The 224,259-nt window shown below is 52.0% G+C and overlaps 1 protein-coding gene and 1 long non-coding RNA gene across 3 annotated transcripts; one reads left to right on the top strand and one right to left on the bottom strand.

Annotated features, from left to right (window-relative positions):
- Window positions 1–1,309: 1,309 nt before the first annotated feature.
- Window positions 1,310–26,285, bottom strand: PPP2R2D (protein phosphatase 2 regulatory subunit Bdelta). Of its 2 annotated transcripts, XM_080642070.1 has the most exons (10): window positions 26,090–26,285; window positions 25,904–25,996; window positions 17,353–17,450; window positions 15,980–16,145; window positions 15,468–15,580; window positions 11,853–12,030; window positions 8,137–8,301; window positions 5,754–5,923; window positions 5,590–5,681; window positions 1,310–2,070 (listed from the first exon to the last, which is right to left on the bottom strand). In XM_080642070.1, exons 1-10 carry the CDS (start codon window positions 26,094–26,096, stop codon window positions 1,791–1,793), a joined length of 1,362 nt encoding a protein of 453 aa, XP_080498196.1. In that variant the 5' UTR covers window positions 26,097–26,285; the 3' UTR covers window positions 1,310–1,790. The 2 variants fall into 2 exon arrangements, with proteins under 2 accessions (XP_080498196.1, XP_080498197.1); XM_080642071.1 differs by lacking the exon at window positions 15,468–15,580 and having other exon boundaries at window positions 26,090–26,281.
- Window positions 26,286–26,635: 350 nt separating this feature from the next.
- LOC308234420 lies at window positions 26,636–136,515 on the top strand. The gene is made up of 4 exons (XR_013959056.1): window positions 26,636–26,799; window positions 27,351–27,416; window positions 135,204–135,673; window positions 136,448–136,515. It is a non-coding gene; the product is annotated as an uncharacterized lncRNA (long non-coding RNA).
- Window positions 136,516–224,259: the final 87,744 nt, after the last annotated feature.

Raw genomic sequence — 224,259 nt, 5'->3', positions numbered from 1 at the left:
GACCCAGAGCACAAGCACATCCTGGGCAGCGAGCCAGGCATCAGCAGAATTGGGGGGCCAGCATGTGGCCTGGGGGGGGGGGGGGTGGGTTTACCCTGGAGGTGTGTTAGCTCAGGGCTTTCAATACACGGGGACCAATACAGAAATCTGGAGGTCTGAGTGCAGCGACTCCAACCTTCGCACTCCCTCAATCACAGGACAATGCAGATCCTGGGAGATCAAGGTCAAGCAAGCCCCAATGCCCTCTGTGTCCTGTACTCACTTGCCAGTGCCTTTCTCTGGGGAGAAGGACCCTCAGGAACGGAGCTCCTGAGCCAGCTGAAGCGACCTGCAGTCGCAGCCACAGTGACGCCCACGGCCCTTGCTCTGTCCCATCCGAGACACAAAGACTGGCTTTCTACTTGGGGCGAAATACATTTTAAAGGAAAGATGGAAGAATTTGTCTACACAGTGCAAATCAAACATTGGAAATTCATTAAACTTTTTGGTCAAAATAGTGGAAATATAACCAACCCTGTTTTACTAGAACTGCTTTTTCTTAAGGAACAGGGATGAGTGATTCTTAACCCTGTTCCACATCTCAGATTAGTAAACCATGCCACAATCAATATACAGTAAAATATACAGTGCATTTCAAGTAAAATGCACTTTTAGCTTCTAAATTTCTAACTCAACGTGAACTTAAGTGGCGTTATTAACTCAGGGTAACGAGTGACAGCATTTGTGCATCACTATCATTAGTAATCAAGACATACCTGCTTACCAGTTTTCAGAGCGAGCGTGAGCCCTGCTCTTCTCCCCTGGACACTGCCTCGGGTTCAGGAGCAAGTCGGAAAGCAGTGCAGCCCCAGCACTTAGCATGGTTACAGCTCTATGGCTTGTCTTGGGATGCTGGTGGCCTCATGTTGTAAGGTGTTTGATTTTGCTGGCTGATGCACACAGGGTGAGCGAGCTGTAACAGCATGGCCCCCTCCCTACGTGTAACAAATTAAAAAGCAAGCACACACGTTTTCAACCACAATGAAGCTGAGAGGCGTGGAACCTGGTGCTCATCTCACTGCAGCAAGTCTGCTCAGTTCCTTGCAATCTGCTTTCTCAGCGGTGAGTTAAGGTGCCTCGGATCTTACCTGCTGTGTCAGAGGTAGTATCTCTACAGAAACAAGCAAAGTTAGCAAGTTTGGGGACAGGCACACTCAGAACTTCACAGGTCCTGCCACCCTGCCAATGAAGGACAAGGTTCCAAGTTGTTCTGAAGCATGGTTTTGTATAACCTCATCATCTGTGATCAAAGAAAAAGGCAATACTTGGATTTGGATTAAAAACACTTTGTATAGTGTGTTGCTTTTATTAGGTGGTTACACCAGAAGGTGTGATGGAAGATACAGGCATGTGGGAGGTCAAGCTGCCTGAGCATTTGGCCAGTGGGCCCCGGGCGATTGGTACAGTAGCACGAGAGCCCTCATCAGATGGCAGAGGGACGAGAGAGTGATACAGGACAAGTTTTCTGTTGGGTGTTCATTTTTTGGTCTATAAACTGGAAAGGACGGCTCAGATTTAAATAAATACATTTATTGTGAGTAATGGCCTTTATTGAGCTCTGTCCATCAGTCTGCACCGACCAAGTTCTTCGCTTGTGCAGCGACTCCCCACAGCCTCCCTGGCTGTGTGTATGCAGGCTCCAGTCTAGGAAGGGGACAGGGTGTGCACCCTGCGATCCACGGAGAGGACACCCCTTCCACAACAGAAACCAAAGGCTTAGCTTTGCAGGATGAGATGCGCTCTCACACTTCCTAGTTGACTTTGTCCTGGAATATATACAGGTTGTTGGTGGCAGCCACAGCAATTATGTTGTCAGTGGGGTGCCAAGCTGTGTGCAGAATCTTCTTATTGAAGTCCAGACTATCCACACTGATCTCGTCCTTCTTCCTCTTCCCGCCTGGACACACTCTCCGAGGCTTCAAACTGGCTCGAGGCTTGCTGTTCTCTCTGGAAGCTTCCAGGGTCACGTCCTTCCTTGTGTTTCTGTCAAACATCCGGAAGAAGTTGTTGTAGGAGCCCGTCATGATCGCACTGTTTAAACAGAGAGAAGCACGTGTAAGCCAGCAGGCACTGACGCCCCGCCATAGCGCTGAACCCAGCACAAGACAAACCATGTGGTCACTGGTACTCCTGTGCTACCTAACAGGACAATTCTTAGAAACACACATGAAAAGTAATCACAGTCAGGAGAGAAATGCAGGAGAATTTCGTATATATAGAACACTTCCGTAAAATCATGTCAGCAAAAACAAATACTACGGAACAAAAAAGAATGGGTTCATATTCTTTATTACATTTAATTAATACATTTTCAAAAAAGGTGGAAAGAACCCTGCTACATGTCATCTGTCCTGGTGACGAATAACAGTGTAATTTATTCCCAAGGTTTAACTTCTGTGTTGGATCAGCGATCTGAAGTTGATATCCATGTTCATATTCAATAGACATTTGACTTGGCACAGTAGCTTCATTCACAGTTGATCAAAGAATGTGTTTATTTTTTTATTTTTATTTTTTTTAATATTTTTATTTATTTTTTACAGAGAGGAAGGGGGAGGGATAGAGAGTTAGAAACATTGATGAGAGAGAAACATCGATCAGCCGCCTCCTGCACACTCCCTACTGGGGATGTGCCCGCAACCAAGGTACATGCCCTTGACCGGAATCGAACCTGGGACCCTTCAGTCCCCAGGCCGACGCTCTATCCAGTGAGCCAAACCGGCTAGGGCAAGAATGTGTTTTTAATTCATTAATTTAAAAAAGTTTTTTCACATGAAGCAAAAGTACTAGTAAGAGAAAGTCATTGGGGAAAGTGTAGGAGATTTAGAACCTTGTTCACAATCAATTCCAGAGGTTGCAATACTATTGCTTCAGGATTAATTCTAATAGCTTTCAGTAAATCATCATCATCATCACAATACATTTTTATTATATTGGTTAAAACGTCCCGTCTTTTTCGAGAAAGATGGCGGAACGACAGTGAACGTTGCCATGACTTGAGCCCTGGCTTTAGAAGGGGTCCAGTTCTGGATAAGATGTGTCAGACAACACTGCCAACTTCTCCCAGCAGGACACGACCAGAATCCTGGCCATTTCTGCAGTCCTCTTCCTCCGACACCCACATCCTCCTGTCTCCTCACTGCAGGAGGAGCTCCGGATCTTCAAGGCACCCTGAGGAGAAGCCTGGTGCTTCATTTACATGGTTTAAGGCTGATGCCAGCTGTAGGCAAATACTTTACTGGCTGATTAACCTTGTCTAGAACTTCACACCAGAATAAAAGATAAAACTCGGGAGGAAAATTACTCCAAGCTAGCTGTATTTATTTCAACTGCCAGAGGCGGCGATCAGTGGACTCCCGGCGGCGGCTGTCCGTCCTTTAGACAACCTAGAGCATGTGAATGCGGCAGGGCTGCTGAGCTGCACGGCCCGGGCCTCCTCCACTTCACCCTTCCCCTCAACAGAAGCTTCCACGCAAAAAGGCAGGGGAGTGTTCGCAAGTTAACATTACTGCAACGCTTTTGGAAGTTCCTGGGGAAGGTGAATTAAATGAATTTTGTATTCATTCAGATATACCAAAAAGCATAAAAAATATACAAGAATGTGTGTGTACCCATAAGCCACTGCTGACAGCTAAATCCCCTGCAGCACAAGCACTCAAGGTCAGGGTGCACCACACTGTACATGTCTATATTCTGAAGTTACATGTTCTCAGACACACACTGTCCTGCAATCCTAAATATCACACAAGTCATCAAACCATGCGTATCCATGCAGTTTGCTGTCTGTGCTCAGCGCCTTCCTTAGACCATCTGTGGGGCACATGTGGTTTTACTCCACGCAGCAACTTCCAACCACTGCACTCATTTCTAGGAGCTCTGACTGATTCTTGTCCGTATCTCCTAGGACCTAGGCCATTTCTGTCTTGTGCCTGTTCAGGTGTGGTTCCTTTAACTTGTGCTTCTGGCATTCATATTTTATCTTTTGTAATGTCTGATTTCAGTATCTGAATTCTCAGAGGCCAAGTTCTGTTGTCTCTGCTGACTCCCGGTGGCATGGTAGTTTTCGCCGGTGAGCTCCTGTGAGCCCTGGGTATACCCACAGGGGCTCTCTGCCAGTGGTGCGGGCACCCCTGCATGCTCTCGGTGGGCTTGTCAAGAATGTGGTTCTTGAGTGCTCTCCACTCGGCCCACTTCTCGGGTTGTGTCCGCAGTGGTCCAAGCGCAGGTTTGTTTACTACTTTCTACAAAAAGCTCCGTGCGCGGTCTGTGACACAGCCCCGCTACTTGCATGGCATCTGCCTGGGCCCCTCGTGTCACTCCTGTGGGACTGGGGGACCAAGGCCAACACAAAGCTCATGCTGCTTTGCCGTGCCATGACCCGATCTCTGACCCAGGAATCTCACCACCTCAGCCAGCACCCATGAAACACTAAGCCTGACAGGTAAGGTGGGCACAAGCCCAGACCGGAAGCCAGTTTAGTCTTGCAGACATGCAGAGCGCCTCACCCTCAGCACAGGTCCTGCAGCCAGTGTAGATATAAACTCTCCATCGCTGTGACACACAGGGCAGGCTCGTGGTCACAAATCTCAGGATTTTTTATCCACCCCAATCCAAGGGCTCAGATGAATTCCCCTGGGACTCCATTTGAACACAGACACATACCTTTTCCGTAACCCACGAGGACCCCCGTTTCAATGCCCCCGTTTCAATGCCCGGTCTGCATGGGCCCACAGTGTGACTGCACCACTCCTGGGCTGTACAAGCCGGGGGGTCCTGGCTCCCTCTTCATTTATGGCCCTTGTGAGCTTTCCCTCCCTTGTGAGCTCAACTGTGCACATGAAGAAATGTGTGCTGTCACACCTAGCGTTTCTGCTCTTTGTGCCGAAGGGTTTTTCAGAATGCCTGCCAGTCCCTTACTGCCAGGAGCGCTACGTGACACAGTTTCTATTAAAGATGATGCAAGTTCATCTCCTGCCATCATCTGAAACAGAATTTGTTGATGATATTAAAGATTTAACTCTCAGCAATACTAATATTATCATCTTTAAAGAATGCACAAAATAAACTATCGATGTAACAGAATTGTCACATTATAAATTAAATGAGGATTTCACCCTGGCCACCTCTACTATGTCCAAGCGTGACAACAAATAACTCTGAGGGTATTGTCTCCTGCTTCTCCCTGGAAGAACAGGCCATCCCCATACTTACTAGTAAATGACCTCCCCCTTCTTTCCTTCCCATTCATCTTGGAAACAGAAAATAAGAAATCATTCACCAAGCATTTAAAAAACCATAAACATGAACCTAGTACTGCGCTCACTGTCTAAATATAGAAGGAATTATGAGCAAGGGGAGAAGTCGGTTCAGACATCCTGTCTTCTCCATCTCAACACTGTCACCAAACAGATGGCCTGGAAAGCCAAGTCCGTCAGGATCCTCCATGCAGCTCGCCCCAGCTCCCCATCTGTCTCCGGAAGTCACCTGCTGGGCCTGAGGAGGCCCCTGGGAGACGAGCCTGGGCAGCCGTCAGTCCTGATGCAGGCTTACCTGTCTGGACCGTTCCAGCAGCACTCAAATTTGTCGAAGATGCAGTCATTTTCATACAGAGAACACAGCTTGCTTCGAAGGTACTCGTGGACCTTAATGAGATCACAGGATGGTTAGAAAGCGTCATGTGTGAGGTGTGGCGTGTCCTTGCGCAGAAGCCTCACCTGGTGGGTCTCGACGGGCCGGCTTTCCATGTTCAGATCCCAGACCTTCACCGACAGGTAGTCTCGGGTCATCATGTACCGACCACTATGGCTGAATTTCACATCGGAAATGGAGGAAATTATTTCTGAGAAGAAAGACCTACTGCTGGGATCTTCAGGTTCTTCAAAAACTGAAAAACACAGTATTTTCGGCTTCTGTTTAGAAACTGGACAAATGATTTTGAAGTCCCAGCAGGACTTAGGCCCTCCCTGACACCGCAGAGGGCTACTGCTCAAGCTTCTGATCTCCAGGCACTTTCTGGTGTTCCACTTCTGTGCTTAAGTTTAGGCAGGCCACTCCAGTGCCAGAGTGACAGGGGGCAGCATCAGAAGCCCGGGCCCCGATTCCACCCAGCTCAGGACCAGCCTGTCCATGCGTGAGGCCTCAACTGCTACCTGGAGAAGTTCCCAGGACATGCTGACTTGTGTCCTGGTTAAGGACCCTGGGCTGATCGGAGGCCGTTACTACACAGACAGCTGCGTGTCCGTGTGGCACCAGGCCCTAGCACGCATGTCCAGCCTTGCCCCGTCCCTATCACTGGAAGACAAGAAACGGTATCACGTGAGAACGCAGGTGCTGTGCGCAGGGCGGCTGAGAAAGTGCCCCCCACGTCTGCTGAAGGTTTGCCTGTCTGGACCGTTCCAGCAGCTCAGACATCCTGTCTCCCCCACCTCGAGACGGACCACAACCTCCACATGGTCCAAGTTTCAATAACCAGCATGGCCCCCCTACTTCAAAGTTAGTTTTCACTACTCCATGGTCATGATCTATTCTGCCGAATCTGGATCACTCCTTTCAGGAAGATCCTCATCTTCCGTGGCAAATCTTACTGTCTGCCAGTTCTGCTCTCTCGGCAGTATGTCCATGGTCTTTCACCCGTGGCGTCATGGAGGCTGGGTCTGCACCTGAGCCCTGGGCACTGCCATGCCTTCGGCTCAGTCAACTTCGGGCAAGGAGGTCGGCATGTTCTTTCATTTTAGGCTGCTTTACTTTTTTTTTGAACCTGTATGTTTGTTGCCTCTGCATTTGAAGTTAATTTTTTTTTAAGATTTTAAATAAATTTATCTTTAGACAGAGAGAAAGGGACAGAGAGAGAGAAACATGGATGTGAGAGTGAAACATTGATGGCTGCCTCTTGTACAGTCCCTACTGGAGATCAAGTCCTGACCAGGAATTGAACCAGCAACTTTGGGTACATGGGACTATGCCCAACCATCTGAGTCCCACCAGCCAGGGCTAAAGTTAACTTTAAGCAAGCTGGTGGCAACACCGCGTATCTATTAAAATAAATTGTTTTGCTGACAAATAAAACTACTCTTGAAATCTGAAACTGTTCATTCAAGAGTGCTACCTTGAAGACAGTGGCCAGGTGTTCTATAAAGAGCACAGAATTCTTTGTTTTTGTTGCTTTGTTAATCCTCACCTGAGGGTATTTTTTCCATAGATTTTTTTTTTTTTTGGAGAGAGTGGAAGGGGGAGGGGGGAGAGAAACATGAATGTGAGACATATCGATTGGTTGCCTCCGGCAAACATCCCAACCCCCAACCAGGGGCGGGGATCAAGCCTGCAACTGAGGTACATGCCCTTAACTGGAATTGAACCTGGGACCCTTCAGTCCGAGGGCCAATGCTCTAACCACAGAGCCAAACCAGGTAGGATGCAGAATTCTTTAAAACACAATAGAAAAAAACAAGCAGAAAGGCGACTGAGCAACAGTTTGCGAGCACATTAATGTCAGCACTGTTGGTGAGGTGCACTTATGTGGGAGACACTCCAGACAGACTGGCCAGGCCCAGTGTTCACTGAGACAGGGTCAAGAGGTGAACATCAAGGCACTGTTTGGAACAGGACTGTTTTTACTGGGGCACACCTCAGGATCCTCCAGCAGTCTCCACAACATTTGTCACATCCCCAAGACATGTAGGAGGAATTTCTGTAACGTTGGGCCTATCCTTTATGGGTAAAAATAAAATGAACCCACAGCTTCCTTCACCTAGGAGAGTCAAGGCTTGGGAGTAAAGTGCTCGACTTTCCTGAGAGACTGGCTGCCAGTCCAACACAGCTCCTAACAGCTGAGAAGGGTCACAGGGCAAATGCCTCCTGGAGGCCCCAGCCCAGTACCCTGTGACGATGCACCGAGATTCTGGGCAGAGCAAACCTACGGTGGCTCCAACACGAATGACTCTGGGAAGCAGGACCTCTTGGCAATGGCCCATGACTGATGGAACCGAGGCCACAAATGGGCCCAGGCGTGGGGGCAGAAGAAAACCCTCAGACTTTGCACACACTCCAGAGTCTGGATGCAGGATTTAAACAAGCGGTTTCCAACAGGCAGGCACTTACACTTAGAGTGTCGGTCGCACAGGGCCGAGGATCGCATGTCACACAGCCGGATGGTCCCCTTGCTGCTGCTGTACACAAACACGTTGCACTGGTGTGGGTGGAACTCTGCTGCGGTGATCACCTCCGTCAGCTCTTCCATGTTCGCGGGCTTAATGTCCACAATGTCTGGATGCGCGGTTAAGGCACAGTGCCTGGCGGTTTGTTAGTCCATGTCAAGCCAAGTACCCCGTGCAGTGAGGATTAAGAGATTAGCTGTGAGGGAGCCCTTCAGTAAGAGGATCCACAATGATGCATTAAGCAGACTAGGATAATGGGCCTGACAGGGCTGGACACACACACACACAAACACACACACACACACTCTCTCTCTCTTCTCACCAGTGCTGCTTTTCACACACACACACACACACACACACACACACACTCTCTCTCTCTCTCTCCTCACCAGTGCTGCTTTCCACACACACACACACACACACACACTCTCTCTCTCTCTCTCTTCTCACCAGTGCTGCTTTCCTCCTGTTGCTACTTCAGATATGTTATAGCTCACACAGATTTAATGATATGAGAAAAGCAAGCAAGCACCCACCTGCACAAAAATCTCATGCTATCCGTAAATAACCACACACACACACACACACAGCACACACGGGCATTTACAAATTCCAAAAGATTCTGCTTTCCCAAGTGTTTGACATCCAGAGCTTGTTCTAAATAGTTACCCAGGGTCACATAGTAGGTCGGCAAGTATAGCCATCACTGTAGTGAAAAAACAAGAGCAGAAGCTGGCTCTCAGATGTGTCCTGCCACCACAACTGAGAAAACTGACACCTAAGTGACAGCACAGCTCAAGGCATGACCACCAGACAGCATGGCAGTGACCTCAGGGATGTGCAGGGAGGGGACCCAGGGAAGCTCCGGGCACGAAGCGGTGAGTGCCAGGGAAGACTCCCAGCAGGCGCAGGGCAGCAGCAGTCACGCTGGAGAAAGAACCAGGGCCAAGATGAGAGAGCAGGAAGCCCAAGGCACACTGAAGGACAAGTGGTCATGGGAGGAGCCCCAGGATGGCCGTCCGAGTGCAGACGGGTCAGGACCCCAGGGCACTGGGCAGGCGGCTGAGCATCTGGAGCAGCACATTAGCCCCCATTTCAATCTACATGTGCGCAGATCAAAACTATGTTTACAGTGTTCACAGATACAACTAAGTATAAGAAAGTATTTGTTTTATAATCTGTCACAGGAAAGGGTGTTTGAAGCATGATTGTGGGACAACCATTTTTTTAATGAGCAATGAAAGATATGATTGTATAGACATAGCTGATTTGGTTCAGTGGATAGAGCGTCGGCTTGCGGACTGAAGGATCCCGGATTCAATTCTAGTTAAGGGCATATGCCCCAGTTTCGGGCTCGATCCACAGTAGGGGGCATGCAGGAGGCAGCTGATCAATGATTCTCTCTCATCACTGATGTTTCTCTCTCTCTCTCCCTTCCTCTCTGAAATCAATAAAAAAATACAGAAAAAAGATATGATTGTATAAACAAACCCTTTGTGTATTAGAGTTCTCACAGATCATTAAGGAAAAATAGGAGCTTCCAACAGGAGAAAAAATGACCAAGGACAGTAAAAAAATAAAAAAATGGATATTAACTTAATAGAGATCTATGGTTCCAAAGAGTGGTACATAAAATATAGGAACACGTGTATAATGAATCCTGCAATTGTGAGTCTGTACTCCTACTGACATGGAAAGATGGTCATAATATGTTAAGAAAAAAAAAAGTTAGGTGGGGGGAGGCAGAAGAGAACAAAGGAGGGATAAATGGTGATGTAAGGAGACCTGACTTGAGGTGATAAATACACAACCCACTATACAGATTACGTATTGTAGAAGTGTATACCTGAAACCTATGTACTTTTATTAACCTATGTCAACCTAATAAATTCAATTAAAAAATAAATGGGCTGATAGCCACTGCATCACTCTCTGTTTTTACAATAACCCCAAGAGGCGCATTCTAGTCCCTCAACTTTACAGAGGAAGATGCCAAGGTCATTGAGCTGAACTTGGGCCTCCTGATCCTCCCGGGTGCTGGAACTTGACTATCACTGTGTCGAGGACGAGCCTGGTGTTTTCAAAACATAAAAACGTGTGCACACTGGCATAAAAAGCTTGGAAGGATATGCATCCAACTACTTACAATGGCATCTCTGGAGGGCTGGACTAAGGGGGCAGAATCTTCCTTCCTCTCTATTATTGTAATTCTATTCAGAAGAAGAATAACCATCTAAGGGTTTATAGGAGAATAAAGAGAATGCGGGGGCATGAGCATAAATGTTAAGTATCATAATGTGGGAAGTTTTGCCCAGCTGAAGAAAGAACAGGGGAGCCAGGCTCACTGCTCCTTCCCGAGGTGGGGTGGGGTGGGGCCGGCCTCCTCCAACTGCAGCACCATGGAGACCTCCGCACTGTCCGTCAGACAGCTTCATAAACCAAGTGACCCCATGAAAAAACCCACCAATTCAAGTCAAGGACAACAGCTCATAAAGTGTGAAATGCTAGAATTTAAAGTCATATACAGTGGGATGAGGGCATGCGACAGGGGGTAGGGAGAGGCTGGGGGAAGGTCAATGGGGGAAAAAAAAGGAGATATGTGTACTACTATATGTAATACTTTAAACAATAAAAAAAAATAAGTAGAACAACAAATAAATGAAGTCATATACACTTCATTTCCTGAGATTTATGTGAGTAAAAGGCCAGACAAGCACATGCCAAACCGTGAGCCTCAGCACAGCAGTCGTTAAGACCGCTCTGGGTGGCCGGCCAACACTCCAAAATGTGACTGAAGCTACTTGATTTCATAGGGTCCTTATTTTCTGGGAAAATCAGTAACTTTTAAAATGTGTGATTAGGCAATAAATTTAGATTTTCATCCTAAAAATAATAGCATATATCACTTAAAAGATGATTTTTTTTTTTGGTCTGGGCACTGGCTGGGTAGCTCAGTTGGTTACTGTCACCCCAATATGCCGAGGTTGCACAGGACAACACTCCACCCAACTGAGCCACACAGGCCAGGGCTCACCCTTTTTTTTTTTTTTTAAAAAAAAATATATTTTATTGATTTTAGAGAGGAAGGGAGAGGGAGAGATAGAAACATCGATGATGAGAATCATCGATTGGCTGCCTCCTGCACGCCCCCTACTGGGGATCAAGCCCGAATCCCGGGCATGTGCCCTTGGCCGGAATAGAATCTGGGACCCTTCAGTCCACAGGCCAACGCTCTATCCACTGAGCCAAACCAGCCAGGGCAAAGATGAATTTTTTACTATTCCTTAAATTGCGTGTCTTCCACGATCTGTCACCTCTCGGGTTGGGTAAACATCATTCTAACCAAAGCCAGTATTTTCTATTAGCAAATTTAGTAACACCCCTCCCCCGCCCCAAAAGCAAAGCTGAACTTTCAAATACATACTACATAAAACTGCCTATGATTTAACCAGGAAGGCAATGGACTTGAGATCATGCCCATCAGAGAAAACTTTTCCCAAAGGTAGAAAACAGTTCCACTTCAAGGAACAGACCCTTTAAACCACAGAGAACTTACAGCCCCGGCTGCCAGGCAGCAAAGACTGGAGGGGGTATAGCGCTGAGAGCTCCCTATCAAAGAACAAGCCTAGGAAAGTGCAAGACCCGCCCGATGAAGGATACTAAAGCTTCTATCTGTGATCTCTAAATGCCACAGGTTAATTCTCAGGTCATCTGCAGAAAGATACGTTTCATGATCACTGTTCACGGAAATGGAATTTATATGGTATGTGTGAGCATTTGCAAAAATTCGTCGAGGACTTGCTTCTACCATGAGGTCCATGGGCTTCAATATTGGGACCTAAAAAATGGAAGGAAACAGGAATTCACAACAAGACCACAGCAGCATGTAATCAGAACACACAGTAGTTAACAAGAGACAAATCTCCATTCACAGTTAAGTGACAGTTTTGTACAGGTAACCCCCTAAATAGCAAGTGACAGGGCTATGGAAATAGGCTACAATATGGGAGGTTGTCTATTTCAAGCTGCTCCTCCTGGCTGCCACTACCAGGGTTGACCCTTTCTTGTGGAAGAAAAAATTAAACTAGCACCTGAACAAACTGCCTTCAGGACTCTGATGCCTAATGATGTGGCTTCACTGTCCCGTCTGTCCCTGTGGCTATGGGGAAGCTCAGCTGGACCCTCCCTGTCTGCCCTCCTGGTAGGGAGCTGCAGCATGGACCTTCTCTTTCCCACCACCCGCAGCCTGCTGCTCCCCACACATCACCAGCCGTGGAGGGGGCGGGGCTGGAGGAGAGCCCAGCAGGGGCCCTGGGAGCTGCTGTTTCTGGCGCACTGGCTGCTGCACTTGTGTGCTCTTGGGGCTGCTCATTCCACGGCGGGGGATTTTCTGGTGTTTACATTATACGTCAGTAAAAGGCTTTAAAAAGGGGGCGCAGAAACCCTCTCTCTTCCAGGGAAGAGGGCACCTACACCGAAATGGAAACAGTGGCGAGGCATTCGCCAGGAGGAGAAGAGGAAGGGCCACAGCCTGAAGGAGGGGCTTAGTTGTGGGTGACAGCGGCCACATGGGATAAAAAGAAAAAAGGCCCAACATCACTAACATCTAGCAGAAAAGGAGCTTTAAAATCCAAACAAAAATTAGTGATAGTATTTTTTGTTATTTTTGTAATTTAAAACCAAAAGGTAGTGCCTTAAAGGACAAGAAGGGAAATCTCTCATTTTAGTCTTCTCTGGTCAAAATTCTTGGGGAAATGTGCACAAGGAGACTTCCCTCACTTTTTTTTAAATTGACTTTTTAGAGAGAGGGATAGAGACAGAAACATCAATGAGAGAGAAGCATTATTGATTCGCTGCCTCCTGCATACCCCCCACAGGGGATCAAGCCCGCAACCCAGGCATGTTCCCCGACTAGGAATCAAACCGGTGATCTCTTGGTTCCCGGTTCGACTCTCAACTACTGAGCCACACTGACCGGGCGATTTCCCTCACTTTAAACCAGTTAAATGCTGACCACACACCTGTTTTCTCTAGAATGGGACATATTAGCTCTATGTGGTATGGGACAGGCCTGGCATACCCCTCCAATACATATGTGTCTAATAACCAAAATACAGAACAACTGAATACTTACAATAGAAGACACCTTCCTCTAATTAATGAGACCTATTTTCTAATACTAAAATAATTTAAGAGGAAAAGAAAATTTAGGAATAGGAAAATCAATAGTTCTTACTCTTACCCAGTTAAGTTTAGATAACCTAAAAATCCATTTGAACCTCTAGAGAGGCAATTAGGAATGCAAACACAGACCTGAATTCACAGGTACGTCAATGCAGTTACCCAGCCTATAACCCCTTACCCCACCCTGCGGTAAATAAGAGCAGTTTACACAAGAAACTGCTTTTCTCATATGCTTCACCAGCCACCAAATCCACCAGTTTTATTCAGGCCAAGCAAATAAAAGCAGCCTTGAATAAAACCAAATTGAGCCTAATAAGACCTACAGCTTTTCCAAAACAGGCATGTGGGTGTCATGTGTGGCAAGCAGGCATGGTTAGAAGGAACTTGGGTACTGAGAGAGGGTGGTATGCTCAGGTGGGCGGCAATGCTGGGGACAGGTTGGGGCAGGAGAAAGTGCACCCCACATGGTCCCATCCTGCTCCCCTCTATTACACTTGACAGTTTATTTTTATTTTTTAAAAAAATACATTTTATTGATTTTTTTAGAGAGGAAGGGAGAGGGAGAGAGTTAGAAACATTGATGAGAGAGAAGCATCAATCAGCTGCCTCTTGCACACCCCCTACTGGGGATGTGCCCACAACCAAGGTACATGCCCTTGATTGGAATCGAACCTGGGACCCTTGAGTCCACAGGCCGACGCTCTATCCACTGAGCCAAACCGGTCAGGGCTACACTTGACAGTTTAAATGAGCAGCTCACAATGGTGACTGTACCCTAGTGTCACTGTCGCAAACAGGGACCATGTACACTATCATGAACCATGGATGCAAAAGCAGAAGCACGGGCGTCAGAAGTCGCCATCTGGATCACATCCTGGTTCAAATTAGGGTTCTGTAAACTCAATTTCAGCACATTACACAGCTTTCCTGGTCTCAAACCCCTGGAAACAGGGCAACACTATCAACCTAAGAGGTCTTATGATGACTGTCCCATCCTGCATGTCTCCCCGGCAACACATCCCAGTTTTCCTAACTGCTGTGGCACTACCTTTGCTGCTGGGCTGGGGCTCCATCCTGTGCACCCACCACCCTAGCACCCTGCTTGCACCCAGTGCAGGAAAGCAGAGGAATGGCATTACACAGACAAGCACACTGCCCAGAGTCACTACAGTGGGGCATGTGGGGGGAGTCCTGCAGCAGTGCCCCTCTCTGCAGAGCCTCTGCTACAGTCTGAATGTGTGCACTACCAACCTTCACCTGATAAACAATTAAACACATTTTCCAACACACGAGGCAGGAGATTAGTGTGGGGGAGCCTCTGCACTACAATGGGTGCCCATCTTCCTGCGCCGTCCTGTCCACAGCGGTACTTCTCTGGTGTCATGAGGCATGCTCGGCCATGACGCGTGTGTTTTACCTCCTTCATCACGTTCTGTCACATTTAAGATACTATCCATGGCATGCACCTCCCCCTGCTTCCCCTCAGGCCAATTACAAGACACTGAGATTTTAAGTTTTACTCAACTTCATAGGTATCAGAACGGATGAAATATGGCCATTGCATTCTATACCCAGTGCACCAAAAAGGGAGTGGAGAATTCAACAATTAAAAAAGTAATGCTGCTCATGGACCGACAGGCAAGGATTCTGAAGCATCAGACCTGCCTTAGTTAACTCGGAGGAAATCCAACCAAAACCACCATAAATGCATTTTGGTGGCCTGTAGCTCATCTTTCGATTTGCAACCTGTGCTATGTCACCTCGGGAGGTGTTCTGAATTCCTCCTGGCTGTTAACCCTTCTATGTGCTATTCGGAACCTGTACAGTGAAAGGCAGTTGATACATTTAGAAAGGCTCCTGTTGTGGAGTTAAAGCGGAGTCTTTTCTTCAGTATTACTGCATTTTCTGAAGCTAATGTGTGACTTCTGCTCTTGTGAAAATATGAGGAACCCCATTTCTAACATGCATACATACAATGACTCTATAATAAATAACTTTCTGAATCATGAAGGCAGATAATAGATAACTTAGGCATTATTCTTGAGCAATTTATGAAAAGTACTGATAGTTTAAAGAAAACGGAATGTATACCCGCAGTGCTGTAATTCTAAATGGGTCTCGAAGTCGTCCATCTTCATCTTTCAAGTTATAACCTTCTGCTCTTTTATCCCGTTCACTTATTTTCCATAATTTAATAGTTTTATCTGAAAATAAAAACCTCATTCTCCATATTAAAAGAAAAACCATATTATCATGCACCACTATCAGTTGGGTATTATACTAGAAAAGTGTGTATTTCTAATTATGGGTGAACACTCGTTTCTGACATAAGTAACAGTGTCAGAGCTGAAAATGGGGAGGGCACCACTGGCACTTGGTCCACGTGGGGAGGGTTTCCTTTTCCTTTTCGAAGTATGTGGTACTGGGAGAGTGCGTGTGTGCATTATTTGAGTCTTCAACCTATCACTTGTTTCCTAGTTAATAATTACCCTCCCCACAAAGTTTAAAGCAGAAATAACTTCTATAATAGGTTAAAATAAAGAAGAACCTACACATAGAAAATGAAATCCTAATCAAACAAACATTAAAAACAAAAGTCTTACCATTTGTAGAGAGTAGAAAATGAGCAGCATTCTGTTGTGGTAACCACCTAATTTTATTAATTTTTTCCTCAATTTCTAGACTTTTCAAATAGTCAAACTCTGGTTCGTGACTTTGAAAGGTACTGTAAACATTATATTCTCCCCTAGAATGAGGGTGGCTTTTATTCTGCAAGGAAACATAAAGCTGTTTTCATGAATAAGCACAGTGTATGGGGAAATGTTAGCATTACCAATTTGAACATCAAATGACCACACACATTTTTAAAAGTAAAACAAACAAAAAAACACCCGAGCTCCCCAAAACGTACAACAGATGACACTCAAAATTAACCTCCTTAGTAAAACAACAAAGATGACCCCCAGCCCTTGTATTCTCCCCACCAGGAGCCAGGGTCGCACCATTGATGCCCCTTGGTGCCCCTGTCTGGTGGTATGTATGACAGCACAGAATTCCATGGAAGAGAACAAGGGCTCGTTAGTCTCTATACCAGGGGTGGGCAAACTTTTTGACTCGAGGGCCACAATGGGTTCTTAAACTGGACCAGAGGGCTGGAACAAAAGCATGGATGGAGTGTTTGTGTGAACTAATATAAATTCAAAGTAAAGGAGTGGAGAGGAGAGCAAGAGATCCGGATAGAACAGCCGGATCTGGCCCGCGGGCCGTAGTTTGCCCAAGGCTGCTCTATACTAAAGTTTTACCACAAACACTTAGAGGCTAGAATCTGGAGATGAAAAAGTAACTGCCCACTGATCTGCCAGGAAACAGGAAGGCAAGGGAGTCTAGTCATGGGTTCTTTCAGGGAAAAGCAAGACAGGCACTCTGCGAAGAGAACCCAGGCCGGACTAGAACCTGCACGGGGATCAGTACATTTGACCCATCCTCGGTGCTCTCGGAGACTCTGGTAAGCCCCCACAACTAAGGGGGTGGGCAAGGCTGGGCTCGTTCCCATTCCCTCTTTCGCACAACTGAAAACAAGGGTTTTTTCTCCCTGGCTCCCCAGAAAGGGACATGACCTACAACCAGGGCTCATGAGTGAGACTCACGTGTGGGCCCCTCCCAGGTCTGTGTTCTGAGGAGGTGAGGAGGGTGAGGAGGCAGAGAGATTAATGCTCCCTCCCCCCAAGCAGGTCTCCTCAGCAGTAAGTACCCTGCACAGCCAGATCATAGGCTGGGGCTTGAGAAGTGATTTCACGGACAGCCCCTCGAATGAATTACAGAAGGCATGGGGATTTGGTCGGGGATCAATGGTTGGATGGCAATGAGCTGAAACACAACTCGCAGAGGTAATTTTGGAAAGACGATTCTGCACAATTAAAGTGATATCAGAAGGGTTGACTGATTTCATTGGGTTTGTGGATTGTAATTTACTGACCTCTTGTTCCCGCTGAAAAATAACAACTCTGCCGCCCTTGTCTCCTGTTGCAAGAAGATCTCCAGAGTAATTAAATTCAACAGTTGAGATAATGTCAGCTGTCAATAAAATACAGAGGCAGTTTATCAGATTACAACTGTGAGAGAAATCACAATGAGTATAAAAAAATCAATAAAAAAGGTCAAAAGAAAATATATATAAAACTTTCTCCCTGGATAAAGCCAAACTTTCATGAGAAACTTGTCATTACCAACCAGCCACTTCTCAGTTCTGGAACCAGAGCCAATAGCACATATGAAGTTACGGTTTTGCCCAACTGATAGAACCCCTAGTCCCTAGTGCACCAGGATTTATCTAGACTGGGTTGTCTTATGTAAGCATGTAGGGTAGAAACTTAGAAAATTAATATTGAAAAGAAAAAAACTGGTTCAAAGAGATTATTGCCTAATATATTATGCCTGCCTAATACTAACAAATCGGATTGTTACATAATATTAACAGAAACGTTGTAAATTTTATGCAGTAACTTTTGTTGGCTTCTGTATAAAATGACATTATGGACAGTACAGGTTCTATTCTATTCCCTTGTCTGGATGAAGTCATTATTACTGACAATGATGACACCATTACCTAGGGAGACACTGTTGGTCAGAAACTGAGACTTCTGATACTATCAACACCAAGACCCTGGACATCAGCTCCCCAGGGTTTTGTAAAAGCCCATGGGGTACAGAGAACAAAGCCAAGTGCAGGAAGAAACACCCCCAATGGACTCGGGAGGAAACCGCTTTCCCTGCAGCTCCTGCTTGAGTGCTGAGTGAACCACCACCAAGGTGTGGGTATGGTCTACCAAGGGGCCGACCACCATAGCTGGTTCTACGACCACAATGAGATTCAACCTTCTCAAATGCCCCAGAAAATCTCATCTCTCTGGCTGCTCTGAGGAAGGACTGTTTTACCTCAAACCATTCCTGCTGCTGGGCACCACCACCAAGGGCATATCCACCAGCAAATGCCAGTGACTGCTTGGGCTGCAGGACTACTGAAGTTGGAGTGCTTAAAGACATAACGCTGAATGGCTGTCATACATGACATCTGCATCAGAAACAGACCCCAATGTTGAAACCACTTGAAGACCGCCCCCACCAAGGTGGCCACTATATAATACAATTCTTAAAGGTATGCAAATATTTTCATCAAAGAATTATAATAGATGATTTCTTATTTCATTGGCACTATTTACTGACTTATACAAACATACTGAATTCTATTGCCTGGGATTTCTTTTTTTGTTAAAAAAAATCTTGGGAAAAGGACTAGGCTTGTTAGAAGTGTCAGTTTTTACACTAAATTATTCAAAAGAACCTAATTTGCTTAAATGAAACTGAAATATCCTGTATTGGACTAAAGGGGACTAAAAGAGACTACATCTATGCCATTTATACCCAGGAGGTGTATCACATAATTAATGGTATTCTAGTCTTGTCAGTGATTTTCAAACTTAATAAAAATGGACTAAATCTTTTATTTTTTTAAAAAGTGATTTTGAGAGAGCCCTAACCGGTTTGGCTCAGTGGATAGAGCATTAGCCTGTGGACTGAAGGGTCCCAGGTTCAATTCTGGTCAAGGGCATGTACCTTGGTTGCAGGGACATTCCCAGTAGGGGGTGTGCAGAGGCAGCTGATTGATGTTTCTCTCTCATTGATGTTTCTAACTCTCTATCCCTCTCCCTTCCTCTCTGTAAAAAAAAAAAAAAAAAAAATCAGTAAAATATATTTAAAAAAATTTTGATTTTCAAAGAGAAAGAAACATCCATGTGAGAGTGATACATCCATCATCTGGCTGCCTCCTGTACGCCCCCTTACCAGAGATGAGTCCAAAACTAGGCATATGCCCTGACTGGGAATCGAACCAGCAAACTTTGGGTGCACAGGCCAATGCCCAACCGAGTCACACTGGCCAGTGTTGGACTGAATCTTTTAAAAGAAATCCCCCATTACTGTCAGTGGTGAGAAATTATTTTCATTAAGCTACGTAAAAATGTATAAACCTAAAATTAGAAATATTCTCTGTAGTTTAGAAGAGCTCTAAAATAAAAATATTCAAACTAAATCTAAGAAAATTTAAAAAAACTAATAAAATTTAAATCACCAACATTAACTTAACCTGATGAATATTACTTTACAAGACCAGAGTAACGCTAAAGCTAAGTACGACACTGACTGAGGGCGCCAAGCGGGGCAGTTTGAAACTACTGTGTACTGCGCGATGACTCAATTCTGTTGTTTTCTGTCCGAGCGGTCAGGAGCCCCGAGCACAGCACATGGCACCCCTGACCATGATCTGTGTGGCAATGGACCTGTTCGCATGGCAAGAGCGAGGCTCCTCTTTGATGGGCAAGCAGTGAGACACGCCGGGCCAACGCACAACTTGTACTAGTGTCTACGTCACCCTCACACACGATGGATAATGCTCAGCCGCCCCTAAGCATCCACCTCGGATTCTGAGTCAGTGTGGTGGACTGCGTGCAGCTGCTCATCTCCTTGCCCTCTCAACCTCACCAAGGTGGCAGGAGGAAACTGAAGAGACCTCGTCCACAAGGCAACAGGAGCCAGGGCCTCATCAAGGTCTCAACTAGGAGATGGCTGCAAGTCTGTGCAGAACTGCTGGCCCCCTAGCTTTCCCCATTCTGACAGGTGGAAGCACATAGCTACTCCCACTCCTGTGTCCCAAATGCTGGCCGCCAGGGGTGAATCATTCCCACCTTCCCCAGGGTTCCTCTCGGAAATGATAAAGTCTGGGAGAGAAGGCATCAAGGATCAAACACACTAGGTCCTTAAAGAAATGACCCACCACGGGCAGCCCTCAGCTGAAAAGCCCACCTGCACACACAAGTGTCCAAAGCGGCTCCACCTGAAACATGAACCCACAGCTCAGGACTGGCACACATATAAGAGGAAATCCATAACAAAGAAGGAACTTAGAGGAAAGAGTGACAGTGCATCAATAAAATGTCATGTGACACCATTTTTATCTGAAAGAGCAGCAGACCAACTATGGTGGTTCAGACTTGGGTATTTGGCAGAATTTTTTTTTGAAAATTTCTCACTTCACAGAAAACAATGAAGTGAGCCTCCCACTCCATGGAAAACAGTTAACTGACAGTGTTTATTGCCAACTAAAGGCACGGTGCACGGCATTTGTGCACTGAGAGGGCTTGCTGCTCCTTACTGCTGCTTTGGAGGTGGGAGAGGCTCCCGCCACCACCGCTGCACTCGCCGGCAGGTCAGCCTGACTTCTGGCTGAGCGGCGCTCCCCCTGTGGGAGCACACTGACCACCAGAGGGCAGCTCCTTCGCTGAGCGCGTCATAGTGACTGGTCGTTCTGCTGTTTGGTCAATTTGCATATTAGGGTTTTATTATATAAGACAAAATCTAAGCTTTCAAAAAAATTAGAATTTTAGAAAACTATATCAATTACTATTAATTTGACAACCTCCGCTGTAAGATTTTTCTGATGAGGTCAGTGCTGATATTAACAAGTGTGATTTTTCTTTGAGCTTGTATAATGAAATGTATCATTTATATAATCTGAACAATTCAATGCACAAATATTTCTCAATGACCCAGGTGTGATGTTAACAAACCATGTACATGAGCAAGAGATTCATTCAAAGTACAAGACAGAACTATGGATTTCAATGTAATGGAATAAGAAGTTTCAGGTTTCAAAGCGTAACTAAACTTTAGGAAAGCATCCCCCCTCAGTTGCATTGTACTATTAAAGAATAGCCACAACTATATGAGAAGGCTATTCTGTCACTTCTTCCTTTTCTAACTAAGTGTAAGCTGAGGCCAAATTTTCTTCATATCCTATATAATAAAAGCCTAATATGCTAAGCGCCTGGTCATCCGTTCAACCAATCAAAGTGTAATATGCTAATGATATGCTAAGGCCGCTCAATCACTCACTATGACATGCACTGACCACCAGGAGACAGATGCTCCGACTGGTAGGTGAGCTTGCTGCTGGGGTCCAGCTTATTGGGACTGAGCAAGATGGGCTGGACACACCCTGGAGCCCTCCTGTGGTCCCTCCCTGGCTGGCCAACCTCCCACATCCGTCCCCAGCCTTGATTGTGCACCAGTGGGGTCCCTAGGCTTGGCCTGCACCCTCTTGCAATCCGGGACCTCTTGGGGATGTTGGAGAGTGGGTTTTGGCCCAATCCTGCAGCCCAGGCTTAGGGACCCCACTGGTGCACAAATTCGTGCACCGGGCCTCTAGTATTTCAGTAAGACCACTGCAACAGGTTAACTGCAGAAGCAGATCTGAGAATCCAGCTGTCCTCTACTAAGCCCTATACATACAGCGTTTGCAAAAAGTAAATGCCATTCTCACTAAATCTGTTTTTCATTTAAAATGTTATGTTAACATGTAATAGATTATTTTAAAGTGAAATAATAAAAATATTTTAAATTGCTCTGTTTTAACTTTAAATATAACAAATCTCAGTACATATAACCCACATGAACAAAAGCTCTCGGGTCCTCCTGGAACCAAAGGCTCTAAGAACCACTGGTTTAGTACAGGGCTGGCCAACTGCAACTTGAGGGCACAATCTGACCCCCCGCTGCTTTGTTAATAATGGTACTGACCCACCATTCCTAAGCGGGTTCTTCCCTGCTTTCCTGCTACAAAGGCAGAGTCCAGCTTAGTAGTTCCAACAGAGACAGTCTGGTCTGCAAAGTAGAAAATATCTACTATATGCCTTTACAAACAAGTTGGCAGACCTCTGATTTAGAGTGGGCCCATGTTTCCAGCCTTTATTATTGCAGTAAGTTTCTAATTGGTACTTCTGCCTCTGTTCTTACCTGTAGGGAGCAGTTATAGGGTTAAGCCTCGGACTGACCTGCTGGCAAAGCCGCAAACAAATCCCAGCTTAGAGGGCACAGTCCTCTTAGCATACTTAAGCCTGATCTTGTGACTGCTCCCTAGATCTTTCCTGGGTAGCTAATGGGCTGTGGGAGGTGCAGCAAGTGCTGCCAAAATAAGTGAAACTTACAAGAACATTGTAAATTACCTTATTTACCTCTGACTATAAAATAAAGCATCAGCTTGCAGTCTGGATCTGTTCTGTGGTCTCAGTCACGCACAGAAGATCCACCTAGACCCAGCTTATTCTCTTTGTCTGTCTTTTCTTCATCCTTCGCCGGCCCTCCCTCAGGCTCGCCGAACCCTTGGCTGTGCTGGCGTGGCACACTTACCCCAGAACCTCCACTCTCCAAAGGCCAGAGTGATCTTCCTAAAAAACGTAAAGTCAGTGTCACTCCTCTGCTTACCATCACAATCACTTCAAAGCACAATTCTAAGTCCTCAGCATGGTATTCAAGGCTTTCATTCATCACCCTTTGGACCCTGCCAACCTGTCTCTGCCAAGTATACTCGTTTCCCAGAAAGCACCACACTCTCTGCAATCTCCACTCCAAGCTCCCTCCATCTGGAACATTCTTCTCCTTTCTCCCTCTTCCTACACACAGCCTCACTTCTCCCCTTCACTCCCCACACAAGTCTCTGTACTGGGCAGGTCTATGATGTTTTTTCGAATTGTCCTGCTCTTAGAGTAATGCAATGACCCATCTGCTTGTCAGTATGCATAAGCGGAGGGCTCTGGGAGTCAGGAACTGGCTTTGTCTATTCCAACACTCAGCACCAGCAGCCCTTTTGGACACTGTTCTGACCCTTTAAAATGAACGCAGCCCCCAATACCCTTCATTTTCTTAAACTGGCTCCCTGGAGAAACAAACAGTAAGTTATTCTCCTATGCAAGACACCAGCTTTTAACAGTTATCAGGTACTGTGCTGCCTGTTTGCCAGAGATGCCCTGCATTACCTAGAATCTCCCCAGCAATCCTGTAACAGTCACAAGGAACAGTACCCATTCTACAGGTGAGGAAACAGACGGTAAGTAACCTGGCAAGTTATCACAAAGCTAGTAAGAGGCTTGAAATAGGATTTGAACCGAATGCCTTTCCACATCCCGATTAACATCAACTTGAAGAGACACGCCTAACCCACACGATAAAACTGAGGACCAGCAAACAGGACACAGCCAACTGCTAAACACCGGGCGTGCTAAGTGAAAGAAAAGGTCAGATTGTAAAATAGAATACCGAATTAAGAATGGCTGAGCAGTGGTTCATAAAGTGGAATCTGAGATGGATTTGGAAGGATGGTTAGGACAGAAGACAGAAGGAATATTCTACATTGGCAAAGGAATATGAGCAGAATTCAAGGGATGGATCACTGAAAAATAATGGAAAAAACCAGAGGTCAGGTACAATGGGAGGGATCTGGCGTGAGTGGAGAGATAGGAAAGAGGTCAGGAAAAGGATAAGAAATGCTCTTTTTATATTTAAAAATTGCTACAACACGAGAATTAGTTAATAGTTGTGCCCAACATTTGCCACAACGTACAGGTTGGAAAAGCACTGCACAATGTTTGATCTTAATGAAAATCTTCCAGCAGAATTTCTAGATAAGCAAACTCAGGTTCAGAAAGGGCCTGGAGACCTGATAAACCGCAGGCATTCGCCAAACCCACAACTTCCCATTAAAACAATCTCAGGCACTTTAGCACCCAGCGCAGGGGAAAGCGGATGGCTGAGGGTTACGGTGGAACTTCTCAAAGCAGAGCTCAGACCAGAACAAAACTTTCAAGAACAAAAGCCTTACAAGCCAGAAATCTAAACCAATTTACTACTCAAGTCCCGGGTCCAAGCAATCGGGGTTCACACCTCCCTTAAATGACTCACCTGCTGTTAACACTTGGCCACATTTCTTCCTCAAGGTTGTTGGGGTACAGCCAGCTTCTTGACCATCTTTATTCTAATGGCTTAACAATCTCTAGTTGCTAACAATTACATTTTCCTTATTACCGACTTCTATTGTAACAAAACAATTCAAATGAAACTATCACAGCCATGATGAAGAGTTATGTGTTAACCCTGATAGATTACTAAGGTTGAAGCACATGTGGACTAAGATAGAAAGCCTAAATACACACCACAATAAAAAACAAACAAATCAACGTGGGCAATTACTACAAAGCTTTTTATTACCAAAAAAGATAACCTGAAATACCAAACTTTTAGATATGTTCAAAATTTTACTTCAAACTGCAAAAATTTCCAATCAGTTTAATTCAAAGAACAAAATGTTTCTGTCAAAGTTTTTTAAAAGACAGCGTATTTTCAAAATATAACATCACAGTACTAGTAAAATACATCATTTGTTAGCTTTAAATTTTAGTTTATTCAGCTTGTCAACAATGACTTCATTAAAAAAGGAAAAAACAAAACAGAAATTAAGATAGGCATTAAGCCCTTCCACCTCTCTACCTCTAAACAAACAGGGTATGCTTTTTTACTCCTGATAGAAATTTTCGAGTAAGTTAAACTGTCACCCACTTGGCACAGGCAAAATGAACGAAAGTCATGTATCCTAAGTGCATAGAAGAGAAACAGAATCAAACTATTTAGATTATAAGAAAATCACCTAGTTTCTATCTCAAACTCGATGCATCTATCTCTAGACTTCTCAGAGCAGAGCTTACCTGCTTAATAATCAGGGCACCGTTTGTCCAGTGGGGCCAAAGGTCTCCCGACCAAGAAGGTCACCGGAGGGGCCAAGGAGGAGAAGAGGTGACCAGACACCCGGCCACGGCCAGAGGCTGTCCGTTTCTTGGGGGCAAAAAAGCGGCTTTTTGTGTAAAGGCAAAAAGTGACTATGTGGCTCACTCGCAGGGGTGGGCAAACTTTTTGACTTGAGGGCCACAATGGATTCTTAAACTGGACCGGAGGGCCGGAACAAAAGCATGGATGGAGTGTTTGTGTGAACTAATATAAATTCAAAGTAAAGGAGCGGAGGGGAGAGCAAGAGAACTGGATAGAACAGCCGGATCCGGCCCGGGGGCCGTAGTTTGCCCACGGCTGCATGAAACTCCTGAGTCTCTGACAAGCAGCTGGGTGGGCAGCCCTGCACCCTGGTACCCCGGCTCATTCAGGGCTACGGTTAAGGAAAAGAGCCACCAACTTCAAGCAAGTAACTTTGCAATGCATCATTAGACAAGAAGGAATTGACAACCAAATTCGGACCCCGTCTTTAAAGATGGAGAAACCGCGGCAAACGGCTGCCCAGACCCACAGCTGAATCGACGGCCTCGGTCTAGAACTCCGGCCGCCGTCCCGACCGGCCCGCACCCACTGCCGCTCCTCTGCAGTACCCCCGTTTTGTTTCCTGAGCCCCCAGTTTCTGCAAGGACTTCCAGGTTCGAGTTGCAGGCGGCAGCCCGTGCGGTGGGGAGAGCCCGGAACCCCCGCGGCAGACCGAGTTGCAAGCAGGCGCCGTGACCTTGGGCTCCTCGCACAGCTTGTGGGCCGGCTGCAGTCTGCGGACCGGACTCCGGCGCGCACGCTCCCGGGGAAGCCTCGACACCAGGTCCCGAAGGCCGCGGGTTGGTGCGGGGAGGGGCGCGGGGAGCGTGAGGCCTTACCTTCCGCCACGTCCTCGTCGATGGCCCCCTTGACCTGCGAGAAACACCACTGCAAGTCGTTGCCGCTAGCGGGGCAGCCGCCGCCTCCGGCTCCTGCGGACACACCGGGCACGTCAGGCCGCGCGGCCCCGCCCGCGCCCCCCGCCACGCCACACGCCCCGCGACCCCGCCCGCGCGGGCCCTCACCTGCCATGGCCGTCCGGCCGGCGGGCGCGCGCGGGCGGGCGAGCGCCGAGGCGGCGGCGGACGAAGGAGGCGGCCGCCACGCAGCTGACGCCCCAGCACCTCAGCCGGGCCGCCACCGCCGCCGCCGCCGCCGCCGCCGCCGCCGGGGAGGGATTTTTTTCCCCCTTTTCAAAATGGCGCCCAATGTCCGTCGCCCAGGTCAATGACGTCATCCCCCTCCACCTCCTCCGCGGGCGGGGGCGGGGCCGCCGGGGTCTCCCCTGCGCTGGGCGGGGCGGGGCTTGAGGCCGCGGGGGCTGCCGGGGGCTGCCGGGGCTGCCGGGCTGCGCCGACTGCGCCTGCGCGAGATTCCTTGTGCGGCGTCCAGGGTTTGGAAGGGGGCGCTACAGGGCGGCCGTGGGAAGCCACGGCCAATGGGCTGTGAGCCCAGGTCTGGCGGCTCCTTGAAGACCAGGCGCGGGGCAGTCTCCCGCCGCACGCCTCCGTCGGGGTTACGACACCGCTCTAGCAGGCCCCGCCCCACCAAGCGTGTCGGCCAATGGGAGCGCGCTCCGAGGGAGTGGGCGGAGCGTCAGGGTCCGGGCCGCACCTGGAGCGCGCCGCACGTGAGCTTGTTCTCCCGGCCTCCTTGCTGATCCGCGTCCCTTTTCTTCGACACAGCGTGAGCCCGGGACGTCCGTTCGTCTTTGTTGGCAACCTGGAGAGACTAGGTGAGCTCACCCCGGGAGGGAGGACAGGTGGGAAAGGGGCCCGAGAACAGAACCCGAAGGAGAGGGGTGTGGCGAGTGGTGAGGTGGACTCCGGAGTCCCGGCGGTGAGGAGGGGAAGGATGTGGTTGGCCGTCAAGGCTGCTTGATGCGCGCGGGAAGGGACCACTGGTTGTAGCCGGTGGGATACCGGTTCTGACCTGGACCACAGCAGCCTGCAGTGGACGCTGCAGACCTGTTTCCAGCGCGTTTAGGAGAAAGCGAGGAGAATTCCCGGCAGTGAGTTGCAACTTTGCTTGAAGGCGAGCAGAGAAAGGGTCGGCACCCCCTTTTCTCACCTGTAGATTTAGCCAGTCTACCCCCTGAGCCAAGGGTCCTCAAACTACGGCCCGCGGGCCACATGCGGCCCGCCAAGGACATTTATCGGGCCAGCCGGGTGTTTTTGCCGCCGCTGCCTGTCCTGCTTGGCAGCCGACTGGTCCAGGGCCCGCAGTGCACATGTGTGGAATGTGCGCCCCACTCTCTGACTCCCCTCCTTCTTTCTGTCATTTCAGTCTCAGGTGTGATTGGAGGAGTAACGAGCTTGCCTGTGCAGAGCTTGCTGCTGCCTGAGAACCTAGGTAAGAACAAGTTAGGATTTATTTTTTTCTAAAGTTAGGTCTTTTTTTTTTTGCAGATAGGGGGCGCCTTTTTTTGAAGTTAGGAGAGCCTGTTTTTTTTTTAAAGTTGGTTGGGGGTGGTTTCTAGGGGAGTTGCATCACAGTGATAACGCAAATAGCGCTCAGTGCTAATGCAAATTGTCAGTGCTCAGAGGTAATGCAAATGGTCAGTGCTCAGTGGTAATGATAATTGTAAGTGCTCAGTGTTAATGCAAATGGTCAGCGCTCAGTATTAATGCGAATTGTCAGCCATCAGTGTTACCGCAAATGGTCAGCGGTCAGTGTTATTGCATGGGGGCCCCAAACTGGTAATCTGCCTAGGGCCCCATGGGAACTTAATCCGGCTCTGAAGACAGCCGAGGAGTAGGAAACCCAATTTAATTGACAGTAAGTGCATTTATATTTTGATTGCTATTCAGTTGTGTATGATGTTGTATGTTGTATGCTGTGTAAGCCCCGGTTCACACTGTTGCGATCTCTGAGCAGTGTGAGTTCAGCCATATGCTTGTATGGCTGAACTCACATTAGATTCGGAAGAAAAAAGGCATATGTGCCTTTTTTTTTCCTGCAGTGGAATCTGATCGCATGAGTCTTCTCACCCATGCGATCGGATTCCTGTGCGAGTTCACAGATTGCAGTGTGGTTCGCACAGGGTAGTGTGAACTGGAAAGGTGGTGGAGGAACCGGCTCGGTAATGGTGCTGGTTCCCGCACCGCACCAGTGTGAGCCTGAGGTAAAAGCGGAGTTCCACCGATATGGGCACTGGTGAGGCTGAAATGATGTGGACTGGCAAGGCTGCATTGGTGGACACTGATCAGACTGCATTGATGGGCAGTGCAGTCTATATGTCTTTGTGTGGGCAAAGTTATTGCTGGTATATTGTTTTTGTAGTGCTGTGTATATATATATATATATATATATATATATATATATATATATATATTGGTATTTTACTAATAGCAATTTGGAATCCCTAGGAAACAATGATATCAAGAAAGAGAAAAATTGACTCGGAGTGTAGGATATTCGAAGAACAGTGGACTTATGATTACTTTTTCATGCAGTACAAGGAAAGAGCTGTGTGTTTGATATGCCAGAATATAGTGTCTGTGTTCAAAGAATGCAATTTGCATCGACACTATCAAACTCAAAATAAAGATAAATATGATTGTTTGGTCGGAGAAGTGAGAAAAGGTAAAATATTGAAACTGAAAAATACATTGACAACTGAGCAAAATACTTTTGTGAAGCAGAAGCAGCTAAATATTTCATCACTGCGAGCAAGTTTTCAAGTTGCCAAGCTAATAGCGTGCACTGGCAGACCATTCGTGGAGGGAGAATTTGTTAAAGAATGCCTTCTTTCTGTTGCCAAAGAGATGTGTCCAGAAAAGGCCGATTTATTTAGTACAGTGAGTCTTTCAGGACCTACAATTACACGAACGATTGAAGAAATGGGAGACAATTTGCATCAGCATTTGCAAAACTTCACGAAAAAACTTTCCTATTTTTCCTTGGCACTCAATGAAAGTAATGATGTTCGTGATTCTGCACAACTTCTAATTTTTATTCGTGGGACGAATGACTATTTTGAAGTCATAGAAGAGCTTGCTGCACTGCAAAGCATCAAATGAACAACTACAGGAGAGGATATCTATGAAAAGGTTTGCCAAACTGTGAATGGTTTGGAGCTGGACTGGGCTAAACTAACCAGTGTGACAACTGATGGTGCTCCTAGCATGGTGGGGTCTAAGAAAGGAGTAATTGCTCGCATTAACCAAGAGATGGACAAATATAACCATTCTCATCCAATAGCCATACACTGCCTCATCCACCAAGTGCTGTGTAGTAAATCACTGAAGTGGGACTCTGTTACGAAAATTGTGGTATCTTGTGTTAACTTCATTAGAGCTAATGCACTAAACCACAGACAATTTCAGGAATTTCTGTCTGAGCTAAATGTTGCCTATGAAGATGTTCTGTACCACACAGAAGTCTGTTGGCTGAGTCGAGGGAGAGTTTTGAAACATTTCTATGACTTATTTCCACAGATTACAGCTTTTCTGCTTTCAAAAAACAAAGAAGTACCAGAGCTCAATGATGCAGAATGGAAATGGCACCTTGCCTTTCTGACAGATGTAACAGAGCTACTCAACAGTTTCAATGTGCAACTTCAAGGAAAGGGGAAGCTCATCTGTGATATGCAATCACATGTGAAAGCATTTGAAGTAAAATTAGGCCTCCTCATCAAACAAGTGAAGGAGGAAAATTTCTGCCATCTCCCCACAACTCAAAATCTGTTAGCGGAAAAACCATTGGTTGCATTCCCAAACAAAACGTGTGAATTCACTGGAAAAGTTGCAAAAGGAGTTCCAATTTAGATTTAAAGAGCTTCATCTCCATGAACAGGACATACAGCTTTTCCGTAACCCATTTTCTATTGACATTGAAAATGTGGATACAATTTACCAAATGGAACTGGCTGAACTGCAGAATTGTGACTCTCTGAAAGACGCATTCAAGTCAAGCAGCCTTCCTAATTTCTATGCATCTCTCCCCTCTGAGCCCTATTCTAATCTCAGGAACCATGCACTCAAAATGGCAACCATCTTTGGCAGCACTTATGTTTGTGAACAGACTTCTTCCAGAATGAAACATCTGAAATCTCCAACCAGATCTAGACTAACTGATGCACACTTGCATCACTTGTTACGACTAGCAGTGACAAATATGGAACCGGACATTGACCATCTCAGCCAAAAGCAGGCCCATAGTTCCCATTGAAATACTGGTAACTTTGTTGATTTAACTTTACTTGTTCTTCATTTTAAATATTGTATTTATTCCTGTTTTGTTTTTTTTACTTCAAAATAAGATATGTGCAGTGTGCATAGGAATTTGTTCATAGTTTTTTTTTAAAACTATAGTCCGGCCCTCCAACCGTCTGAGGGACAGTGAGCTGGCCCCCTGTTTAAAAAGTTTGAGGACCCCTGCCCTGAGCAGTTGAAAAGAGTGGGCTACGCATCAGACACTCTCATATGCAAACGCTTTAATGTGTGTTAAAGATGCCTTTTGAAGTGATGGCAGGCAAGATAATTACTTTTAGTTTAGACTATAGTCATTCCTTAATTAGTTACTATTAAATTAAAATTTAAAAAACACAAAAGTAACATTTTTGAACATAGAGAGCTGCCTTCCTTTATACCTTAAACATTTGAAAGAAATCACAGTTGTTCTTATTTGCATACCTTTAAAAAATTATTTGATTTATTTAGATTTCAGTGACTAAGTACCATTTAAAATGCCAAGTGTGGATTGTTTTTAAGTAGCTAGCTCAGAGTTGTCATAGGTGTACCCTACCTATAGATATAGAGATATGTATCTATCTAATTATATATCATACAGAGTAATTTTAATACCTTAAAAATTCTGTGGTGGCTCAGTAGTTGAGTGTCGACCTATGAACCAGGAGGTCACAGTTCAATAACAGATCAAGGGCACATGACCCAGTTGTGGGCTCTGCGGGCTCGATCCCCAATGGGGGTGGTGCAGGAGGCAGCCGATTGATGATTCTCATCATTGATGTTTCTTTCTTTCGCTCCCTCTTCCTTTCTTTCTGAAGTCAATAAAAATATATTTTAAAAAAATCCTCTGTGCTCCACCATTTCATCTCTGCTACGCCCAAACCCTGGCCACCACTGACCTTTTTACTGTCTCCATGGCTTTACTTTTCCAGCATGTCTTATAGTTGGCTTCTTTCACTTAGTAATATGCATTTAAGGTTTCTTCATAACTTTTTATGGTTTGATAAAAAAGTTCTTGCCCCGCCGGTGTTGCTCAGTGGTTGAGCATCAACCCATGAACCAGGAGGTCACAGTTTAATTCCCTGTCAGGACACATGCCCGGGTTGGGGGCTCTATCCCTAGTGTGGAGCGTGCAGGAGGCAGCCAATTGATGGTTCTCCCTCATCATTGATGTTTCTGTCTCACCCTCTTCCTTCCTCTTTGAAATAAATAAAGATATGTTAAAACACACACACACACACAAAGCAAAGGGTGATATCACATGATGTGGTCAAAGGGACTTTGACTATATTAGGGTTACAGACTTTTACATAGGGAGATTATCTGGGATTATGTGTACGTGCCAGTCTAATTACATGAGCTCTTGAAAAACAGCATTTTCTCCAGCTGTACAGTGAGATGCAGAGTGTGTGAGGGACGTGACCTGCTGTTGGTGGAGGGGCCACGTGGAAAACACGAGAAGGGACATGGCCTCTAGGAGCAAAGCCCAGCCCTGGCTGAGAGCCAGCCAGAAATGGCCCGTAGTCCTACAACGAACCACTGGAACGGAATTCAGCTGAGAGCTTGGATGTAGGCTTGTTCTCAGCCTCCAGAAAGCTGTGCAGCCCTGCTGACAGGTACCATGATTTCAGCCGAGGCCCATCGCCAGGTGAGCCATCCTGAGCCCATCCCGACCTCCAGAACTGTGGGAATAGATGGGCCTTGTCTGAAGCCATTATGTTGTGGCAGTTCTTAGGGCAGCAGAAGACGACGAATACAGTGTGTATGTGTGCAATAAACGGACTTGTATCCACTCATCCGTCTTGCTGTCTTTGCTGTCTGTGCATCTAGGCACTTAGTTCAATCACTGACTCACGTTGACGTGCTGGACCGTGCCTGTGTCCAGCAGAAGGGCACCTCGCAAGGGCTGGCGGGTCCAAGCATGCGGAGCCGGCCTCTACTTTCAGCGGCACCACCAATGCTCTCCGAGAGTCCGGAGCAGCCCTGAGCACTTCACATGCGTATCATTTAATGCTCACAAGACCTACCATCTACTCATTTTCAGATGAGGAAACAGAGGCTTAGAGAGGTCAAGTGCCTTTCCTGAGGCTTCACAATCACTCAGAATCGAAGCTCAGGACCTGGCCGGCTTTGCTCAGTGGTTAGATCATTGGCTCTCGGACTGAAGGGTCTCGGGTTCAATTCAAGGGCATGTACCTCAGTTGCAGGCTCAGTTCCTGGCCCCAGTCAGGGAGTGTGCAGGAAGCAACCAATTGATGGGTTTCACTCACATCGATGTTTCTCTGTCTCTCCTCTTCCCTTCCACTCTAAAAAAATAAATAAAAATTGAAGCCCGCGTGTAACCTCAAAGCTGTGGCCCAAAACAAGGGGAGGTGACACCCCAAACCCCCTTTCATGGCATGGGTAAGCCACGGGGAGGACCCCAGCACTTGCTCTGCCTAAACTATAACTGCCTTGCCAGAAATACACCCTCGTGCCATGGCCCATGAACTGAACTGGCTGCACCCCCTCCCAAGATTGTCTTCATAGGGGTGATGGGAGAATGGCTGTGGGAAGCATCAGGCCGCTGTGGCTGATTCAGTTGATGCCATGACTCAGTGAGCCCTGAGCCACGCTGGAGAAATCATTCCTGGAAAAGCAGGCACTTGGAGTTCATTATATCGACCCTGCACCCAGCACTGTGGAGAGTGTCAGAGGCTCAATAAACATGAACTTTCTCCCGTGGAGGCTGAGAGAAGGAAGCAGGTTGTCCTACAAGCGACACTGAGTGGGACAAGGGGAGGGGGCTCTCGGGCTGACTGGCCTCCTGGGCCGGCCTGATGTCCCAGCTTGGTTAGTCGGTGTGTAAACCACAGGGTGTGACAATCGTCCCTCTGGGAATGTGGCATCACAGGACTTTTGAGATGCTCACAGATTGCACTGTCATTTGCATTTTTATCACATAACACATTCAATAGAATAGCTTTCTCTATGGAGAGACTACTTTGCGATGTTAAAGCCCCCTCATGCACTAAGGGGGCCACACCGCGTTTACCTGTGTCCCCAGATTTCTGGGTCCAGGACGTCACCTCCATCTGCTCTTCTCGGTATTGTTTCCAGTGCCTTTGACTGGGGCCTTTTGGCAGTTTCTTCCCAGTACCCAGTTTCTCTCTCCTTCCCTCTCCCTGCCCTCTCAGTCCTCAGGACCCTCCTCTCCCTCCTGTATCCACTCTCCCACTAGAAGCTTGTGTGTCCTGAGTCTTCCATTCCAGTGCTGGGCTCAGCTCAGTGCAGGCTGTTGGGTGTGGAGGGGCAGGAGGAGCCTGTGTGTGGAGCTGTGAGCCCCTGGCCCAGAGGGCCAGTCCTGCAGGAACTCGCCCTCTCTCCCACTCAGCCTCCCCCACCACCCCTCCCTTCCTGCACAGAAGTACTGGGTCTTCTCCACCCTCTGCTTGTTTGCAGCAACAGAGCGAGGTTGTGGGCCTGCAGACGACCAGACCCCGGACTCTGCATCATGCACAGCTGGGACTGGAGGAAATGAGGAAATGTGCCCGTACCTCTGGGGAAATCTTTTCTCTCTAAATGCCGCATCCATCCGCACCTGTGTACTTCTCTGTGTTTTGGAACATTGTCAGCGATGTGATGTTTCCTATTTTTAAATCAGATTCTTAAAAGTGAGAAAAACACTTGCTCATTCTAAGTGTTTTTTCTTTTTTATTTTCTTTTTATTTTTTTTAAATATTTTTTTTAAATGTATCTTTATTGATTTCAGAGAGGAAAGGAGAGGGGAAAGAGAGATAGAAACATCAATGATGAGAGAGAATCATTGATTGGCTGCCTCCTGCACGTCCCCCAATGGGGATCAAACCCGCAACCCAGGCATGTGCCCTTGACTGGAATCAAACCTGGGACCCTTCAGTCCGCAGGCTGATGCTCTATCCACTGAGCCAAACCAGCCAGGGCTGTTTTTTCTTTTTTAAAGAAATAATACACGGACGGAGATAACTTAATTTCAAGAATAAAAATACTAGCTTCACAATCCTCACAATTTGGTCTGTTTTCTGAATTATGAACTTGAGGCAGATAGATCTAAAACACTTTGAGTCCCCACGTCAGCGAAAGGATCAGAATCCAAGGCATGCAGTTCAGACTGTCTTGTCATTTCCCTTTATTGGGAGCCCATTTGAATTTAAATTATGCGCAATAAATGTCAGATCTTCCTCCATTTGTCTCGGTAGCTAAGGAATTCTGTATATCTAAAAAAGGTCTTTGTACTTCAAAGGCTCCTGGACAATGTGAGTCTTTTCATCTCCTGGGAGAGGTGTCGGGGAAATTAATCAGATGACTTTGAGGCGCCCCAGGAGGAGGGTCCCACCCACCCCACCAACTGGGGAAGCTGTGCTTTGGTCTTGTCCTCAGCTCAGCTCTGCCTTCTCTTGGGGAACCTTTCTGATGAGCCCCTTTACTAGTCACGCCTGCTTTCTGCCTGGAGTGATGGGCTAGGGAGCCGTGTTTCCCTAAGACCAACCAGGAGGGTGCAGTGTGAGCTCATCGGCTGCACTACTTTTCCTCCTGGGCGAGACAAGTGGGGTCCAAACATACTCTTGGGGGGCCATGTAGATGGCTACTGACCCCATTTCACCCTTTAAGCCCAGAGTAGAGTGACACCCCCACTCAGGGGTGATGGGCAGGCTGGGATGAGGGTTTCTCAAGCAGAAAGATGCGTGCTCCCCAGAGGCTGTCTGCACGCTACCCGCTCCCACCCTTGGGGAACTCCTGCAGAATGGGGTGTGTGCTGGGTGAGGGTGTGAGCCGTTCAGGTAAATACAATTAGTAGGAAGATGAGGAACACATCGTGTCAAATGGGAACTTACAGGGTGAGTGCAGCAGCGCTAATGAGACAGACTTGCCACGCGGTGGCGCTCTTGACCTCATGGTATTTTTTTTGAGCTTTATAATGTTATTGAAATTCAGGTTTAGAATTTAACAACTTAATACAATATTATTTGAATATTTTCTAACCAGTATTCTCACCTGCTTTACATGATTTCTGGGTACAACTTTAAAGAATTGATACCTTCAGCCTAATTTTTCATAATATGCCAATTACACATTCATTAAAATCTCAGATACTTCCCTAACATTGTTCTTATCTCAGTGACAGAATTTTAAAAATAAGCCCAAATATTGAAAATTTAAGACATTGATATTGCAGCCACTGTAATGTAGAAAGGAAGAAAATGTGCAATCTTAACCGTTTAAAATTGTTAACATTTATTGTAGTAATGCAGTATGAATTTTTAATATAATCATGAATTTTTCATTAAAATGTTCAACCATTTCCTACTGAAGCATGTCCAAATTTATAAGAATCTTTTCTTTTAAAATAACCTATGCGGAATTAATCCAAAAGTAATCATGGCACTTTAGATAAGACGTTTAGTCTATGGCAGGTTTTCAGTACCTAAGTGCCTGATCACTAGCAGGTTGCTGGAAAAGATATAAAGCCTGGCTTTCTTTAAGGGGCGAGTTGTTTGGGATCTCAGGGCACATTGAGGTCTGATGAATACTATGCAATCCCCAAGCCGCATCGTCACTCGTTCCAACCCAATGCTCCGCCGGCACAGGAGGCCTCCGGCGCGGGAGGCATCAATGTCAGCCTTCATTCTTCCCAAACCACTGCCAGGATGGAAGGCGCTCTGTTAGCAGCTGAGGACCATGTGTGCTTTGAGCTGCTGGCAGTGTTGTTTCTCCTTTCATAAACAAACATGTCATAAGAGTTGGACTGTTAGTATTGCTTGGGTAGTCCTAGCTGGTTTTGCTCAATGGATAGAACGTTGGCCTGTGGACCGAAGGGCCCTGGGTTGGATTCCGGTCAAGGGCACGTACCTTGGTTGCAGGCTCTATACTGGTTTTGGTCCAGGCACGTATAGGAGTGCAGGAGGCAACCAGTTGATGTGTTTCTCTCACATCGATGTTTCTCTCTCTGTTTCTCCCACTCCCTTCTACTCTCTAAAAATCAGTGGAAAAATATACTCAGGTGAGGATTAAAAAAGAAAAGGAAAAGAAAACCCATTCTTGGGTATGGAAGAGTTGACAGCCCATGGGTATTTATCAAGAATATAAAAACTGGATCATACTTTTCCTTTACCAGACGACCCAACAGTTTTTCCTTTGGCATACTCTTTGCTTCCCTTTCTTTTCTTTTGAATATATTTTTATTGATTTCAAGGAGAAAGGAAGAGGGAGAGAGAGAGATAGAAACATCAATGATGAGAGAGAACCATTGATTGGCTGCCTCCTGCATTCCCCTTACTGAGGATCAAGCCTGCAACTTGACTGGGAATTGAACCCTGACCTCCTAGTCCAGCCGTGGGCAAACTACGGCCCGCGGGCTGGATTCAGCTGTTCTATCTGGTTCTTTTGCTCTCCCCTTCGCTCCTTTACTTTGAATTTATATTAGTTCACACAAACACTCCATCCATGCTTTTGTTCCGGCCCTCGGGTCCAGTTTAAGAACCCATTGTGGCCCTCGAGTCAAAAAGTTTGCCCACCCCTGTTCCGTAGGTCAATGCTCAACCACTGAGCCATGCTGGCCGGGCCTCGTCTCCCTTTCAATCCAAGCTTCCCTAGCCAATGCCTCACAACGCTCCGGTCTTAAAGTTGGCTCCAAAAATTTGAATCGTCACAATAGAACTTTTTGTTCACCATCTGAATTTCAGTGGGAACCCTTTCTTAAAGTCCTTTGAGTATTTCTCTGAAGGTGTCAGCAGTTTCTCCCATAACTTCGTGGTAATGATAATTCAAAGCCATTTCAGTGTCCAAACTGACAAGTCCAGTTAGATGTGTGTGGTATTAGAGTCTTCAGCTCGGACCTCGTTATAAAGGGTTGTGAGCCAGTTGTCCAAGGTAACCTTAATTGTTGTTGCATGTCTGCTCATTTGTCTGCAAACCAACAAGAGGACATCTAGAATTAGATAGCGTTGTTGAAGTTTATCAGACTTTTGGGTTAAATTTTACAGGATTATCTCTTCCCCTTCTCATTCTCCTGTCCGTCACCGCTGGTGTCTGCCAGCTGTCCCTGTTTCAGAGAGGCTGAAACAGAGGCACTTGCCTGTCCTCCTTTGATGGGGAAAAAGCCCAAAGATCAGGCCCATTTCTCATAAGTCTCCCGAGCCTGGGTCTTCCTGCTGGGATGGCCCCTGGGGAACAAAGTTCCCGTCTTTGAAGGAGACCCTGTGGAAACATCCCCGGCTCTCATTTTCACTGTGGCTAGCTTTCCTCTGCAGATCTGGGAAGAAGGTGCCAGGGAACTCGTTCTGAGACTTCAAAAGGGTTGTGATGAGACGTTTAGAGCTGTTCATCCATATTCGTGTCACGATCAGGTCCCGTAAATTGGGAGAAGAGAAGGGGCTGACTCCTCGCAGGCCCCTCGGTCTTGCAGTTGCCAGAGCAGTGCTGGGTGCGTCGCAGCGTGGCATGCTCCCAGGGAGCCAGAGCCATCAGCCCACCACTTCCTAGGACAGATTACATTTGAGTTCACATTTAATTTAATTTTCAGCACTCCCAGGGCAACGAAGCCATTTCCTAAGACCGAGGAGAAAGACACTGAAGAAACTAGACAGGTGTGGCCGAGATGAGGGGCTCCCTTTTAGGAAGGCGTGTACTTGGGGCGTTAAGGTTCTCTGACGCAGCTCTCACCTGGTGGAGGAGGTCAGAGCCTCTGAGATCTCCCCACCCCAGTGCTGGGCCTGGGCACCTCATTCTTGCCCTTTTCTGGGCCTTCCTGGGTGAGGAGGTGGCCAGGGTGCAAGGCAGGAGGATGGCCAGGGTGCAAGGCAGGAGGTGGCCAGGGTGCAAGGCAGGGGGATGCCAGGGTGCAAAGCAGGAGGTGGCCAGGGTGCAAGGCAGGGGGATGGCCAGGGTGCAAGGCAGGGGGATGCCAAGGCAGAGGGAACTAGCTGACCACCCTCAGAAGGAGCTGCAGTCCCCAGGGCCTCTTCTCAGCCAGGACCCAGGGACCAGGCACGGAGGGTGTCTGTGGTACAACCAGGAGCAGAGCCTACCCTTTCCAAGACTAGCTTCCAGGGTGTTCTGTCACCGCATCAGGCCACCTTCCCACCAGCCTGGCACCCTTGTTTGCTCAGGATAAAGCTCACCCAACTGGCCTCTCTGGATACCAGCCACTCTCATTTGTCCTTGTGTGCCAGCTGGTCGGCTTCCTAACTGCCCCTGAGCTGTGTGAGGGGCCAGCAGGCCTGCTCACTCCTTCTGGTTAATAAGAGCAAACGACACACTTCTGGGAAGAGTCCTGTCACACACATGGAGCCCCGGGTGGGATAAGGGGGCCACCAAGGCTAACCTAGCTGCCTGCCGGGACCCCAGGGCAGCAGGGCCCCGTGCATGAAGGCCGGTGCCTCTTGGGAGGTCAGGGGTCAGATTCTGGACCCCTTTCCTCATGGGGTTCAGCATTTTGGAGCTTCTCTAAGGATTAGGGGGTCCCCTTTCAGATGCCTGGGCAGGAAGGTCTGAGGCCCTCTGAGGGTGCTGGGAAGAGGCTGGCCCCTGCAGTGTGGTGACACGGGTGCCTTCAGGGCGGATGGTCAGTGTAGTTAGGAAAGCCAAGGCTGGGCACCCGGATCCTGCAGGGCCAGGCTCCTGGCACTTGGGGCCATGAGGGCTCTGCAGGCTAGGGGGACCACTGGGACTTGTCTCCCACAGTGACTCCTGGTGACAGCAGGGGGCAGTAGCGCAGGCTCGTAGATTCCCAGGGCTCAATTTGAGGGCTGGTCAGGTGCTGTGAGAGGAGAGACTGGGCTTCCTAGGAAGGCATTACTTGTACAACTAAGAGCGAAATGACTGTCATTATATCACAAGACAATGCATGTAGTCTGCACTGTCCTCCAGACTTGGAGCAGCTTGAGGGCCAGGGTGGGTCTCTGCTCACCACTTCCACCCTGGGAGCCTGGAGCCCCGAAGTCTCCCGGGTGCGTGGCGCACAGTAGGTCAGAAGATATTTGCAGGACCAGAGCGGGCCCTGCGTGGACCTGGGGACAGTGACTCAGCTGTGAACTGTGGTGACATTTGGCTCTGTGACCTGCCAGCCCACCAGATTTCCTCTTGTTCAGACTTGGCCTGTGAGGAGTTTTAAAATCCGCTGTTGGCAGAGTGCATGTCCCGTGTTATAAACACCTGGGGCCTGAGAGCTTCATCATCTCACCAGCCTTCCTGTGATGAAGACTAAGGAACAGGAAGTGGTAATTCATTAAATTTATTACCTTTCTCTAACATCTCTCCATTATCTGATGTTCTAAACACACAGATTTCAAATAGGTTTTAGAAATTTCTATCACTGGATCTGAGGATTTATTTCTCTTTAATTTGGAGCTCATTTTGTGTTCAATATTATATCACTTGTCATTTTAGCTCAATAAATCAAAACCAAGGAGAAAATAATTGAGCTGGAAACACAAAACTCCATAAATAATATAAATAACAATAAATGAGTAATTTGGGTGCGTTTTGCCAAACATCAAGGACTCCAGTGCTGGCTGGGAAAGGTGTCAGGTCACCGCCCCTCGTGGGCTTAGAGGACACGTAACCTTGCACAGGAGGCAGTGGGGCTGGGGCGGGCTCATGGGGACCTGACCGGCAGCACCTGTGACAGCTGCAGTGTTTGCTCCGAACACCGGAAAGCGAGGGAGTGAAGCTCTGGTGTTGAACTTGTCTCTCCCCAGCTTTAATCGGGCAAGTAAGTGGGAGGGAAGCCGTGTCCTTGGCCGCCTGCACCTGTGTGGCAGCGCTCAGCCTCCGCTTCTCAGGCTGGACTGGGTCCCTCCATTCTGGGTGTCTCAGAGCACATCTGTCTGGAGCACCTCTGCCCGGAGCACCCGGATGCCCGGGTGACCCCTTTATGAAGTGTTTTCTGTATTAAAACGAATGAGTGTGTTATCAGTAGAGTGGAATATTGGCAATTCAAAGAATAGTGATAGTTTCTGCGTGTGGCACCCCAGATCCTTGGTGAGGCCAGATTACCTACTTGCCTCCGAATTTGGAGAAAGTCCCAGCAGCCCTGGGCTGGGTGTTACTCTGCCTGGTGTGATCAGCAGAACCCGTCACTTCTCCCTGGGCGATCTTGGGTGAGTGGCTCTCCAGCTGTTGTGATCTCCACAGGGCAGTGGACCCCGGACCCCCACCTGGGCCAGCTTCAGCACCCCTCCTGCCCTCCCCCAGGCTGGAGAGGCCCCAGTGTTAGCTCCTCGGGTGTTTATTCGAGAGGTGAGTGGGTTGAAGTTTTGTCTGGGAATTGAAGTGGATTTTAGTCACAGGTCTCACTTTTTACCTTTTAAGGATGATCTCCATGTCATGTCTGAGGGCATTTTATTTCACTTTTTTTTTATTGTGGTAAAATATACACAACATAAAATTACCGTTTTAACCATTTTCAAATGGACAGATCAGTGGCGTTGAGTGCATTCATGATGTTGAGAAACCATCATCACCATCCATCTCCAGAACGCTTTCATCTTCCCAAAGCGAAACTCTGTCCCCATTAGCCACCGGCTCTCCATTCCCCCTTCCCAGCCCTGGCATCGCCATCCTACCTTCTGTCTCTGTGGACTGACTCCCCCAGGACCTCCTGTAAGCGGAGTCACGTGGCACTTGTCCTTCTGTGTCTGCTTATTCCGCCAAGCACAGTGTCCCCCAGGTCCATCGTGTTGTAGCAGAACTTCCGTCCATGTTCACCTACGTGTCAGCATTTCCTTCCTGTAAAGGCTCCCGATGATGTTTGGTTGTATGATAGGCCACATTGTGCTTATCTATTTGTTCACGTTGGACAGTGGAGTTCTTTCCACCTTTTGGGTATTGTGAATAATGCTGGTGTGCACGTGGGTGTGTAATGCTGTTCCAGCGCCTGCTTCCACGTCTTCCGGATAAAGACCTTGGAGTGGGAGTGCTGGGTCATGCGGCACTTCTAGTTTTGATTTTTGGAGGAACCTCCATACTGTTTTCCACAGCGGCTGCGTCCTTTTACATTCCCGCCCAGGGTGTACAAAGGTTCCAGTTTCTCCACATCCTGCCAACACTAGTTGTTTTCTGTTTTCCTCTTCTTTTGATAATAGCCATTGCTATGGGTGTGAGCTGTACTGCACTATGGTTTTAATTTGCATTTCCTTAACAATAAGGGATATTGAACATCTTTTCATGTGCTTATTGGCCATTTGTCTATGTTTTTTAGAGTAATGTCTATTTGAGCCTTTTGCTAATTTTCGAATTGGTTTGAGTATTTTTTGTTGTTGTTGACCCACCTTGAACTTCAAGTCCACTTTAAAACTTACACTGTAGCCCTGGCCAGTACTGCTCGGTGGTTAGAGTGTCGGCCCACAAACTGATGGGTCTCGGGTTTGATTCCTAGTCAAGGGCATGTACCTGGGTTGCAGGTTTGATCCCCCGTGCTGGTCGGGGCATGTGCAGGAGACAACCAAGCAATGTGTCTCTCTCACATCAGTGTTTCTCTCCCTTCCTCCCTCCCTCCCTCCCTCCCTCCCTCCCTCCCTCCCTCCCTCCCACCATAAGAAACCAGAGCTAGTATTTCTCATTTAAATCAGTAGCTATGAGGAGTGACATTGGCGGGGGCTGTGTGCGGACGGACACTGCTGTGAAAGGCTTGTCTGGATGCTCACCCACGGGCTAACGAGGCGGCCTCGCCCACTTCAGAAGAAGGAACCGGGGGCAGGGCTTCCTCTCTGCTGTCAGAAATAATAACTCGGTGTCCTGCCCCAAACTTCAGGATAAGAATTTGGCTGAGAGACGGGGAGTCATTAGTGTCCTTTTACTGCAGGGAAGATCTGATTCCAACCTAATTATTTGTAAAAGTGTATTTTTACTCCCTGAAAATTGCCAGCTTTTAATAATTGGCGTGAGAAGCACAGTCGGTGCACACGGACGGGGTGATTCAGTGATGTCTGCCTAATCAGCCGGCACCAGCTGCAGACCTACACCCCCAAAGTGGGGGTGCCTTGGGCTGATGGTGTAATGAAAAAGGGAAACACTGAAGTGAGTGATCCTGGGTCATTATTTAATCAGGGGAGAGTCCGGGGAGCTGATAACGGTCCCAGGAATAGGATTTAATGAGTGAAGAGGCAAGAATTAATGCAAAGGTCAGCAAAATGATGTGGAGTCGCTTGGAATTTTTAATCAGCTCTGGTGTCCCGATCTGCTCTGCTCAGAAGCACTTTGCAATTATGGAATATGGGTAGTTAACTTGATAAGGAATAATAATAACCTGACGTTTATTTAGTTCTTGCAGATTACAGAGTCCTCTTCCATATTCTTTTAATCCTTCCTGATGCCCCGGGGTAGAAGCCATAGGCCAGCCTGACCCTGTGAGGCCTGTCCAGGACCTGGAACCAGAGAGTTGGGGTCAGGCTTCAGCCCCTTGTTATCACCCCCCCTCCCCCCGCCCCCCAGTGGCCTCCGCCAGCCCCTGGCCTCGCCCAGACCCAGCGTATGTGCAGGCAATGAAGTTAGCTTAGCGAAGTCATGCTTTTGCTCAAGGGCATCCACAGTGAGAAGCAGAACTATATGGCCTCTTCTCGGGCTTCCCTGTCACCTGCATCCCTCGGTGACTTATGAGTGACATTAGATTTAAGGCAGTTTCCACGTCCCTTTGAGGTATCAGCAGGATTCAGAAATGCCTGGGGCTGGCTGTGGGCCTGCTCGGCGGATGGGGTCAGTCCACTTGCAGGACCCTCACCCTAGATGACCGCCCCGCAGTCAGGCCTTGCGGTCTATCCCGAGCACCCAGCCGTAACTCTAGTCTAAGGCCCAGCGCTTACGTCACTCCAACCAGGGAGCGTCTGTGCACACAAACTTTTCATGAAGTCTTTGTGTGGACAAAGCATTCACATGAGTTAGGTAAACACCTAGATGTGCCATTGCTGGGTTATTTGGTAAGACTTAGTTGAGCTTTATAAGAAACCATCTAACTGTCTTTTACAGTGTCTGCACTATTTTGCATTTCCATTAGCAATAAATGTGAGTTCCTGTTGCTCCACATCCTCCCCAGCATTTGGTGTTGTCTGGTTTTTAGATTTTAGCCATTAAAGTAGGTGCACAGTGGTGTCTCATTTTTGTTTTAATTTGTAATTCCCTGATTACAAGTGATGTTATCATCTTTTCATGTGCAGTCTTATTTGGTGAGATATCTTTTCAGATCTTATAACTGTTTTTACTTTTTTTAAAAATTAATTTCAGAGAGGAAGGGAGAGGGAGAGAGATATAGAGACATCAATGATGAGAGAGAATCATTGATTGGCTGCCTCCTGCATGCCCCACACTGGGGACTGAGCGCAGAACTGGGGCATATGCCCTGACTGGGAATTGAACCGTGACCTCCTGGTTCATAGGTCAACACTCAACCACTGAGCCACGTTAACTGGGCTATACGCGTTTTTAAATTAGTTTTTTTGATAACATATTGTTGTGTTTTAAGTGATTTTATTTATTTATTTATTTTTTAAAAATATATTTTATTGATTTTTTACAGAGAGGAAGGGAGAGGGATAGAGAGTTAGAATCATCGATCAGCTGCCTCCTGCACACCTCCCACTGGGGATGTGCCCGCAACCAAGGTACATGCCCTTGACCGGAATCGAACCTGGGACCTTTCAGTCCGCAGGCTGACGCTCTATCCACTGAGCCAAACCAGTTAAGGCTACATTTTAAGTGATTTTAGATACAAATCCTTTATGTTTTGCAAATATTTTTTCCCAGTCTGTGCCTTTTTTTTTTCATTTTATTAACATCTTTCATAGACTAGAAAATTAGAAATTTATTAAGTTCCAAGTTATTTTTTTCTTTTATGAATCATGCTCTTAATATTGTATCTGAAAACTTATCACCAAACCCAAGTTCATGTAGATTTTCTGCGTTTTTTTCTCTAGAATTTTTATAGTTATGCATATTATATTTAGCTCTATGAATCATTTAGAGTTAACTTTAATGTACTGAGATATAATTACATGCCTTAAAATTCACTCTTTTAAAGTGGACAATTCAGTGGTTTTTAGTATATTCACAAGTTTGTGCAACTGTCACCACTATCCAATTAGAGAACATTTCTGTCACCCCCAAAAGAAACATTGTGCCTGTCAGAAGTCATTTATTTTGAGCTTCTGTGTGTAGAGAGTATAAGATGTGTGTATAGGTCCCCCCCCCCTTTTTTTGCATTCAGGCATTCAGTTGTTCCATTTGTTGAAAAGACTATCCTGTCTCCTTTGAATTGCCTTTGCTCCGTTGCTAGAAGTCAGGCGCTCTACTGATGTGGGTCCATATCCGGGCTTTCTACCTGTTCCATTGATCTACGTGTCTCTTCTTTTGCCAGAACCATGCTGTCTTGAATACTGTGGCTTTATAGCAGCTCCTGAAATTGGGTGGAGTGAGTTCTTCACATTTGTCCTTCAGAATTACTTTCTCTAGGTCTTTCGTTTTTCTTTTTTTTTTTTTTTTTAAATATATTTCATTGATTTTTTACAGAGAGGAAGGGAGAGAGATAGAGAGTTAGAAACATCGATGAGAGAGAAACATCGATCAGCTGCCTCCTGCACGCCCCCTACTGGGTATGTGCCCGCAACCAAGGTACATGCCCTTGACCGGAATCGAACCCGGGACCCTTCAGTCCGCAGGCCGACGCTCTATCCACTGAGCCAAACCGGTCAGGGCTCGTTTTTCTATATAAATTTTAGAATCAGATTTACAAAAAGGCTTTGGAGTTGTATTGAAACTATAGGTCAAATTGGGTAGAACTGACACCAAGCAATAGTAAGCGTTATAATCCTTGAGCACAAATATCTCCCCATTTATTTAGATCTTTGTTTTCTTTCACTAGGGTTTTGTCATGAAATCTGCATACAGAACCTGTAATATTTTCTTGCCTATGTATATACTTAGGTACTTTAGTTTTTTGGAGCTATAGTAAATTGTATTGTTTTTCAGATTTCAAATTCTAGCTGTTCATTGCTGGTACATGGGAAAGTAATTGACTTTATCATTTGTATGAGAAGGATATGTATTAGCTCTTGTTGGATGTAACAGTCTGTAGACGTCCATTAGATGCAGTTGATTGATGGTGCTGGTAAGTCAGCTGTGTCCTTATTGTTTTCAGCTGCTGGACCTGCCCATTCCTGAGAGTAGGGGCTGAAGTCTCCAACTGTAATATGGAGTTTCCTTTATTTCTCTTTTCAGTTCTACTGGTGTTTGTCTCATGGGTGATGATGCTCTGTTGTTAGGTGCACATAAGTGTAGGATGGTTATGTCTTTGGAGAATTGAGCTCTTATCCTATATAATAAAAGCCTAATCTGCTAGTGTCCAACCGTCCGTTCAACCGTTCGACCAGTCGCTATGACATGCACTGACTACCAGGGGGCAGACTCTGACTGGTAGGTTAACTTGCTGCTGGGGTCCAGCTGATCGGGGTTGGGCAAGACGGACTGGACATGCCCTGGAGCCCTCCTGCGGTCCGTCCCCAGCCCCAATCGTGCACTGGTGGAGTCCCTCAGCCTGGCTGTGCCCTCTTGCAATCTGGGACCCCTTGGGGGATGTCGGAGAGCCAGTTTTGGCCCTATCCCTGAAGGCCAGGCTGAGGGACCCCACCAGTGCACCAATCTGTGCACAGGGCCTCTAGTTGATATAGATAAAAGCCTAAGCATCCGGCCAACCAGCTGGTAGCTATGACGTGCACTGACGACCAGGGGGCAGATGCCTATGCAGGAGAGGAAACCACAGGCATGGAAACGTGGAACAGACTGATGAATCTCAGAGGGAAAGGGGGAGGGGAGGGCGGGAAGAGATTAACCAAAGATCTTATATGCGTACTAGAGGCCCGGTGTATGGATTTGTGCACTGGTGGGGTCCCTTAACCTGGCCTGCGGGAATTGGGCCGAAACCGGCAGTCTGACATTCCCTAAGGGGTCCCAGATTGTGAGAGGGCGCAGGCCAGGCCGAGGGACCCCACTGGTACATGAATCTGGGCACTGGGCCTCTAGTCATTATATAAGGCCCCTTTTTATCCCTGATCATTTTTCTTGTTCTGAAACCTAAAATCAATATACAGTCTAGCTTTCTTTTGATTAGTACTTCCTGGCATGTCTTTCTCCATCCCTTTACTTTTAACCTACCCTACCCTTTCTATTTAAGGTGGGTTTATTGTAGCCAATGCATAGTCAGGTCCTGTTTTTTTAAAATTCATTCTGACAGTCTCTGCTTTTCGTTGGTGTATTTAGACCATTTATATTTAAGTGATTCTGGATATTGTTGAAATAATGCCTGCATGTTCGTAATGGCTTTCTTTTCTTTTTTCTTTGTTTCTTTTATCTCCCTTCTTTGGTTATAATTGAGCAATTTATATGATTCTGTTTTATCTCCTCTCATAGCGCATCAGTCATTCTTCTTTTAAAAACATTTCTTTTAGTGGCTGCGCCAGAGTTTACAATATACATTTTAAGCCAACCTAAGTTCACCTTCAAATAACAGTCTAGCACTCACATGGGTTGCTGTCACTTAGACTGGCCCCAGTTCCTCCCTCCCATTGCTGTGATGCTGCTTTCACTATTCTTATGCTATGATCACCCCATACACTGTTGCTGTTATTGAGCAAACAGCCCCCCTTTTCCTCTTCACCATATTAAGTATACAGTTCAGTTATAAGTATATTTATGCTTTTTCATCTTTTGACACTGAAACTTTATACCCACTGAACTCTAATAGCAGTGACTTTTAGATCAGTTAATAAAAGTAGATTTTATTTTATCTTCATTTATTCCTTCTCTGACAGTCTGCCTCTGACCTCCCTGCGGTTGGAAGCAAAGTCCATGTCGTTCTGGCTCTAGGCCTGAGACTCCCGGTCTCGGAGTGTTAGAAATAAAGTGAAATGAAATGAGCTAAGGGAAAAGACTAGTGTATCACAGATCATCCAAGAGAGAGCTGTCAGGGCCAAATGTGCAGAAATTGGCTTCATCCTCTGGTTCAGCTAAAGAAAAAAAAGTTCCCTTTTATTGGGAGAGCGCCAGGTTCTTGGGATGGAATCTTCCTGTCAGGACTGCTCTGACCTTTGATGGCTGATGGAGCCACGTGGGGAGAGGTGCAGGGCGGCCACACTGACATGGTCCTGGCTGAGGCCAGGTTTGCCTGCTGAACTACTGAAAGCAAGTGACTGAGCCCCATCCCAGCAGTGACAGCTCCTTGTCAAATGCTCGGCGCCAGAATTTCTCCTCTTAATTGGCATGACTGTCTTGGAAATGGGTTCCAGGAACAGCCCCCTTCTTGAGCCTGGACCCTCCCAGGGACCACCTAGTGGACCAGGACATTTTACCTTTGGTCATCAGACTGTCCCCTAAAGTGGGTGAAGCCTGAGGACGTCAATATTTGCTGCCTCGTGTGCTACGTGTGACAGCCAATCATATATTCCCAGCCAAGGCTGTGTCCAAAGGGCTGGTGGATTCCTTTGTCGGGGGTCCCTGCCTCTGAATGCTGGTCACCTTGTCTGCTTGAGAGCCCGCCTGCAAGGCTCGGTCACCTTGGCTGGGCTGGTCCAGGCCATGGGCGCACCTGCCTGCGGGGAGGACAGCTGTCCCTTTATCTCTTCGCCAGCATTTGCATCTGCTCGTCTGAGGATGTCTCGCTCTGTCCCTGGGTGTCCGTTGTGTCTTTTTGTCAGTGTGTTGGAACTCTTAAATACAAGGGATTTTCACTTGTTGTTTAAAAAATGTTGTAAAATATACCAGAAACAAGTAGTAGAGAGGGGAAATTTTTGCTGTTCACAGGACAGTCTAGTTTCCTTTGTTATCTCATCTTTTGGGGATAGGTGTGTCCCCTTCCAAGGATATAGAATGGGGTCTTCAGCTTTCTTTTACTATTTTTACATCTTCATTCTGTGTAGAGTTTATTTTTATGCATGGCGTGGCCTGGGATTCTGATTTCTTTCCTTCATAGCCAGTTACGCCAGCACCTCATGTCAAAAAATCTGCCCGATCCCACCCAGCTGCCTAAATTCCTGCCATGGTGCGGATCAGCTGCGGGCACTCTGGTGGGTCCTTGATGGTCCTGTGTGTTCCTGGGCCAGGCCATGTGGTCAGGATCCCACTGTCACTGTTGGAATTTTACAGATTTGACAAGGTGTGATTCCCATCTCATTATTTAAAAAACGTTCTCAATGTTTTCAGACATTATTCTGCCATGTGAATTTAAACACCATCTTGCTTATTTCAAGAAAAGGTAATGGACAAGGTCTCTCTAGAACTCTGAGGCAGGTGGCATCACACTTGAACTTTTGTGTGGGAAATTGGTCCATCAGCGTCACAGCACCTCCCTCCGGCAGCTGAGGTCCTGCTCCGTGACATGTCACCTGCGATGGTCCTTCTTTACCTGGAGGTGAGTCGCCGGCCTCACCCTCCTTTCTCAGGAGTGTACTAGGACACACGCAACACTCCCTCTCAGGTTTTGGACCAAATAGCTTGCTCTTCTGTGGTCCTTCCCTGTGGGAGGCCCCCATCACTCAAGGCCCCTCTGATGATAATCTCATGTGTCAACGTGGCTGGGCCATAGTGCCCAGATATTTGGTAAAAGATGTTGCTGTGAAGGTGTATCCTGGATGAGGTTAACATTTAAATTAGCAGATGTTGAATGAAGCATGTGGTGGGCCTCACCCAGTTGAAGACCTCAAGAAAGGACTGACTTCTCCGAGGAAGGGGATTCTGCCGGCAGATGGCCTTCGGACCGGAGCTGCAGCATCGGCCCTTCCCGGTCTCTAGCCTGCCGGTCCGTTCTGCAGATTTGGGACGTGCTTGCCTTCATGATTGCAGGAGCCAGTCTATTAGAATTTCTCTCTCTCAACAGAGTCAAATATCTTTTTTTTTTTTTTTAAATATATTTTATTGATATTTTACAGAGAGGAAGGGAGAGGGATAGAGAGCTAGAAACATCGATGAGAGAGAAACATCGATCAGCTGCCTCCTGCACACCTCCCACTGGGGATGTGCCCGCAACCAAGGTACATGCCCTTGACCGGAATCGAACCCGGGACTCTTCAGTCCGCAGGCCGACGCTCTATCCACTGAGCCAAACCGGTTTCGGCCAGAGTCAAATATCTTAAATATCCCTTATATTTAAGAGTTCCAACACACTGATAAAAAGACACAACGGACACCCAGGGACAGAGCAAGACGTCCTCAGACGAGTAGCTGCAAACGCTAGAGATAAAGGGACGGCTGTCCTCCCTGCAGGCAGGTGCGCCCACGGCCAGGAGGCTGCACATCCAGCCCAGCCAAGGTGACCGAGCCTTGCAGGCGGGCCCTCAAGCAGACAAGGTGACCAGCATTCAGAGGCAGGGACCCCCGACAAAGGAATCCACCAGCCCTTTGGACACAGCCTTGGCTGTGAATATATGATTGGCTGTCACACGTAGCGCGCGCGCGCACACACACACATACACACACATACACACACATACACACAGTCATGCGTCACTTAACAAGGGGGGTAACTTCTAAGAAAATGCATCATTAGGTGATTTTGTTGTGTGAACGTCACAGAGGCATTTGTACAAACCTAGATGGGCAGCCCACCGCACACCTGGCTACATGGCGTATACAGGGAACCATCCACTGGCTCCTACTTCTGGGAGAGGTCAGGGCAGGAGGTGGCGAGGAGACAGGGTGATGCCAGGGCCCTGCCTTATACTCGCTTCTCTGGGAAGGGTGCTGGGATCATGGACCTGCCTCCTGGCCGTGGGAATAGGCTCCTGCTGGGCCCAGGCAGGGGAAGGTGCTGTGGGGTGGGTGTGGACTTGCAGCCTGGTGGGCGGAGTCCAGCTCCTCCTACTGCGGGGACAGTAGTGCCATTCCCTCCCTGGGCAGCAGAGGGCAATGTCCTGACACGGATCTCAGGAGTTCATTCAGACCAGGCAGGAGCTTTACCTTCTCAGCTGCTGGGGATGGAGCCAGTGATAGAGGCTCTCATTAGGTGTGTGCCCTGAACATCCCTTAATGAGATCAAAAGCTGATGCAATATGGAAAGAATCGTTTCATATCTGAAATTAACATGGGTTTCTAGTGTAACCTAGGGCAGTGGTCGGCAAACTCATTAGTCAACAGAGCCAAATATCAACAGTACAACGATTGAAATTTCTTTTGAGAGCCAAACTTTTTAAACTTAAACTTCTTCTAATGCCACTTCTTCAAAATAGACTCGCCCAGGCCGTGGTATTTTGTGGAAGAGCCACACTCAAGGGGCCAAAGAGCTGCATGTGGCTCATGAGCTGCAGTTTGCTGACCACGGACCTAGGGAATGAGGACCCCAGAATTAAAAATAACAGGATGGAGCTTGGCCCGTGTGACTCAGTGGTTGAGTGTCGACCCATGAACCAGGAGGTCAAAGTTCGATTTTCAGTTAGGGCACAGGCCCGGGTTGTGGACTGGATCCCCAGTAGGGGACGTGCAAGAGGCAGCCAATCAATGATTCTCTCTCATCATTGATGTTTCTATCCCTCTCTCCCTCTCCTTTCCTCTCTGAAATCAATAAAAACATTTAAAACAAACAAACCAGGATGGAGTCAGTCTGATTATCCAGGGAGAATGCCAAGGTCTAGCTAAACATGGTAGACACAGTCTGGACTGCAAAATACATTTCTAAAACCTAACTCATTCACTTATACATGGCCAAAATTTTGATATTTGTGGTAAATAGATTGATCACACACTGATAATTTATAATAAATTGCAGAGAAAATAGTTACATTCCCAAAACTGTTGGGATGCACCCCTTTCTCCGAAGTCTGACACGGACACCCAGTTCCTGTCCCTCCCGTCCTCCCTCGTTGTCCCTCCTAGTCTCCTGCTCTTCTTTCTCATCCCGATGTGTCTTCATGTCCTTTTCATCCCCGAATTCCTTTTTCTTCCTATTTCTCTCTCTCTTTCTCTCTCATCTGCCCTACCTTTTAAATCCCTTAATTAATTACAGTGTGGAACTGGGTTCTTTTCTATAGGTAATAATTATTAAGCAGGATCTTTCCCCCCGTTTTAAGATTTAAACTTTTAAACATTTATTTATTTATTTTTAAATGGACTCAGAAAACATTTTTAAAGAGCACCAATGAAGTCACTGTTCTCATGTGTGAATCAGTCCCAGTTGACTCTTAGAGAAAGTGTCTGTTGGTGAGCTACGGATGTTGTCCACCTCTGCTCTGTCACACACAGGGACTAGAAGCGCCATCAAGGTCACTGTATCATCTTCCTGCGAGGAAACTATCCCAGGTTAAAAATGTGTCTGATGCCTGGCCAGTGTGGCTCAGTGGTTGAGTATCGACCTATGAACCAGGAGGTCACGGTTCGATTCCCTGTCAGGGCACATGCTGGGTTGTGGGCTTGACCCCCAGTGTGGGATGATTCTCATCATCGATGTTTCTATCTCTTGCTCCTCCCTTCCTCTCTGAAATAAATAAAAATATATTTAAAAAATGTATCTGATGTTGTTAAACCAGGCATCTAGACATGGCTGCTTTGTTAATGCATTCCAATATCTAGCCCTCATTTTCAGTGGCTTAGAAAATGTTAGTAATTTTATTGAGTTGCTTTCCAATATTCTTACTACATTTGTCCTATAGGCTTATTATGTTTATTGGGTGTCAGTTGCATTTCCTGTCACTACTACATGTGTGTCCACAAGCTACACCACCCAGGAAATTTACCGGGTTTTCCAGGTCTTTCCCACTTGATAATGGCCTATCTCCCTCACCCCCAGTTTTATTGCCTTTATTGCCTCTTTCATCCCAACAAGCTTTCAAATTTAACTTTAAATACCCATAGCAGCCCTAGCCGGTTTGGCTCAATGGATAGAGCATCGGCCTGTGGACTGAAGGGTCCCGAGTTCACTTTCAATCAAGGGGCATATAACTTGGTTGCAGGCTCCTCTCTGGCCTGGGCCCTGGTCAGGGCTCGTGCAGGAGGCAACCAATCGATATGTTTCTCTCACATCAATATTATTTCTCTCTGTCTTTCCCTCTTCCTTCCACTCTCTCTAAAAAAAAAAAAAAAAAAAAAAAAAAAAAATCAATGGAAAAATATCCTCAAGTAAAAATTAAATAAAATAAATAAATACCTAAAACATCCTTCCAGTTGAAAACATAGGAGAAGTCTTTGTGACCTTGGGGTTAGTAAATATTTCTTAGGTATTATACCAAAAGCACAGATCATAAAAGAAAACACTGATAAACTGAACATCATCCAAATTAAAAACTTCCCCATGAAAGGTTGTCAAGGAAAGGCAAAGGCAAGACGTAAATGGGGAAAAATCTTTGCAAATCACGCATCTGAAAAAGGCTTGTATTCAGAATATATAACGAAGTTTCAAAACTCAATAATAAGAAAATAAGCAATGTAATTTTAAAAAATGGGCAAAAGATTTGAGCAGATGCTTCGCTAAATAATATGCACGGATGACAGATAAGCACATGAAAAGATGCTGGCTGTCATCAGTCCTTGGGGAAATGCAAATTAAAACCACAAGGAGATGCCACCGTTAGGATGCCTGAGAAACAAAGAAAAACAAACAAAAAGACGGGACAATACCAAGTGCTGGCAGGACGTGCAGCCCTGGAAGCCTCCCCGGCTGCGGGAGGGACACAGAAGAACACAGCCACTTTGGAAAAGAGCCAGGCAGCGCCTCACGAAGCGCCAACAGTACATTTACAGTGAATGCAGTAATCCCACTCCTGATGAAGCACCCTGGAGAGGAACAGCTACGATTACTTAACAGCCTGTGCATGAGCGTTTGCAGCGGTTGTGTTTGTAATTGTCCCCAAAAGGAAACAACCCAAATGTCCTTCCAGTGGTGATGAGATGAGCAACTGTGGTACGTCCCTGTGATGGGCACGCCCAGCGGCACGAAGGAGCAACTGTTGGCGTGGACAGTGCCATTGAGTCTCAATCACATGTGCTGAGGGAGAGAAGCCAGATAGAAACGCCACGACTTTTCGGATGATGGTCAGTGGGGTGCGGGCTCAGCTCTCCCACTTTGCCCCCCCCCCCCCCATCCCATTCATGCCCTTGCCACACGTGTCCGCCATCTCTCTCTGCTGTCTCCTCATCTGTAGGCTGTGTGCTGTGGGTTAGACTTCTCCAGCTCCTTCTGTCCTTTCAGGGGGTTATAGGACATGTGGCTGTGATGCCTTTTTCTCAGCAGAGACCCCTACAGGGGCTTCGTGGTAAGTCTCAGAGGGGGACTGTTTTGGCAAAAAGCCTAAACATTTTCCAGGCTTTCAGTGCATCTCCCCCTCCTCTGACTTCTCCCCCACAGGTAGGGTGTTTTGGGTGCTGTGCTTTCCTCTGCCAGCTGCAGGGGTGCAGGGTGGCTGCACACAGTGGGGGAGGGGGGAAGGGGCTCAGGGGTGAGAGCCCTGGCTCTGGGCAGGGTGCTGGCCCAGCCTCTGCGTGCCTGGGACCCTCCCTCAGAGAAGGTGCCTGCAGGGGCCGGGAGGACGGCTGCACAGCCAGCTCTGCACCTCACTATGGGCTCCAGTGAGCTTTGGAGGCTGGCAGAAGGGGGGACAGTGCCACCTGCCTTTCGGGCCAGCAGATAAGGGGCATTTAGAGAGCCAGTCCCTTCTCTGTTGGAACGCACGCAAAGGGGTGTGTCTCGGCCAGGTTTTTGAGTCACAAAGGCATTTCAGTGGTGAGATAAATGGCTTTTTCTGTAGTAGAGGCCTGGGAGGGGGAGTGTGGCCAGCGGCCTGTGCAGGCTCGCACCTCCTCCTGAGGCCTGCCTGCTTGGTTATGGGCTTGGACAGACTAACGCTTTTAAGAACGGCTCTTTCATGGAAACCTGAGTGTTTTAAGTCAGGCATTCATTTTCCTCTGTGGTCTGGCCTTTCTGAACCGTCTCAGACCCACAAGCCACTCAGACCACTAACGGGGAACCGCTTCGAGCTGCCCAGGTCAGAAGTCCTTCCCCAACTCCCATGGCCTCGGGGCCCTGGAGGCAGCCGCTGGACTCCCAGGAGCTTCTGTGGGCGGTTCTCCAGTGAGTGGCTCAAGAGGATAGAGGAGGGGTGGACGGTGGCACCTGCTGGGCTACCTGCCTGCCTTCCTGAACAGGTAACTCCCTAGGCAGGGCCATGCCTGCCCGGCCCAGCGTGGCCTGGGCATGAGGCAGTTCTCATGTGTGGCTGTCAGGCGGCTGCCGAGGGTCCGTGTACCACCAGACACAGTGAGTGTCCGCTGAGGCTGAGACTTGGGAGCAGGACCCCATTCCCTGCCCTCGTTTCCCTTCACTCCCTTTCCTTTTCACTGGTGAACTCAGGCGATAGTTGAATGAGCCTGTTACAGCGTGGAGTTGGCTGAGCTCTCACTTCCTGGAACGTCCTTCCGCATCTTCTAATGGGGACAGCAGCCATGTGGGGATCCCTGGCCACAGATGTGGGTCAAGGGCACCTGGCTGGTCAGTGACTTCTGACCTCCAGCTCCGTGTTAAAAGACTTGTCGGTCAACCAGATTGTGTAGGCCTCACAACCTTGATTTAAGAGAAACGGAAAACACTGGTCACAGCAGGAGAGCCGGCAGGAGGGACCTGCATGGAAGGGAAATGGAGGGCTCGTAGCAGGAGGAGCAGGAACTGTCCAGCCGTGAGGCTGGTTCCGGGGATCGGGCGTCCCCAGTACACCCCACTCCTCCCCTGCCCCCCTTCCCCACTGGCTTCCATGTGGAGTGGCATCTCTGGGGGAGCGAGGTTCATGCAGTAGGATTGCTCCCGGAACCAGGGCGCGCTGGGCCCCTCCTGCCTGGACTGACCCGTGTGGAGGTGGCCAGAGGCCTGGTGTCTCTGGACCTGGGAATTTATAGCTGGATCGACTCTGCCTCCATCATCCAAAGATTAACACCCTTGTGGCAGCTCTGGCTTTGTGGGTGGGCATTAATTATTCAGCATTACGACTTGCTCCACTGAGGCTTTGTGACGGTGGGAATATAATGAGTTATAAAATATAGAAAAGCCATTTATTTTGTCTTAGGATCTAAAATGCAAACTGAAGACCCCCTTTGCTGTTTTCCTGCTTTGGGGGACCAGTTACTTGGATAGAATAAATATTTCACATAGATTTTTTTCTGTCTTGACATTGTTGACTTCATTTCGGAATGACTCTTTCAGGGTGCTACCAACTATTTACAGCACCCACTGAGCTCTTCAGGTGGGACGAGGCCATGTTTCACACTCGATGGATGCCAGTCCTTTAAGCAGCAGACAGCAAATGTGTTAGTCTCAGGACGAGAATGGGCTGGAATGACTTGTTTTAGCGACCGGGGGTCCAGGCGGTGGGTGGTGGGAGCCCTGGGGGGGGGGGTGGGCACGGAAGGAAGGGGCACGCGCCTGCCCCAGGAAGACTCCCGTGTGCTGTGAGGTGCTGCTACCAGCCTCCTTAGTCAGGTGAAGGTGAAGAGGCTCAAATAGCTGCATCTACTCCCTGTGGCCGACCTGGGAGGTTTACCCAGGGACAGATGCCTGGAGGCCAGGGACCCTGGGCAGGTTGGACATAGCATTGCTCTGGTTTTGCCTGGCCCTCCTATGGCTCAGATGCCAGTGCAGTGTTTAAATTAACTTACGCACGGCTGTGCATTTTACACGTCCCTTCCTGCCTCTAACGAGCAGTCTCGCCAGCCATGTTGGCAAGTGCTATGCATTGCCTCCCAGTTAGTGTCCTGCCTTGATTACCTGGGGTCTGAGCTAAGACCAGGCTTCCCCTCAGGGCCTGAATCACAAGATTGGATGCTATCACTTTTTGCTCAGCTGCTTGTCCAGGTTTTGGAGGATTCGGTGTTGCTGTAAATAACGGAAACCACTCTGGAGTGTAAGCCATGCATAATCAGCAGCGGGGGTCAGAGGGCGGTGGCCTTGCCCGCCCGCTGTTCCCTGTGTGACCTTTGTTCTCAGCATCTGTATTCCTTCCCTGTGTGCGGTCATTCCACGGAGGAACCATGTTTAAAAGTCAGTGTGACGTTTAGGATCATGTGTGTGAAATCTTAATGGGGCTGAGTCTGGAGGGCAGTGGTGCTGGGGTGGTCCTGAGGTCACTGCCTGGAGCAGGCTGTGCCAGTCTGAATGCCCACCTCCTGCCATGGTGGGTCCTGCGCATGTGGCTGAGGCCTCCCTCTCTGAACTCCAGACAGCGGGCTTCCCCCTTAGCCCCCCGAGGTGTTGCCTCTTTCCCACCTCAGGACTGTGCAGGAAATGATCTGTCCCTTCCTCCTACCCCTGTCTCAGAGGCCTACCCCCAGCCTGGGCAGCCAGTCCCTCCTGCCCCCTTCCTGGGCCACCATCTTCGCCTTCCCAGCTCTCAGTGTCTGACAGGTCTGTCTGTGCCTCCCCTCCCCTGCCATCCCAGTGTGTCTCAGCCAGTCTCCCGACAAGAAGGTGATGGAGTGGGGTGTCCCCCTGGAGGACGGGCAGTCAGCTGGCTCAGGGCACCACCCTGGTACCCGTGGGTGGTACCAACAAGCAGATGGAGCTTGCAAGGCCTGGGAGAGCTGGTCTGATGTAGGCGTTGCTGCAGGGAGCCTGCGGGGCTGGCTGCCCATGTGGAGGGTGGTAAAGCTGATGACAGATTGTAAGAGTGAGAATTGGAAGCTGTCTGGTCGTGTGGCTGGTGCTCATAAATCTGTTCGGATCCTGGAATAACAGGGAATACAGCAACCTAACATTTGCATTGAGTTTGGAGCCTCAGCTCTCACTGCCCCCATGTGGGGCATTCCGTGCCGACAGCCTGAGTCTGGTAGCCAAATGTGTGGCTGGGGCTCCGCCACTCCCCTGCTCTTGTCTGCCATTCTCGAGATGGTGGTGGCATTTGCAGTTGATCACAGCTGCTTCCTCACATGGCTCTGTCGTGTCAACAATGAAAGACACGCCTTCCTCCACTCCGTGCTTCACTTGGAGTCTGCCTTGTACAACGAGAACCCGTGAATCCGGAGGGCTGCGCGAGCGTGTTCACCGAGTCGAAGCCCTGGGAACACCCGTGTGCGAGGGCCGAGGATGGAGATGCGGATTGGCCAACGAATGCCAAGAGTGAGACACAGCCAAGCGGTTGTTTTGGATTTGTTAGGAGAGAAAAGCAAGCCTCAGAAAACCGTATATACCATGTTCTGTGTTTTGTAGACCAGACAAAGCAAAACCCCTCTAAATGTATACAAGGTGGGGCAAAAGTAGGTTTACAACTGTGAGCACATGAAGGAGTTGATTCTTGTATTATTACTGATAAGTGAGCATATTGTTTTCCATATGAATAAGCCTACTTTTGCCCCATCCTGTGTTTGCCTAAATAGCATACATGTATGTATGTCTATATGACTGAAGAGAAAAATACAGACACTTTCTTATGACCCTTTTACCACAGTCACCTGAGGCAGGTGGGGTGGCTGATGGGGTGGAGGGAGGAGACAAGTGAAACGGTGGAAAGAGGCGCGTGCAGTTCTGTTAAATTGTGTATCTGCGGACATATGTAGAAAGACATTTACAAACTCACGTTACTGCCCAGCCGGCATGTCTCAGTGGTTGAGCACTGACCTATGAACAAGGAGGTCACAGTTCGATTCCCAGGCAATGCACATGCCTGGGTTGCAGGCTCGATCCCCAGGTTGGAACGTGCAAGAGGCAGCCGATCAATGGTTCTCTCTCATCATTGATGTTTCTATCTCTCTCATCCTCTCCCTTCCTCTGAAACCAGTAAAAATAAAAATTAAAAACTAAAAAACTCATGTTACCTCTCCATGGATCCCGGGTGGAAGGGTGCGTGCAAGCCAGGGTCTGTGCCTCGGTCACGGTCACTGGCTTTATGAGCACGGACGCCTCGGGAGCCGTGAGGAGAGTGGCGGACATTCCCATGGGGAGCGAGCCTTGTTCATGACAGCATCAGAGGCTGCTCTGGAGCCTGTCCAGGTTCCCCCAGGGCGTGCCAGGCGCTGCTTTTCGGAAAAAGACGCGTGGAAGAGAGAGACAGAAAGTTGGCTCCTGTTCCTGGATGCTTAAATGAAAACTTATGAAACAATAAGCTACACAACATAAAACAAAACATCGCCCATTTACTAGTAATTAAATGCTTAAATATTTAAATTATTCGTGTCTGATGTTTACCACATTGCTGGTAGCCTTAAGGCTATAAACACACGCGTCTCTCATCTCCCAGATGTCCCATAGCTTCACCGAGCTGAATCTCAGGTTGTCAATTAAATCCCTCACCACGGACGGTTCTGCAAAAGCAAACATTAACTCCACATGCAACAGCCCGCCGATATCAAGATTCCCGTTATTAAGAAAGTAAATCTCCTAGAATAAAGACATAAATACCCTGTTTTTGCTAGAAAAATTATGTAGGAAGATGGCCTCCAGAGATAGTCTGCCAAACACCCTGGAAGAAACACATCTTGGTGTGTGTATTGCCACAAACATTCTAAACGGAACGCCAGCTGAAGCTCTGCTTTGCTGAATGGCTGCTCACGCCACCTTCCCCCAGCCCCCGCTGAACTGGACAGGACATTTGGGAGTGGGCTGGGCTTGTCCACCTAGAGCGGCCTGAGGTCCCCATACAACAGAAGGACGAAAAAGAGCAGAAATGGAGGAAACCTGCCGAAGAGGTTTTGCTGTCACCAGCAGCCTGGGACTAATCAGAGTCTAGAGCAGCCTTCACACGTGATGGTTAACTCACTGCCTGCCAGGGCCAGGTTGGACAAAGGGACAGTGACTTCCTGAGCCTGGAAAATGCCATCAGCACGCCTCTTGGGAAGAAGGAAGAAGGAAGAAGGAAGCTCTAGAACAGTGGGCTTAGACTTGGGAAGCATTTGCTCATTAGCACAGGAGAACAAAGCGTGTTTCGAGGGATTACATCTCCTTGCTCAAAGCTTTGGCTTTTTGTATACAATGGAAAAATAAACGGTGGCTGTCACAGGCAGCATTTTGGGTGCTACTGCTGCATAACAAAGTACCCTAGAACTGAGCCGTCATTTCACTGTGCTCTGATTCAGAAGGCCAGCGATTGGGACCCGGAGCAGGGGGGGCTGGCCCGTTTCTGCTCTATGATGTCTGGGACCTCAGCTGGGAAGACTCGAGGCAGCAGCTGATTTGACAGCGGGGCACTGGAGTCACCCGGAGGCTTGCCACTCCCATATCTGGAGCCGATACTGGGACACTGGAAACCTGGGGCTCAGGAGTGAGAGCAGTTTCCTGAGCCAGCCAGCCAGAGAGGGAGAAGCAGAAAACCCATGGACTCATGTCACAGTTGCCACCACGGGAGTGTCATGCTAGTGCAGGGGTGGGCAAACTTTTTGACTCGAGGGCCACAATGGGTTCTTAAAGTGGACCGGAGGGCCGGAACAAAAGCATGGATGGAGTGTTTGTGTGAACTAATATAAATTCAAAGTAAACATCATTACATAAAAGGGTACGGTCTTTTTTTTTTATTATTTCAATAGTTTTATTCATTTCAAACATTTTAACAAGAATGTAAACACTAATTATTATAATTTGAAACTTCAAAAAATGGAGGAATCATAGCACAATAACATACCTTATATTGAAGATGGCAAAGGCAAAATAAAATTGCCTAACAAAGGAAAGGTACAAAAGCCTTTCAAATTAAACTTAAATATAATAAAATAATTTAAAACTAAAACAAATAGAAAAGAACAAAATGTGTAAACAGTAAATTAAACATTTTCTTTAGTGCAACTTCCAAATTATGCCCGGGACGTAGATGTAGATGGCAATGTAGACTGGGTTGAAAGGTTTTTGGTCTTTAAAACACCAACTTCAGTGGGAACAGTGTTGTTGGTCTCCTTTTTAGCTAATGCTCTGATACTGTGCTCTCCAGGGGCGTGTCTCCCTACATCACCACGATAACGTGTCTACGCATTCCCAGGGTGATGTCGGGGGACGCGTCCGCGGGCATTACAAGGAGCCTCTGGAAGATGGAGAGGTTGTTCCTTCTACTGAATTGGCAGATATAAATCCGCCCACTCAGAAGAAGGAGCTGCAGCAGCCGTGTTTCCCGACATTGCCATGTTAACACTGCTGCTGGTGAAGGAGCGGAGGGGAGAGCAAGAGAACCCTCCACTCCTTCTGCTCTGCGGGCCAGATAGAACAGCCGAACGGGCCGGATTCGGCCCACGGGCCGTAGTTTGCCCACGGCTGTGCTAGTGGCTTGAGTGTCACTGTGGGGCTGGCTAACGACTTATCCGGCATGACAGACGACCATGAGAGATGCGGTGCTTGGCTGCATTCACGATGGGGCAGCCTCCTGGACTTCTGACAGGAGAGGCATCATTCCCTGAAGAAAGGGATGTGGAGCCGGGGCCCCTGGGGGTGCAATAACCAAGTGGCACTGTAAACTCTCTCTCTCAGCAGCTGCCTGTGGCTGCAAACACACAGCTCCCCACACGGCTGACCCGCTCATTAGGGGATCTGAGTCACTTGGCAGGCTGCCTGGGGAGACCTTTGAGGTGGCAGGCGGAACTGGTAACAGGGACTCCCCCAGGGACTAACTGATGCAGGGTGGGGCCCCCAAGTTGTTCTGGGCTGGTGGAGGCCAGGCTGTAGGCTTCCTGTGGGTGCTGCTGTGGGACAAGATGATCCATCCCAGGCTCTTCTCCCTCTTGCCTCCCTCACTCTGCTTTGGAGGATGCGGCTCTGGGTGCCCCACCCCGGGACTCTAACGTGGTGGGCTGAGTGGGCCAGAGACCTGTTGTTTTCCGTGTCCCCAGATGACTGTTCACTTCCTGGGTGGCTCTTTGGACTCACACTTAGTCTCTTGCTCCCCATCATCTGGGCAGGGGTCTCCCCACTTCCTCAGTCTCAGCCTCACCCTGTGCCTCCCACACCCTCCTCTCTGAGGCAGGAGTCTATTCCCCAGCCCCTCACCTTGAGCCCCCATGTATATAGCTCCCTGATTTTGAGAGGGGCCCAGGGCTGACCTGAGCTGCTGCCCGTCAGGGACCCCCTGGAAGGGGGTTGGCACAATGGGGAGAGGAGTGAGTACCTGATCTCTGGGTTGGGACAAGCCCCCCTGCAGCATCCTGATTAAACCATGAGTCCAAGTCACTGCCAGGCCAGGGCCTGGGGCAGGTTCTGTGGTGGACAAGGACTCAATCCTCCCAGCTGCCTTGTTGGGAAAGGTGGGCATGGCGAGACCTCGATTCCATGAGGAAGACGAGAGCCTGAGTTGGTGGCCCCTTAGTGTTGAGGGAGGGGCTTTTCTAGTGGAGTTAGTAGTGATTTGAACAAATGTGACTTTTTGATATGGGACTGTGAAATGTGTCAATATTGGAAGGCCTGTGCAAATCAGCAAACCAGTATTTCCAAATGCTGCTATAGTCCTGGCCAGTTTGGCTCAGTGGTTGGAGCTTCAGCCCATGGACCGAAGGGTCACAGGTTCATTTCCCGGCCAAGGGCACATACCTTGGTTGCAGGCTTGATCCCTGGCTTTGGTGGAGCTTGTGGGGGAGGCAACCAATCGATGGGTCTCTCTCACATGATGTTTCTCTCTCTTTCTCTCTCCCCCTCCCTCCCTCCCTTCCACTCTCTAGAAATCATTGGGAAAAATACCCTCAGGTGAGGATTAAAACAAACGAACAAACAAATGATGCGCTGGGACTGACCAGCAGACTCTGAGAGAAGGGTAAATGATTACTCTGACACACATTTCTGTGAAAGAGAGGGATAGGGGCTGCTTGGCTATAGGAACCAAAACAGCCCCGTTCGCCTGCCTCCTTAAGCTTCTATTGTAACAACAGCTTGAACTAAAATTAACAGGTACTATCAGCAGGGTAAGCATCCTGGAGAAGACACATGTGTCTGCCCTGTCCTTTAAGCAAGAACGTTTTGAAGTCTAAACATAAAGATCCCAGTAAAACACCCAGGGGCTCAGACTTGTTTGGAAAAGTCAAGGCAGGCGCTGCTGCCTTCAGCAAGGTCCCCCTAGAGGCCATGACCTTTCCTTACAGATTTTCCAGCCAAGTCCCGTGCTGCCCCACAATGATGCTATAAAATGATGCACACAAGCAAAGACCCACTTGGAGTGCAAGATAGATCTGGGGGGCTTAATGCACAGAGTGTGAGGGGTTCATTGGTTTGGGGTCAGGCAACTCATCTTGAACAGTCTCCCACTTGTGGCTTTCAGTGTAGATCAAAGAAGAACATCCACCGTGATCTGAACAGGTATTCACAACCCTCCCGTTCCTGCCCACACACTGTGTGAGCTGCATTTTCTTCAGACACCAAGCCCAAATGCGTATTATCAGAGATCCACGCAGAAGCCGCTGGGGACTCTGGCCTCCATTGAGCCAGACATGAGAGAGATTGACACATAATGTTGCCCTTCTCACTAGTTTTTATTTTAATCTAGTTTTTTTGTGTGTAAAAATACGTTGTTCATGTTAACATAAAATGGGTTTATAATAGGTATTTTTAAGTGAATGAATCAATATTTAATTTTTTTTCAGCTTCAATTTGTATTACAGTGCACATGGGTAGTGCTAAGCTGTATGAACAGAGCTCTTTGGAGATCCAATAATTTTTAGGGGCAGAAAGTTCATGACATGCTCCATAGAGAGCAGGGAGGGCCCCCAGGACTGGTGGCATGGCTGTGGCCCTGACAAAGTGGAGGGGAAGCCGGGGAATGTAAACGGAGGCCAGTCTCCTGGGCACCGAGGTGTTGACTGCAAATTTAGCCACTGCTGGAGCCAACTTGTCTTCTGGAAGGAAGGCCCAGGAGCAAGGGCACGGGTTGTGGATTGACTGCTAGTCAACCTCCGGGCATGGCTCCCGTGGGCAGCTCTGCACCCCATCCTTCTTCCTGGCCCAGGTGGGGTGTACATTATGCATAGAGTGAAATCTACTCAGCTGTCCCCAGGGGCCCTGTGGCACTAGGGGGCGCTGCAGCTGGGGGGAGGTGAGGGGTTCTGGATGGACTTCCGAGGGTCCTGAAGCCAGGTGGGACCCTGCACCTCTGCTAGGGGTTTGGGGAGCATGGGCGCTCAGGATGTTGGGGCAGTTTGGTGAGAAGGGCCAGTGGGTAACTTCTGGCTGTGTGACAGTGATGATGGATTCCCTGGCACTTCGCTGGGACTGTGAGTGCGGGTGGGGGCACCTCTCGAGGGAGATGGTGTGAGGTAGTTCACAGCCTCTGATCTCCTCTGAGCAGCTCACAGGTGGACAGTGTTCAGCTGAGCCCGCGCCTCAGTGAAGTTTTGGATTTGCAAAGTGGGAGAGGTGCTGATTGACATGGCTGAGTTGGTCTACACCAGTGGTCGGCAAACTGCGGCTCGCGAGCTGCGGTTTGCTGCTCTGTTGACTAATGAGTTTGCTGAACACTGGTCTACACAGTTATTAGAGGGAAGCTGAATTCCCAGAGTCAGTCCCAGGGGCCAGGGTAAGGGTGTGGGAGCAAGGAGAGGGGAGCTGTGAGGAGAATGTTGGGGGTTGGGGGTTGGGCAGACCAGGGGAGTACCACCTGCGGAAGCCTTCCATTTACCTCCACGCATTCCTCAGCTCAGGAGTGAGAGCAGTTTCCTGAGCCAGCCAGCCAGAGCGGGAGGCACCAGAGAGAGAGGCCCTGAGGATTCTGGTCCATCCCCCCTACTCCCCACTGGGATCCTTGGAGATGCTTCAGGGATGCTGGGTTTCTGGGGCTCCTGCAATGTGCATCTCTGTGCTAAAGGTGGAGAGACTGGAACCTGAGCCCCCAGCCACACTGGGGGTAGTATTACCTTTTACAGATGGCAGCCAGGGGCTGGGGGACACACTGGGAACCGTGGGCTTACATGTCCCAGGACCAGAGACTTGAAGGAGGACCATGCTCACGTGCAAACCCCAGTCCTGGGCCATCATCTCATGTTTGTCAAAGGTGTTTTTTGAATCAGTGTCTGAATCCTTTCCTTAGGACTTTGCAGGAACCACCCCCCACCTCTGCCCTCCCAGGCTGAGTTCTCAGGGGAGGGCAGGAGGCCTGGGATGCTGGCTGGGGGACAGGATGGGCTGACTGCCCCTGCCCTTGGAGCTTGGCTGTTTCCAGAGAGTCAAGGTGGGGACAAAGAGTAGAAAGTTGTCTGGGCCATCCCCTCTGGACCTCAGGCATGCTGTTGACCGCTTGGACACACAGCTTTCCCTGGAATGGGGCGCCTCCCTCCTGCTCCTTAGCGGCGCTGAAGGATGACCTGGGGAGGCCCTTAGCCACCCAGGTGGGACTTGGTGGACTCGTGGGGAGGTTTTGCCTTTGGCGCATGATCCTTTGAATTAATTCTTCCTCCTCCAGAAGGAGATGAGATTAAAAGCCTGCTGGGAGGCTGGCTCTCGATGACTTTGTTTGGCCGTAGCGATTACAAATGCCAAAGATATAGGCTTGTAAATATAATTTTAAAGGATAACATCAAATAAACCATCACTGTTGTCAGGTTATGTTTAAATATGCTCTGTTTACAAAATCAATTGGGCTATTCACAAAGCAAGTAATGTTCGAGTAGGCAATCACCCCGATCAATTATTAATAAAAATCTTCCAAGTAAAGAACCTTTAAGTATGGCTATTTGGGTACTAAAAATATGGCCTCATGTTTATAAAGCACTGTGTGTGTGTGTGTGTGTGTGTGTGTGTGTGTACAGGGTGGGGCAAAAGTTAGGTTTACAGCTGTTCGTATGGAAAATAATAAATAAATAAATAATATAAGAATAATATCTGGCCTTCCCCCAGAAACCCGCTCACAGGTCGTTGGCCTTGGGGATCAGCATTCCCAACTCCTTGATGCGGTCGCTAATGTTGAACCTCCGTCTCCTTTCAACTAAAGGTCAGCTTCAGCTCTAAGGGGCCTGCTGCCAGCACCAGAGGGGTCAGAATTCACTCGGGGCCTCTCCAGCCGGTCACCCCCACCCTCCTGAGAGTCTGCGGAGTCCAGGGCCGAACAAGCCACAGGCCCCAAGAGTTCGGCCTACACACGGAGCCTCAAGGAGGTAGTGAACAGCCCGCTGAGAGCAAGGACCCAGAAGAGTGAAGAGACTTCCCAAGGTCACAGCCAAAGCCAGAAGCCAGGCCTCTGGATTCCAAGCCTGGCTCCGTCCCACCTGCCGCCTCCCTCTGCCCAGGAGGCCCAGAGAGCGTTCTCGCTGCCAGAGGCTCTGGAGGAAGGGGACAGAGCCGCCATGTCACTCGCCCCATGGAGTGAGGCCACGGGCTTGTGCCCGCTGGGCCCTAGGCTTGGAGAAGGGGGAGCCCCGGAACCCAAAGGAGTTCACCAGCTCTGGGCCTCCTTGTGGCCACTGCTGCCCCCAGGAATGCTCCCTGCCCCCCTCTGCTGAGGCCCAGCACCGTGCCCCTTGCCCCCAGCCCACCAGGGAGCCTCCCCAACGGCCCAGGCACCTGTCCCTGCTGAAGCCCCATCGTGTATGCAGGTGGACGCACGTCCCTCGGGATCCTAGTTGTCCCAGGCCCGGGGCCCTCGTTACATGATTTGATGGAGGCAACCCGAGTCTGGTTCTCTCCAGACTTAGAGCCGGGGAAGACCTCAGCCCCTCCCTCTGACGCCGCCTCTCCTGGCACCGCCACCCTCCCTGGCCAGCAGTACCGTATTGGGCATCTGAGATTCAGGATTGATGAAGCCCAGGACATCGTCCAGACCAGGGGTGGGCAAACTTTTTGACTCGAGGGCCACAATGGGTTCTTAAACTGGACCGGAGGGCCGGGACAAAAGCATGGATGGAGTGTTTGTGTGAACTAATATAAATTCAAAGTAAAGGAGCGGAGGGGAGAGCAAGAGAACCCTTGCTCTCTTTCAGCTCCACGGGCCGGATAGAACATCCGAACGGGCCGGATCCGGCCCGCGGGCTGTAGTTTGCCCAAGGCTGGTCCAGACACATAATGTTGTCGATGACATCAAACTGAAAGAGAAAAGTCTGCCTGGGGAGGGCCCACCAGGAAGGCAGGGCTGCCGGGGCCCTGCCCTGAGGCACCTTGGAGCCCACCCTACTCCATTCCTGATGGGAGGAGGCGGGGGGGGGGGGGGGGAGGGTGGGGGGGGCGAGGAGGAGCCCATGAGCTTCCAGGTCCCACAGCCCCAGGGCCCAGCCAGGTCTCCTCCCCAAGGAGCCAAACTGCCCGGGGGGGTTGGCTGTGCAGGTTTCCTGGGAGCCTCCCAGCAGGCTGGGCTCCCTGAGGACAGGCCGTGTCCCCCTCAGACTGGGGCTCCCTGAGGACAGGCTGTGTCCCCCTCAGACTGGGGCTCCCTGAGGACAGGCTGTGTCCCCCTCAGACTGGGGCTCCCTGAGGACAGGCTGTGTCCCCCTCAGATGGGCTCCCTGAGGACAGGGCTGTGTCTCCCCTCAGACTGGGGCTCCTGAGGACAGGCTGTGTCTCCCCTCAGACTGGGGCTCCCTGAGGACAGGCTGTGTCCCCCTCAGACTGGGGCTCCCTGAGGACAGGCTGTGTCCTCCTCAGACTGGGGCTCCCTGAGGACAGGCCGTGTCCCCCTCAGACTGGGGCTCCCCTCAGACTGGGGCTCCCTGAGGACAGGGGCTCCCTGAGGACAGGCCGTGTCCCCCTCAGACTGGGGCTCCCTGAGGACAGGCCGTGTCCCCCTCAGACTGGGGCTCCCTGAGGACAGGCTGTGTCCCCCTCAGACTGGGGCTCCCTGAGGACAGGCTGTGTCCCCCTGAGACTGGGGCTCCCTGAGGACAGGCTGTGTCTCCCTCAGACTGGGGCTCCCTGAGGACAGGCTGTGTCTCCCCTCAGACTGGGGCTCCTTGAGGACAGGCTGTGTCCCCCTCAGACTGGGGCTCCCTGAGGACAGGCTGTGTCTCCCTCAGACTGGGGCTCCCTGAGGACAGGCTGTGTCCCCCTCAGACTGGGGCTCCCTGAGGACAGGCCGTGTCTCCCTCAGACTGGGGCTCCTGAGGACAGGCTGTGTCCCCCTGAGACTGGTGCTCCCCTCAGACTGGGGCTCCTGAGGACAGGGCTGTGTCCCCCTCAGACTGGGGCTCCCCTCAGACTGGGGCTCCCTGAGGACAGGCTGTGTCCCCCTGAGACTGGGGCTCCCTGAGGACAGGCCGTGTCTCCCTCAGACTGGGGCTCCCTGAGGACAGGCTGTGTCCCCCTGAGACTGGGGCTCCCCTCAGACTGGGGCTCCCTGAGGACAGGCTGTGTCCCCCTGAGACTGGGGCTCCCCTCAGACTGGGGCTCCCTGAGGACAGGCTGTGTCCCCCTGAGACTGGGGCTCCCTGAGGACTGGGGCTCCCTGAGGACAGGCTGTGTCCCCCTCAGACTGGGGCTCCTGAGTACAGGCTGTGTCCCCCTCAGACTGGGGCTCCCTGAGGACAGGCTGTGTCCCCCTCAGACTGGGGCTCCTGAGGACAGGGCTGTGTCCCCCTCAGACTGGGGCTCCCTGAGGACAGGCTGTGTCTCCCCTCAGACTGGGGCTCCTGAGGACAGGGCTGTGTCCCCCTCAGACTGGGGCTCCCTGAGGACAGGCCGTGTCCCCCTCAGACTGGGGCTCCCTGAGGACAGGCTGTGTCTCCCCTCAGACTGGGGCTCCCTGAGGACAGGCTGTGTCCCCCTCAGACTGGGGCTCCCTGAGGACAGGGCTGTGTCCCCCTCAGACTGGGGCTCCCTGAGGACAGGCTGTGTCTCCCCTCAGACTGGGGCTCCCTGAGGACAGGCTGTGTCCCCCTCAGATGGGCTCCCTGAGGACAGGGCTGTGTCCCCCTCAGACTGGGGCTCCCTGAGGACAGGCTGTGTCCCCCTCAGACTGGGGCTCCCTGAGGACAGGCTGTGTCCCCTCAGACTGGGGCTCCCGGAGGGCAGTACCTTGGTGGCAGCCACGGGCCAGCTCCTCACTCACCTCCCTCTCAGGGTTGGAACCAATGTGCAGCATGGCCATGGGGCTGTTGGGAGCACTGTTGCCCGCTGAGGAGGACACCACATGGCCAGCCCTCACCCCCAGGGAGGCGGCTGGCAGGGGGTTCGGGGAGCCCTGGGCAGGGCTGATGTGGGCAGCAAACTCTTTCCCGGAGGTCTCGGACAGGTACTCCCGCACCTTCTGGTCCCGGGACTGCTGCAGGTGGTAGGAGGTGGGGTTCTCCAGGTAGGACTGCACCTGGCAGGGGAGAAGGCGGTTCGAGTGTGTCCAGGGACAGGCAGTGGGGGACAGGCCGGAGCGAGCCCTACCTTCAGCACCTCCCCGGGCACAGGGGGTGGAGACTGGAAGAGGACGGGGTACTGATGGCTGGGGTGGGCGGCCCCCCCAGCTGCTGCTGCTGCTGCTGCATGTAGTGCATGACGGCCTGCTGCTGCTGCATGTAGTGCATGACGGCCTGCTGCTGCATGCGCTCCCGCTGCTCCTGCTGCGCCTGCTCCCGCATGAGCTGCATGCGCAACCCGATGTGCAACGCCATGGCGGCTGCTGGCGCTGGCTTCCTGCGGACGGGGGACAGGTCTGTGAGGTGCGTGGCCGCTTCAGAGCACTGGGGCTTGGGGAAGGTTCCCAGACAAGAGGGAATGCACCCATTGCACAGCAGACACCGAGGCCCAGAGCAGGGACGGGATTTGCCCAGGGCAGGGGTGGGCAAACTTTTTGACTCGAGGGCCACAATGGGTTCTTAAACTGGACCGGAGGGCCGGAACAAAAGCATGGATGGAGTGTTTGTGTGAACTAATATAAATTCAAAGTAAAGGAGCGGAGGGGAGAGCAAGAGAACCCTCCGCTCTTTCGGCTCCGCGGGCCGTATACAACAGCCGAATGGGCCGGATCCGGCCCGTGGGCCGTAGTTTGCCCACGGCTGGCTCAGGGTCACAGCAGAGCCTGGAATGCAAGTGCCCTGGGTCCTGGGGCAGAAGCCGATTCCTTCTGCTTCGCTCGCTGCAGGTGTCAGCCCCCAACACTGGGGTCAACCTTCCTCCGCTCCCTCACACGTGGGTCCTGTCAGACCTGACCTCAGGTGCGTCCTCGTTTGCCCTCCACCTCGCTGCCACGTTATCTGGCTTCCTGGGGAGCCTCTTCCTTCTCTTGCCTCACTAGATTCCACTCAGAACTCAGTAATCCGAGGGATCCCGTTCAAGCCTGAGTCAGATCCTACCCCTCCCTCTGCTCAGAACTCACCATGGCTCCCACTTCTCTCCGTAAAAGCCCAAGTCCTCACCAGAAAGGGGCTCTGGGGACTGGGCCCACCTCGTGGACCCTCTGACCCCGTGCCTCCTGCTCTCCCCTCTCCACCCGCTCTAGCCATCCCCGACCCTCAGAGACACCAGGTGCGCTCCCGCCTCAGGCCCTTGGCACTGGCTCTCCCTCCGCCTGGATGCCCTTCCTCCAGATCCCGGGTGGCTCGGGCCATCATCCGCAGTTCCTGCATCTTCAAGGGTCATAAATATCACCTGCAGAGACTTTCCATGACCTCCTCCTTTAAAATTGCAAAATCCCCGCCTCTTTTATGTTTTTCCGTCTCACCTATCGCCGTCTTAAATATTATGCATTAAAAAAAAATATGTGTGTTGCTCATACAACTGTAAACCTACTTTTGCCCCACCCTGTGTATGTATTTGGAGCGGGTCAAGGAGGTCCTTCCCTCTCCTCAGGTGCCCACAGGAAGGCTTTCAGGATGGCTCTCTGCACCCAAGGAGCCCAGTAGGGCCCGAGCCTCGCTCCCTGTCTGTGCAGGCCCCCTGCCTGTGGGCAGTCACAGGGCCATGTGGGGACGCCTTCCTCCTCCCCCACGAGCACGTGGTACCCACAGAGGCCTCTGAGATGAGATGCACGCCTCCAACTTCCGGGACACAGAGAAGGTGGGGTTTTTAAAGCTGCTATTTGTCAGGCACTTCCTTGGAGTATTCCCATGTGTCGAGCACATTTGCATGCAATATGGCATTTGTCATAACAGTCCCTCTGAGTGCAAAGGCTGTTAACTAGAGAAAGAAGAGCATTTGTTATAAATGGTGCTGAACAGTCGGATATCCAGATGCAAAACAGAAAAAGTCCTCAACCCAGCCTTTGCACTGTAACTAAGAATTAACTTGAATGCACCATAGACCTAGATGGGGGTCCTGCGCTATAGAACTTCCAGAGGAGCACAGGAGGTGGTTTTTGTAAACTCGGGTTAGCCAGGAGTGCTCAGAATGGCACTCCAAGCACGATCCATTAAAAAATTAAATTTCATGAACAGCAAACATTTTGCTCTTCAAAATAGATTGCCCAGAAATGAAGACAGATGCAATCACATTTTTTTGTCCAAGGAATTGAATGCAGCATATATAGATAACACTAAAACTCAACAGTAAGAAAACAAAACAGCAAGCCAACTTAAAAAGTGTGCAAGAAACTTGAACAGAGACTGCACCAAAGTGGATACTCAGACGGCCAGTAAGCAGAGGGAAAACACTGCACACCGTCAGTCATCAGGGAAATCCAAATTAAAGCCACATTGAGATAGCACTTCACACGGCGAAGAAACAAACAAGAACAGACAGTACCAAATGCTGGCGAGGCGTGCCAGCCTCCTTGGCCAGCAGCCAGCGGACTATGGGTGGACCCTGGCATCACTGCCCGTAGAGTGCTCACCCATTTGAGGGCATGGATAGCCTTCAGTCAGTACACCTGGGTGCATATCTGTGGGTGAGGGTTGCTGGGCTCTGAACAGCATCGGGGGAGGGGTGATGAAGAGGGAGCATGGATGCACACAACCCTTGCTCATTCAGCCTTGACTTCTGGTGCTGTGTGCGCTGTAACTGGACTGAAATGCTTGCCGAGTGGAGGAGACTCAGCAGTTGGGTGGTGGCCCCAAGGGCTCAATAGTTGGTGTTTGATGCCACCTCTGTTCCAAGGCTGAGATGTCAGCTCCTGTATTTGAGAGAGCGTGGCTCCCGTGTGGGTCCACTTGGTCCTGGTTCTCTGCTCCACCCACAATCTATTTCCTCATCAGAGAAGGGCCCTGGGAGGTCAAGCAGGTCCAGAAGGGAGGGGAGCAAAGGCCCCGGGCTCAGATGCGAGGACCAGGATGGCTGAGACTTGCCAAGGTGCCATTGCCAAGGCTTGAGGCCTGCCGGGCCACTCCACTGTCTTTCTGAGTTCTGTGATTGCCCCCTCCCCGCCCCCAACCCCTAGGCCTGAGGTCACTAGGCAACACCATTGCCCTCCTCCCCTGCCTTCATGGGACTGTCTGTGGTGGTTGTGGTTTTGGAATGACTTCCCTCTCAGCTGGAGACATAACCGTCTCAGCAGGAGGCCTGCCCCTGGGAGGTGATTACCGCCTGGAGCTGTGCTGGGGCTGTTCTCTCCCCAGGAGGAGGTGGCTTGGTAATTTTAGGGGAAATGGAAGCATTTCTGGAGCGGGTGGTGGTTCTGCCATCTTTCGCCTGGAGTTCCTAGAAACGTTTTGTGGATGCCTTGACTTAATGCTCACTATGGGGTCCAGGTGCGAGAAACCCGCTGTCAGTCCTTTCCTCTCCTGTGGGGCTTTTGTCTCCTTTTCAATTAACTGTCTTGCTGTGTGCCGGCGGGCGTTTACCAGAAGCCCTGTAAGTTCCCATTTGGAAGAAGGTGGGTGTACGTTAAGCACAGAGTGAAGTCTGCTCAGCTCCCCCCAGGGGGCCCAGGGAGTGCCCGCCCTCAGCAGGACTTCCCGCTGAGGCGAAGTCTGTGCTGTTAGGGCCCAGCCCCACGGGCGTCTTAGATAAACTGGGACAGCCAGGACGCTGGGAGAAAGGCCAGGAGACAATGCCCTTTCTGACCTGCAACCTGCTGGAAGCCCGGGCCTCTGGAGGCGGGTGGGGCAGGCATCTCTTCCCCCCCCCCCCCCCCCCCCCCCCGGGTTCTTTCTGGGTTGCACAGGGCAGGGAGGAACCAGTGCAGAGGAAGCGTGCTCTGGGCAAATGAGCTGCTTTGGCCGGTGTCACCCGTTAGTCAGAGTTCTGTTTGCAGAACCTTTCGGGTCCGAGTGGGTTCACCTTCCTCTTCAAGGTCACACCAAGTCAGTGTACATTTTTATTTGAGAGCAACGTGGCTCGCAGACCGGCCGTTGGGGATGTACAAAGAGACGTCTTCAAGAAAACTCTGTTACCGCAGCTCCAGGAGATCGATAGATTCTATTTGCTCCAGGATCAGAGCTGTTTTTATTTAAGGGGCCAGTCACTGGGGAGAGGATGGAACACTGAGCTGCAGGGCTTACAGACTGGCCCAGATCGCTGGTTCTGCGCTCACTCACGCTTCACATGGTGCTGCCCGTTTATAAACACGCGCTTACACAGAACCGGGGAAGCCATTGCAGTCGGCGACTTCATCAGGGGTCGCCTTGCTTCGGTATTTAAACACATCTGTACATTCACACGTTGGAAAGAAGTGGAGCTACAGATGGTCCGCAACCCAAGGGATTTGCAGGCCAATGAAGTACCTGAAAGTTACCACCAGCTCCTGGGACACAGGGCCTTTACCTCCATTGTCACCCCGGGGACGCGCTCACCGAAGGTGGAGATGGACGCGGCAGGTTGCCGGTGCTTCTGGCATGTCATCAGCGCCCTCCCGTCCGTCCGCGGGCTCCATCACAATATGGGGAGAGTCCGAGGCTGCATGATGGTCCCACTGGCCCCTTCAAGTCTGGTGGCAGGGAAGAACCGGCAGACGTTTTGGGGAAGCCTGGCTTGTGCAGCGGGACTTCAGCTGGGCAGGAAACATTCAGACACTGCGGATAAGGAGAAGCCGGGCGAGTTCTGTCCAGGCATCTTCCATTTCCGGGTGGTCGAGTAATTGCCCCAACCTGTGGAGCTGAGCAAATGAAAAGAGGTCAGAAATGCTGGTTCATGTTTCCATTTGGAAGTGTCTGAGGTTCCTGGACAGATGAGAGATGCGATGAGGGCTCGGGACTCTATATTACACCCAGCCTGTCACCGCGTGGAGAGCGGCGTGGCATCACGCAGGGCCTGGCACCTGAGCGTCCGTGCTGCCTGTGTCCCCAGCTTCCGAGGTTGCTGCCATGAAATTCCATCGGCTTCCCGCACCCACATAAATAACTTAATTTAAATGACTTTCACCATGAGGCCTGCCTGTTACTGTGAAGTTTACAAAGATTGATCTTCCTCTTCCGAATGTAGATCAGCGTGGAATGTGCTTCCGGACTAAGCTGGGACGTAATTTTGGCTGCAAAGAAACTGGTGAACTTCAGGCGACACGGCCCCATCACTCCGTGTTCTGACGGCTAATGGGGGCGACTCAAGAAGTGTCAGAAAAAAGGGAGCTTTTAAGTCATGGTCTAATGCAGTGTACCAGCTGCCCTTAACTGCTGTGACAAATTACCACCAACCCGGGGCCATAAAACAATGCACATTTATTCTCACAGCTCTGGAGGGCAGAGTCTGGGATGGGCCCCGCTGGGCGAGGCGGTGGTGGGCTGGCTGCTGCCTTCTGCAGCCCACGGCGCTGCCCTCTGCCCTCACAGCCCGCAGTGAGGCGCCTGCAGACTCTCCCGCTCTGCTCCCAGCCTCCTGCCCGTCCCCTGAGGACGCGGGTCCTTGCATCACTCCCTGTGAGGGGTAATTGCATGTGTCAATGGAGCAGGTTCTGGGATGTGCAGAGAGCGGTAACGGGGCCTTGGAGCTGTTGGTTATCAGCTGAGGGCGTCTCATCGGAGAACCAGCCCCTTCCCCGCAGCTCTGACCACACCTCTCAGTGGCCCCTCTGTCACACCCAGGACTGTTAGTGGCTCCTCTGTCACACCCAGGACTGTTAGTGGCCCCTCTGTCACACCCAGGACTGTTAGTGGCCCCTCTGTCACACCCAGGACTGTTAGTGGTCCCTCTGTCACACCCAGGACTGTGGGTGGCCCCTCTGTCACACCCAGGACTGTTAGTGGTCCCTCTGTCACACCCAGGACTGTGGGTGGCCCCTCTGTCACACCCAGGACTGTTAGTGGTCCCTCTGTCACACCCAGGACTGTGGGTGGCCCCTCTGTCACACCCAGGACTGTGGGTGGCCCCTCTGTCACACCCAGGACTGTTAGTGGTCCCTCTGTCACACCCAGGACTGTTAGTGGCCCCTCTGTCACACCCAGGACTGTTAGTGGCCCCTCTGTCACACCCAGGACTGTTAGTGGCTCCTCTGTCACACCCAGGACTGTGGGTGGCCCCTCTGTCACACCCAGGACTGTGGGTGGCCCCTCTGTCACACCCAGGACTGTGAGTGGTCCCTCTGTCACACCCAGGACTGTTAGTGGTCCCTCTGTCACACCCGGGACTGTTAGTGGTCCCTCTGTCACACCCAGGACTATGGGTGGCCCCTCTGTCACACCCAGGACTGTTAGTGGCCCCTCTGTCACACCCAGGACTGTTAGTGGCCCCTCTGTCACACCCAGGACTGTTAGTGGTCCCTCTGTCACACCCAGGACTGTTAGTGGCCCCTCTGTCACACCCAGGACTGTGGGTGGCCCCTCTGTCACACCCAGGACTGTGGGTGGCCCCTCTGGCACACCCAGGACTGTTAGTGGTCCCTCTGTCACACCCAGGACTGTTAGTGGCTCCTCTGTCACACCCAGGACTGTTAGTGGCTCCTCTGTCACACCCAGGACTGTGGGTGGCCCCTCTGTCACACCCAGGACTGTTAGTGGTCCCTCTGTCACACCCAGGACTGTTAGTGGCTCCTCTGTCACACCCAGGACTGTTAGTGGCTCCTCTGTCACACCCAGGACTGTGGGTGGCCCCTCTGTCACACCCAGGACTGTGGGTGGCCCCTCTGTCACACCCAGGACTGTGGGTGGCCCCTCTGTCACCCCAGGACTGTTAGTGGCCCCTCTGTCATACCCAGGACTGTTAGTGGTCCCTCTGTCACACCCAGGACTGTTAGTGGCCCCTCTGTCACACCCAGGACTGTTAGTGGCCCCTCTGTCACACCCAGGACTGTTAGTGGCCCCTCTCGCACACCCAGGACTGTTAGTGGCTCCTCTGTCACACCCAGGACTGTGGGTGGCCCCTCTGTCACACCCAGGACTGTTAGTGGCCCCTCTGTCACACCCAGGACTGTTAGTGGCCCCTCTGTCATACCCTGGACTGTTAGTGGCCCCTCTGTCATACCCAGGACTGTTAGTGGCTCCTCTGTCACACCCAGGACTATGGGTGGCCCCTCTCGCACACCCAGGACTGTTAGTGGCCCCTCTGTCATACCCAGGACTGTGAGTGGCCCCTCTCGCACACCCAGGACTGTGGTTCTCAGGAGGAAAGCTTTCCTTGGAGACCAACCTGGGGTCCCACACTTGTAGGAGGAGCCCCAGGCATCAGGACAGTTTATGTGACCCTCAGCTCTGTCCTGAGGGAACCACTCTCTGTGAAGGGAGAGCGAGGGCTGGTGTGGGGACAGCACAGCCCTCTCAGGCACATAGGTGTGGTCCTGCCCTTGTCGGGAGCCTCCGGCGGGGGCAGTTTCCAGGACATCGATGCCCAGCCATCACTCCCTCCCAGGGGGAGCCATGCGCCAGCGACGGGCAGTGTGTCAGCTGTGGCTGCAGTAGCCCCGCCTGTTGTCCGTCTGAAGCTTGTAGGCTCTGAATCACACCCTCGGTCCCTCCCAGGATGCTCACCGTCCGTCTCTGCCAGCCCGTAGCCCAGAGAAACGTCTCTGCTGCGCCTCCCACTTCGTTTTATTTCCAGAATGTTTCTCATCCAATGACTTTTACTCCTGGGGGCTCCCACCTGGGCTCCAAGGTGCTCCGTCTTCTCCGCAGTCAGCAGGGCCTGGAATGCTCGCGGGCCATTCCTTCCAATTTATGTCCCCAGCTTGTCCCAGGCTCCCTGGACCCGGGGGCTCTCACACACAATAGTGTGAGGGACCTGGAGGCCGCCAGCTCCACCACCCCGAGGAAGGACTGTTCCCAGCTTAGGGGAGTGCAGGGGTGGACAGGGGTCCTCGCTGCAGGGACCTACCAAGGTCATTGCCAAGGTCATGTGCCAAGGTCAAGCTGTCTTGGTCTAGCCCCCTCTGCTAACCTGAGTTCTTCCCTCCATCCCCAGGGGCTCCCCAATACCGCCCTGCCCCCCCAGACACCATGTCACCCTGCTTACGGAGAACTCAGCCTGCAACAGGTCCTAACCACCCGGCAGCTGCGATGGAGCCCAGGTAGACAGTTCACCAAAATCCAAATGCATCCAACTATTCAGCTTAAAAAAAAAAAGACATTTCAGAAGTTTTCCCCTTTGGAAGTTTGGTCAGACGTGGATATCAGTTCCACATTTGTCCAAGGAACTCCGGCCCTGCAGTTTAATCTGAGGATCCTTTAAATTCAGCATTCTCACAGTGCTTGTTAAATATATGTCTATTCACGTGGAATAGTTTCTCATTCCTCACATCTATTGCATGAAACAACTGTATCAGCTTAGTTTGAAGGTGGGACTTCAATTAAAAGATCCAATTAGGCTCTGAAACCAGTGGCGCTGTTTACTAAACCCTGTCGTCTTTCAATCCAGAAATTCAAACCCAGTTTCCCTCAGCTTTCTAATCAGCACTGAACTCCCCCCTTCAGAGAAGGAGGGACGCTTTGTTTCAGACACAGCCCGGGAGGAAGATGACAATTAACATAAAAGTCCAGGTGATTCGATGAATATTCATGGGGACCATGTAATCAGGTCTGTTCCTGATCTGCGTTCCCATTCGAAGCCGGTTTCAGGAATAGAAAGAAAGATTGTAGAGCAGCTGCGCTGCCTCGCGTTTCTCCCTGAGACGCTGTGTCTCTGTCGATAGCCCTCGGTGTTGGCTTCTGTGTGCAAGGTGGAGGCGCCTCAAACCGCAGGGCTGGTCACCGGAGGATCAAATGCCCTGGAATCCCGGTCGCCTCTCACAGGCACCTGGTGCTCGAACCTTGTTAGGTGTTCAGTGGGTTGGGCAGCACGAGTGTCTAGGATGTTGCCCTTTATTCTTTTTTTTAAAAAAATATTTTTATTGATTTCAGAGAGGAAAGGAGAAGGAGAGAGAAATAGAAACATCAAGGATGAGAGAGAATCATTGATTGGCTGCCTCCTGCATACCCCCCTACTGGCACTGAGCCCGCAAGCTGGGCATGTGCCCTGATTGGAAATCGAACCATGACCTCCTGGTTCATAGGTCAACGCTCAACCACTGAGTCATATCATCCAAGTTGCCCTTTATTCTTAACAGAAATGATGATAATGCAAATGTAAAATGGTGGGGGTGATGGAGAGCATCATGGTGACCGCAGGATCTGCTCGACCCCGGCTGCGTGGCTGGCCAAGCCCTCGCTTCTCCGTGGTGTCCACGGGCTCATGGTGATAGTCTGTTGGCTGAGAGGATGTTGGGGAGCATCTGGTAAATGGTAGCCTTGGTAATGGTTGTTTTCTGGTTGTCAGAGGTGATGGTTGGAGGTGATAGGAGCTGAGAGGATGGTAGGATGTGGAGACTGAGAATTTGCCCATGGTCAGTGGGCTTGGCTTCTTCCAGCCGCTAACAGCTCTACTGAAAGAAACCCAGGTCCAGTCATTAGGAAATGCTGACATTGTTACCAATCAAGCAAATACATTGAACATAAGGTGACACCGTGTATCACCGATGACAGTGACAATGAAATCCAGGTGAGCCAGAGTGGGGACCTGCAGCGTGGCATAAGCTTCAGGGGCCGTCGCCCCTGCCACACCCTTAGAAAGGTGCAGACCCCAGTCCAGCAGTGGATGCTGGAGAAGCTGTTAGGTATCATTTTTTTTTGCACAGGATGTTAATTCTAAGACCTTGATAATGAAAAAGGAGGGACAATCCACATGGGCAATAACAGGAGACTGGTGAGCAATATGGTGAGTCAGTAGAGCAGCTGACTCCGTAGACAGTGAGAGTTGTGCTGGAACTTTGAGCAGGACCTCTGGGCCACAGAGACCACCACCCAGCAGCTCTACCCCTGGGTGTGTGCCCACCAGCTGCTGGGCATGAGGAGTGGCACATCCAGGGTGTTTGCAGGGGACAGGTACCAGCAGCAGGCCCTCGCAGACGTGCACGGGGCATGGGCAGTGTACACGGAGGCAGGGTTCTGACCTGGAAGCGTGTTCAGACGCGTTAAGGGAAAGCTGACAGTTGCAGGTGGGCCATCTGCGGCCCACAGAGTAACCTGGGCTGGAAGGGTTATGCGGAACCAGCTCTCTTCCTACCGCTTTGACTGGGCATGGTCCGGCTTCTTTGGGAATTTCTGAGTCTTCGGGGTTGTCGCCCATGAGCTATGATCACTTGGGTCACCCCTCAATCAATGACAGGGGTCCTCAAACTACGGCCCGCGGGCCACATGCGGCCCGCCGAGGACATTTATCCGGCCCGCCGGGTGCCACTGCCTGTCCTGCTTAGCAGCCGACGCGTCCGGGGCCCGCAGTGCGCATAGGAATTTGTTCATGGTTTTTTTTTTAAACTATAGTCCGGCCCTCCAACGGTCTGAGGGACAGTGAACTGGCCCCGTTTAAAAAGTTTGAGGACCCCTGCTAGGTGATAAATAGCCCACTGTGTTATGTAAAACCATCTCCGTGTGGTTTTCTCTCTTCCTGTTTTTGTTCACCAGTCAGGGTGCGGGTCAGTGGCTCTTCTGGGACCCCTGAGGGCACCTGCTGGGCCGACACCCATCAGAACCGTCTTTCCCAGCCGTATCTGTCTCTGCCTCATCTGAGCCGCCTTCTTGGGAATGCTGGAAGAAAGATGAGCTCCTCTCCAGCCCTTGCGTTGGGGATTATAAAAGAATAATGATTCGGTGGCTTGAAGATTTAGTAGCCAGGTTGTTACAGTCTTAGAGCAGAAAGAAGATTAATGAGCTACCAGCTCGACATGTCTCCGAAAAGAATAGTTCTTTAATTTCTAACTTGGTAAAACTGGTGCCCGCTCCTGTTTTGCAAGAATAGTTATTTTGCAACATGATTTTTTGCTCTCAAAGGAGCTGACTCAAGCCACTGAAGTCACTTCAGGGATAGAAGGTGGCTCAGAGTCCACCCTGGTTCACCGAGGGCCTGGGAGCCCCGATGCCAAGTCATGTGGAGTCCAGCCCGGGAGCCCGGGTGCCGAGTCACGTGGAGTCCGGCTTGGGAGCTCGGGTGCCGAGTCACGTGGAGTCCGGCCTGGGAGCCCGGGTGCCGAGTCACGTGGAGTCCAGCCTGGGAGCTCGGGTGCCGAGTCACGTGGAGTCCGGCCTGGGAGCCCGGGTGCCGAGTCACGTGGCGTCCGGCCAGGGAGCCCGGGTGCTGTGCAGGCTCCCAGCAGTCCTGGGGCAGGCCCACACAGCGCCCCAGTGAGCCCCTCTGACATGAGCCCCCCAGCTCAGTCAGATGACACAGCCTCGCGGACAGACCTGAGCCAGGGCTCCAGGCAGCTGCTCCCGAGTTCCCCACTCGGAAACCGCAGGGTCATTACCGCCACCGGGTGAGCTGCTGCAAGAACTCCTTATGCCCAGTGCGTTTCACCTGTTCCCACCCCTCACCCCATTTCTTTCGCTGAACAAATTCCAGATATGTCATTTCATCTGTAAATAATTCAGTACCCTTTTTTTACACGTTCGAAACAAAAAAACTTTCGGAAAATTACAGATAAAAAATAGGAAATACCAGTGTATCCATCACTCCAAATGTTGACATTTTTGCTATTTACTTCTGGTCTTTATTTTTCCCCAAGAAATATCGCATTTTAGATCAAGTGGAAGCCCTCTTAGGCTCGGAGGCCCTCCCCCAACGCCTCCCCCACCCCCGCCGGCCCTGAAAGTGATGCCTGGCCAGTCCATCATCATAACCTACGCCCTGTGCACATATTTAAAACTAGAGCCCGCGTTGGGGTGTTTTAAAGCATGCATGGATGGCAGTATTTCACCCTTTCCCATTATTGCTCCCTTCTGGGGGAAAAGGAAGTGAAATAAATGAACTTCTGCCGAATGAGAGAAATTAAATGGTATGGACTAGGGGTGGACATCCCTGTTTGGGGTGGTGTCGCCCATTGAGGAGGCTGCCGCGTGGGGGGACTGGGCACTATCCAGCCGTCTGCATGTGTACCCCGTGTCGGCTCCTCAGGAGCTCGGCGTGTCTTGCTCAGCTGTTGACACGCAGGGCCGGGGCCTTTGTCATGGGCTGTCCTGCACATCAGCATGTTCCCTGGGGTCCCTGGTCTCCATGGCGGTGCCATCGTGGCAACCACACATTTCTCAATGGCCCAGGAGACTCGGGTCGGTCACATACACGCTGCTGCTGTATTTTCTCTGAGCACAGACGACATTTATCTCCCCATCCGCTCTGCGTGGACAGCTGGGTGTTGGTGGGGTGTGTTCAGCGACGTCATGGAACAGCAGGCCGGGCGGGCAGCAGGCCGGGCAGCCCGTCAGCAATGCTGCCCTGACCCGCGATCCTCCCAGCCTCGGTGCCATGGTCACTGGCGCACGGCTCTCAGGACGGTGCTGTCCCTCAGGTCCTGAGCCCACCTCCTGCTGCTGGAAGAGGTGGGGGGCTGGGCTGGGACTGTCATGGCTAGGCCCTGTCCTCGGGAGAAAAGCCCTGCTCTCTGGAGACGGTCACCCTCCGCAGTCCCAAGTAGCCCGGCCCCCATAGGACTGACCCTTGCTTTAATTTCGCCGTCTGCTGGGTGCGGATGGGCCTCATTGCTTTAATCGGCACCCCGGGCACAGGTCACAACCAGCCTGCCTTCCCTGGGAATGGCCTTTGTGCGTTTGGTCTACGAGACTCTTTTCCTTTTCCTTACCAACTTGTAAGAAAGTCATCACACTTCCTAGGTACTAATTATTTACAGGTTGCATAAACTGCAAGTAATTTCCCCCTTGTCTGATCCTTAATTGTTTGTAATCTGTTTATGATGTCGCCTGTTATGCCCCAAACGTACATTTTGATATGGTCATATTTATGAGTCTTTTTCTTCACGACTTACGTTTTTCTCTTCTTTCCCTGTGGTTTATTAGAATATCCTTGTACATTTCTTTCTAATTTGTTTTTTGCCACTAGGCCTTTGCTACATTTGAAATTATAATTGTCCTTGTTGAGAAGGAGGGATCTATGATGTTTCCCGTTATGGAAGGCTCGATGTCTTGGAATTGTTTATCAAGTCCCGTGATCAGCAAAGCTTTCTCACTGTAGACCAGTGCTGTTGTGTGTGGGTGGTGGGGTGCTGTTTCTGAGCTTTCTCATCGCCTCATGTCACCATCCACACCATCAACATGACATCACTGTTGATGTTGACCTTGATCACCCAAATTGAGGTGTTTGTTATTCTTCTCCACTGTGATTTTATTTTATTTTTTAAAAAATATTCTTATTGATTTCAGAGAGGGAAAGAGATAGAAACATCAATGATCAGAGAGACTCATTGATCAGCTGCCTCCTGCACACCCCCCACTGGGGATCAAGCCCACAATCTGGGCATGTGCCCTGACCTGGAGTCGAACCGTGACCTCCTGGTTCATAGGTTAATGCTCAACCACTGAGCTGCACCGGCTTGGCTGGGATTTTATTCTTAAACAGACAATCAAACAAAACCCTTCTATACCGTTCTCTTTGGAAGTAAATTACTATATGCAGACCACCCTTAAGGAATAGGAAGTTATGTTCTATCCTAAAATTATTTGGAATTCCTCTGTGTGGAAGATATGCCTATTCTCCATTTATTTATTAATCATTTATTTATATCAGTATTAACTCAGGGACATTTACTTTATACTTTGGGTTATAATCAAATACTACATTCTGGCTTCGGGGCCTGGGAGCGCCTCCAGTTAGCACCTCTATCTTTGACATCCCCATAATTGCCGTTTTTTTAAAAAAGTATTTTCTCACTTTCTGACATCACAACGTGTTCCAGACTTTTCTTATATTTCCTGCCCTAGATTCTATCCAGTGTATTTGGTCGTTTTTGATATTGACATTTTTATATCTGGAAGTTCTGTTTGGGTCTCTTTAGATTTTCCATATTCTTGAACATGTTTCACATACTTATAATGACCATTCTAGTGCCCCTGTCTGCTAATTCTGTTATTTCTGGGTCTGTTTCCATTGGTTGATTTATCTCCTGGTTATGGCTCATATTTCCCTGTTTTGTTGAATACATGATCATTTTTTATTGAATGTCAGGCATTGTGAATTTTATGTTGTTGTGTGATGGATTTTGTTGTATTTTTTTTAGAAAGTGTTGGACCTTTTTCTGGCATGGGGTTGCTTGAGATGAACAGAACCTGTTGAGGCAGGATCCTCATGTGATTTGGGCGGATCTAGAGCAGCCTTTCATGGAGGGCTGAACTGCTGGTGTCCTGGTGTGGGACCAGCAGGAGGACCCAAATTCCTTAAAACAAAGTATTCTCATTTATTTCATTTATTAAAAAACAAAAAGCCGTTTTCTTTTTGTTCACTATGTGATGTATAGGTTGCAAGTATAGCCATTTCTGAAATTATACCATCATACAAAAGAACTAATTAAAGCAGTTAATTTTAGAAACAGATTGGGAAGGAAGAAATAAAACTGTCTCTGTTCATAGATGACATGATTTTCCATGTAGAAAATCCAAAAGAACGGAAAACAAAATGAAACAAAACGCCTAGAACTAACAAGCAGCTGTGGCAAAGGTTTCAGGATTCAGAGGTAATGTACAAAAGCCGGTCACTTTCCTAGACACCATCAATGAACAAATGGGATTTGAAATTAAAAACGCACTATTGTTTACATCAGCATCCCCCCAAATGAAATACGTATGTGTAAATCTAACAAAACATGTACAAGACCTGTGTGAGGAAAAGTATACAAGCTCTGATGAACGATGTCAAAGATCTACTAGTAAGTAAATGGAGTGATGTTCCATGTTCATGGACAGGAAGACTCAATATTGTCAAGATGTCAGTTCTTCCCTTTTTGATCTATAGATTCACTGTAACTCCCTCCTCACCACCACCCCCCCCCCCCCCCCCCCGCCCACCAGTCAAAATCCCAGCGTTATTTTGTGGATAACGACAGACTGATTCTAAAAGTTATGTGGAGGCAAAAGACCCAGAATAGCCAACTCAATATTGAAGGAGAAGAACAAAGTTGGAGGACTGACCCTACCCGACTTCAGACTCAGGAAACCACAGTAATGAAGACAGCGTGGTGTTGGCCAAAGAATGGACAAATAGAACAATGGCATAAAATAGAGAGTCCAGAAATAGGCCCACGTAAATATAGTCAGCTGATCTTTGGCAAAGGAGCAAAGATAACACAATGGACAAGAATAGTCTCTGTAACAAATTAAATTGGAAAAACTGGACAGCCACATGCAAAAATATAAAAGGATGTAGTCACAGACCTTATACCTTCACAAAAATTAGCTAAAAATAGATCAACTGTGTTCCATTCAGGCAATGGAATATGATCCAGCAACAGAAAGAAAAGAGCTAGCACATCATGAAAAGACACAGAAGAACCTCGGCTGCACCGTACTAAGGAAAGACGCCCGTCTATTAAGGCTACACACTGTTTGGGTTTCAACCATATGACATCCTTGAAAAGGTGAAACTGTGGAGACAGTAACATATCAATGGTGGCTGGGGGGGTGGAGTGGGGGTACAAATGAGCAGGTGAGTACAGAGAATACTTAGAGCAGGGGTCCTCAAACTTTTTAAACAGGGGGCCAGTTCACTGTCCCTCAGACCATTGGAGGGCCGGACTATAGTTTAAAAAGAAACAACTATGAACAAATTCCTATGCGCACTGCGGGCCCGGGACGAGTTGGCTGCTAAGCAGGACAGGCAGCGGCACCCGGCGGGCCGGATCAATGTCCTCAGCGGGCCGCATGTGGCCCGTGGGCCGTGGTTTGAGGATGCCGGGGGAGCCTTTGCGTGTGTGTGTGGGTGAGCATGGAGTACCTGGGAACTCTGTACTTTCCATTCAATTTTTCTGTGAAAACTGCTCTAAAAATAGTTTATTAATAAACAAACACAGAAAAAAAAAACACGCTGAAATGTCAGATTGAATAATTTTGCATGTTAACTTCAAAAAGTCACACACTTTTAAGCCAGTTTTCTCAAATTCCTTTTTCCGGAAATGTTTGTCCCACCCACTTCCCCTCTAAGTGGGAAGGTTGTTCTCCCTTCTGTCTTCCTAGATGGGTAGTGCGTTAGCTGAATTACTTTATTTATACGGCTGTCTCCACTTGATGGCTGCACTGGTGTGTGTGTGTGTGTGTGTGTGTGTGTGTGTGTGTGTGTGTTAGAACTAATGAAATAATACAAATAAGACAAATTAATTAAGACAACCAGTTGAGTATAAAGCTTACATTTCCTTTTTAGTATCATGCTTTGGATAGACTGTAATTTGAATTTGCTGCATTCTCATTCCTAAACTACTTTCCAGTCTTTGAGGAGGGAAAAGCACCTTCTCAGGGACACAGTTTTGGGACGGTCGACTTTCTGCCGTGGACACGCCTATGTGAGCGAGGACACTGCTAGGTGCCCCTGTGCCCGCCTCCCTTTTCGGGTCCCTGAGCTCAGGGACAATCCTCCTGCAGGGAAGGGGTGTGACGGACCGTCAGCTGCCCAGCCGGGAAGCAGACCCGGGTCTCAGCCCGGGCTAGAGGGGTCGCACACCTGCACACACGCTGATGTTTCAGCAAGGGCAGCGGAGCTGTCCCCCGGGAAGTCGCAGCCACATGTTCGGTGAGCTCTGTCTGGAGGAGGAGAGGGGAGTGGGACAAGGTTTGGAAACAGCCGTCCTCACCGTCCCCGGTAGAAACCACTCTGGACGCTGATGTCCCCGTTTGTCATCGCTGTGCAGTCCTCTCCTGGGCTCTGGCGACCGTGTGCAGCGTCCAGTCCTGCCCAGCTGAGGAGGTTGCAATAAAAATGTTTCCTCGTCATGGTTCTGTGTGAGGGACAGATGAATTTCACCCCCCGCGTTCCTGTCCCATTTGATCAGGCAAGTCCAGCAGGTAACCTGCCAGAACTGGAATCAGCCTCCAGCTGAAGGCCTTGCTGAGGGATGGCCACCGTGGGGGCAAGGGCAGCCTTTAAGAAATGCCCCGCTTGGACCCTTCCTGATGCCATGTCTCCTGAGGCCTCCTCCAATCACAGACCAAACTGGCCCCTTCTCCATGCTGCCCACACCTGCGTGCAGCTTCACGGGTCTCTGGCTCTGAGCAGAGCGAGCTGTGGGGACAGGCTGGCAGCCCCAGCAGTGGGAGCCCCTGGGGCAGGACCCATCTGGCCCAGAGTCCACCCCAGCACCAGCTCTGCCCTCTGGCTCACTGCACCTGGTAGCAGACCCGGTCTCCTGGCGCCTTTGGAAATTGCTGCTTTGGTCCTCAAAGCATATTCCATTCTTGCTGGTAACTGACTGACTTTTAAATCACAGCCATGGTGAAGAAAGCCCCCAGGGTGGAGGCGGACACCTGTTGCTGATGAGCACGCTGGCTTTGGGACATCTTTGTGGGCGTCTCCCCAGGTGGCGTCATTCGTGAGCTACGCATGATGCAGTGACAGCCACATCCAACACCTCACAGTGTCTGTGCCGTCGGCCTCCTCGGGTCACTGTCCCCTCAGGCCTCTATGCTGACCTGTGAGTGTGCCACCTGCTTTGGGCAGGTCCTTGGCAGGCATGCTGGGCCAGGGCTCAGGCAGACTTGGCCACTGTGACCTGGATCCTTCGTCGCAGGTCCTCTGCTCCTGGTCCACACTGCAGGCACCCAGTGCCACCCGGGCCCCACCTGTCCCAGGCTCACTGCTGCCCAATGGCCTTTCCCGCGATGGTCACACGGGCCTGAGAGTGTTCAGCAGACGCCAGGCTGGACTTTCTTCCAATCCTCCCAGAGTAGTTTCCACGCGGATTATACCAAAATCAGATCCCACCCAGTGGGTCCTGGCTTCAGAGAGAGCCTTCTCCAGGTGGAGTCGAAGCATCTCACCCAGGAAAGCGAGACACGTTTCCAGTTTCTCAATTAGAGAGTTTAAGGTAATAAATCAAGAGTGCCTACTCTAATAATGATAGAAAAAGCAGCATAACATGATTTAATATTAAAAGTAGTTCTAATGTGATATTTGAAAATTATATTTCAGTTTCTGTCTGGTTGCCTGTTGTGAGTGTATGCAAATATCTCTAGGAATATTAATATATACCGCCAGCTTTAGCAAATTAAAGAAATAGTTTTAGGAGGCATCCTGATAATTTAATCATGGTATCGGTCATTGCAGATAATTATAATGTTTGTTATTAAGTTCTCTTTGATTTTCCAAGGAATGAGAAATCTTTTACCACATGAGCCAAAAGTTCAATTTTATTTAATTGTGAAAATTATTCTGATCTGAATACTTTCCAGACTATTTCAGGCACTTTTCTCTGCTCTAGAACTGCCCATGTCATTTTATGGGACTCTAACCCAGGGCTGGGAATGACGCCACAGCCAATAAGATTGCAGTTTGACTCAGGCAGACACAGGGTCCTCAAGGGAGTGCAAGCCCTTGACTGCTCTGATGGGCTTCTGCTGGCCCACCTGCATCCCCTCCTGCCCATCACCCCCCCCGTTTTCTTACCTGGTCCCCACACCCCAAAACAGACAGTTCACTCCACTGACCAGAACTCAGAGCTACAGACACAGGCCACCACCCTCAAGGGCCGAGACAGCGAGGGGCCTCTGTGCTCTCTGGGGGCGAGTTCTCTGCCAGCCCTGCCCCCGCCCCTCCCCTCAGGCTCCTGGCTCACGCACCTTTCTGTTCCCTGACCGGTTTTCAGTTTATTGTTTACATTTCTTTTTTTTTTTTTAAATATTTTATTGATTTCAGAGAGGGAAGGAGAGGGAGAGAGAGAGAGAGAGAGAAACATCATTGATGAGAGAGAATCATTGACCGGCTGCCTCCTGCAGGCCCCCCTGGGGATTGAGCCCGCAACCGGTACATGTGCCCTTGAGTGGAATCAAACCTGGGACCCTTCAGTTCGCAGGCTGACGCTCTATCCACTGAGCCAAACCGGCGAGGGCATATCGTTTATATTTCTTGATCTTACTCCTGTGTTAAAAGTTTATTTTGTTGTGGTAAGAACATGGAACATGAGCTCTATCTACCCTCCTCTATTTGAGGGGTTGACTGTCAGGCAAGGTCACACAGCAGAGCTCCGGGACAGTGGGTACACGGCTGGGTCCCTCCCTTTCCCAGGGAGGAGGCTCCAGGAAAGGTTCCCGCCCCCATCCACCCGCCCTGGAGCAGATGTCACAGGCCCCCTGCACTCCCATGGGCACCTGCGCACTGGTCTCCGCAGGTGGGCCATGCACCCCAGTCCGGGCAGCATCTGGCTGTGGCACTGGGCCGCCACCTGGGTTCACTGGAGGGGGGACTGTCCTCACAGGTTCTCTCTGCTCATTTTGGTGGGTCTGGGAGGTGTAACCATGCACATGTGTGCACATATGTATGTATGTGTGTTTGTGTATGTGTGTATGCATGTTCCCTCGTGTTTAGAAACCGTCCTCTCGCTGCCATAGCTATTTTAAAGCAGACTGAACTGGTAAAAGTGGCCTAATTTTCTTGTCACCCAGATGAAAATAGAAACCCAGGGCTCCCCGTGGCGTTTGAAGCACCTCACGGCCTGACCCCAGTTGGACTTATTTCTGCCCCAGCCCACAGTGGGGGTGGAGGGGGTGGAGAGAGAGGGATCAATACCTGGACCAGAACTCCTCCAGCCCAGCCTTCCGGAGGGACGGGGCCGCGTGCTGGAAGTGAACCAGAGGAATAATTCGGCCATATTTTTCAAGGAAGTTATTAAAATATTGACATTCCATCCACACAGGCTCGCCCTGCAGACGGGGCTCATTTAATTACGCAGCACCCTCCACATCCTGTCCTTCAATCCGATTCCTCCAGAAAGCACAGACGCCCAGGCTCCTCAGACTCCCAGCAGGCTCTGTGAGGCCCCGGAGAAATGGACTTGCTGTCTGGGTTGCAGGTACAAGCTCCTGAGCACCTCCCGGAAACAAGGCGGTGGTGTGAGCCGAGCTGTTCCCTGTGCAGGGCGCTTCTGATTTTAATCTTTCTCAAGTAACGTCTTAGATGTGACAGTTGGGAGCCCTTGTCCCCTTGGGGGGCAGTGTATGAAACGTGTCTTCCCTGAGGGCTGCCCGGGTGGAGCTGAGACTGCGCACATGGCCCATGAATCTCAGGGCAGCACCTGACTGTCAGGGGAAGGGATGGCCTGCTTGATGGATGCTGCCCAAACCCGAGGGAGCAATTAGGGTGTGAAAGTGACAGTATCTGAGCTGACGTGCACGTGTGTACATGTGTGTGCTCGAGCAGACGTTCTTTGTGCTTAAAATGCTTTCATCCATGAGAAATGCAAACGAGTGGTATTTCCTTGAAAAGGCAGAAGAGGCAAATCCTCAGGTTCTGTTGAGAGCAGCGGTCGGCAACCGGTGGTCTGCGGGCCATGGGTGGTCTGTGAGGTCCGAAAGGTTGGCGACGGCTGATTTAGAGCACCGTCTTCCGACGAGGCTGTAGTGGGCCGCCCTGTGCTCTGTGGGGTGTTCGGCCGCATCCTTGGCCTCCACCCACTGGCTGCCTCCCTCCAGTTATGACAACCAAAAATGCTGTGGCCGGTGTCCCCCAGGGGGTTGCCCATGGTTGAGATGTTTCAGTGTGGCCTGCACCCTGTCTACCTGGTCAGTCCCGTCCTCCCTGGCCAACGGCAGTGCTGCAGCCTCGTGTAGCACAGCAGTGCTGGCTGGCAGATGGGTGACCCAGGAGGTGTCACCATTTGCCTTGGTTTGCACATTGAATTATTTAGGGGCCAGGGTTAAAGTTATAATTCTGTAGGAGATTTTGACAGTTGAAAAAAATCAAAATGGCCTATGACATAAGATCACTGTGGCACCTTCGGAGGTTAAATAGCATAGCAGCTCCACCCAGAGCACTTGCTCATCTTTCTCTTGCATGGTCTCTCACTGTTGATTTTTTTTTTGTGATGGGAGGTGAGAGGCAGGGAAAGGGCTGGAAGGCTCTGGAGGCTGGGGTGGCAGTGGCCCAGGGTTGTCCTGTCCAGGCTGGTGTAGGAGGTGGCCACCTTCCGTTCCCTGCAGCAGCTCCTGGTCTGCAGGGTAGCTGGGGATGGGGGCCTGCGTTGTGCAGAAGTCCCTCACTGGAGATCCAGGGTGTCCAGCAGTGCCCAGCCTGTTGCATTGAATGCTGACTCTGCCTCCCTCCTGGACCCGACACGCTCCAACCCCTGTGGGGGACCTGGTATGGCCTGCCTGTAACTGGTGGGCCTCAGCCCCCACACCACGGCCTCCACCACAGGTCTGCTCTGGGGCCCTGCCACATGCAGCTCTGGGAGGGTGCAAGGAAGGAGAGAACAACATTTGCATGAACCAAATTCTAGCATTTAAGACCCCAAGCAAGGCAGAGCCCATTCTCGCACGAAGGGGGGTCCTGTCCCCTTCAAACACGTGGCAGATGGCTGGGTCGGCAGTAACAGGGACACAAGGGTGAAGCAATGGCCTCTGGGAGTGCACAGATACCGGTGCCAAGTCCTCAAGCTGCAAGGCTCCCAACACACACTCAGGCTGTGGCTGGTTCCCCCCTGCGGGTTAGGGATCCCAAGGGGCTATTAAGGTGGATGTTAACATTCTCAGGGAGACAAACGTAAGTGTTACTTTGAGTAAAATAGTAATTTGGGTTTTACAGACAGAAACCATTCATTTCAGCAAATGGATGTACGCATAGGACAGGCGGGCCTGCAGCCTGGCAGATATTGACCCTGGCTGATTTAGGGAGCAGAGGCAGCCAGGCCCGTGGTCAAGTCCACAGAGTCTGGAGAGGAGGCCAGAAAATATTGTCAACACAGAAGACTTGCTGAGCGGCGGGGGTGGGGGGGGGGGGGGGCGCAGCACGCCCATAAAAATTCGATGAGGCTCCCAGCCGGCTCTGAGTGGAACTCAATTTTTAATCGCGATGGTCATGCTAGCACATGTAGTTGATAGCAACAGTTTCATTAATATTAAAACACATTTTCTCTCTCTCTTTTGAGCATGACAATAAACCAATTTTCAGAAATTCTGTAACATGACCAGATCTCTGAGCCCTCTGTTCTGCCCGCAGAGGACGCAGCGTCTCCGGGGCATCTGTGGAGACCAGGCCGCAGCTGCAGCCACACCGGCTTCTCGCCCTTGCAGCTCATTTTTTTTTTTTTTTAAATATATTTTATTGATATTTTACAGAGAGAGGAAGGGAGAGGGATAGAGAGCTAGAAACATCGATGAGAGAGAAACATCGATCAGCTGCCTCCTGCACACCTCCCACTGGGGATGTGCCCGCAACCAAGGTACATGCCCTTGACCGGAATCGAACCCGGGACCCTTCAGTCCGCAGGCCGACGCTCTATCCACTGAGCCAAACCGGTTTGGCCTTCTAGCTCATTTTTGCTGGTGGGACCTCCATGCGCAGAGCTTCCCTCTCCATTTAGCTTAGGTGAGTAGAATGTGTCTGGGAAACTCCCTCTGTCAGATGGCAGTACACAGCTCAGCACACAGTACAAACCAGTTTTCAAAAGGCTTCACACTTTCCACATGGAGGCTACCTCTAGACTCCAATGCGATCACCCACATAAATGTTGATACGAACAGACTGCACTGTGAGGCTCTGATAGTGGCCCAGACGCAGGCAGGGCAGGCCTTCCCTAACTGGACTGGCAGAAACAAGATAAAGAGGAAGCAATCTAAGTTACCTTTATAGACTTGTGACTGGAAAAATTAGAGCATTTTTAGAGCCTGGTCAGGTAGGACAAAGGTCTGGACAGGAGCGGACGGAAGCTGCATTTGTAGGTCTGCGGGCCCTGGGAGGCCTCGCGGTGTGTCTGACAACCTGGTTGTCCTGCAGTAAATAGCCACGAGGATGCAAATGGAAAAGATGCTTCTTGAGAGCGTACAGGCGCCGTTTTTAGGATTCTACACATTAATCCCTGCATCCCTCCCCGCTGGCTTATGGGGTATGGACAGTTACTACTGTTGTTTAATAGAGAAAGAGACTGCCCAGATGGCATTGCTCAGTGGTTGAGCATCAGCACCAGGAGGTCATGGTTCGATTCCCGGTCAGGGCACATGCCTGGGTTGCAGGCTCGATCCCCAGTAGGGGGTGTGCAGGAGGCAGCTGGTCAATGATTCTCTCTCATCATTGATGTTTCTGTCTCTCTCTTCTTGTCCCTTCCTTTCTCTGGAGTCAATTAAAACATATTTCAAAAAATAGAAAAAGCAACTGAGGTGCAGGGAGGTTGAGGAACTTGTCCAAGGCTACACAGCTGGCCAGAGGCAGAGCTGGGATAGGAAGTGACATGGCACTGACGAGGGTCCTACCTACCCTGTGCGGCCACCACCCGAAGGGTTACAAGAGGTACGAGGGGCATCTACAAAGTCAAAGTCATTGTGTGGATACTTTTAATGTGATTTAGGTTAGAATTTTGGGTGAGATTCTTCAACGGGCTCTAAACACAAGGGTGGCTGCTTTTCTCTGGGCCCCACTGCCTGGGTTTGGCCCCCTTAATTGCCCACATCCTACCTGCATGACCAGGATAAAGAGAATGGATTCCTCCAGCCCTAGGAGCTTGTCTGTCATCATGCCCACTTTACAGATGAGGAAACTGAGGCACAGGAAAGTCAGAGTACATAGACAGTGCCTGACCCATGAGTGACACGAAAGGTCAGCTGTCCATCGTTCAGATATTCTGAATTGCATTTGTCACTTCTTAGCCCCCATGAATGCAGCCGAGTTACTCCTGATGAAGCACTCCCACCACCACTCAGGTTGCTTCTGCAAATTGCAAATGCTGGGGAGGGCATCAGGGCATGGAGGTGCCCTGTGAGGCATGTGGGGGCCCTGGCGGTGGGGTGACTGCAAGAGAGAATGGACTCAGGGCCTCGTTACTCAGCTCCGCTGTCTGGAAAGCAGCGCTGATGGATGCTTGCCTGTCTCTTCAGAGAAATGTGGCCGTTCCATCAGAGGTGTCATGAATATTTCAGGTCTCCCAGGGAGGGAATGTACCCCCTCAGCCCTGGAGGCTCCTGGGTATCTGGGCACTCTCTGTGCTGAAGGCTTACTGTGCACTAATCACAGCTCTGCGCCCAGGCCCGGCGCAGGGAAAGCATCCTGCGAACTTCGCGCTCCCTGCGCCACGGTCCCTGGAGACTCATCGCCTGGTCTGCACTGGAGGGCAGGCGAGGAGGCGGAGGGAGATTCCGGGGAACAGCTGCCTCAGAGGTTCTCCTGGGCGATGTTCGCTCCCGCTCCGCCATGCGGGCTCACTGCGCATTCCTCACCGTCAGCCTGGAGGAGCCCCGTGTCTCTGTGTGGCTGCTTTGGCCACGGGCCTTCGCCAGCTTTTCAACCCCAAGGAGAGCAGCCGCATGTTCTGGATGAAGTTCGGCTTCAGGTCCATTTGTCACGGGAGCCGGCTCCTGCAGCTGCCTGGCCCTCCCCGGGCTGTACAGCTGCCTCCTGCCCACATTAATGCTGGCCGCCCAAGGGCACAATCAGAATTAAAACCCTTGCCAAGCAGGGCCCTTTGAAATGAGCAAGACAACTTTAAGGGGGCCGTCATTTTAGCTCCACGAGGGACTGAACCCCATCTGCAGCCTGGCCTCGAGAAAGCTCTCTCCGTGCTCCCCCGGGAGGTCACTCATTTCTCTGTTCCTCAGCCCATTGCCTTCCCTCTTCCCACAGCCTGCTGAGCGCTGCTGGCCTGTTGGGGCAGCATTAGGGCCTGCTGAGCAAAGCCACCCAGGAGTGACGGCTGTCACAGAAGGGAGGTGCATGGTGAGCGAATGTGTACAAGGCAATGGCCGTCCACGCCGGCAGGGCGCCTGCACTCTGAACTTCGCTCTTTGTGGACACTGACTGGTCTTTCCTTCAGCAGAAACGTGGGATGTCACGTATCGGCATGCGGAGGGCTTTTTGTCTCTTCTTCTTCTTCTTCTTTTTTTTTTTTTTAAATATATTTTATTGATATTCTACAGAGAGGAAGGGAGAGGGATAGAGAGCCAGAAACATCGATGAGAGAGAAACATCGATCAGCTGCCTCCTGCACACCTCCCACTGGGGATGTGCCCGCAACCAAGGTACATGCCCTTGACCAGAATCGAACCCGGGACCCTTCAGTCCACAGGCCGACGCTCTATCCACTGAGCCAAACCGGTTTTGGCTTGTCTCTTCTTTCTGGCTCTAGGAATGGTGGTGTGTGGGCCCAGGACTGGGGGCCTGCTCCCAGCTCTGTTCTCCGTGGCCGCGGGGGTCTCTGCAAACACGTCCCACCAGGCCCGACTCTGAGCCCTGAGCATAACACCACCCACGGGCAGTGCCCACGTGCATCCTGTCCAGTTTTACCTGAAACTGATCTTCCTGGAACTCTCAGGTAAAGAGTCTGAGATGAAGCCTGATGACCTGGGTACAGTTGAAGTGTTAATGAGAGTGAAAGTCTAAGGTGTTCTCCATAGGAGAGCCCCACGGGGTTGCTGGAAAGCTCTGGGTCCCCGGTTGGTCGGTCCTCACTGCATGGCAGGCTGGGAGGCCCCAGGGCCCATCAACCTCAGCCCCCTTTCCTCACCTGTCACATTGTGACCAACGAGGTGGATTCTGGGAATGTCTGGGAGGTGGCACATGTGAATGGCACGGACCTGGCCCCAAACGAGTGATAGCTGGAAACACCCCCTGGACACGTCACGGGTGTTCATTGCCTCTTGATTGTAGCGTCTCTTTCAAATGTGACTATTGTGGCGGGAAATTGGAACATGGACCATGTAGTCACCTGCTTTGAAATAAGGAGCTGCTTTAAGGACTGGGGCCTTGTTGAAAGAGAAGTGTTAGGTGGATCCCGAGTGTCATGGAAATGGAGATGAGAGAGGAGGCTCAGAGGGCTGGCTCTCCTGTAGGCCAGGGCGGGACCTATGGCCACAGGGGTCCCGGGCACTGCAACCTTGGTGGTGTATGTGGCTGACACTGCGGGGTGTTTCCACAGACACGGGACCCCGAAGTGGACAAGCTCCTGGACCAGGTCTGGGGGGCAGAGAGCATCCGTCTCCAAGGGGACGCGGGATATGGACATGACCGTGGCCACCAGCTTTACCTGCCCCTTGGCCAGGGCCCTCCCAGTCTCAGGCCATAGGCCCACCCATAGCGACTGCGGAGAAAGTGCAGTAGACCCCGAAACCTGTGGGTGCCAGGGTGTGTGTGTGTATGAGGTTGTGTGTGTGAGAAAGATTATGTGTATGTGTGTGAGATTGTGTATGTGTGTGCATGTGTGTCTATGTGTGTGTGGACATGTATGTGGTGCAGATCAGGGCTGAGGCCTCCACATCCCAGTGGTCCTTCCCTCCCTCATTTGTGCATGGGCAGTTGGGGCGCTGGCCCTGTGGTCCTGGGTGGTGGGGGAGCAGCGACCACCCCTCCTCCCACGCCCCCTGTGTCTGGAGGACCATGGTGGTCAGTGACTTGGAAGGGAAGCTCCTGTATCTCTTGAGGGAGGGCTGTGGAGAGGCCACCCACCTGGAGCTTCTAGGGTTCCCTGCTGGGGACACCTGGCACCTCTCCATTTATATCTATGGCTTGGGTTTCCATGGGAACCCCCTGTTGCAGGAATCACAGGCCCATGAAAGTTTTTCAACTATCATTATTTGAAAGAATGTTGCTCCCCTTTCTTTGCCCACTCGGAGAGCTGTTTCCATGGAAACTGGCGTAGAAACTGCGGGTAGGAGAGGAAGTCAGGTCCGGCCGTTCCCCTGGATGTCTGCTGGGCCTGCAGTGCTGGGGCCAGGGCTTCTCTGCTCTCAAGTGTCCCCACGTTTGATGTGAAAGCCTGGAAACAGTGAAACCCAGTGGGACGAGGTAGGGGTGGTGTGGGTGCGGGGCGTAGGGGTGAGCTGAGCGGGGTGTTTCTGTCAGTGTGTAGCCAGCCGGTGTGAATGTCATACCTGAGACGAGGTGACGGACATACAATATTTATGTCCGTATCACGGAAGACAAGTTACCAATAATAGAACCAGTCAGGATACCAGAGCGGCTCTTCTATTTATGAGCCGACCCCCTTCTTGGGGAGAGTCACGTGGCATAGCAACCGGTCGCCACAGCCCTTTGTGAGTGTGAGGACTGTCCTCACACCTTCCTCTCTTGTCACTCGCCTTCCAGGCGGCTCTTAGTACCTGGTGCTGCTGGCTTACAGCCTGGAGTGAGGACCAGGAGGTGGTGGTGGTGGGGGGAGGGGTGGCGGTGTGCCAGGGCCCCGGCCTCCTGCAGACGGCAGCGTTGGCCTGGGGCCACCCCAGGGCTGCCCTGGCCACCTTTTTCGTGCCTCCCCCCCTACCCCTGCCCCCATCCTCCCCCAGTGACGCCTGGCTTTGCTTGCAGCCCAGCTGCTTCCCCAGGACCGATGACCAGGCTGGGGGACATGTGCCCATGTCATAGGAGCCCAGAGACAAGGGCAGTGCCCTGATGCTGGTGGGCTGCAGGGAGGAGCAGGGAGTTCAGGGAGCACAGAACAACTCAGCGCTTCATGAGCCACAAGTGACTCAGCTAAATGCTCCCTGCCCCTCGCAGCTCCACGTGCTCACACACTCATGTGGGGCCCCCAGGCGGGCAGGACCACCAGCCCAGCCCACTCTGTCTCGGGCCCAGTAGGCCGGGCCCGGCATCCCCACCTTTTCCGAGGCCCTTAAAGCCACATGGCCTACTGTGGGGAGCTGACAGGTGTGGGGGTACGCCTGGTGGGTGTCCATGGAGCACCAGTGAGCCCTAAAAGCTGAAAACACTCCCAGTTCAGGTTGCATCGGTTGGCCCCAGGCCAACGCTGCCATCTGCAGGAAGCCACGTGCAGAGCGATGGGCAATGGGAAAGACCCCAACTTCCGCTTGGCTGGTGCGACTGGTGCCCTCCGTGCTGCGCCCCGAGGAGGGGACACTTTTCTCAGCCAGCAGACCAGGAGGAATCAGAGTACAGGGGGGCGAGGTCCCAGCTCCCAGGCCTGGTCAGCAGGTGCTTGGAGCGGCGAGGAGCTGGGCACACAGCCCTCCCGGGACGGTGCCCCGAGACTCCGCCCAGCACCGTTAGAGCTCTTTTTCTTCTGGGAATCGGTAAATTTTCACTAATCTCCCCAAACATTGTCAGTCTGTTTTCTTAAAGTACAAACATATACAATACGTTCATCATTTAAAATACCATTTTCTTCATGGTCGCAAACGTTCTCTAGATGTTTCTGTGGAACTGTGAACAGTTAGGGAACAGCGCATTTCATTTCAAAAATAAGCAGTGTTACCGATCTTCACAAACATAGATGGGGGGATAATTAAATTAGGGGAGGCCAGTGTTCTGCTAATCACTGACAATCCATGTGGCAGTAATAACCGCGATTTGTCACATAGGACGCGCTGGTGTAGCCACAGGCATCAAGGCCGGTACCCGCTGATGGATCTGCACTTCCCCTTCCTGTGAACCAGCTGGAAACACTCAGAGTTCATGTCGCTTTGGTCGGACCAGGGCGCCCTGGCAGTGCAGAGTGATGGGCAATGGGGGAAGACCCTGACTTCCGCTTGGCTGGTGCGTCTGGTGCCCTCCATGCACTGGGCACCGGAATGCTGCGCCTTGAAGAGGAGGGGACTGTGCGGGGACAGTGGGGGTATAGAAGGCCCAGGAGTCAGCAGGTGGGAGGCTGGTGGTCATGCTCCCTCCCGCCTCTCCATGGCTCTGACCCAGGCCTGGTCCCTGCACGTGTGGCCACCACGTCAGGTACTCAGGTGTGTGGGCAGAGTCTCTACCCCTAATACGGGTTCTCTCCCAGGAGCTTCAGTAGAGCAGGCTTCTGGCATAAAAGCATCAAACTCAAGATCAACCCCAGGAAGACAAAGGGACACTCTGTGAACATGGGGAAATCAACGCGCTTCCGAGTAATGCACGGGTCAGAGAGCACCTTTCAAAGGAAACGAAATGAAAAACGGATGAACAGAAACACAGCCAAATGCGTGGATGCACCCAAGTGCTGAGAAATGTACAGCATTAAGTGCTGGCATTAGAACCAGAAAGGCCTCCAGGTAATATCCTGAGCGCCTCACCCAAGAAACTAGAAAAAGGAGAGCAAGACAAACCTAAAAACAAGCAGGAGGGAGGAATAATAAAGAGCAGAAATGGATGCTAAAAGTAAGAAAAAAAATAGGAGGAATGACACTAAGATCTGGTTCTTAAAAAAGTCAAGAAATTAATAAATCTCTAGCAAGACTGGTGAAAATAAGGAGAAGACACAAATCAGAAATGGCAGGAACAAAACAAGGATTACCACTACAGTGTCCCTGCTAAAAACACAATGAAGGAATATTACAAACAACTTCAAGGGCACAGATTTGGAGAAGAAATGGACCAATTCCTTGAAAATCACACACCATCAAAAGTCAACCAAGGTGAACTAGGCAATCTGAATACCTCTCTAATCACTCAAGAAACTGAATTTGTTTAATGCTCCCCCCACAATAAAATCTCCAGGCTCTGATCGATTCACTGGATAATTCTACCAAATGTCTAAAAAATGACCACTAATTTTACATGATTCCTTCCAGAAAATAGAAAAGGAGGGACACTTCTCAACTCATTATGTGAGGCCAAAACCAGACAAAGATAGTACGGAAAAAAAAAAAAGAGAGAGAGAAAACTACAGACCATTATCTCTTATCAACGTAGACACAAACATTGTCATTAAATATTAGCAAACGGAACCAACAACGTCTAAAAAGAATTGTCCTTTACAGCTGAGTGGGATTTGTTCCAGGTGCTAGGCCAGTGTTCAGGGTCAGTCGGTGTAATCCGCCCTCCCAACAAAGCAAGAGGAAAAATTTGCAGCCACATCAATCAACACAGAGAAAACATTCTAGAAAATCCACATTCATTCAGGATAAAGCTCTCAGCAAGGTGGGGACAGAGGAGGTTACCTCAGCTGGATTACCTGTAAAATATCCTGGAGTTAACACCACAGTCAACAGTGAGTCACTGATGATGCCTGTGGTGTGCATGTGTGTGTGCGTGTGTGAGATGTATGTGTGTGGTATGTGTAAGTATTTGTGTGCATTGACTATGGTGTGTATGTATATGTGTGTCTGTGGTATATGTGTAGTGTACGTCTATGTGTGTATGCGCGTAGTGTGTAAAGTGCGCGCGCGCATATGCAGTGTGTAGGCATGTAGTGTGTAAAGTGTGCGTGCGTGTGTATGTGTATATCTGGTGTGTATGCATGTAGTGTATAAAGTGTGTGTGCATATGTATGTCGTGGGGGGCATGTGTCTGCCCACTCCTGTGCTCTGAGCCCACAGCAGCCATTTGGAGAGCTGGCCCCACGTTGGGAGGGACACTTAGCCAGATGGGGTGTGAATACAGCAAATTCCTGCACCAATCGGACGTGCGGCGAGTCCACAGCTGTGGGCTCCAGAGTAAGACAGATTCTCTTCATTCGCCGCCTGTCACCGCAGGCAGGCAGTTACCAGCCTATCAATCGTGGGGGGAGGAAGGCTTAATGGAGGGGAGGGCCGGAGCGGCTGTGAGAGGTGCCCATTTGCCTCTCCTGAGCGCTCCTCCTTCAGGAAAAGTGTAATTGTATTATTTCTAGAATTGGTAGCGTGGACGTGGAAGGCAGGGTGTACTTTAACATTTTGCGCTGCGTATCCGGCATATTTTTTCCAGTAATAACTTTCAATTTGACAGTTCACTTATCTGCGATGATTAGCTGTGATTTTGACCCATCTGAACGGTGACAGACTGTCGTGAGGGGATATCTGTATTCTGTGCGTTACCAACCAGGCCACATTCCAGGCGTATTTCCCAGGAATGTTGGATCACAGGGAGTGGGACACCTGTGATGAGGCTGTCACGGAGTCCCTGGTGGCTACATCTGTGCCTGGCATGGTGTTTGGAAACGGGAGGGAGATGCCCAGAGGTATTTCCCACCAGCTTCCGGCATGGGTCACTAGCGCACTATTTCAGTGGGGAGTCGGTGCCCAGCGCCCCGGGAACCAGGGCTCCAGCTGCCTGGGTGAATGATTTTCATCATTTGGGGGTGCGCTGGAGTGATTGGTCTCTCTCTACCTGGGAGGGAGGGTTGCTGCTAGCAGTGGTCCAGGTCTGCCACGGATCCAGACAAGAAGGGCCACAGGTATGCCTGCCACTGCTTCTCACGGGGATTGGGTGTGGGGACCCCAGGGTCCTGGGGTCAGCAGCTCAGGGCTCCTCTGCCCTTTCCTGGACAAGCGGAAGGTACAGAAAATATAAGAGTCACTCTTGGCCTTTTGGTGGCCCCTCACTATCCTGGGGGCACCCAAAGGGTGAGGGCTGTCCCTTGTGGTCCCTCTCGGCACGAGGAGGGAAAGTCACACTTCAGAGCTGCCAGAGAAGGAGGGGATCCCCAGCCACCACAGGCTTCCTGAGAACCTCTGACCTGAGATGGTGGCTTCCGTGACAAGTGGCTGAGACCATCCGCATAGATCGCTATGCCAACTGCAACACCATCGTGTAATTCAGTGGTTCTCAACCTTTCTGATGCCACGACCCTTTAATACAGTTCCTCATGTTGTGGTGACCCCCAACCATAAAATTATTTTCGTTGCTACTTTGTAACTGTAATTTTGCTACTGTTATGAATCGTAATGTAAATATCTGTGTTTTCCGATGGTCTTAGGCTCTACAGCAGCGGTGTCTGGGAACCGCTAGCAGGGTCGCGACCCATAGGTTCAGAACCGCTAGCAGGTTCGCCTAAGACCATCGGAAAACACAGATATTTACATTACGATTCATAACAGTAGCAAAATTACAGTTATGAAGTAGCAACGAAAATAATTTCATGGTTGGGGGTCACCACAACATGAGGAACTGTATTAAAGGGTCGCGGCATCAGAAAGGTTGAGAACCACTGGTAATTCAGTGACCACAGTGGAGTCTGGATGAGGCTTGATTAGCAGTCAGACCGTGGAGGTACAAGATAAATTGAAACAGCTGTTAATTTGATTTGAGTCCATATTCTTCAAGAACTGATTGTAAGTGGGGAATGCTAATTAATCTCTTTCCTCACATTTTTCACATGAGTTGACGGACGACCGTGAAACAGCCGTTTGATGGTGGTGCCACTTGCTGGTCGATGCCAATTAGGTCTGCGCTTCAGATCTGGCGTCTGCAGGGTGTTGGTTGCCCATTTATGCCAGGCAGAGCCTCGTCTATGCCCTGGCTCACATGTGCCCCTCCGTCTCTGTGCCAGCCCCCACTCCAGGCCCCGGGTCCTAACGGGCTGCAAAGTGCTGTGGCTATCGTATCTGTCTCCAGATTCTCTCTACTCAAATATGTCCTCCCTGCAGCTGCTCAAAAATCAATAAGTTTTCACCAAACTAACCTTACAAATGTACATTATGGCCCATGGGGTAGGGCAGGGAACAGAAAATGGGTCCTATTGAGCAGGAGAAAACCAACATATTAGCAGGCAATGTGATTGAACACCTGGGAACACACATGAGGAATTTATGAAAATCCATTAAAACCACACACAGGTTGAACTCTCTGGTTCAACAGGCTGGCCAGATTGTTTTCAATAAGTAGCATTTCCCTGTACCACCAGCAGCAAGTAGGAGGTGTGTCAGGGCGGGACTAATCACAGTGACTGCCTGGGGCCCAGGGGTGTGGCTGGGAGAGAGGCCTCTGCAGGACTGTGCCCGTGTAGGGCTCCTCCCTCTCCGGGTCACAGCTCACTGTCTTCAAATCCTTATCTGGGGTCCGCTTCTGGGGTGACCTGACCTGAGATGAACCCTTCTGAAACCCATTCAGCTTCCAAACGCACCCAGCAGCGGGGCCAGCTGGATGACCTCAGCCCAGACATAGCACCCACCAGTCCATCCTCATGTGACCTTCACCCATCTCACAGGTGAGCCATTAGGTCGTCAAGGTTGTCGGTGCTAGATTACGCGGTGATGAACCAGGCGGCCTGGACCAGAACCAGCGTCGGACTCAAATACCCTGTGACCCTTGTATTGAATAGGAACGTCAGTAGACACAGAACCCCTCAGGGCTGGGGGACGTTAGAGACTTCGTCTGTCACCTCCTTCTACAGACGGGACACTTAGGGGCAGGGAAGGACAGGCGATCTGAGACTGGGGGGCCATGGTGCCTGATTTCTGACACTCCCCTCGTCCCTTGGTTTTATGGGCAGGATGAAACCAGGCCAGTCCCACGTGGGGTGTGTAATAAGACCAGGACCACACTAGCCAGAAGGAGGAGGCCACCTCTTGTGCTGCATGCTGAGCCGAGTCTGCTGCATTAACACCCTAGAACAGGCGTCCTCAAACTACGGCCCGCGGGCCACATGCGGCCCGCCGAGGACGTGTATCCGGCCCGCCGGGAGCCGCTGCCTGTCCTGCTTAGCAGCCGACGCGTCCCCGGCCCGCAGTGCACATAGGAAGTTGTTCATAGTTTTTTTTTTAAACTATAGTCCGGCCCTCCAACGGTCTGAGGGACAGTGAACTGGCCCCCTGTTTAAAAAGTTTGAGGACTCCTGCCCTAGAACATTCTAAAATCATGGAGTTCTCCTGAGAATAAATGTCCAATCCAATATGAAGCATTCGAGCCACCTCCTGCCTGCCAGCTTGGAAAATAGTTTTCCTTCTTTGATGTCCTAGTCAGGGGTCCTCAAACTTTTTAAACAGGGGGCCAGTTCACTGTCCCTCAGACCATTGGAGGGCCGGACTATAGTTTAAAAAAAAAAAACAAGCCGAAACCGGTTTGGCTCAGTGGATAGAGCGTCGGCCTGTGGACTGAAGGGTCCCGGGTTCGATTCCGGTCAAGGGCACGTACCTTGGTTGTGGGCACATCCCCAGTAGGAGGTGTGCAGGAGGCAGCTGATCGATGTTTCTCTCTCATCGATGTTTCTAGCTCTCTATCCCTCTCCTCTCTCTTCCTCTCTGTAAAAAATTAATAAAATATATTTAAAAAAAATAAATAAAAATAAAAAACAAACAAACTATGAACAAATTCCTATGCGCACTGCGGGCCCGGGACGAGTCGGCTGCTAAGCAGGACAGGCAGCAGCACCCGGCGGGCAGGATAAATGTCCTCGGGCCGCATGTGGCCCGCGGGCCATAGTTTGAGGACGTCTGTACCTAGGTGGTATTCGCACCTCCAGGGTTGTGGGCACATCACCCACAGTGTCACGTGCGCATTTCATCCCAAAGGCACAATTTCCTAAAACTGAGAGCGTGTTTTTAAAAAAGGCGGGGGCGGGGGGGGGGTGTCTTTTCAATAGCTTACATTTCTTGGGATACGTTTCAAAGTATTACACTCCTGCGACTAGATCTACAGGCATTGTCTTTTTTTTTTCCTTTAAAATAAAGAAGAAACACCATAAACCACTGTTTTCAGGTGAAGGATTAAAAAAATTGCAATAACCGCAGCCACTTCTATCAGAAATCGTGAAGAAGGTGGGGGGGTGTGAGCTGACGTGAATGCGCATCTGGAAGGCCCCGCTCAGGGAGAGCAGGCAATTCCCATCCGCTGTCCTGGTCCGCTGGGCACCCTGCCTCCTCGTGCGCCGCACCCCTGCGCCCCAACTCCCTCTGTCTGTATTAACGACAGGGAGGCAAGCGGCTGGTCCCTCCTGACACCCTCCTATCACCTGAATTTACTGTGTGAAGTAATTGCTTTCGGGTCCATTTTGAAATGTCAAGGAGTGAGTAAAGGCTTGAATATTTATTGATGTTGGGACCCCCTCGAAGGAGAGGGAAACGTGAAATACAGAGGGGCCGCGGGAACCAGTCTGAGCGCCTTTAATAGGAAGTTTGCAGGCAGGAGCTGAAGGCATGTGGGGCCTCCCCGCGGCTTTCCTTGGACGTTTGCTAAGCCTGGGAGCTGAGGCGGCACCTGAGCGGGAGGTGGAACCACGTCTCTCCTTAGGGTCCTCACGTTCCCCTCCACCCCCATTTATCTCCAGTTCTCCCACCTGGTTTAAAACAGAAGGAATGCCTTATTGGGAAAGCTAGATTGGCTCTGAGACCCGGTGAGCAGGGAGGCTGCCCCAGTACAGCCGACTCACAGGCAGCTTGGAGCGCTGGGCTTGGGAAACGGAGGCAGGGGTGCCCTCAGACACCTCGGATCTTTGGTCAAGCACGCCCGTGGGAGACACGGCTTCTCAGAACGGGCAGCATACAGACATTAGCGGTGTCACCAGCGTTTCCCTAAATGACCGCTGAGTGAAAAGGTGGCTGTCAGGGTTGGGAGCTGGGCAGGTGCAGGGCAGCCCTCAAGGGAGAAGCAGTAACAGCCAACATTCGCTAAGTGCTTCCCGCATCCAGGCTGTCCCCGTGGTCCCCGTGGTCCCCTCAGTTAGCCTGGTAGGAGCAGAACCCTACCTGGTAGGGAGGCAGGTGCTCAAAGGCGGTGGCCTGAGTTGCTGGAGGCAGGACCGGGCCCCATCGCTGGGAACACTTGGGCTGGGCCTCTGTGTGGCGCACCAACCCCTGTGCCCTGCCTCCCGGGCACGTGGTGGATGACATTTCCTGCCCCTGAAAATCCCACTGCTTTGGTGGTGAAATCCTCCCAGTGCTCAACAAGGACAGGACCCGGAGATGGTGCCTTTTGCAGGGTGGACCTGGGTACCAATGGCACACAGCAGAGCCCCGGCGAGCACCGCCGCTCAGTGTGGCTGACAGCGAGCGAGCCTTTCTCTGCGTGGGGCCGCGGGACTGCAGGCATGCGTGTTGGTGCAGCCCAGCGGCTCTCCTGCTTTCCAGTGGCTCCTTCCATGGCCTGTGGGGTTTCACTCACACGCCTGAGGTTACTGCCCAGCCAAGGGCCCAGGGTCACTCCTCTCTACTCCTGGGGAGACCCTCCAGACTCTGTCTGCGCATCTGAGCTGCCGGCTGGGACTTCTCAGAGAGAAGTGAGAGCCTGCGACCCTCCTGACAGCTTCCTGGGACCTGCCCCGGCCTGTAGGCCAATGACAGGGCTCAGGCCTGCTTGCTCTTCTCTCCAGGGTCAGTTATCTGCTACCTGTTGTCCAATATTTGAGTACAGATTTTCATACATTTTGTTGGGTTTTCTACCTGTTTTGTCAAGGATGTCAATTCTCTTGGCAGTTAATTCTTCGTGGTATAGAAGAAGCCAGTGTGTCTAAGATTCCTGTTATTTCGTTTTTCTTTAAAAAACTTTCTTTGCAGGCCTGGCTTAGCAGTCCAGTCCACATGTTCCTCTTGAAGCAGAATGAAGGCAGTCCCAGGGGCAGCTGGCCCCTCCTGAAGCCCCCAGCTTGGGGCTCCATGCGCAGCTCCAGCCCTGTGGAACGGGAACTCGCCTGCCTGCTTCCCATGTCAGCCTGAAGCTCCTGGAAAACGAGCCAGGGCTTTTCACCTGGGACCACGTCCGCGGACAAGGAACCCGGCAGAGCCCATGGGAAGCATCCGGGTGTCTGCCGCAGTAAATCCGACCTGAGGCCGGGCTGAAACAGAACTGACTGCCATGTCCACAGAAGCACTTCCCTCCCGCTGGGGGCTCCAGCTGCTCGTGGGAACTTGCTGCCCCTTGGCCTCCTCTCAGCAAACAAGGACTTGTGGAGGCAATTCGATTCCCCCAAACATGAGGACCTCGCGGGAAGATGTGACGGGCCTAGGAAGGAAGACTTAAGGTTAGTGGGCAGTGCCGTGACTTGCATAGGAAAGAGGGGGCTGGCTCGGCCACCAGGCTCTGCAGCTGAGAGTGTGCTGCCCGTGAGGCTGGGAGACTCCAGTGGGAGGTTAGAGGCGTGCCCTTGACTGGCAGTGTCTCCCTGCATCACGGTGGATTGCAGAGCCGGCTCCCGTGGCCCTTACACAGACCAGAAGCTCATAAGCCGTTGTGTCCTCCAAAGGCGCTCCCCGCCTTCCCGGGTGTGGGCAGAGGGTTGGGCGCTGGGCTCAGGCAGGAGATGCCAATCACCAGTGCCTCCACGAGGCATGTCAAGGCCATGTTCTTAATGCGGGGTTGGGAGGCGCAAGCGGCCTTTTGCTTCTCTCAAAGTCGAGCAGCAAAGTGACTGGGTTCGGCTTTTGCAAGCAGATGAAATAGCAGTATCGCTCGGTATCACGCATTAAAGGAGACAGGTCTGTGCCCCCTGGGAAGGTGTTTGCAAAGCCGATGGCAAACAGGAGTTCGGGGTGGTCTGGGAAGCCGCCAGCATCACCAGGGGAGTGGGGAGTCCATCCTCACCAGGGCTCCCGGGGAGCAGCAGCTTCACTGCGGGCCTGAAACGGGAGAGCCTGAAGCCTGGAAGCTCAGGGCACACGGGTCTGGGAAATACCAAATCCACAGTCAGGCCCAGGGTCCTGGGGTGAAGGAAAGGGGAGAATTTCGAGGAGCTACTGAGGCCTCTTTGGTTGTTAGGCACGACTCCTATTGTACATTAAAATGGAGACAAGAACTTGCATTCATGCATCCATCATCCATCCACTCATCCATCCACCAAGCATTTATCCATCCATCCATCCATCTGTTTTGCTTCACGCCATTCACTGAATACCTGCTATGTCCCAGGTGTTGTTACAGACCCAGATAATACCAGTAAGAAATAAGCACCTTAGACAAGTTTCCTGGCCTGCCAAGCTTCTTGTGAATTCTGTCTTCTTATAGGAAAGGCAAAACAAAACCATGAATGTGTCCCCCTCAGATTCATAGGTCAAAGCCCTAATCCCCAAAGGGATGGTATTTGGAGTTGGGGGTCTAAGGAAGGTCACTGGGGCTAGATGAGATCATGAGGGTGGGGTCCTCACAATGGGAGTAAGTGTCCTTGTAAGAGGAGACCCGAGTCAAACAAGCTCTGGGATCTAATGTACAGCTCGGTGACTATCCTATATAATAAAAGGCTAATATGCAAATCGACTGAACGGCAGAATGACCAGTCACTATGATGCGCACTTACCACCAGGGGGCAGACGCTCAATGCAGGAGCTGCCCCCTGGTGGTCAATGCGCTCCCGTAAGGAGAGCGCTGCTCAGCCAGAAGCTGGGCTCACGGCTGGTGAGTGCAGTGGCGGTGGTGGGAGCCTCTCCTGCTTCTGTGGCAGCGCTAAAGATGTCCAACTGCTGGCTTAGGACATCAGTCAGTCGGACATCCCCCAAGGGCTCCTGGACTGCGAGAGGGCACAGACCAGGCTAAGGGACACCCCCCGAGTGCATGAATTTCGTGCACCGGGCCTCTAGTCCTATATAATAAAAGCCTAATATGCTAAGTGTCCGGTCGTCCAGTTGTCCATTCAACCAATCAAAGGGTAATATGCTAATGATATGCTAAGGCTGCTCAACTGCTTGCTGTGATGTGCACTGACCACCAGGGGGCAGATGCTCTGACTGGTAGGTTAGCTTGCTCCTGGGGTCCGGCCAATCAGGACTGGGCAAGACAGGCTGTATATGCCCTAGAGCCCTCCCGTGGTCCCTCTCTGTCTGGCCAACCTCCTGTGTCCCTTCCCAGCCCTGATCATGCACTGGTGGGGTCCCTCACTCTGGCTTGCACCCTCTTGCAATCTGGTACCCCTCGGGGGATGTTGGAGAGCCGGTTTTAACCCAGTCCTGCTCAATGCAGGAGCTACCCCCGGTGGTCAGTAAGCTCCCACAGGGGGAGCACCACTCAGCCCGAAGCCGGGCTCACGGCTGGTGAGTGCAGTGGCAGTGGCGGGAGCCTCTCCTGCCTCCGCGGCAGCGCTAAGGATGTCCAACTGCTGGCATAGGCCAGCTCCCGGACATTCCCCGAGGGCTCCCGGACTGCGAGAGGGCGCAGGCCAGGCTGAGGGACCCCCCGCCAAGTGCACAGATTTCATGCATTGGGCCTCTAGTAGCTGATAATACTGTTGTGTACTTGAGAGCTGCTAGGAGAGTAGATCTTAAATGTTATTACCACACAAGAAAAGATAATTATGTGACACGATGGAGGTGTTAGCTAACGCCATGCGTTATGCAATATATGTGAGAAAAACAAGAAGAGACACCAAAGGGAGGGCCTCTTTCTCTGCCATGTGCGGGCACTGCGAGAAGGCTCTCCACACGCAGGGGAGAGGTCCCACCAGGCTCTGACCTTGTCGGCGCCCCGACGTCAGACTTGCAGACTCCAGACTGTGAGAAGATAGCGCTGTTGTTCAAGGGCACCCAGTCTGTGGTCTAATTAGTACGGCAGCCCGAGCCAACCAGGACAATCCCAGCGGCAAGCAGGATGAACGAGACTTCCATTTCCTGGAGCAAAGACGCGTGGTGGGCCCGGCAGAGGTCTTTGCTGACATGCATGAATATGTGTCTGAGTTTTGTCAGCTTTCAAAAAGCATCAAAAAGATAACCCATCGCTTTTATCTAGTTAGCAAGCTATTTTAGAAGCAATCTGCTCACGTATGAGCTCGGCCCGCATCTTCCACGGAAGATCCTGACGCTCCCGTGGTCCCAGTGTTCGTGTCACCAATATTGTGTGTTGTGAAGGTCCCAGGGCATCACTTCAGATCCGTCTGCTTTCGTTCATCGTCAGTGCGAGGTGTGTGCTCCTGCCTAAGCTCTATAGCAGCCGTGGGCAAACTACGGCCCGCGGGCCGGATCCGGCCCGTTTGGCTGTTCTATCCGGCCCGCAGAGCCGAAAGAGCGGAGGGTTCTCTTGCTCTCCCCTCCGCTCCTTTACTTTGAATTTATATTAGTTCACACAAACACTCCATCCATGCTTTTGTTCCGGCCCTCCGGTCCAGTTTAAGAACCCATTGTGGCCCTCGAGTCAAAAAGTTTGCCCACCCCTGCTCTATAGAGTGGTTCCTGAGTGAGGAGGAAGGGCTGGGTTCTGATGCCTCTTCTGTCGAGTCAACCCTGGACCTGTCGGTCCTCACTGGGCCCCATGACTCTGTGGGAAGGTCTGCAGGACGGAGCTCAGCAGCCCTGCACTCCCTGCTGGGAGGGGCCACACAGGTCACTGGGGCCAGTATCTCTTTGCAGCCACGAGGAAAGCAAGGCTTAGGGATTGAGAAGGGCTGCCCACAGGTCTGTGGTGGGCCCTTCCTCCTGCCGGGAACTGCCCGGTGGGGAAGCGAGAGCTGTCGTCGTGTGTCCTTAGGAAGGAGAGCCCCGCATCCCTCCCAGGAAGCACCAGGGCCCGGGGCTACAGGGCAGCTGCCCTTCGCTGTGATCTTTTGGGAGAAGCACCGAGACCACTTCCAGCGTGTCGCCTGCAAGATACCTGCCGGGCCCAGGAGGCAGCGCCCCGGGGGTCTTGCTGCTGACGGCACACGCCGGCCTGGAGGCTGACCCTTTGCCACAGAGCTCCGTGGACAGTGTGGTGGCCAAAGGCGGGCGGCGGGCCCTGGGCGGGGGCGGCACATAAGACTTCCAACGTTGTTCTGCGTTTCAAGCTCGAAACGACCATCTCTTCTTCTAAGTTCCGTGCTAATGACGCTGAAGTAGGAAGGGCACGTGTCTGGTCTCTGCCGACTGCCTTCTCTTTCTCTGAGCAGAGGCTCTGCCCGGAAGTGAGATGCTTAGAGGAGACAGACGGTGTGGAAACAGAGAAAAGGGGAGCCTCGCGTTCATCCAAACCCGCACTCGTCTGGGGGGGGCAGGGATCCAAGATGCTCCTGCCAGTGTGGGCCCCGCTGGTCTGCCTCCTGCCACCGCCAGAGCCTCTGTGCTTGCTGCTTCGGGGCGGGAGATGGGGGTGGGGGGGTGGGGGGCATTTTCCCTCTTCCCGGAGGTCTGGTTGCTAAGACTGGCGCTTTCTTGCCCAGCAGTAGGAACATTTCTGACATGTTTTATTCAGTCATCTTGATTTTACTTGGAACTGGAAAGTGGCAAAAATGGCAATACTATGTCTTTTTGAAAAATGGTATTTTGCATAAAAGACTTCGTTATCTAGATAAAAAAAGGACACTAACATGCTTACATTTCGTCATTGGCATTACTTCTAAGAGAGTTCACATTCAACTGGGCACTGAAGAGAAGCCACAGCCACATGCTTCTAAGAGCAAACCCAGGTGAAGAACACATTTCACCACTGCGATTGCAGCTGCGCCATGACAAGGGAGAAGCTGGGGACAGGGCGATGTGAGGCTCAGCCGGGCGGGGAACCTCGCCCGGTGGGGCCTGCAGATGTGTGAACAGAGCCGGGTGGCGCTCGGGTGACAGGAACACATGGATGCAGAGAGGAGAAGCCATGTGACTGGAGGCAGAGGTGGGAATGACACCCAGGAACCAGGCCCTCCAGGGGCTGGAAGGGGCAGGAAGGAGCCATTCAGACTCGGCCTCTGGAGCTGTGAGAACGCGTTCCTGCTGCTCTACGCCCCCGGTTTGGGGTGCTTTGTTATAGCTGCCCCAGGACTGAACGCACTCCTTTGCCCAGCTCTCCCACCTGTTCCCTCCCGGCTGGTCTCCATGGAGATGGGGGAGGCCAAGTGGGAGCCACTGTGCATTTCCCACCATTCACTAGGTGACTTGTCTATTTATTTGGGGCAGTTAGTGACAACCGGGCAACTGGCCAGGCGGGCAGGGAGAAGGCAGAGGGAGAGGGACAGGGAAAGGAGCGGGAAATAGGACCAAGGCACGGGGCTGGCTCCAGGCGAGGCCGCTTGCTAGGGAGGGAGGACAGAGCAGAAGGAAATAGGGCAGGAGGACGGTCTGGTGCCTCCTAGGATCTCAGGAGTGAGGGTAATGCCTGCAGGGCTCTGGGGTGTCGGGACGTGCGGTCCTGGGCTTTGCTCCAAGGACATCAGAACAGCAGCTGGGTTCTCTTCAGTGCTGGTCACTGTGTCCTGTTTGGCCAGCGGTCAGCCCCTCCTTCCCGCCCTCCCCTCCACCCCGGCACTTCCTCCCTCCACATCTTTCTCTAAAGACCGATTTCTCTTTATCTCTGGGTGTTGTTCACAGCGACAGCAGTGGCACAGTGGCACGCATTTCTGAAGAGTCTTTCCTCTTTTGTGTGTGTGTTTTTTTTCTCCCCAATCCAAGGGGATTTTGGAGGACTTTTATCTCCAGCGAAGAGAAAACCCTCCGGAGTAGCAGCAGCAGACAGCCGCGGTGTCTCGCCTCATTAGGAAGTTAGGGCCGTAGCTCTTGGGCGACTTAATTGCAAGCCCCCCTCTTCTTCCCTCGGTTCCTTTGCAAAACATCAGTCAAGTCATTGTCATCACACAATTCAAAACAATTTAACAAAAAACTTAAACATACTTTGCTGTTTCACGGGGGAAACCTTAACATGCTAATTCCAGAACCTGCTCTTATTTCTGGGGACCATCAGGTGTTTCTGGCTCCAAGCACATCCTCAGCTGCAGTGGTAAATGGCCCAGGCCTGGCCCCTCTTGAACTCGCTCTGAAGAACCACTGACTTCGCGAGGCGCCTGGAGGGGGATTCGCCTGGGAGGGAAGTCCACTCTCCTGAAAGTCCTCCCATCTCCGGATTCGGTGTGATTGAGAAGCCGTGTTCCTTCCTTCCGGTTCTCTGAGAATCCTCTTCCCTTCCTCTGGGCCCAGATCTCATTCAGTGAACGCCTTTCCTATCTCCCTGGCCTCTCCGGTTGCTTTGGGTGAACACATTGCCCTCAGCTTTGCCTAGTCTGTGTGCACCTCATACTGCTTCTGGGCATCACTTCTTTTTCTGCCCCAGGGCCTTTGCATATGCCATTTCTGTTACCCAGAGAGCTTTCCTTGTCCTCCTACATCAGGCCAACTTCTCAGTCCTCAGAATGTGGCTCGGGCATCATCGCAAACACATGGGCCCTTTCCTGCTGTCTGGGTCTCTCCCCAGTGGGCCCTACACTCTGGTTCTGTCTTTGGACATTCAAGCCACACTGGGGAGTGGGGACCCCCTCGCCCCCTTGGCCCCCCACCTGGGAGCTTTCTGGTTCGCAGCATCGCCCTGGCATGCGGGTCCCTGGGAGGGCGGGATATTTGTAAGCTGACCTGTTGTATTCCCAACACTGACTCGTCCTCCCCCAATCACAGGTGTGTGCCATTTTTCTCTCCTCCTGGCAACAGAAATGACAGTATCATTTGATAAAATAATCAAGGGCAAAACGCAATTTGAGTTTCAGGGACACTGAAGAAAATTATATATTCAAAAAAGGGAAGTAAATTTTCCTAAGAAATCACCACCACTGGGGAAAGCGTGTTTACTCCTAAGAGACTGGAAAGTAATTGAGCAGCAAATTACGCCTTCCAGATGGTGTACACATTTAGTGCGTTCGGCCCCATAAAAAGGGAGGCATTTGCAGGAGAAAAGTATAAAAGCTACAGAAACACGATTATCCCGTGACTGTGGACAGGGCGACGTGGCAGCGAGCAGGCTTCTCTGTGCTGAGAACGTATCAAGTGGGGCAGAGGCGTTTTTCCAGTCATGTAAGCTAATCCCAGGGAAATGCCCTTCTGACTGTCACTAGAGTGGGCGGGGTCTGTGTCCAGCCCCAGACTTCTCTGCTCCTGAACACCCGGGGGTCCCACAAACCTGCCCTTCCTGGGCGGGGAGCCTGGTGACCCCAGGTTCACCAACTGGTTTCAGTTAGGGAAGCCTCCGTTTCCTCGCCTGTAGTATGGGCATGATCATGGCCTCCCACACCCGTGAGAAGGACAGGAGCTGGGCACCGGGCCGTGCCCTCAGAGACCACTTGCTGTCCTCGCCGTCCGGTAGAACGGGCCTCAGACTCCCTGCCCTCGGGGGCGGGGTTTCCAGGAGCAGGTGCTCGTGTGCACGGGAGTAGCAAACACGGGCTGTGTCATGCTCTGCATTTACAGCGTGGGCCATCCTCTGTCCCGCCCCCCTCCCACTCTGGGCACATCGCTCCTTCCTTCGTTTGAGGGTTTCTGGCAGCTCTTGTTAATTTGGCTCTTCTGTCGGCCCATTTGCCGATTGCATTTCCTGGCTCACTGGGTTTGAGGCCCTGGATGAGGTGCCTTCGTGTCTCTCTAGGTCCATAACCATCTTCAAGGCCACGTGACCAGAGGACCATGGCTCCTACATGAATCATGATTTCAGTCCAGAAGTTGTATTCTTGAGAAATACTTTTAGGAACCAAGAAACTTAAAAGTTAGCCTTTCTCGGAGGCAGCAACTACACACAGGTGGGCCAGACCCCCCTGTGTTACCCAGGACCAGGGTTGGTTTCTGAAGCCAGCGGCTGGTAGATCAGACTCTTTCCACCGGACGTCACAGTTGCTGTGCATCCTTCGGCAGGAGGTCGTGGTCTGCGTGCCCCTTCGTCCTGCGAGGAGCAGAGAGGCCACGTGCAGACACAAGAGGCTCCCTACTCGGTGGCAGCTTGTCTGCCCCTGCGGAGGCCTCAGTGGAGGGAGGAGGCACCATCAGGATCCCGGGAGAAGCCAGAACAGTGTCCTCAGTGAAAGTGGGTGCCCATGATTGTGGTCACCTGTTCACTTGTGGGCACTCAGCTGCAGCTGGGGATTCAGCGACGCCCTCCCCCTCTCTGTGGGCTCATTCTGCAGGGAGGCCTCCGGCTTCTCGCTGGTCCCGTCCCAGGCCCCCTGCCGGCCTTCTTCTGGAGTGTGGTCACCACACGCTCCCGTCCCTGGGGCTTTCTGAAGTCAGTTTCACGATCTGGAACTACACAAGCAGAGAAATTAGAGCTCACGTACGGATCAAGAAACGGCCAAGACACTGTGGGCCTCGTTCTCAAAGCTGGGATGGGAATCCGGCTCAATGTGAACAGCTCCGCGGGAGAAGCTGCAACTAAATGGCTGGACAGGAAGGGCGGCTGCAGGGTGCACCCGAAAGTGAGCCTCGGTTCTTGGAGAGCCCGAGGAGAATGGTTTTATCCGCTCCTTACAGGAACATGCCCCTTAATAGGGGACGTTGACTGTCACTTCCTGAGGATTAAGGACATTAGAGATGTTTAATACCTAAAGTTATGTTTATGTTCTCCATGAAAATGTGATAAAAACGGCAGGGAACCTGACTTCTGGAAAGAGCCTGACGCTCAGGACACGTTGCCTAGGCGACAGCCCCACCTCCGATGGCAGGTCCCCTGGCGAGGGCACAGCCTGACTCGATGCTGCCCATCTGGAAGTGTGACCCTGTCTGCTGTGCCCTCCCTTCCTGGTCAGGGGTCCAGGCCCCTCCCCGCTGCCCGCTGGCACTCAATTACATCTCATTTGGTAACAGGCCAGCCAGTGGATGGCAGCGCAGCTGCAGGAGGGTCTGATGAGGCCGCTGGAGGAAGGACAGGCGGTGGCTTCAGCATTTATGCAGATTTGTGACGAAAATGAACCTGGGAGAGGGGAAGGGACCTTGAGGTGCTGGCCCTGGTGTCTCCTGGAAGCCTGAGGCGATGGAAATGTCTGTAACAGAGCGAGGGGCACTGCTTTATTTCTTTTCTTTTTCTTTCTTTTTAAAAATATATTTTTATTGATTTCAGAGAGGAAAGGAGGAGAGAGAAATAGAAACATCAACGATGAGAGAGAATCATTGATCGGCTACCTCCTGCACGCTCCCCACTGGGGATCGAGCCCCCAACCTGGGCATGTGCCCTGACTAGGAATTGAACCATGACCTCTTGGTTCATAGGTCGACCCTCAACCACTGAGCCATGCCGGCCGGGTGCCACTATATTTCCAACTGTAGCCCAGGCATCATTCTTCCTCTGACCCTGGTTGTAGGAGTTGGGGAGGTCCAGCTTGCATGGGCTGCAACGCACCACGGGCACAGCAACACCAAGGCGGTCACCCCTACGTGGGCCACTCACTCGTTCATTTGTGCGAGTATTGGTTGAGCCTCTGTTGTGAGCAATCTCTTTGCTGAGGCTGAGACGCTGAAGATGCTGTTCACAGCTCCCTGCGTGCAAGGTCTCAGGATGTCCAAGGTCGTGCACCCCAGGAACGGACCAGGGGAAGCGCTGCCATGGAGGAGCTGGCTTCCTGTGGAGTCCAGCTGGGTGTACAGAGTGCACCAGTTTGATGGGCCTCCATGCACCCCACGGGCAAGAATCGCACTGCTCTTGGAGAGGGCCTGGCCCTCCGGATGGTGCGGTGCTGGGAGGGAGTCTCTGGGGCTTTGCAAATCTGAAGGGGGGAGTGGGGGCCACTGAGCCTCTCAGGAGGGTGCTGGCCCAGCGTTGGTTGCACAGCTGGTCAGGCACCAAGTGGCACAAAGGAGGTGCTGAGGCTGCCCCTGCACGGCCCCGGGATGGGTGACTGGCAGTGTGGCCGGTGGGGGGCCTGTCCTGAATTCCTGCTTCTCCCTTTTCCAGCTATGCCTGTCTCCTTCCCTGTACCCGGGGACATCACACGTAGCACCTCATAGGTGAGATGGAATTGCCGAAACGCAACAGCTGGTCCAGAGCAGCTGTTCATCCAGTCACTGTCCTCTTGCTGGTGCTCCTGGGGGCTGGGCCAGGCCCCATTCTGTGTGGCAGGGCTGTGGTTGGGATGGCCAGTTCGCTTTCCACCTCCTCCTGCACCAGGACTCACACAGGGCTGAGGCCAAGACAGGAGGGGCTCTGGGGGAAGGCTTGCCCCATCCCCGGGACTCCACCAGCTCATGGGCTCCTGGCCTTAGGGAGGGAGGCGGGTCCTCGAAGACCCCTCGGCCCTGCTGACAGGGAAGGCCTTGCTTCCTTCTCATTCCTCACCCTTTGTGGGGCCACGAGGTGGGATTTATTGACCCTTTCTGTGCATGAATTCTGGCGTACGACAATATTTAAATAGTCCTAAATTTGCAATGACAACTAATAAAGCGAATTCAGGGTTTCAGGGAGCCCTTTATTAATGATAAAGACATTATGGGTAACTTCTAACATAGGAAAATAATGGAAGATCAATATGGCTCGTGGACAAAACTCAATGTGACTGTAAAAATCAACAGGGATTTGCTTGGAAGTAGAATATTTTATGCTTTTAAGGCAAATTAATCTCAGTGTCAATAATGAGAAACCACTACAAAGTGGAAAGTGGCCAGCAGGCCCCACAGGACACGTGAGAAATAGCCCAGCAGCCCAGACAGTCTTCAGGGGTCCCCCACGAACCACAAGCTGGATTTTGGGTTCGGTTTTTTCTTAACCTGGTGTGAAGCTTGGAGACCGGGTTAGGGTTAGTGGGGTGGCCCATCTGAGCACGTGGCAGCTATGGATTCTGTTCCTATGTCCTGTGTTTTGCATTTGTAAGTGAGTGCCCATAAGCAGAAGGTATATCCATCTTACCTAATAAAAGAGAAACATGCAAATTAACCATCACTCTGCTACGCCCACAGCCAATCAGAGTGAGTATGCAGATTAACCCAACAAAAATGGAGGTTAATTTGCATATGCAGGCGCAGAGTGGTGTGAAGCCTGCTATGAGGGGAAGGGGGGTGGCGGAGGGAGCTACTGGAGTGCTGCTCCAGCAGAAGCGAGGACTTGCCGGCTCCCGGGCAGCTGGGAGTGAAGCCAGGGGCCTATTCTTGCACGAATATTGTGCAATGGGCCTCTAGTATAGTAAATAAATATTTATCTGCATATAACATACATGTATGCACACATATGTGCTACCAAACCAGAGCGGTCCGCCCACCCGACACACAGCAGAGCCAAACCCTGATCACCGAGTCTACGGTGGAGAAGTTAGGGTTGTTCATTGGAGGGCACCAGGCAGGAGGATGAGCTATAGCTTAAAACCCGAACTCCTGATGGCTCTCAGTCAAGGGTTACTGAAGGTGAAGATTGAGGGCGGGGGGTCAGCCGTCCCCGGCCAGGCTGATTGGCTAGTTCTTGCGCAAACCTCAGCACAACAAACAAATGAAAAGCAACCCTCAAGTTCACCTTCTTCAGCCTCTTTGCTGAGGATTGGGGATCCCTCCCACCCATCTGGCCCAATGCCCTGCTTGAAGGTGTGCAGGAAGTGTTTGGGGCAGAGGTCACGAGGCAGAGCTGTGACCCTGCATTGTGAGTCGGAGGGAGCCTGGAATGGGATCCCCCACAAACAGGTGCCAGGGGTTTCAGAGTTCTTAGCAACACATTGCTCAGAGGTCGGAAGTCGGTTTCCTGCAGGTGAGCATACCCACAGAGAGAGGGCTGACAGTCAAGGTCACAGACACAGCTGATATCCAGGGCAGGAAGGGCAGGGAGCTGCTGGAGAGGCGAGGAGGAGTGGCCTGGAAGAGGGTGATGGTGACTGACAGCAGGTGTTTTGTGATGATGTCAATGTGTCAGATGCTGTCCTGAGCAGGTCGAGTGTCCCATTTCATTTAACCCTAAATACCAGCAGGAGGGTAGTGTGGGCTGTGCACAGGTGAGTCTGAGAGTCACTTCCCCGAGGCCCCCAGTGAAAGACAAAGGCCAGAGAGCATGTGGCACTGAGGGAAGGGCTGAGGGACACTGTGATGTGGAGCCCCAGCCCAGGGGGGATGCAGGAAGGGGCGGGGTGAGGGACACCGCTCACAGGGGAAGCTCTGGGAGACCCCAGGCTGTGGGGACCCGAAATGGGGCAGACTCGTAGTCTCAGGTCACTTTCTGAGCGGTTTCCGTATTCATTACAGTGCGTACATAGTAATACAGTGTCGTAAATTCTCACCACGTGATAAAACACCAGTTAAACCGGTTTAAAAAAAAATAACTTTAACTCCCAGATGGGTGGGGGAGGTGAGGGCCTGGGCGCCCCCACACCTGCAGCCAGCCTCACCCATCAATCAGGTGGGGGGGACGGTACTTTCTGAACCAGGGGGTTAAACAGGGGGGTGAGCCCCACCCCTGGGTCTCAGGAACATCTCTGTCATAAAGATGCTTTTAGGATGGAACCACCAGTTGATAAACTTGGGGGCATCATTCATTACATGGTTATTTTAGTGCCTACACAATACCTAATGGTGCAAAGAGAAAACCCATCTGAAAATACGGCCCATGGCGTAGGGGTGTCCTGGCAGGGAGCAAAGGGCAGCTGTGAGATTAGTGATGACAGGAAAAGTTCTTGTCAGGAGGCGTTTCAGGAAGACCGTTTCCTCACCGTCCTTGCTCTCTGCGCCTCAGCCAAGGGTCACACTGTCACAACCATTTTTAGCATCGGACCCTCATGTCCCTGTGCACACGCGGCTGCCGTGACTGGGCCACTGATTCCGGTGAAAAAGGGGTCCAGTCTCTCCCATTCAGACTCGCGCCCCGGCTCTTGAGCAGGTCGGCTGCGGCCATAACTCGGGTTGGAGAGGAGGAGCCCCACGCTGACTCGGGAAACCTGTGTACTGGAGCGCATGCATAATGAATGTCCTTTGATTTCTCCCAAACACACCTGCAAGGAGAGTTGTTGTGACTGTAAGTAAATAGAGCATGAGACACTCATCCCAGAGAGAAGCAGGGACAGTGGCTGGTCTGCAGAGGGAAGTGAGATCCTGGCTCTGTTACAAGGAAGCCCTTGACCTTCTGAGACCCCGTGTGACCTTCAGAGCTCAGGAGACCCCCCTCCCCGACCCCCTATTGCAGTGTTTGCACTGGCCGCTCTGCCACAGCAGGTCTGCCCGAATCTGAACACCTGAAACTGCGAGTCTGCCCCACCTCGGGTCCCCACAGCCTGAGTCTCCAAAGAATCCCCCCCCCCCGACCCCGTTCCCTTGGATGGTCCCAGGAATGGCAGAGCTGGGGGAGCAGAGCTGGGAGGGTGGCAGAGAAGGACAACCATTGCACAGGTCAGTGTGCATGCCGCAGACCTGGCCTCTGAACAGTGGGGAGGGGACGCCGAGAGTAAGAATGCCAGACCCTGCTTTGTCCCTGAGAGCTTGTCAGCTGCCGGTGGACCTGAGGCCATCTCTCACTCAGGCCAGAGGGAGCCCCCGTAGGCCCTGAAGGTGCCTTGTCCAGGGATGTGCCACACAGAGTGGTTCTCATGCTTTCCGAGCATTAGGAACCGCCGCAGTGCCCAGTGGCGGAGGGCCAGGTAAATGGATTCTGGGTATGCAACAGTGCGGGCACTTCGTAGCCACTAGGGAAGGTGATGCAGGGCGTTCTCACTGTCATGGAGAGGGTCCCCTCCAGGAGAGGTCGGAGTAGCGGAGATGCTGTGAGGGCTGGACCACTGTTTTTGCTTCCCACATTCTCCTTTTTCCATGTGACCTTGCAGTGCCCTTGAGAGGCTGATGTTGGGCTTGGCCAAGTGTTTTGGCCAATGAAATGTGAGCAGATGTGACCGGAGAAGAGGCTGTGAGGTGCCGGAGTGGCTGGTGTGACTGTGACTCTTGCTCTGACAATCTGCCCCTGGACGAGAGAGGGGTCCAGGTAATCAGGGGCCAGAGCAGAAACGCACAGCTGCCCAGCCTGGCCTGTCCTGCTCGGCCGAGGCTCAGGGGGGACCTGCAGGCCCTGAGCCCGGGAATAAGGCCTCTGACGTGGAGACTGTTCACTTCCCAGCGTTACTGGAGCGTGAGGTGGCAGATCCAGGGAGCTACAAAGCAGCTTCCATTTACAATCCTGTGTTTATAAGAAACGCTGCTATTTAGGGGTATGACTGATTCTGTCTGTATTTATACTTGTATGTAGTTCTGGAATGATAAACAGCTAGTGTTTCTCTCTGGTGGCAGGACAGGAAGTATTTTTGTATTTTTGTTTGCTTTTTTATTTTTTCCCTATGTTTACAAACATAATTTGTACACACATTCTTTAAAAAAATTTTTAAAAATTGATTTAGGGAGAGAAAGAGAGAGAGAGAGAGAGAGAGAGGGAGAGAACCAGCAGCTGAACTCCCAACCTGGGTATATGCCCTGACTGGGAATCCAATTGGCAACGTTTTGGTGTACAGGACACTGCTCCAGCCAATTCACTGAGCCAGGGCCACACATTCTTTTTAAAGAATACATTTTTGTGTGTGTGTGTGTATGTGAGAAATGATCAGATATCTTTCAGCTATGTAAGTATCTTTGCAATCATAATATTGAGATTTAAAAGCTCCATCAGGACTGAACTTTCTAGAATGTCTCTAGATAGGGTGGAGGGCTTGTCTGTGACCTCCCCATCATACCACATATAGAAATCTTTATTTATTTATTTATTTATTTTTTAAATATATATTTTATTGATTTTTTACAGAGAGGAAGGAAGAGGGACAGACAGTCAGAAACATCGATGAGAGAGAAACATCGATCAGCCACCTCCTGCACACCTCCTACTGGGGATGTGCCCGCAACCAAGTTACATGCCCTTGACCGGAATCGAACCTGGGACCCTTCAGTCCGCAGGCCGACGCTCCATCCACTGAGCCAAACCGGTCTTGGCCACATATAGAAATCTTTAGTAAATGTTCACTGAATTGGATCAGAGGGTCCCCATATGTTACCACTCAGCCTCTTCTCCCCAAATATAATTTAAAAAATTATCCAGTTGATATAGAATTTTATGTAAAATTCTATCATTGTATTAGCCCTTTGCAATTCCAAAATGGTTCCATGAGCAAACTTTTGTTGTTGTTGTTAATCCTCACCTGAGGTTATTTTTCCATTGATGTTTAGAGAAAGTAGAAGGGACGGGGAGAGACAGAGAGAGAGAAACATCGATGTGAGAGAGGCACATTGATCACTTGCCTCCTGCACATGCCCCAATCCGGGACATTTCAGTCCGCAGGCCCACACTCTATCCACTGAGCTACATCAGCCGGGGCCCCATGAGCAAACTTTGCTTGGCTCCCTAAGACACGTGTCTGTGCCCAGGCAACAACGACTTCCTCCTTTACTGTTTTCTCTCAGTGACTTTCTGTCTAAAGATGGGCGACCATGGTCTTCCTGAACTCTACTCTTCCTTCAGCTGGACTGAAGTAGCTCAAAGGGCCTCCCCTTTCTGTCTAAAGATGGGCGACCATGGTCCCAGTCACTTGTCTTTCCGGAGTGGGAGCAGAGAGATCCCAGGAAACCCCATCCCCTGGCTTAGTGCCCCACGCGTCCTGGTATGTGGGCTGGAGGGAGCCGGGACCTGGGACCACACCATATGTATTTCTGTGGTGGCTGTTCCCTTGAATTTAAAGGCACCAAATGTAACTCTTGTTATTAATAATCAGTGGTGGGAAGTTCAAATACTGCCTATGTTTCTATTTTCTTGGGCAAATTCATGTTTTTGTACGATTTTGGAGAGCTTATTTTTCTTGCGTGGGGAAATGTTTTCTAGACATTTTCGGTTCTAGTCTATACAGGGTTATAAGCCTGGTGGCCTATGTAAATAGATATAGATCTTTTGAGGAAATCTATAAAAATATGCAGACTTGCCTTCCACAGAGCTGGGAGATTTTGATGACTTCAGCAGCGGCGGCTGGCGGGGCTGTGTTTCCACGGAGCTGGGTGCTCATTGCCCAGCCAGTGGACCTGGGGGCTGCCTGGAGGGCTCCCGCTGGCTGTGACCACTGCCAGGCAGGGAGTTGGCCACCTGAATTGCTAACAGGTTTCTTTGAAAACCAACACTTCACCTGCTGGTGAAAATCCCGTTCAACAGGTGAAAATCATTGTGTGTAGTCAACGGGAAATTGATCTGAGATAAGGAAAGAAAGAACCATTATCTATATAATAAAAACCCAGTGGTCATAAAGCTGTAACGACCAAAGACCAGTCACCAGGAGGCTGCGTGCATGGCGAGGCATGTGCGGGTGGGCGGGGCTGCATTGGTGAGGCACACTCGGGTGGGCGGGGACTTGACTCTGGGTCCTGTGGTGTGCCGGGACTCGGGAGTGCCGTGGCACCGGTGGGACTCGGGTCCCGGGTCTTGTGTGATATCCCGTGGGTCTGGGTCTCGCGTGATTTCTCGAACTGGGTCACTAGTTGATAATAAAACAACGCAGAGGAACTTCAACGTAAGTATTTTGAGTGAAACAAGCCAGTCAAAAAATAGTGCGCTGTGTAGTTCTATTTGTAGAAAACTCTAGGAAATGCAGATGGGTTCCCGGCGACAGGAAGCAGATCAGCTGTGGGGGAGGTCGGGGACGGGACTGGATACATTTGTCATCTTGATGGTGGAGTTGGTGTCACTGATATAGACATTTTTCAAAACTGACCAAACTGTACACTTTAAATACGGGTAATTTATCAAATACCAATTATACTCAAAACTGCTAAAAGTGGGAATCTGTGAGAGCCTCTTGTTAATGTATCCAAACATCGATCAATGGTTAATTCATTCTGACACTCACACCCCCATGCCCTAAGCTGACCCCACGTCCCCGGGTGAACCAGCAGGTGCTGGCTGCTCAGTGTCACAGCCAAGGAGGCAGGGGAAGAGGCCTGAGGACTCAGGGAAGACGTGAGAGTGAGGGAACGACATGGCCCAGGCCCCGTTAGCCACCTGATGCCTGGCAGGTGACGAAGACACTGCTTTGCAATCGACTGAATGTGAAAGTCACCCTCACCCTCCATTCCCCCCGCAGGTCACCGTGACCGCAGAAGGAAACCACGAGGCCTGGGAGATGGGAGGTAGGAATTGCTGCCCATGATTTATAGTTTTAATTAAGAGCTTTTAAAGCTTTAATTAAAAAGGTACATGCGCATTTAGTATTTGAGAAAAATGCCTTTGTGTTTGGGTCAATTGAAGAACACGAAATAAAATGAGACACATATTTCTAGTCAGAAGCTTCAATAAGAAGCAATGTACACAATTAAAAAGCAAATTTAAACTGATTTGGGCATAACAGCTGCATCATGGGGAAGGAGCTGAGGGAACAGCGTTTCCTTTATTGCTGTGGAGCTGGATATCAGGTTCACCCCACAATGAGCTGCCGCCCTGCAGGCAAATGGGCAGCGGGGGAGAGGGGAGGCGGGGGGAGGGAGCTGTGAGCCTGGGGGGCCTGTGGCATCTCCTAACCTCTCCCCCTGCACTCATCTGCTGGGTGTTGTCCTTGGCATTTTTCTTTGCTTCTCAGACGTGGGAATTCGTGAACAGCACCAGGTTCACATCCTATGTAGTCACACCCGGGTCTACCATGGCCACGAACTCGGGGACGTGGGGTCCGGAAGGAGGACTGACATCCCGAGGACAGTCACTCACCATGGCCTTGGAGATGCCACTGCTTTGCCCCCAGGTGGGGCCAGGAGCGCCTGCATGTTGGGGCTGCAGACCCACAGGAGTGTGGCTGCGTGTGACCAGGAAGGGTGGCTGACCCTGTGACACTGGTTTGCTCTGACCCTGCACTGTGGACCCGCAGGCTGGTGGCAGAGGAGGGAGTGGGTGTCGGGACCGTGAGCAGTGCCCCCTAGCTCAGGCTGGCAGCTGCAGGGCACTGGCCACCGAGGCCACGGAGCCTGGAGGTGCCAGTGTCTGCAGGGTTGTGCCACCCTGGGTGACGGATCCATGGGCTTCGCTGGCTGGACCCCTGCACTCACAACGTCCTCCCAGCATACCCAGTGGTAAGACCTGGGATGTTCTCCAGAATCCCCCCTGCTGGGCTCTTGTTGGGAGGAGAACCCGCACCCTAGGTCCCATGCTGACCTGAGCCTTCCCAGGCCAGGTGTGGCCCGGCCAGCACAGACACGCTCACTTGCCCCACCCAGGCTGGACCTCCGGGTCCTCAGGGCTACCTGCGGCTCCTTTTCTAACCCTCCGGATGCTCCCCTGGGCGCCGTGGCGCCTCCTCCGCTCCCCTTTCTGCTCACTCCTCGTTGCCTTCTCAGGAACGGTGTCCCTGCCTGGCCCTGCGTCTGCCTTTGGCTGGATTGGACTTTGGGTCCCGAGCCTCCTGAGAGTGACCGTCAGCTGCCACTGACCATGTGTGCCTGGCTGACTTGCCCACCTGGTGGCTCTGCTTTAAGGAGTCCTGTATGTCGAAGGTGGATGGAGTGTACTAATTAGGTGAACAACTGCCTTCGTAAATGAGCAGCAAAGAACCGTATCAGACAAGCTGCCTTCGAATAACAAGCCTACTGCTTTGCCCCCAGGTGGGGCCAGGAGCGCCTGCATGTGACCAGGAAGGGTGGCTGACCCTGTGACACTGGTTTGCTCTCATCCTGTCTACTTGAGGGGACTGTGAACCACCAAACGCGTGTCCGGCCATCTTCAGGAGCTTGTCCTGCACCAGAAACCAAAGAGAAGAATCAGTCCTGGAGGAGTTTCTCCATGTCCCCAAGTCCTTTCCAAACTGCAACCTCCAACTGCTCATCGTGTGCAAACCACGCCTGGGGAGGTCAGCGAGCCACTCCCTGGATCAGAACACGGCTCCGGCCGGGAGTGAGAGCTTCCTACCTCGGGCTGTGGGTTCAGGCGTAGGAAGAGCTGGACTGGAGTAGCTCAAAGGGCCATTGTCCAGCCCCACTGGACATCAGCTGGCGGGCGTCTTCCCCGAGGTGTGCAGGATGTTGGTCCGCTTGGTACCAGGAGGGGACATGCTTACTGTACTTCTCACCTCCTGGACCACAGATCAAACAGGAAGACATACATCGTCAAGCATTCGAATCACGGAGCAGCTGCAAAACTGGCTTGTTTATCCAACCGCACTTGGAGCGCGTGAGAGATCAACACCAACTGTTGGCTTCCTTCAGAGAAACATAATGTTTTCATAATTAAATGAAAAAGAAAACGGCAAAGAACTGACACATAAACTTTCAAAAATTATCCATGTGTGCTACTGAGTCATGCCAACCCCTACCGCCACCCCAGGTTTTAGGGAGCAGAGCCTCCCCTGCCCTGGCCCCGCCTCCTGTGTCCTCGATGGCAAAGCGGGCCAAGCTCCACCCCTCAGAGGCCCTGGGACAGCTCCATTTGGAGGGACTCAGCCCATGGCCATCTGAGTGTTGGTGGTGGCAGCAGCATTGGTTGCTCCTGAAGAACAGGAGCTTGGGCGTCTGACCACCGGGTTGGGGCTGGCGGCGGTCCTGGCAGCAGAGCCCGCCGCTGGTGTTCAAGTCAGCGGTGGTCACGGCGGGTTTCCTCATCACAAAGTACTTCCACACGGAGCAAACCTTTATGGGACGCTCCGCACCCGCCCTGAGCTGTGCCCTCCTACACTGTCCTCTCTCTCTCCATCGTTTGGAACTTCTGTGGATGGAGCTCATCTCATCCTGTCCTGACCAATGTCTACTCAGTTCTTCCATAGGTTCCATCTTTTCATCCCTCTGGGTGCCACCCTTGCTGATTTCCTCAGCTGTGTCTTAGCAAATCTGCTCTTCTTTCTTCAGCTGTGTCTAGTTTATGACTTAACTCATCTAGTGACCCGTCTTCATTCATTGTGTGTAGAATTTCCACTTGAGCCTTTTCCTCTGGCATATACATATCATCATCATCATCATCATCATCATCATCATCATATCTCTCTCTCTCTCTCTCTCTCTCAGACACACACACACACACACACACACACACGTTAATTTTCACTGTTCTTGCTTCTCTATGAATATTTTAAAATACGGAAGCGTGAAAGGCCAAGATGATTTTCAAGAATTGCATGGATTATCTTGTCCAACTAGATACCAAGGTTTATTGTGAAGCTAAAATGATTAATCAGATTGAGAGCAAGTGTACTGATACACAGACCAATGAAGCCAACTTCGCTGCCCAGAAAGAACCTGGCCTGTATTATACAGGAACTTGGTATTAAAAATCACTGTGGGAAAGAAGAGTGTTTAGTGAGCAGAGCTGGGAGATTGGTTACCCCCGCAGCAAAAGCAGGCCTATTTCACTGGAGACAGAAGAAAACTTCCTTAACATCTGCCTGTGTAAAAGGATACACATCTGAGTTTTAGGTGAGGGTGGGTAGGATGTGTTGATGACATCGTGATAAGGAAAGCACGAAGGATGTGGGAGGCGAGGGATGCTTCTCAGTGCACTTTCATCACCACCCTCCCCCCTGCCCTGGCCAGAACCACAGAAAGGAAAACCTTTCCAAGGAAGAAGCATCTTAACCATCTATGTACATAAAAGCCCAGTGACCAGAATGGCGGAACGACCAGAACGACCAGAATGACCCGTGGCTATGATGCACACTGCAGCAGCTAACCTGCCTGATCCGGGCCCCGATTGGCCCCTCCCCCCAGCCAGCCTGGCCCCCAACACCCGATTGGGGGTGGGGCCGGCCAGCCAAGCGCCCTCGGCCTCTCCCCGCTGCTGGCCTGGCCCAGTGGGCCCCCATCGGGGCAGGCTGGCAGGACCCCACCCGTGCATCAATTTGTGCACCGGGCCTCTAGTAGTTATAACATAATTACAGACTAGGAGAGGGTGTTTTCAGTGCACAAACTGACAGAGTTGAGATGACACTAAATGAACCCTTACAAGGTAAGAAAAATAGAAGTGAGTAGATAAATGAGCTAAGATGCCAACAGAAATTCTGGGGCAGAAGAAAGGAGAAAGGACCCCACTTGCAGTCCCTGCAATTAAAGTGCCATAAACACACCGGGAGGCTTCTGCTTCCTGCAGGGTCCAGCTGCCTCCAGGCTGCCGGGCAGGAGGCATCGTGAGCTTGGTCAAATGCAGCCGCTTCCTGCCTCCAGATCACGTGGATAAGCTCTGTCTGCATCCCGCCGAGGCAAAGGGGGTCTGCCTGCTGCAGCCCCTCAGAGTTGGGGTGGAAACCCCGTTCCGTGCCTGGTGTCCAGAACGAGGGTTTTCAGAGCGCCTACTCAGGTGGGCTCTGCACGCTCCATTACCATGCACGGAGATTGCAGCCTAAGCAATTTCACGAAGACCTCGCAGCAACACGCTGTAAACATTTCTATTCTGAGCATTTCATTCGTCTGAGAGTGGCTTCTATTCATTTATGACCCAGGGAGCCCACATTTCAGTTTTACCAGGTTTAATAGGTTATAAACGAAGAATAACAAATCTTCCGCTACATGAAATTACTAGAAATGAGCCAAACAGGTGCATAATTGGCGTCTGAATGAGTTTGAACTATGACCTTCTGTATACAATAACAAAATCTGGCGATTACTCTGTGGGGTTGGCTGCAGGTAATACAGTTGGATTTGCTCAAAAGACATCCACTTAATGGTGTCATTTCTATAATTAGCATAGGCAGCTAGAAACCCATTTCACATAATGGAATACAGGGGGTTCAGATACATTTTATTAAACACCCGGGGTTTCTTAAGTTCAGCACGAGAAAGGCCTGCAGGAAAAAAAAGGATGCAGTTTCATCATGGAGCTGTAGAAGCAGCTTTGAGAGCATAAACTTTATTTTTCAAAGTCATGATTTTGACGTGATAATCTTTCATAAACATATGTGTAAATAGGCAATTACATCCTATTACTATGTGCTAGGCTCTCCATTTAGCAGACATTCAACTGAACGAAATTGGAAACTTAAAGAACGGGTCTTAAATTCAGTCTTGGAAAGAGCATCAACTATGTTGATGTGTGTGGATGTCCCCTGGTGGGCTGGGCCCCAGCATCCCACACCCTTCCGTGTTCACCCCAGACCTGACTGGGGTCTCTTTGTCCCATCCCCACACCCTCCCACTGGACACTCCCTCAGACACTCTCGGCCTGTCCCTCTTCTCTGCTCCTGCTGATACCAGGCTGGCTTCGTGGTCACTGTGTCCCCCTGCAGACCCAGAGATGCTCGTGACTCAGTAGCCCTTCCAGACCATCTCGCTTCCCGCTAGAACCTGCACTCCTTCGAACCCCCTGCCATCCACTGACGCACCTGTTGTACTGCTGTACCACCCCCACCTGTGGGCACCCGCCACCCATCACTCCCTTTTCATGGAAAAGCTTAGCACCAGCCACACATGTGTCCACCATCTCAGCAACCTCAACACAGAACCTTCCATTCCCCCCATTAGTCAGGTTCTCCAGACCCTTTGTGTGTGTGTGTGTGTGTGTGTGTGTGTGTCTGTGTGTCTGTGTGTGTAAGGAGACATATCATGGACTGGCTCACGTGATTATGGTGGCTGACACGTCCCACAATCTGCAGGTGAGTCAGCAGACTGGAGATTCAGGAATAGCTGGTGTACCAGCTCAAGTCCAAAGGCAGGAAAATGAACTGGTGTCGCAGCTGGAAGACAGTCAGGCAGGAGGAAATTCCCTCTCACGTATGCAGGATCAGCCTTGTTCTCTTCGGACCTTCAAGTGATCGGGTGAGGCCCACCCACATCAAGAAGGACAATCTGCTTTATTCAGTCTCTCGACTCAAATGTTCATCCATCCAGAAACACCCTCACATCCACACCAGAATAATGTTAGTGATGTTTACTGCCCAGATGTCTGGGTGCTCTGGGGCCCTTATTCTTACTACTTAGCTCTGCCGGGTTTGGGCAGACAAGGCCCGCCCTGTACCCAGAAAAGCATTGGTGGTGGAAACCGTGGCTCTGACGGGAACGGATGGGCCCTGCTCATCCCCGAGGCCGTGCCCGACGGCTCACTTCTGGCGGAGGAAGGGGGACTGCGTCCCAGCCTAAGCGGCTGGGGAGACTGGAACTGCCTATATTTATGCAAATTGAATGAAGCCGACATTCAATGAAATCTGGGGCATGGCAGAGAGGTCCGATGTAATAACGTTTACTGTATGTCATTTGAGGAAATAGAAGCAGCAATTCAGAAGGCTGTTCTCAGAACACTCAGGGTAAAGCACACTCAGCTCTGCAGCGAGGAGGAGAAAAAAGGCTCTCACACCCTCCATGTCCAATCACAAAGGCAGTTAGTCCGACAGGCGCTCAGCCGCGGAGCCTTGGGACGCGGGCTTGCTTTGACAGCCATCGCGCTCAGCGGCCAGCAGGCGTGCGTCGCAGCTTCAACGGCGGTATGGGTATGAGCTAGATTTTCGTCAGTGACGTCAATGGCCAGATGGGATGTACGATAAGGGAGGCGCTCTGTTGCCACAGCCCACATTGTGGCCTTGAGCCTCATTTACATAAGAAGTCGTGTTTGGGACTCACTTGCGAATTACATGGACAGATGCTGTTGCCAACAGTGGTGGCGAAGTCAGCCGCGACAGGTGCCAAGCCCGCAGATGTCTCCCAACTCTGAGTTGTGAGACCTGCTTCCACAGCGCCCATTCACACCCACTCGAGGTGGTTGTGGGGGAGCCCGCTGAGGAGTCGCCCCCTACGAGGGTGGTGGCCCTTTGTGAGCACGGCGCCCATGTCTTCCTGGGCGTCACGCGATTCTCACGGCCAGGACTGCGGGCGCCTCCCCCAGCGCAGCACGAGGACCTCAGCCAGTCCTCACTTTGACCTGCCCTGTCCTCCGTCCTTGTCCTCAGTCCTTGTCCTTTCGCTCTTCCTTCATCTGCTGGGAACCCCGAAAGGCCGCAGTCCCCACAGGCCAGCACTGCGTCCCGTGACCAAGCTCAGCCTGAGACCCCACTCCCTGCACCCCCTCTGCTTTTGGATCCAGAAGACTCAGGTGCTGGAGAAAGTCGGACTCGGAAAAATCGAATAACCTGCCACTTTTATAAATGACGAGGCTTACAGGAAACATGATGGAACTTCCTGTGATAAATCTCTGATGTGATTGGTGTGAATTTTTCCCTTTGGGACTCTGCATAGAGATGGAGGCTCAGGAGAGTAAAACCTTCGTTTCTTTGTGCCAAAGCTGCTCCCGGTTTTTAACTGAGGCTGGAAGCCTCTCGATCACTTCCAAATCCGAGCAGATTCAAATCTGTCACCGCTGCTCTGATGACATTCTCCCCCTCTCACCCCGCCGCCCTCCTCCTGGCACCCGCACAGAGCCGCTCCCTGGGCCCTCCCTGGGACGTGCCTGGAGGTGGGCCAGGAAGGATCCTGGTCACATTAATTGTTCTGAGAAGAGTGCTTATAAAGTCACCCTGGAAAATGCAGGAAGAGCCACCCCACACAGGTCCTATGCGGTCCATCTGAGAAGTGTAAACGCATCACCTGAGAAACGATGGGAATGAACAGGGAGGATGGCCGATAGAGGCCACACCCAAGCCACCGGGCCTGCACCTGCCAAACACTACAGCGGTCAGAAGGCGCAGTGAATGAAGCGACTTCATAGCAGCAACCAGACACTCATTCCTGGGTCAGCTCCAGACCACGCAGTCTCCCAGGAAGCAATCTGTATGTTTTACCAAAAGATATAAACGAAGATGAACGAATGGAGGGATTAATAGCTCAATATTCTAAACATGCCATTTCCCCCTAATTGATCTGAAAGCAAAAACCCAGTCAAAACCCTCGACAGCTCAGAAGGTTGTCAAGATGAGCGAGCGAACAGAGCGGGGCCCGATTTTCAGGGTGTTCAGGGGAAGCTGCCCTGGCAGACACGAAAGTGTCTGGGAGACAGAAGAGCGTGGAGTGTGACTCAGGCGGACAGGGAATGGAGAACCCGAGAAACAAGACGTGCGCGGAGCCTGCAGACGACATCGGTATAGAGGCTACAGGTGGCTCTTAAATTAGAAATAGAAAGGCTGGGTTGTTGGCTAAAAGGTAGCGGGACAACTGATTACATTTGTGGAGAAAAAGGTAAATTCAATTCTTCAAACTGCAAGAACAAAGTAAGCTCTGGATTGATTAAATATTTATTTTTTTAAATTTTATTTTGTTGTTTAAAGTATTACATATAGTAGTACCTATATCTCCTCCCCCCCCATTGACCTTCCCCCAGCCTCCCCTACCCCCTGGAATGATTAAATATTTAAAGAGCAGAAACATGAAGGCACCAAAGCAAGAAGAATACAAACAGGTGCTTTTCCTGACAGAACGGAGGCTGGGCACGTCTAGAAGCCAAGGGCTCTAGGAAGTGGTGGTCTCGGGGGAGCCGAGGCTCAGTGTACACCCACCCCATGGTAACCGGTGGGTGGTCTCGGCAAAGGGGCACATCGCTCTGTGTCCAGTGTTCTCATCGCTGAAATGGGAATGACAGGGCCCCTGCCTTGTGGGGTTATTCCAAAGATGACACGAAACGGCATGTAATGGCGAAGAATAGAGTGTTCGAGAACCGTTAGCTGCAGCATCGTGTGCACAGGTAAAGGTGCAGCAAAAGCGACCCCACGCCCTGAGCAGGTATCAGAGGACAGCTCATTGCACCTGATGGGCGCAGCCTGGGGCCTTGCAGTTTGATTCTTTATGTTTTTCCCCTTTGTGGAAGCATCCGTCCTGTCCCTTTATGCTTGTGCACAGTCACGTGGCAGTTGGCCGTAAGCAAAGTCCAGGGGGACAGCTGGGCTGCCCTGGCTGGACCCAGCCTCTGGTCCCGCCAGTTCATGAGCTCAGGGCGCTCTGGGTGAAGAATCGGAACATACAGACTGGAAGGAAATTTAACACCGAACCCTCAACAGTGAACATTGGTAGGTCAATGGGAAGGTGACACACACACTGCCGTGGTCATCTCCAGGGAGCGGACCTTGGGTCACTTATTTTATTGATCTATTTCTTTTCTGATTTTGGGGGGAGGGGACTATCTTTGAATTGCTTGTGCTGTGAAATATTGTTAAAACAGATAGCAAACCAGCAGAATGAGATAAGCGGTGTGATGGTGGGGGGTGAGTGGTAAGTAAGAGGGACTGTTAAACTGTTGCTAGTGAGGTGGGCTTGGTGCAGGAAGAAATGTCTTGTTTCCAATGTGTCGCTGTAGAAAAATGTATCTACATTTGTTAACGCTCCACCGGCTACTTTGTAAATTTTCCCCATTGATCTAATCCGGGTCCCCAGCTCCTAAGACTGTTTCTGCGGGCACCTGTCTGGGTCTGGGGAAGGCAGGTCCTGTCTCCAAGGCCCAGGTAAGGGGGCAGCCTCCCTGGGAGGGGCCATAGGGACATTCTCCCAGTGGGTTTGCTCCTGTGACCTGACTCCATTGCTCTGATTGCACAGTCAGTTCTAAGAAAGGATGCACCCATGCTAGTTTATTTTTAAAAAGATCACTCCTTTCATTGTTCAAAAACTTGGTTTTGCAACACCAGGACTTTTCCGAAAGCTTTTAGTGAATAATTCATTCTCGAATACAAAGTTTCGGGACTTTACTGATAGCATAGAATGTGTCCCTTTTTTTATTATTATTATTTCTGGTAGATGATCCAGGTTATTCAATTTCACTGTCCCGCGGGGATGTTTTGGGAAACCTGCCTGACAGTCACATCACAAGTGAAGTTTTAATATGAACCACAAACAGAGAGGACCAGCGACTTTATTATGTTATGAGATCATTTATTCTATACATTTGCAGCAAAAAGTTATCTGTGGAGTCTCAATATTATCACCGTCTGCAATTTAGATGAGCCCCCCCCTTTTTTTTATTGAATCATAGCGATTATGCCACCGTGCACCTCAGCAGCTATTTAGAATAAGATAATGCTTTTTTTAAAAAAGTCCCTCCCACCCCCCATCTCAGATTTAAGGTAAAAAAATCTGCATAATGTCTGTCTATACTGTAACATTTTCTTGCTTCAACATGCAAAATGAGTCTGTTTTTAAAACAGCCAACATCAGCTGAAGGATCGCACGGTTTCACAACCTACTCACAAACACTCAGTGATCTCCGAAGACATGGCGATGTGAATGAACACCCGGCTTTGGCAGAGGAATGGAGGTTTTCATGGTAAAAAGCAAGGCGTCCATTTCCATCCTGCTGCTGTGGACGGAGGCGCACCTCTGGAACATGTTTCAGTTCCTTGGCATGTCGGAGACGGGGGAGGGGCTGGGAAAGAGGAATGCAGTCCTCTGATGTTGGAGCTGGCCTGGTGCCCCCGTCCCAGCACACGCACGTGGGACAAAGCCCCCCTGTGACCACAATGGGTCAAGACAAATAAGACCCCCGTAACGTCATCTGAACACAGACAACATGTGGACAGTGTCCAACCGCAGTGGCCAGACTCCCATGTGGGTGAAGAGATCTTCCCACAAACCCGGGGCTCTGCCCTCTTTGTGACCGGCTTCCAGCACAGCAACGCCAAATCTTTGTTGAATAAATCAGTGAGTCAACACACATGGCAGGCCCCGCTCTGTGAGGCACAGGCCGACGATCTTAGGTCGGGTTTTAAAATGTCCTTTGCAGAACACGCAGGTTGGTTCCTTTAGCACGTCCTTAACCCTTGGAGGGAGCCTTCCTGTCCCTAGGATCTGGAGAGACAAATCTACACGAGGGAGAGGCTACAGCCGGACACACCCCAGGATTCTCAGAGGCAAGTGTGAGCAGCAGTCGTGGGAGAGGTCCCAGCATCCGGTCCCCAGCATCGGAGGCCCAGGGTAGCCGTTGTGACGGCAGAGGGATTTCTGCTGAAACCCTGTCCAGCTGCCTCTCCTGGGAACACGGCTCTATGGCTTCCAGGCCGTGACAATGGCCTTCTGGAAATGCCAGCTCACACGTCCTCTGGGTAGAGCCTGCTGGGGTTGAATCTGATATGGGCAACTACGAGCCTGGATCGGACCCAACAGTCCCGGCTCACCAAATCGCTGAGCTCCTGCTCTTCATGGCACCACAGAATTCCTGGCGTCTCCACCTCATGCAGGATAAACTACCGCAGAGCCCAGCCAGAGCCGACTGCTGGGGTCAGCTAAGCCCTCCCAGGTGACCACGCTGGCGCCGTGGATCCGGAATCTCTGCACGTTCCCAGTTTTCATAAGTTAGACTTTATCTGGACGATGCCTTCCCTCGCAGGCCCAGCGCCCTCGAATCCATCCCCACATGCATTCTTCACGTTTTCTTTCTGACATTAGTGAGTAGATCTTAGGATTCTTTCTGTGGGGTGTCTTTGCTTGGGTTGGATGTTACAATTAGCTTTCTGGTCATGAAGAGTCTGTTGTAAAGGGAGGGAGAGGGTTGTGTGAGCACGTGGGCCTCCTGCGCAGGGTCCCCACCTGGTGAGGCCGGTCCAGGTCCCCGGCAGGAGCAGCGCAGCAGGGTAGAAGCGGCTGGTGGTTTGTGAGGGGCCCCGGACTCATCGTGATCTTCCCAAACACCCCTCCTCTAATTGTTCACCCCCTCTCCCTTCCAAGCAGTGTCCTGCTTCTCACTGCAGAGATCTGCAGAGGCCATGAATATAACAGCCAACGTGTGTTATGATTGAACAGCCCTGGAGTCAGACTCGGCAAGGACTTCTGGCTACGAGAGATGAGGAGTTCATTTAAGGCAGCCAGATTCTCCCAGTTCCTTGGTCATATCTTAGGCTGAAAATTTTCAGCTTGGAACTCGTTTTATCTTTAAGTCTCTCATCATAATTAGAAGCCACCCACCTGCTCACCCGATTTGTTTCCTACAAACGCTTCTGGTAAGAATTCTGTTGAGTCGGGTCCTCAGTTGCAGAGGTTCCAGCACTGATCGATCACGTATTGGCTGTTCGCAGTATTGATTGCTCAGAGGATTTATGGGGAGTCAGGGAACCGAGCAGCGATGATTCACAGGCAGGAGTGAGGCAGCCAGGAGAGGCGTCCAGCCAGCAGGGGGCGAGTCTAGTGAAAGCCCCGGGAACAGAGCCCTCCAAGCACAGATTCCTGACTTGGCCCAGACCCATCGGGAGGTCTGACCTCTGACGCCCCTGCTCACGACTCCATCGCATCTTGGCGCCGCTCACCTTGCTTTCCGGGCCTGGGCTCTGCTTGGCTGAACCTGGGGTGCACACGCCCTCCTGTACGGGCAGCCAGGACCTGCAGGGTTTGGAGCAGAAAGAGTGGTATGGTCATTGCTGGCCAAGCCATTCTGCCCTTGAGGCCTCAGCCAGTCCTTCCTTGGTTTATGGCTGTCCGTCTGGGCTTCTGCAACAACAAACAAGCAAACAAATCTGGGTCTGTCACCAGGCCCGCTGCACTCGGGCGTGTCCGGGTCGGTCATGCTGCGGGGGCCCTCACCACGGGCTTCGGTAAAAGTTCCGCAGACGTGACTCTACCAGCATGACTCACCTCCACACCCTCCTTCCCTCCATGCCTTTGAACTAGAAGATAAAAGATGTATTAGGCGCTGGAGAAATTGAATATATAAGTGGGCACGAGAATGCCTCTGCAGTCACTCTGCTTAAATGGATGACACCAGATTCCTGACGACAAGTTCCCTTTCTCTTTGAGCACATACATATGTATGTCTACCCCATGCACATGCAGATGAGCCCTGTTCATGGCACACGCTCTAAACTAAGATGCGATGGCGTTGCAGTCATTAGATTCTGCCTTACCTACCACGGCACCAGGCAATTAATGTAATTCATGCTGATTTTAAAGTTTCGGTGTCTTACAGGGACCTATGAGGTAACCTTGCCAGGGTGTTTAAATTTTTGGTCATCTTGTAACCGAAAGTCTGGAGAAATAGAACAGAGATAGACAATCTAGATTAAACGAGAATCGGAGCCGATACTAGAGTCCTTGCATTTGGCGTCACTCCTGCTGGTGGGTACATTCTGACTTGGCATTTGAGGTCTTAAGCTGGGCCCCCTCCAAGCAGAGAGGGCGTCTCCGCCGGCTTCCTGCAGACACTGGAATTCTAAGGGTAACCGAAGACAAGATGCCCTGGGCCAGAGAGCCTTCTAACCCCACCAGGCACCGCGCATCTATTAAGCACCTACTATGTGCACACAACAGGGCTTGGGCACAGCCGTGAATGAGGGAGATGACGTCTCAGAAACTCGAGGGGGTTCTGAGCGTCATCTTGGATGGGCACAGAGCGGGTGGCTCCGTTGGGGAAGACACGCACGGGGTGCCATCTCCAGGAGAGGCAGGGATGAGTGTCTGAAAGTGGGCAGGACCTACGGAACAGTTTGTCAGTGGGCGACCCTGGGAGGCTGTGACCATCCAGGTCGGGAGCAGGTCAAGGCTGTGACCATCCAGGTCGGGAGCAGGTCAAGGCCGTGGGAGGTGGAGACGCTTCAGAGGGGAGGTCTGGGCTCACCCAGTTGGCGGGAGGTGACTGTTTTTCATGTGGTGTGGTTGAGATTCCTGCGGGCATTTGGGGGAAGAGCTCCCCAGACAGTGGGCTGCCCATGACCTGGGCTAGAGCTCAGGTTTCAGATATCACATAACTCTATTGTAAAAGCCCCTTGGTCCTGATGGCGGAACGATAAAGACTGGTCACCAGGAGGCTGCGGGCACACGTGGGTGGGCGGGGCGTGCACCGGTGGGCGGGGCCACGCGATTTCGCACGCTGGGCTTCTAGTATTTAGAATAATTGGCATTTCTGGGGACTTCTGTTTCCTTTGATTTTTTTTTCCCACAGAAAAAGGAAAGATTTCACACGGAGGATGTGTCAGGCGGCCGTTTGATTGACGCCAGCATTTTGAGAGAGTATTGCATTTTATGGGAGCTGTCAACAGGGCTCGGAAGGAGACGTTTTATGCTTTGTGGCATGTCCGTGTCAGTCCGTGTTGGCTCCGGGACCACGCTTATTGCGGGCTTATTAGTTTCAAGTGCATGACTCACAGTTTGCATCTTGAATGCCACGTCTGCAAGTTTGTAAGTTTTCTACTTTTATTTCTGCTGGGAACTCCTCACGAGACAGGCACTAACACCGCGCTGCCAGGAAGCGGCTCTCCTTGCATGTCATCAGCTCCTTCAAGGGCGACAAACGGGAGGAAACCAGCAAATTTTATTCCATCCAGCTGGCCTCTGGCGGGCTCCGTGCTCCTGGGGAGGTGTCCACGGCCGCAGAGGGGGCCCTGTCTGTCCGCCTCTTACCCGTGGCTACAGGTGAGTAGTCAATGCGATGCTGTTCCTCAGCAAACCAAGTGCAATGCCCAGCCCTGGTACAGTTTCGTCCCAGCCTCACTGTCCACTGGCCGGGCTGGGCTGCGTGGGTCTCGGGTCCTGAGCAGCAGTTCTTCGGTGCTGCCCGGGCAGAACATGTCATGTCACCTGCCCTCCCCCCGGCCCCCCTGCACCAGGCAGACAGCCTCTCCTTACCTTCTTGTCCTGTTACACGTGTGTGCAGCGTGGCCAGCAGGTATGATCTCCCCAGGATCTCTGCAAGCACCCTGGACCCTGCAACATCGACATAGCCCCGCTGCTCAGAGCACGTCCCCCCTCCTTGTCCTAAGTGGCTTATTGAGAAGGTCTCCCTGGCAGAGGACGGGGGGTGGGGGGCAAGGCCGAGTGACAGCTGGGAGCCTTGCTTCTGTCCGCGGAGGTTTGCAGGAAGAGTGTGCATCCTGAGGACTTGGGGTGAAATTGCTCCTTCCCTTTTCCTCCTTGCCTCTAAACGGCTCTCATTTGTGATTCTTCGGTTTTCAGCATTATTCCGTGTTCTGCCTTCAGACTCCTCACCCTCCCTGTTTGTCAGAGGGAGTAACCATTTTTTGAGTTTGTCAAGATCAATTTTCTGTCAAGCAGGGAAGACTCTGAAAGCATTTCTGCACTGGTTTTGAAAGCACACAGCTTGGAAGCCACGGTTCTCTCCTGTGGTCCTAGAAGCGAGTGTTCCCCAGCCCACTGGCCGCACTAACAACACGTTCTTCTCCACGTCAGGGCACACGCCAAGCATCACTGACGCCGAGCAACTCGAAGGAGTTTTGCCTCACTGTGCCCGCGTGGACCTGTCTGCGCATGAGGCGTTCCTGAGCGTGGAAGGCTGCCGGCCTCTGAGCATTGTGTTTCGTCAGATAAATACCCCAGCTGCGGAAACAGAAGTGTTCCGTCCGCACTCGTAAGTACAACCCAGGTCTCCGATACAGCAGGTCCTCAGACAACATCGTTTCCTTCAACTTCGAATAGTTACAACACGGATGAGTGCGTCGGAGCTCGACCCTAGTTTATGTCCGTTAGCCTGTAGTAAAATTGGCTTTGCTGTACGTCGTCTCCCACAGTTCCAAGAACTGATGGACGATGCTAAGGGAGGACTTACTTCATCAGTGCCGGGTCCCGTGACCCTGCGTCTGGCCCTCTGTTCTCTGTTTGCTTTGAGGTGCTTCTCGTCCAGGACAGACGGTGCCCACGTGGACGGTCCCCTCCCTCCTCACGTGCAGATAGAGGGCTCGGCTTCCAGGGCGCCTTCGAATTGAAGGCTGCTTTAGGGGCAGGCGGGTATAATTGCTAAGAATGTTGCAAAGCAATTAAGTGAGCGAGAATGTTTCATCGTTGTAACCACTGGAGAGAAACAGCATTCATTTGTTTAACTTAAGACAATCCATTATGTTCATTCCTAGATACCTATGTTGCGATGTGCATATATTTCTACCTCTTTACAAACATGACTCGTTTGATGTAATTAGCTTATAATTTGGCTGTGCATCATTTTACAACTTTGTTGAGGTTAAGTTAATCCATCACTGAAGGCGTTTGGTAGTTGATGGCTTCTCCAGGTGTCTGTCCCTGAGGGGAATAAACATGTGCAGGAAACTCGGTTTGGTTTCACGAGGGACAAAGGATGTCTCAGATCCGCAGGGGCTGGTACAGTTCAGCCCTGGCACCCAGTGGACGTGGACATTAGTGTCGTGCAAGACAGCTAACGGGGCCAATGTGGGGGCAGCCCCAGGGCAGGTTTGCATGGAGAAGAGGCTGGACATGGGGTGCTGCCCCCAGTGAAGCAAACAGCATCCACCCCGGCTCCTGGGCACCCATGCGGGAGCATCTTATGTCATTGGCGTTTTCTAGCAACCTGGTGGCCGGCCAGGTGCTGCACCAGCTCCGTGTAGATGACGGAACCAGCCCTCCCTCCGAGCGGCTCTGGTCTGAGCCACCAGCAAATCACTAATGAGCAGGAGAACCAGGACCGCTGACTTGCTGGCTTCGTCGAGTCCCATGCCCCTCCTCTCATCGAGGCAGGAACAGGGACTTCCTGTGTGCCCCCTGCCCTCTCACCCCGCCTGTGGCCTGCACTGCCCGGTAGGAGTTCCTGCTGGACACCCCCAGGGCCCCTCAGCTGATCCTCAGCCAGGAAGCGGCGCTTGTTCTAAAGGAGGAAGGGCAAGGGGCTGCCTGCCTGCCCGGGGGAGACAGGGCCTGTGCTTGTGCTGCAGGTGCATTTCCGAGCCGGGTTACAGGTTGGGAAAGAACCAGCTGGGAAGCCAGGGTTAGAGGAAAATGCCACTGGTGTCGGATTTAGAACAACAGAGTCTGACAGAACCCGACTAGTTTCACCACAGTAAACGAACACGTCACTGTGTGGGTGCGCGCAACCGGTATCTCGCCCAACATTAATGAGCTTTTTATTAGATTATTTAAAAGACAACAGTGTTGGTCATTAACTTCCCCATGAATCATTTGAATCATGTTTGCGGTTACTGAGCTGAAATTCAACCTTAAAGCGTGTTGTGATGTATTTTTGCAATAAAAAGATCCACTTCATTTAAACAATCACTTTTTAAAGCCCTGCCTGTACCGGTGGGTTTCCGTGGATCAGATCGTCAAAGGCAACGCTGTCCTGACCATCCCCACAGGTTCCCCGCTTGAGGCAGATAATCAGCCGGTGCTTCGGCTCCCTGGCCAGCCTTGAACGCCGGCCCAGGCTGGTCTAGGCAATGACCGGCTGAGACCGAGGCCCCCAGAGCAAAGCCATGAGCGTCAAACACAAAGGCCGCATTTCGAGGGACGTCAGCACATCAATATTACGCCCCAAGAGTGGACGTTGGCGAGTGTTTCCGACGTCTTGGTGATATAACAGTGCAGGTTTTCTTGGGAAACCTGCTTGGACCCAGCACATTTCCTGTTGCCCGTTATGGGAACAGGTGTGGGAAGTGAGCAGTTTCATCGCCGTGGCTGGGATTTGGGAGTGGATCATCGCTACCTGATTCTCAGCCATGGCCACCAGGTGATGGCTGTGCTTCCTCTCTGATCCTCATGGTGGTGAGACGTGGCCTGGAAGATACCCCTCTGATGGAGCCCATCGGCCAGACCAGAACTCTGGGCCCTCCAAGGCGGGGAGCAAGCCACCCACAGTTCTTAGCTCCACCGTCCTATACTGCGGACCTGTGCAGGTGTAAGAATAAGGCGAGCCCTCATACTCAGGGGGTCCTAGAAGAACCAAAACATACTCAGGAGCCAGGCAGCAAGGCAAGTATCCTTACTTTTAGATGGTCTGGAAGCACGTGCACTGCGAGCAGGTGGTCTGCTCAGCTTTTTAATTCTGACGCATGTGACCTGCCCCTCACTGTTGATTGGAGCTCAGGCGCACAGTCTTTTGCAATTGGCTAATTCAAAGGGAGGGGTTGGCCTTTGCCGTTTCAAGATGGTGGCCCCCAGGGGAGCTGCAAGCCATGCGGCCAACATGGCGGCTGTCTAAACTGTTCTCTGACAGAGAAGATGACTTGTTTATTCTCACACAGGCAAGTCCCGGAAAGAAGTGGCTCGGCTGGACTGGTTAGGGAAGTCTCGGGGACAGGCTTGCTCTCCCCCTGGCTCTCGATAAATGCCATCTGGGGGCTGACGGGAGGCCTCTGGGATGGCCTTGTTCAGATTGTAGGGTAAACAGACATGGGTCATGGTGCCAGGGAGTGTCACAATGCGCCTCACAGGACAGAGGAGCTGTTCCCCAGGACAGAGGAAGAGGAGGGGGAGCAGGCTGTGGGTGTGTCTCTGTGATGGCACTGAGGCTTCGAGAGTGGTTGAGATGGAGGAAAGCTGAGGGCAGAGCTGGGCTAGGCTGAGTGGTCTAGATGGAGGAAAGCTGCAGGAAGAGTTGTGCTGGGGTGAGTCGTATAAATGGAGGACAGCTGAGGCAGAACTGGGCTGAGTAGTTAGATGGAGGTACACCAGAGGGCAGAGCTATGGTGGGATGAGTGGTCTAGATGGAGGACAGCCCGGGATGGAGGTCTGGACACTGGATGTACAGCCCTGTCCTAACAAAGAAGTCTGTTTTCTGCCATGGATGTGTGGACCACAAATGGAAATGTAGGTTGTGGGATGTAGGTCTGGGCTCTGGCATGGAAGTCAGGGCCCAGGATGGAGGTCTGAGTCCCGCCTTGGAAATATGGGTCCTGCCATGAAGGTCTGGGCCCCGAAATGAGGTCTGATCCCGGGATGGAGGTCTGGGCCCCGGGATAGAGGTCCCAGCGCTGGGATTGAAGTTAGCAACCCCTAGTTAAAGTCTGATCCTGGGATGGAGGACTGGGCCCTGTTATAGAGGTCCATACCCCAGGATTGAGGTCAGGGCCCAGATGTAGGTCAAGTCCCCGGATGGAGGTGAAGGCCTCTGTTGGAGGTACAAATTGCACCATGGAAATAGGGGTCCAGCCATGAAGCTCTGGGCCTTGAATTGAGGGCTGATCCTGGGAAAGAGGTCTGAGCCCTGGGATGGGGTCTGGGCCCCGGGATAGAGGGAGGGGCCCCAGGATTGAGGTTAGGAACCCGGATGTAGGTGAAGGTCCAGATGGAGGTCAAGGCCCCAGATAAAGGTCTGATTCCCCACATGGCAATAGGGGTCCTGCCATGAAAGTTTGGGCACTGAATTGAGGTTTGATCCCAGGATGGAGGTTGGGGCACCGGAATTGAAGTCAGAGCCTCAGAGGGACTTCAGAGGCCCAGATAGAGGTCTAAATATCACCAAGGAAATAGGGGTCCTGCCATGAAGGTCTGGGTCCCCAATTGAGGTCTGATGCCTGGATGGGGGTCTGGGCCCAGGATGGGGGTCTGGGCCCTGGGATGGAGGTCTGGGCACCTGGATTGGCATCTGGACCCTGATAAGGAAGCCTGTGTCCTGGGATAGAGGTCAGGGCCCAGGAATGAAGTCAGGGCCCCTGGTATAGGTGAAAGCCCCAGATGGGGGTCTGAGTCCTGCCATGGAAATAGGGGTCCTGCCATGAAGGTCTGGGCCCCGAATTCAGGTCTGATCCTGGGATGGAGGTCTGGGCCCTGGGATGGGGTCTGGGCCCCTGGATTCGGGTTTGGGCTCCGGAAAGGATTCTGGGTCCTGGGATAGAAGTGTGGGCCGCGGGATTGACATTAGGTACCAGGATGTAGGTGAAGGCCTGGATGGAGGTCTGAGTCTCGCCATGGAAATAGGGTCCTCCCATGAAGGTCTGCACCCCGAATTGAGGTCTGATCTCTGAATGGAGGTCCTGACCCTAGGATGGGGGTCTGGGCCTGGGATTGACATCTGGGCCCCGGGATGGAGGTGTAGGTCCTGGGTTAGAGGTCAGGCCACAGGATTGATGTCCAGTACCTAGATGTAGGTGAAGGCCTCAAATGGAGGTCAAGGTCCCGGATGAATGTCTGAATCTCGTCATGGAAATAGGGGTCCTCCTATGAAGGTCTGTGCCCCAAATTGAGGCCTGATCCCTAGATGGAGGTCTGGGCCCTGGGATAGGGATCTGGGCACCTGGATTGGGATCTGGGCTTCCGTAAGGAGGTCTGGGTCCTGGGATAGTGGTACGGACCCTGGATTGACGTCAGGTACCCGGATGTAGCTGAAGGCTCTGGATGGAGGTCCAAGTCCTGCTATGGAAATAGGAGTCCTGCCATGAAGGTCAGGGTCCCAAATTAAGGTCTGATCCTCAGATGGAGGTCTGGATCTGGGGATGAGATTCTGAGCACCAGGATGGGGGTTTGGGTCCTGGGATGGGGGTCTGGGCCCCGGCATGTAGGTCTTGGACCTGGGATAGAGGTCTCGGCACTTGGATTGAAATCAGCGCCCTGAGACAGGTCAGGGCCCCAAAGGGAGGACTAAGTCTTGCAATGGAAATAGGGTTCCTGCCATGAGGGTCTGGACCCAGAATTGAGGTCTGATCCTTGGATGGAGGTCTGGGCCCTGGGATAGTGGTTTGTGCCGCGGGATGGCAGTGTGGGACCCGGGATCAAGGTCTGGATCCAAGGATAGACATCCCATCCCAGGATTTACATCAGGTACTCCAATGCAGGTGAAGACCCCGGATGGAGGTCCAAGTGCCGCTATGGAAATAGGAGTCCTGCCATGAAAGTCAGGGTCCCGAATTAAGGTCTGATCCTCAGATGAAGGTCTGGATCCTGGGATGGGGTTCTGTGCCCCGGGATGGGAGTCTTGATTCTGGAATGGGTGTCTGGGCCTCGGCATGTAGATCTGGGTCCTAGGATAGTGGTACTGGCCTTGGGATTGAAGTCAGGGCCCCGGAGATAGGTCAGGACCCCAGAGGGAAGTCTGAGGCCCGCCATGGAAATAGGGGTCCTCCCATGAAGGTCTGGGCCCCGAATTGAGGTCTGATGCCTGGATGGAGGTCTGGGCCCTGGGATAGGGGTCTGAGTGACTGGATTGGGGTCTAGGGTAAGGAGGTCTGTGTCCTGGGATAGAGGTCCAGGGCCAGGATTGAGTCAGGGCCCAGGGTGTAGGTGAAGGCCCCGGGTGGAGGTCCGAGTCTAGTCATAGATGTAGGGGTGCTGCCATGAAGGTCTGGGCCCCGGATTGAGGTCTGATCCGTGGGTGGAGGTCTGGGCGCTGGGATGGGTGTCTGGGTGCCTGGATTGGGGTCTGGGGTCTTGTAAGGTGTCTGGGTTCCAGGATAGAGGTCTGGGCCATAGGATTGACGTCTGATACCCGGATGTAGGTGAAGGCCCTGGATGGAGGTCTAAGTCTCGCCATGGAATTAGGGGTCCTGCCATGAAGGTCTGGGCCCCGGATTGAGGTCTGATCCGTGGGTGGAGGTCTGGGCGCTGGGATGGGTTTCTGGGTGCCAGGATTGGGTTCTGGGCCGTGGAGTGTAGGTCTGGGTCTCAGGATAGTGGTACAGGCCCCGGGATTGAAGTTAGCACCCCGGAGACAGGTCAGGGCCTGGAGGGAAGTCCGAGGCCCGCCATGGAAATAGAGGTCTACCCATGAAGGTCTGGGCCCCCGAATTGAGGTCTGATTCCTGGATGGAGGTCTGGGCCCTGGGATGGGGGTCTGCACCTCAGCATGTAGGTCTGGGTCCCGTGATAGTTGTACAGGCCCTGGGATTGAAGTCAGCCCTCTGAGACAGGTCAGGGACCAGAGGGAAGTCCAAATCCCACTTTGGAAATAGGGGTCCTCCCATGAAGGTCTAGGCCCCAAATTGAGGTCTGATTCCTGAATGGATGTCTGGGTGCTGGGATGGGGTTCTGGGTGCTGGTATTGGGGTCTTGGGTCCCGTAAGGAGTCTGGGTCCCGGGATAGAGGTCTGGGCTACTGGATTGACGTCAGATACCTGGATGTAGGTGAAGGCCTCGGATGGAGGTCTAAGTCTCGCCATGGAAATAGGGGTCCTTCAATGAAGGTCTGGGCCCCGAATTGAGGTCTGATTCCTGGATGGAGGTCTGGGCCCCTGGTTGGGGGTCTTGGTTATGGGATGGGAACCTGAGCCCCGGCGTGTTGGTTTGGGTCCTGGGAAAGTGGTACAGGCCCCGGGATTGAAGTCAGCGCTCCGGAGACAGTCAGGGCCTGGAGGGAAGTCCAAGTCGTGTCATGGAAATAAGGGTCCTTTCGTGAAGGTCTGGGCCCCAAATTGAAGTCTGATCCCTGAATGGATGTCTGGGCGCTGTGATGGGGGTCCGGATGCCTGGATTGGGGTCTGGGTTCCGGTAAGGAGTCTGGGTTCTGGGATAGAGGTCTGGGCCATGGGATTTATGTCAGATACCCGGATGTAGGTGAAGGCCCTGCGTGGAAGTCTAAGTCTCACCATGGAAATAGGGGTCCTCCAATGAAGGTCTGGGCCCCGAATTGAGGTCTGATCTCTGGATTGAGGTCTGGGCCCCGGGATGGGGGTCTTCGCCCCTGCGTGTAAGTCTGGGTCCTGGGATAGTAATACAGGCCCCTGGATTGAAGTCAGTGTCCCGGACACAGGTCAGGTTTAGGGAGTTGTCCGAGTCCCACCATGGAAATAGGGGTCCTCCCTTGAAGGTCTGAGCCCCAAATTGAGGTCTGATTCCTGTTGGAGGTCTGGGCCCCGGGATGGGGGTCTTGGTTCTGGGGTGGGGGTCTACATCCCAGCATGTAGGTCTGGGTTCCGGGAGAGTGGTACGGGCCCCGAGATAAAGTCAGCGCCCCGGAGACAGGTCAGGGCCCGGAGGGAAGGCTGAGTTCTACCATGGATATTGGGGTCTTCCCATGAAGGTGTGGGCTCCGAATTGAGGTCAGATCCCTGGATGGAGGTTACGGCCATAGGATGTGGGTCTGGGCTCCTTGATCGAGGTCTGGGCCCTGGGATGGAGGTGTTGGTTCCGTGATAGAGGTCTGGGCCACAGGATTGACGTCAGGTACCCGTATGTAGGTGAAGGTCCCAGATGGAGGTCAAGGCCCTGGATGGAGGTCTGAGGCTCGCCATGGAAATAGGGGTTTTCCTTTGAAGTTCTGGGCCTCGAATTGTGGTATGATCCCTGGATGTAGGTGTGGATCCTGAGTTAGGGTCTGTGCCCCTGAATCAGGGTCTGCGCCTCCGCCAGTAGGTCTGGATTTTAGTATAGAAGTCCAGGCCCCGGTGTTGAAGTCAGTGCTCCGAAGCCAGGTCAGGGGCCTGGAGGGATGTCTGAGACTTGCCATGGAAATAAGGGTCCTGCCTTGAATGTCTGGGCCCCGAATTGAGGTCTGATCTGTGGATGGAGTTCTGGGCCCTGGTTGGCAGGTCCTGGTCCTGGCATAGAGGTCTGGTTTCTGGGATTGTCGTTAGGTCCCTGGATTTAGGTGAAGCCCCTGGGTGGAGGTTAAGGCCCCGTATTGAGGTTAAGGCCTTGGATGATGGTCTGTGTCCTGTCATGGAAATAGGGGTCCTGCCAAGAAGATGTGGGCTCCTAATTCAGGTCTCATCCCTGGATGGAGGTCTTGGCTCCGGGATGGGGGTCTGGGTAATGGGATGGAGGTCTGGGCCCTGGGATAGAGGTTCCAGCCCTGAGATTGAAGTCAGCACCCTGGAAGGTGGTCATGGCCTCGGATGGAGGTTAAGTCCCGGATGGAGGTCCGAGTTCCGCTATGGAAATGGGGTCCTGCCATGAAGTTCTGAGCCCGGAATCAGGTCTGAGCCTTGGATGGATGTCTGGGCCCAGACCTCCATCCTGAAGCCAAGACCTCCGTCTCAGGGCCCTGACCTCTATCCGGGTTCTGAGCTCCATGACAGAGCTGAGGTTAGTGTTCTAGATTGAGGGATAACTAGGCTGAGTGGTCTAGATGTAGATCAGCTGAGGTAGAGTGGTCTAGAGTGGTCTGAGGTAGTTTGCCGTGGTCGGCAAACTCATTAGTCAACAGAACCAAATATCAACAGTACAATGATTGAAATTTCTTTTGAGAGCCAACTTTTTTAAACTTCAACTTCTTCTAATGCCACTTCTTCAAAATAGACTCTCCCAGGCCATGGTATTTTGTGGAAGAGCCACACTCAAGGGGCCAAAGAGCCGCATGTGGCTCGCGAGCCGCAGTTTGCCGACCATGGGTCTAGATCAGCAGTCGCCAACCTTTAGGACTTCATGGACCACCAGGGGTCCGCGGACCCTGGTTGGCAACCATCGGTCTAGATGGAGGACAGCTGAGGACAGAGCTTAGTTAGTGTGAGTGTTCTAGATGAAGGACAGCTGAGGGCAGAGCTTGGCTGGGATGAGTTGCTTGAGGAAGATCATCTGGCCATCCTCCAGGGTAGGGAGGGGGGTGAGTCAGGGATTCAATGTCATGGCCCAGAGGAGAGGGGGATAGATGGTCCCAATGGGAAAGGAGGGTCAGGAGTCAAACACTCTGAGATGGGTCTTGCCTGGGATCTGAGGGATGAAAAGGGTAGGGGGAGGGAGGTAGGACACCTTGCGAGGCGACTGGGGAAATGGTGGGAACGCTAGTGACAGGCCTGGCAGGGCCCTTTGGGCCAGGTGCTGCTGTTTGGAGCAATTTGAGTTTGAGAGGCAGGTGCCTTTAAGAGAAGAGCTGAGAGGCATTTAGATGACTGATTGGGGAGAGCTCAGCTCACAGCAGGGAGGGGAGGGGAGGCTGCAGCACAGACCACCAGGGCGGTCAGGCCCTGTCCAGCCAGGAGCTTGGAGTTGGAGGGCAGAGGTCCTAGCTAGGAGGGGGACAGTGCCAGGGGAGGGGGCTGTAGGCTCTGAGGGGTGGGTTTCCCACCACAGGGGGCTCAGTAAAGTCCCTCATCCCATCAGGATGGGCCTGGAGGGGACACAGGCCTGGACACCGGTCGACAGAGGGTTGTGGGTGTGGAGAAGGGCCAGGGCAAGCTCAGCTGTTTCTACAGACACTGGGTGGGGGTGGCTGGCACGCCCCTGGGGTGGGACAGTCCCAATTGTCCTGATCACCCTGATAATTCTAGTACCTGTCTGGCAGCCATCTCATTGTTAGTGTTAAAGCTCATTTGATTTATAAAATGTTCCAGTATGTCATTGATTCTGAGCTTTTTCTCTCCACCTTAAGTTCTTTGAAAGTGAGAAGTGTTGACAATCAATGGCATCTGACAATCGCTGCAGAAGGTGGCAGTCACAGGCATGGGTAATCTCCCTGACCTTGCAAAGTGGGGGTCAGGAGCTTGAAGGCAAATCTCAGAGACACAGACACTTGCTTTTTCAATCCCCAGAGTGGGAGGGATGTTTGTGGGGAGGTGGGGAGTCCCTCAACAGAAGCCACAATTAGGCGGCTTGGCAGAACTGAACAACCATCAGCCCAGGGCCTTGTAATTATTTGATTGCTTTTTAAGAAGCCGTGCATTACCAAGGCTGCTGATGAAACAGAAATGGTATTCTCTGGGACTATGGGGACAGAGCCTCAGATTTGAGGGTGAGTCAGAAGAGTCAGACCCTGACTGTAAAGTTTTCGAAAATCTTATTCAATTTTTTATGCTACATTATGTCACATCATATCAGTCATATTATCTTATACTAGAGGCCGGGTGCACGACATTCATGCACTGGGGGAGGGGCGGGGAGTCCCTTAGCCCGGCCTGTGCCCTCTCGCAGTCCAGAACCCCTCAGGGGATGTCGTGAAGGCAGGAGAGGCTCCTGCCACCGCCACTGCACTCGTCAGCCGTGAGCCCGGCTTCTGGCTGAGCGGCGCTCCCCTGCGGGAGTGCACTGACCACCAGGGGGCAACTCCTGCATTGAGCGTCTGCCCCCTGGTGGCTAGTGCACGTCATAGCAACCAGTCATTCTGCTGTTCTGTCGATTTGCATATTAGCCTTTTATTATATAGGATACTAGTGGCCCAGCGCATGGATTTGTGCACATTAAAAGGAAATTGGGAGCCCGCGCCCATGTGCCTGGGGAGTTTCCACGTTCCCTGAGCCGCCGGGAAGTCACGTGGGGAGTCTGTCCTCCTCCCTGCACCTTCCTGGAAAAATATTTCCAAATGTCCCTTTTGCGGCCAGGGTCGCACCTTGCTGGCCAGGAGGTCCCCATCCCCAGTGAACACCTTGGGCTGTGCTGAATGCTTTCCACTGTTCAGAGCTGGATAAGAGATGCTTGGAGGTGCACAATACAAAGTTGGGGATCTTGGAGGGAGGGGGTGCTCTCTCTTCCATGCCCCCACCCTTCGGATCCATCTCTCTGACTTTTACCCCAATTGTCAGTTGCCACCTTGTGGCCATTTTTATATTGCTGCCTTCCTCTGTAGCTCTGGGGCAAATTGGTGAGGGATGAGATTTTATCTCTATGCCCAAGGCAGAGTTTCAGGAGCCTGGCAGCGATATCAGGCTCCTCCTGGTTACTCTGAGTGTCCATGCTTCATCCATTCCCTGGAGATTGTACCTATAGGCTTATGGGGTTTGGGCCTCATGGCAAGTTCTGGCTGGGTTGTGGGCATCCCTGGAGCCAGGTACCAGCACTGTGGGGGGGGGTATCTATCCACAGGAGCTGCCATCTGTGGGCCTGCCCGCCTGCAGGAGCCACTGGGGATCTGTAGGGAATGTGGGAGCCCAGAGGGAGCCTGGATGCAGGCCAGACCCGGGAAGGGTGCGATGGACTCCGCTGTGGACACCCATGGGAGACCCGCTCATCAGATTGGGATTTTCTCACTTTTTTCCAGGACTCTTTCGGGAGGTGGGAAGTGGCAGCTGAGGGTGGTAGGAAGGAAGGACAGAGAGGCAGATCACGGTCCTGGGTAAGGCGCGTTCTTAATATTTCAGTTCCGCATCTGAAGGAACACAGCAATAGCTAAGGGGTGGAACATGGCCCTGATGCCTGAGGAGGCATTCCAGGGGTCTGGCATTAGTATCAAGGTCGTCCCAGTCACGCACCAACGTTCCATGCTGCACTTGTTCGCAGTAGATTGTACCTGCAGGGTATGGGGCGGGGGGCAAATTTCCATGTAACTCCAGGCCCCAGTGTGGGGCTGCCTGAACCAAACAGGTCAGGCCAGCACCTGCTGGTGGCCCTCTGCCCACTGGAGCCGACTAGCGCTCTGCAGGGATCCAGGAGTGGGTATTCAGTGCCAGGTCGTGGACCTTTCCGGGAGATGGGGCCGGGGCCGGTTGGTAGGTGGAAGTTGCGAAGGGCTTGCCCGCAGACATGAATGGGTCATTGGGCTGGGCTTCACCAGCACTTGCTCTTGAGATGGGGGCAGGCCCAGGCAGTACGTTTATTAAGCGCCTCTGTGGGTTTTTCCTGAGCCCGCATCCAGAGATTCAGAGGGCAATAGGTAAGGGGTGCGGTGCAGCCACAGGGTCTGAAGGGAGAGTTCCAAGGGCTGGCGATGGCTGTTCCGTGGTCATGTAGGCTACACCGCCACCACCCGGGTGTTGGGATTGCAGTCTGTTTGCTGGAGATTGCACCTGCCAGAGGCGGGAGAGGCTCCTGTGCCTGGCTTCTGGCTGAGTGGCTCTCCCGCTGTGGAAGTGCACTGACCATCAGGGGGCAGCTCCTGCACTGAGCGTCTACCCCTGGTGGTCAGTGCGCGACCAGTCGTTCGGTTGTTCTGGCGTTATGCTGGCTATATATATATATATATATATATATATATATATATGTGTGTGTGTGTGTGTGTGTGTGTGTATATATATATATATATATATATGTGTGTGTGTGTGTGTGTGTGTGTGTGTATATATATATATATATATATGTGTGTGTGTGTGTGTGTGTGTGTGTATATATATATATATGTGTGTGTGTGTGTGTGTGTGTGTGTGTGTGTGTGTGTGTGTATATATATATATATATGTGTGTGTGTGTGTGTGTGTGTGTGTATATATATATATATGACTAGGGGCCCAGTACACGAATTTGTGCACCTTGAAAGAAACTGTGGGTTGCGAGGCTGCAGTGGGCACAGGGGCAGGTCTTGGCCCATCCTCCACACCCGTGCCCAGCCCCTCCCACCATGGCCCCGGTCCCCTGTTTGCCAGAAGTCTTGCTCCTGCCGCAGCTGCTCCCACGCACTGACAGAGCTGGCACCGCTTGCACCTGCTGATGGTGTGGAGCTATTGGGCTGGTGCTGGCAGCAGGTGTGAGTGGGGCCAGTGCATTAGCAGGTGTGAGCAGTGGCTGCTGCCCCAATCGCCCCTCAGGATCAGGGGGAGGTGGAGAAGCCCTTAGGGGCGATTGGGGCTGGCAGCCACCACTCGCACCTGCTGACGGCGCCGAGCGATTGGGACCGGCACCAGGCACCAGCAGTGGGTGCAAATGGTGGCTCTGGCACTGCCAGCAGGTGCAAGCAACAGGCAGGTCAGTGGTGCAGGGGAACAAAGAATGTTCAGTAACCACCAGAGTTTGCCCCGATGACAGTGACCGGAGCCCTGCCTTGGTCTGGTGCCCCCTCTCACCTGCTCCACCATCCTACCGCGGCTGACGCCTGCCATATTGCATGCTCTGCCGCCTTTTGCCAAAGCCTGCCATGTTCTGCGTGCACCTCCTGGTGGTCAGTGCACGTCATAGCAACCGGTCGTTTGGTTGTTCTGCCGTTCAGTCTATTTGCATATTAGAGTTTTATATATATAGTTATGTTATAATCTACACACAGTTAATGCATAGCTCTCAAGTGCACATTCACTCAGCTTTGGTAAACACATACACCCATGTAACGCACAACTCAGTTGTAATATAGAAATTTCTATCACCTAGGAGTCTTCCTGCTTCTTCTCCGTCAATCCCTCACCGTCCAGCCCTGGGAGGCAGACTGATCTGGATTTAACCTCCCAAGATAGATTGATAGATTGATGAGTTTAAATGTCCCACTTGCAGAACAAATAGTATCATACAGAATGTATCGTATGCACGTGTGTTTGCTTAAAAAAAGGTCAGTGAGGTGAAATTGGTTGACAGTGTTGGACACATCTTTTGTATCCTTAATCATTTTTTTTTTTTACTTGTTGTCATTCGTGACTTGTCTATTTTAATCTTAAATTTTGCCAAGTTTTGCCTTTGTATCTTGGACTCCAGTTATTAGCAACAGATACCTCAGGATTGTTATATATCCTTGGAGCATAAACCCTTTTATCATTCAGGAAGCAACCTCAGTATGTCTGATAATACCTCCACCCAGAAGCCAGCTTTATTCTTGTTGAAACATTGCGATGGGGCCTGGCCAGTGTGGCTCAGTGGTTGTGCGTCCACCTTTAAACAAGGAGGTCATGGTTTGATTCCCAGTCAGGGCACATGCCCGGGTTGGGGCTCGATCCCCACTAGGGGGTGTGCAGGAGGCAGCCGATCAATGTTTCTCTCTCATCATTGATGTTTCTATCTCCTTCCCTCTCCCTTCCTCTCTGAAATCAATTAAAAATATATATTTAAAAAAGAGAAATAGCTCAGCATGCATGTGACATCTTTTCCTGACTTTCGAATTGATTGTCTTGTGAGCAGTAGCTAGCTGGATTCTGCTGTTGTTGTTTTAAACCCGCTCTGGCAATTTCGGAGTGGTTAAGCCATTGCATTAAATGTGACTATTGACAAGGATGGTTTGACCTGCCTTGCTAGTTTCTCTCATGTATCCCTTTTGTGTTTTGTTCCTTCTTTCTGGCTTTCCTCTGGATTATTCAACTATTTGGATAGTATTCCCATTTAGATCTTCTCTTGTTTTGGAACAAGTCCTCTTGTTTTTATTTTGTCATTGCTCTAGTGGTTAGAGACTACGCGTGCGTCCACAGCTCGTCATGATCTCCCATGTTAGTGTGTTTCCGTGTCACAGAAAGCGTGAGATCCACACAACCCCTGCTCGTTTACCCTCACGCTTTGCCATCGCTGTTGTATAGTTTCGCCCAACAGAGTATAAAGCTGCGACTCATGGATGTTAATTGGCAAACAGCCACCTGTCTTCCAAGGGCCTGAGGAAGGAGAAAGGCTTTTGCCCTTTTCGTATCTGCCCCTCGTTGCACCCGCAGGCCCACATCCCATCTGCCCCAGTTCCGCCCAGGCCGAGGCCTTCCTGCCACATTTCTTGTCCCTCAGGTCGGTTGTTTGCACATTCTCACCACTTTTGTTTCAAAAATGTCTTTAATCCACCTTCATTTTTATTTTTTTGCTGAATGTAGACTTCTAATTTGGCGGGTGAAATTCTGGGTATTGTCTCGGCGTCCCCTGCCGCTTTGTTTTGGGGAGAAGTCAGCACTTTTCGTTTGCTGCTGCTTAGACTTTTTTTCTGTGTTTACATTTCCATCAGTTTGATTGTGAGGTGCCCAGTGATGGGTTTCTTTGAATTTATCATGCTTGGCATTTATTAAATTCCTTTCATATCGTTGCTCCCTGCGCCGTTCTCCCTCTTCTCCTTCTTCTGGGAATTTAATTATACAGAATACAGACTCCTGCTACTCCCCAAGGGTTGCTGGTTCTCTGTTCACTTTTATCCGGCAATGTTTTGTGTTGTTTGAAAGTAGACGTTTAACTCTAGAACGGTTTTAGATTTGCAGAATGATTGCAAGGCGGCACAGAAGTTCCCGTTCCTGCACACTCGGTGTCTCCCACCGTTAACATCTTCCGTGATGAAGGGCTGTGACCTGAGGACCGGACATTCCACACCGAATGGAGACTCAGCTGGGCACAGGCTCCATCATCAACACCCTCTGGCAGCGAGGCGTTCTTTCTCCCCTTGGAAAGGCAATGTGATGTATTTTGAGGCCGATTTAAAAATTATGCACAAGAGCCGCCACAAATCACAAAGAAAAAGAATGGGATTTCACGTGAGCAGGGCGTTTGCAGGAACCCATGCATCACCGTTTCCCACGTGGAACCGGCTCACCTTCTGGGGATAAATAACCGCTGAGAAACAGCTCCATCGTCCTCCGTCTGCGTTTCCTGCAATGCCCAGAACCGTGTGGAGATCCAGCTTTCTCAGCACCCTTTGCTGGCGAGAAGACAGACATACAGACCAGTGGGTCAGCGCAGAGAGCCCAGAAACCGTCCCCCGAATGTGCAGTCAGCTGACGTCCACACGTGAATTCCCAGTGAGGAAGCCTGGCCTTTACCTTCTGTTTCGGGAAGTGGAGCTCTGTGCTCACGTAGCTGCTGCTTAAAATGCAGGCATTTACTTGAATATTTAGAAACATAAAATAAATGAGTTATCTGGGGGATCCACGGCAGCACTTTATCCCGGGATGGCCCATCTTTTATCTGTAAATTTATGATTCTGTACAAAGTCAAAGATTTCAGTAGACATTTATTACCCCCATAAACCTTTAGAACGAACGGGCAGTGAAAATAGGAGGGACATAAAACTTCATCTTCAGGATCCACATCGATCACCAGCCTTTTACCGGCATGAGACTCTCGCTGGATGTTAAAGGTCTCTGTTCACATATGTGACGGATCCAGAGATTCCGTCGCCTCTCACGGAACCCGGCGGCCCAGGCCCAGGCCCAGCATCTGCCTGGCAGGTGTGTGAGGGTTCAGTTGGGTGATCCACGGGGAGTAGAGCCCAGTGCCGGCACGCGGAGCGCATCCCTGAAAGTGGACCTGCGTGGCCACCGTTTTCAGAGTGGTTATCGCCCTGCTGAGCTGAAGGGTACCACAGCACGGGGATGGTTTGCACAGCAGCGGAGCAGCAAGCTCAGCCACCTTCACACTTGGATCAATCAGATGTCACTCCGGGATTAGGGGAAACTTCAGATCCACAGACTGGATTGAGCTGGTCCCTGGCATCTGCATAAACCGAGAGGAACAACATGCAGGCTCTCAGTCAGCAGAGCCCACCTGCTCCCCAGTACCATGGAGAGAAGCCTGCTGGTGGGCTGTCAATCAAAGCTGGGGTGTATTCACAGGGACTGGAGTTCCAGGTCCTGGTCACAGCCCCTCCTCGGGGAGGAAGGAGCTCTGACCCCGGAGGAGGCACAGGTCGAGTAAGGGGTGACCTGGCCGTGGCAGGTCCAGGGCGAGGCTTCACCTGGGTCATGGTCTGTGATCATCCCGATGGCCGTGATGAAACTGCGTGATTTCCGCTTACCAGGAAACAGGCTGACGGCGGTGAGGAGCGTCCTGCCAGCTCTCACGCAGATGGTGCGGTGCAAACCCAGGCAGGCAGATGAGGGGCCGGCTTCCAAGCTCTGTGCCTGACGCGTCCCTGCATCAAACTACAGACAGAATTGCCCACTTGGGGGGAAAATGGATCCACAGCCCATAGGCAGAAGCGGGAACGTGGTGGCTTGGTGTCACCTGTCACGAGGCCTTTCCCCTCCCCCCACAGGAGGAAGAAGAAGTCTGTGTGCTATAAACCCTCCCCTTTCTTGTCCCCCAAAGAAAAGGTGTCCAGGACCAAAATAATGTTTCCTTTCTTTGTTAACAGCTCCCGGCCCCCGCCCCCCTTCTTCCCTTAAAACCTTCCTTTGTACAACCCCTGGGAGCACCTTCCATGGCTGGGTCGGCAGCTGCCTGGTTCATGAGTCGATTATAAAGCCAATTATATCTCCAAGTGTATGTGGTTGAATTTGTGTTTTAACACCTGCTCGGTGATTTACATTTCATTTAACACTCAGCGAATATGGTTGGAGTGCCTGCCATTGGCTGCACTGGGCACGTGGGACACACCAGGCCCCTGCCTCCGCAGCTGCCATCTGAGGAACCAGCATGGCCACATGGTGTCCCCTCGTCCCCATCTCACTGTCCTCGCCACGCCCAAACCTGCCACAGGTACTGCGGAACCTGCCCCACCCATCTGACCCCACTCCACCTCTGTGGCCTGGGTGCCTTCATTACCCTCTAGCACGTGTCCTGTCTTACCGGGTCCACTTATAACCCTTTATCTACATGGCAGCTACTGCGATCCTTCACACGACAACTCCTTCCACATCCTACATGTACCATCATGGACTCGCGCTGCCTTCAGAATAAAACCCTTCAACTTGCAGGGCCCCAAGGCCCATATGACCAGGACCCCCCACCCCTGGCTCCTTCCAGCCTTCCTCCCATCATCTCACAAAGCCCTGCGGGCTGTCCCACCTCCTCTCAGAAAACCTGCCTCAGGGACTTGCAGGCACAGTTCCCCTGCCTGAAATGTCTCTCCTCACTGTGTGGGCTGAACGATTGCGTCCCCAAACTTCATAGGTTGAAGCCCAGACCCTCAGTGTGATGGTGTTTGGAGGTGGGGCCTTCGACAGGTGATTCGGGTTAGACGAGGTGGTGAGGGTGGGGCCCGGAGGTGGGATTAGTGCCCTTATAAGAGGAGATGCTTCAGCACTCACTCTGTCCCTGCCTCTAGCTCTGTCCTTCTGCATCGGTCAGTAAGACAGTGATGAGCATGTATCCCCTGCACAGCCACTGTCACTGAGCGTGATTCTGGAGCTCCACAGACCAGCTGAGGACCCCGGGCCTGGCCACGGGGAGGAGAGGAACGGAAGCATTCCAGCATCTCTGCAGAGATGGAGCGCAGGAGACTAAGCACGCTGGTCCCAGATTTGCAGGGATCAGCATTCTTCCAGGGCAGGAAATATAGCCATGAATTCTATAAGCACTTAACCTCGGGAATTACTAGGGCTGTAGTCAACTGAAATTAGGTTTATGTGCTGAGCAGCTGGAGCTAGCTTCCTAGACAGGAGCGCTTTCTCTTGCTCGGTCCCTAGATCTCGAACTCTACGAGCGTCCTGCTTGTGAGGGGACGCTCCGTCCGGGCAGAGGAGCCTCTGGCACCAGCGTGTCTGGGCACGCGTGTCCTGGCCATGGCTCCTTGCTCCTGCCGGCTGTTTCTGCATGGATTTTTTTTTTTCTGCAACAGGAAGCTCCAGTCACAAGAGGAAATGGCTGTGAATTAGGTGGATACCAACATGGGCTCCGCCAGGGAACGTGGGCCAGGCTACTCTGACAAGACAGGTGGGTCTGCTGAAGATGCTCTGTGAGCAGTTCCCCCCAAGTCCCCAGGACCGTGCTGCTCAGAGTGGAGGTGGGAGCAGAGAGGCCCACCCACTTCAAAGGAGTCTGCCCTCCAGTGCCTCCTGGAGCCTTCATCTTGGACAGAGGTGAGGGGCTGGGCGCTAAGGACCCCGCGGAAGAGGGAGCTGAGTCATGCCTGAGGATCAGCTGTAGGAATGAGTGGTGTCTGGGCCAGCCACAGAGCAGGGGCCTGAATGCGAGACTCCCGCCCCCTGGGTCTCTCCTCACACTCAGAGGGGACCTGGCCCTCCTCCAGACCTCCCGCAAAGATGCTTCTCGGAGCATGGGTCCTGGAAGCCTGCTCTCCCACCAGTTATGAAGGAGTTCCCTTTGGCCCCATTGAATTAATGTGGGAAGGTTCTGGCCAATTCCCCGCAGAACTCTAAAACCTGCAGAGCTTGTAACCTCCAAGCTAAGTGGTGCTGAGAGACCTTTCGGAGAGTCTGTTCTCATTTGCATTTTGCAAGTTTATATGTTTGGATCAGAATGGGTCTGGGAGTCTGAAAATACACTCCTGGCCTTGACCTCTGCCCCATGATGGTGAGACTTCAAAGAGGCTTGTGCATTCAGACCCCAGAACCTTGGCACACTGACGTCCAGGTCACAGGTTCTGCTGATCTTGGCTGTGTGTAATTCACATGCAGCTCTGAGCAGGGAGCCTAGAGCTGCGTGGGCACACAGCTGTCAGTGGTCCATCCTCAGGCGTGGGTGGCACTCACAGTGCCCGCACCTCGTGACTCTGGTCCCGCCCTCACCTCACTGCCCTGCAGGAATGCTGACCACAGAGAATCTTCTTAAAGGGCAAGCTCATTAATTTTAAGGAGTTCTGCCCTTTCCTTTCACTCACTTGGTCTGACGAGGACCCTGCCTAATGCTAAGATTCTCACTTTCCCAATTATCTAGTGCCTCCACTACATGGGCAGTCGAACTCTGAGAGCTTTGTGACATCTTGGATTCCGGGTCTGGATTAGAATGCACGGCGGTACCAGCGCGGGTTGGATGGCGCCAATGGTGGGATGTGGTTTGCTCATTCATTTGTTCAGTGGGGACTCAGTCACTCACATCTCAGGTGAAAAAAATCCCACAGACAACATGGTGACACCGTTGCTCAGGTGACCCCATAATCCCTCTGGGGGTTCTTCCAGATGATGGGGAGCCCTCCCCTCCAGACTGAGGAGTCCAGGGCCAATGGGAAAGTGACCCGATGACCTCCAGGAGCGTGATCAGCTCGAATGGACTTGAGTCTGTGATGGAAAAGGAGCTGTGTTGTCTCGTGAGGAATTCTGGCTGAGCCATGCCAAGCCACAGGTGCTCAGCCAGCTCGGGACAGTTCTGGGCAACAGCCTGTGAGCACGCCTGCGCAGCATCTTCCGCGGGCCTGTTGTGCCTGTCAGCCACCTCCACCGCCCGCCAGGAGCCCTGCTGTCAGAATGCGAGACCCTGAAAGAAAGGCAGCATTGGTCTTCTGCAGTGTCAGCATCATTGGCATATCCTGGTGAATAAACCGATTGAAATTCTAATTTAATTGACATATTTATTCCCAAGATTTATTATTGGTTCATTTTATTCCCATTTGATCATGTTTCATTTCTTTCTTGTTTAATTTTCAAGGCACACTGAATATCTTCATTTATCTTGTTGAGCACCCTAACTAGAATAATAATAATTACTTTAAAAATATTTATTTATTAAATTGGGGTGACATTGGTCAACATGAACATACAGGCTTCAGGTGTGGGTTTCTACAATAGACAAGATGTGTCTATCGCACCGTGTGTCCACCACCCAAAGTCAACTCTGATCCTGTCACCGTATATTAGGACCCCTTTCCCTCTGGAAACCATCACACTGATGTTTGTGTTCATGAGTTTGTTTTACGTCCCACATCTGGGTGAAGTCGTATGATTGTTAGCTTTTCCTGACTGACTTATTTCACTTCACATAATGTTCTCAAGGTCCATCCGTGTTGTTGCAAATGGTGCCATTTCATCCTTTCTTATGGCTGAGTAGTATTCCATTGTGTATATATACCACATCTTCTTTATCCATCTTTCTCTGTCATGGGACATTTTGATTGTTTCCATGTCTTAGCCACCATGAATAATGCTGCAATGAATATAGGGGTGCATATATCTTGGGAAATACATGATTTCAAAATTTTCAGGTACATACCCAGGAGAGGGATTGCTGAGTCGTATGATAGCTCCATTCTTAATTTTTTGAGGAGTCACCAGACTGCTTTCCATAGCGGGTGTATCAGTCTACACTCCCACCAGCAGTGAATGAGGGTTCCCTTTTTCCCACAACCTCTCCAACACTTGTAATTGTTTTGTTGATAATGGCCACTCGAACAGGTGTGAGGTGGTATCTCATTGTAGTGTTGATTTGCATTTCCCTAATTGCCAGTGAGGTTGAACATCTTTTCACATATCTATTGGCTGTTTGTATGCCTTCTTGGGAGAGGTGTCTTTTCAGGTGCTCTGCCCACTTTTTGATTGGGTAGTTTGTTTGTTGGGTGTTGAGTTTTAGGAGCTCTTTATATGTTTTGGAAATTAAACCTTTGTCGGAGCTACTGTTTGCAAATATCGTCTCCCATCTGGTTGGCTGCCTCTTTGTTTTGTTGTCAGTTTCTTTGGCCATGCAGAGCTTTTATAATGATTTTAAAGTACTTTCAGAATAAGTTATTTTACAAATGTTACTTACGGGCGACGGTATCCCTAAGCCTCAGCATTCCCCACACATTCTGCCTTTCGGTTTAGGGAAGAAGCTTTTCGTTCGGTTGGTGGTGGTGTTGTTTTACTGTTTCCCTCCTGTTCTGTGTTTACCCCTCTAGCTGTGTGGTGGTGGCGGCCTCTGGATCCTCAGTTCAGAACCAGGTCTTTAAAGTGCGATTCAGGGCCCAGCGGTGAGGTGATACCCATCCACCACCACACGAGGGAGCAGCTTTTCCCAGTACCCGGCGCTCGGAAGCTCCGGGTCTTCCCGCCTCTTCGCACCTTGTCTGGCCCTTCACTGTGGCCTCAGGCAGCCTTCAGCAGGGTTGTCATGTTCAGGTTGTACAAGCATTAAGACCCCAATTCCACACGCTGGCTTTGACACTGATAGCCTGACTCTGGCTGCCCCTTTTCCCAGGAAGCATTTTAAAGGCCCGTTGGCCTGTACAAGCTAAGCTCCTGGCCCTGCCCCTGGAGCCCAGCAGACCTAGGGTCTCAGCCCCCTCCCCGCTCAGCATTTCTGCGGCTCCTGGTTCACAGAGCAGGACTTAGCTCCCTTCTGAGCTCAGAACTGTCTATTTTCTTCTTCTTTTTTAAAAAAGATTTCATCTATTATTGCTATGTTTTTGGAGCAAAAGGGACGCCTCAGAGCCTGAGCTCACCATGCCAGCCTGTCAAAAACGAAGGGCATTTGATCTTTGCTGCGAACTGGACTGGAAGATTCCTAGAGATTCATCTTCGTAGAGACGAGAGAACGAGACGAAACCACATGACCTCAGCTTGCATGCATTTGTCCGGAAGCCGAGGAGCTCAGGATACTGTAGGGGAGCTGGCGCCCAACTCCGCTTTGAAGAGAGAGCGCACGATTCCTCTCTGTGCACCAACCACAGAGAACGTTGGGGAACTGAGAGAAGGCAGGCAGCACCGAGGCCCATTTCTGTGGCCGTTCTAATGAGAGCAGGAATGCTCATCTCTCTGTTTCGGGCCATTGCCACATTGCTGTTCTCAGGAGGAGCCTTTGAAGAAGAGCCGAGGACAGTTGGGAGAGCCCGGCCTTGGGCCAGGCCCCTGGAAACAGCTGTCTGGTGGGGAGCACAAGTGCTGCCTCGGAGAACACGTGCATCCAACGCTCCGTGCCTTTAAAATTCAGTGCAGACGACCCCGCATGTACACACGGTGGGCTTCTCCTGTCCACCAGCCTGAGAGTTAACTAAGTCCCTGTGAGGTATGTGAGGTTGCTCTGACGTGTTTAGCAGGAAGGTTAGCTCTGGTTTAGAATGAGATTTAAGAATGGGTTCACGAAAATAAGTAACAGCCATCGGATACTGTATGCCCTTGAGTGGAGCCCTTGAGTGGAGGAATGGAGGGTGGACACAGCGCCCGGATGGGCTTCAGAGAACAGAGCATCTGTAGTCTGGACGCTGAGGATTCAGACGTGCCCCGGTCCAGGTCCAGGCTGCCTGGTTGAGCTCTGAAAACACCACCTCAGGCTGCAGGTGGCTCTCCATGGTGCTGAAACGCCCCTCCACTACCCCTCTGACCCCCCTCTCCTCTGCCCCAGGACTGCACATCCTTCCCAGGACATCTGGGATGATTCTGAAGCCAGGAGCTTCTCCCTCAAGTGAACCTGGGCCGGAGCCTGCGGCTGGTGTCAGTGCGGAGAGGCTGGCCCTGCAGCCAGGCGCTCCGGGCAGGAATCTGGACTCCCCGCCTCCGGCTGCATGCCGCTGTTGCGTTGCTTCCTTCCTGCCCGCTGTCTCCTCTGTGTGCCGGGTGTGCTGAAGGCACAGCCAGCCCTGGCCTTCGGAGGGCCGCAGGAGGTCATGAGCACGGCACACAGCCCAGCGACGGGACGTGCACATGCTCAAACATACGCGATTAACCTGTAATTGTTGTGGACAAAGCACCAGCTCCACCGGCGCCCAATCCCGGCTCGGCACTCGCTTCCTCCGTGACCCTGGAGCGGTCCTGCCGCCTCGGTTGTCTCTGGTGACAGACTGGCAACGGGACCACACCCTCAGGTTTGTGGTGGGAACTACAGGAACGAAGCTGCACACGGAAGGGTGTTGCCAACCCCGGGTGTTCCCCACACGCTCCCCACGTGCGCGCCTTCCTGCGCTCTTCTGAACTGACAGCGAGGGAACTAAGGGAACCGCAGTTATGAAGACCTGCTGGATCGTGCATAGATTCACAAATATAAATCAAATGGATAATGCCTCGGGCAGGGGAACCTGCTTGATTATTATTAATATAGGACACACAGCCTGCTTAGGGACACGCTTGATAACAAGTGGAAGAATACGCCAGGAAGTATTCCCACGGAGATCCTTCAGGTGCAGGTAATGAATTTCTGCAGAGACAACGAGGCCGCTTTCTCCACACTGTCCTCAGGCGGACCCCTTCTCTCCCCGGGAATTACCGGAGGCTCGAGGAAACTCACCGAAGGCCCATTCATTCCAGTCCAGTCTCCTTGGAGTCCAGTCTCCTGCTCAGATTGTGTCTGGGACGATCGGATTCTTTATGAAGGGTAGAAACGAGGAGCCATTTTAGTTAATGGCTCAGAAATTTCAATTATATTAATGTTGAATTAGTGCTGGGCACCAGCAGTCAATCCCTCTCTCCTTAGACGTATTATTATGTGAATCTCTGTAAGTCCAGGTTGGATCTGATGATGGTCCTAATACTTCTGCTGTCCTCACAATGGATCGATACATTTCCCGATTCTAAGTGACAACAAGAGGAAGGCTTCGTGTACAGTTCTAAGCATCCCGAAGCTCAAAGATATTTGCTGTTTTTCTCAGTAACCATGTTTTTCTTCCCGGTGCCCCATTTGTATTTTCTAAATCAGTAAAAACGTATTGAACATGACTTGGGGGTTCGCAGAAAACTAATTGAAATCATGTTTTATGTTAATGACAGCATTTCGGAAAAGCAGCAACAATAGAAAAATCACGGACAAAAGACCACATCTTACAACTTCTCCGCACATCCCTGTCTTCTGTTTTCAAATTGTTCATCAAAGCCGCCGACATTCGCTTATGGGGAGATAGAATAAACCTTTATATCCCCAAAGCTTTGAGAATTATTCCCCATGCTTACTCTTTTGCTTCTGAAGGGAGATTATCCCTTTAAATTGGAAACCTGCTATTATTTGTGTCTGAAATGTCGGAAAGAACGAGTTGGGGCTGCGCTACTATTAACAGCCCTCTGAGGGGGACAGAATAGACGGCCAGGCCGCGGGAAGGCCGTTCATCATGAGGTGTGATAACCAGTCACTTTCCTCCATCACGCCTCACACCCGCAGCACCAAAGGTCCAGCTCCCCCTTGTATGGCATCAACTGTTTCATAATTTCAGCCTCTTTCTTACTTAAGGCAACATTGTAAGAAGCTTGGGTTATTATGTTTCAATAGCACACCACGCAGGGATGCAGGCACTTGCCCAGCACCACTCTCCCCAGGATGTGCTTTGGCTCCGGAAGTCAAGCCTGGTCTCGGGCATCTCCCGACGCAGTGTCAGGAGCCTGGTGCTGTGAAGGGCTGGAGACGAAGGAGAGAACCCAGGCTTCGAAGTTGCTGATTCAAGAGATCAAGTGTGCTTTGACGATGTGTCCTGTGGTTATGGGAGCATCGCCCCAGCCCCCGAGAAGGCTTTTGTCTCAAGGAACTTCACAATAAGTATGGATCTCAGCTGTAAATGTGGATAAAAATGACAATAGCTTTTCTTTTTCTTTTTTAAAAATATATTTTTATTCAATTTTTTTTTGAGAGAGGACGGAAGGGAGAGTGATAAAGAGATAGAAACATCGAAAGAAACATCATTGATTGGCTACCTCCTGCATTCCTCCTACTGGGGACGGAGCCCATGACTGGAGAATGTGCCCTAACCAGGAATCTAACCAGTGATCTCTTGGTTCATGGGTCGATGCTCAACCACTGAGCCGCACCATCCGGACTTTTTCTTTTCTTTTTAAGTTAGCCAAAATCAGTGAAGCAACAGTATTGTATATAAACCAGTTTTCTCAATCTTCTTCCTTCCATCTTCTCTTTTCCCCTAAAAGTCAGTCATGAATTTCCGCCCTGAGGGATGGAAATTCAGCTTGCATCTTCCGGCCATGATGCAAACAAGGGGGAATCCACCCCATGTGTCCACGTGAAATCTCTGGGCCAAGATGTCACCTGTGTCCGGGCTTGTGGGCCTGGTCTGTCCCCTCTGGAGAGATGCAGGAGCTCGCACGTCTGCTGGGGGCTGTGTTTATAGGCCCAGGGCTCCTGGCCTCCCTCGTGTCTCGGGTCCCGGACCCAAAGACCCTGCAGGCGTGTCGGCTGAGTGTCACCCCCACGTTGAGGGCTTCTCACCTCAGACCAGTGTTTGAGAGACCCATGCGCACTGGACGGCTGGCCCAGCTCACCCCAGAACAGAAGCGGGCCGGCTTCCCGCGGTAGGTTCCTGTGCAACAGGCCAAGGTCAGCGGAGGACACACGTGGTCGTCTCTCTGCGAAGCTGCTCTTGTGGACGGCGCCCGGCGTACGACTCGCGATTCATCTTAGTACTTAGCACGAGGACAAAACGACGCTTCCCTGGTGACACGGCATTTTTCCTCCACTCCGACAGGAAGAATGACTCCCCTCTAAGCTGGAAGGTCAACAAGCTGAGCAACACACTTAATATTCAAACGGAGCAGCTCCAGGGACAGGCTTGGCTGTGATTACCCCATTCTCTCCTCGGACTGCAATTGCCTCATTTTAGGAAGTTACACACATGCACATTTTTCTCTTGTAAAAAGCTTTTATCTACTTATATAATTTTCACGCCACGCAGTTTATGAGTTTAAAGTGTCCAATTCAATGGCGTTAAGTACATTCACAGGCATGTGTCAACATCACCATGTCCATTTTAGAATATTTTCATTGCTCCGAAGACAAACTCTCCATCGTGGCCCTCATCACCTCCCCTGCCCCGCCCCGCCCTGGAGTGCCCCAGCCAACCACTAATCTCCTCTCTGTCTGGATATTTCGTATAAATGGGATCCTATGGTACGTGGCCTCACTGAGCGTCTTGTTTCCAAGGTTTGTAGCGAGTGCCGGCGCTTCCTTCCTGTTTGCGGCTGAGTCACATCCCGTTGTAAGGATGGACCCCGTTGGTCTGTCCACTCAGAGCTGATGAGCATTGGGGTGGAGCAGAAGCCGTGCTGGCGTCCTGGCCTCCCCAGCTGTGCCCTCCCCCTCCTCCCTGCCCGTGCTCCATGGGAACGGGCTAAGGCAGTGGACAGCTTCTCGTCGGTGCAGCCATAGGCAGCCCGGCAGGAGGTCCACGTGGCCCAGCCTCAACCTCAGATATTCGTCGTGGCTCAGACTGGCAACGGAGGAGTCGCTCCAAAATACCTGAAGCTGCTTCTTGCGTTTCTTGGACACGGAGGGGCTGCCGTTCTGCCCCAGGCCCCCACCCGGTGGGCTCGTCCAGTTTCGCTGTTTAAACTCCCTGACTGTACAGTTTGTCTGGTCACATGCAATGGGTGGTGTAGACAGTCTTTCTGTCTCTCCCTCCTCCTTTCCTAGCCTCAACTTTAACAGATTTAGCAACTGAAACAGTGTCTTTTCTCTTGGAAGACACACAGGTGCAGTGAAGACCTTAAGGCCAGTGCCGGGCCACCCCGGGGTCTGTTTCAACCCGAATGCTTAGCTTCTGGCAGGAGATGACTGGGCCCTGGGCTCATGGGGCCGCCGTGTCAGTGTGTCCTGCTCTGTCCTGCAAAGGTGATGCCCAAGGTCGGCAGGCAAACAACGCGGTTCGCGCAGCGCTGCTCTGCTGCAGAGGGAGCGTGTCACCACTCTCGCTTAGTCCTGGCCACCCGCGTCAGAAAGCTCTGTCCAGGGCCAGCTCTTCGGCCCGGAGAGCGTTGCAGTAATGTGTGGTAAGAGCAGCCGTGGGCAAACTACGGCCCGCAGGCCGGAACCAGCTGTTCTATCCGGTTCTCTTGCTCTCCCCTCCGCTCCTTTACTTTGAATTTATATTAGTTCACACAAACACTCCATCCATGTTTTTGTTCCGGCCCTCCGGTCCAGTTTAAGAACCCATTGTGGCCCTCGAGTCAAAAAGTTTGCCCACGGCTGGTTTAGAGCATCCACTGAGCCGTTAGCTTCAGGGGCCGCTCAGCTGTCAGACAAGCAGGGAGGGGCATCCGTCATTGAGTGCCTGGCCCTGGGCCCCTCGGGACTGTCATCATTCCCCTTACAATGATGGACATCAAACACAAAGCCCAGCTCATTATTACCTGAAATTTGAGGAATATGTAAATGAGCACACCCCGAGCGCGGAGAATGACAGCACCTTTCCCATCATCCCAGTTTAAAGGAAAAGCGCGCTCCCAGGAGCTGTGACATTTCCTCGATGGTGTTTCAGCAGGGCCCCGGCCCCTCTGCGTGTGGGCGGTGAGTTCAGGTGCCCCTCACAGCCCCGAAGGTAAGAGGGAAAATACACAGGCCAGGAAGTCGCACTGTGATTCCAGGGGCCGTAAGATACATTAAGATACATAAAGACAATCTAACCTGAATTTGCACCTCGGTTTTTCGGGTAACATCCCTACTGGGCAACTTCACCCTTCGCAGTTCGAGGCCTTCAGCCGCCGGGCAGGTGTCTCAGGCTGGTCCTGAGTTTGGCCTCGGGAGCTGATGGCCCCGTCGGTTAGTGGGTGGGCGTCCTGGGAGGTGCAGGACCAGGGCGGTGTCAAAGACAGATTTGTTGTTGTTAATCCTCAACCGAGGACATGTTTTCCATTGATTTTTAGAGAGAGTAGAAGGGAAGGAGGGACAGGGAGAAAGAGAGAGCGAGAAACATCGATGTGAGAGACACATCGATTGGTTGCCTCCTACACGCCCAACAGGGGCCAGGGATTGAACTTGCAACCAAGGCACCTGCCCTTGACTGGGAATCGAACCCTCAACCCTTCTGTGAGTAGGCTGACACTCTAGCACACCGGCCATGGCCAAAGACAGAATTTTAAAAATTAAATTAAGTCCTGGAAGCCACCATGTCTGAATTTCTAATTTTTTTTTTTTTTTTAAAGTTTGAGACGAAAAGTGGCATCACAACCCTTGGAAGGGATCGACATGTTTCTGTGACTCCCACCAGCCTCCGGATCTCGGCAGAAAAAGACCCTACAGAGGATGAAGTGCCCATCCTTCTCCTTTTCCCCGACTTACTCTGGCTCTGAGTTTAACTTTGAGAGCATTTGAAAACAAAACAAACCCCGTCCCCCCAGCACCCCCTCCTCCTTCCCTTGTGGAACAGGGTACCACTTCCTGGTCTTGGAGCGGGAGGCCAAGAAAAGAGAGCAGCAGGGGAAACCGAGGCAGGAGGGGACGCGCACACTTTTCCCGACTCCTCAGGTGAACACTGGCGGGACCGCAGATGCGGTCGGTTTCATGTTAGGACCCGCTCGTCCTGTGTCCTCTCCACGCTGGGATAGTCAGGAAGGAGGATGTCCCAGGAGCTGGGCACCAGGGTGGCCAACCCACAGGAATTCAGGAAAGGAAACCAGACCCTCCCCCACAATCTGAGAGCCAAAGATTTCCCTTCTCTCTGTTCTTCCCTCCTTCCTTCCTTCTTTATTTCTTTGTTGTTTTCTCTTTCAAGGGGTTTTTGAATAGCTGCCCTCTGCTTACAGCAGTGACCATGTCAGAAGGAGTGTGGAAGTCCAGGGTGACAGGAAGGGCCGATTCTTTGGCTCCTGCTTCACACGTCCAATGACAGAGCATTGGTGAGTCCAGATTTGGGTCTCATGGGCCACCTTGAAGGCTCTCTTCCTTACTGGGGCCACTCGGCAACCTTAGGCAACCTCTTTGGAGACATCCACGCCATCTTGGCTCTCCTGCCCATGGCTGAGGGCTTCCCCTGACCCACACAAAGCCTCACCCACAGTGGAATCTCCGCCATCACTCACTGCTGCTGGACGCCCCTCCCCGGGGGCTGCTAAGGACCGAGAGTTGGCCTGAGGTCACTGCCAGCCGGCCAGCGGGTCGCTTTGCAGAGCATCTTCCAGCTCCTGTAAGCTGCTCGCAGTGGAGGCTGAGGTGGGGGCAGGAGGGACGGGATCAGCCGGAAGGAGACAGGGACAGCTGGCTGAGGGCTGCCTTCGCCGCCTTTGCGGCCGTTCTGTAGATCGCAGAAAGTCAGAGTGCGCTCAATGACACCCGCTCTCCGCGTACCAGGTTCTGCACCCGCCTGGGCTCCATGGTCCCAGGGAAGTGTCGACTGGGGCGGATGGGTTGCTGGGCTGACACAAATCCACGGCCGTGAAGGGCTTTTGAGCGTAGCAACGAAGACAGCATTTATTTTAACAAACGTGCAATCGGTTGTAATTAGTGTCATTTAACGATTGGCAAAACAGAGTTCTTTGGTAAATGTCCAACAATAACCTGACAAGTGTTTCACAGTCACAGGTGGACACTAAATGACAGGAAATTATAGTTAAGAGTCCTTTTTAATTGCCGTGTTAAGCAGGGCCGGTTGGGATCTTCTTGGCGACGGTGGGGCCCCAGTGACGGTGGGGTTACAGAGCGCTGGCGATGGAGGGGGCCTCGGCGACCTAGCTGGTGAGGGTGGGCTGTGGGCATTCCGCGTCGGCACTGGGCTATAAGTGCACTTGAAAGACAATCTCTCTCTTCCTTTGTGCTCAGACCACTGGTGGGCTCTGGTGAGCACCGCGTGTGACATGCGGCGTGTAAATGAAGGATAATCCCATGATTTATTTAGGTCGCCGCGCAGTTAATAATGAATGAGGCCGGGCCCCGACGATCTGACGAGAGGATCTGAAGGGCGCACTCGGTGGTTCAGACACTTGCTATTCCTGGCAGCCTCCGGGTCTCAGCATCTCTGATGAGCTCTGCCTTCCAGGGCGCTCACCACGGCAGGTGCGGAAGGCACGGCGGATGAGGAAAACGATATTAAAAACAACCCCCCCCCTCCCCACACACACACACAGAGGATGAGGAGCAGACCGCCTATCTGGGAGCCCCGGGCGCTGATGGTCTTAGCACCCACAGCGTCTCCGTAAACAAGGTTGACGATGGATTTAGGAAAGGCACGTCATTCCGAGGAGGTCAGGCCCAGAACTTGAAACCTGGCAGACCCCATTCATTCCCAGCCCTGTCGCCAGCAGTTGTGTGACCTTGGACAAGCCATTGAACCTCTCGGACTCCCTTCTGTTAAAATAAGCTACATGCAGCTCAGCTGGTGTGGCTCAGTGTTGAGTGTCGACCTCTAAACTTGGAGGTAATGGTTCGATTCCCTGTCAGGGCACATGCCCAGGTTGTGGGCTCAATCCCCAGTGTGGGGCATGCAGGAGGCAGCTGATCAATGATTCTCTCTCATCATTGATGTTTCTCTCTCTCCTCCTCTCCCTTCTTCTCTCTAAAATCATCATTATCAACAACAACAAGGACCACATAAAATAAGCAACATGCAAAAATGCCAGCCCCTTTGACCACTTATTTAGCCCTTCAGGACCTGCTCACACCCTGTGGGGTCAGCACCATCCTCCTCCTCCTTTTTATAGAAGGGAAAAGGGGTGCAGGGGGGTCAGTACCTTGGGTGAGGTTTTGCAGCCTCATTTGTTGTGCCAGAAACTGTGAGACCCACCCATCCTACATCCGGGGACTGAGAACAGAGGGCAGGGCATGTGGGGAGAGGCAGATGCGCCCATCAAAGCGATAGGGCCTGTCGCAGGAGCCTGTCTGCGGCCAGGTCGCTGGGTGACACGTGGTCCCTCCCACCCACTGCAGCCCGGCGCAGTTCACGGCCATGGCATTGGTCCTGTGGTCTAGCCAGTGGTTGGCAAACTCATTAGTCAACAGAACCAAGTATCAACAGTACGATTGACATTTCTTTTGAGAGCCAAATTTTTTAAACTTAAACTTCTTCTAACGCCACTTCTTCAACATAGACTCACCCAGGCCGTGGTATTTTGTGGAAGAGCCACACTCAAGGGGCCAAAGAGCTGCATGTGGCTCGCGAGCCACAGTTTGCCGACCACTGGTCTAGGCAGTTTCTGGTGAGGTTGCCATTACTGGAAACTTTTACAAAGTTGTGTGAGGAGCAAGGAAGCACCAAGTATATTTTGGGGTCCTGGGCCTATTGCTCTCCGGAGAGGGCCAGGCCTTGCGAGGGGACAGTGGGGACCTAGCTGCCCGAGGGGCCCACAGGGAGTGCCTCCTGGGGAGACTGGGTGGTTCTCTGAGCCCCCAGGGTTCCTTCGGGGCCCAGCAGCCACTCTGCTTGGACAGAGAGGTCAGGCTTTGTCCCCAACACGTGGGGCTCAGGTCACATTCAAGGCAGGCTTCCCCGGGAGTCTCTGCTACTTCAGTGGGCCGTCGCTGGTGTCCTTGGCTCGTGGTAGAAAAACAAAACAAGGGGTTAAAGGCTGTCAACACCCTGGAGATGAATTGTGTTCAGACGAAAGATAATAAAATGGTACATTTTAGGAGGACTTAGAAGTCCTTGGGCCAGAAACAAAACTAAGAATAGGGGCCCGTTCTGCGGTTCCCGCTAGGTTCTTGGTTTGAGCGGCCCAGCGCAGGAGCTGATGTCCACGACAGAACCGAAAGCTCACTTTCCTTTTCCAAAGGAAACCGATGCCGCTATGTATTCTCAGGAATTCTCCGTAACTCCCGGGCAGGGGTGCCGCGAGGAAGGCACGGGCCTGTCGGAGTCAGGTTCTCAGTTCCTTTCCAGCCCGCGTGCTTCGTGCGGCCTCAGTGCCACTGGGTATGGACATGTGGACACTCCATCAGCACCTCAGTGACCGGCTCGCAGGCTGCGGGCCGAGCGATCACCTGCTCGACTTCTCCAGCTGCCAGCGCAGATGCTGCTGATGGCGTGTGGACGGACAACCTTCGCCGAGGCAGGGAATGAGAACGGGCCCAGGAAGGGCCCGAGGAGGCAGCTCAGCGATGCTGCTTTTGCTATGCGAGACCCCGACACTGTACTAAGGGCCTTGCGCACCCAGTCCGGTGCCCGGGGACGGGGTGCCCACAGAGTGCCTCTCACAGTCACAGACAGGCTCCAGCCTCCTGCCCCAGAAACTGACGAGGTTTCCCAGGAAGGCTCATCGGTGTCCCCGACACGGAGAAGGCCTCCTGGGGAGACATTCCTTGGCTCAAGCTGCCTCCCATTGGCGGCTGAGGCACCAGGGCAGGGGCCTCTACCCTGCTGATGCCTCTTTTTAAAAAATATGTTTTTATTGATTTCAGAGACAAGAGGGGAGAGGGAGAGAGAGAGAAACATCAACCATGCGAGAATCATTGATCGGCTGCCTCCTGTACACCCCCTACTGGGAAGGAGCCCACAACCCAGCCATGTGCCCTGACCGGGAATCAAACTGTGATCTCTTGGTTCATGGGTTGATGATGCTCAACCACTGAGCCACACGGGCCAGGCGTGAACTGAATTTTTAATGGTGCGTTTAACTAACAGTATTTTCAAGGATCCCCGTGCTCAATGCCAGTGTTTAAATAAAGGTTTTTTTAAAAAGTGCCCTTGGGAAAGTGTGGATGTCTGTTGACGTCACGCACCGAACCTCACTTTGCGCTGTGATAACGGTTTCCCGGGGACTCGTTGCTTGCTCTCTGTGAGGTGACAAAGTGACAGGTTGGGGTTTTGGAAGGGAAGCTGGCGTTCCTGTTCCAGCGCCAGCAACGCATTCGATGCGCCGTAAAAGGCGTCCGGGCGTGCTGAGGGGAGGGTGTGGCGCGTCCCCTGAGCTGGGCAGGAGGCTTGCTTTCATGAGCCGCAGGCTTCTCGGAAGTAGAGGCTCCCGTGCTTCGGAATTAGAGGCGGGGCTTGTACAACTTACTCTGGTGGGGACACAACTCAGCAGGTCCCTAAGCAACGGTTTCTCAGGACACAAAATTCACTAGTAAATTATAGAACTTCAATATAATTGATAATAACAACATATAATTATTTATATAGTTCGTGATATAACTTCATGTTAAAAATTATACATCTATAATGATCTCTAAAATAATCACATACTAATAATTAAAAGTCTTACAAAAAGTACAGTGGTTTATGCCCGATGGTCAGGGACGTTTTCCCTTTTTTCTCCCTCACGGATGATAGTATCCTGGTGCTCACGTGGCACCTGACATGTGGCGGGGGGGGGCCCCGACAGCTCAGAATGCTGGGGAACATCTCTGTCCTGAACCAGCTGTCTGTCTGTCCACCCTCGACGGCTTATAAATGAGTCACCACCTTCACACAAACACACCCATCTGACCAATACCAAACATCTGTAATGGACAAAAAACATCACACTTATGAACTTGGTGCCATTGGCCTAAATCTTCCTGTAGGTTTCATTGGCGTGGCCCACGGCATGGGTTACATTTGAATCTCTACGTGAAACTCAGGGAAGTGTTCTTCATAGTGGATTTACAACACCATGGAGGTAAAGGTGGGTGAGGTACAGCTCTGTGGACAGCAGCCCAGAATCCCGATGGCCTTGACAGTTCCCAGCAAAGCCCCGGGTTCAAGGGACAAGCCTGGTCCCCTCCAGAGGAGGAAGTCCAGGCTCGGGTTTGGGGAGTGAGGGAGGGGCTGGAACACAGCGCAGCCCAGGTCTGGGGTTTCCTAACCCCCACAGGGATCTCGCCTGCATGTTGTTAGCTTCCTGTGGCACTGCCCCCTACTTTTCTAACCATTTGAAGGGAAAAAAAAAAGCAATACAAAACACTGAATTCCTAGCATCTTGTCAAAAACTCCCTTCTTTCTCCCTATCATGCTCTCTATCTTGGTAATTTTTTTGATCTAAGTTACAGGGCCTGAATCCCCAAAATGTGTCGTGCCAGCTGGGTGGTGTTATTGCGCCATACATCACGACAGTGACATCGCTACTCACCAACCAGCAGCTCTTACAGATGGTGGTGAGACGTTCTTAAGAGACCCAGGCCAGGCAAATGATAGCAAATCCAGTTTTTCTTAATGGCCTTTCCTTATTTGGTTTAAAAAATGACGGAGTGTCCTATAATTCCAAAGACTAATAATGCCGAAAGGGTTTGTTTTCTCCTTCAAGATGAATGGCATTGACATTCAAACAGATCACTTCCAGTGGGTCCCTGGGACTTCACACAGCTAATGATTAAACTATTTCCAGCTCGCTGCAGCCCGGCCACATCTGTCTGGAGATGGAACGCAAGGGCGCGAGCCACGCTTGTTAGTCACTGCCCGCCTTGCTGGCGTGGCCCTGGGAAGTCCATTCTGGAACCCGAGCCTCCTAAGGCGGCCGTGGAGAGCTGGCAGGTTTTCACACCTGGAGTGACTGCTAACCTGCCGAGTCCTGTCTCCAGGAGCCCCCGGCCTACCCCCTCCTCATGCTGGTGCCCCGACCCTCTCGCTCAGTGCCAGCTCCAGTTGCATCCCCTGAGCACTTTCCCGGGGTGGTTGTGCCTAACCTGTGTTCTCAGCACATCTCAGACGTGGGAGCACTGAGGGATGCATTGTTCGTTCTCCTTGGAGGTATTTATTGAACAACGAGAGACCCGATGCACGAAATCTGTGCAAGGGACTCGGCCTTTGCAGCCGCAGCAGCTGCCTCAGCCCCTGCAGCCCTGGCTTCGTCCGGAAGGTCGTCTGGAAGGACGTCCGGGAGGTCGTTCAGCTGTCAGGTCTAATTAGCATATTATGCTTTTATTATTATAGATGTGTCATAACCAGGTTTCAAGAACAAACACCTATTTTAGTTGCTGCTCCTGGGGAACGCCAAGTCTCCACAATATCTCAAGCCATGCAACGCTGGGCTCTTTCCTGGCCAGCCTCTCGTCACACTGAGTGACGTGGGCTCTGTACGTCTGTCTGTCCATCTGATCGAATGGTCCACGTGCAGCTATGACAGTGGAGATCATTACCCAGCATGAAAAAGAGGACGGACATCTGGTATACCCACCAGACCTGGCCACTCCACAGACTTTCCACTTCCATCCACCCCACCCCCTCCCCATTGCTTCCAGCAGTGAGAAGCCTGAAGGTTGGTGCATCATTCCTCAGCCTCCAGCACCTGCAGCTTCTGCCCGTGTGCTTGGCTCCTCCACGTTACCCTGAGTCCAGGGTAGCTCCACTCTGCTCTGCCGTCCCAGCAGCAGAATCTTCTCTAGAGATAGTCTGCCCTTCTCTGTTTCAACACAGGCCAAGACACTCCTCACGTGGCTCTCAATTTTGGCTCTCAATTTTGGGCTCTTGCTTCTAAAAGTTCTCAGCTGAGATATAATCCACTTCCCATTGCTGCTCTGCCCACAAAACTCTTGGAAACCAGCTTCCAGACTTGGCTCTGCTCAGAGTTCCACTGTCATCAGCTCCCTGGTTTCACCCCTCACTCTCTTACTTCATGTAGGTATGATGTTCCTCTGTGTGTGCTCCCCAACGAATGTGTTTATCACCCGCTGTGTACTCACCTGAGGGCATGTGTCCATCACCCGCTGTGTACTCACCTGAGGGCATGTGTCCATCACCCCCTGTGTGCTCACCTGAGGGCATGTGTCCATCACTCCCTGTGTGCTCACCTGAGGGCATGTCTCCATCACCCCCTGTGTGCTCACCTGAGGGCATGTCTCCATCACCCCCTGTGTGCTCACCTGAGGGCATATCTCCATCACCCCCTATGTACTCACCTGAGGGCATGTGTCCATCACCCACTGTGTGCTCACCTGAGGGCATGTGTCCATCACCCGCAGTGTGCTCACCTGAGGTCATGTGTCCATCACCCACTGTGTGCTCACCTGAGGGCATGTCTCCATCACCCGCAGTGTGCTCACCTGAGGGCATGTGTCCATCACCCCCTGTGTGCTCACCTGAGGGCATGTGTCCATCACTCCCAGTGTGCTCACCTGAGGGCATGTGTCCATCACTCACTGTGTGCTCACCTGAGGGCATGTCTCCATCACCCGCTGTGTACTCACCTGAGGGCATGTGTCCATCACCCACTGTGTGCTCACCTGAGGGCATGTCTCCATCACCCCCTGTGTGCTCACCTGAGGGCATGTGTCCATCACCCCCTGTGTGCTCACCTGAGGTCATGTGTCCATCACCCGCTGTGTGCTCACCTGAGGGCATGTCTCCATCACCCCCTGTGTGCTCACCTGAGGGCATGTGTCCATCACTCCCTGTGTGCTCACCTGAGGGCATGTGTCCATCACCCCCTGTGTGCTCACCTGAGGGCATGTGTCCATCACCCACTGTGTGCTCACCTGAGGGCATGTGTCCATCACCCACTGTGTGCTCACCTGAGGGCATGTGTCCATCACCCCCTGTGTGCTCACCTGAGGGCATGTGTCCATCACTCACTGTGTGCTCACCTGAGGGCATGTGTCCATCACTCACTGGTACACGTGGTATTTCCTGGATTGAGGCTCCACAGGGGCTTCCCAGGACTTTTCTGTCACTTCCCTTCCAGCCGCCAGCTCTGGGCCTGTGAGAGAGTCACCCCGAGTCAGTACTTGCTGAAAGTAGGTCACAGCCATTGGGTGGTTTTGTCACCCATTCCCACTTAGACTGTGAGCTCAGCCAGGCAGGCCGGTGTTCCTCTGTCTTCTTGTGCGGGAGTCAGCACCATGGGTGAAGGACACTGTGGCATTGCCTGCCGACTCAGAGCCGCAGATTTCTCAGGCTGCGTCTCCCTTCAGGCCTGTATCCACCTCTGAGGCTGCTCTCTGACTGCCTGTGCCTCAGGGCCCCGTCCCCTCCTGCCCCCCAGAGCGCCATCCTCGGAGCCCATGTCCCAGTCCTCCTTGTAGCTGTCATCCAAACTAAACACATCCCCAGAGGTCACATCTGATGGATTCTTTTTGTGAAACAGGGAGTATTTTTCCCATTCCAAAGGCCTGTGACGGGTGTGCAAATGGTGAAGGGAGGAGTGGTCCAGGCACAAGGAGTCACAGCGCATAGGGGAAGGGCTCCTCCAAAGAGCGAGGGGGAGGAGAGGAGGGGAGGGAAGGGGGGGCAGACACAATCAGTGAAGACTTGAGGACACAGGAGGTGACCCCCCTGCCTCCACCTGAGCTCTCCCTGTCCTGTGAGCTGAGCATGTGGGTATTCGGGCCCCGAGTTTCCACCTTGTACCCCCATTCTTCCAGCCCCCAGAGGGATATGGAATGAGGTGTGGTGGCTGTGCAAAATTAGTGTCCGTGGAACAGGTGACGGCCGTCCCGACCCCACGGGACCTCGGATGGAGGAGGTTCAGGCACCTGGTCCCCAGGCGGGGGGAGGAGCGCAGGGCGCTGCCTCTGTTGCGGGAATTTCCTTTAGAAATGCAAAGAACACGGAATCTGTTTCCTAAAACTTCCCCCTTTGGGTTAAACAGTATAGCTAAGGGTTTGATTCGTTCCTGGGGGGCTGCAGGTGAGAGTCCTCAGCCCACTGCGGGGATGCCGCCGGGACTTGAAATGACGGGGCGCCCCCCTGCGGGGATCTGGTCGCCGAGACACTAAACTTTTTCCAATTTAAAGTTGAGCTTCAAGTAATAAAATCGGCCGCGTTTGCTTTTAATATGAGGAATTAGAGCCCGCCGTCGGCGGCTCTGAGTCAGCCGCTGGTAATTAGTCCTGGGAGTCGCCGGCTCACAGGCCCCACCCGGGAAGTGATGCTGGAAAACGGCCCGGCAGGTGGAAGGCCTGGGAGGACCAGGGCTGCTCAGGACTGAGGCGCGCCCCTTCACCTGCAGCCGGCAAGGCGTCACGGTCACTCAGGAAGGGGGCGCGTGACCGAGGCAGACGAAGCGGTCCATGGCGGCCCCGTCACGGCAGCTTGGGCAGAATGAGCCCGGCCTGCGAGGAGAAACAGTCCTGTGCGCGCCGCTGGCCTGGAGTCGCTCTGAGGAGGGAGGGGCCACTGCATCCTGAGAGCTTCCCAAACCGGGGGCACAGACAGACCCCCTCCACCCATCACTCCAGGCTGCCAGAGTGTGTGCCTCCTCCACCCCTCCTCATACACACGGAGAAAAGAAATCAGGGAATCAATGACTCCTGACTTTAAAAAAACAAGCTAATGATGCAAGATGTGATTTTAGAGCTAAAAACACCAATCTACGCAATTTCATATTTCCTTTTCCATTTCTGTGTTCAGTCTCCACGAGCAACAGGGGTGCCTCAGTGCCCACCTGGACAGCTCCCCGTAGGGAGAGCGCAGGTCCCCTGAGCCAGAGCCGCTTGGAAGGCCTTGGGGTCTCTATGGAGAGGAGGGATGGCTGCACCTGCCTGTTGGGCCGGGATGTAAGAGATTGGAGCACCAGCAGAGGTCAGAAGGTGGGGGAAGGGAGGGGCGGGATTGGACATCCACTTTTCTCTGCTCCCCCCCTCTCTCCTCCCCACCGCCTCCCCGGCTCTTTGAATCGCCAGCCATCCTTCCTCTGAAAAATTCCCAAACTTCTATCACTTAAACGATAGCTGTTCTGACTTTTTTTTTTTTGCGATAGCTCTAATACCAGGATTTAAAAACCATGGTGGTCTTCGAAATCTCTCTTCACTGGGGGGTATGTCAGCCAGTTGGAAGCCAGCTGGGGAGGACAGGCCTCCGGGGTCTCCGAGTGATGTGGACGTGTCCTCTGAGGGCGCCTGTCCCATCCTTCACCCTCCAGAGCTCGCTGCTCCGCCTCCCCTTCGGATGCCAAGCTGGCCTTTTCAGCCTGGCCCCGGCGTGGACCACGGGAGGTTGGGTAGGCGTTTCAGCCTCAAACATCAATCCGCCTCCCGTGAGAGATGGCTCAGGCCCGGAGTGGAGCTGGGCGGATTTCAAAGGCCTCTAACACGCACGCACCGATCGCTTCCTGAAAGCGAGCGGGTCCTCCGTGGCGGGGGCGGGAAATCATTGCAGTCATTAAGGCCCCTGGCTTTGCTTCAAAGGCTGTGGGTTCTGGAGGGAGAAGGCATGCCTCGCACGCCTGCCTGGGAAGGCGTCCCTTCTTTTATTCATAAGCCTCTGTCTCATTAGCCTCCTTATGGATCCGGGGCCGGGGCAGGGGAGGGGGGGCACCCGCGCCCTCAGAGGAGCCAGCAGAGCCCTCGGCTTAGAGTTTTGTGCTGAGAAGAACGGTTTCGGTTCATGCCCCGTTCCCACGCCAGCCGTTGTGTGGCCTGTTCAGGAAACAGCCGTTTCTTCCAGAAACCCACAACCAAGAGCACTTTTGTTGTTGATTAAGACACAGATGCTCAGCAGCCTCCAGAGACCTTGGCTGGGCTAGCTCGGAATCAGCCGCTCGGGGCCCGAGCCCTCGGCACCGAGGCTGCCAGAACCTTCCGCTAGGGGAGCGCCAGGCTGCGTTAGGGCCACCGGAGTTGGGGTTCAGAGGAGCCTGTACCTGGAACAGAGCTTGTCTGCCAGGGAGGGTGGGCAGCTAGCCTACAGCCTCAGCGCCTGACCTCTGGCCCATGCAGGCTGAGCCGGGAGAAGATGGTGAAGCGTGGCAACTCTCCCCTCCCCTGCCTTCCCCTCCTCTCCCCTCCCCTCCCCTCCCCTCCCCTCTCTTCTCTTTTCCTCTCCTTTCCTCTCTTCTCTTTACTCTTCCTTCCCCTCCCTCCCTCCCTCCCTCCCCCTCTCTCCCTCTCTCTCCCCGCTAACCCTCCTGACTTCTCAGAACCTATCTGGATGCTCTAGCTAACCACCAACCCCGAAGCATTTAATAATTAATCTTCCAGCCGCGTGTGGTCACCATCCCTTAACAAGAACCGACGCTTCCTCTTTTCTTACTGGAAAATCTGCTTTTAACAATCTTCGTGAAATTCCTTGTAATGTGCATGGAGTTAAAACCTGAGGTCACGCGGCGGAATGGAGCTCAGGCATGGTTGAGATTCTTACTTAAAATTGGACGTTCGCCATCCCGTCGACAGGATCACCGTGTCGTCCGTAGAATATTCGCCGTTCGCTCGTGGGGATGGGCTCGGCGTGAGACCCCTGTGGCGGCACCACAACGCAGACGTGGGAGTGTCCTGTGAGAGGCATCGCCACCTGCCGCCTCCCTTGTGACGAAGATGCGCTCCTGCCAGCATTTCCGAGTGTTTTCTTGCCAAACACCGCTCTACCAGTTCGAGTACTTCTAACCCTTCCTTCTTGTGGAAAAACACATTTCTTAACTTTAAGTAAAAATAATTTCTTTATTGAAATCCTGGAAGAACAGTAAGAAAAACCCACAGAAATATGACAGATTGCAATAGGATATATTCCTTAGGTCAGCTAAAACTCTGGGAGGAATCAGAGATTATTCTTTTGCAAAGAAGTAGGTAAAAACAGTGGCCTAAAAATAACAAATGGAAAAGAAATCCTTGAAGCATCTGACAATTGGGGTCATTTTGTTCTCTGCATATTTGGTCTGGGTGACCATTTGGCCTGGGAAATTGGGCAATTCTTTATTGTTTATCATGCATTTTCCTTCAGCTGCTTAACAGAAAGGGATTTGATTGAAGTGATTCACAAGGGCCAGAGTCAAGATCACGTGGGCCTCTGAAGAGACGGACAGGAGCCTGCAGCTGGTGCCTCTGACTCTCAGCACCTCTTGCCATGGGCTGAGCAGGGGCTGAGCTGGGACCCGCCAGGATGCCTTGGGCCCCGCCTGCCTTGCTGCATCCACAGAACCAGCGACCAGACAGCGTGGCTTTGGTCGCTGCTGCTCTTATCACAGAGAAAAGCAAGTGCCTGCAGCCACCTTGCCTGCCCCCAGAGGCCAGAGCAGCAAGACCTATGGCACGGTCTTCTTCTGCCTCCAAATCTCGCCCAGAGCATCGACCAATGTAAGAGAACCATGCCCACAGACACTGACCAGGACACATGCCAGCTTCCCGGTCACAAAGGACACATGTGACCAGCCCACCTCCTCAATGTGACACCGGCGTGGCCCGTGACCTCCTTCTGCTCTCACCAGCCCCAGCTCTGCCTCCTTCCCTCCCAATTGCACAATCTTAGACCGCGGTCAAGGGCCTGCATTGTCACCGAGCTGGTTAATTTCTCACAAATGCCCCCACCTGTCAACATGGACAAGGGGTCTTTAGTTCCCCAGAACTGAGTTTCAGCATGACCAGTGTCCCGCTCGAGTCAGATTCTGCTGCTCCGGAAGCCCCAGACTCTGGCCTGCAGAGACCCGGTGGATCTAAAGAGAAGGAGAGACACCAAGAGAATCCACGGACAGCCCTTCCATGAGAGCTGCCCTGCGCCCTGTGACCTGCCTTGCTCAGACCAAGCCAGCTCCACCTGTCCCGGGTGCGTGTCGCCCCTGGGAGGCGCTGTGGAGGTGAGTCTAGGAGCCGCTCTCCACAGTGCTGAAGGGACACGCAAGATCTGGGAGTGGCCCATGGCGGGAAGGCGGGACTAGGACAGTGGGAGCAGGGACCCAGCGGAGGGGCAGGGGTGTGGAGAGAGGGGGGCAGCGTCAGGAGACCGGATCCCACAGGTGATGAAATCGAATGTGCGCTCCCAGAGGAAGCACAGCTGGAGGGGAATGAACGGCTGGCGGTGGAGAGGGGACCGGAGGGCCAGGCTTCACAAGGGCCTTCAGCTGCAGGTGGCTGACCCGTGGGAACAGCTGAGGGAGGCACAGACCAACCAAACCTGCCAGCCCAGCTTATCCATGTGAAAACGCACTCGGTTCATAAAGGCTGACCACTAACCCGCGTGGAAAACCCAGAGGCCAATGAACTGAGCTGGGGGCATGCCCACCCTCTGGTCTCGGGTCTGTGCCCCCGATTAGGTGAGTCCCACGTGTCCATCCTCTCCCCTCGCCCCTCCCCTCTCCACCTCTCCGCCCTGCACCCTCCATCTTTGGGTGGAAAGCAGACAAGAGGCCCAGGGGCGTGGGGAGGCCCCTTCCCCTAGTAGCCTATCCCAGTGGTCGGCAAACCACGGCTCGCAAGCCACATGCGGCTCTTTGACCCCTTGAGTGTGGCTCTTCCACAAAATACCACGGCCTGGGCGAGTCTATTTTGAAGAAGTGGTGTTAGAAGAAGTTTAAGTTTAAAAAATGTGGCTCTCAAAGGAAATTTCAATCGTTGTCCTGTTGATATTTGGCTCTGTTGACGAATGAGTTTGCCAACCACTGGCCTAGCCGGACCGCGCGCTGGTGGGCACGTCCCCTGCGTAGCCCTTCCTGTCTTCCCTGGCTAATGCTCAGACCTTCGAGTTTGCAGCACTGCCAGAAAAACAGGGCGACTAGGAACCAAAAAAGCAGAGCTGGCACCTAAACACGTTTTCACCCTGTGCTGACTTTTCTTGACGATCACCTTTGGGACAAGGTTTCTCTCTCTTTCTTTGCCTTTTACAGGAGAGAATGGTGGTTGGGAGAAGCGGGACCCTGAAGTAGATGGTGTCAATCCAAAGTGACATGTGCTGTGACACGAGTGGGGCCCCCACAGAAATGAGGGCTGCAGGGAGGCTGATGGGCGCCCACGGAGGCGGAAGTCCAGCATCCCCCAGACCTTTCTCCTCTGGGTTCCGGCCTGCCACACCCACATGGTGGCTAGGCCTCTGGTGGGCCCATCGCTCACTTCGGCTGCAACCAGCAATCATTTGCTGTGTCTCACACACCTGACTGAGGGTTGCGGGGGTCCTATGGCTGAACCCCGATTCAAGGGTAAGGGTGTGTGTGTGAAGCTGGGCCAGTGATGCAGACCGCCACCGGCGGAGAGCCCCTCTGATTGGCCAGAGCGCCTGCACATCATCGCTGCATTTAATCCACTGTGGAGACTTGGTTTCGCCAAATTCTGCAGAAATAAGACAAGTAGAAGAATAACCAGACTGTGAAGAAACAGGAATGGAATTCTGGTGAGAAAATTGCTGGATAATAGCTAATACTACATCATAGCGAATAAACCTAACTGTGTCCAAATTAATGTATATTCACTCCAAACAAATGTTAATTAAACAAGCTACCGGGTAATGCTCCGCTCGGGCTCTGCAGCTATGCGCCCACCACGCCGAGGCAGCGTGAGGCCCAGGAATGACAGGCACCACGTTCTCTGCGTCGCTTACCTTGTTGTTCAGCGACAATGCCCCCTCTGGCTTGCCTGTGTCACTGCTGGGAGAGCTGTCTGGCTAACTCGGTATTTCCTGCAGGTATTGATCACCCATTAGTCCTTCCAATAAAAGTCAGAAGAGCTGACCACCGTGTGGGAGGGGCTTAATTAGCCTCCTTTTGCAAAAGGGCCTCTCCCCCTCTTTGAGATGAAAGGGCGGAGAAGTCTTATTGAATTTTCACTGTGGACAGCTCGAAGCCTCTCAGACAACACCCAGTAGCACTGATTTCAAAGTAAGTCTGCAGGTGTTAAAGGCCGACACCTGCCTCCTAAGAAAGTGTCCTGTATTCAGAAAAGAAAAAGAGATAGGGCGTTACCTTGTCAGACTTACAAACGGGTCCCTCTGCCCGGGCCACACCATTTGACTGTGGTCAGCAGACACTCCCCAGCCTCCTTCCCTTTTCCTAATGGAAGAGAGGACCAGACAGAAGCCCTGCCTCTCCCTGGATCCGGGGGGTGGGGAGTGGGGAGGGAAGGCCAGGGACGCCCCAATGGGCTCAGCTTTTCCAATGGGAGTGTGCACACCCAGGTCATGAAGGGGTGGAGGTTTCCTCACTTTATGATGATAAGCATGAGAGGAAAGGCGATAGGAAGAGGCCTGGCGGGGGTCAGTGCAGCAGAGGGGCAGCGTCCCGCTCTGGTGTTCAGGACCCGAGTCTACACTGTCTGGGTGTGGCCAGGCAGGTTGCCCCCCTCTGAGCCTCATCTCCTTCATCTGGAAAGTGAGGAGGGTAATAGCGTAGGTTGGTGCCACACTTAGTGCTTATGCAGTGTTTGCCACTCGGGTTATCCGCGGGGAGGCCACGCTGCATAGGGTCCCTGCAGGCACTCGCTGAGTCGCGAGGGCTGGCAGTGTGTTTCAGCATGGGAGGGCCCATTGGGTTCGTGTGTGTGCACATACATTTAAGGCCACTCATTTGCTGGGTGTAGCGTCCAGGGGCAGCAACAGAGAGGCCTCCCGTGTTCTCAATTTTGTTCAATGGCTACCTTTTCATGATATTTCGGTCCTGAAGCCACTGGTTCCAGCTATAATCTGAGAACACAGGGTCTCCTAAACTTGAATGATGGGACAGTAAATAGTAATGGCCCAGGGTCTGGAAGCAGCTTTGACCCAATGTTCTGACCTGAACTTGGGCAGCTGCCCAGATCCAGCTGCTGTAGCCCCTACAAAGCAAGTCCAGTCTTGATGTCTCTGTACAAATATAAAGGGCTTCTCCCTCCCCTCCTTCCCTCCCTCCCTCCCTCATCCCCCTCCCTCCCTCCCTCCCTCCTTCCCTCCTTCTAGAGCAGGGGTGGGCAAACTTTTTGACTCGAGGGCCACAATGGGTTCTTAAACTGGACTGGAGGGCCAGAACAAAAGCATGGATGGAGTGTTTGTGTGAACTAATATAAATTCAAAGTAAAGGAGCAGAGGGGAGAGCAAGAGAACCCTCCGCTCTTTCGGCTCCTCGGGCCGGATAGAACAGCCGAACGGGCCGGATCCGGCCCGTTTGCCCACGGCTGTTCTAGAGTATACACCGCCCTGGGGTGTATGCTGGTTGCTGTTGAAACTCTGGGCTAAGACCAGGGCAGAGATTCCAAGCAAACCTGGTTAGACTCCATGTCCCCACTGCTGCTCTTGGGAACCTCATGGACAGCAACCCTTGTATCTATCCTATTCCCACAAAAGGAGAGTGGGAAATGGGGGTGGGGCAGGAGACTGAGGGTGGGACTTGAGTCATTTGCATCCTCCCATGTGGTTTCACTCCTTTGCCCCCCCGCCCCCTGCCCCGGCCTTCACCACATACTGCCTGTGTCCATGGTCTAAGCATATAGGCATATATGTTCTTTGGTTAATCTCTTCCAGTCTCCCCTCCCTCCCCCTGGTCATTTCCTTTTAAATTAGCCACACACATTTATCATGTGAGCTATTAAAAACAGAGCTTTAAATGCACTGTACTGTCGCTGAGGTTTAGAATGGAATTTACTAATTTTAATGTCAAGTGCATTGTTATTTATCCAGCTTCTTAATGAAAATATAATGCGCAATAACCTTTAAAAGTTAATACAAGGGGAAAGAAAGTAACTGCAAAGATATATTTATTTTTAAGAGTTTCCATATATCACTCTTTGCCTGGAGCTCAAGGACTCCCTGTAGAAGTCATTGTCTGGTATGTTTTGGGTGACAGGTGACTGATGCCACCCTATTTTCCTTTCATTTTCCATGAGCCACCACTTAAGAAAGGCGCCTCACCCTCCAGGTTGAAACCAAGCCTTAGCTGGTGGGTATGCCCTACCTAGAACGAGATCCGTAGCACTTTCTCTCTCTCTCTCTCTCTCTCTCTCTTTTAAAAAGTCCATTTTATCTTTATTCTGTTTCCCAATGACAAAAGATTAAAAATAACAAATGTTCCTTTTAAAATTCAACTATTACAAACATGATTATCATAGAAATAAAAGTCAGAGATAATCGCTGTAGAAATATTGTGTGTATTCTTTCAGACAGCTTTCTCCACGTGAATAGTGATGACTTTTTGTGTGCATTTATATAATAATGGGTGACTCTTATTTATCATTTTTTTATGCCCGAGTATTTTACACGGATTAATTCATGAGACACAGGGATGTTATGAAACTTAGCATCGCCCGGGTTTGACACAGGTGATGTGACGGTAGCACCCGCCTGTCCCACCCACCGTGTGCTGTTTATTACAACCCACTCTGTTACAAAGTGAGGCGGTTTTGTAATCCACTCCCGTTTCTGAAACCTGTTGCTAAGCTCACCACGTAACTTAGGCATCTTTCTGTGTCGGTTTTTAGGTTGTTTTAATGGCTGCAAACTCTATCACTTGTGTGGATGACCAAGAACTTACATAGTCTTCTATTAACGGGCGGGTAAGGTGTTTGAAGCCTTTTTCTATTACGCCCAGTGCCACCTTGATTATCGTGTGACAGGCCTGTTTGTGAGTGGGGGATGGTGTTTTTGAGAACTATCAAGAAGACAACAATCTGCCTTAAAGGAAACACACACTTTGTACTTTGTTAAACAGTCACAGGTTGACTTCTAGCTCCAACAGTGGACAATGGGGCGGCGGTTTCTCTCACTTCTCACTAAATTCAGGTATTATAGTTTTCCTTAACCTTTGCCTATCTGATAGAAAGAGCGGTAGCTGGTGTTGTTCTTATTTGCAATTCTTTGATTTTTTAGTGAGGTTGAGTGTTTCTTCTTATACCTCACTAGAGGCCCGATGCATGAAGATTTGTGTAAGAATGGGCCTTCTTTCCCCTGGCTGCCGGCACCATCTTTGCTCCAGTCCGGAGCTGCCTTTCCACCTTCCCATGCTGCCCAGAGGCCCGGAGCAGCTGGGGTGGTGCGGAATGCCTGTGTCATCGCCTTGGCAATGACACAAGCGTCCTGCCCCGCCCCCGGCCACTCAGCGCCTGCATATGCAAATTAACCCACCAGCTTTGTTGGGTTAATTTGCATACTCACTCCTGATTGGCTAGTGGGTGTTGTGAAGGTACAGTCAATTTGCATCTTACTCTTTTATTAGTGTAGATGGCCATTTGCATGGACTTTCCCTGGGAATTTTATGTCTTTATCCCTTTTTATACAGACTTTTAAATTTCATTGTTTTGTAAGGTTTCCTTATATATGAAGGACATTGCTGGATGACCATGTAGCAAGTAGAAGTGATGAAGTAGGTCTTCATAAATCAGCACAGATTATGGAGTTCAATGGATGAGTAAAGGAAATATAACAATGCCTGCGGCATCATACTCTCTGTAAATGAAAACAACACATGTGTGAGCTCCTCTAGAAATGGTGGACAACTTAATTTACACCCACTCCGCCACTGAGAACAATGAGAAAAGCCGGGAGAACTGTGCTGAGGGAATTAAGACCTAAATAAATGCAGTGATAGGTGACAAGCACGAACTGAAAAAAATCAATCCTCCCCCAAATTTACCGGCAGAGATGAGAGATTAGGCAGAACCAATCAGAACACCGAGAGGTTTGGGTTGTTTGTGATTTTGTTAATTTTTTAAATAAATGGACAAGCAAACTCCCAAATTTATTTGGAAATATAGAGGCCGTCAGACAGTCAAGGGCACATTGAAGAAAATGAAAAAGTGAGGGTATTTGATCTCCCTCCTGCCAATATTCACTCCCAGTGAGATTTAAGACAGCTGGTTATTGGAACAGAGATGGACGCGTACGGACCAATGTTGCAGAATCAAGTCCAGGCACAAACCATGTGTGTGGTTACTTGAGTGATGGCAGACACAGTCCCTGTTTTACAGACGAAGAAGGGACACTTCTCCAAGGTCACACACTCGGTCCGCACAACCGGGAGGAATCGGGGTTCTAATTCCCAGTGCGCCCCCGCCCCGGCCTCGCCAGCGGGCCGTGGTTTTACAGCAGCCGATGGAACACGCGGAGAATGAGGCTGAGTGGAGACATACCTCATGTTTATAGTTTTTCGGAGCACCCTCAGGGCATTTACGCACACTGGGTTATTAAGACAACTTTTCCCAGCTGTCAGATCTAGTCGCTGGCTCTTCTTCCTTTGCGAAGCCAATGGGAATATTAAAAGATTTGCTCAGTAAACTAATTTTTAAAGTTCCCAGAAAAATAGAAGCCGAGAGCTAACATGGCCTCTTCCCTAATCTCTTTAGCGCGGCGAGAAAAATTTACTGTGGTCCTCTCCATTTTCCCCTTCACAGACCACTGGTGACGCTGAGATGGGGATAATAAGGGAGAAAATGAAATTCTCTCTCCCTTCCCGAGACACCCCGCACATCACTCATCCCCGGCACTCTGGCCCCGCCTTTCTCCCTGGCTTGCCGTGACCGCCCGGCGTCCAGCTGTCCCTTTAAAAGAGAAAAACCGAGGCTGCTGGGACCACACTGTCTATGTGTTGTGAAGTGCTTTCCTAAAATAATCCCATCATCACCGGCCACTCTGATGGGTAATCTTCTTTTCTGAATGGCTGGCGTGCCGGCCTGCAGAATGGTTTTTATAGCGGGCACCGTAGGGTATTACATTTTTCTGGAAAGGTGAACAAGGGAAATGGTTTTCAAATTGAAGGGAGATAGTTATGTTATAGAACCTATTAGGAGGGGGACACAATAAAAGGGCTCGGGCAGCCTTTGCCGTCAATGGCTCTGCGGCCCCTCGGGTCTCTGTGATGAGGCCCTGCTGAGGGTCAGGACTTCCCCACAGTCTGATGTAAGGACTTTTTAGAATTGAACTTTGGTGAGAAAGAAGCACATCATTCAACGTGGCAAGCGGGACGTGGGTACATGTCCTGGCTGTGGCCCTGTCCCTGCCTTCGGCACGCTCTTTAGGGAGCTGGCAGACGGACGGACGCCTCACTGTCTGGAAGGAGGGACCAGGAGCCGTCCTCACCTCTAGGCCCGTGCGCCCGCCAACCCTCAGTCCCCTCTCGTGGTGAAAGACCGGGCTGAGGGGGTGTTCGGAGGGCTCTCTGCACTGGTGCTCTCGCCCAGATGCCAGGCTCGCCGGGCCCGCCTGGCACCACCCACGGGGCAGCGGGAGGCCCACGGGTTCCTCCAAGTCCATGCCGAACACGCTCGAGCATCCTGGCCTCTCTGGGTTTTAGCACTTGTGCCTCCTCTAAGATGCCCGTGTGTGCGGTGACATAGCCCTGCCTCACCCCACGAGACCATTGCCTGGAGGGCGCCTGGAGAACCCTAAGCCAGCCTGGGAGCCCTCGGGTCACCTGCCTCCTCCATCCACACGAATAAGCGTCTCCTCCTCTGTGCCTTTGGGGACCCACTGGGACGACGTCGCTGCTCGGCAGCTAAACAACAACCAACGCTGCCGAAGTCCGAAGTAACGTAACTGCACATTCTCCCCCGGCTCGTCACTGCCCTTTCAACGTGACTGCGCTGAGCGGTTTCTCCGGGCAGCAGCGACACGCTGGGGGGTAGGGGGGCTGTGCTGCTCTGACAAGTCCCGTTCCATCAGCATCGCCGTGCCGGGGTGCTGTTGAGACATTGGGGCGCGCAGCCGCTCTTCTGTGCTGGTCAGATGGAGACGGCACCCCGCCCCATTGGCACCGTTCAGGATCAGACGTGAGCATCATTTTGCAGAGCTGCCCGTTTCAGCAGAAGTGTCTGCTATGGGCTTAGGGGATCAGAAACAGGCCGGGATCGATAAGAAGAGGGACTCAGGTACAGGCATCGTCTGTGGGCTGATGTCCCCGGACTGGTAAGCGATCAGCAAACACCACCCAGGGCCCCGGGGGCGTTACACAGGGCGAGGGGAGAGCGGGACGTGCATCAGTCAGGCGATGGCGGCTGCGGCTGTGGCTGCGGCTGCGTTACTGGGAGGATGGATTCAGGACAGAAGGATATCGACAGTAGACGTATAAGGGGGCGCAAGAAACCTCCTGAGGACTAAATCCTGCTGAGTCTAAAGTCACACGTCCCCCAATGAAAAGGGCCAATCAGCAGAGTTCGACGACTCTGACGCAGGTGGCCGAGCGGAGGGCTGGGTCCGACGCGGACTCATACCCACGTGGCGGAGGCTCATGAGCCCCCACAGCCCACAGGGGTCCCCAGTGCCATCGCTGCCAGAGGGCTGCTCTCAGCAAGCCGTCCCCATGGCCGAGCTAGCAATGAACATCACCGCTCGCACGCCTCCGTTCATCACTCCACGGGCCTCTACGTAAAGCCGGCTCCACCGGACTTGCTGTCTCTCAGTCGCTGGCGTGTTGCTCTGCTGAGGAGAGAAATTCCACCGGGGCTGGGATCTTGCTTCAGCGGGACCTCGGGAACCACAGGCCATCTGCAGCGAGAGCTTCCACCCGTGAGATCGCAACACTCATTTCTTAGTGACTATCCTGAGAGTCAGAGACCCTCCCACCTCTGCAGTCCCTTACAGGCCTGCACGCCTGCGGATGCCATCGTTGGAAACCTTGGCACGGCGGCATTTGTGTTTCTGCTTGTTGTGGCAGTGACCTGCGAGATCAGAGCCCTGGTTACCCAATGGGCTGGCTCCCATCCCCCCGCTGAGAGGAGCTCCGTGGAATAGATGTGTTCCAGGCGTGGGGGGCGGGGGCGGGCGAGGAGCACGGAATTGGTGATGGCCCGATGTTTCACAGATCGATGGGTCCTGTCACCTGGTTCATGTGATTTATTAGGATGCAAGAAGACCAGCACGACGGGTAATGACTATTTATGAAGGCCTTTGTCACTCACCGCTGAGCCAGCAAACACGATCCCGAGCCCCAAGAGCACAGCTGAACGTCCTGGTTGACGGAACAAGTCCCCAAGAGCAGCGCGCTGCCCTGGCATGTGGGCTAACAGCTGTCTTTGTGGCTCTCAGAAGCATCGATGGCTGCGCTCCTGAGGGAGGGCTTGTGGCATGAGCATCAGCTCTGCCCCCACAGCCGAGCGTTCTGGAATTGGAGCAGGAAGAGCAAGCCACTCTTCGATCTGATGGCCCAACGGTTTTGAAGGCACTTTGGGGCTGTGAGGGACTGTCACACGGAATGCGGAGGGCTATCACCCTAAGTTCGTTCTGAGTGTTAGAGTTTAGGGCAGGGGTGGGCAAACTTTTTGACTCGAGGGCCACTATGGGTTCTTAAACTGGACCGGAGGGCCGGAACAAAAGCATGGATGGAGTGTTTGTGTGAACTAATATAAATTCAAGGTAAAGGAGCGGAGGGGAGAGCAAGAGAACCGGATAGAACACCCGGATCCGACCTGCGGGCTGTAGTTTGCCCACGGCTGGTTTAGGGAGAGCTTCCACACCCATCCGCTGAGTCCAGCGCCACAGCCTGGGCGCTGGCCGTGGGTACCGTCATCACTCTGTGCTGGAGCCCAGGGAGAGGCCACGCTCCTGAGCACCCTGAGGGCATCTTCTGCAAATAGTCGGCACTAGAGCAGAGCTTCTGGGGGTCAAGGTCAGAGGAGCCAAGGACAAGCAGGTGGTCAGACGTCCAGGGAGTAGGAAGGACCAGGTGAAAGCCGACCACAATGAGGCGCTGAGTCCAGGCTGGCTCCTCGAGGGCCTTCACACGGCTCCGGGTGGGAGGTGGGTTGAGAGAATGAGCCCCCCAGCTGGGAGTGGGGCGGGGGGCGGCGAGAGCATCCATCTGTGTCCCTGAGAGGGTGAAGCTCATTTCCCAGACCAGAGACGGCCCGGGGCCAGGCGCCTGGCCCATCAACAAGGTCGCCTGCACCTCTCAGCTCTCCTTTTGCTAATGGTGATCCAGCCCCGTGGGAAGGCAGTCCTGACAGCCCATGGCCAGAGCCAGAGAGGCCACCGGTGTAATGAGCGCCGGGCCAGCAAAGTGCCCGGCAGTCAGGAGGGCTGATCTCCAGAGATGACTCTGCAGAGGCCCCTCCACAAGGGAGATCCTTTGTCCATGGCACAGTGGGCGGCCACGCCCTGGAGACCCCTGAGGAGCTCAGGGGCTCTCGCTCTGGGGACATTTACTCTCCAGTGACATTGGGGAGAATCCAGCCTGTGCAATGAGTGGTCCAATCCTGTCACCATGTCTGAGGCAACTCCAAGGAATAAGAACCCACTGCCAGAACGAATGTCCTACTTTGCAGAGCTTCCCCAGAAAGTAACCACATGGGAATTATCAGCGTCCCATCAGCGACCGTCCCCACAGCGACCCGTCCAGGTGTAGGCCACGACACCGACTGCGCGGAGCTCAGATTAAGCTGCAGCCGGAAGAAGACGCCCGCTGCCCTGCGGTGACCGGAACCTCAGACCCACAGGTGGGACGGGCAATGCTGTCCGGCCCCCTGAGCCACAGGTAATTCCTCTCGTTGATCGCGGAGCAGCTGCCAGCTCCACGCCCGCTCCCTCAGGAGGTGACCGAGTGTCCGGGAGTGCGGGCCACACGCCTGTGGGTGAGTGTGTAGTGAGAGGTCCCCGGATGGCGGCCTCAGCAGGAGACGTGAGCCAGGTGCCTTTGGTTGGGGATCCTTGCAAATGTCCCGGGAGTATGAGGCAGTTTTAGTGTAATTAAAGCCTGAATCGCTCAAATTATATAATTGATTACGTTCAGCTTCAATCACGACTTCTAATTGATGCCAGTCTGCTGCCTCCACACCTGGGCTTGTTGACACCAGGAGCAGGAGCAGGTGGCCCGACCCTGCTGGGGGAGGGGAGGGGACTTTGGGGTGATGTGCTGGAGGGGCAGAGGAAAGCCCCAGAACCAGGGTCTCTCAGTGCTGACACGGGGGGGGGGGGGGAGGGCGTGGGGAGGAGGGTGCTCTCTTTACTAAGAAGGGGTGACAGCAAAGTGGAAGACAGCCCAGGGCTGAGCTGGCTGCCGCTGAGGATGGGGCATCGCACACCTCATATTTGTTCTAAGGACACGGGTTAGAGACTGAGAAATGGGGAGGCAGGTGGAGGAAGTCACTGAGGAAGCCGAGAGAGGTCAGGTGAGCCGCCTCGGGAAGACGCCCAGAGCACAGAGGGCGGGTGTTAGGGCGCGGGGCCGACCTGGCCTGCCTGCAGGGGCGCCTCTGCCAGGCCTCTGGCTCGGTGCGCAGCTACTTCCAAAGCGGATTCTGACAAGTTTTTCCAGGTCACAGTTCCGTGCATGGACGCGCGGAGCAGAAAGAAAACGATAATAAAAACCAACGATGAAGCCGGAGCACGGGGTAGTTTGGAAGGACACGTTTTTAGCTTTATTTACCCCATAAGTAAGTGGTTCCCTGCCAGAACACACAGCTGATTAATTTTTAAATCTTCCGAGATCCCTCAGCAAGCAATCAGTTAAGATTTCCTTGAGCCTAGTAAAATTTGATCTTTTTTTTTTTTTTAAAAAAAAGTTTAATATACTCATAGCGAAGAGAGTCACATGCTTTTTATTATTTGAAAGAAAAAGACAAGAATAAGATGAGGATTTATTTTATTTATGGGCCAAAAACCATATTTGAAACGGAGTAATCCGTTTTGCGGGGACTTAAATCCTCGAGAACATATTGTGTGTGCACGTGGGTGTCTGTGTTTGCACTGTTTTAATCGTCAGCAGGCTGAAAGCAGGATGCCCGCGAGGCTCCCGGGCTGAGCCGGCTGGTACAGTGGGTGGGCTGCGGCCAGAGCCGGGGCAAGCTGTCTGCCTGCTCACAGGGACACCCGGCCGCATCGGGGTGAGGGCCCCTCAGAGCACTGGGCGCTGCAATGAGCTGTCGGAACACCGTCGTTAGGCAGAGCTTTTCGATGACAAACACTTTACATTCAATGGATAGTCGTGTCCTGAGGGCGGACGATGACCTGGGTGGGGCTCCTGGCTGAAGGCGCAGGAATGAGCATCCCTGCCCACCTGCTCCGTGCGGTCTGTGAGGCAGGACCTGCATCCTGCCGCTGCCCAGGTCTGCCCAGAAGAACCGAACGGAATATAAACATGAGCGGCTGGATGGGGCTGATCCGTTTGCTTATGAATAACATGAGCCGGTAATTCCAGCCGGGGAGGGCCCCCCTTCTCCCGGTAGGCAGAGATTTTTGAACAGATCAAATGAATTTTTCAGAACCTGCTAATAGTTATACATTATTCTAAGCTTTCCGTTTATGCTCCTGTCTTCTCCCGTTGTGCTTATTACATCTGACCATTTCCCTCAAATCCAATACACCCTTTACTCAAATTGCTTACTTTTCAGCAGGACGCTGCTCGAGCCTTCGCCGACCGTCTCTGCAGCAAAGGCCTTGGCGTTTCTAGGAGAGCCGGTGAGGCCCACGTGTGCCAGGTTCCAGGTGGCTCAGCTCCACGTCCGCGGAGCTGCACACTTGCAGGCTCCCGCTCCGGGTCTAAGGAGGAAGAGAGGGCTAACTCGGTGTCGGTGTGCCCCCCATGTCTCCAATTCAGCCTCTGGATGGGGGTCGAAAGGACCTTTGAGTCTCATTACACACGGTCTCCCTGGAAGGATGGTCAGGCTTGTGGAGAGAGCCTGGCAGAGAATATCATGAGGTCTGGGAGGGTCACACCCCTGAGATGTATCCTTGCTATAGAAACAGCTGTGGAAGCCATCAGGCCCGGAACAATGGATTCCTGCTGGAGACACTCTGTCCAGATGTTGCACATGACCTCCCTTTCAATGAATGATGTTACCACTAGAGGCCCAGTGCACGAAATTCATGCACAGGCAGGGTCCCTAGGCCTGGCTGGTGATTAGGGCTAATCAGGACCTTCTGGCTGCCAGCTGGGGCCTCCCTTCGCCAGCTTCCGTCTGCCCGCCGGGGCCTTCCTTCGTTCCTTGCCTCCCCCTGGTGGTCAGCACACATCATAGCAAGCAATCAAACTCCAGGACTCCCGAACTCCCGAGAGGACAATTTGCATATTAGGCTTTTATATGTATAGATACCAAATGCACCTCTTCCTATAACTGGAGAAACAGTGTATCAAGCTTGCCATCACAGGTGAGTCCCTTTTTATAAAAAAGTAATAATCTTTCCAAAGCTGTGCTATCAACATGACTGTAACACTGTGTCCCATGACAATTCTCTAACGCCTCGTACTCGCATGTGCAGGCGTGTGGGTCACATTGGGCTGCGTGAAGCCACCCCACGGCTGCTGCTTCGTCATCGATGCCCGAGGCGTGGTAGCTGTAAATAGGTAGGGATTTCTTTCTCACATTTGTTTGTTTTTTATGTCTAGTGTCAGTGGTACCTAGAACACCCAGGGTTTTGTATCTGATAAGAAGATATTGTAGGTACTGACAATTCATCTTGCAAAGAGATGGCATGCGTTTAGCAGCACTGATAAATACAGCGCAGAGTTGTAAGTGTGTTCCACCTCCCTTACAATTTTCTTAATAACATTTCATTTTCTCTCCCTCGGTTTATTGCAAGAACATAGTAACACACATAACATACAAAATATGTGTTCATTGGCTGTTATCGGTAAGGCTTCCAGTCAACAGTTGGCCATTAGCAGCTATGTTTTGGAGGAGGTGAAAGTTATACAGGGGTTTTCGGCTGTGATTTGTGTGTGTAACAAAAATAGTTGACATTTTTACTCATGTGTCACCACAGACGCCTCTGTCCAGCTGGCCACCGAGGCAGCAGGGAAGAGCAAGGGTCTACCTTCCTCAATCCGGAGGTCACAGAATTCCAAGGCACAGGTCAGGACAGGCTGGGACGGTGTGGTGACAAACTCAGGGCCGCTGGTTGGCTCTGAATCACACTGTCCAGGAAGGAGATGAGCGTGGGCATCAGGCTGCTGTGGCCCCTCATTCCCGTGCACCCTGGGCCTGGCCCACGTGGCCGCCTCCTGAGGACAGAGCCCACGGGCCTCTCCCAGGCAGTTTCCTCCAAGAGGCAGGTAGAGCCACAAACGGAGAAATCGACGCTTGTCCATCAAACTTTTCGAAAGCTCTGGGTCATTAAGCATCTCTTTGCTAATCCCCCATCGAGGCCAATCACGCAGCCTGGTAACAGCTGGCCCCGCGCTGTTGACCCGGGTCTGTGCACAGCCCTCGAGCTTCACGTGGGCTTCTGGGGCGGGGTTAGTCCTCCTGCTTGTTTACCACCGGGGGCAGCTCTGGTCTCATTGACTGACTCAGAGGAAGAGGGGGGCGGGAGCTGCGGCTTGAGGAGGCTCAGGAGCCCCTGGGGGCCGTGCAGACAGCGGGAAGGGAGCCAGGACAGGCAGGCGACGGCTCGCAAGCCCTCAGGTAAGGCCATGATGAGGGCACCGAGAATCTTTCCAGTGGCGGGAAAGGGGGAGAGTCCTGTCACCAGAGAGAAACGTTTGAAATGAAAACATCACATAACTGTTCCCAGGGCCCGGAGGAACAAGGAAATGCTGCGCGGGCTAGTGCGCACTGCGGTTTAGCTTTCCACGGTCCAAAGGTGGCTTTCGCTGAAATGACATCATCCCAGAGCCAGTTTCCATGAAAACAAGCTGGCGCTCCGCCGTCTGGGTGCAGTGGGACTGCTCCCGCGATCCTGCTGCAACTGAGGCACCAGGCCCTCCAGAGGCACAGCCTCCAGCCTGGCACCACGTGGACCGCCAGGCGGGGTGGGGCACAGCCTGGGGATACACCCTCAGTGACGAGACGCAGCCTGGCCCCGGGTTACAGTCCAGTGGGGAGGCAGACACAGCTGCAATCAAGCACACGTGACTGAGAGATTTCGGGGTTCAAGTGCCAAGGAGCAGGTTTGGGGCAAAAGGGGCTGGTGTTACCGGGAAACCCCTGGGTGGGCTTGTGTTCAATGACGAAGGCAGTGTTGAATCATATCAGGTGTTTATTTTCTTATTTTATTTATTTATTGATTAAGATATTACATATGTGTCCTTAACCCTTCTTTACCCCCACCCCCACCCCCCGGCTCATGCCCTCACCCCCCCGGTGTTTGTGCCATTGGTTAGGCTTATATGCATGTTGATCTCCCCCCCTTACCTCCACCCTCCCCTACCTTCCCTCTGAGGTTTGATGGTCTGATCGATGCTTCTCTGTCTCTGGATCTGTTTTTGTTCATCAGTTTATGTTGTTCATTATATTCCACAAATGGGTGAGATCATGCGATATTTATCTTTCTCTGACATTTTGCTTAGCATAATGCTCACCAGGTCCATCCATGCTGTTGCAAATGGTAGGAGTTCTTCCTTTTTACAGCAGCGTAGTATTCCATTGTGTAGACCAGTGGTCAGCAAACTGCGGCTCGTGAGCCATGTGGCTCGCGAGCCGCGTTTTGCCGCTCTGTTGACTAATGAGTTTGCCGACCACTGGTGTAGACGTACCACAGTTTTTTAACCCACTCATCTGCTGATGGGAACTTCGGCTGTTTCCAAATCTTAGCTATGGTGAATTGTGCTGCTATGAACATAGGGGTGCATATATCCTTTCTGATTCGTGTTTCTAGTTTCTTGGGATATATTCCTAGAAGTGGGATTACTGGGTCAAATGGGAGTTCCATTTTTAGTTTTTTGAGGAAACTCCATACTGTTCTCCACAGAGGCTGCACCAGTCTGCATTCCCACCAGCAGTGCACGAGGGTCCCTTTTTCTCTGCATCCTCGCCAGCACTTGTCATCTGTTGATTTGTTGATGATGGCCATTCTGACAGGTGTGAGATGGTACCTCATTGTTTTGATTTGCATCTCTCGGATGATTAGTGACTTTGAGCATGTTTTCATATGTCTCTTGGCTTTCCTTATGTCCTTTTTCCAAAAGTATCTATTTAGGTCCGTTGCATATCAGGCGTTTATTGAGAAGGCTGGCCAACCAAGAAGACAGGGTGCTTACAAGCATTCAGATCCTCTTTCAGCAAGGTGCAGGGGACAGGACTGTAACGGGGAAGGGCTGGGATGAGGCTGGGATGTGCAGCCCTGGGGTCCACAGGCGTCAGCCAGTGCCTTTAGTCATCAGGCGATGAGATGATGTTGATGAGATGATGATGTGGCGGGTAGGTCTGACCCTGCTTATCAGTTCTGCTTCCTGGATTCACAGCTGAGTCACCTCCTCAATGGCTTTGCACAGGCCTTGAAAAGGAAACTTAAGAGAAACTTAACCCCCTCTTCACATATAAGAAACTTACCCCCCTATCACATAAGGATATATGTTCTGAGATTTAAAGTAATATAGCTATTTTTCAGATTTATTCAGGTGCTCTATCACACTATAGGTCCCCTACCATGGCGGTGGGCTGGGGTCTGAAGTCTTCTCTGTGGGGGTGGTACCTGGGGTGAGGCCTTTACCATGGGCTGGGGGAAAGGATGGTGTGCTGGGCAAGCAGAAATGCAGACAGAAATGTGTGCAAAGGGCATTTTGAGCAGAGGGTCAGTGGGAAGCCAGTCCTTGGAGCCCAGAGAGCAAGCGTGGCTGGTGTGAGATGACGCTGGGTGGGGTCTGTCCAGCCAATTACAAAATGGGGGTGATAGCTCCCTCAGTTTTAAATAAATGCATTTAAAGTCAGGTCGTCGATGGAAATGTCAAAGTCAACTATAGTTCGAAAGTGGTTTCATTTCCTCCTTCATACATGGCGATCTTGGTTGAGGGTTTAATCAAAATGTATTGGAATTCAATTATTTTTTAGAAAACCCTGAATTTTGGACTGCTCAAGGGGATAGAAAAACTCATTTAAAATATCCAACTTTAATAATATAAAATAAGACTATCCGGTAATTAAAAAATTGTATTTAGCCACTGGTTGAATATATTTTAAATTTTTATTGTGATGAAACATTTTCTCCATTTATTATGCTTTGGGGACATGGGTGCCAGAGATGATGAAAAAGACATTTCTCTTTACCACAAGGTTCAGTGCGTCGCCCAGGTCTCGCAGAGCAAGGCTCGCTGGAGGAAAACTGCCTGAGTCAGAAGGTCACCTTTTCAGAGGCTGGGGGCTGCTTGCCCCTCGAGTACTGGGATAGGCTTCTCAAGACAGAGACCTGAGGCCCAGCGCATGGCTCAGTGGATAGAGCGTCAGCCTGCGGACTGAAGGGTCCCCGTTCGATTCTGGTCAAGGGCACATGCCCGGGGTGCGGGCTCCATCCCCAGTAGGGGGTGCAGGAGGGAGCCAATCAGTGACTCTCATCCTTGATGTTTCTCTCTCTCTCCCCCTCTCCCTTCCTCTCTGAAATCAATAAAAATATATTAATGACAACAACAACAAAAAAGACAGGGACATGAACAAAGTCGGCATACAGGACATTCCCCACACAAAAGAAGTCCCAAAATCTTGTGCAACACCTGTGATGTATGAACATGTGGTTCACAGGGTGAGAGCTGAGGAGCGCTAGTTCTGCCAGGATCCCAGGTCTTGGGCAGTGTGCTCCTTGGTGATCGAAATGATGTCTTTTCCACAGAAACCACCTCATCCGCCAACCAGCATTCCGCTCTCCCTCCACCATTAGCTGAGCAGCATCATGTACCTTAAGACAGCGCATCGAGGGCAGGTTGTTACTGTGCCGCAGGGCCTGTGCGGGCACACGCGTGTGCGTCTGTGTGTGTGTGTGAACATGCTGAGTGTGAGAATGCCCCTCACTCACATCTGGGGTGACCCGTCCTACAGCTGCCGTCCAGCACTTGGCAACTGTGATGAAAGCCTCCAATGACAGGTGTGCTGCGTTGCCGGATAGTTGTGACATTTGAAAAAGGAAGATCGCAGTCTAAAAAAAATAAAAAAATAATAAGCCAGCGTGCGAGAGAGGCAGGACCAGGGAAGTGAGCACTGAGCTTCCGTGGGGGTCGAGTTAGCTGCTTAGCTTCACTGAGTGACCTCACTTCTCTGAGCCCCAACTTCTTCATTTAAAGAATATCCCGGGCCCTGGCTGGTTTGGCTCAGTGGATAGTGTCAGCCTGCAGACTGAAGGGTCCTAGGTTCAATTCCCTGTCATGGCACATGACCGGGTTGCAGGCTCGATCCCCAGCGTGGGGTGTGCAGGAGGCAGCCGATCAATGATTCTCTCTTATCATTGATGTTTCTCTCTCTCCCTCTCCCTCTCCCTTCCTCTCTGAAATCAATAAAAATATATTTTTATAAAATCCTGGGATTGAGTTAGACCGCCTTAGGATGAAATACCTGGAACCCGCTAAGATGTCGCTTCTCTGATCTTTCTAATTAGATGTTTAGTCACCGTGAACAGGGATCTAAACGCCAGAAGGAAGGCCTCTTCCCAATGGCCGTCCAGCGTGTCCATCCTCACCGCACCCCGACACACCTGCCGCCCTCTAAGGGCAGGTAGGCACGCGCTCCCTGCGGCGTCAGGTCCCATGTGTTCCATGGCCTCACACGCAGAGGCTGGCTTCTCTCTGCTAAGCAGCATTCCGCGTCACCGATTAGGACCCAGGGGTGCTCTTCCTTGGGAAACAGTGCATGAATGTGTCCTTTCTCCTGGAGTTGTCTATTTCTGAGTAATTTTTTGACAAGTAAATCATGACTTCCTAAAGCGCAGGAGCATGTGAGAGCGCGAAGCTCCGAGCTGACAGAGAGGCGGGCGCTGGCCCGGGGCACAGGTGCGGTGGCTCCGCCTCAGGGTCAGGTGCCGCCTCCTCTCCCGCGAGCTCCTCTCCACCTCCTTCCACGGTTCTCCCTGGACGCCGCCCTCAAGGGCTCCATCGGTTGAGATTTGCCCCCACTCCTCACAGGCTCTGTCCTTCCATCACCTTCTCTGTTGACATAATGGAGGATGGAGAGGAACCAGAGACCGACTGGACGGGCCAGGATGGGCAGTGAGGAGCAAGATGGCACTGGGGTGCGTACTGTGGGTGCTGGGGAGGCTGGGCACCCTGACCGGAGCAGGAACTCAGCAGGGGACAGACCCGTGGGAGTCTGGGAACGATAAGGAGCTGTGGGCCTTACCTGGCCTCTGCTGTCTGGGCTGTGCAGCTGGAGGTCTGTGGGGCCTGGAGTTTGGGGGGTAGAGGCCAGACCGGCTATTTGGGGGCTTCAGTAGCAGGTGGCTGAGGCCACTCAGGGAGGATACATCGAGGGGGAAGGAATGGAAAGGGCGATGGGACTGAGACACACCGAGGGCGAAGCTCTGGCTGCTGGGGACCCTGCGGCGTGCTGAGGTTGGAGAAGAGGAGAACCTGCAGACATGGGCCCAGAATGGAGAGGACCAGGGCGGGGCCTCGGCCAGGCCGGGTGGAGGCCACGTGAATGGACAGGGGAAAGTCCACCTGTCACAAGCCCAGGAGCGAGCTCGGCTGGGGCCCGTCAGACCAGGTGATGGCGATGCAGCCTGTGGAATGTTCTCGAGGACCTCCAGAAGCATCAGCGTCCTGGGGCTGACATTAAAGGCTGAGCCTCATAACCAGCCACGTCTCCTCACCATGGGGCCCCCGGCCGCTCGTGCACTCACCGTTCCGGGCTCTGCGAGGCGGTTCAGTGCCTCTGGGTCTCCCGGTGGGAACGCCACCCCCACGAGGCATCCGCAGCACCGAGGCCCGGTCCCTGGGTCCTTCCCGGGAAAGGAAGAGCCTCCGCCACGCCTGCTGAGAGGGAGGGGCCACGGGACCGGTGGGGGCAGAACTGCTATGCGTCAGCCACCACCGGCCCAAGCATTTCATCCCCAATGTGAGCCCCCCAGCCTGGGAGGAAGCTGAGCGCCCAGCGATGCGGCTTCCAGGTGTGGCCTTGATCTCTGATTCCCGAGTCGCCACCTGAAGGACACTTGCCCTGGACAGTTCCTGGAACCCCCGTGAGCAAGAGATTCAACGCTGTTTGCAAAGGCCGGAGTTGTGGAGACGTGCTACTGTGGCATGAACGCCCCCGCGGGGACCAATACACCTGCTCTGGACACCTACATCGCCCTCTTCTGAGCAGCACCGGCCCCCCGGCTGCCCGTGAGGTGCTCTCCCCTCCCCCGTACCCAGCCCCCGCCTGCTCCCCTGGGCTCCTGCTGTCCCTGGAGCCCAGCTCTCGGGGCCACTTTGTCACACTCTGTTCCGACTGCTCATTTGCACGCATGCCTCCCGCGCGCTGGCACGGGCCCCTGAGGCCTCGTGTCGCTCTTATTTACCGTCATAGCCCAGTGTGGGTTCAGGGACGTTCGTTGAACCAGTGAGTGAAAGAAAGCTTTGCAAAGGAAAGAAAAATCACATCATGCAAATAAGCACGTGCTAATGTATGGTTCCTGTGAATCGGGGATAGTTTATCGGGGTTTCTTTTAAACGGGACACGCATTACACTGCCGCGGGAATTACTTTTAATTAAGCAGACACTTGTGTGAAGCTGTTTGGGGTTTAATCTTTTAATGCTGCACATTGGTCATGAACGAGTCTGCTGTGACTTTCCCTCCAGCGACCGGGGGACGCGGAGAGAGCCTGACGCTCCTCAGGCAGCCTCTGCGTTTGCTGGGAGAGTCGCTCAGGCCTGAGCAGATGCGTCTCATCGCAGGGGTCAGACGGGCGGGGGGGCTGGGGTGCAGGCGGTGGGATAGGGGCTTCTCCCCTGACGAGCTGCATGTGACAGGGCTGGGCGGGCTCTCGCTCTGGTCTAACCCCCTCTTACCCAGGTATTTACTCGCTGATTCACTTTTCAACTCAGTCCGGGCCAGCATCCGAGAGGATGAGGAGCGAGGCACGGCCCTTGTCACCACGGAGCTTCGGGTGTCCTTCTGTGCTCCCCAATATGCTCAGCCCACCCACCAGCAACCCTACCCCACAGAACACACACACATGCACAACCACACACATGTGCACACACGTACATAAAACCACATGAGCACACAGCTACACACATGTGCATGCACACCCAGGCACACCCAGAGGCTCTCAGATATACACATGCACAGACACATGTGTTCACACATACACACACGCACTGCTCAGGCTCAGAGCTGGGGTGGAGGGCGTGGGCTGCCAGGTCCGGGTGCCCGTGGTGGTGGGAGCGCTGGGAAGGCTCGGTGCTGCTGCTGGAAGCACCGCCCGAATTCCTCCCCACAGTCACCTCCCCAGGCCACGGCGGCCACGGCTGCGTTTCAGTGGCGGTAGGAGCGCAGTGGCTGCCTGCTGACACATTTCCTGAGCACTGACACTGTACTCGTCTTTTTGCTTTGGGGAATTTTGCCAAACGCGTTTCCTTCTCAGTTTCCAAAGGAAGAGCAGGCAGGCGGCTGGACACGTGAGCAGATCATCGGCCACCTTCCCGAAGCGAGTGCCGAGGGGAGCGCGGGCCCCCGGGCTCGGACCAGACACCTCACTCACGTGGCCCCCCGGCTGTCCTCACGTGAAAAACCAGACGCTGCCGGCAGCCTCTCCTTTGAAGTTCAGGGAGGGTGCCTTCCGTTTCATTTGCGGAAAGTGTTGTGATGGGAACCAGCTCACACAGCTCTATTACGAGGCGCTAAATCACAGTGTCTATGGCAGAGAATGCCAGAAACGGAAGCGAAACCTCGAATTTGGAGCACACGACACAGCGGGCTCCCGGCACCTGCTCTGTTCCGAAGGGTGACCTCCTGTATTCATCCACCGAAGCCACAGATCATCGGGGACCGGACAGGAAGGGCGTCAGCAGGGCATGGAGGTGGCTGAGCACCTCGTCCCACAGATTTGCCTTGTGTTGTCCCCCAACACCCGCAGCCTTCAGAACAAAGTGACGGGCTGGGATTCAGGCTGGAGCCTCAGAATGAAGCGCTGAACTCCGGGTACGGCGGGCGGATAGCCCTCCACCCTCTCCCTTTTGGGGGCAAACAAGGTCTCCCGGAGCCGGGCAGGGTGAGGGGAGCTGAGCCGCGGAGCCTAAAAGCCAGCGGGGATTTCCTGTGCACGTGGAGGGTGCACCCTGCATGCTGAGGAGGCACGCTCCCCACCGCAGATCCGCAGTCATTGATTCTTCAAGCTCCTGGAGAAAACGCGATCTTCCCGGTGTGTTGTTAAAATGCAGCTTCTCGGGCCACATTCCTGATCCTGCTGCTTAGAATTCTGTGCGGTCACCAGTCACTCGGTCACACTCTGTGCCAGCGGCGGGCCGCCTGGGTCCCAGCAGCAGGGAAGTCAGAGACCACCTTTGTGAAAGGACTGACTGTCCAAACCCTGACGGACGAGTTGCTCTGTTCGCCCAGCATCTCTGTACAAGACAAGACATGTTGCATCTCCTGGACCTTTCTTTCATGGTCATTTGGGATCTCGGATCTGGAACAATCTGCGTGTCCTCAGGAGGCGTCAAGATTCCCCGTTAAACCCTGTGGTTATAACGAGCTGCCCGTGGAACTCGGGTGATTGCAGGGTGTCCCTTATCGAGCTGAGGGCAGTGTGAGGGCACCACCACCTTTGGCAACTGTCATCTGGGCTGGGGGTGGCACCCCGCTGATAGCAAGGTCAACGCCGGGACCACCGAGGCCCACGTGGCACGTGGCAGGGCCTGCACCCTCCCACGGAGCTCCACGTTGGCTGAGGACCCGTAACAACCGATTTTGCCAACATGGGAGCAAACGCCTGAAGAGCAGCCGTTCTCCCGCGGGAGACGTTAGTCCCACGTTTTCGTTGAACTTGCATCCCCACCGAAGGAACATGAACCCTGCGTGGCGTTAACCTCTCGGTTTGGATGTTGAATGCTGCCCAGTAATTTCAATGCCAGTGGGATCTGTGGGGTCGGTTTCCAGGGCTTGGGATCCTGCTACCCGTCTTCCTGGGACCCCGTCTCCTCTCTCCAGAGCTTCATCGAACCCCCGCTCCTCAAAGCCTGGGTCCTGGGAGAAGGCACGCGCAGCAGCGCCCAGGGACGCGTGGCACAGCACCCTCTCTGTTCTGAGCGAGTCATTCTGGGGTGAGAACACTAAACCTCGAGTGAAGAACTGACTGGTCCAGGTCCCAGCGTGAATGTGAACCGGTCCGGGGTCCTGGGGGACGGAGTTCTGGGGATGCACGTCCTGTGGATGCTCGAGTGCTGGGTGGGAACAAAGTGTGCGAGTCACAGGCTGTCTCCCGGCGTGTGGCCTGGCCCTTCACTCCCACGGAGAGGTCTGTGGCGGGCACAGGCGCATTCGCCACTGGCTGAGGCCGTCATTCTCAATTCTGTGCTGAGCCACTTTCAAGGGCCCAGCTGCTGTTTCTGACACGGAGCTGTAAGCTACCATGGACTGAGATAAGCCAATTGGGAAGGGGGACCATCGTCCACCACGTGGCGGGGTGGGGGTGGGGGGGCGAGAGGCTGTTGGCTCATGCTGGGAAAAGGCCTCAGTAAACAGGACGCTCTCTGCCTGGCGAGGCTTTACAGCACGGTCAGCTCTGACTTTCACAAGGCGGCATTGAAAGTAACCCCCCATTTCCTTTATCACTCAGAAAATGGAATGTCCCTTCAGGTAGCCCCTGACATCAAAATGGGTCCAAACGTTAGGCCCATTCGGTTCTGAGTTATCAACAAACGCTGCCCGGGGCGCCCTGCAACGTGCCCCCAAATTGGTGCAAGGAATGCGATCGGGTTCTGCCAAGCGCAGGGAGGTGAGCAGAGATGTGCGTCTCCGCGCCGACGGCCCCCTTGTGCTCTGCAGCATTAAGTGGTGAGGTGGCTCGCGGAAGCTCTGGTCCCTCGGGGATGCCATCAAGTTGGGGCACAGTGGAAAAGCTCCAGGTGCAGATCCCATTCCGAGCCTGGGGTTCCTTCATCAGCAAGTGGTCGCGGAGCTCCCCGCACCCTGCACCTGGCGCTGTCCCAGGTGCTGAAGACACACCAGTGGAGGAAAGACAGTAAAAAACCTTTGCCTTCCAAGAGGGGCACAAATGAATCCAGCCGAAGTCAGCCAGACTGGCCAAGGTCACAGCCTGTGACTCAGGGAGGTAATAAATGCGTAATGTGTGAAGGCAGAGAACACAGCCACCACAAAGCCCCTGTCCTCCTGGACCTTAGAGCTTTCGTTCCAGGGTGTAGACAACAGCAGACAGGAAATGATGGGACGCTGTGACCCATTAGGTGGCAAATGCTCTGAGGAGCACTCAGCAGATGTGAAGGAGGTGAGCCCTGGGCGCACCTGTGTGCAGTAAGGGCTCTGCTCCAGGTGAGTGAGTGAGGGCTTGGCAATTGAGAGGGACAGCGAGGAGGCCGCACGGAGCTGGACTAGGGGGAATGTGATGGAGGGACAAGGGCCGGTTGAGCAGGGCTGGCTGGCCCACATAAAGGCCTTGGCTTCACTCTGAGTAAGACGGGCGCCATTGGTTGGCCTGTGAGCCCCCAGGGTTCCCTGACAGGGGGTGGACACGCTCCCACCTGGCTCCTCTGATGGGCAGGACCCAGGGAGAAAGCCCCAGCTCACTGCCCCGCCTCTGGGAACAGATGCTGCTGCAGAGACGGCGAGACGTCTTCAAGGGATCCTTCCCTCCCGGCAAGGACAACTGCAGCTCTGCCCGCCAAGAGTTACGGTCAATAGAAAGTCTCACGCACACAAAGACATGCTCACAGCAGCCACACGATGCGTCCAGCAGCAGACCACGGCGCGGGAGAACCGTCTCCGAGTCGCGTTCTGTGATCCCAGCTGCCGCTGCACCTCTGGGTGTCTTGCTGCATCAGTGGTGAGAGTGTAAATGTATCATCATTCAGCCGGGCGCCCTGGCTGGAGGACAGCTGAGGGCTCTGGAGAGGAACCGGCGTGAGAAGACAATAGCCCAGCGCCCGTGGGTAAACAGGACGCCGCAAGCCCCCCCAGGAGCACCACTGACCCTTGGTAATGAAGACAGAGCACGAAGGCTCCCTGGAGGTGACTGCATAACTTACTCTGAGGTTAGACCGTGGGACCGTCTTGCCACAACCTGTCTGCCTCGAGGAAGGCGCCGGATCAGGTGCCGTGATCGGCTGTCTGCCAGGCGTTGCATCTGCACTGTGAATTCCTACAAGTTACCGCCTCACTGCTGCCTTCTGAATGTTAAACAAAGCCGTTTAATTTTTAGAGACTGAATGCGTTCCAACCAGCTACAACAGTCAGAAATACTTCTGTCACATGACGTCAGCCTGGGGAGTGTTCGATAAGTTGTAAATCATCATAAAAAAAAGAGAGAAAGAGAGACGCGGAGGTTTTTCCTATTGCTGCCATAGTTGCTGGCTGGGTTTGTCTTCCCGCGCCTGTGACACCTGGGCTGCCCGAAGGCCTGGGAAAGCCTTGTCAGAGGAAGGAGGGAGGGGGATGGAAGGAAGGAGCGGAGGGGGAAGGAAAGAGAGAAGGGGAGGGAGGAAGTCAGTTAATTGTCATCACACCCACGCTCTTCGAGCCCCTCCAAGTCTAACGTGGATCTCCTAACCTACACTGTGGCGGGTGGAGGGGGGTGAGGGGAGGGCCCAGCTGGTGCTCAAAGAACAGCTGCTGTTGAATGAACAAATTTGGATTGTTTAGCAAATATTTATTCATTGACTTTTCTCTGCTTGGCTCAGCACCCGCTGCCGGCCTGTGACGCTGGACAAAACCCACATCGGTGCCACCTCCCATTGATAGGCCTGATGCCCGCCATGCACCCAGGCTCCCTTTAATATGAGAAGACCCCGACTTTGCCAGCAGGCTTCTGTCACCCATCCGGGTGCCGGATGGGGCCCTGGCCATGCTCCTTTAGAAGTTCCTGACATGGGCGGGCCAGGTGTGGGAGAGCGAGGGCACGCTGAGGCCGATCTCAGGACATGGTGCTCGTCCTGAACAGGTGGGTCTCCTGGGACCTCTCAGGAGCAATATTATTAAACAGTGACAGCAAAGGTAAAGCACGGGGTCCACCCCGAATCTAGGACACGTGCTTCCCAGCGCCGTGAGGACACTGTGATGTTGGTGTTCTAACAATATGCCATCGGCATTTTATATGCTACATGCTGGACATACATGTGCATCTCTACGTGCCGGACATACATGTGCATCTCTACGTGCCGGACATACATGTGCATCTCTACGTGCCCAGAAACATGCATGAATGTATATGTAAGATCTCCACTCCTCACAGTGATCCTCAAGGGCTGGAAGCACATCTGCCACGTGGCGATGGGAAGAGGGCCGCAGGTCACGGAACTGGAATAGCAAAGGGCAGCAGTCAAATCCAAAGGAAACTTCTCCCTGAGGTGACAGAGGGTGTGTCCCCAGAAACCAGTCCGAGGACAGACATGGTGTCCCTTCTCCCAGAGTCTGGCGTGGGGAGGGGCCTTGGCCAGGCACATGAGGTTGCCATGCCAGCGGGACAGCAGCGGGGGGCCTCATGGGCAGGCCCCCCAGGTCCCTGTCTCACTGTAGGGGCTCAGTCTCAGGAACACACCACCGGGCACCTACGGGCTGGCTTCCCACTCTGAGATGCCCTTCCTTAGCTGTCCCCTCCCACCCCATATTTCCATCTTCTTATCCTCATCCCTCCTCCCCCCGAGGGTCCACTACCCCCACGCCCTCTCTTGTTGAACATCGAGGTGGTGGCCAGGTGCCAAGGCTGGGCCTTCTGGTCCAGGCGAGGGGCCCCCCGAGGGTAAGAGGCGGCTGCTCTGCGTCGCTGAGCCATTTGGTGCCTCGGAGACCGTGCCACAGAGGCAGGCTTTCCCTCCCACGCCCGACTGCCTCGGACCAGTCCCACCCGTGGGAGGGGAAGGACGTCGTCAGGTTGGGCCCACGGTCACCAGAGGAGAAGCTGCTGTGAGGGTTCCCAACACTGGTTGGGTCTGTCGCCCTCCCCGTGGCGTCCTCCCACGCTGACTCCATACCAGCCAGGACGCGCTCTGTAAGAAGCAGACCAGAGGCACGCGGAGGCCTGGGAAGTCATGTCAGTCTGTCCTCGGTCAGCCTTGGCCGTAGCAGGGTGTCCCTGCCACCTGCGGGAGGACGGGGCAGATGGAGGAAACCCACTACAGCCTCCCAGCCTCCGGCGCGTGAGTGAGTGCACATAAGCCCAAAAGGGGCAGCTGGCCCACCCGTGGGTTCGTGAGGGAGATGAACGTTGATGGTGTCAAGCCATCGAGTGTGGGGCTCGCTTGTTACGCAGTGGACACCATGGAAGGGAACTGAGATACCAGCGGGATCTGAGCAGGCAGCTGCAGACACAGGCCCACGGTGGGGTGGGGGAACGGGGACGGGGGAAGAGCTGGGAAGAGTGAGACCTGATGGGAGGGCACCTGGCCTCTGCCCCTGTCCAGGCAAAGCTCGGAGGACATGGCTTATTGTAGAAACGGACAGGAAGCTGCCTGCCAGCTCTTTCGGTTACAGATGCCCCCTCCTCCTGTTTGGTGGTTTGAATGATGGCGCTCGTGCTCTGGGGGGGAAAGACCAGCCTGGCAGTGCGTGCGCTCCCTTCCGCGACGCGTCCCGGGGAGGAATGAATCATCGTCACGAACCTGCGGAGGACAAGGCTGCTCCTTCTTCCTGAAACCGAGTGTCTCATCTCCCCACCAGCGCAGCTGCGGGGTTTGACGTGCGCACACGGCACGGCGATGGAATAATCAGCGCTAAGCCGATAAAATGATGTATTTGGACAGTGATGAACCCACGAAGAACGGGATTGGTGGAATTAAATTAAACAAAAATCTGAAGCACAAACCAGTACTGCTTTCCCATTATCTGAGCTACAGAAAAATTCGTTTCTGTAAACATTTTTAAAAAAGATTTCATCCAGTTATTTCTGGATCTCGATTACTCTTGAAAATGAGACAAGCTGGCAATTGAAAACAGCTTTCTTTTAACTATTCGGTGCCAGAGGAGAACATAAAAATGACGCTCACGGAGGAAACTTTCCGTACGCCGTTGACCTTGCAGGAAACCTGGCTCTACGTGAGACGCTGCTCACCGTGTCCCCTGCCGTCCCATTTCCCTCTCCTGTGGGTGACATTTAAAAGTACTTCTTAGAATCCAGAAAAATGGCCCATTAATCTTGCTTTCCCATCATCTAGAGAAGGAGCAAGTGTCCATTTCTCACTGTCAAGGGGGCACAAAGCCAAAAGCCCATGACCCAACCCCCCATGCCACTGTCCCACCCATGTGGCTCCATCAAGAAGAGCAGCAGCAGGGGAGGGCGAGGCCCCGCTGAGAGGAGACGGAGCCGCGGAGTCCGCGTTCTCCTGGAGGACCTGTACGTGCTTCCTCGCAAGCAGCTTGTGGAGCGGCCCAGGAACGAGGCTCCTGACCTGGGCATCAGCCTGCAGCACAGACAGGGCATCCCAGGGCCAGGAAGGCCAGAGGGGTGGGCGGCTCGTCTCGCCCGTGTTTCCTGCCCGCTGTCCTCTGATTCACCGACTGCGGCTTTGCTGGGAGCGGCGATGGAGTCCCGACTACCTACCGCCGTCCGTCTGACTCAGCCTGAGCAGCAGCCAGGGTCCACGTCCAACCGTACTCTCTGCTCGGGCCCATAGTTCAGCCTCCACCCTTGCATAGGGACAGTCTCCTTGTTTGGCCTCAAATTTGCCAAGAACATTGGCCCGTTTCCCCAGCTCTTTCTCGAATGAAGAACCAAGTATCCCCGCTGTTGTCCTGGCCTCAGACCTGTGAGCACTGAGGCAGGAGCCTCGGCGTTATCAGAGCAGCAGCATGAACTTATTCATCCATCCATCCATCCATCCAGGCACATTATTGAGGCACCCTGTGCACAAACAGATGAGACAGAACTCGTGTTCTTGAGAGAAACATAGAAGAAGAGGCAGCAGGGCAATCAAGATGTACAACAAGCCACAGGAGTAGAGTAAGGTGTGGGTTAGCAATGGCCTGGAGGTGACGCAGCTGTCCTCAGATGGAGATGTTGGATTTCGGCCTGAAGCATGTGAGGAAAAGCGGGTGGGGGCGGGTAGCCTCCTCAGGCAGCGTTCACGTGAGGAAAAGACTTCGGTGCCTTGGAACAATGAGCAAGCGGCATCTGCCAGTGATTCACAATATGAGACATACTAGTACACACGGACACCAGCCAACCGCCTTTCCCAAAAGGATTCCGCCTCTGGGAATCCCGCAGATGTAAAGTAAACTGCTGAAAGGGATTATTGCCGCCAGCCACTCAAAGGCCTGGGAAGCGATAACCTCCCTGAGGGCACCCCCACACCACCAGGGAGCAGTGCCCATGGGGATTTTAGGGGGGTCTGTCCCTTTGGCCTTCAATCTGAAGATAAAGATTTATATGCAGAGGTGGTCATACAGTATTGTGTGTCTCAGCAAAACTGGGGAGCCCTAAATGTTCCATCGAGGGGTATGGAATCCTCACCATATAGGTTCTTGCATGGCTGTTGAAAATCATGTTGGTAAGAAATGTTTAGTGAAAGGGAAAAGTAGTGATGGTGTAAGTAAAATTTACGTGACAAAACCGTGGCTCCGAGTGTTACAGTCACAGAAAGTACGCCATAGGCAGCATGCTTTCAGACGCAAGCAACAATGTGTGAACTTAGGGTGTCTCATGTAATAAGGAGTTTACTGTCATCCGTAACAAGACATGTGGACATAGGTGGCTGTAGAGTTAGTCCAAGACCCTTTTAAGGACTCAGCACTCTCATCTTTCCTTTCTGCCATTTGACTGTCCTGGTCCCTCCTGCTGCTTACTAGGTGACTGCCAGTGTCATGGATGCACAGCTATGTCAAGATGTTAAAAACAACAAAAACTCAACACCCAGCCGTATCTATCCATCCATCCATCCATCCATCCATCCATCCATGCATCCATCTTCATAATCGCTGGTAGACTAGCCCTTACCTTCCATTGACCATGGTTCAATACGTCCACGCCAAAACTAAGCACAGGTGATGGGAGTGGACAAGACAAAGCTATCACTCACTTTCTGAAGGTGGGGAGGAGTTATGCTCCCTGAGCACATAGTCACCTACTATCTGAACAGGGTCAAGAATTTTGTCAGCAAAGACTGTGAGCAGAGGAATACTGGCCGTTGGGTAGACAACCAACAATCTTCTGTAATATACTTGGAGTGAAGAAAAAATACTCCAAAAATTTAACAGTAATTATCTCTAGGTTATTGTTGAATTAGAGTTGAGTTTCATTTTCTTCTTTAAGTGTCTGGATCCTTGCAAATATTTTCCATCATGTGTGTCTACTTTAAAGTCAGCGAACCAGTAAAAGATAATTTGAAACAAACATTTGTATGAAGAAATTTGAGTAAGTGAGAGATGTGTGTGCTCTGTCTGGAGTCACTGAAAATGGAAGTTCCAGCATCTGGATGTAGATGAGCTGTGTCCGTTACCTACCTTAAGTAATTAAGACAAGACTTTTTCTCTTTAATGATTTCCATAGAATGGCAGAATAACAGGAAGTGGGGTGAGCTACAGAGGCCATGACCAGTTGCTAAAGTGAGATAAACAAGGAACAAAAGAAAAAAAAATATTCACCCAACCACAGTAAAATAAGAAACATAAATACAGAAAGCCAGGTTTTAGAGAAAAGTTAAAAATAAAGGCAAGAATATATAAATAATACTTTGTGAGAGACAGTGTGCAAAAAACACTGGAGAGCTATGGCTTTAAAATTGAAATATATAATTAGAAATAATAGTAGATAACTTCAAATAAAAACATTTGGATAAAAGTAGGCTATGGTACAGAAAGTAGGAGATGGTACAGAAAAGCATAAGAAATATTATATAATTTATATTCCACTTCCATCCATGATAGATCAGGTGATATAGACTCATCTTTACTCCATTAAGTAGAAAACTGGATAAAATATATAAAACAAAATTTTGGAGTCTTTCGTTAACTGGCAATCCAAGACTGCAGTCCCTGAGAGACAGGAAATAAATTAGGTGGCCCGGTAACCAGCTCACCGCTTCCTCCTGGAGGTACCCAGACTGTGGTGCAAGGAGTGGGTCCCAGTGGTCCGTGGCAGCTGAACTGAGGACACAGGTCAGAGTTGAGCAAGGTGAGGTGGCGGGATCTGCAGAGCAGTTCACCTGAGGGGAAGAAGCTAAGCAGAGAAAGGGCTCCAGAAAGTTTCACAGGATCCTCATTGCATATCTGGCTGGAGATTAAGCTGCACATTCACAATGTGGAACTCCATAAAGTTAGGGAGGGAGTATTGCCGTGTGGCTGTGAAATGAACAATTTCTGTTGCTCTCACAGCTGAAAGAGGTTTGAATTCTGAGTGGCCAAAGTGGCCTTATTTAACTCCAGACCATTCATCAAAGTCCTAAGGAAGAATAACAAAAACAGTTGTGCAGTTCATAGCATGTAATGGAGTAAAAGGACTGACGATAACTAAAGGGTTAAAAGTGAAAACTGAGTACATTGTTGTATGTTTTTTATATTAAGTGTAAAGCTGTATACTATTTGAAAGCTGACTGTGACATTTTAATTATGCATATTCCCTATAGCCTCTACTAAAAAGCAAAAGAAAAGGTTTTGCTAATAAGCCAGTGGGAGAGAGAAAATGAACACTAGAATTTCTCAATCAACCCAAAATAATGGTAAAAAGCAGGAAAAGTAGAAATAAGGTAAGAACAGATGGGGAAGAAAAAGAAATGATGAAATGGGGGACTTAAACCTAACCATATCAGTGAGTACGTTAAATGTAAATTATCTAAATTGCAATGAAAAGGCAGAGATTATTAGACTGGGAAAATGCAACATATCTCGATGCTGTCTTCATGGTGTATATATTTTATTTTATTACTAGAGGCCCAGTGAACAAAATTCGTGCACGGGTAGGGTCCCTAGGCCTGGCCAGCAATCAGGCAATCGGGGCCTTACTTCTCCCAGCTGCTGGCTGGGGCCTTCCTTCATTCCACGCTACCCCCTGGTGGTCAGCACACGTCATAGTGAGTGGTTGAACTCCCTAGGGGACAATTTGCATATTAGCCTTTTATTATATAGGACTAGGGGCCCAGTGCACGAAATTCGTGCACTGGGGTGGGGGGGGTCCCCTCAGCCCAACCTGCCCCCTCTCACATACTGGGAGCCCTCAGGGGATGTCTTACTGACGGCTTCCTCCATTGCCGGGGGCAACTCAAGCCTCCTGCTCTCTCCCGTGGGGAGCGGGCCTAAGCCACAGTATGGCCTCCCTTTGTGGGAGGCAACCGGGCTGATCAGGGAAAGGCACCAGCCCCATCACCCCACTGCTGCAGCCACTGCCAGTAACTGCAGCCACCAAGGTGTTTTCATCAACTCGGACTCTGGTCCCTTCACCATGAAAAAATGACAACTTTCTTTAGGCATTTTCAAGATGTGTCTTTCATAGGATATGACATTTCTTTCTTTCTTTCCTTTTTTTTTTATCCTCACCTGAGGATATGTTTCCATTGACTTTTAGAGAATGTGGAAGAGAAAGGGAAAGACAGAGAGAAACATCAAAGTGAGAGGAACACTTTGATTGGTTGCCTCCTGCATGAGCCCTGACCTGGGCCCCAGCCAGGGAGGAGCCTGCAACCTAGGTACATGCCCTTGATCAGAATCTAACCCGGACCCTGCGGTTGGCAAACCTAGGCATTATCCACTGAGCCAAACTGCCTAGGGCAGGATATGACATTTCTTAGCCCTCCAGCAGCGGACCTTCATTTTTTTCTCCAGGAGTGTGGTGGAAAAGCCGTAGATCACCTTTTTGGATTCTTATACCCAAGTTACTAAGAATATTACCAGTGGCATACAGGGAGCTTAGCCAATGAGCGGTCAGAAAAGGTGTTTCCTCTGTAGTTCACACCTATCTCCTCCCATCTCCAGCTCCACTCTTGCCAAGGCCTAAAGCCTTGGGGACTGGGCAGGGGCCCCCAGTTCCCTCCAATCACCGGCTCCGTCCCTGCCAAGGCCTAAAACCTCTGGCCCTGGGCGGAGGACCCCCAGCTCCCTCCGATTGCCCAGCTCCGCCCCTGCCAAGGCCGGCCAGGGCAGGCAGAAAGCTTGGCTTCCTCCATTGCTGGGGAAACCCAAGCCTCCCTCCTGCTCTCTGTGGCCACAGCCATCTTGGTTGGGTTTATTTGCATATTCACTCCTGATTGGCTGGTGGGCATGGCTTGTGGGCATGGCTTGTGGTTGTAGCGGAGGTATAGTCAATTTGCATATTACTCTTTTATTAGATAGGATTTTTTAAATTAAATTTTTACAATTAAAAGTATTACATATCTCCCCTTTTGTATATTTTAAATATAAAAAGTAGAAAGATGATGAGTTATGTCATGGAACTCTTACTGATACAAGAGCTGGAATGGCTATATAATCCTATCTAATAAAAGAGTAATATGCAAACTAACCATCAATCCGCCACACCCACAAGCCACACCCACCAGCCAATCAGGAGCGAGTATGCAAATTAACCCCAAACAAGATGGCTGTGGCCACAGAGTGAGCAGGAGGCTTGGGTTTCCCCGGCAATGGAGGAAGCCAAGCTTTCCACACACCCTGGCGGGTCCAGGCCTCCACTCAAGGCTACAAAGTTTCAATTATAGAAGATAAATAAATCCCAACAAAAATGGCAGCAGCCATGGAGCTGGAGAGAGCAGGAGGCTTGAGTTGCCCCCGGCAATGGAGGGAGCTAAGCTTCAGCAGCCCTGCCCTGCCTTGGCCTCCGCTCAAGGCTACAAAATTTCAATTATAGAAGATAAATAAATCCCAACAAAAATGGCTGCGGCCACGGAGCAAGCAGGAGGCTTGGCTCCACTCAAGATTACAAAGTCTCAATTATAGAAGATAAATAAATTCCAGATACCAGGGCCTCCGCTTGGGTTGCTGGGGGGCATGGTCGGCCTGCAAACCACCACAGGCCCCTCTCCCAGGCTGCCCCACGCCCCAAGGGAACCCCCACACTGATCTGGGACACCCTTCAGGGCAAACCAGCTGGCCCCCACCCATGCACCAGGCCTCTATCCTATCTAATAAAAGAGTAATATGCAAATTGACCATCACTCCAACACACAAGATGGCTGCCCCCATGTGGTCAAAGATGGCTGCCCCCATGTGGACACAAGATGGCCACCACAAGATGGCCAGCAGGGAAGGGCAGTTGGGAGGGACCAGGCCTGCAAGGGAGGGCAGTTGTGGGCGATCAAGCCTGCAGGGGAGGGCAGTTAGGAGTGACCAGGCCAGCAGAGGAGGGAAGTTGGGGGCAAACAGGCCTGCAGGAGAGGGCAGTTAGGGGTGACCAGGCCTGCAGGGGAGGGCAGTTAGGGGCAATCAGGCTGGCAGGGGAGCAGTTAGGCATCAATCAGGCTGGCAGGGGAGTGTTTAGGGGGTGATCAGGCTGGCAGGCAGAAGTGGTTAAGGGCAATCAGGAAGGCAGGCAGGCGAGAAGTTGGGAGCCAGCAGGCCTGGATTGTGAGAGGGATGTCCGACTGCTCGTTTAGGTCTGATCCAAGTAGGATCAGGCCTAAACAGGCAGTCGGACATCCCTCGAGGGGTCCCAGATTGGAGAGGGTGCAGGCTGGGCCGAGAAACACCATCCCCTGCCCCCATGCATGGATTTTGTGCACCGGGCCTCAAGTTACTAGATAAAAGATTACAGAAGGAGGAAATATCATGAGATAAATAAACTTTCACAAGAATAAATGATAGATTCATCAAGAAGACACAGCAGTTTTAAGTGTGTATGCACCCAATATCAAAGTCCAAATACTGGGAGAGTAAATACTCAGAATGTAATGGAGGAATAGAGAAACCAACAGTTATAGTTAGATATTTCTCAACTTTTCTCTTAAGTTATCTAAGAACAGGTAGATATAAAATCAGTAAGGACACAGGAGACTTGAACAGTACTAACAGCCAAGTTGACTTAGTTCTCATTGAATACTCCACCCAACAATAGCAAAACACACCTTCTTGCCAAGCACACATAAAACTTTGCCAAAATATACTATACATTAGGCCAAAATGAATAAAAATAAATTTAAAAGGATTGAAGTTATACAGGTTATCTGCTCTGAACAAACTAAAATTAAATTAGAAATAAATAAGAAAAATGTCTAGAAAATCTCAAGTACTTGGAAATTAAAAACCTTTTGTATTCAATGATAACAGAGCATATCAAAATTTGTGAGATACAGATAAAGCTGACATAGAGAGGAATTTAGAGTTTTAAATGCTTATATCAGGGAATAAGAAAGTTTTAAAATGATCAAAACTTCTACATTAAGAAATGAGAAGAGAAACAATATAAAAAAATTTGTAAAGGAAATGAAATAATGAAGATGAAAAGAAATAAAAATAAAAAATGAACAAAAACAGGAAATAAGTGAAAAGTGATATTTTAAAAAACTAATAGCATTGATGAGCCTCTACCTAGACTTATTTTTAAGAACAGGAAAAATGCAGATATTGGGAGTGAAAGAGGTTTCATTGCTATACTAGGTAGCTCCTACAGACATTAATAGGGCATTAGTAGGAAAAACAGTATTCCAATAATCACAAAATTATAGATGAAACTGGCAAATTCCTTAAAAATAGTAACATTCCAAAAATCATACAAAATAAATATCTTTTCTACTAATGTATTTGGATTTATAATTAAAACCCAGTCACAAAGCAGACTGCAGACACAGGTGACGTTAATGGTGAATTTTATCAAGTTTAGGGAAGACGTAATAGCAATATTACATAAGCTCCCTCAGAAAATAGAAGACGGAACACTTCCCAACTCATTTATGAAAAGAAAGTTCACAAGAAAAGAAAGCGAGGACCAATATTCCTCATGAATATAGATATAAAAATTTAGCTACATATTAGCAATTCAAATCAAGCCATATAAAAAAGAATAACATATTATCGAGTGGTGATTATTCTCAGAACGCAATTTAATTTGCCATGTTAAAAGAAACCTTTTTTTAAGTGACCTCAATATTATGTGAGAAATGCATTTCATAATGTCAATCAACATCCGAGGCTGGAAGGGGACTCCTTGCCTACTGAAGGGCCTGATGTGGACGACTACCCGGTACTCGCTGACCTAGCTAAATTCATTGGAAGTTCTCAGGCTTTCCCCTTTTCTGAAATTCGTGTGGGTCCTCTAGTCATTTTGAGTTTCATACGATCATGCCATCTGATTTTAAAACTTACGATGAAGCTGCTTAAGAAACTGCAATTTTCGGGGTGGATGAACAGATCAAATAAGTGAAATATAAGGTCAAGCTCATTCAGTCTTGAGAACAAAGACTCTTCTTGGGAGCCTCGTCCACACTGAGGAGGCCCTCTGAGAGCCACCACTCCCCACGAGCTGGGACAGCGCTGTGAAGGACGGTCTACGTCTGGACTCTAAGTTAACCTGGGACTGGAACCACCGCAGGAGCATCTGTCCAAGGAAAAGGGCCTCTCTCCCCTGGTCCCCACCCAGCCAGCACTGAGCTAGCTGCCCTCCTCTCGGCCCTGCGGGAGACGAGGGGTGGGCCTTTCACCTCCGTGTCATTCAGGGCACAAGACGAACATAACGCCAGCCGCCGGGGCTGTGCAGCTTGAGTGTGAACACCTGCGGATGTGCCAGGCCTGTGCAGCTCGAGTGTGAACACCTGCGGATGTGCCAGGCCTGTGTGCGCAGGGATGCCGCCCCAGGTCCCAGAGCTAAGGCGAATCCGAGTCGGGACACAAGCGTAGGCACGCAGCTGAGTGCAGAGCGTGGCGTCTCCTGAAAGGGACATTCCGCGTCCTGTGTGGTCAGACAGACGTGCGCCATTGCTCACAAGTCCGCTCGGAGACCATCGGCACGACGTCCTGGGAGGCTCTGTTGATGCCAAGTGGACGCTCTCATGGAAGGGCCTCCACGGTCGAGGTTGCTAGTTGTATCCAAAAGTCTGTTTCTGTCCTATGAAGTAATTGAGGTGTTTTCTTTTAAATGTTCTTATTGATTTTTAGAGAGAGGGAGATAGAAACATCGATGAGAGAGAAACATGGATTGGCTGCTTTCTGCACGGCCCCCACTGGGTCAAGGGCACGTACCTGGGTTGCAGGTTCAATCCCAGGCCCAGTTCAGGTGGCAACCAAACTATGTGTCTCTCTCACATGGATGTTTCTCTCCTCTCCCTCTCTCCCTCCCTCCTCTGCTCCCTCCCTCCCACTGTCAGTGAAGGATGAGGATGAGCAAACAAAATGGTGTGGAAAATCGGTACACACACTATTTTCAGTGTCTTTGGATCGCACCACCCGCCCCCATAAATATTCTAAGTAACTTCCAGTGATCCACACACCAGCTGTCCTGGCTGCTGGGCTTTGCACAGCAACCCCTTCCTGGCACTTTGTGAGCAAGGATGAAACAGCGTGGAGGCGGATGGTAATGAATGCCTCCGGAAAAGCCTGTCCTTGGCATGAAACACGATTCCCTCCCCATCAGCACAGGGCGTGTGGGTGCTGCGGCCCTGGCTGTGGGGCTGGGTGGGTGATGGCCTAATGAATACTCTGTATTGTTGTTGCAATAAAGCTGATTTTGGCTTTGCTGGAAAGGAACTGGGGGATAGACTCCCAGATTAAAGGAAGAGCAGTGCCGTTCACACTTTGTTGAAGGTGTCTACCTTTATGTAAAAGGAGATTTTGCATCTTGCTTATTGATAATTTCTGGTAAGGGCAAGAGTGTGCATTTACAAGCTAGCCAAGTATCACAGGAGTTACGTTGACAGAATAAAACGGTTTCATTTGTTCATTCATTCATTCACTCATCCATTCATTCTCTCGTCACTCATTAATGTTGCACAGTGATGGAATGTGCAACATTCCCGGGTCCTGGGGAAATGGCAGGTCTTCCCATTTGGGTGGAAGGACCACCCTGACGATGTTCCGTGGCCGCCTGCGCCAATGCTCTGTGAGTGAGAAAGAGACGGTGACCAGCTCGGTCTGGAGGTGCCAGGCCCACCCGCAAGCGACAGTGAGGTGGACCTTGGCGAGAGGGAGGGTTGATGTGGATGAAATAGCACATCCAGGCCAGGACCGCAAAGCCCCAGATTGAACCAAGGGCTGCGGGACGAAGAAACCGCCCTCTAGGACGTCCCTGGCGGCTGCCCAGGCGTCACCCTGTTTCTCCTGCAACGCCGCCTCCCCCGCCTCCCAGACTTGTCACCCACGAGGCTGGACCACCCTCCTTGAAAGGGACTCGTCCTCTGCTTGCCTTTTCTGTGGGTCCTGCCTTTGCTCACAAAGCTCGTGGGGAGAAGGTCTTGTCCATGGAAGCATCCAGAAGAGGAAGGAGGAGGAAGCCACAGTGCCGCTCAAACCACGCCTTCTCCGGGACTTCCACGGCAGGCTCGCACACGCCCGGGCCTCTTGTGGGGCGTTCCTGAGGATCTCTCTCTCCCTCAGGAGCGTGTCTGCTGCTCCCCGCCAGGTGCGGGCTCAGTCCCCTGAGCAGCCTGGCCCACACCCGGTCGGGGCCAGGATGACGGGGGCCAGGATGACGGGGTCCAGGAACAGCCTCCCTTCCACAGCGAGCGGCAGGGCGGCAGGCACAGCTCGAGGCTGTCCCTGTGCTTGCACACATCGCTCCCGGGGTGGGGAAGGGGCTCAGGCTACCTGTGCCAGGCTCCGCCCGCCGCCCTCCAGCCGCAGCCAAGCCCAGGGAAGCCATGGCGCTCGGCATCTTTTATTCATAGGATCTTCGTGAGGCAGGCTCCCACGGGGCGGCCGCGGCAGCATGAGTGATGGTGTTTAAAAGCGTCGTGCCACTTGATAGCAGAAGTGGAATTATTCTCGTGGAGCAACTCATCAATCTGTAAATATGGCTTTTTAATGCGTTTTCCTATGGAAGGTCAAGTTTGAACGGAACAGCAGGAGTGGCGTCCTTGGGGGCTCCTTGTAGGTTTACTGATTGTTCTTCTTAAGGACTCTGAACGGGACTTGTTGTTGGACGTCGTCCAGGAGAGGGTCCTTCTGCCGTGACAGGGCCACCGCCCGGGGTTCCCCGAGTGGAAGGACAGGAGCCCCGGGGCCGGGCCCTCCGTCGGAGCAGGGCACGGTCGCCAGCGGGAAAGGATCTTCCCAGGGCAGACAGGAGGCCGGAGCCCCGCCGTCCGGGGTCACACCAAGTACAGAAGGTGGGCCCGGACCGGCCTCGTGTGCTATTCAAATGTAGGTCAAAATGAATCATGGCCTTAATGGAAAATGTGAACCATGAATCTTTGAGAATAAAAAAAACGGCACAGGAGAACTTATTTGGCATCCAGGGTTTGGCAAAGAGTCCCTCTTGACACCAAAAGTGTGGCCCACAAGAGGGGACGTGATACAATGGACGCGTCGACGTGACGTGTTCTGCGCTGTGAAGAACCTGTTAGGAGGAGAGAAGGCGAGGTAAACGCCGAGAGAAAATGTTTGCAAATCACCTGTTCCACGAAGAATTGTTACCTAAATATATACAAACAGCGCTCGAAACTCAACGTTAAAAACACAAACGATCCCATTGGAAAGAAGTGAAAGATATGAAGAGACATTTAACCAAATAGAATGTACCGATGGCAAAAAGCACGCGAACACAGTTAGATAGTTTCTTTGAAAACAGCTCTCAGAGGGCCCGCCATCACCACTCCAGAGGTGCATCGTCAGCCCCGAGCGTGCCTTCCAGGAGCCCCCAGGGCGGCCGTGGCTTCCTGATGACGGCCCTCACTAGGTCTCCTTCGGAGCACGAGGGGCCTGCCCCACTTCCAGAAACGGGGCCTTGCCACCTCCGCCAATCCCGGGAGATGTTTGGTCGTTGTCACCCCAAATATCGCCTCTCTCCGTCGTCTTTTCATTCTTTCATCACTTTGTGGAACTCTCACTGGACATTCGCCTTTTCACTTAAACACCCACGTTTCTTGGCCTCACGTCACACCCCCCGATGCCATCCCTTCGGTGGTGTTTTCTGGGTCATTCCTTCATCTCTCCCCGTCCACGAAGCTCCTCTTCAGCGGGGTCTCATCTGCCTTTCAATGCACGTGTTGTGTTTTAAACCTCAAACACCGTCTTTCATATCTAAAAGGTTTATTAAATCAGTTTTAAAAATTCACCTGTTGTTTTTTTGTAATCTCTCTTCAGCTGCAACTTGAGTACGTTATTTTAAAATATTTTAAAAGAGTGCACTAAAATATTTACATTTTATTTGACTGTATCAAGCACACATATCTTATATTCCATGTGCTGTGATTCTAGCACTTCCCGTCTTTGGGGGTTTGGGTTTTCTGTTATAATTTTTCCTACAAACCTCCGTCAGGATGGCTTCTTCCCTCCTGGCTTTTGGATCCGTCCCTTTCGTCTTCCTCTGTGGCATATGTCGGGGGCCTGGATCGCCACTGTCCTCCTTCAGCGGGTTCCTACTCTTACTGCCAGGGGCCTGGGGCCACCTTGCCTCCGGGACAGCCTCACCCACTTTTCACATCCCACAGGGAATGTGAATTCTGACTCCTACGCCCCAGGAGGTCAGCCTGCGGTTGTGATTTCCAGAGGAGGCCTTCTCCTCCCGCCACCTGGGATCCGGTGTCCAGGGCCGCAGCAGGGACTTGGTCAGGAGGTATGTCCTTGGGCTCCCGCCCCACCATCTCTGGGTGGATTTGGGAGCCGCACGGTGGGGTGCCTCCTATTCCGCAAAGTCAAGGCCAAGGCAGCACCCACCTGGGGGATCCTGGAAGGCGTGCTCGGGGCTGGCCTGGGTTCTGGGGGGCACGAATCTCATCTGGGCATGTGAAGGTAGCTCCCTCCGGGCAGAGAGGGCCGTGGGAGCCGAGATGCCTCACCTCTGCCCTCTCCCGGGGCTGTTTTATTTATATTATTTTATTGTTTGCCTTTTCCTCTGAATGTGCCCGGGAAGTTGTCCCTTCTGAGGCAGAGGAGGTCCCAGAGGGGTGGCGAGGTTGGCCTGCGGGTACCTGACAGGGTACCTGCGCGGGGCGGGGCTTCGACCCGGTGGGCGAGGCTCTGAGGTGGTCGCTGGCTGGTGCTCTGCCCTCACACCGCAGGGCAGGAGGCCCCTCTGGCAGTGCAGCTCCTGGGGCCCCTGTGCGTTTTGTGCTATTTCGCGATGGCGCGCAGCACGCCTTGCGCACGCACGCTGTTCTGGTCTGATGTTTGTGTCTCTGCCCCCAAAGCCGTATGTTGAAACCCAGCCCCCAGGGTGATGGTGTTTGGAGGTGAGGCCTTGAGAGGTGACTAGGCTGGATGAGGTCGTGAGGGCGGAGCCCCAGGACTGGCTTGGCGTCCTTCTAAGGGTCCCAGGGGACTCGGTCTCTCTGCCATGTGAGGACGCAGCGAGACGCTGTCCACGTGAACCAGAGAGCAGGCCCTCATCCGGCTTTCTCTGCCAGCACCGTGACCTTGGACTGGCCGCCTCAGAGCGGTGAGAAGTGAAGGGGTGTGTGTCCCCGTCTGTGGTACTCTGTTGGAGCAGCTGCAGGGGGCTCGGACTCAGGACCCTCTTTTGCTGAGCTACTATGTCCCAGGCACCGCTCTGGACAGTGGGGCACTGCCATGACCAAGGAACAGAGGAAGAGGCGAACACGGGACACCTGTAGTTCATCCACTTCAAGGACACCCCACCTCTGCGCCCGGCAAACAGCCCTGTGCGTCCCTCCCGGTGCTCCCGTGGGAGCCTGCTGAGTGGCTGCGACTTCCCTCTGGCTTCCTTTTGGGTAAACTGCACCCACAGAGGTGGCAGGACTTCTCCAAGGTCACAGGTCCCCCCAGGACAGAGCAGGGCCCAGACTGAGGTCTTGAGGTGCCGCCTGCTGTGTGACAGCCATTGGTTGGGTCAAACCTCTCTCACAAATGGGCACTTGAGGTCCAGTGACATCAGGGACCTGGTCAGGCGGACACCTGGAGGGACAGCATCCCTATGACAGCCCCCCCCCCCCATAGGGCTTGGAGGTGGGGCCATGGGGCATCTGTCCCCCCCCACCTCCTGTGGGCCCTAGGAAATGGCTGCATGGAGGGAGGGTCTGACACTTAGCTGAGTCATCGCCACCTGCCAGGTCTTGGGGCAGCTCAGATGCTCCCAGGGCAGGCTTTTCAGCAGCGGGATGGCCTGGCTGTCCCTCTACCAGCGTCCTCATGACAAACCTCACTCTTGGGGCCCCCGGTTTCATGTATGCATGCCTGTTTTACCACTTAACTCCTTAAATAATCACAACTTTTGCCCTGTCTGATTTTGAACATGGAAAAAGGGCAGAAGTCGGGTGCCCCCAAGATTGGTCCTGGAGCCAGTATATTTCCATATGTTTATTAATGAGTGGAGAGTCAGAGGGAAGGTTAAGTGGCAGAATCGCTGAGCGCACAGAATTATTTAAGCTAACAGTTCAGGGAAGAAAACACAGGCTATCTTCTAACAAATTCTATTTTTTTTTCTCTCACCCTAAGAATATTTTATCAAGGAGAAAAATATTAGGACAATCAAGGGTGTGACGTTAGTCATTGCCTTATTTATTTATTTATTTGCTGTCAAGAAATAATTTACAATCAGGAGTAGGGACTTTGGATGAAAAGGAGTCTGATTGCCGAATTCAGAGTCGTCACCTCACAGGAGTTGGAGCTGGTGGGTAAAGTCAAAGACTCATGGCCAAGGCTCTCTGAGGAGGAGGAAAGAGTGGGAGCCTGTACGGAGGCCAAGGCTGGACACGCCCACCTGGCCTGAGCATCCCTGGCCCCTGGGTCTGTCAAGGGACCCACTTCTGCCCTGTCCTTGGTGCTTTGAGCCCCGAGGGCACCCGCACTCGGGCGGGACTCAGATGTGGAAGGTCACGTTGCCCAGCGAGCCCACGTGGGGACACTCATCGGGCGGCTCACGTGCTCCATCAGGGGAGGCCTTTGGTGACCGTCTCAGTTGTGGTCAGCTGGGCACAGGCAGGCAGGTGCAAGCCGCCGGGAGCCCCGCATCCCGGCTGGTGTCTCCCCCAGATCTGCTCTCCTGGTGCCACTCACCAGGGTGCCCGGGGCTACGTCATGAGATCAGACCTTGCCCTTTGCAGGTGGTGCTGATCTGAACCTGGTTGGAGTCGGGGAGGGGTAGCCAGTGCTGAGCTGCAGAGAGAAACGGTCGCCTTCAGTGCTCACTGCCCGGGTCTCCCCTGCTCTGTGGCCAGCTCCGCGGGCCTTCCCTTGATCTTGATCTCCTGTTACCTCATCACAGCGCAACGGCGTTGGAACGGCATTCATCACCCACACTCTTCCCCGGCCCAGCCCAAGCCGCCGCTCCCGAATTATTTCCAATTAGCGGATTTGTCGTAACACATGTCCAGCCGTGGCCTCTCTTACATGTCAGCATGTGGCACGGCCACGTGTAATTAGGCTGAGTGACGGCCAAACGTGACTCCCCACAGGGACAGGAACGATGGCAATTCCCACCCACAGGCCTCTGCCTCATCCTTATCTGGGAGCCCAGCCACTGCCTGTGGGGTCTGATTTGACAGCGACCTTACTCTGCTCCACACAACCTCTGCGCACTCCAGCATGCCGGGCGCTCTGTGTCTGTCTTAGAGAAACAGACAGAAAGGTGATGGACAGACACTGTAAACTGTGTGACAGGCTGCGGGCTGGGATGTCCCCGTGGTCTGTGTGTCCCACAATGGGCTACTGAATTTTCAGTAGAAGCTCACTTACCTGAACTCCTGGATGTCCCCAGTGAGGTATTATTCTGCTATGGATGTGTGTGTGTGTGTGGGGGGGGTCCTCTAAGAAACTTTCAGAATGAGGAGATACCCTCCTGCTATGATATCGAGTGAAAAATGAGATTTAAAGGTCTGTATAGGACAAGCTGGAATTAAAACTATTCATTATAAAATGCAATATTATTAGACAACCAATAACTAATATCTAATCTATACAGCATATATTATCATATTATCTAGGGAGAGAGATTAATAGGGGAAAAAATACTGGGGAGGGGAGGCCCCCGAGGGTCCACACTTATTTCCCTGCACGAGTTTGATTCACTGAGCCTTCCTGTGTCTTCCAGATACGCTGCCTAGCGCACGGCCAGCAGAAATGGCAATACCACCTCTTATCAAACAAGCCCACTCTCTCCCATCCACAGTGGTTTCGTGGCCACCGCCTGCCAAGGTTTACCTTTCTGTGTTCCCATCTCCGGACCCCATGAATGGCCTCTCCTCTCCCAGTCTGTGCTGGTCGGTGACCCTATCCACACCTGGATTTCTGTGACTGGGGAGAGCTGTCCCGCTCAATTCTTATGCTAATTCCAGTTCTGTATCTCCATCCAAGACCGTGCCCTGAGCCCCAGACTGAAGCTTCCACTGTGACCCCGGTGCCCGGAGCTTTCAGTCACCCCAACCAGCCTTCCTCTCCTTTCTGACCTCCCCGCTCCCCACCCGGGCTCCTCGCAAGGGGAGGGGTGCCTGGCCGCGCTTACTCCAAGTTGAGCAGAGCTGTGGGATTCGCTCCCCCTCATCTCTTCACTCTGATGAGTCAGGTATCAAACTGCCAACTCTCTTCCTCCCGCGTAGATGCCTCCCGCTTGCCTGAGTGGCTTTCACCCAGGGCTCCCGGTCCCACCGTTGGAGAGTTTTCAGGAGGGAAGAACCCAGCGGGATCAGCATTTGCTTGGAAAGTAGTTCTGGCGGAGTGGGCAGAAAAACAGCACTTTCATCTCTCTCTCCTTCTGATTCTTATATTTTACTTAAAACAACAGAGTAAAATAATTTGAAAGGAAAACCTTCTACAGGCTGCAAAATCTCATTTCGTTGATCTCTCCCTAACACCCAACATTATTTTTTCCATAAGGTAAAAAAAAATGAGCATGTGTAGATGTTCACGTGTATGGATCTACACTTGCTTAGGTGCTATTCTCTCACCTCAGCTGGGATTTCTGCTGGTGGTGCCTGAAGAATATGGACAGACTTCAGGTTGTTTTCATTGGTTAGAGGAAGCCATGGGCCCTGCCCAGGTCTGGCCCGTGGGGGTGCTGATAGGTCAGTAGACCTGCCAGCAGCACAGGTCTGCCCAGCACCGAACCTCTGCTCACAGATGGGCTGGCTCTGACCTCAGGCCTCTGAGGCAGAGGTCGGCAAACTCATTCGTCAACAGAGCCAAATATCAACAGGACAACGATTGAAATTTCTTTTGAGAGCCACATTTTTTAAACTTCTTCTAATGCCATTTCTTCAAAATAGACTCGCCCAGGCCGTGGTATTTTGTGGAAGAGCCATACTCAAGGGGCCAAAGAGCTTCATGTGGCTCGCGAGCCGCAGTTTGCCGACCACTGCTCTGAGGGAGCAGTGCTTCTTGCTCCGAGTCACTAAAATCCCCGTGAGGATGCTTGTCTCCCATCCACGGGGGTGTAGGGTTGTTTCTGGGTGTGTGCGGTGGGGGGCGGGGGGGGGGGCGCGGTCCCTGAGATGAAATGAGAGCCGGAAGCCGGGGAAGAGCCCTCACCCTGGGTGCCCCATCGCCTCACTTCATCGGTGGAAACTGCCCTGCATGTGTCCCTAGAATTAGCACGCAGCAGGGTGTGCAAAGGGGTCCAAAGCACTGTGTTAAATGAATACATTAAGCCCGCGGCAGGAAGTGGCAGAGCAGTGTGGCTGCTTTGAGGTTCTCTGAGTGAACAGTCACTCGTGACTTCCAGCTCTGGCTCGGCTCCGAGTCTAGCAGCTGCCCAAGGTGCCTTGTGCTCGGGGCCCAGGGAAGCCAGGGAGGGAACATGGATCACCGGCTGACAAACGCAGACTTTAGCAGATCCGCTCCAAGGACAGTGCTGTGTGGGCATGGGGTGAGACCCCTTCCCCCCCACCCCCAGGGCCTGAGGAAGCCCCCACAGATGGCTGAGCCCCGCCTTCCCGGGAGCTTGGGGTCAGTGCGTGTAGCACTTTGTGCAGAGAGCACCATGCAGGCCGGGCTTTGCCATGGGTCCCCAGGCCCAGCTTCCACATGATGGAGAAGGGTAAGTAGCGATTACTCCAACAGGGGCCCCCATTACCTGCCTAAAGATGCCCCCTCAATACCTTAGTCTGGCTGTGCCCATCAAAGTTAAAACACATCACATTTTGGGGCACTTACAAACATATGCACATGAATTAAAAGCTTAAGTTGAATAGTAACAGGCTTCAAATCTGCTGAGCTTTCTGATTTTAGGTGGGAAAAAAAAAAACACACACAAAATCTTGCCAGTACTTTTGCATCAAAGAGAGAGATACATTTGCTAATTGAAAAATGGAGAAAAATATGGAGATGCCCGCTATGCAAATTAACA

Source organism: Plecotus auritus (genome assembly GCF_963455305.1).
Source record: "Plecotus auritus genome assembly, chromosome: 9".
In the NCBI taxonomy this organism is placed as follows: domain Eukaryota; kingdom Metazoa; phylum Chordata; class Mammalia; order Chiroptera; family Vespertilionidae; genus Plecotus; species Plecotus auritus.
Note: the sequence above shows the minus strand (reverse complement) of the source record. Positions and strands in the feature narration are given on the sequence as shown.

Excerpts from the sequence above, each read along its gene's own strand:
- PPP2R2D (XM_080642070.1), bottom strand. Across the intron at positions 12,031-15,467 it reads TTAGAATTACAGCACTGCGG|GTCCCAATATTGAAGCCCAT; the intron begins GTATACATTCCG and ends TCCATTTTTTAG. Across the intron at positions 8,302-11,852 it reads GATCACAGATAGAAGCTTTA|ACATTGTGGACATTAAGCCC; the intron begins GTATCCTTCATC and ends CCGCGCATCCAG.